The 243,793-nt window shown below is 50.0% G+C and overlaps 6 protein-coding genes and 1 pseudogene across 10 annotated transcripts; 5 read left to right on the top strand and 2 right to left on the bottom strand.

The window, feature by feature from the left end:
• Positions 1–15,947: 15,947 nt before the first annotated feature.
• LOC103295175 (60S ribosomal protein L27-like) lies at positions 15,948–186,689 on the bottom strand. The gene is made up of 2 exons (XM_054729792.1): positions 186,263–186,689; positions 15,948–15,957 (listed from the first exon to the last, which is right to left on the bottom strand). The coding sequence occupies exon 1, from the start codon at positions 186,680–186,682 to the stop codon at positions 186,272–186,274; it is 411 nt and encodes a 136-aa protein (XP_054585767.1). The 5' UTR covers positions 186,683–186,689; the 3' UTR covers positions 15,948–15,957; positions 186,263–186,271.
• Positions 93,957–94,239, top strand: LOC129152154 (ferritin light chain-like). Its single transcript, XM_054729793.1, has one exon. It carries the CDS (start codon positions 93,989–93,991, stop codon positions 94,235–94,237), a length of 249 nt encoding a protein of 82 aa, XP_054585768.1. The 5' UTR covers positions 93,957–93,988; the 3' UTR covers positions 94,238–94,239.
• On the top strand, positions 96,632–101,084 carry PPM1M (protein phosphatase, Mg2+/Mn2+ dependent 1M). 4 transcript variants are annotated; one of them, XM_054729790.1, is made up of 11 exons: positions 96,632–96,911; positions 97,691–97,814; positions 97,966–98,220; positions 98,667–98,779; positions 99,119–99,203; positions 99,300–99,418; positions 99,584–99,647; positions 99,861–99,968; positions 100,074–100,222; positions 100,534–100,715; positions 100,836–101,084. In XM_054729790.1, exons 1-10 carry the CDS (start codon positions 96,679–96,681, stop codon positions 100,676–100,678), a joined length of 1,395 nt encoding a protein of 464 aa, XP_054585765.1. In that variant the 5' UTR covers positions 96,632–96,678; the 3' UTR covers positions 100,679–100,715; positions 100,836–101,084. The 4 variants fall into 4 exon arrangements, with proteins under 4 accessions (XP_054585765.1, XP_054585764.1, XP_008149849.3 ...); XM_054729789.1 differs by having other exon boundaries at positions 100,840–101,084; XM_008151627.3 differs by having other exon boundaries at positions 100,534–101,084.
• WDR82 (WD repeat domain 82) lies at positions 102,934–126,297 on the bottom strand. The gene is made up of 9 exons (XM_008151622.3): positions 125,834–126,297; positions 118,984–119,081; positions 116,103–116,169; positions 110,129–110,228; positions 109,519–109,635; positions 108,880–109,035; positions 108,390–108,459; positions 107,292–107,434; positions 102,934–106,295 (listed from the first exon to the last, which is right to left on the bottom strand). Exons 1-9 carry the CDS (start codon positions 125,992–125,994, stop codon positions 106,266–106,268), a joined length of 942 nt encoding a protein of 313 aa, XP_008149844.1. The 5' UTR covers positions 125,995–126,297; the 3' UTR covers positions 102,934–106,265.
• Positions 110,774–112,723, top strand: LOC129147152 (deoxyuridine 5'-triphosphate nucleotidohydrolase, mitochondrial-like; annotated as a pseudogene).
• GLYCTK (glycerate kinase) lies at positions 144,368–150,633 on the top strand. Of its 2 annotated transcripts, XM_028161182.2 has the most exons (6): positions 144,392–144,430; positions 146,114–146,226; positions 146,778–147,193; positions 147,432–147,583; positions 148,387–148,562; positions 148,925–150,633. In XM_028161182.2, exons 3-6 carry the CDS (start codon positions 146,817–146,819, stop codon positions 149,795–149,797), a joined length of 1,578 nt encoding a protein of 525 aa, XP_028016983.1. In that variant the 5' UTR covers positions 144,392–144,430; positions 146,114–146,226; positions 146,778–146,816; the 3' UTR covers positions 149,798–150,633. The 2 variants fall into 2 exon arrangements, with proteins under 2 accessions (XP_028016979.1, XP_028016983.1); XM_028161178.2 differs by lacking the exon at positions 146,114–146,226 and having other exon boundaries at positions 144,368–144,430.
• DNAH1 (dynein axonemal heavy chain 1) lies at positions 169,773–243,504 on the top strand. The gene is made up of 78 exons (XM_054729788.1): positions 169,773–169,789; positions 175,504–175,861; positions 176,864–176,936; positions 179,056–179,230; positions 179,654–179,810; positions 180,734–180,866; positions 183,589–183,750; positions 184,310–184,562; positions 193,051–193,208; positions 193,991–194,202; positions 194,810–195,108; positions 195,840–195,990; positions 196,735–196,928; positions 197,022–197,247; positions 197,839–197,958; positions 198,458–198,540; positions 198,755–198,896; positions 199,422–199,577; positions 199,971–200,169; positions 200,249–200,502; positions 201,350–201,562; positions 203,137–203,301; positions 203,777–203,898; positions 204,040–204,145; positions 204,742–204,921; positions 205,562–205,702; positions 206,263–206,426; positions 206,668–206,781; positions 208,254–208,442; positions 208,718–208,823; positions 209,457–209,570; positions 209,985–210,134; positions 211,588–211,674; positions 211,786–211,972; positions 214,706–214,797; positions 214,980–215,134; positions 216,490–216,667; positions 217,465–217,659; positions 217,748–217,867; positions 218,113–218,271; positions 218,370–218,474; positions 219,763–219,903; positions 220,008–220,168; positions 220,632–220,789; positions 221,101–221,274; positions 222,040–222,078; positions 224,528–224,706; positions 225,683–225,913; positions 226,590–226,786; positions 227,261–227,396; positions 228,314–228,522; positions 228,735–228,906; positions 229,884–230,075; positions 230,445–230,555; positions 231,397–231,582; positions 231,982–232,173; positions 233,322–233,489; positions 233,580–233,771; positions 233,966–234,097; positions 234,605–234,730; positions 235,369–235,488; positions 235,609–235,758; positions 235,866–236,026; positions 236,779–237,004; positions 237,325–237,520; positions 237,844–237,995; positions 238,424–238,620; positions 238,845–238,989; positions 239,157–239,315; positions 239,388–239,519; positions 239,888–240,058; positions 240,136–240,315; positions 240,386–240,562; positions 241,031–241,201; positions 241,362–241,492; positions 241,862–242,240; positions 242,511–242,745; positions 243,336–243,504. Exons 2-78 carry the CDS (start codon positions 175,538–175,540, stop codon positions 243,455–243,457), a joined length of 12,813 nt encoding a protein of 4,270 aa, XP_054585763.1. The 5' UTR covers positions 169,773–169,789; positions 175,504–175,537; the 3' UTR covers positions 243,458–243,504.
• The last annotated feature ends 289 nt before the right edge of the window (positions 243,505–243,793 follow it).

Below are 243,793 nucleotides of genomic sequence, written 5' to 3' on the forward strand. Positions count from 1 at the left end.
CATGAATTTCGAGGGGACACTTGGATCAAAGCATTTGCTTTCAACTCAGACAGAAGCCAAAGTCCAGAGATATTAATACATGTAAGTGCAGCATGCCAGGGGCTGTACTAGGTACTTTGTTAACATGTCCATACCTTTTTTTTTATTATTATTATTGATTTCAGAGAGGAAGGGAGAGGGATAGAGAAATAGAAACATCAATGATGAGAGAGAATCATTGACTGGCTGCCTCCAGCATGCCCCCTACTGGGGGGATCAAGCCCAAAACCCCAGCATGTGCCCTTGGCCGGAATTGAACCTGGGACCCTTTAGTCCACAGGCCAACGCTCTATCCATTGAGCCAAACCAGCTAGGGCTGTGGTCGGCAAACTGTGGCTCGCGAGCCACATACGGCTCTTTGGCCCCTTGAGTGTGGCTCTTCCACAAAATACCACAGCCTGGGCGAGTCTATTTTGAAGAAGTGGTGTTAGAAGAAGTTTAAGTTTAAAATTTTTGGCTCTCAAAAGAAATTTCAATCGTTGTACTGTTGATATTTGGCTCTGTTGACTAATGAGTTTGCCGACCACTGACCTAGGGCAACATGTCCATGCCTTTAACATGAGGTGCTATGTTATCTCATTAGACCCTCTTTAACACCTGGTGAGTAGCCGCTACTGTCCCTGTTATATAGCTGAGAAACTGAGGCTGCATGCAGTGATTCGTCAAAGCTCCCACAGTAGTTATGAGGCAGAAGTGGGGTCTAAACCCGGAGCAATCACCATACACCATGCTTTTTTCTTTGCTCAGTAGTGATAATGCACAGAGCATGATATGCCCAAACTAGCATGGAGACCTAATTGTCTCCTCTGGCTGTAGGTCCTTTAGAAAGTCATTAACTGTTGCCACGCCTCAGTCCCTGGCCTAAACACTGGAGCTCCTGCTCCAGAATAAGCACAACTTCAGTGTTAGCAGCTATTAACAGCGGTGCTGTTCTTTTCATGCCTAAAATTACTTCCTTTCAAAATCCTGCCATGTGCAACAATATGGTTGGAACTTGAGGGCATTATGCTAAGTTAAATAAGTCAAACAGAGAAAGACAAATACTCTGTAGAATCTGAAAAAGCCAAACTCATAAAAACAGAGGAGAGTGATGGTTACCAGGGGCTAGGAGGAGAGGGAAATGGGGAGATATTGGTTAAAGAATACAAACTTCAGTTATAAGATGGATAAGTTCTGGGGATCTAATATACAGCATGGTGATTATAGTTAATAATACTGCATTATATACTGGAAAATTGCTAAAAGAGTAGATCTTAAGTGTTCTCCCCACACACAAAAAACGAAATGGTAATTATGTGACATGATACAGTTGTGATATATAAACATATCAAGTCAACACATTGTACACCTTAAACTTACACAATGTTACATGCCAATTATATCAATAAAGATGGAAAAAAAAGACTTCCTTTCAGCTTCATTTATTCATTTATTTTATTCAAAATGTTCTAATTTCTGTTCTAAAAATAGAGAGTGATAATCAAGGAAGAAAAAGCCTGTGACCTCAGGGGAAATGGTGGGGGAAACACCATTAATAAACAAGTACAGTAAGTAAAAAAAGATTATTACAGGGGGACGCATGAAAATGAATGTAGACAATGAAGTGTAGGCGAAAGTAAAGGAGATCAGTTAGGATGTGTTCCAATAGCCAGATGAGATACGGTGTTGACACTGGCTAGAATAGATAAACATGGGTGGAGATAGTAAAATGGAAAACACTTGCAATGCCTTCAGGAGATTAAACACAAATGATTTGGATTTCATGTGGTAAATGAGATCAAGGAGAAAATTCAATTTGGGCCTAGAACCTAGCATGATGGTTTGAGAAACTAGATAGGGAAGACACCGAGAAGATTAGGAAAGGAAAAAAATTAGAACTTTGTTTTGCACATGTAAGTTTGAGATCTCTATGAAATACTAAAGTGGAGATGCCATGTAGACTATGACATACAAAAATCTAGAGCTAAGAGAAAGGACTGGGTCATAATATGCACATGTGACTCATCAGAATTCGTTGTTAAAGCCAGAGGACTAGATGAGAACTTCTAGAGACTTTGTGTAGAGAGAGATGTAAAAAGGGCTCAGGACCAAACCCTGAAGAGGGAGAGCCAGCAAGGCAGAATAAGGAGGAATGGCCCTAAGAATGTGGCAGAGCAGAGCCCAGATAGGAATGATTCAGGAAAGAGGGAGATCAAAGATGCTGAGAAGTCACCAAGAGGAAGACAGAAAAGGGTCACATGACCCTTTTGCCATGGGTCTCATTGGCTTGTTGAACATGGTGGCCCAGTTTGAAGTGGTTGAAGGGGGAATGGCAGGTTAAAAAAAAAAAAAAACCACAGGAAACAGCAGGTGTGGATGATTCCCAAAATGTTTGCAGTTAGGGGAGAAAGAGGAATCGGTGGCAGCTGGAGGAAGACATGACATCAAAGGAGGGCTGTTTCTTTTTTAAAATGAGCGAGAGCTCATTCATATGCTACAGTCAACAAGCCAGACAGAGAGAGAAAATGATGCAGGAGAGAGAAGCGCTAGAATAAAGACTTTGAAGCCCCTAAAAGCATTCAGAGAGAGCTGAGCCTTTGATAGCAGTGAGGACACTCATTCAAGGGAGCACAGGCCCTAGCCGGTTTGGCTCAGTGGACAGAGCAGGCCTGCGGACCAAAGGACCCCGGGTTCGATTCTGGTCAAGGGCACGTACCTGGGTTGCAGGCTCCTCACCAGCCCAGGCCCTGGTCCGGGCTCGTGCAGGAAGCAACCAATCGATGTGTTTCTCTCACATCAATGTTTCTCTGTCTTTCCCCTCTTTTACACTCTCCCTAAAAATCAATGGAAAAAATATCCTCAGGTGAGGATTAACAAAAAAGGGGGGGCGGGAGGCGAGAGGGTTAGCACAGTAAGACTAAGACAAATGTGAGTGGGTAGCGATGCAGGTAGATTTGGGAACTGGTAATGAATGGGACAATAAGGGCCTCCAATGATTTTTATAAAGTAGTCCTAGTTTTGGCGTTCTGAGATGTGATAATTATATAAACCAGGATCACAAAACACAAAAACAGAATTATTTTTCCCATCTGTGAAAGACCTTACCGTTGAAATAGTCCAAAGCCCTCTTTTCACAGAAGAGGTCCAAAGGAGTTGACTTGTTCAGGACACAAAGCTTCTTGGTAACAATGAGGAGGCTAGGAACCAATTTATCAGGGTCATAATCTTTCCACAAAATAAGCAGCTGTTCCATGCTCTGCCTTGTACTTTCATAAACTGAAAAGTTCTCTCAGTACATTTCAAACAGATAACATACCAACTTATTCCTTCCCCCCGCAGCTCCCCCCCCCCCAACTTTTCTCCAGTAGATCAAGTCACAGGGAATTAACTTTTGTACATAAATGCACCAAAACACACAGCTGTGATGGGTGTAGGTGGAAACACAAAAATAGCCAACCTTCAGAAAGTCTCAATTAAGGCTCCAGGGCTACCATTGCAATAAAGGGTAATTTGGTGTTTGTAGAGCTATTCAGATTAAAATATTGCCACCACAGATTTTTTCCATCACATAGCCTCTCCACAGACTACTTAATAACAATATTGAGGATGTTTGGCTTGAGGAATAAAATGGATTGAAAACATAAGCCAATGTGAAAGGAGGCAGTTTGACACCAGGAAAATGGTCTCTTCATTTTTTTACATTTGGGAACATTTTCCCATCAGTAATAAAGCAAACCAGCAAATTGAGTAGCAGAAGCTAAATTGAAGGGTTTGACTTCTTTGTACCCAGTTTCTGGCATGGCACCCAGCATATAGGAGAGTTCAAAAATATTTTTCATTTTGTGAAAAAGAAAAAGCCAATTTCAAGAAGTTACACACAGTATGGCTCCATTTATATAACATTCTCAAAATTACAAAATCATAGAGATGGAGAAAATATTAGTAATAGCCAGGGCTGAGGGCTGAGGGGTGGGATGCAATATGAAAGTGTAGGAGGCAAGTCCAAGATGGCAGCTTAAGAGAATGCAGAGCTCATTTCCTCCCATGAACACACTGAATGCACACCTATATTTAGAACAATTTCTCCTGGGAGACAACCAGACAACTGAATAGCTTCTACACAACAAAGAAGTGAGAGGCCACACTGAGAAGATGAGGGAACCCATCAGAATCAAAGGAGCTGGTGAATGCCATCATTTACACTCCCCCTACACTTGGATAGCATGAGCAGGAGCTCTAGCCCGTGTTCTTGCCAATCTGCAAGGCTCAATAGTGTATCCCCAGCCATGTGCCCTGGAGCTAGCTCCAGTAGGAACAAGAGGGTGCTATAGGAGGTATACACAGGGTCCCCCAACAAGAGCTAGATCCAGCAGACCCAACAGGGTGCTTAGGCTCACCCACACCAGGCCACAGCTGCATACACGCACTAGGCTTCCTTGCCTGGAGGAAAAGCAAAACCACTAGAGAGCCACAGCATGCTGGGCAGCCCCACCTGGAGTGAAAGGGAGTCAAAGTGCTATAGTATTTGCACCCATTGGATAGTCTGGCTCAGACCAGGCTTTCCCAGCAGTCAATCAAAATAATAGGACAAGCCATGCACAAAGTGGGAAGCCCTGCAGGGAGTAGGAAGGAGAGGGCAGAGTGATGCTGTGGCATGTGTCTTCACAGGACCCCCTGCCTAGACCAGCAAAAGACAATCAAAACAACAGAGTGAGCCACAAACACATACCAGGCTGTTGTACTGGAATCAAGAGTAGAATCAACAGAGCTCTGTAGAACAAGCCTACAGGGCTGCCCCACCTGGCCCCGCAGGACAGGGAAGCCCACACGCCTAGGTAGCCCTGACCGAACCAGCTCCTTCTGGACAGGTCACACCCTGGGCACTGTACATGCCCACCCTGACTCCAATGAACCTGACAAAACCACCTAGTATACAGTCTACACAGAGGTCATTTTTATGCAAGACCACTTTTCAAGATTGGGAAAGATAGCTACATCATCTAATCTACAGGAACAAACACAGGAAAGTCCAACAAAATGGGGAAATAGAAAAATATGCCCTAAATTAAGGAATAAGAAAAATGGAGGAAAACTCTAATGAAACAGAGATAAGTAATTTTCCTGATAAAAAATTCAAAGAAACAGTCATATGGATGCTCAACAAACTTGACAACAGAATAGAGAAACCCAGAGAACACTTCAAAAAGAGTTAGGAAATATAATAAAGAAGCAATCTGAGATAAAGACTACAATAACTGAAATAAAGACTACTTCAGAAGGAATCAACATCAGATTTGTTAAAACAGAAGAATGGATTAACAACCTGGAAGACAGAAGAGTGGAAATGACCTAAGCAAAAGAGCAAAATTAAAAAAGAATTTTTAAAAATAAGGATATCATATGGCACCTCTGGGACAACAACAAGTGCTCTAATGCTCATTATAGAGATTCCAGAAGAAGAAGAGAGAGGAAAACAGGCAGAGAGTATATTTGAAGAAATAATGGCTGAAAACTTTCTTAATCTGGGGAAGAAAATAGACATCCAAATCCAGGAAGAAAAGAAAGTTCCAAACAAGATGAACCCAAAGAGGCCCACACAAAGACATAATCTATATGTATATATAAAAGCCTAAATGAGCGTTCAGCCATTTGACTGGTAGCTATGATGCACACTGACTACCAGGGGGCAGATGCTCAATGCACAGGCATGGAAACGTGGAACAGACTGATGAATCTTAGAGGAAAAGGGATAGGAGGGAGGATGGAAAGATATTAACCAAAGATCTTATATGCATACTAGAAGCCTGGTGCACAGATTCGTGCACCAGTGAGGTCCCTCGGCCTGGCCTGTGGGGATCAGGCCGAAACCGACTCTCTAACATTCCCTGAAGATTGGGAGAGGGCACAGGCCAGGCCGAGAATTTGTGCACCGGGCCTCTAGTGTAATTATAAATGGCAAAAGTTAAGGAGGAACGGACAATTTTGAAGGCAGCAAGAGGGAAATAATAAGTTACATATAGGGGAAACACATAGATTTATCAGCTGATTTCTCAGCAGCAACCCTACAGGCCATACCGGAGTGGTAGAAAACATTTAAAGTGCTAAAAGAAAGAAACCTACAATCTAGAATACTAACCCAGCAAGGTTATCATTAAGAATTGAAGAAACTGCTACCCAGACAAGTAAAAACAAAAGGAGTTCACCACCACTAAACCAGCTTTACCAGAAACACTAAAGTAAATGTTAAATGTAAAAGCTCAGTACTTTCAGAATTTGAACTTAAACACCTATCAGCTTAAAATAACTGCTATAAATATAAGAGGATATATATATAGGGTGTTCAAAAAAATGTACACACACACACTGAATAATTATAAAGGCAGAGTTTATTAAAATACATTTCATTTTCAAAATTGAGCTATCAGCTCTTAAAGTATGTATACAGTTTTTGGACATTCTGTATAAACCTCATGATAATCATAAACCAAAAACCTACAAAAAATAATAAAAAGGAACCCAAATATACACAAAAAACAAACAAAACAAAAAAAACCACCAACAAATCAAATGGAAAGAGATAAAGAAAAGAAAAAATACAGAATACTAAAACATTTAACTAAATAACAATGAGTACATATCTATAATTACTTTAATTGTAAATGGGCTAAATGCTTCAATCAAAATTCATGGAGTGGCAGAATGGCTAATTTTTTTTAAAAAAGAATCATCAACATGATGCCTACAAGAAACTCACTTTAGATTGAAAGACACATAGTGACTGAACGTGAAAGGATGGAAAAGGATATTCCATGCAAATAAAAATGAAGAGAAAGCTGGAGTAGCAATACTCATATCAGAAAAAAATATATTGGAAAACAAAGAAAATAAAAAGAGACAAAGAAAGACATTACATAATAATAAAGGTATAAATCCAACAAGAGTATATAACAATTGTAAATATCTATACATCCAACATAGGAGTACCCAAGTATATAAAGCAAATATTGATAGGAAAAAAAGACAGAAATTAACAGTAATAAATAGCTAAGGACTTTAATAACCCATTTCCCTCATCCAGACAAAAAAATCAGTCAGAAAATAAGCACCTTAAATGCCACATTAAACCAGATTGACTTAACAGACATTCATAGAACTTTTCATCCAAGAACTACAGAGTACACATTTTTCTCAAGTGCACATGGAACATTTTCCAGGATGTACCACATATTAGACCACAAAACAAGTCTCAATAAATTCAAGAAGACTGAAATCATATCAAGCATATGATTTTTCTGACCACAATGGCATGAAACTAGAAATCAATTTATAAAAACAAAACACATATGTGGAGATTAAACAACATGCTACTAAACAGCCAATGGATCAAAGAAGAAATCTTAAACTACCTTGATACAAATGAAAATGAAAATACAACTTTATAAAATTTATGGGATGCAGGAAAAGCAATTCTAAGAGGAAAGATCATAGCTAAATAGGCCTGCCTCAAGAAGCAGAAAAAATACCAAATAAACCATCTAACTTATAAACCTAAAAGAACTACAAAAAGAAAAACAAGCAAAACCCAAAGTAGAAGGAAGGACATAATATCAGCACAGAAAGAAATGCAATATAGACAAAAATAAAAAGCAGAAAAGAATGAAACTAAAGCGGGGCCTTTGAAAGGATAAATAAAATCAACAAAACTATAGCAAGACTTTTTTTTTTAAGAGACAGCCCAAATAAATAAAATCATAAGTGAAAGAAAAGTGATTACAACCAACAACACAGAAATACAAAGAATTATGAAAGCACACCATGAATAATTATATGCCAATAAATTGGACAATATAGAAGAAATGGATAAATTTTGAGAAACATACCACCTTCAAGACCTGTAAAGGAGAATCAATCCTTACCTCTTCCCACTTCTGGTGGTGGTCATCAACCCTTGGCTTTCCTTGGCTTGTATTACTTTAATTTCTGCCTCTGTCACCTGCACATGACATCTCTCTCTCTCTCTCCTCTCTTTTTCTTCTCCCCCCACCTTTTCATATGAGAACACCATTGAGACTGGTTAAGGGCCCACCTTACTCCAATATGACCTTTTCATAACTTGCATCTTAATTACATCTGTGAAGAGCCTATTTCTAAATAAGATCACACATACAGGTATCATGAGTTAGGACTTCAACATACCTTTCAGAAGGAGGGAGGAGCACAATTCAACCCACAAGAGCTTCCCAGATGGTTTCCAAAACCATCTCATACCCATCTGCCCTTTTTCCACCCAGCATAGAAACCTCCTGTGCTCCCTTCTCCTCTGTTCAATACAAGCTTTTTGCAGTCCATTGTTTATTAAAATGTGGTGAGTTCGTGACATTTTTCAGTACAGATGGGCATTTCTCATCAAGATCAAGTTCAGCTTTCTAGCACAAACCCCACAAGCACAGGGGCCATTGTGCCCTATTTTCATGCCAAGCTGCTTAAGTGATCATTTATGGCAGGACATAAAAATGATCACTGTTTTGAAAGAGACACTAAGCTTGTGTTTCAGGTAATGATACCTCTGGGCCAAGTCATTATTTTTCAGGAGCTTTAATTATCAGGATGGGCACACTATTTATTAAATCCTTTGTATGCCATAGACAGTGACTGAATAAGATGAATACCATCTCCTGTCGCAGCTATGCTCGGTTTAACCAGTTCTTCTCACTTTCCCTCCACCCTGACCAGCAGATGAAATCAAGAGCAGGATCTGGGACAATATGTGCACGTACAGGACAATATGTCCTGGTGCTTGGGGCCAGAATGCAGGCCTCAGAATTAGAGATTCCAGGTTCCAAACCCGCCACCACCACTTTCAGCTGTGATCTTACAGCACGCTGCCCCCACCTTCCTGAGCTTCTGGTTCCTCATCTGCTCGATGGAAATGACAATACCAGCCATCTCCTGGGGCCTTTCTATAGATGAAGTGCCATAAGGACAGGTGTTAATATTTTTCTTCTCAAGTTCAAAGGTATTTAAAGGGAGACATTTACAGGGTGGCCTTAGAGAGCTGGCTCGTGTCTCATTTCCAAGACCTATAGACAAGTCATCCCCACTTGTACCCTGCAGTTCAGAAACAAAACCAAACTCCTCACCTCAAGGTGGTGGGGAAAGCAGATATTATTTTTAAACCCTTCATGCAGTTATTAAAGTTCGTAGTGAAGTGTTTCTGAGAGGGAAGCAGTGTGGTATAATGGTTACAAGCCCAGACTCTGACACTAGATTGTTTAGGTTCAAATATCAACCCTATATCTTATTTAACCTCCTGATGATTCAGCTTTCTCATCTGTAAAATGGGAATTATACAAATACCAACTCCATCTTGTAAATGGAGTTATCATGATAACTAAATGAGTTAAAGTATGTAAAGTGACTTGATCATTGTCTGGCTCATAGTAACTGCTGTATAAGAGTTTGTTAAATAAATGAACAAATACATGGTAAGCACTCAATAAATACCAGCTGTTTAATCTCTATATATTACTATCTCAATGGTCAGCAAACTATGACCCACAGGACAAATCTGGCCCTCTACCTGTTTGTATAAATAAAGTTTTACTGCAACATATCCATGTCAATTCATTTACGTACCATCTAAGGCTACTTCCCTGCTATGATGGCAAAGTTGAATGGATGCAACAGATACCCTATGGTCCACAAAGCCTAAAATATATACCATCTAGCCCTTAAGAAAATGTTTGCAGACCTCTGATCTATCTCATTGACCAGACTCTGAGCTCTTTCAGGATAAAAATTGGGCTTTCTTCTTATTCACAATTTTATTTCCACCATCAAGCACAGTCCCGAGCAATGCATGGTCTATAAATATTAGTTGAAATAATAAATAACTGAAACCCTACTTTACACATCAGGACATGAGCAACAATAGCTACCATTATTACACACTTGCCATTCATTGCATGACATGCCAAGGGCTTTGTTCTGTTAAGTCATTTAATCCTCACATCAAGTCTCAGACCCAGGTACTATATTGCCATCCCAATTTTGGACAGGAGGAAACCGAAGTGGAGAAGTTAGAAAACTGTTCTGAGTGACATGACTGACATATGACCCCTGGTTTTCAAAATCCTATGTTAAGCCCAGACGGTGTGGCTCAGTGGTTGAGCATCGACCCATGAACCAAAAGGTCACTGGTTCAATTCCCAGCCAGGGCACATGCCCAGATTACAGGCTTGATCCCCAGTAGGGGGTGTGCAGGAGGCAGCTGATAGATGTTTCTTTCTCATGGATTTTTCTTTCTCATGGATGTTTCTATCTCCTTATCCCTCTCCTTTCCCCTCTAAAATCAATAAAAACATTTATTGATTATGTTAATACGTCACTCATCAAGGAGGAGTTTAACAATTTGAAAAACCAACAGTTCATAAATTTCCTCTGGCTGTATCCTTCAAACTATATTTCACATTCTTTTTATCCCTGTGTTCCTTGATTAAAGACTCCAGGATCAATAATCCTATAAAAATCTGTCCTATTTAACTCAGAGCTGTAAGCTTTAATTGGGCCTACACTCCACCAAACTTACCAGTTGCAAAAAAATACAAGCTCACCATCATTTGTCTTTTCCAAATACAAGATTCAAATTGACAAAAGACTGGTTTGACTTTTTCTGCAGTGATTCAGATACCAATTATTTGACTAACCAGATGCATTAGTTGGTCTATCTAGACCCGTGGTAGGCAAACTGCGGCTCACGAGCCACATGCGGCTCTTTGGCCCCTTGAGTGTGGCTCTTCCACAAAATACCACAGCCTGGGTGAGTCTATTTTGAAGAAGTGGCATTAGAAGAAGTTTAAGTTTAAAAAATTTGGCTCTCAAAAGAAATTTCAGTCGTTGTACTGTTGATATTTGGCTCTGTTGACTAATGAGTTTGCCGACCACTGATCTAGACTATCCTAATAGTTACTGAGTTGGGGCAAACTAAGAGAGTGAATGTCTGACATTTAGAAGTCAAAGTAAGCATTTATTTTGAAAGTGATTTAAGGACTTTTTACTTTTGGCTCATATGTTTAACACAGATCTTGCCTGTAGGTGGTTTTGCCACCTGTACTGGGCCTAGATTATGCTTCTCCCAGGGCTTGCTCATCCCCACCTGCTCCTCAAATCTCACCTCTTGCTCAGAACACTACATTCCCTTCCTTTCCTAGCACTGCCGGTTGGCTCAGCCTCCCCACACAGAAACAGACCAAATTCTAGAGTTACTTTTATAAGAAAGTCACCAAGGAGTTCTACCTAATTAGCCTTAAACTGTGATTTGGTTAACTTGTTATTGCAGCATAACCTAGCATTAGCCTGACTAAATCCATTATCACTTCACTTTCCACTCGACCAAGAATTAGAGAGTCTCTCTGACCTCAGTTATCACCTTGAGGCAAACTGGAATATGCTGTGTCATGTTGAGTAATTGTCCTCTGAGATATTAGCGTGGTGAATGGAAAGAGTCACTTTATGTCCCAGTAACAAGTACTTCGTCTTACTTAGAGAAAACTTCACCCCTTAAATTAGGTTGTGTTTCCCCAGAAGCAGGCCTGAGGCAGGGATACAAATGAATTCATTCATTTGGGAAACAATGACAATGGAGTGGAGAAATTAGATGGGAATAGGAAGGAAGTCAATTAAAGGTACACTCTGGAGCAAGTTACTGCTGTAGGCAGCTGGAGATCAAGTTCACTGAAGAGATCTGAGAGACAGGAGAGAGCAAGCCTCAGACTTATCCCAACCAAGATGGAGGCGAGCTGGAGCACTTACTCACCAACTCTTCATCTGCCATTAACTGCCTCCGGGCCATTGTTCCAGCACTTGCAGCTTCACACACACACACACACACACACACACACACACACACACGACATTCAACAACAACAAAACCCCTCAGGCGGAGAGCCACAGGTGTGCATGGGTAGTCACAGGTATTCTGTGTGTATAAGTTAGTGCCAAGAGTATATGTGTGAGGCATAGACCATTGTCAGCAACACCCTTTTTTTTTTTAATATATTTTATTGATTTATTGATTTTTTTACAGAGAGGAAGGGAGAGGGATAGAGAGCTAGAAACATCGATGAGAGAGAAACATCGACCCGCTGCCTCCTGCACACCCCCCTACCGGGAATGTGCCCGCAACCAAGGTACATGCCCTTGACCAGAATCGAACCTGGGACCTTTCAGTCTGCAGGCCGACGCTCCATCCACTGAGCCAAACCGGTTTCGGCAGCAACACCCTCTTGATCCAATTTAGGCCACTGTCAAACTCAAACCTGTGCCAACAACTTCATAAAGTCTCTTTCACCAGCGGTGGTTTGTTTTTCTCAGGCAGAACGTATTGCATCCCTCTATTTAAAACGACCTCAACAACTTGAATTCCATATCACAAATACAGAAAGTAGCTGGAAAGGTAATAAATCCCCATCTGGCATCTATACATCAATTTAGTACTGCCCACCTCACTTCTCAGCCGGCAGCATGCTTGGTAGGTTAAAAACCCCAGTGTCGTGGCTATTCATGAAATGCCTCAGAACTAATCCTGGGAGTCCAGATTTCTTGGCATAATGTGGCCTTCAGCAGAGCCGAGGCACCCTGAGGAGGCGCCAGGCCTTGGAAGCAGCGTGTGCATAATCAACAGCACTCCGTTTTGTTTTGAACAACAAGCCTCCATTTCTGTAATCAACTGCTGAACCCTGGACATTTTCCCCAGGGAGACGCGATTAAGCCTGTCACCCTTATTATTGTGGGGGTGTCTCCTTCCCATTAAAATGACCTAATTGGGCTGGCACCCACAGGCCACTGCGATTACTTGCTGAGTCTTTGTGGGTTGAAAAGACAAAGTGGAGATAGCTTTACCTTTCTTTCCTGCTTCTGAGTAAACTTAGGAAGGTTCTGGAGACATATGGGAGTTGAGTCATAGGTCTCTTTTCAGCTTAGCAATGATATGTAGGATTGGGAGACAGAGGGGGTGACGGGTATATGGAAATATCAGCATCAACTTTAGTTTTAATGAGACCAATCTTTGAACTCCAGTAACTCCTCAAGCTCAGCAAACCAGCCACAGATGGCACAGAAGTGTCATTTTTTGTTTTTGTTTTGTTTTTTACAATGTGGATGTTCAAGGTGACATTGAAATGGCTCTTTTTCGCTAGATAATTACAACAAAAATTAGAGTATTTGCAAGTGTAGGGGCAGGCATGTCTGATTAAGCACCAGTGCTGAGAATTACCATCCATTCACGAAGCTGGGCCAGCCCATATTGGAGAGCCATGTGGATGACATTACCATACAGGCACTAATATACAGTTTAATTTTAGATAAAATGGTCTCATTTTTTTAAAAAAATGAGGGGATATCGTTAAATGACCTAATTATCTGGAAATAGGTCAGTTCATTTCACTGTGTGGCATACAGAAAGGAAGATTCGGTGGGGAACGAGGAAGACATGATGAATCAGCCCTTACCAGGCAGAGAAGGCAGCCAAGAGTCCAGGCCACGTGGGCTATGCTTCCATGACAGCTTTGGATTATTAAGAAAACAATTGCCAAGACATAAACTAATAGTCAGAAGCTGCTGCCAGGTAATATGTTGTCTCTCCAATGGTTAGAGCAGCCCATGAAGAGCTCCCTTGGCAGAGTCTCCGTCCCCCAGCGCTGATTTACGGAGCTTCACTCCCAGGCAGAAGCAGTTAGGCTTAATTTATAGCACGCCGGGGCGAACCAAGGAAGTGGAGTCAGCAACAGCAAGCATCAGAGGAGAAGATGGACTCGCCTGTTCATGTAAATAAATCTTTCTCTATTTTATGCATTTCTGGGCATCACAAAGACAACCAGCTTCCCAGCTACTTAATAGTACTTTGCCCCTCTATCAAAATGACATTAACCATCCTAAGTGACGGAATGCCGCCTGTCCTTGCTGAAACGGGGATTTGAGACGTCACCCAGCCCAATGCTTTGGGTTTACAAGTGGGAAAAGTGAAGCTCAACATGATCAAGTCAAGTCGCCCATCCAAGATCGCCCAGCTAGTTTGCAGCGGGGCAGGACTAGAGCTCGGGGGCCCTGCCTCTAGCACGGGACTCTTGCCTCCACTTCCTATGGCACAGAACTCTGAATTTCGTGAGACCAAGCCACATCTTTTGGGTAAGTTAGGTACCTCTGGAAGGTGTGTGCATAATACTCCGGTCACCAGGCACCATGGTGCATAACGAAGAAGTAACTTACTAAGCAAACTCACTGGGAAATAAACATCCATTGATCTTTTTCTCATCACAGTGACAACACACCAGGCGCCCAGGGAGAGTCTGGCAGTCCTCCAGGGAAAGGTAAGTCATTTTGAATTTCACCCGTTTGAGAACAGAGACAGGGCCCAAATGATCTCCAAACGTCTCTCCCGGTTCTAAGGTTGTATAAATTGAATTTATATATTTCAAGGTTGGCTCCTGGTAGCATTCCTGCACTATAACCTTATAAAAATTTTACCTTCTATATGTCTAGCTCTTCACTGGTTACAAAGTGGGTTCACTTATAGAAAGTCATTATCTTCTAATAACCCTTTGAGGTTAGAAAGGCAAGATTAATATTACTTGAACAATCCCGGGAGGGAGGGAGAAAGCATAAAGGTTAAGAATTACAAGTCAGAGAGACCTGGATCCCAGCCTCGCCTCGCTCCTCACTACCAGTGACCTGGCTGACTTTGCTGAGCCTCGGGTTCTTCGTTGAAGTGTGCATCGCTGTAGCCAGATGTGATCAGAATCCTTCGTTAATGAAGCACTTTAGGTTCCCTGCGTCCTATTCCAGAGTGCTTTCTATCCCCCACCCTACACTACATTGTCTTCCTCCACCTGCCCCCCTGTACTAACCACGGCTTTTATGTTCTGTACTCTGATGCTTTGATATCTGACTCCTCTCAAGGCTAGCCAGTTCCTAGGGATAATAAACAACTCATTGAAGGGTGTACAAATCAACCAACCCGGAGCCCATTCCCCCAACCACCTCCTTCATAGGACACTCACACTCCATACCACCAGCCTCCTGTCCTCATCAGCCCCGGGCCCGGTACCAGAAAACTAGGGACAGCTCCTCTGCCCCAGAGCTCACTGAAATTACTCCAACTAGCCAACCCTCACCCTGCTCACTCTGAATCTCAGAACCACAATAAAGGCTCTCCCCACAGTTCCTTCCTTTCCCTCTGCCCCTGATGGACTCTGCGGCTTCCTCCATCCTGGGGCATGACATACCCCTCCTCCTGGGAACTGTAACACCCTTTTTTCCATGGCAATCATCTCTTGGTCTGTTGGCCTCACTATACCTCAAGTTTTCTAATAATACACTGTATTTCAGGGCCCCCTCACCATCCTTTGTCCACCCCAGCACCAGCACAGGAGAGATCCCATAACAGATGTTCAGTAAGTGATTGTCACTTAATCTTATGTGTCAACTTGGCCAGACCACGGTGCCCAGGGATTTAGTCAAATGTTATTCTGCCTGTGTTTGTACAAGTGTTTTAGGGTGAGAGTGACATTTAAATCAATGAACTCTGAGTGAAAGCAGATTGCCCTGCATAATGTGGGTGGGCCTCATCCAATCAGTTGAAGGCCTTAGGCAAATGAACAAGACTGACCTGCCCAGAGGAAGAAGACATTCTGGCAGAAGACCAAACTGCAACTCTCCCCAGGGCTTCCTACTACCCCACAGACTGTGGACTTGCCAGCCTCCACAATCAGGTGAGCCACTTCCTCAAAACACACACACACACACACACACACACACACACACACACCTGTTTATTTCTCTGGAAAACGCTCATACAGTGATGGTGAGATTAAATTTACATAAATCACACCTACTGTGAACAAGAATGCTCACAGCATCACGCTTCACAATAGGCAGAAACAACTCAAATGGCCATTCACGGTGGTTTGTATAAATACATTATAGTATACCCACTGAAATACTGTACGGTGAAGAAAATAAACGAACTACAACTACACTCAACGTGGACAAGTCTTACAAGCATATTACTGAGTGAGGCTAAACTCATCAGTGGTGCCAGCAGTCAGAACAGGGTCACCCTAGGACGGTGATGGGCAACCTTTTGAGCTTGGTGTGTCAAACTTCGCCAAAAAAACTGAGCATAACTCGGTTAGTGTGTCACTTTGAGGAAAAAACATTATTTCGCAAATGTTTCATCCTCAGGAGCAGCAAATGTTTCATCCTCGGCATGCGTCCGCCTCAGCGGCCACGTGTCATCAGAAATGGCTACGCGTGTCAGTGCTGACACGCGTGTCATAAGTTCGCCATCACTGCCCTAGGAGGAGGACCAGGGGTGGTGGGGACCCAGGGCACCTGTGGAGTGCTCCCGGCAATGTTCCGTTTCTCGACCTGGGGGGCTGGTGACACAGGTGAACCAATTAGTGACACATTCACTGGGCTGTATGTGGATGATCTGTGCCTTCCCCTGTATATATGTGACCTTCATAAAGGTTACAAAGATAGAAAAATAAGCAAAAGTTATTTTTATAGTAATTCATTATTCTAATTGCAACCCATCTCCGAGATGGTAGTGGGCATTCATATACTGGAAACTCAGCAGTGTAGCAGAGAAATGGTAAGTTTGAAATTACCTTATATAACGGAATGTGTTGTATGTTTTCAAACTGAATTTTGGAAAACATGCCATAGCATCAGTCTCACACCTCCGGAAACACTGATGAAGTTCAGGCTTTTGAGCCCGAAAATCGCCCCAGCAGGTACGTCAAGTGCTCTTTTACTTCCACACGGCACAGAGTCCCACAGAGGGCCTGGCGAAATACCCTCTCAGCATCGAGGTTTTTTCAGAAAACGGAATTTCCCACTGTAATTATCTTAAGTGTCTCTGGGTGAGTTGAATAAATTAGACATGCACTCTGTGCTGCACGCCTTAAGAACTGCAAGTCATTCCCTGAACTTAAAAAAAAAAAAGAATAGAAAATGTCAAAGAAAAGCTAGAAAACGGTGGCGTTGCCCGGACAATGACAGCAGACACTTAGATTTGGGGCTTGAGGGCAGGGAGCAGTGTGCGTGTGTTTTTCAGTAGCTGTGAGAAGTGGCTTGGCTCGGGGTCTTTTGGAGATGTGGCGTCGCCTGTCACTGGCGAAAGGGGAAGCCTGAGCGGAGGACCTGTCAGTGTCCACAGCTCTTTCTTCAGGCCGTGCCGTCCGGACAGCATGGGGTTTGCTTAGCGCACACAGCAGCCAACGCTGGCCAATGTGCTGGGATACAGTGCTTGACCTGCCCTCGCACCAACCCCATCCGGTTGCCTCCCTGCTTCTCCATCACACACCCTGTGCTAGAGCCGGTGCGCACTTCTGGGAGTCACAGGCCCGCCCCAGGAGTCCCGCACTCACACCTCGGGGTGCCCCGTGCCGTACTTGGAGAACGAGAATGATGTGACAAACTCCTGCTCACCCCTCAAGACCCAGCTTTCCTTCCAAAGACTCTCCCTACTCCCCACCTCACCCAGTCCGTGCGGGGCGCCCCCCAGTGCAGGCCCCCCTCAGGTGGCACTGACTGGCTCCATGTGACCCGTCAGCCTCCCTGCTGCACACTGAGCGCCTTGAAAGCAGAGACTTTGGCTTTCGGTTCCAGATCCCCAGCATCTCTTTCCCTCCCATCCTCTCCCTCCACCACCAGTCTCTCACCTTTACCCCCTTTTCCCTCTCTCTCTTCCTCTCTCCATCCCCCTTCCCTTCTGTGTCCTCCATGTCACCGATTTGAAAGAACATATGCACCCCCATATCCACTGCAGTGTTATTTACACTGCCAAGGCTTGGAAGCAGCCCCAAGCGCCCATCCGTAGATGAGTGGATAAAAAAGCTGTGGTACATGTACACAATGGAATACTACTCGGCCATAAAAAAGGAAAAGGAAATCTTACCTTTGCAACAGCATTGATGACCTGGAGAGTATTATGTTAAGTAAAGTAAGACAGAGAAAGATAAATACCATATGACTTCACTTATATAGAGAATCTAATGACCAAAATAAACTAACAAACAAAATGGAAACAGACTCATAGATACAGAAAACAGACTGACAGCCGTCAGAGGGGAGGGGAGTTGGAAGGCTGGGTGAAAAAGGTAAAGGGGGAAAAAAAAAAAACTCATAGACACAGACAACAGCATGGTGATTAAAAGCAGAACTCTTGCTCTCATACCCACACCCCTACACGTCACCCAGTCAAAGTAACTGGAATTCAGTGGTCCCCATTTTCCAGTCAAGCACTAGTCCCAGACACAATGCTTTCCTGTAGCCTGCCGTGGCGTGCTCAGCTGCTGGGACCCGCCCACCCTACCGGCGGCCCTCTCCTCTGATTCTTTCCTAGACCGGCTTCCACAAGAAATCCCAAGTGCCTGACCTAGGAGGTCCCAGAAAGAATGAACCAGCCCTGGGTTCCACCTGCCAACCCTGGCCAATCCGAGAGATAAAGCCCCAAACAAGTAAAGAAGCTCCCTTCTGACCCAGGATCAGGAAGCAGATCAAAGGGGACAAGATCATTGGGAACCAAATCCGAACAAATGAGGATGCTTACAGCAGATTTAAAAAGCAACGCAGTGCCCTTTTCCTGAGTGTTACCTCACTTCTCACACGGCGCCTTTGGAAACGGCCTCTAATGACAGAACAGGCATCAGACGCACCACATGAAACCGAATAAAACATCAGCACTGGGCAAGCGTGGTTCATCATGCATTTTTTAAAACCACAGTGTGCAGAGAACAGAGAATTGGCTGCAATCAGCCAGACACACACATAGGCTTCTTCTTTTTTTTTTTTTTTTTTAAAGCTGGATGAAGCCTTCATCTTTCAACTCACCTCAGAGCTTTCAGATCCAAAAGCCAGGCAGGAACGCAGCTAAACCTGCAATGTGTGCTCCGACTCCAGTTCTTTGTGATGTGCCTGCTCGACTTGCCAGTTCTGATCTTGGATGTGTCAGAGTCAGTGCCGCCCCTTGCCTCAGTTTCCACATTTGCACCACTGGGACAATATGCACCGTGGGTCTCAGGAGTCATGGGACACATTCAAGAACTATCCTATCAAGCACTCTATGCTCCTCAGCTCAAACACAATCAGAGGATTCATGGACCTGAGCAAGTCATCTAAGGTCAAGTCTCATTCTTCTTGTCTATAAAATGGGATTAAATGCTCCTTCCTCTCATGGTAGCTGAGGAGTAAATGAAAAGAAGTGAACTGCCTCACCTACGGCAGTACTTGGATTTTACCAGGTGTTTCAAAAATATTAGGTCTCTGTGTTTGGAAATCAAAACAGAGAGACCCAGAACGTCCCATTCCATTGTTGCATTTCTTCACAGATGCACGCACTTATGCTAAGAGGCAGCCTCCACAGGTTGGAAAGCTGGGCACTCAGTATAGACCCTGCACCTGCGGTTCCGCCTCCCACACCAGCCACGTGGCTTCTAAAACCAGACCTCAGATGCCGAGAGTCCCATTAGTCAAAGGAGTCATGGGAGAGGTTGATAGGAAGGTTCTAGAGGAGCAAAGAAGCAACAGAAAAACAGCAACAAGACAACTGAATAAAATTATGTAAAGAAAAAAAAGCATTCAAGAAAAATAGGAGGAGGGAGGAGGGATGTGGGGAGATAATTCTCATTGTTGTTGCTTCCATGAGTCAGCATTTTCTACCAACATGGCAGGTAACTGAGCTCCTCGCCCCAGTTTGGTCGCACACTGGCCTGTCTTTACAGCACAGGTCAAACCATGAACGAACGGCATCAACAGACGATACCACAACAGGCCTTGGAAAGCTTATCAGCGAGCACAGAAACCCCGGGTGCTTCTTCCCAACGGAATGGTCGGGAGGTTCCATGACACTATGTTGACACTAACACTTCGGGTTGGAGAAAGAGGTAAAGGGACCAGGGTGTGCTCCTGTCTTGATTTCGGTCCCCGAGAATCAGAGCCTGCGCTCTGGTTTGGTGGCAGGTAGTTTATTGGGAAGATAACCCAAGCAAACCTGGTGAGGAGGAGGGAAGAGGGAGACGGGAAAGGAAACACTAACTTAAGGGTGCACTACTGAAGTCGCTGGAGGCCATGGGAGCTCTATTTTCCCCCACGGCCGAGAAACGTAGAGCACCTTCCAGAAACGCCCCTGAAAGACGAGAGTGAGAGTCTAAAGTGTTTACCCGCGGGCCCTCCTCTCACTGGTGAGGGCTGTCCCTTGGGGAGTTACTCCCTGAAGTTCCTGGGCTGGAGAAAGCCCCGGGCAGAAAGCCAACACCGGTAAAACACTGCCAGTGGCAAGCAGGTCTGAGGGCTCCTGAAATACTGTCAGGGCCGCAGCCAACACCAGAGGTGGGCCCGGAGTGCAAGCCCAGGGCAGCTCAGGCGTTTGCTACAGCTCCAAAGGCAAACTGTAAATTAAATAACTTCAACCTTGACACCTTGTTTCCATCCTCCTATGCCACCTTCCCCATCACCCTGGGTCCGCCAGTGTCAATCCCTGGCATGATGCTGCATATAACATTTTAGTTAGCTGTGACCTCCCACCCGACCCCCACAGCATCTGCCCACGAGTCATCTTGGACTCGGTTCTCAGGCCCCTCAGACCAGAACTCCGAGTGGACGCAAATCCAGGCCATTCTCCCTCCAAACTCCTCCCCCTCCCAATAACTCCTTCCCAGCGTGCAAGCTCACCTCGCCGAAGGATGGACTCGCGGACTTGGCACTTCAGGTAGAGGATATTTACAAGGCCTGGCTCAGGGCACAGCGACCCTTTGCCACTGCAGGTGGGACGGGCTTCCGTGGTGACTAAGCAGTCAGAGCAACGGCAGACACACGTATGCCTGAGCGCCACCTTGGCGCCTGCCACGCTGCAGGCAGGTTGCCCACTGCTGAAGAGAGCCCGCCTTCCCCTGCTGCGAAGAGCTGATCTTTTAAGCCAAGGGTCTTGGGACTGTGGTGTGCATCCGACTCACCTGGAGCCCTCAGGGAGCTCACAGAGGCCTCGATCGGGGGAAGTAGGAAAGGGCCTGAGTCTGCGCCAGCCCCTCGACCGGCCAAAGTTGAAAAACCTGGGCCAGGGTGTCTCAAATTTGACTGTGCATACGACTCACCTGGGGGCTTTTTCAGCTAAGGGTGGTTCAGCGGGCCTGCTGCGGGGGCTCAGTCTGCATTCCTCACGGGCTCCCAGGTGATGCCGGTACAGCTGGGCCACAGGCCGACTCTGAGGAGCCACGGCCTGGGCCACAGGCCGACGCTGAGGAGCCACGGCCTGGGCCACAGGCCGACTCTGAGGAGCCACGGCCTGGGCCACAGGCCAACGCTGAGGAGCCACGGCCTACGACGCAGCACTTAGGGCCTCTCGATGGCTGAGCCCAGTCTCTGCAGGAGCCGATTTTCTACGTGCTCTCTTCCTTGTCTTTGATGCCCCGTGGTGCATGCGGCGATCTGTGGCTTTCTGAGAGCAGGTACAGACAAAGAACGTTTTGCTAGGTGGCTGCCTTCTTTGGAAATTTAGTAACATTTTATTTAACCCAATATATTCAAAAGATTATCATTTCAACATGTAATCAATGCAGAAGTTATTAATGAGATTTGTTTACATCCTTTTTATTTCCTGGTATTAAGTCTTAGAAATCCAGTGTGACTTGAACGGCCTATCACAGCCCAAATAGCCACGTGCGGCTGGGGGCTACTATACTGAATGACCACCGCCCTCTTATACTCTGGCTTATATCCCAACCTGGAAGTTCTTATCCTACAGCTTTGGAGCTTCTTTTCAAGCATGCTCCTACTTTCTAAGCTACACCTGGCATAAGAAGGCAGCACCCTCATCCACAGAGAGGAAGAGTGCCAAGCACCACTGAAGATTTTTTTTTTCCCTCTAGCTCTCCAGTAGCCACCTGGGAAATCAGGGGTGATCAATTGTCCCAACTTGCTTGGTCCTGTCCCAGTTTTATTACTAAAAGGCCTCAGTCCCAGGCGAACCAGGAGAGCTGGTCACCCTTGAAAGTCTGCTCCTGCACAGATCTCTCCCTGATCCAATGAGGGCCTTTTCCCTGGGTGGGAGAGCTCCTGGGTTCAGCCCAGGGAAGAACTTAACATCTGCTAAACGTCTGCACACAGGACTTACAGCACAGCCAGGCTCCAGGGCCCCTCCAGACCTCAGGGGCCCCAACATTAGTACAGCCTCCCTCACTCTCATCTGCTCTGGTTCTGATATTGACTCTGAACCCAAGTGCATCTCACTGGGTTTCATGGGGATTACAAGAATGTGAAAGCACTTTGAAATCTGTAAGGAGTTCAGTAAATGTGTCTACTGTTAATATTTATTGAGCAAGTATTACATGCCAACCCCTGGGCTAAGAGCTTTACATTCATTATAGGATTGAATCCTTACACCAACCCTAGGAGGCAGGTACTATTTATTGTCCCCATTTTACAGAGGAGGAAACTGAAGTTCAGAGAGGTTAAGTAACTTGCCAGTGGTCACACCGCTTATTAAGTCTCAGAGGTGTGATTTGAACCTAGAGCTCTGACTCCAAAGTCCATGAACACAACAAAACAGAAGAGAAGGACCTAAGAGAGGGAAGACACATAAGTGGCAAGGCTCATCTCCACAGTGCAAGAAAAATGCTCTAAAAACGACACCCTTGACAAAAAAAAAAAAAAAAAGGCAACGAAGGTTTTCAGAAGCATTTGAGACTAGAGTACACATTACTATCATTGCTGTCTTTTTTTTTTTTTTTTTCTTTTTTTTTTTTTTTTTTTTGATGTTTCTCTCAGTCTTTTTTTTTTTTTTTCTTTATTGATTAAGGTGTCACATATTTGTCCTCATCCCCCCATTCCCATCCCACCCCTCTCCCCACGCATGCCCCAATCCCCTGTTGAACTTAACCGTTGGATAGGCTTATATGCATGCATACAGGTCCTTTGGTTGAATTCTCCCCCTCCCCCCACCCTCCCCCGCCCCTCCCCTATCCTCCCTCTGAGGCCCGATAGTCCGATCGATGCCTCCTTGCTTCTGGTTCTGTTCTTGTTCCTCAGTCTATGTTGTTCATCATTTCCCCTAGATGAGCGAGATCATATGTCACTAGATATATACTAATAAGAACTGAATGTGAGACGAGCAATAATAGTTATGCTGACAGGCAAATGAATCAATCTGTAGCGAGCTTCCCCCTGGACCAACAGTTCTTTTGAGACCCAATTTCAATGTCCAGTAGTTCCTTATGTGTACATGTCAGCACTGACCCCTCAGCTCTGGATGGTGGACAAATGGTGGTAATGGAGGTCCGACTCCCTCTGGTTTGGTCTCGGCCGAACCCAGGGGCACGGCGTCACCCAGACTAAGGGGCACGTGGCCTCACCCATACCCAAGGGGCGCGTGGTCTCACCCGGGCCTGGGACCCAGCCTCACCCGGATGGATCCAGGGGCGCACGGCCTCACCCGGACGCAGGATCTGGCTTCACCCGTACCCAGGGACGCTTGGCCTCTCCCAGACCCCGGGGCACGTGGCCTCACCCGGGCTTAGTTGCACAAGGCCTCACCTGGTTCCAGGGACACATGGTCTCTCCCGGACCCAGGGACGCTTGGCCTCTCCCAGACCCAGGGCCACTTGGGCTCACCCGGGCCTAGGTGCACGAGGCCTCATTCGGATCCAGGGACGCATGGTCTCACCCGGACCCAGGGACGCTTAGCCTCTCCCAGACCCAGGGGCACGTGGCCTCACCCGGGCCTAGGTGCACGAGGCCTCATCTGGATCCAGGGACACATGGTCACACCCGGACCCAGGGACGCTTGGCCTCTCCCAGACCCAGGGCCACTTGGGCTCACCCGGGCCTAGGTGTACGAGGCCTCACCCGGATCCAGGGACACATGGTCTCACCCGGACCCAGGGACGCTTGGCCTCTCCCAGACCCAGGGCCACTTGGGCTCACCCGGGCCTAGGTGCACGAGGCCTCACCCGGATCCAGGGACACATGGTCTCACCCGGACCGAGGGACGCTTGGCCTCTCCCAGACCCAGGGCCACTTGGGCTCACCCGGGCCTAGGTGCACGAGGCCTCACCCGGATCTAGGGACACATGGTCTCACCCGGATCCAGGGACGCTTGGCCTCTCCCAGACCCAGGGCCACTTGGGCTCACCCGGGCCTAGGTGCACGAGGCCTCACCCGGATCCAGGGACACATGGTCTCACCCGGATCCAGGGACGCTTGGCCTCTCCCAGACCCAGGGCCACTTGGGCTCACCCGGGCCTAGGTGCACGAGGCCTCACCCGGGTCCTGGGACACATGGTCTCACCCGGACCCAGGGACGCTTGGCCTCTCCCAGACCCAGGGCCACTTGGGCTCACCCGGGCCTAGGTGCACGAGGCCTCATCCGGATCCAGGGACGCATGGTCTCACCCGGACCCAGGGACGCTTGGCCTCTCCCAGACCCAGGGGCACGTGGCCTCACCCGGGCCTAGGTGCACGAGGCCTCATCCGGCTCCAGGGACACATGGTCGCACCCGGACCCAGGGACGCTTGGCCTCTCCCAGACCCAGGGCCACTTGGGCTCACCCGGGTCTAGGTGCACGCGGCCTCACCCGGATCCAGGGACACATGGTCTCACCCGGACCCAGGGACGCTTGGCCTCTCCCAGACCCAGGGCCACTTGGGCTCACCCGGGCCTAGGTGCACGAGGCCTCATCCAGATCCAGGGACGCATGGTCTCACCCGGACCCAGGGACGCTTGGCCTCTCCCAGACCCAGGGGCACGTGGCCTCACCCGGGCCTAGGTGCACGAGGCCTCACCCGGATCCAGGGACACATGGTCTCACCCGGACCCAGGGATGCTTGGCCTCTCCCAGACCCAGGGCCACTTGGGCTCACCCGGGCCTAGGTGCACGAGGCCTCACCCGGATCCAGGGACACATGGTCTCACCCGGACCGAGGGACGCTTGGCCTCTCCCAGACCCAGGGCCACTTGGGCTCACCCGGGCCTAGGTGCACGAGGCCTCACCCGGATCTAGGGACACATGGTCTCACCCGGATCCAGGGACGCTTGGCCTCTCCCAGACCCAGGGCCACTTGGGCTCACCCGGGCCTAGGTGCACGAGGCCTCACCCGGATCCAGGGACACATGGTCTCACCCGGATCCAGGGACGCTTGGCCTCTCCCAGACCCAGGGCCACTTGGGCTCACCCGGGCCTAGGTGCACGAGGCCTCACCCGGATCCTGGGACACATGGTCTCACCCGGACCCAGGGACGCTTGGCCTCTCCCAGACCCAGGGCCACTTGGGCTCACCCGGGCCTAGGTGCACGAGGCCTCATCCGGATCCAGGGACGCATGGTCTCACCCGGACCCAGGGACGCTTGGCCTCTCCCAGACCCAGGGGCACGTGGCCTCACCCGGGCCTAGGTGCACGAGGCCTCATCCGGCTCCAGGGACACATGGTCGCACCCGGACCCATGGACGCTTGGCCTCTCCCAGACCCAGGGCCACTTGGGCTCACCCGGGTCTAGGTGCACGCGGCCTCACCCGGATCCAGGGACACATGGTCTCACCCGGACCCAGGGACGCTTGGCCTCTCAGACCCCGGGGCACGTGACCTCACCCATGCCTAGGTGCAGGAGGTCTCACCCGGATCCAGGGACACACGGTCTCACCCGGACCCAGGGACGCCTGGCCTCCCCCAGACCCAGGGGCACGTGGCCTCACCCGGGCCTAGGCGCACGAGGCCTCACCCGGATCCAGGGACACACGGTCTCACCCGGACCCAGGGACGCCTGGCCTCCCCCAGACCCAGGGGCACGTGGCCTCACCCGGGCCTAGGCGCACGAGGCCTCACCCGGATCCAGGGACACACGGTCTCACCCGGACCCAGGGACGCCTGGCCTCCCCCAGACCCAGGGGCACGCGGCCCCACCCGGGCCTAGGTGCACGAGGCCCCACCCGGATCCAGGGACACATGGTCTTGCCCGGACCTAGGGGTGCGTGGCCTCTCTCAGACCCAGGGGCACGTGGCCTCACCTGGACCTAGGTGCACGAAGCCACCCGGACCCAGGGGCGCGTTACCTCTCTCAGACCCCTGGTCGCGTGGTCTCACCCGGATCCAGGGGCTCACGGCCTCACCCGTACTCGGGACCCAGCCTTGCCCGGATCCAGGGGCCCACGGCCTCACCCGGACCCAGGGTTCAGATTCGCCCGGACCCAGGGGCACATGGCCTCACCCGAACCCGGAATCCAGCTTCACCTGGACCCAGGGGCGCGTGGCCTCACCCAAACCCAGGGGCGTGAGGCCTCACCTAGACCCAGAGGCATGTGACCACATCTGAGCCCAGAGGCTCGCAGGCTCGCCTGGACTCGGGTCTCAGCGGGGTTTCGTCTTCTTGATCCCAATTCCTGTTGGTCAATTCCCTCTCAGCAATTCCTTCGGTCATTTTCTCAGAGCTCCAGGGCGGCTGCCGCATAACTCGTTGGGCGGCGGGCTCGGCAAGGCTCCGGTGTGCCCGGTGCCCGGCGGTGGGCTGGTCCGGTGTCGCTGCGTCGGCCCTTGGGTCTGCAACGGTGGCCAGTCGCTGAGCGTGCGCACCTGGCCACTTCGGGGCATTGAGATTCTTGAAGGACTCGGAGGTCAGCAAGCCCGGAGTCTCCCACCCCATGTCTCCCAGGGGCTCGTCTGTCCGTGCTCGGCAGCGAGTGGAGCCGTCCCCTCAGCCGGAGACCGCCGGGGGAACTGCGCCGAGCACGTTCCAGGCCACCATTGTGTCGCCTGAGCCATAGTTCTTAAAGTGTGGACTTTGGGTCACCGGCATCAGCATCATCCTGCGTACCCCTCTCTTTTATTCTAGTTGTAGAGCATCTGCTCAGCCAGCCCCCCGGTCTTTCTGGCTGGTGTCTGCTCTGCTCTCCCGTCGTAGTCTCAATATTGTTGTGGTAGGCAACGATCAGGCTGCCGCCCTATGTCTCCATCTTGGTCCTCCTTTGTACAGTTAAGTCTTGATTGTTGTTGGTGTCACTGGGAGGAATTGTCCTCCAGGCCAATTGGCCGTGAGGACCCTCTTTGTCTATATAGGAAGAGTTGCTGTGCAGGAGACATGTTTGTGGGCCGGGTCTTGATGCAGCAATGCCTTGGCGCTCACTGAGTCTGCCTCTAGAATGCCTCCCTTATGCAAGTGATTGAAATCTGGTGTCATCTCCCACCAACCACTAGATGCCCTCGTTTCTGGGTCTCCAATGTAGTGTGGGTCAGCCACTACCTGAGGCACTCAGCAGGAAAAAGCTTCTGCTCAGCTTGGCTGGGGCGGAGCTACAGGGTGGAGCCTACAACCTTGGCTTCCTGTCAGCCCCGCCCTATGAGGCTCCTGTGTCTGTGTCCCTCTGTATTCCTTGCAAACACCTCTGAGAGAAACGCGCCCTGGAGTTTCGCCCACTGCCAAACAGTCCAGTCCCTCCCCTAATGAATCTGGACTCCCAGATTCTCGCCTGGAACTGGGTTTCAGTGTAGTTGGAACTGGGTCTCAGTGCATTCTGGCGTCCCTGTCTCCTTCCCAGCAGGGCCACCCAGTGGCGCAGGCAAAAGTCCGACCTCTGCGCACCTTCCAGTGCGCGCGTCTGGAGCCGCCGCTTCTCTGTGCCTCCGCCACCACAGCCCAAATTCATTCCCCCAGCGTGCGCCTGGCTTCCCAGGGTTTCGCCCGGAACTGGGGTTCAGTGCAGTCGGAACTGGGGTTCAGCACGGTCCTGAGCTTATGTCTCCTTCCCGCTAGGGCAGTTCAGTGGCGCAGGCAACAGTCCGTCCTTTGCGCCCCTTCCCGTGCTCGCCTCTGGAGCTCTGCCTTCCCCCGCTCCTCTGTGCCTGCGCCCCACAGCCCAGATTCATTCCCCCAGCCTGCGCCTGGCTTCCCAGGGTTTCGCCCGGAACTGGCGCTCAGTGCAATCGGAGCCGGCGCTTAGCGCACTCCGGAGCCTTTATCTCCTTCCTGCCAGTGAACGCCGGCCAGGCCGTCAGCCGCCCCTTCCTCTCCGGCTCCATCCTCCCCGCAGGCGCGCGTGCTCGTGTCTCCGCCAGTTTCTCCATACCTCAGGCTTTTACGGCTCCCCCGATTGTCCCCGTGGCCTTCTCCTTCCCCCCAGCTGTGGGCATTTCAGTCTGCCAGCTCTCCTGTGGTTCTGGATGATGTCCGTTCTGACCTCTAGTTGTGCCTTTGAAATTGTTGTGCCCGGCTGCAGGTTAGGTGTTTCACCTATGCCGCCATCTTGGTTTTCCTCATTGCTGTCTTGAAACAGGTTTGGAAAAAGAATTTAAGAAACCTGCGAGTCCTATTCATCCCCCTACTCCCAGCTCTTGCTGGTCCCTCTGCCTGGAACGCTGTGGCCTCTGATTTTCAGGCAGATGGAGATCTCTGATCATCCAGGTCTCAGCTCAAATGCACTGTCCTCCTCAGGGGCTCCTTACTAGCTTACCTAAACTTCCACTTCTCGCCTCACCCGGACGTCACTGTACCCTACTACCCTGCTTCAATCTGGTTGTGATGCTCATCAAGGATCTGCCGTGACCTAATTATGTAGGTATCAGGTTTGTATGCTAATTTATCCCTTCCCCTATAAACTCCTGGAGCAGGGACCTTGTCAGCCTTATTTATCCTTATCCCCATGTCCTGAGGGGCCTAGCGCAGTGTCCAGCACAGGGCAGGCCCTCACACTTTTGTTGGTTGTTGAACAAACACAGTACCTGAAAAACTGTGGAATATATTGTCAATAAAGGGGAGAAATTTCTATGTGATTTTTTTAAATATATTTTTATTGATTTCGGAGAGGAAGGAAGAGGGAGCGAGAGAAACATCAATGATGAGAGAGAATCATTGATCGGCTGCCTCCTGCACGCCCCCTACTGGGGATTGTGCCCGCAACCTGGGCATGTGCCCTTGACTGGAATCGAACCCAGGACCTTCCAGTCCACAGTCCAACGCTCTATCCACTGAGCCAAACCAGCTAGGACTCTATGTGATTTTTTTTTTTTAAGTGACCTTCGATCAATACACAAAATCAGACCTGGTGAAAGAGTGAACGGATGCATCCCCATTTGCAAAGCGACCAAGCCACAAGAGCTGGATTGAAATCGTCCCTTGCTGGGCTGAGTTCTCACTCTGCTTACAGACTGGAGTCTTTAGATTTCAGTGACCAAAAGCGTCAGTAACTCAATTCCTTGGCTCTGCAGAAGTCAAAACCCAAGTCAGCCAAAGTCCAAACCAAAGTTAGAAACACCTTCACTGATCTGGGTGTGTTTTGAATCATTTCCATAGAAACCGGAAGAATTCCCAACAGGGGCTTTCTAACTTCCAGCAATTATCTTAAGGTCTGATTAGCATTTTAAATGTTACCTGTATAAATTAAAAACTGTTTACAGCTCACAATGTCATTTTTCGTGATTCATGACTTTGCCGCAGCTAGCCAAAACTCACTTTTTGGAAAATCCCATTCTAAATGTTACCTGCTGGTTCAAGCCTGGCAAAATCTCCCTCTTGGTTCAAATATCCAGCTTCTCTTTTTCTTCTTCATGTTGGTAATCTCAGCTTCCTTCCTTGGAACAGTTCAAGTATTGCGGGGTGTCAAACTTGGCAGGGAGGCTATATGAAAACAGTTCTTTTGATTATGTAAATTACTCAACACAATCTACTGCTGGCTTAAAGAAAGCAAATGGCCCTAACTGGTTTGGCTCAGTGGATAGAGTGTCAGCCTACAGACTGAAGGGTCCCAGGTTTGATTCCAGTCAAGGGCATGAACCTTGGTTGCGGGCTCATCCCCAGTAGTGGGTGTGCAGGAGGCAGCTGATCAATGTTTCTAACTTTCTATCCCTCTCCCTTCCTCTCTGTAAAAAAATCAATAAAATATATATTTTTTTAAAAAAAAAGAAAGCAAATGAAGATTTCTGAGTATAATTCTGTATCTGTCAAGCCCCACTCATCACCATCTATCTTGTTGGGGTACATAACACTCCTTTCCCAGGGACTGAAGGAAGTCATGATATTTGGAGGTCAACTCTACTCCTGGTCATTTTTTACCAAAACCAATAATTTAAAAATAGCTCCCTTTGATGCATACTTTCTCTATACCACTAGCATTCGACTGACTGACTTCATTTTGTCCCAGAATACAGAGGCATTTCACGCTTCTCTGATCAAAGGCAGCTGGGCTGTGAAGTTACTTGAATGGAGATTCCAAGCTTTGCTCCACTTCTTAAAGCTCTGGGACCTTAAGTCCCTCAGCCTGTTGGCCTCAGCCTTCTCAGGCCCAGCCCGGCCCAGGGAACAACGTAGTTTCGCTGCCCTCAGTCTAGCTGAACGCTCAGGCTGACTACGAGACAGCTGGAGGGTCAGTGACAAACACTCCACCTGGCGTGGCGCCACGGCGACCTTCCTAAATTTCCTTCTTTTAACTCTAAAGCATAGGTCAGCACGCTTTTCTGTAAAGGGCCGTCTAGTGAATGTTTTTATATTGCTGGCCATGTGTTCTCTGTCTCAGCCCTAGTAGCATGAACAGAGCCACAGACAATATGGAAACACGTGGGCAAGGCTGTGTTCCAGTAGGACTGCTCAGCTCCCCAGCCCGTCTCCTACCAACCTGCCTCTCTTCCCTCCCACTCCCTACCCACCCCCACCCCCTGCTTCAGCCATTCAGGTCCTTCTTTCCATTTCTGGAACATTCCAAGCTTGTTCCCTTGGGGCCTTTCCATTAGCTCTTTCCTTTTGTGGGCAGTTCTGTTCCCACATCAGCACATGTCTGGTTCCCTCTTGCCATCCATCTCTCAGGTTATTATCATAAACTCAGAGGGGTTTGGGGGTTTTATTTTGTTTTGTGTTGTTTTTTACTTGTTTGTTTGTTTGTTTTTGCCTTGTCTCTAACATACTGCCTTTTTTTGGTCAGTCAAGTTTTGTTTTGTTGGGATTTTTTTCTCTGTCCATCTCTATTTATCCCCCTTCTCCACCTCCCCAAACCCTCCCTCCCTCTGGCAATCACCACACTGTTGTCCATGTCCATGAGTTTTTTTCTCTTTTTCTTTCTTTTTTGTTCAAACCCTCCCCCTCCCCCCACCAACCCAGGCCCTCCCATAGCTGGCAGTTTGCTCTCTATCTATGAGTGTCTCTATTTTGCTTGTTAGTTCTTTTTGTTCATTAGATTCCACATATGAGTGAAATCATATGCTACTTGTCTTTCTCTGACTGGCTTATTTCACTTAACATGATGCTCTCAGAGAGGCTTTTCTGACCTCCAATCAGTCAGCCACTGTTTCACAGATACCCCTGCTGTATTTTCTCACGGTACTCAGCACCCTCTGACAGGTGGTACCAATGGCTCAGTTCCCACAATCATGGCTGTGGATACAGACCACTGATATTTTCTCAAACTCATGTGTAAAGTACAGTAAACTCTTATCTATTTCTTTGGTGTTTCATTATTGTTTTTTTTTTTTTTTTTTTTTTTTTTTTTTATATAAGAATCAGTCTTTATTGCAGTGGCCACATAGCCATCAGACAAGACAATCCTTCAGAGCAAAGTCCATATAGGCAGGCAGCCATACACTGGCTGGTGCACAGATACATCTTTCACACAAAGCAGCATCAGTCTTTGTACCCACAGCTATTATCTGAGCAGCCATAGACTTACTACATCACATTGTAGCAGTACCTAAGCTCTTTGTTTTTTGTTTTTTTTTAATTTCTTTATTGATTAAGGTGTCACATATTTGTCCTCATCCCCCCATTCCCATCCCACCCCTCTCCCCACGCATGCCCCAATCCCCTGTTGAACTTAACCGTTGGATAGGCTTATATGCATGCATACAGGTCCTTTGGTTGAACTCTCCCCCTCCCCCCACCCTCCCCCTACCCTCCCCTATCCTCCCTCTGAGGCCCGATAGTCCGATCGATGCCTCCTTGCTTCTGGTTCTGTTCTTGTTCCTCAGTCTATGTTGTTCATCATTTCCCCTAGATGAGCGAGATCATATGTCACTAGATATGTACTAATAAGAACTGAATGTGAGATGAGCAATAATAGTTATGCTGACAGGCAAATGAATCAATCTGTAGCGAGCTTCCCCCTGGACCAACAGTTCTTTTGAGACCCAATTTCAATGTCCAGTAGTTCCTTATGTGTACATGTCAGCACTGACCCCTCAGCTCTGGATGGTGGACAAATGGTGGTAATGGAGGTCCGACACCCTCTGGTTTGGTCTCGGCCGAACCCAGGGGCACGGCGTCACCCGGACTAAGGGGCACGTGGCCTCACCCATACCCAAGGGGCGCGTGGTCTCACCCGGGCCTGGGACCCAGCCTCACCCGGATGGATCCAGGGGCGCACGGCCTCACCCGGACCCAGGATCTGGCTTCACCCGTACCCAGGGAGGCTTGGCCTCTCCCAGACCCAGGGGCACGTGGCCTCACCCGGGCTTAGTTGCACAAGGCCTCACCTGGTTCCAGGGACACATGGTCTCTCCCGGACCCAGGGACGCTTGGCCTCTCCCAGACCCAGGGCCACTTGGGCTCACCCGGGCCTAGGTGCACGAGGCCTCACCCGGATCCAGGGACACATGGTCTCACCCGGACCCAGGGACGCTTGGCCTCTCCCAGACCCAGGGCCACTTGGGCTCACCCGGGCCTAGGTGCACGAGGCCTCACCCGGATCCTGGGACACTTGGTCTCACCCGGACCCAGGGACGCTTGGCCTCTCCCAGACCCAGGGGCACGTGGCCTCACCCGGGCCTAGGTGCACGAGGCCTCACCCGGATCCAGGGACACATGGTCTCACCCGGACCCAGGGACGCTTGGCCTCTCCCAGACCCAGGGCCACTTGGGCTCACCCGGGCCTAGGTGCACGAGGCCTCACCCGGATCCAGGGACACATGGTCTCACCCGGACCCAGGGACGCTTGGCCTCTCCCAGGCCCAGGGCCACTTGGGCTCACCCGGGCCTAGGTGCACGAGGCCTCACCCGGATCCAGGGACACATGGTCTCACCCGGATCCAGGGACGCTTGGCCTCTCCCAGACCCAGGGCCACTTGGGCTCACCCGGGCCTAGGTGCACGAGGCCTCACCCGGATCCTGGGACACATGGTCTCACCCGGACCCAGGGATGCTTGGCCTCTTCCAGACCCAGGGCCACTTGGGCTCACCCGGGCCTAGGTGCATGAGGCCTCACCCGGATCCAGGGACACATGGTCTCACCCGGACCCAGGGACGCTTGGCCTCTCCCAGACCCAGGGGCACGTGGCCTCACCCGGGCCTAGGTGCACGAGGCCTCACCCGGATCCAGGGACACATGGTCTCACCCGGACCCAGGGATGCTTGGCCTCTCCCAGACCCAGGGCCACTTGGGCTCACCCGGGCCTAGGTGCACGAGGCCTCACCCGGATCCAGGGACACATGGTCTCACCCGGACCCAGGGACGCTTGGCCTCTTCCAGGCCCAGGGCCACTTGGGCTCACCCGGGCCTAGGTGCACGAGGCCTCACCCGGATCCAGGGACACATGGTCTCACCCGGACCCAGGGACGCTTGGCCTCTCCCAGACCCAGGGCCACTTGGGCTCACCCGGACCTAGGTGTACGAGGCCTCACCCGGATCCAGGGACACATGGTCTCACCCGGACCCAGGGACGCTTGGCCTCTCCCAGACCCAGGGCCACTTGGGCTCACCCGGGCCTAGGTGCACGAGGCCTCATCCGGATCCAGGGACGCATGGTCTCACCCGGACCCAGGGACGCTTGGCCTCTCCCAGACCCAGGGGCACGTGGCCTCACCCGGGCCTAGGTGCACGAGGCCTCACCCGGATCCAGGGACACATGGTCTCACCCGGACCCAGGGATGCTTGGCCTCTCCCAGACCCAGGGCCACTTGGGCTCACCCGGGCCTAGGTGCACGAGGCCTCACCCGGATCCAGGGACACATGGTCTCACCCGGACCCAGGGACGCTTGGCCTCTCCCAGGCCCAGGGCCACTTGGGCTCACCCGGGCCTAGGTGCACGAGGCCTCACCCGAATCCTGGGACACATGGTCTCACCCGGACCCAGGGACGCTTGGCCTCTCCCAGACCCAGGTCCACTTGGGCTCACCCGGGCCTAGGTGCACGAGGCCTCACCCGGATCCAGGGACACATGGTCTCACCCGGATCCAGGGACGCTTGGCCTCTCCCAGACCCAGGGCCACTTGGGCTCACCCGGGCCTAGGTGCACGAGGCCTCACCCCGATCCTGGGACACATGGTCTCACCCGGACCCAGGGACGCTTGGCCTCTCCCAGACCCAGGGCCACTTGGGCTCACCCGGGCCTAGGTGCACGAGGCCTCACCCGGATCCAGGGACACATGGTCTCACCCGGACCCAGGGACGCTTGGCCTCTCCCAGACCCAGGGGCACGTGGCCTCACCCGGGCCTAGGTGCACGAGGCCTCACCCGGATCCAGGGACACATGGTCTCACCCGGACCCAGGGATGCTTGGCCTCTCCCAGACCCAGGGCCACTTGGGCTCACCCGGGCCTAGGTGCACGAGGCCTCACCCGGATCCAGGGACACATGGTCTCACCCGGACCCAGGGACGCTTGGCCTCTCCCAGGCCCAGGGCCACTTGGGCTCACCCGGGCCTAGGTGCATGAGGCCTCACCCGGATCCTGGGACACATGGTCTCACCCGGACCCAGGGACGCTTGGCCTCTCCCAGACCCAGGGCCACTTGGGCTCACCCGGGCCTAGGTGCACGAGGCCTCACCCGGATCCAGGGACACATGGTCTCACCCGGATCCAGGGACGCTTGGCCTCTCCCAGACCCAGGGCCACTTGGGCTCACCCGGGCCTAGGTGCACGAGGCCTCACCCGGATCCTTGGACACATGGTCTCACCCGGACCCAGGGACGCTTGGCCTCTTCCAGACCCAGGGCCACTTGGGCTCACCCGGGCCTAGGTGTACGAGGCCTCACCCGGATCCAGGGACACATGGTTGCACCCGGACCCAGGGACGCTTGGCCTCTCCCAGACCCAGGGCCACTTGGGCTCACCCGGGTCTAGGTTCACGCGGCCTCACCCGGATCCAGGGACACATGGTCTCACCCGGACCCAGGGACGCTTGGCCTCTCAGACCCCGGGGCACGTGACCTCACCCATGCCTAGGTGCACGAGGCCTCACCCGGATCCAGGGACACACGGTCTCACCCGGACCCAGGGACGCCTGGCCTCCCCCAGACCCAGGGCACGTGGCCTCACCCGGGCCTAGGCGCACGAGGCCTCACCCGGATCCAGGGACACACGGTCTCACCCGGACCCAGGGACGCCTGGCCTCCCCCAGACCCAGGGGCACGTGGCCTCACCCGGGCCTAGGCGCACGAGGCCTCACCCGGATCCAGGGACACACGGTCTCACCCGGACCCAGGGACGCCTGGCCTCCCCCAGACCCAGGGGCACGCGGCCCCACCCGGGCCTAGGTGCACGAGGCCCCACCCGGATCCAGGGACACATGGTCTTGCCCGGACCTAGGGGTGCGTGGCCTCTCTCAGACCCAGGGGCACGTGGCCTCACCTGGACCTAGGTGCATGAAGCCACCCGGAACCAGGGGCGCGTTACCTCTCTCAGACCCCTGGTCGCGTGGTCTCACCCGGATCCAGGCGCTCACAGCCTCACCCGTACTCGGGACCCAGCCTTACCCGGATCCAGGGGCCCACGGCCTCACCCGGACCCAGGGTTCAGATTCACCCGGACCCAGGGGCACATGGCCTCACCCGAACCCGGAGTCCAGCTTCACCTGGACCCAGGGGCGCATGGCCTCACCCAAACCCAGGGGCGTGAGGCCTCACCTAGACCCAGAGGCGTGTGACCACATCTGAGCCCAGAGGCTCGCAGGCTCGCCTGGACTCGGGTCTCAGCGGGGTTTCGTCTTCTTGATCCCAATTCCTGTTGGTCAATTCCCTCTCAGCAATTCCTTCGGTCATTTTCTCAGAGCTCCAGGGCGGCTGCCGCAGAACTCGTTGGGCGGCGGGCTCGGCAAGGCTCCGGTGTGCCCGGTGCCCGGCGGTGGGCTGGTCCGGTGTCGCTGCGTCGGCCCTTGGGTCTGCAACGGTGGCCAGTCGCTGAGCGTGCGCACCTGGCCACTTCGGGGCATTGAGATTCTTGAAGGACTCGGAGGTCAGCAAGCACGGAGTCTCCCACCCCATGTCTCCCAGGGGCTCGTCTGTCCGTGCTCGGCAGCGAGTGGAGCCGTCCCCTCAGCCGGAGACCGCCGGGGGAACTGCGCCGAGCACGTTCCAGGCCACCATTGTGTCGCCTGAGCCATAGTTCTTAAAGTGTGGACTTTGGGTCACCGGCATCAGCATCATCCTGCGTACCCCTCTCTTTTATTCTAGTTGTAGAGCATCTGCTCAGCCAGCCCCCTGGTCTTTCTGGCTGGTGTCTGCTCTGCTCTCCCGTCGTAGTCTCAATATTGTTGTGGTAGGCAACGATCAGGCTGCCGCCCTATGTCTCCATCTTGGTCCTCCTTTGTACAGTTAAGTCTTGATTGTTGTTGGTGTCACTGGGAGGAATTGTCCTCCAGGCCAATTGGCCGTGAGGACCCTCTTTGTCTATATAGGAAGAGTTGCTGTGCAGGAGACATGTTTGTGGGCCGGGTCTTGATGCAGCAATGCCTTGGCGCTCACTGAGTCTGCCTCTAGAATGCCTCCCTTATGCAAGTGATTGAAATCTGGTGTCATCTCCCACCAACCACTAGATGACCTCGTTTCTGGGTCTCCAATGTAGTGTGGGTCAGCCACTACCTGAGGCACTCAGCAGGAAAAAGCTTCTCCTCAGCTTGGCTGGGGCGGAGCTACAGGGTGGAGCCTACAACCTTGGCTTCCTGTCAGCCCCGCCCTATGAGGCTCCTGTGTCTGTGTCCCTCTGTAATCCTTGCAAACACCTCTGAGAGAAACGCGCCCTGGAGTTTCGCCCACTGCCAAACAGTCCAGTCCCTCCCCTAATGAATCTGGACTCCCAGATTCTCGCCTGGAACTGGGTTTCAGTGTAGTTGGAACTGGGTCTCAGCGCAGTCTGGCGTCCCTGTCTCCTTCCCAGCAGGGCCACCCAGTGGCGCAGGCAAAAGTCCGTCCTCTGCGCACCTTCCAGTGCGCGCGTCTGGAGCCGCCGCTTCTCTGTGCCTCCGCCACCACAGCCCAAATTCATTCCCCCAGCGTGCGCCTGGCTTCCCAGGGTTTCGCCCGGAACTGGGGTTCAGTGCAGTCGGAACTGGGGTTCAGCACGGTCCTGAGCTTATGTCTCCTTCCCGCTAGGGCAGTTCAGTGGTGCAGGCAACAGTCCGTCCTTTGCGCCCCTTCCCGTGCGCGCCTCTGGAGCTCTGCCTTCCCCCGCTCCTCTGTGCCTGCGCCCCACAGCCCAGATTCATTCCCCCAGCCTGCGCCTGGCTTCCCAGGGTTTCGCCCGGAACTGGCGCTCAGTGCAGTCGGAGCCGGCGCTTACCGCACTCCGGAGCCTTTATCTCCTTCCTGCCAGTGAACGCCGGCCAGGCCGTCAGCAGCCCCTTCCTCTCCGGCTCCATCCTCCCCGCAGGCGCGCGTGCTCGTGTCTCCGCCAGTTTCTCCATACCTCAGGCTTTTACGGCTCCCCCGATTGTCCCCGTGGCCTTCTCCTTCCCCCCAGCTGTGGGCATTTCAGTCCGCCAGCTCTCCTGTGGTTCTGGACGATGTCCGTTCTGACCTCTAGTTGTGCCTTTGAAATTGTTGTGCCCGGCTGCAGGTTAGGTGTTTCACCTATGCCGCCATCTTGGTTTCTCCTTTCATTATTGTTTTTGTGGCAAAATTCACATAACAAGATTTATCATCTTAACCACTTTTAGTATATACTTCTCTGGGGTGAAATATATTCACATTGTTGTGCAGCCATCACCACCATCCATCTCCAGAACTCTTCATTTTGCAAAACTAAACCTCTGTACCCATTAAACAACTCTCCATTCCTCCATCCCCCTCCCAGGTCCTGGCAACATCTTATCAATTTTTTACATTAAAGCTTCCCAGGTAAGCCCGGCTGGTGTGGCCCAGTAGTTGAGAGTCGACCAATGAACCAGGAGGTCACGGTTCGATTCCCGGTCAGGGCACATGCCTGGGTTGTGGGTTTGATCCCTAGTATGGGGTGTGCAGGAGGCCGCCAATCAATGATTCTCTCTCATCATTGATGTTTCTATATCTCTCTCCCTTCCTCCCTTCCTCTATGAAATCAATATAATATATATATATATTATTTTTTTTTTTTTTTAAACTTACCAGGCAAATCAGTTTAAGGAAATGTCAATGTATTCTGAATAATTTCACAACTGAATTTCCACCCATGAACCTCTTCAGTGTAGAGATTCTGGAACCACGATTGAGACCTGATATTTTCTCATCTACTTTTCAGTCGTTCTTTTCTCTCCCTCTACAGTGTAAGTTCCATGAGACCAGGATCCTCCACTTTCTCCTCGTGGGATGGCAAACACATACCACAGGCTAACACAAAGCAGGAGCTCAGCAAGTGCTATTTGAATGAGGGAACAAAGGCTGGAACGACTGCCTTCGTGGGTGGGTTACACCTTGAGCTGGGCTCGGCAATGCCTTTGGATCCATACGTAAAGAAGAGAGGGATTTCAGTTCAGGATAACAGCAGGAAACATAAGCTCCTGGAGGCCTGGGTAGTATGTAAACTGCATCAGCAGGGCCAAGTACGAGCAGGTAAAGGAAGAAAGAAAGGAGAGAGGAGAAGGAGGCGGCAGGCAGGTAAGAGTGCAGGTAGAAGGGAGAGTGAGAATCTGCTGGAATTTCTGCAGAGCCTCTGCATTTGAGAGTCTTGGAAAGAAGGGGCTGAAGAATTAGGGAGTTAGATTGTTAAAGGTCTAGGATCCGTGGTCCTGGGAGCCTCTGGTTCTTGACCAGGAAATGCATAATGTCAGCTGGTGTAGAAGGAAAATGTCACTTGCAGCCTTTTGAATATCAGGGGGTAGCGCATCCCTCACAAAAACTTTATTTTCAAAACTTCACCAAGAACTGGAGGCAAATGTTGACCTTTCCATGGCAGAGGCCTCATCATAATGAATCTTCTCAGAGCGTGGAGGGAGACAAAAGGTCCATCTGCCAGAATATATAGAGCGATTGATCTGTCCTACCCAAGAAGAAAGAGAGTAAGAACTACCCCGTGGAGCAAGCATCCCTTAATACCCTTCAGATGTCAGATCTCGCCTCCAGGCCCTCTGTTCCTGTGCCCTGGGGCACTGACCACACGGAGGAGATGCTGATCAGCAGTGTGTCCTTGGAGGGCTGCGTGTTTCTCTGCCCCAGAGCATCCTTCACAAAGGATGTGACTCACCAGCCAGCCCTGGTCGTGACTGCCTGCATCAGAACCTGACTCATCCCAGCCATCAGGAGATTGTTCAGAAGTGGTTGAAATCTTACAGCAAACTTATACAGACACAAGTGGATGGGGCGTGGGAATGACTGATGTAAGTTGGACTTACTCATTGATTTACAGTGTCCTCTCATAATGGGTCCTGTGTGTAATACCTACCAGGCGGCATTGTTTCCACGGGGGTTAATAAGCCTTCACTGAAAATTGTGTAGCTGGTCCTGTTAGGGAGTTGGGTTGGATGACTATACATCTGAGCCCCAAGTTTTTTAGGAATGCACAGTCCCGCGAGGGGAAGTTAGCTCCAACCAGCCAGGATTTGTGAGAAGGATTGGTTTTGGAACAGAATTCAGAAACCAACCACAGGCATACATCGGAGGCGCTGTGGGTCCAGTTCCAGACCACCGCAATGAAGTGAGCATCGCAACAAAGCCAGCCCTTCTCCTTTGCTGAGACTGAGATGGGGATTCTTGTATAAGTGGTTATTTTTTAAGGAAAAGCCTGTAAAGAAGTAAGGGACACAGAAGAGGCAGCACAAAGATGTGGTTTCAGCTGCAGTCCAGCTCCAGTCTGATTGCATCGGAAATTCTGGAGTTTGAATGGCATCACAGTGCTGTCCTACCTTAAGGCAGCAGGACAAGACTTTTATGTCATTTCATTGGCTGTAGGACCATACCCTCCCAGTCATTTCCCACTGAGGTTGCTCCTGTTGACCAAGAGAAGTTCTTTACAGAAAGACACAGCGATAAGCCATTAGCAGCCCACACTCATAACAGGTAAGGGATAGCTGGTGCAACAGCAGGATAAATGGAATCCAGGCAAGGCGCTGACAATGTCTATTTCAGACAGGTAACCAAACTAAACTCCTTAATCAAAACCACTTCACTTTCCTCTCATCATCCAGTCACAGTAATGTGTCAGCGTGATTAGATGCCTGGGAAACCTTACAACCCGATTCCTGGGTGAAGATTTCACATCAGTCACAAACTCAGATGTTTTGAGTAAAACTCTATGAAGGCTCAGAGGAGGGACTGAAATTCACATTTGTCTTCATGACTCTAAAGATCTTCTAGGACAAGAACTGTTTCAGTCCTTGTGGGTCCCTAGAGATTAAGACAATACTTGCGGAAATGACAAAAATGAAAGTTGTGAAACCCCACCCACCTGGCTCCATACTTAACCTACCAATAGCACTTTGCCTGGCGAAGGCCCTGGAGCCTTATTTAGAATCCCCAAGGGGAAGGGATAAAAAAAAATGTGCTATTAAAAATAATAACTGCCTGTGGAGACTTTGACAAGTCCAATGAATACAGTAGCCAAGGTATTATGCTCCAAGCATGGGAGAAATGTTTCCTGAGAGTGGGAGGTTTTGCTGGAACAGCCCAGAAAAGTTTACAGGTGTTTTGGCAAAGCTTCCCGGGGTTGATGCCAGAAAGACCTGCCTCCACCCAGCTGCGTTCTCCGTTTATTCAGAGCCCTCGGTAGCAACTTCACTCTAATCGCCTGTAGTTAGTCATTATGTCTCAGCTGCAAGATTTGGGAATGCCAAGAAGCCAGCTCACCCAGAGGCCTTTTGTGTTTTAAATGTTTGGTCCAAAAAAGACATTTCCTAAGGAAAGTTAGCACTTAGATGGGCCAAAGGACTTTGGTTTGGAGGCATTTCCAGGCAATCCAACTCTGAAGTCCCTCGGGTTCACAGAAGAAACTCAGAGTGGCAGTGGCCACAGAAATGAGATTTTTACAAGCCTCTGCACTTATTCATGAGCATGGCACAGTCTACAAAGTAAATGGGCCGAGTCAGTTAGGGGATTTCAGTTCAATTCTATGAACATTAATTGAGCTCTGTTTCAATGAGGGTGCTTTCAGCTGCAAATAACAGCCAAAGGAGCCGATTAAAATTGGCTTTAAATAATAGGAATTAATTAACTCACATAACAAGAAGTTGGAGAGAGGCAGGTCTACAAGTTGGTTAACTAGCAGTTAAACAGCCCCAGAAATATCAGTTGGCTTTTTTGAGATTCCCATGGAAATACAGTCATGATTTCAAGATGACTACCAGAGTTTCAAACAACATCCACACACCACAACATCCAAAGGTAGGAAGGAAGGTGAGATTTCTCCATGAGCAACTCCTTCCCTTTGTCTAGAAAGGGAAATCTTTTCCACAATTCTTCTCAGCAGACTTTCTCTTATATCCCTTTGGGGAGAATTAGATCACATGGCCATGCCTCAATCAATAAGCCAGGAAAGAGTAATATGAGGGCCATAAATGCTGTAGGCCAAACATGATTCATTTCCTAGGTCTGGGTCCCCCTTTCGGAGCACCTCACCTCCTAAACAGAGTGAGGGCTTTGTTGGTAAGGAAGACAGGTGACATTGTTCTTAGCTATTAAGTAGGCAGAAAACAGGGTCTGTCCCTCAGCATCCACCTCTGTGCTCTGCACAGGGCATACAAAGATGGGTAAGGAGCCCACAGTGAGACAAGCTCAACAACCTCTATTATTTATTGCCCTGCTTACTACAAAAGTAGATTTGAAGTGGTAAAGAACTGTGCCAGATTTTCTTTCTTTAGAAATTTCTACAATAGAATCACCCATCCCACAGTGTGATTCTTACAATGTGGCTTTAACACTCCTGTTGTCAAGAAGTGGAGTCTACATTTGAATCGGGGTGGGCTTGTGACTCTAGCTGAGTGACACCACAGGACTCCTAAGGCTAAGCCTTAAAAGTCAACACAACTGCCGGCTGTTGTCTTTGGATGTTGCCTCTTGGATCCCAGCCACCATGCATTGAGGAAGTCCAAACTTCCCCGTGGAGAAGCCAGCTGTAAAAGTGAGTCATCTAGATCCTCCAGGCCCCCTAGACCCACTGTAGCTGATGCCATGAGGAGGAGAAATGGACTCCACAGAAAAACTGTTAGAACTAATAAATGCAGTACAGTTTTGGGATACAAATCAATATACAAAAATCTATTGTATTTCTGTACACTAATGATGAACTATCAGAAAAATAAATTAGCCCTCGCCCGTTTGGCTCAGTGGATAAAGCGTCAGCCTGCGGACCAAAGGGTCCCAGGTTTGATTCCAGTCAAAGGCATGTACCTTGGTTGCAGGCTCCTCCCCAGCCCAAGCCCTGGTCAGAGCTCGTGCAGAAGGCAACCATTTGATGTGTTTCTCTCACATCAATGTTTCTCTCTGTCTTTCTCTCTCCCTTCCACTCTCCCTAGAAATCAATAGAAAAAATATCCCCACGTGAGGATTAACAAAAAAGAAAGAAAGAAAAGAAAGAAAGAAGAAAGAAATAAAGAAAGAAAGAAAGATTAAGAAAAAAGTTAAATTTAGAATTGCCTCAAAAAGAATAAAACACTTAGGAATAAATTTAACCAAGGAGGTAAAAGATTTATACAATGAAAACTATAAGACATTGATGAAAGAAATTAAAGATGCAGATAAGTGGGAAAATATTTTGCATTCATGGTTTAGAATAATTAATATTGTTAAAATACCTATATCACCAAAAGCAAACTACAGATTCAATGCTATCCCTATCAAAATTCCAATGACATTTTGCACAGAAATAAAAAAAATCCTAAAATTTTCAAGGAACCATTGAACACCCCAAATATCCAAAGCAATCTTGAGCAAGAGAATGAACTGGAGGCATCACACTTCCTGATTTTAAACTATATTACAAAGCTATAGTGTTCAAAATAGTATGGCACTGGCATAAAAACAAACAGAGTAGATCAGTGGAACGGAATAGAGGGCCTAAAAATAAACTCACACATATATGGTCAAAAAGTCTTTGACAAGTGACCAAGAACACACAATGGGAAAAGGATAATCTCTTCACCAAATGGTGTTGGGGAAAACTGGATATCCATATACAAACACATGAAATTGAAACTATTTTACACCATTAACAAACAATAATTTGAAATGAATTGAAGACTTAAATGTAAGACCTGAAACCATAAAACTCCTAGAAGAAAACATAGGGAAAGAACTCCTTGACATTAGTCTTGGCAATGATGTTTTTTGTATATGACACCAAGAGCACAGGCAACAAAAGCAAAGATACACAAGTAGGACTATATCAAACTAAAAAGCTTCTGTAAGCAAAGGAAACAATCAACGAAATGAAAAGTCAACCTATGGGAGGGGAGAAAATATTTGTAAATCACATGTCTGATAAGGGGTTCATATCAAAAATATATAAGGAATTCATACAACTCAGTTAAAAAACACACACACACAAATAACCCAATTTAAAAATGGGTAAATGACCTAAATAGACTTTTTTTTCCAAGGAAGACATGCAAATGGCCAACAGTATATGGAAAGGTGCTCCATATCACTCGTCCATCAGGAAAATGCAAATCTAAATCACAATGAGATATCACCTCACACCTGTTAAGGTGTCTATTATCAAAAAGACAAAACCTAAGTGATGGTGAGAGTGTGGGGGAAAAGAATCCCTTGTACCTGTTGGTGGGACTGTAAACTGATTGGTACAGCCATTACAGAAAACAGTATGGAGGTTCCTCAAAAACTTAAAAGTAGAACTACCATAAGACCCAGCAATCCCACTTCTGGAGATATATACAAGAGATGTCTGCACTCCCATGGTCCTTGCATTCACAATACCCAAGACATGGAAACAACCTATGTGTCTGTAAATGGGTAAATGGATAAAGAAAATGTGATATATATACAATTAAATATAATTCCACAATAAGAAGGAAAGAAATCCTGCTGTTTGTGACAACATGAGTGAATTTGAAGGACAATGTGCTAAGTGAAATAAGACAGACACAGGAAGACAAATACTGCATCATCCCACTCATATGTGGAATTTTAAAAAGTTGAACTCACAGAAACAGAGAATACACTGGTAGTTTCCAAGGTCTAGAGGGGTAGGGAAAATGGAAGAGGTTGGTCAAAGGGTACAAACTTTCAGCTATAAGATGAATAGGCGGGCATGTATGGGTGTGGGGTGGGGGGGACAAAGGTAAGATATGTACACATATAATACCTTAATAAAAAAAAAAGATGAATAGGCTCTTGGAATCTAATATATGGCATGGTGACTACAGCTAGTAATTGCATTACTACTGTCCTCCCAGAAGGCAGATGGCTGTGTACATGAGTTCCCATAGGGGAATAATCAGACTTTCTTGAACTTCTTCCTATGTATTTTAAAGGTTAGTGTTGTTTTTACTTTGAAACATACATAGCAATTAAAGTAGAGATAGGCATAATCTTTTTCAGAGTTTAAGACTTTAAAGGGTTCTAACACAGAAGAGCGAGATGGGGAGACACCTCCTTCAGTAAGAGATATCCAAATTACTTTACTGTCTTAAATATTGCTGGAAATAACTGGTTACTTCATTGACATTTAAAAATCTTAATAAACACAGATTTCTATTCTAGAGGTACATTAAAATAGAAGCTTGCTACATTCTTCATCAGTCAGGTAAACACAGGAAAAATGCAGGAGCTCTTTCTAGGGCCTGCTCGGGTCCTTACGGCTCTAGACACATGGGTGAGTGCTTATTCCTTGGGAAATCTTGGTGCAGGGTAGGTAATTGGAAAGATTATGAAAGCAGAATAGATGAGGGGACTAAGTACAGACAAAAACTTTTCCCCAAAATTGCTTTACATTTTATAGCATTAGACTCAAGGAGAGGAACACTCATTTTTATCTTCATTTCCTCTGGGGCAATCCAGTTCAACCAATTATCATTAAGGTTTAACTGGAAATTCAATACATTATGCAAATGTCCCCGTTTATGTACTGTCACGTCAAGCCGGTACTGAAATGTAGCCGTAGTTAAAAGGAGTAGATGATACCCTAGTTCTCTTTCATAGACATTTCAAAGGCAGGGAGAGGCGCTCCCCAGCCCGAGCTCAGTGGAATAAATCTCGCAGATAGCTATAGTCTTGTTACCACGATGGCTTCCTCTCGGTGCAAAGGTGCTTCGGGAGAGAAATGCTCAATCCCTTCTTTCTAAAGAAATCGAGGTGCCATTACTGTTTATTTCTAAAGAGCAGCATGGCTTTCTGTGTCACTTGTCAGAAACAAATGCGCAAGGCAGCCAGGCCGTCTCACTGCGGGACAGCCTCACTACCAGGTGCCAGGCACTGTTCAAAGGGCTTCACATTATTACTTTATTTCATATCAAATCACTAACCATCAGGGAAAGGCACACCAAAACCACAATGAGATGTCACCTAACACCTGTCAGGATGGCCCTTATCAAACAGAAGTGGGGAAACCTGCCAGGCAGAAGAAAATCATATGCAAATGGCCTGTGGTAGGACAAATCCATTTGAATATGAAGGACTGTGGTGCTGGAATGCAGAGACAAGGAGAAGCATGGCAACACATGGGTTCTGGAGAGCCACGTTAAGGTGTTTCATCTGCCTAACCATTTATGAGCTATAGTCAGTCTTGGTTTCCAGTGGCTTGTCATTTACACTGAACACATTCCATTGTGTTACAAAATTCTTCTTCACATTGGGATAGAATCCCCTCTGCTCCCATCTCTAGGCTCCGTCCCCTGGAGCCCTACAGAGAAATCCTACTGCTCAGTTTATTAGCTCTCCAGAGCAGATCACATCCCCTCTAACCTTCTCCAGACTTTCTTTCCTGCGTGCTGGCTAGATGAAGAGGACTCTGAGCCCCAGGTTTGGAGAAATGCCACTCACCAATCCGGGACCTGCATCAAACTGCTACGTGAGAGCAAAATAAGCTCGCATTGTGCTTAGACAATTAATGGCAGGGGGTTGCTTGTCTCCACGGTCCATTCTTCCCCAACTCTAAACAGCACTTCCCGGTTTTTAATTCAGAGGCAGACTGCCGAGCTAGGTTCAGTCCTGGGCCTGTTTGCCCCAGATCAACTCCTCCCCCGACCCTGCTCCATGCTGCCTGTTTTCCAGGCTCCCACTCAGCTTGCTTCTTGAGCCTTTGGCCAGTGGGATTCATTGGCAAGAGACTGAAAAGCAGAAGAGAGAGCAGCCAGGGTATTTCTCCTAGGCATCTCCAACAGTGCCTGCATCTCCTGCATGCCTCTAATTCACTCCAGACAGGCCCTCAAGTGACCCCAGCCCCTGGGCTCCAGCTGCACCGGCTCCTCCCTTGGTCCCTCCAGCCTAGTGCTGCTGGCCTCCTACTCTCATCTCTGGTTGCCTCACTGGACCACATCATGACACCCACTGGCACCAGGCCAGCCAAGGTGGGTGCAATGCGATTGGTCGGGGGCCTGGCCATCACCCCATGATAGCCCCGCAGAAGGAGGCCCAGGCCACCAACCAGCGGGCTGTGGCAGGTGAGTGGGGCCTCCCTCTGCAAGGGAAGCCCAGGTCCCGGGTGCCAGAGGGAAGCTGGTGCCGGCAGCCAGGGGAAGGAAGGCCTACTCTTGCATGAATTTTGTGCATCGGGCCTCTAGTTACTAATAATAAACTTTGATAACTGTATACGTCATCTCTGATTCAATAAACAGAATATGCATCTCAAATATTGAACACTCGGTTGTAAGGGGAGAAGGAGTGTTTTATTTTAGCCAGACACTAGTGTGCATCATTTTAAAATTCCTTTGCCTCCCCTGATCCAAATGTAACCTTGAGACTCTGGAAGAATCTCCTAACTTATCTCACTGTTCCTACTCTTGGCTCCTCTATAATCTCTTTTCAATAAGAAGCCAGATGAGGCTTTTGAAAATACAAATCTGGCGTGGCCAGTGTGGCTCAGTGGTTGAGCATCAACCTAGGAATCAGGAGGTCACAGTTCGATTCCCAGTCAGAGCACATGCCCGGGTTGCAGGCTTGATCCCCAGTAGGCAGTGTGCAGGGGCAGCAATCAATGATTGTCTCTTATCATTGATGTTTCTATCTCTCTCTTCCTCTCCCTTCCTCTCTGAGATCAATAAAAATATATTTAAATTAAAATGGTTTTAAATAAATAAATAAAAATGCAAATCAGATCATGTCACTCCCCTGCCTAGGCCTGCTAATGGCTTCCCATAGCACTGGGAATAAAATGCAAGCAGCTCACCGTGTCAGCACGGTCCTACCTCATTTGTGCTTGCTGGCCTCTCTCTGCAAATCTCCTACCTCTGCTCCTCCCTGGCCCATTCTGCTTTGGTCACACTGCACATTCCTGTTCCCACTTCATTGTACTCATTGGTTCCCTCTGCCCTGCCCCACTTCCACCAGAACTTGTCACGGCTTTCTTTTCTTGTCATTCAAATCCAACCTAAATTATCTTCCTACCCTTTGGTTATTCATTTTCTATCTTTTCAATATGTTGGGTTTATTTTCTCAGCATTACTCATTAACAACAATTAGCTGGTTCACTTAAATGTTTATATGAGAGCACAACCACAACTATCTTACTCCCCTACTAGAGCCACAGCATTTAGAAAACTCAAGACACCTAGATATTTACTGAATACATAGCCAAATCTCCATTTCCCTTATATGGGAACTGACACCCACTAATGATAGCTGACATGTGTAGGATCTCCCAGCCCAAGATCTGATGCCATACCTTCTTGGCCCTCTGCCACGCTGGTCCAAACACCTTCTATCCTAGGCCTTCCAATGCTATTTGGCCAATAATTTACACAGACTGAACAAGAGATTACCCCATCTTTGGACTCTTCTGTAGCATATTTATTTAATAGTACTAGAAGCCTGGAGCACGAAATTCATGCACGAGTATGGTCCCTAGGCCTGGCCTGCTATCAGGGCCATCTTCCCCAGCTGCCCACAGCTGGCCTGCCCCCCGCCGCCACCCACCCCGGTTCCCCATTCGCTATCGGGTGATCGGAGCCTGACGGCCAGGGAAGGGACTGAGAGGTCAGCTGTTCTCACTTGCCAGCCCCGCCCCCCACCGCCACCCACCTCAGTTCCCCGTTTGCCATCGGGCGATGTAGCCTGAGGCCAGGGGAAGGGACTGAGAGGTGGCCAGTGCGCCTCATAGTGACTGGTCGAGCAGTAGTTCTGGTCGTTCCGCCATTAGGGTCAATTTGCATATTACCCTTTTATAATATAGGATAACATAGGATAGAGGCCTGGTGCATGGGTGGGGGTCCCCACTGGAGGGGTGGGACCAGCCTGGATGAGGGGCCATGGTCCTTCTGGTCTCTGGTCGTTCTGCCATTTCAGTCGCAGGGCTTTTATTATATAGGATAGCTGCCTCTTAGCATTTCACATCTCAATGAACTTTGGCCACGTGAAAACCAACTAAACAACTAATTTCACATTGAGTTTCTTTATAAACATACTCATTGTTACAATGTGATTTTTCCTGGTTATAGATACTCATATAAATGAATACATGTTTGTATCTACACATACATGTTTAAGTAATACCTCCTTCTCCTACTCTCTTTCACTTGCCCTTGGTAAATACCTCTTGAACTTTTATCTGGCTGAAAGATCTACCTCGGTGGATCTTCGTTCTCTTCAAAGATATTTCCCTTGAGGCCCTGGAGTTCCTTATTATAATTTGACATTAAAAATAAATAAAAAAGAATCACTCAGCCAGCTCAGGGATCCTCTCAAACTCCGTTGAGCTCCAAGCTCACACCAAGAATCTACAAGGTCTGAAAGAGCTCCCAGACTATTCTTTAGGGAAAGGGGAAACTAAAAGAGGTTGCCACGCACATGCCGGTGGCCGGTGAACAGAGAGCAGTGCCGTCGCCTCTCATCAGCCAAAGGTGGGGGAAGGGCTGGATGTGGACTTGGAGACCAAGTGCTGCTTGTGGAACTGAACTCTGAAGATGTTCCCCGGGGCAGGTAGGAGAAAATGTCTACGGTCGTCATAATTGCCTAGACTAAAAATTAGGACACTCATGCATAGGAAATGTATTTTTTCTTTTTCTGTTTTTTGTTTGGTTTGTTTTGGGTGTGTGTGTGTGTGTGTGTGTGTGTGTGTGTGTGTGTTTCTACATGTATGAAGAAGCCAGTAAAATTTAAAATTAACCTCAAAATATTGAATTTTTCAGGATCTTGGGATGGATTTTAGTTATCAAACTGGAAAGAACAATTTTAAAACAGGGTTAGCTAAAAAAAAAAAAAAAAAATGCTATGTGTACATTGTTGTGTCTATCTTTAACTCAGTTCCTAAAAACAAAAAAGTTTCCATTTTTGCACACACAAAAAAATGGATTAACTTGCCTATAAATTCCATTGGAAAATATTTAGGCCAAAATTCAGGATTTTTTCTATCCTATATATCTAATTGTATCCTCCTTTATAAACTTAGTCAGCATAGGGCTAGGCTTTTGCTGCAGTAACAACCCCCAAATCACAGCCTCTTAAATTGCAAAGGTGTATTTACTGCTTAAGCTGCTACACATCTATGCGAGATCTCCAGGGGCCGCTGCTCCACAAAGTTGCTCAGAGACTCAGGCCAACAAAGGCTCCATGATCTTGTAATGGTACATCCAGAACACAAGTCTTCCCTCTAGGTCACCTTGCAGGGGAAGAGAGGCCAGAGAATTGTGTTAGGTTTTGTGCAATGCCTGAGTCCAGACGTGATGCATTGCCTCCTCTCCGTTTCTTTGGCCTGCATTCGTTGTGTGGCCTCACCAACCTGCGTGGAGTGCTGGGGAATGTCAAGAAGCAAACGCAGTACTGGGTGAGCATGGCTGGCTCTGTCACACAAACCCTCCAGCCCTCGAGAAGAACTGACCACTAACTTACTGGTAAGAGGCCCTTAGGTTCAGTTCCCAGTTCCTCCACTTAATTACTTGCATGACTTGTGACAGTTTATTTCATCGTTCTAGGCCACAGTTTCTTCATGTATAAAATGGAAACAATCATAATCATAATACATGTGTCATCAGGTTTTTGTTATAATTAAGTGAGCAGATTCAGGTGCTCAGAAGAGTGTCTAATACGTAGTAAGTCCTCCATACATGGTACGTATTTATGATGTAGAGGAGGAGGAGATCCAATTCCACAATTTTTAAGGTGCCTTTAGGAATTTATTGTCCCAGGTTTTTGTCATCCCTGTGTCCCCAGTGCTAGTCTAGTGTCTGGCCTAGATGGTCAGAAATTTTAAATAAATGTTAACTTGGCCGCTATCTCAGTACTTCTTGATTATTCTCCCCTGTAAGCCATAGCTACCACTGTTGCTGTTTCCTCAACCCGAATGCCCTGCTCGCGTCCATCTGCCTTGTCAGGACTGTCATCCTCAAGCCCACCTCACCACAAAGCTTCGTCAGGTCATGCCAGGCCTACAGGCGTCACATCTCTTTCCTTGGAATGTCTGGTCTCACTGTCAGTAACAGGCTGGTTATTTGGCTCTTCAGCACCTTGACCTTCCAACAAGCCTGTCCATTTCTTATTATGGGGACTCCACATTTGGTACTGCAAGCAACAGTTCCCACTCTCAATGACACAATACTATTACTTTGAGTATTTATAAGCCAGTTACTGTTCAACATATTTCCTCAAACGGTAGCATGCCTCAGGGTCGCCCGGAGGGCTTGTTAGAAGCAGATCATTGCGCTCTACCCCAGAGTCTCTGATTCAATATACCTTTCCTCAGAGCCCGAATATCTGCATGCCTAACAGGTTACCAGGTGATGTGAGGCCACCGCCCTGGGGCCACACTTTGAGAGGCACTGATACACAAGATGTCTTACATTTATCCTTATGTTAATCCTCAGAATCCTTTAAGGCAGCTCACGCTTCCTCCCCGTGGGCAGTCAGTGACACTGAGGCTCACAGAGCTGAAATAGCTTGCCCAAGGTGACCCCACTGGTAAGTAGCAGGTGCAAGATGTGACTCTGCCTCAGCTAAATCCTGGCTCTTCACCACTAGGATGACTGTGTATATTGATTATATCGTGACATGCAACATTCATTACTTATTGATATAAAAGGTCCCCTTTCCCTTTGCATTAAAATTTTGATCAAATTCCAAAACCCTGAGTCCGGGGACATTCGTGCATTTGTCACTCTTAAGGAAGTGTGTTCCAGCTCAAGAACAGAATGAATCTTTCCTAGTCGTTGAAGCCCTAAATCGGAAGCATAACAAGACCCGTGGGTACAAGAACGATGATGATACAAGAGCCACAGCCACCACCTGGAGGCTGACATACCTAGACCACTTTCCTCTTTAAGGCCGCGGCTGAGTCTTTTCTGTGGGACCTCCACCTTTCCTCAGTGCTTGCCTTGATGGGCCAGGTGACATTCTATTTCCTAAGGCATTCAGTGAAGAAGAAAATAAACTGAAAGAGTACAGCACTTCTGGGAGTAGCACTGGGCACGCTGAGCTCCCAGAAAGTCCTAGGAAACCAGGCTTCCCAAGTCTTTTCCTGTGACCACACTGCCCTCTAGGGGCCATTACTTTCCAGACAGGATAGTCTATTTGCATCTGCCAAGACCAATGCTTCTCAGGTCCAAAGACGGGGTGATTCAAGAATCATGCTGGAATGGGGGGGATGAGGACAAATATGTGACACCTAATCAATAAAGAAATTTAAAAAAAAAAGAATCATGCTAACATGGCCTGTGAGATTCAGGGAGACCTGCACGTTGACACAATGACCTATGTGATACCACCCTTTCCATTCTCTTTCCACTAAAAGTCTGGGATCTTGGAGTGTGTCAACCCTGTCTAGTCTGGTTGTCAGGCGGCACCTGGAATTGCTAGCTCAAGTGCACATCAGACAAAAGCAAATATAAATGCATGGGACCTGTGAAAAAATTACCATGGTGGTAAAAAAAAATACATATATTCAAAACCATGGAATGCTGTTAAAGAATGATAGACAGTAAAGACTCAGGACACTCAAAGCCTCTTCCAGTATGTCAAAGGTTGGCAGCATTCCCAAAACAGCGACCTACAAGAGGCGAAGGGGTATTTCCTGGAGAAGGGTTCTGAGGGTAAAACAAAGCCCCACAGATTTCCTGAGTGTAAGGACTTCTCAGCACCTTTAACATATTATAGGCCTGGTGACTCTCCAAGGGGGGCCATGGTCTCCAAGGTTTGCCAAACCTATTTAGTGAGAACCTCTCTTCCCCCAGGAATACCTTTCATCTTTTCACAGGATACCACGTTCCTAGAACATACTGTGATTCGCGGACATTTACAGGATACGAGTGTTCCTATGTCCAAGTCTGGACAAACTTGAGAATAACTGTATAGCAGGGCTTTGTACCGCACAGTTCCAGGGGCAATAAACATGAAATAAATTGCTGTAGCACTTTGCAGTTTTCAAGACGGTCCCTTATACCTCCTCTCATTTAATCCTCACAGCAATCCTGTGAGATATGCCCACCAGCAACCCAATTAAAGTCATCTCGCTCCAAGTTTCCTGGGTATTTTTCTGAACCAAAGAAAGGATGAAGCTAGCAAATTCTTCATCCCTGCAAATATTGGAGCACTGTCTGAAGTCTACTTAATAGCCATAACTGCTAGCTTTTATTAAGTTCCTAGCTTCCTGTACTCAACTGATCTCATTTAATTCTCACAAAAATCCTACAAGGTGGAAACTATCATTATACGCATTTGCCAGAGGAGGGAATTGAGTCTTAGACAGAATGACAGGGACACACCTGAGGTCATACAGTCAGATTCACTTTAATCCTGAGCCACATGTCTAACCACGTGGCCCATTTCAGGGAAGCTCTAAATATAAAAGGGAGATGAAGTTGTGCTGCTCTCTGAGTCTATATCGTATGACAGGTTTTCACTGTCTGTGTCCCAGGCCCTTCCCTTTCCTTTTCTCTTCCCCCTCCCCCAGGGGGCGGATTTGAAGGGTGAGGGAAGGGAAGGTCACACTCCTGCTAGTGCCGTTCCAGCAAATTACTGCCAGAAACAAGCAGTGCTGATGTCGCTAATCATCTGCCCCAAGCTGGCTGGCAAAGGGTGTGGTCCCCCATATTACTCTTGTTTGTGTGATTTATTGTGAGCAAGTTAAAGTTACTTTGGGAGACTGGATACGGAAGGAAACACCTGCTTCTTCTAGGAAAATAGCGACAGCACAAAACCCTTAATATTCACAGGGTTTGTTAGAAGAGACATTCTGTCAACCCCATCTAATTATAATCTGAGGTGTTAATTAGTTTTATGGTTATGTTGTTACCTGTGCTTCTCGCTTCTTCATCTGCTTTAGAAGAAGTAAAACAAGGAAATAAAGAAACTTCCAAACACTGTAACAGCCGAAGTTCGGGGGCTATGCAGGAGGAAGCGATTATAGACTACAGCCCATTTAGAATTTGTGTTTCAAAACAGAATAGATCCTCATGACTTGTTAAAGGTAACCCTGAATCCGTAATCATCCTAGATCATGTGAACAAGTAGGTCTTTATCCACCTTCTTTCTTTTTATAGGAATATCACATGTGTTATTACAAACAACAGTTAGAGCCACAAACCCAGAAACACCACCTAATTATGAATTCTGTGTTTAATCCTGTATTCGTTTGCTAGGGCTGCCATAATAAAATACCACAGGTGGCTCACACAACAGAAACTGTATTTCCTAGCATTCTAGAGACCAGAAGCCCGAGACCAAGATGTCAGCAAGTTTTGGTTTCTTCTGAGGTGTCTCTCTCCTTGGCTTGCGGATGGCCATTTTCTCATCTTTGTCTTCACATGGTCTTCCCTCTACGTATGTTTGTGTCTTAATCTCCTCTTCTTATAAGGACACCATTCATATTGGATGAGGGCTCACCCATATGACCTCATTTGACCTTAATCACCCCTTTAAAGGCCCTAACTACAAATGCAGTCACATTCTAAGGTGCTGGGTTTTAGGACTTCAACATATGAAATTAGGGGAAGGGATATAATCCAGCTCGTGATATGGACCTGAGGGAGGGGCACAATTCAGCGCATAGCAATCCCCAATATTTTCCCAACATCAACTATGTATATGAGACTGGAGACGCAACACACAGCAGAAAAAAGCAAAGATCCTGCCCTTTTAGAGCCTCAAGTTCAGTGAAAACCCCAAAAAAATACCTAATACAGTACCAGGCAGCTGGTTATCATAATCATAAACAAAGTTGTAGTTGCAGGCAAAGCTACAGTTGAAGTCACACTCATAGTCTTTTCTTACTAGTATCCTTATTGGAAGCCTGATGCTCCAGTGATGAGAGAGTTGTTCAGCTTTTCTTTTACCATCAATGCTTAACAAAAGGACTGAAGATTAGCTGGTTGCCCAGCCAAGATGGTGCCTCTGAAAGCTCACTCTGACCACAAGGATGTCTCCCCTTTTGTTTCTTCTCTTAAGCAGAAGCACGTGACACCTGACCCAGGATTCCTGCTCTAGCACTATTTTTGTGTGGGTGGGCTAGTGAGACCCTAGAGGCCAGGAAGACTCTAAATAGCAATACATTAAGAATGATTGCTCCTGTGTTCGAATCCTACCTCTGTTACTGATCTCTTGACATTGTGCAAGTCATTGACCTCAGGCCTCAATTTCCTGATCTATAAATGAGAGGGTTAGAATATGCCGATCTTTTCCAACTGAGTTGAGAGACAAATGTGCAGGTTGTCTACATGCAGAACCTGCACAACTGCACACAGCAGCCCTGCCCTGCCGGACCCACAGGGGTTCCTGGGAAATAACTTAGGGCCAGTGGAGGAGGGGGAAATCAGCTACCTCCGCTTCAGTCTTAAGTTCTGCTTCATCTGCCTCGTATCTTGCATTTCTGCAGAAAATTTTGTGAGGTTTCTATAGCCAAGAAGCTTTGAGAACCACTAATAACTCCAAGATTGATTCCATTGGTAATACTCCAGTTTGATGACTCTGTGCCCTGAAACCAGAACTCCATTCCCAACAGCCATTCCGGGTGTAGGGTCAGAGTCTGTGCTTCCCGCACATGGACTTCACTCTCAGTGATGGGTGGGTGACGACCTGGCTGTGCTTAGGAAGCAAGAAGGGATGTCCTATCGCCTAGGGATTTGAAGGGTGAGGGAAGGAAATGTCACACTCCCATCTAGAAAAATTGCATTCCCCTTTTTTACGTAGGCTTTTCAGGCAGTGATAGAATCTCCCCTCATTAAAACTTCTACATTTATTCCTCCTCTTCACCGCGTGGAGTTTCCTGACATTTGTGCTGTCGCAGCCTGTCGGAATTGAGGAATCCCACACTGCTGTTTATTTTTAGCTCCCCTTGCTCACGTTTTCATTTCAGACTCAGCTGGGGGTGTTCTCTCCTTCGTGGTCTTAAATTGGCAAGAAGACTGGGTCTTTGGGCACAAGGTTTGAAGGCTGCCAGTGTCTTTGAGGGAGACCTCTGTGGTTGGTACGTGGCCGCCTCTCTTGTGTGACTCAGTAAACAGTTACTGGGCACCTACTACATACTCTGTGCAAGTCCCTGTTTGTGAGCTCTAGAGGTTTCAAGAATGAATCTGATATGGATCCTGCCTTTAAAGACTTAAAAGCAAAGGTGGCGGAGGGGCAGGGGAGAGGGCGGGCGGGGGGGAGCAAGCGGGGAAGCAATGAGGGAATTCAATGAGCCTCACTCTAACCAGGCTGGAAGCTGCCACACTATAGCCTGCAAGGAACATGGTTAGTGACAGAAAGTCTTGCTGGAGGATCATCAGTGACGTTAAACAGAAAACTAAGGCCCACTGCTCCAGGAGGCATGCGCTCTGGCCCACCACACCAGGAAGCATGATGCATAACCTTGAGGTGTTATTAGCAGACATGTAAAATAAGAATCCCCCTCCTCTGCAAGACTCCCTAAAACATGGAGGGGGGTCAGCCTGCCAGTTTTTGACAGAATTATGGCTTAATTGACTGTGCAGAAGAGAACTTAACAGCAGGCCTGGGACTGCTATCTTCAGAAAGTCCTGCTACAAAGACCTGAATAGCCTCAGCAATGTTGAGAAAGAAGAACAAAGATCTCTTGATATCAAACTATACTACAAGGAGGCCATAGTAATCAAAACAGCATGCTACTGGCATAAAAACAGGCATAAAGATCAATGGAATAAAATAGAGAGCTCAGAAACAAACCCACACCTTCATGATCAATAAATACTTCACAAAGAAGGCAAGAACATACAATGCAGTAAAGACAATCTATTCAATAAAAGGTGTTGGTAAGCCCAGCTGGTGTGGCTCAGAGGTTGAGCTTCGGCCTATGAACCAAGAGGTCACGGTTGATTCCTGGTCAGGGCACATGCCTGGGTTTCGGGCTCGATCCCCCGTATGGGGCGTGCAGGAGGCAGCCGATCAATGATTCTCTCTCATCATTGACATTTCTATCTCTCTCTCCCTCTCTGAAATCATCTTATAATTTACATGGAATTTTACTCTAATCTCAATCCCAGTATCTCCCCCAACAACTCCCTTCTTCAAGGAGTGATTAAATCCGAACACGACACTGAGGTGATGTATTAGCTCAGGACCTTTGGTTTTACTTTAAACTCGTTTTAAGTATAAACTGTTTCTATTAGTGATTAATTCCTTTTTAAAAAAATTGAATATTTTAATACAAATATTTTTAATTAATAAAGTTTCAATTGAACTTGAATTTTTGGATTACACAGAGCTAGACTTGAATATAGATAGACCGTACTAACTCTGTGACCTCAGCAGTGAAATTAAATTCACCTCTCTCAGCATTCATTTCATTATCTATAAAACAGAAAGTAATATTGACCCTAACGTGTTATGAGAACTAAATTAAGGTGATATGCAATAAGTGTTTCGTATATGAATGAGCACATGGTAAGCACAGAAAAGCTGGTTGCTGCAATTATTATAGTTGTACACTGTGTCTAATGTATCTGAATTTTGAGTAAAAGGGAATAGCTTTGAATAAAAACATCTGCGTTCTAGCCCTGGCCGTGCAGCTCAGTGGTTAGAGTGTTACCAAGGGTTGCGGGTTTGTGCAACCAATCAATGTTTCTCTCTCTCTCTCTTTTCCTTCTCTCTCTAAAATCAATAAATATGTCCTCAGGTGAGGATTAAAAGTAAATCTGAGTTCTAGTTCTGCCCAACTCAAGCATCAACCGCAGATCTTCAAATAAAGCTAGAAGGATAACCCATCTCCATTTCCTAGCTGGATACCTGTTGTCTAGAAGTGCTTATTAATAGCACTAGTTAAATAGAGTTAACCTGTTAATTATGCATTTAGTTATGGCTTTGTGCTTCAATTTCCTATAATACTGTCTAATATATTACACTGACTTATGAGGAAGAGCCTAAAATGTTATTTTTATCCTATCATAAGGACTACCAAGGCAAATTCATATTTTATAACTGAAGATTTGTACTATAACAAATAGTACAAATTGTAAGGAATATAAGACCCCTATTTTCCAGTTCATTTCTTACAAATTTTTCCTCCTTCTAGCCACAGTCTTCACACATTTGTGATGAACACAGCTGAAAGCCCAGATAGGCAAAACTCTGTAGTTCTTGTCTTGAAAACCAACTATGAAGAAGGACAACTTTCACACCCTCTTAGCTCATAGCACACTCACCACCGCCTCTTGTCGGTGCCCAAGGTGGATACTACTAATCACTCACAGAGATTTCACTGCACAGCCCAAAGCTGAATGCAGACTCCACTGGACACTTTAAGCAACCACTATCAATGAACTAGAGTTGGTACAAAAAATAAACATTTCCCTTCCTTATTAGTCACTTCATAGTCAAAGATGCTGGGACACTAAGTGTGAATCTGAGAACTGCACCCCGGCTGGTTCTTTCCCTTATACCATACTGACAGGTGACTGACCTTAAAACAGGATCTTGCAGATCAAAACAAAGCAGACGAAAGTACATTGTGAGACAAATAGTCTACTAAGAGTTTGTTAAGTGTATCCCCCCAAAATATGATCATAAAACAAATGTCTCCTTCCCTTATTTATTCATCAGCATCAAAGCCAGGAGCTTTCCTGTGGCCTACGAGGCTCTATGCAGTCCTCTCTGAAGCCATACCTCCATCCTCCCTACTACAGCCACACTGACTCCTTAGCGTCCTCACTCACAGGCAGCACAGTTCCACCTCAGGCCTTTGCACGGACTGTTCCCTCTGCACAGAATGCTCTTCCCCAGATATCTGCCTGGCTCACTCCCTTACCTCCTTCAAGTCATTCTTCAATGGCTGCCTGTCTCTAAGGTCCCCCCAACCACCTTACGTAAAATGGCAACCCAGCCTCCACTCCACTGTCACCCCAACCTCTGCCCTATGTTTTCCCAGAGCCCTGATCGCCTTCTAACAGTCTGTATCACTGAATTGTTTACTGTGTTCATTATTTGCCGTATGTTTCCTCCAAGTAGGCTATAAACTCCAGACAGGTACATTGAGCATGTGCGCTCACTACTGTATTCTCAGCTTCTAGACCAGTGCTGGGCATCCGGCTGGCACTCGGTACGTGTTGAATTTTTTAGTTACAAGGAAGCAAGATGCACCCACACAGATATGGAAGATATATATGTTTCTGATGATTTACTTACACAAACCATCAAACAATTTTCTAATGTATTTGTCTGAGGAATGTCAGGAATTCCAGTACTAGCTGTGAGTCAGGATCCCCCATCAGCAGAAAAGAAATCTGAATACATTCGCCTAAGAAACTAAGCCTCAGGGGATTAGAATTGAGGTGAAACATACTTTATTCCTGTCTTTGTGGTCTTACAAAGGCAAGGGGTGAAACTATCCAAGAGGCATCGTCCATAAATACCCTATAATTTGCGAATTTAAGATAGAGAAGAAACTGACTGTCTGGCTGTTTTGTCTGAGAGTATTTGTTTCTAGAATATGGTTTTGATACCGTTGTAATTAGCCAGTGATTAATAATAGAAAAGGAGCAAAAGGAAGGCCAGACATTATAAGCATGGCCATTGGGGCAGCTTCACCAGGAAGCTGCAATATCATACTCCCCAGGGAACCACCAGCCCATTCCCCACAGATTTCTGGGGTAAGGGACTGGGCAAGGGGAGATAGATACATGAGCAGTGAGTCCAGGTGCCATAGGGAAGATGCTGGTCAGTCAAATCTGGGGAAAGAGCTCATTGGCCAAAGTGGGTGGAGCCAATGCAAGCCCACAAAAATTTGGGAATACCTAATCCCCTAGACCCGTGGTCGGCAAACTGCGGCTCGCAAGCCACGTGCAGCTCTTTGGCCCCTTGAGTGTGGCTCTTCCACAAAATACCATGGCCTGGAAGAGTCTATTTTGAAGAACTGGCGTTAGAAGAAGTTTAAGTTTAAAAAATTTGGCTCTCAAAAGAAATTTCAATCGTTGTACTGTTGATATTTGGCTCTGTTGACTAATGAGTTTGCCGACCACGGCCCTAGACAAAGGAATTCTCTCTCTTGGCTCTTGGATCGTGGCTCTCGGCTCGTGGTTCTCTTGTTCCTTAGGCTTTGCTCCTGCCCATGTTTCCTCCATAATCAGGTGGCCCTGTGGAGCCCACATGCAATGGATGCAGCAAGAAACACAAACCGCCGAAACCGGTTTGGCTCAGTGGATAGAGTGTCGGCCTGCGGACTGAAGGGTCCCAGGTTCGATTCCGGTCAGGGGCATGTACCTTGGTTGCAGGCACATCCCCAGTAGGGGTTGTGCAAGAGGCAGCTGATCGATGTCTCTCTATCATCGATGTTTCTAACTCTCTATCCCTCTCTCTTCCTCTCTGTAAAAAAATCAATAAAATATATTTTTTTTAAAAAAAAGAAAAGAAACACAAACTAAGCAGCCTGAAGCTGGACTGTTCTCTGCTTCTACATGGGGAAAAAAATTTTTGGACAATGGCTCTTACCTAGTCCTACTGAAGCCACAGCTACACTTCTTTGGGGGAATGAAGGCAAATAGGACCTTGGAAACTCTGGGGTGTACTTCCATGGAAATAAAGCTTTCTACAATACCTTATCCTCCCATGTGAGTCCCAGAAAAATCCCTTTTTTGGGGGGGGATATTGCAGGAATTCCACTCCCACGAGTAACAGGTGAAGATGAGGAATTCTCCCCATTCATAATAGTTGTGCCCGCATTAGGTTTTTTTTTTAAGGTGCATTACAGACAGTTTAGAAAATAAGATGTCATCCTTAACTTGTCTGGTCCCTCTAAATGCCAAAAAGGCTAAATTGCCTATATCCACACAACCTAGCACTTGACTTTAATCTTTTTTGTATATATCTCAACTTATTTTTTACGTGTAGATCTTCATTCACTTCCTAACTAAATTGTAAGAAGCTTAAGAATAGGAACTGCCTCTGTTCTTTGCTTTGTGCCCTCCCAGTTAGTCCTAGGCATACATTTGATGCTATCAAGTCATCAGCACTGATCTTTGAAGGTTAACTTCCTCCTGCTCATCGACCAAAAAGTCACAGAAAGAACTTCTTTCTCGGCAAACATGAATGAAGGGGCTGTGCTAAGAAGGACACAAAAAGAAAAGGGTAAGATCCCATCCTTGGGAAGGTCATGATAAAGCTGGGAATATATGCAGAAGCAAATGAACATTCTGTACCACAACAATAGAGAAACCTTCTAGAGGCATCTAGAATAGAGCGTAGCCTGGGATGCAGGGGATGTTTCAGGAAGTGGGAGGAAGAAATGGTGGGTGACACAAACAAGAGTAAATTGGATAACATCCAATGATGCTCGTTTCTAATCCAACATCTCTGTTTGGTCATTTCCAACTGGATAATGGAAGAAAATGAGGAGATCTAATTTCACCACAAAAAGTAATAATAATAATAACCTCCCTGCATTGGCTGACCTATCCTCCTCAGAAAAATGGGAATTTTCTGGGCTATCAAAGCACTTCCAGGATCTCTCAGCAGCCATAACAGAAAGGAACTGATGGATTCAAATGGAAAAAGAAAAGAAGAAGATAGCCAAGCCCCCTTCTTTTTTTCCTAAGTCTATTGTGCCAAATCATCTATTCATTTGTTAAATTAACAAATAATTGTTCAGTACCTACTATGTGTCTGCAGGAGACCAAAAAGATCCTTGACCTTATAGAATTTTCATTCACCCCCAAAATGACCAAGAATTTGCCAGAAATTTGTCTCTACAGCCTATAAAGACACTTGTGTTATTAAGAGTTTGGAATATGTAGCCTGGAAAATTCCATCCAGCTCAGTGGATATATTTTAAATTCACCTCACAGTTCCCCCACAGGTCCTCAAATGCTATAAACGGTAACGGAAAGTTCCACACTCCCATGATAGAAGGATATTCTGCCTCCTGCCTACTACAAAGCTATCTTGGTAAAGTCAAAAACCAGTCACTAACTGAAATAGGTGAAGGGATTAAGAAAAAAATTAGCCCGGCCAGCATAGCTCAGTGGTTGAGTGTCGACCTATAAACCAGGAGGTCATGGCTCGATTCCCGTTCAGGGCACATGCCTGGGTGGCCAGCTTGATCCCCAGTGGGAGGGGTGTGCTGGAAGGAAATTATCATTGATGTTTCTATCTCTCTCTCCGTCTTCCTTCCTCTCTGAAATCAATAAAAATATATTTACCAAGAAATAATCATAGGCACAGACAACAGCATGGTGATTACCAGAGGGGAAGGAGGTTGGGGAAGACAGAAGAGGATAAAGGTAAGATAAATGGTGATGGAAGGAGTCTTGACTTTGGGTGGTGAACACAATACAATATACAGGTGATGTATTATAGAATTGTACACTTGAAACTTGTATAATTTTATTAACCAATGTCACCCCAATAAATTCAATTTAAAAAAATTAATCACTTCTTATCTTCACCTTCTCAATTTAAATATCCTATCTAATAATAGAGTAACATGTAAATTACCATCACTCCGCTACGCCCACGATTGGGCGGCGGGAGGCTGGGGGGGCGGACTCGGGGTGGCCTATCTGGCCATTGAGAGGCATGGATCCACTGCCACTGAGGGGGGCTACCCTGTTGTTGAGAGGCACAGGGGGCGGGACTCCCACCCCCTGTGCCTCTCAACGGCCAGATCCAAGGCCACTGAGGGGGCCTGCCGAGGACACCCAGCTGCGCCTCTCAACGGCAGGGTAGCCAGGTGTCCACAGCAGCTTGAGAGGCGCAGGGGGCGGGACTCGGGGTGGCCTATCTGGCCATTGAGAGTCCCGCCCCCTGCGCCTCTCAACAGCAAGGTAGCCCCCCTCAGCGGCCGCGGACCATCAAAAGCGGGGGAGCTGGGTGCCTGTCTGCTCCGGCACCAGGCCTTTCAGAAGCCTCCGCTGAGTCGGAGGCTTCTGAATGGCCTGGTGCACCAGCGGACAGGCACCCAGCTCCACCGCGAAAAGCGAAAGCGTGTAGGGGACCCTACACGTGCATGATTTAATCATGCACTGGGCCTCTAGTGTTTCAAATAAAATAAGGACTGTTTTAGATGACCCCGGAACAGAACACCTCCTAGACATGGCCCTAGAAATAAATAGCCAGAAGGAATTCAGAAATCGTCCAGCCCACTCCTTCCTTAGGCAGATGAGATCCCAGAGAGGCTGTGGAAAGCAACTGATTGAGCTAAGCAACCTGGTAAGAAATAGCTCAGACTGGACCCCCGGTCTCCTGATTCCTATGACCACACATTTCCACTATTCCCTCAGCCACCCTAAGGCTCCAATCCAACCTAAATACTTTTGTAAAAGTTGTACAACAACTTGGAGCTCCATTTGATATTCCTGAAGTCCCAAATAGAATAATTTCTTCTGGCTTTGGTTGGTGGTTTGCCATCCTCTCTGCCACAAAGATAATTGCATTTTATCAAGCAAGCCTTCCGCTGCACCCCAAAAAAGTACAGGCCAGCCCCCTGCAGCCAACCAGCATGCCTGGAAGAAGTCCCTCAGCAAAGCGGGGGACACATGCAATGCCTTCAGAATGCCCCAGAGTCAGAATGCAAATGGCACACAGAGTCCAACAGCAGCATCGATTAAATGTCCACACATTTTATCACCTTGTAATTGCTTCTAGGGTGATAAAGCGCCACTGGCTTCTGAATAAAAATTTTAATTTCGAGGTAGTGCTGTAATTTCTTGTGCCTTTTGTAATGTAAAAGCCAGTGTAATCTCTCTCCAAGCAAACGAGTCCTGTTGCCGTGGTCTGTGGTGCCCTCTGTGTCATGTTTATGCGCTCTACTCACAGCCAGTTTATCATGAGACGGTGAGGAGAATGAGGGTTTGCAAACAGAACCTGAAACAGGGGGTACAGCAGCACCGACAGATCTGTCTGGAACTTTCAGCCTCGGTTCCTTCACCCAGCTGGAAAATCAGGGCACTGGAGTTAGTCATGCCTGAGGGAGAGAGGAAAAGCTTCCACTCAGAGATCGTGACACAGGCGGCTGGATGCACGATGCTGCCACGGATGTAACGGAGGGTGCACAGGGGAGCTCACCCCGGGCTGGAGGGGGGGGGGGAGGGCCCGGCTAATAGAATCGCCGTTTCAGGGGAGAGAGCCACAGAGCAGTGATGGATCGAGGTAGGTGCGTGCCACGAATTTTAAAGCTCTGTCCCAGACCTGCTCCCCCTCATGTGAACTTGTAGGCAAGCCAGAAGCTCCCCAACATGCAACCGCACACACACGATTATTTCTTAGACCCCTACAAATAGTCAGAACTGTGCTAGGCTATGTGATATTGGAGGAGGAGGAGACAGACAAGACCCGTGCCCTCATTGAGCTGACTTTCAGGTGAGGGAGACATCCCATGAACAAAAAGATAAGTAAATAAATAAAACAAGAGCCGAAACCGGTTTGGCTCAGTGGATAGAGCATCGGTCTGCGGACTGAAGGGTTCCAGGTTCGATTCCGGTCAAGGGCATGTACATTGGCTGCAGGCACATCCCTGGTGGGGAGTGTGCAGGAGGCAGCTGGTTGATGACTCTCTCTCATCGATGTTTCTAGCTCTCTATCACTCTCCCTTCCTCTCTGTAAAAAATCAATTAAAAAATATATTTAAAAATAATAATTAATAAATAAATAAATAAAACAAGAATTCCAGATGGTGGTAGGGCTACAGGGAAAGGATTAAGATGATACAATGTAAAGGGTGAAGGGAAACCATCAACAAACAAACAGGGATGGCTATTTGGAGGAGGTGACATTTGAGCTGAGATCTGAAGGATGAGGTCAAGCCATGTGAGAGGAGCCATTAGCACCATTCCTATAAGTGTTGGGGGAGGGGGGCACTGTGCTTATTAAGTGCCTAGGACTATACTCAGTTTCAACTACTACGCACGCTCCACAAACTTTCCACCAGAGATCCTCTGAGTTCACATTTCTCTCTTCTCACACTGAGACGCACTATTATAGTATGGGTAATAAATGTCAATTACATTACAGCACAGTTCCTAAACACTTTTAATCCTCACACTAAGTCATGAGGTAGGTATCAGCCAGTGTACCCACTTTACAGAAGAGGAATCTGAGGCACGCAGAGTCTGAGTGATTTGCCCATGGTCAGGCGTCTAGTAGATGGGGAAGCTGGCATTCGAGGGGTCTGCTGCTGCCGTCTGAGCTCTGAATCCTGCACCACGCTCCCTCTCGAGGGTAGGTCTCAGCACATCACAAAAGGCACAAGACTGGGATTCAGACAGACACCTAAGAGCTGGCAATGTAAGCGCAGACAAGGCAGCCCATCTCATACTTAGCCTTCTCCATTGTGCAGTGACCACAGCAGAAACCAGCCCCAAGTACTTCAAGCATGAGCATGAGCACACAGCTCCTGGAGAAGCGGAAGTCTCTTTCCAACTGCATGACGGGACCGTCCCTGTGATTTTCAGACTGAAGACCAGCTCAAGCCCTAAAAAGCCACAAGGAGGTTCCCCAGAGGAACCCTGCAATCCCCCATAAGAATTGCTGTTTCACTTGGTTCTACTCTCCAACCCTCAGGAAGTACAGAGGAGCAGATGGAATACCTACCGACTGAGTTTTCTCAATTGACCTTTCACAGTTTTAGGCACAAGGAGACTCAGACTTCCCCATCTTTAAGCCTTTTCCACCCTATGGAACCAGGAATCCCAGATCCGCTCATGTCTGATCCACCCAGGGTTCTATATCCAACCAGCCTCTTGCAAGTAGCTGAACCATGGCAACTTCAAGTAAAATGGTGAAAAGACGTTACTTTTTAGCGTCCTCCCATCCTCCTGTCCGTACCCATGCATTTTCTCCTTTGCTTCTTGTCTGCTTCCACTCCCGTAACTTCCTGTCCACTCCTGCCTCTGCAGCCAAGACTCCAAGCATTTGCGTTCTCCCCACGAAAACTCATCTTTCCTGTGTCCCATGATTCAAGCAAGGTCTGCCTCAGTGACTGACAAGTTTGTCTAATGAGCCAATACCATCATCATCTTACATCCTCACAGCCTTTTAAAGTCTGCAAAGTTCTGTACACATGTGATCTAATTGGAGTGCATGCCAGCCCTCTGCACCAAGCATTGCCATCCCGTTTCAAAGCTGCAGAAATTAAACCTGCATCTGGCAGCATTGTAAATTTGAAGCCATTTGCTCAGAATCACTCAGCTAGTTTAAAACTAGAACTTGAACCAGGTCTTGGGATTCCATATAGAGAGTTCTTTCTATTCTAAGCCATTTGCTCAAAATCACTCAGCTAGTGAGAAAAGTAGAATGTGAACCAGGTCTTTCTGTTCTATCCCGCACCCAAATGTTATTTAAAATGATGTTCCTAAATGCGAGAGTTTTTAAGATGTATCCACCAACATCTGAAAGCACAGCAAAATGTTAAGGGTATGATTTTCAATCAGTATTGGGAAAGAAAGGGTCTATGCCTTCGATCCTCATCAGGTTAGTAAAGACACCCAGGACCCACTACCGGTAAGAAGCACTGTTAATAGAAGTGACGAGCTACCCAGCCCAGGAGGGTGAAGAGTCTCATTACATTCCAGAGCGGTCAATGTCCTCTATTCATCCTTAGCTGATCTCCGTTGTACAATTTCATGCTTAGATTAAAAATGAAAATTAGGAGTAAAATTGCTTTTACTCCTATTTAAACAATACTTGACATTTTTCAATCATCATTCTTTATTGTCATTTTAAAGCTAGGAGAGGGAAATGATCAAATAGCACAGATCTAAGAGGTGTACTGGAGTCTCATATTCATTCGCAGTAAATTGTCCTTCCATCTTTTCCTCAGCATCCTCTCAAGTCTTTAAATCAATGATTTTCTAACTCATCTCTAAGGAATAGAAGGATTGTACCCACCGTAGGGGTATAGTGGGGTGGGGAAGAGACAGATGGTATATTAGTCTGCATTCTCCAGATAACATAACCAATAGAATAGAGAGAAAGGGAGAGAGAGGAGAGAGAGAGAGAGAAACTTATTTTAAGGAACTGACTTACATGATTATAGAGGCTGGTTAGTTGAAAATCTGCAGGGTGGGCTAGCAGGCTGGAGACCAGAGAAGAGCGGACGCTGCAGTTCAAGTTTGAATGCTGCTTGCTGCAGAGCTTCTTGCTTAGGGGAGTATTTTAGTTCTATCTGTCCTTCAACTGATCGAATGAGGCCCACCCTCATCATGGAAGGCAATCTGCTTTACTCAAAGCCCACCAAGTGAAAAGCTAACCTCATTCAAAAACACCCTCATAGAAATATCCAGAATAATGTCTAACTAAATATCTGGGCACTGCAGCCCAGCCAAGGTGATACATAAATTAGTCATCACAGACAGATTCTGTCCATTACCACCCCATCTCCACCTGACCAAGAGCAGCTCAGCATTGACTGGTTTTTATGAAAATTAAGATTTTATTTGAAACATTATTACTAGGCAATAGTAATAATAGTAATTTTGTAAAGGTTTCATTTACTATCTTAATCCAAAGTAACAATGAAGGTAGAAATAAGGTTCTGAATATGGGGGTGATATTTGGAATCCTGATGCCTTCAGACACTATAAAGTAACTTTTTTAACTAGTTGACCCACACCTGCTCTTGACTCCCTCCAATTGGGTCTGCAGAGTACATATGTGAAATCTTTTCTCAACGTAAATCTGACAATGTCAGGTTATCAAGTTTAACATCAACATTGATAAGTCATTTTATTAGCATGTACCCTTGATGTGATGTGACGAGAATGGCACTTTACCTCTGTGGTTAGACTTATTTTAACTTCTCACAGTAAAACCTCTTTTTTTCCTCATTTAACTAACACAAATATTTAAAGTTATGAATTTTCCACTCAATACAACTTTGGCTACATCCCATTACTTTTTATTTGTGGCTTTTTCATTATCTCTATTTTCTAAATATTCAGCAAACGTGGTTTTGGCTTCTCTCTTCGACCCAGGAATTATCCAATACAGACATGTTTCTGCTTACCTATTTGTGTCTCTATTTAATTTTTTCCAGGTTTATTTTTTAGGAAATATTGCCCAACATATTTCTACTTTAGAAACTCTATTGAGAGTGTCTATGTGGCTGAATCTGATGTCAATATTTATACATCTTTCTTAGGGCACTTAATTACTTCGGAGAGATTCACAGATGACACAACTTCATAGTTCTAGGCATCACTCCGTGGGCTGTAGAGAAATCCATACACTGGCTACTCTTGCTATTTAATCAGCATTTTTTTAAATTTCTCTTTTATAAAACCTATGTGACTGCTGACGTAAACTGATAAGTTAAATTCTCTGTAAGTAAAAAGATTCTACAAGTCATGGGACTGGGTGTTATGAGATCTGGATCCAAACTCCCAGCTCTACCACAGCCAGCTGCGTGACCTGGGGCAAGCCTCTCACCTCTCTGAGCTCAGCATCCTCGTCTCCCCATAAAAGAGGCCGGAGAGCTAGTCTTTGCAAACTCGGGTCTCTAATCACTAAGCCTGGAGTTTCCAAAGGACTGTGGGAAGCAATACTATCTCCAATCTCATTGTAGGAAATAAAGTGATATAACTAGATCTGTAAGGTCCCAGCAAGCTTTAAAATTCCATAATTGGAACAAATCAGAGACCCATGGTCCTTGCGTTTAACTGCCTGGGTTAAAAGAACCCACACTATATAAAATAAAAGAGAGGAGGAGGAATTAGGTTCAAGTCCTGGCTTTAACACTAACTGGCTCTGTCATCATAGATATTACTATCTATTAGATCTCCCACTTCTCTGACCCTCACTTAGCTCATCTTTAAAATGGATATGTCACCAACCTCCCAAAGCTTAAGATAACAAATAGAAAGTGCTTTATGAACTGTGAAGTGCCATAAAACCTTAGATCCTGTTATTAAATACTCATGCAGCATTAATACCTCTGATGTCCTATGTGTTTTAGAAGGTGTTAAATTTAATGGAATTGTTAAACTTACTGCCTTTCATTAAAACAGCAGCCACAGGCAGGTCTATACAGCGAAAGCAAGGGATTCGGTATTTTGTCTGAATTACCTGGGTAATCACAGCTAAATCACTTTGATGAGTTAAGAAGAGTAAGAATTAAGACTATCTCAAGACTGGGGAAGGACTTAATAACCTCACTATATCTTCTTCTGCCCCATTATTTCATAAAATTAAGACAGAGAGAATTACATTGCAGGACATACTGAAAAGAACATGAACCACAGGTTCCCAGCAGACTGGCACATTAGCATGGGACCAAGGCAGGCCTGGTGACTAGCGTGTCAAATGAGTTTTCAAGTAAGGTGCTAACTGGTTTTTTTTTTTTCATTTTAACAAGAAGGTAATAAACCAATTCTCGGTTCTCCTAGCCCTACAGCTGTATGAGGAGCCACTGTGTAAGTCCCAGCCCACTGGTGTTGGTGGTCACAAGTCTACAATCTGATTTCCGGGATGCAGGCTAGAGAAATAGGATGTGAAAGATTTCCTCCTCCAGCAAAGAATAAGGGGGAGAGGAGAACTGAACAGGCACATCACAAAGGAATATGTAGAAATGGCCAACAAGCAAAAAAAAAAAAAGTGTTCAACATCATTAGTCATTAGAAAAAAAAAATTAAAAACACTGTGAGATACCTTATACACCTACTTGGATGACTGAAATGTTAAACTGACAATATCATATGTTGGGTAAGCACTTTGGAAAATTGTTGAGCAATTTCTTATAATTTTAAATATATACCTACCCTATGACCTAGCAATTTCATCCGTAGATATATGCTCACAAAAATATTTATACAGGAATGTTTGTAGCAACTCTATTTATAAAAGTTGGGGGTATGTGGGAGGACAATCTAAATGTCCATCAATAAGAGAATATATAAGCAAATTGTGGTACATGCATACAACAGATTACTGTTTGGCAAAAAAAAAAAGAACTGATAAAACAATTGGGATGAATCTCAAAAACATGTTGAATCTAGGAAGCCAGAATAAACAAAGTACATTCTATTAGATTTCAAATATTATGCAGTGTTGATTTTTTCTCTATTTTGATTGGAGCCATGGTTACCTGGGCACATCATTTTTCAAAACCCATCCAACTGTACACTTAAGATCTGTAAATTTTCCCTAGCCAGTTTGCTCAGTGGTTAGGCCCACGGACTGAAGGGTCCAGGTTTCAATTCTAGTCAAGGGCATGCACCTCAGTTGCAGGTTCAATTGCAGGCTCAACTCGATCCCTGGCACTAGTTGGGGCATGTGCAACCAATTGATGTGTCTCTCACATCAATGTTTCTCTCTTTGTCTCTCCCCCTCCCTTCCACTCTCTCTCTAAAAATCAATGGAAAAATGTCCTCGGGTGAGGATTGACAACAACAAAAAAGGTCTGTAAATTTTATTGCATGCAAATTAAATCCCAATAAAGAATGCAGAAGAAGAAATAAATGCCACTTAAAACTTGTCATTTCTATTCCTGTGCTACTTTATAGGAAACATTTTTAAACCTTATTGACTCTTTTCATAAACGCAATTTTAGCTTTACTTTATTCCCACACCTTCGTTAATGCCAATTTGATTTCTTTTTCTTTTAGTGCTTAAAATTGCTCTAGCTAAGCATCTTTTTCCATAACATGCCTTATGCAAGCATTGCACTGAATGAAAATGGATATTCCTAACCCTGATTACATAGTGCAAAAATAAAGGCCTTGTTATTGACTGTGGAACTGTGTGAACAAATTAAACGTGGCTGAATAGTGCAGGTGAAAAGGTGGCAACAGTTAGCGCTTAATAAGGTGATCCATGGGGTTCATTAGCATGGAGTGGAATTTATCAGAAGAGGTTTTCAGAACCTAATTAATTAACCCCCCCCCATCAAATAGAAGCATTCGATTAATATGAACCCATTCTGAGTTTAAACATCCACATTAATTAACCCCATAACTGATACATTTCCCAGCCATGTGAGGAACATTAGTCACATTAATCAAAAAAAGATCACAATATTAATGAAAATAAATTGAGTAGCAAATGTAAATGAGAGAATGTGATCCTCTGGCCCATTTTATAAATTCATTTTTATAACTGGACGTTACCAAAAAAATGTGCTAGGGGACAGTACCTTAAACACACTCAGAACACTATCAGCCTACCGCTGGGCAAAATCACCTCCCTGCCGCTGCCCAGCATCACCAGAGCATTGAAGCGCGTGTTGCTCGCCTGGGGAAAGATCAAAATTCAAATTTCTACAGAGTGCGCATCACTTTCATGCCATCTGTCCTAACTTGTATCCTGTCCACCACCTCCTGAAAATACCCACCACTGTCAAATAGCTCCCAGAGAGTTAGGGGGGAAAGAGCGGAGCTGACACAGAAGTACCTGACAAACTTCTAGTTGTTCCTGGATAGCCCTTTTCTCTTTCTTCCACACAGAAGTCTTAGCACATGGCCACACAAAATAAAGATTCCATTTCCCAGGCTTTCTTGCAGCAGGTAGAGGTGTTAGACTGCAGGTTGTTAGAACTAGATTCTGGCCAATGGAATATAAACCAAGATGACCTGTGGCAGCATTCACGAATTTCCTCCAAACACAGCTGGTGCAGAACTACGGCCATTCCCTTTTTCTCCGCTTCACGTTCCTACCTAGGAAGCAAATGTGGCCTTGGGGGATGAAGGCTAGGCCCTAAAAGAGGGGTACTGTGAGCTGGAAATAGGGCGCATCTCTAACAACTTTGTGGAGGAAAACCACGGTGACAGCTTGCCCTCACAACTCCAGCCTTTTATATGAAAAGAGCAATACATTTCTATCTTGTTTAGGCCCTTTTATTTTTGTGTTTTGTTGTTATTGTTGTTGTTATTATTGCTAGGAACTGAATTGAATCCTAATCGATACAAAGAGCATTATGTTTGTAGTTTTCTGGTTTTCTTTTTTGTTGTTGTTGCTTAAAATCAAACTGGCCATTAAAGCCCCCAGTCCTGAGAAAGGACATCAGGTCGGTGTGAGAAGGAATTCTTGTGGTCACCTGAGTCTCCAGGGAACAGAGCCTGGGGCAAGGATTAAGTGCGGATGGTCATTCGCAGGTGCAGTCCCAGGACAGTGAGAATAAGGCAAAAGGATGTGAAACAGGGAAGGATGAAAGCAATGCCAGGTGACGCACTGCTCACATGACCCATAAAAAGATGTGTCAGGTTGCTTGTCACTCGGCAATTCAGGCCATCTTCAAGCCCTAGGAATAAACCATGCTTTAATCCGTCCATGGGAGGGAAGAAGGAAAGAAAATTTACTTATGTGCCCCTACTTGGATAGCCAGCATTCTCTCCTTAGGCAGTTAACTCCTCTACTCCCACTGTGCCATCTGCCTCCTTCCATATACTAGTACCTCAGGAAGGCAGAGCTCACACACTGAGGTGTTTTGTTTCCTTCAACTTCAGAGGTAGAGAGAGGAGTGGAAAATAAAGGCACGTGGCCACCAGGTGGCGCTGTGTGGTTGTAGCCAGAGAGGAGACCCCATAATGCCCAGTGACTCTCTTCGTCCCAGGGAGATGCTGCAGAAGGTGGCCTAGTCCAGCTACTAGTCTTTTGAACTTTTTTCATTTCATGGCACACATAAGCTAATTACTAAAATTCTGCAGCACACACAAAAATATTTGTTTTTCCGATCTGACAAAAAAAATAGATATAATTTTGATTCATTCACACCAGATGCTATATTATGCTGGCTATTGTCATTTTTTTACTTGACAATCTAAAGAAAAAGAAGTCAGTGCCCCTGACTAGTCAGGTATTGCACGTTTTAAAAATTCTTGCAGCGCACCTGTTGAAAATCGCTGGCCTAGACCAATAAACCCACCACAGTTTCCAAAGGGGCCCAAAGTTTGACCTTAAAACATCCCAAAGCTGACATTCGCACTGCCCAACATGGATGGGCCCCTAAATATACGTACATACAGCCTTACCTGTGAATATGATCCTAGAGACTTTGGTTTCCTGGTGTCTAATATTACTGGCCAATTCCTCGTTTTGCCCTAAAAGGTCATAGATAATACTCTCACTCTACATCTAAGATTAGAATAAATGAAGATAAAAGATGAGCATCACTGCAGGTTGCCCAGGACCAAACCAGAGGGAGTCGGACCTGCATTACCACCATTTGTCCACCATCCAGAACTGTAATGTCAGTGCTGACATGTACACATAAGGAACTGTTGGACATTGAAATTGGGTCTCAAAAGAACTGTTGGCCCAGAAAGAAACTCACTACAGACTGATTCATTTGCCTGTCACCATAACCATTATTGCTTGTCTCATTTTCGGTTCCTATAAGTGTATTTCTAATAGCACATGATCTCACTCATCTAGGGGAAATAATGAACAACATAGACTGATGAACAAGAACAGACCCAGAAACAAGGAGGCATGGATCAGACTGTCGGGCCTCAGAGGGAGGGTAGGGGAGGGTGGGAGTAAAGGGGAGAGATCAACCAAAGGACTTATGTGCAAGCATATGAACCTAACCAGCGGTTAAGGACAACAGGGGCATATGTGGGGAGGGGTGTGGGATGGGAATGGGGGGATGAGGACAAATATGTGATACTTTAATCAATAAAGAAATTTTTAAAAAAAGATAAAAGATGAGCAAATAACTGATAACCTCAAGTCAACACACATCTGAGCAATGGAACAACAGAGACATATTAAATCTCTTGGTTTGTTATATTGACTTCTGGGCAGAGCTATCCACCTCCGATTCTCAGTGTGCCTGCCTCTCGGAGCATTGCGATTCTCCAGGAAATTTAAATTGCAGGCTGGTCGATGGCCAGAGAGGTACAAGAAAGAGACAACCAGACTAGTCTTAAAAAGCATCATTGACAATGCTGTGGTGTGAGAAAGAGTTTTTACTTGCTTATAAAGGGGCTGGATACGTGTGTTTTTTAAAAGGAGCTCACAGAATACGGAAATGAGTAATATAAACTGCTTAACTTACTACATTTCTTTTAGAAATGTTTTCCTATCCTGGAATAAGGAAAATTAAATTCTCCAGGAAGTCAGACTGAGGGCAAAATGGCAGAACTGCTTTTTTCTCTTCTTCACGGAGACTCCAAAGACATGTCGAAGTCCCAGAGGCCCAGCTGGGCCGTGTACTGGTTTAACGTGGAAACTCCCCTAACCACTTGTACAGCCAGTTTTCTAATTTATTAAAAAAGGATAACATGGTTGCTACAGAATTAATTATAGTTAGTTAAAAATCTGATATCCATGCAACTATAAAACAAACATGTCAAAGATTTCATTCCAGTCTTTAATTATTGAGAGAGCCAGTAAGATATTATGACTGAGGGGAGGGGGAGAGTTCAACCAAAGGACCTGTATGCATGCATATAAGCCTGTCCAACGGTTAAGTTCAACAGGGGATTGGGGCATGCGTGGGGAGAGGGGTGGGATGGGAATGGGGGGATGAGGACAAATATGTGACACCTTAATCAATAAAGAAATTAAAAAAAAAAAAAAAAAAAAAGATATTATGACTGAGTCAAAGGAGAATATGAGGAACAGAGATACAGTTAGTCAAAGGAATGCCAAAATCAATTTGTTCATAGATGTGAAACTGGTTAATGTCCTACAAGACAATAAATAGATATTTGGGGGTTCTTTTTCTACTACATAGAAATCAGTGGCATCTCTCCAGGGGAAAATTTATTTGCATCCTTGTGGCGAGGAATTATTTACATTCCTCTCAGACAAGAATCCTGTGCAATGCTATTCCATTTTCACAAGTTAACTCCCACCCCTACAGAGTTGTAAGATAGCCCCGTTCGGGAGCTGGCAGGACAAACAACTGCCCGTGGGTCAAACCCAGACCACAGCCTGTTGTTTTGTTGGTTTGTTTGTTTTAATATATTTTTATTGATTTCAGAGAGGAAGGGGGAGTGAGAGAGAGAGATAGAAACATCAATGATGAGAGAGAATCATTGATTAGCTGCCTCCTGCAGACCCCCAACTGGGGACCGAGCCTGAAACCCAGGCATGTGCCCTGACCAGGAATGGAACTGTGACCTCCTGGTTCATAGGTCGACACTTAACCACTCAACCACTCAGCCACAGCCTATTTTTATACAGCCCACAAAGCATGGCTTGTACATTTTAAAAGAGCTGTTAAAGAAGAGAAAGAAGGGAGGGGGGGAGGGAGGGAGGGAGGGAGAGGTGGAGGGAGGGAGGGAAGGGAAGGGAGGGGTGACGTCTTGGCATTTAGAATCAGAATAGTTCATGTTCATAATTCCAGAAGTAGTCAAAGAGAGATTTCCCATTTTACAAACATAAGTTACTATTATGAAAAATCAGGGCATTTTAGATAAAACAGAGATATATGGGTTTATTGAAAAGGTCCAATGAACCCTGACCGGTTTGGCTCAGTGGATAGAGCGTCGGCCTGCGGACTCAAGGGTCCCAGGTTCGATTCCGGTCAAGGGCATGTACCTTGGTTGCGGGCACATCCCCAGTGGGGGGTGTGCGGGAGGCGGCTGATCGATGTTTCTCTCTCATCGATGTTTCTGACTCTCTATCCCTCTCCCTTCCTCTCTGTAAAAAATCAATAAAATATTAAAAAAAAAAAAAACTTTAAAAAAAAAAAAAAAAGGTCCAATGAACTGGCAAACCTGGACCCACAGTGTCACATGGCAACAATCGACTAGATTCTTATTTCTCAGACAGTGGATGCGGACACCAAGAGCATGGCATCACCTGGGAGATTGTTAGAAATAACAATCCCCTCCCAAAACTCAGCCCCAGAGACAGGTGCCCAGTGACCTCCATGCACACAAAAGTCTAGGAAGCACTGAGCTAGCTCTGGACAAGGTCTTTAGCGAGGCATGTACTCCCCAGACTGCTATGGTCCCCACCAGTCTATCTCTCTCCACATTTGGTCTTTTTTACTTATTTACATTACCTGCCTGGCCTGTGTAAATAGTCCAGCTTTCAACCCTAACCCAAATCTCTTGGCCTACCAGCTGAGCCCTCCAGAACTATATTTCAAAAGTTTCTCTCACTACTTCCAGCCCAACCCCTTCCATTCCACTTATACTAACTCCCTAATAGATCTTTCCTCCCATTACTTCTCCCAGCAGAAATCCAATGTGATTATTTTATCTGCCCATTCATTTATTCACATTAGAAAGCACGTATGCTGACACGCTCTGCATTCCTAATTACAGGACTCTTCCAATGTCACTTGCTCACATTTGTAATTCTAGCACCCAGCACAGTGTCTGACATATAGTGGGCATTCAATAGTGAAACTCTGAATGTAGGGACAAATAATCCAAGGAGCGGAGGAATTATTAAAGACAGAACTTCAGGTGACAAATGTTTATTGTCCATCAGGTACTGTGCGGGGCCCTGGGGATACTAGGTACATCAGATAGCATCCTACTCTCAAGAAGCTTCCAATACTTCTGGAGAGCCTGACAGAGAAGCCATAATCGTAACACAAGAGGATGTGAGCTATTACGGAAGTGTAACCATTATCTATTGTTTTAATAATACTGCATAACAAACCACAGAACCTCAGTGGCAGGCTACAGTTATTACTCTCCCGGGTGGTCATTTCAGTGGCTTTGCTGTTCTTGACTGGAATTTATTAATACCTGGGCGCCGAGTGGAGGCCAGGTGCTCCTGGCTGGAATGGCTGGCTCACCTCCATGGGTCTCTCACCCTCCAGCACACTGCTCTTGGCATTTTCATGGTGATGGCTTAAATGCATTTTAATAAGGTAAAACCATTTTCCCAAGAAATAATACAATTTTGCAAAAAAGACCAAAGGAACTACATCTGTCTTGTGGTTCAGGTTTGCTTTACAATGTATGAACTGCCATCCCCCGCCTCCTCTCTCAGCAACACTTCTTGCTGATGTCCTTGGTAGAAGCTTAAAATCCAAACACGGGAAAATTATTTTGGAAGCTTTTCCACTCCACAATCCCCAGATCATCTTTTTCTAAACACTATACAATGGCAGGAAGAACACTGCCATTTAAAGCAATAAAATAAAATAAAAACATAAAACATGTTGAGTCTGCCGAAACCGGTTTGGCTCAGTGAATAGAGCGTAGGCCTGCGGACTCAAGGGTCCCAGGTTTGATTCCGGTCAAGGGCATGTACCTTGGTTGCGGGCACATCCCCAGTAGGGGGTGTGCAAGAGGCAGCTGATCGATGTTTCTCTCTCATCGATGTTTCTAACTTTCTATCCCTCTCTCTTCCTCTCTGTAAAAAATCAATAAAATAAAATAAAAACATAAAACATGTTGAGTCCTTTCAATGAGTCCTTGTGCTAGGCACTCCATATGCACCGACTCATCTCTCCTCCTAACAAGTCTAAGACGTGTGTGATTACTCCAGTTACAGATGAAGAAACTGAAGGTCAGAGAAGTTTGATGACTTGTTTGAGGGTGCACAGCCAGGATTCAGCACTCTAGAAACTTTTCCCTCCTGTTGCACCACAAAATAAGTGAAGTTATGCCCATCACCTTGTCCTACTTTTCCTTACTGAGCGAGGCTGTTAAAGAAGCAACATCACTTTTGGGCAAATGTACAGTCCCAAGAATTAAAATTTCAGTAAGAGAAGCACCGGGAGTAAATTACAACTCAGGTCAGCCATGAAATTACGGCTGTGTAGGTTTAGGGCCATTGTACACTAACAGACAAGGCCTATGCGTTTTCCTTGTCCTGCGATATTAAATTTTGAAATTGCTTCCTTGGTTCAAAAAGTTCTGATGCCATTTGTGTTGTGTCAGTCGTAAAACAAATGCAAGTAATCCTGAAGAGTCTGATCATTATGTGCCAACCAAAGATGAGGACTGTAGTGTGTGTGTTTTTCATTCTATACCTAATGCATTTTTAATGAAACTACTTCACTTCTCAAGTTTGCAAACTGTAACCTAAGTTTTCCTGCCTATCACATTATTTTGTTCGGAGTAGTCATTTGCCTGCCTTTGCTGGCAACTTCAAGATACAGGGAAGAAAGAACTCAAGTATGTAGACATGAATATTCCGGTCATGTGGTACTGACTTGCCATCAGAGAAAACTTTCTCACCCTAAAGGAATGGATCCGCACTTAGTACATACAACCCATTTGCTTTCTCTCCTGAAATACACAATTTTCCATCTGTTCCAGGAGTTGACTCCCATTAATGTCTGGCGTGGCATAAAAAGCTCAAAAAATCAAATGAAGCCTTGCCTCAGCAATCCTGTCAAATTCTGCAGTTTGACTTCTAAAATGGCCCACTTTTCAAAGTGACATAACAATCAATGAGCCATTTAGTGATTTAGCTGGAAATACAAAGCCCAGGCTGTTTATCTGTAAACCTTTCCATAAGGTTAAAAAAAAAAAAAAAGTCAGCAAGGAGACACAGGAAAGTTAACTTTTTCTTATAATCTACATTAGAGACAGCAAAAGGCTTCATTCATCTCATATGACAACTCCAGGTAAGTAGTAGTTCTGCCTGAAGCACACTGTTGAGAACAATTTTGAGGTCACGTCTGGAGATGATGGGAAATGTGCAGCAATCGATTAGTAATGTCTGCTTAATTATACCATTACAATTAGCAGCCTTTGTACCATCCTGGCTTCGTTCTTCCAAAAGTTACAGTTGTTTAAAAGTTTAGTCATCTAGAAGTATCCACTATATTTTATTATATATGGCCAATAAAAAGGCATCTTTTGATGCCCAGCATAGCTGAGGACATTAAAGAAATTACAGTAGCCCTAGCCGGCTTGGCTCAGTGGATAGAGCATGGGCCTTCGGACTGAAGGGTCACAGGTTTGATTCTGATCAAGGGCATATGCCTGAGTTGCTGGCTCAATCCCCAGTAGGGGGCGTGCAGGAGACAGCCAATCAATGATTCTCTCTCATCATTTATGTTTCTATCTCTCTCTCCCTCTCCCTTCCTCTCTGAAATCAATAAAAATATTTTGAAGGAAAAAAAAGAAATTACAGTAGACATTATTGTTCTTCCACAATGGGCCACTACTCAGAAAAGTGACCCAGGGTTTTTCCCTAGAAAACTGTGTAAGAAACCTCTAACGTACTTACTAGTATATATTTATTGTTCATATTCAAGCTCCATAGAATTGGCTTCACCTAATTAGATTTCTCTTTTAAAATAAATCATTGGGGTTCATGCTTATGTGAATTCTCTGTACACACATATTAAAATTTTTATTTTTCTATTGTTAATTAAATAAACAAATCATTGTTTTATTCCTAATCTCTCCCCATAGTTTAGAAACTGAGGGCTATAAAATGACTATGTAGCCATGTCTTTCTGCAGCCCAGAATCGAATCAGTGGCTTTTCGCTAGGCACGTGGTCAGACAATACTGAGAGCCTTGTTCAATAAAAGCAATGCACTCTGTAGCATGGCTGCAAGGACCACATCAGATCACAAGTTAGAAATCAACAGACTTTCTTGTCTGGTACCTCATTAAAGTTCAAAAATTACAGTTGTTCCGACTAGTTAGCACTTGTACATCTTCCTTTATCACTGGTAGAGCCATGGTAAGAAAAACCACCTTACTGACAGATGTCAGCAGAACCTGGGAATCAATGGTGTTTTGTGCATTAAGCAAAGGTTAAAGCACAATCACATTCAAAGACCACATTAAAAAGAAACAAAAAAAAAACACCTCCCTTTTCTCCTTTTCCTTATCCTTTAGTGCCACCTCCAGGATTTTCTAAGAACAGCTCAGATAAAGTGGAGACCTTCAACAAAACACAGAGGTCTGAAATTCCAAAGGAGAACTCACCCAAGTACATCTGCTGCAAAGCGAGAGTCACTGGGGCACGCGGGTCCTCGGGTCCCTAGCAGGGTCATCCTGGATGGGCTTCTGAGAGGTCGCTTCGTAGGCACCACAATAAATATACAGGAAAGATATTTCAGACCTAAAGAAAGGTTTAAAGAGTTTATTATGAGCCAGGGATTGAGGGGCTAGTCCTAGAAGCAAAATCTCAAGGGACTGAGATGACGCTCTAGGGGATATCAGGTTTGCAGTTTATTGCATGCATTAGCATCAAAGAAGAAGAGGTAAAGCAAGTTATATGAGCCCGACCGGTGTGGCCCAGTGGTTGAGCATCAACCTATGAACCAGGAGGTCACAGTTCAATTCCAGGTCAGGGTACATGCCCCGGTTACTCACTCGGTCCCCAGTAGGGGGCGTGCAGGAGGCAACTGATCAATGGTTCTCTCTCATCATTGGTGTTTCTCTCTCTCCCCCTCCCTTCCTCTCTGAAATCAATAGAAATATATATATTTTTTAAAGTTATATGAAATCCATTAGTGGCAGATTAAGGAGGTGGGAGAAAGCAAAGCTGAGAAATCACTAGGACTGGATGAAAAGTAAAATGGATAAATAAATGTTTCTTTCATATTGGTGGGTGCAGGACAGTTAACACCTAACATACATAGTTTACAGGGGTATGCAGGTAAAGGATAATAATGAGGAATGTGGGAGTTGTCCCACCCTGTTAACTTTGGAGGTCTGGAGAAGAGATCATTCTGACATTTTAAGTATGTTATTCTAGACGCACAAAAATAATGTCAGAGCTTGTTCAAGGTAGAGATTAATTACGGTATCATATAGGCCTTAGGATGTGACTTCCACCATAACATGGAAATGAGAACAGGTGTTTCCAGAGTTTCTATTTTTTTTCCCTTCATTTCCTGTTTGTGTTTATTTATTTTTTTATTTTTTTTTAATTTCTTTATTGATTAAGGTGTCACATATTTGTGCTCATCCTCCCATTCCCATCCCACACCCCTCCCCACGGATGCCCCAACCCCCTGTTGAACTTAACCATTGGTTAGGCTCATATGCATGCACACAAGTCCTTTGGTTGATCTCTCCCCCCTCCCCGCACCCTCCCCTATCCTCCCTCTGAGGCCCGATAGTCCGATCAATGCCTCCTTGTTTCTGGTTCTGTTCTTGTTCATCAGTCTATGTTGTTCATCCAGAGTTTCTATTTTTAAGAGAAATGAGAATTCCAGGTTTTTTACTGCAATCTCCTTTAACCTTTTGCACTCGGATGTCGAGTGTGACTCCACACGGTTAGCATTAGAATAAAGGAATCGAGAAAAAAGCAAGTGAGTGCAAAGGGTTAATAGCTAAAATCTGGAAGCAGCCCAAGTGCCCAGCAATGGATGAGTGGATAAAGAAGCTGTTGCACATTTACACCATGGAATACTATGCAGCTGTAACAAAGAAGGGTCTCTTACCCTTTGAGACAACCTGGAGGGGCCTGGAGAGTGTTATGCTAAGCAAAATAAACCAGTCAGAGAAAGACAAGTATCACATGATCTCACTCATATGTGGAATCTAATGAACAAAATAAACTGATGAATAAAATAGATCCAGAGACACAGAAGTATGGAAATGACTGATGAATCTCCAAGAAAAGGCAGGGGTAGGAGAGTGGGGGGAGAAATTAACCGGGCAACTTATGTGCATATTAGAGGCCTGGTGCACAAAATTCGTGCATGGTAGGGTCCCTAGGCCTGGCCAGGGATCAGGGCTGATCAGGGCCTTCCAGCTGCCAGCTGGGACCTTCCTTTGTTCCGCGCTGCCCCCTGGTGGTCAGCACACATCATAGCGAGCAATCGAACTCCCGGTCTCCCGGTCCAACTCCTGAGGGGACACTTTGCATATTAGCCATATATACACTAAAGGCCCAGTGCAAGAAATTCGTGCATGGGGGGTGTTCCCTCAGCCCAGCCTGTACCCTCTCCAATCTGGGACTCCTCAAGGGATGTCCCACTGCCCTTTTAGGCCCGATCCCAGTAGGATCGGACCTAAACGGGCAGTCGGACATCCCTCTCACAATCCAGGACTGCTGGCTCCCAACTGCTCGCCTGCCTGCCTTCCTGGTTGCCCCTAACCGCTTCTGCCTGCCAGCCTGATCACCCCCTAACCACTCCCCTGCCAGCCTGATTGATGCTTAACTGCTCCCCTGCCAGCCTGATTGCCCTTAACTGCCCTCCCCTGCAGGCCTGGTCCCCCCCAACTGCCCTCCCCTGCAGGCCTGGTCCCCCCCAAACTGCTCTGCCCTGCAGGCCTGGGTCCCCCCCAACTGTCCTTCCCTACAGGCCCGGTTGCCCCCAACTTCCCTCCTCTGCCGGCCTGGTCACCCCTAACTGCCCTCCCCTGCAGGCTTGATCGCCCCCAACTGTCCTCCCTTGCAGGCCTGGTCCCTCCCAACTGCCCTCCCCTGCTGGCCTGATCACCCACAACTGCCCTCCCTTGCAGACCTAGTCCCTCCCAACTGCCCTCCCCTGCAGGCCATCTTGTGGTGGCCATCTTGTGTCCACATGGGGCAGCCATCTTGTGTGTTGGAGTGATGGTCAATTTGCATATTACTCTTTCATTAGATAGGATACACACACACACACACACACACATACACACACACACACACACACTAGTATAGATAGATATGCATAACCCATGGACACAGACAATAGTGGGTGAAGGCCTGGGGAGGTGGGTACAGTGTGGAGGGGGTCAATGGAGAAAAAAAGGGGACATCTGTAATACTTTCAACAATAAAGATAATTTAAAAAAAAAAAAAAGACTAGCATTTAACCCTGGCCAGTGTGGCTCCCTTGGTTGAGCATTGACCCATGCACTGAGAGATCACCGGTTCAATTCCCCATCAGGTTGCTGCCCAGGTTGTGGGTTCGGTCCCTGGTTGGAGTGTCAACCAGGAGGCCACCTGTCAATGTTTCTCTCTCACCTCTCTCTCTCTCTCTCTCTCTCTCTCTCTCTCTCTCTCTCTCTCTCTCTCTCTCTCTCTTTCCCCTCCTCCTTTACTCTCTCTCTAAAAATCAATTTAAAAAAAAACACGTTTTAAAAAGAAGACTAACGCTTAAAAATGACTGTACAAACTAGAAAATAGACCAGTGCACCTAATCTAGCCTTTGTGCCCCCAGGGCCTCTGGTTCAGATAGTAAATTAATTCAAAAGAGAAAGATCTCCCTATGAATTAACTATACCAATCAAAGAATATCACAGAGCCCACGAATCCTGAGCTGGACCTTAAAAAATGGGGAATATTCTTGGCAGTTTAAGTTTTATTTTTAGAAAGAGAGAGAGAGACATCGACAGGTTGCCTCCCAAACACACCCAGACCAGGGATGGAACCCACAATGTAGGTCTGTGCCCTGACTGGGAATTGAACCCAAAACCTTTCGGTGCACAGGATAATGCCCCAGCCAACTGAGCCACACCAGCCAGAGCAAATATTCCATTTTAGAAAACTCACTCATCGAATTGGAAATTACAACCAAACATTTTCAAGGCCTTTCCAACCCTGAACTGAGGCATAAAGATGGGAATGCATGAGGTACATGCCAGACAGAGAAGAAACAAATGGGTCAAAGGTAAGAAAGACTGACAAATAAAGATAAAAGAGCCTCTTTAAACTCCGTGCTTCTTTAGATCAGGTGGAAAAGCAGAGGTCCTCACGCCTTTCATCATCGTGCTTGAATTCAGAGAGGGAAAACCCACTTATAATGATCATTTTATGGAAATTCTAAAAATCAGAGACATCTTAGTGGGAGAGAAAGAAGAGAAGAAGAGGGTGGCGAAAACTAGAGATTCATTTATTGCATGCATTTACAGATGGAGAGCGGTGATTTTCAATCTTTTTCATCTCATGGCATACATAAGTAATTACTAAAATTCTGTGGCCCACCAAAAAATAACCTTTTTACTGATCTAACAAAAAAAAAGGTATAATTTTGATTCGTTCACACCAGACGGCTATTGTTGTGTTGGGTGTTGTCATTTTTTTATTTGACAATCTAAGGGAAAAGAGATTGGCGCCCCTGACTAAATGGTGGGGCATTGCATGTTTTAAAAATTCTTGCAACACACCAGTTGAAAATCGCTGATGTAGAGCATCTGCTGTGTGCCAGGAGCTATTTTAGGCGCTGAGGATGCAGTCATGAATAAAGCAGGCAATGCCCCCATTTTCAGGGAGCCTCAATTCCAGTGAGGAAAGAGAGGTAATAAACATATAAACATGTAAGTACGTAATATGTCCATTGTGCAAACCACATGACTCTGGGGAGGAGTCCCCAACAGAGGGAACCGCAATTGCAAAGGTCCTGAGATAGACTGATGAGAGCATGTTTAAGGAATAGTGTGGGAGGCAGAATTCCAAGAGAGCCCCATGAACTCCCTCCTCTCCCAAACTGCTCCCAGGAGTATGCATGTTAAAGGAATTTTGCTGCTGTGATTAATATTACTGATCAGTTGACCTTTAGAGAGGAAGATTGTCCAGGTGGGGCTAACCTAATTGCATGAGTCCTTTAAAAGCAAAACGTTTTCTCTGGCTGGTTGCAGAAGGGGAACTCAGATTCAGGTCACCCTTTCGGGCTTAGAGATGGGGGAGACCGTGTGGCAAGGAATGTGGGTGGCCTCCAGGAGCTGAGAGTAGCCCTCAGCTGACAGCCAATGAGGAAACAAGGGTCTCAGTCCTACAGCCATAAGGAACTGAGTTCTACCAACAACCTGAATGAATTTGGGAATAGACTTTTCCCCAGAGCCCCCAGACAAGAGTCCAGTGCTGCAGACAGCTGATGTTGGCCTAAGCAGAAAACATGGTGGAGCCTGCCCACACTTCTGACCTACAAAATCTCTATATATAAAAGGCTAATATGCAAAGTGTCCCCTCGGGAGTTCGACCGAGAGACCAGGAGTTCGGTCGCTCACTATGATGTGCGCTGACCATCAGGGGACGATGCAGAATGAAGGAAGGCCCCAGCCTGCAGCCAGAAGGAAGGACCCGATTGGCCCTGATCGCTGGCCAGGCTAGGGACCCTACCTGTCTATGAATTTCATGCACTGGGCCTCTAGTTTAGTATATAATAAGCAGTGTTGGCTGGAGCGAAGTCTCAGGCACCTGCTACTGAGTCCACCTAGTTCACTGTTTGTCACCTTCAGAGGCTCCAGGTGAGAGGTCTTTGTTGTCTTTGCTAATGTCATCATGAAAAATGAGCACCATTATTTTTGTTTCTAAATAGCAGTGCACAACCTCTTTAATTGGTTCAAAACTTTTCCATGGATCCTGGCTAGTCTACTTCTTAGCAACAAGGAGTGTCTTAAATTGTGAGTCCTATGAAGGCACAGGGGCGATTTATGGCTTTCTCTTACCTAATTAAATGATTATAGATGCTTATTTAAACTATATGCAAGTGTTGTGGGAGCCCCTCAAAAAAATCCCTTACCTAGGCCTCAAGACCCCGGATAATACTATGTAATGGCTTTTTCATTTCATGGGTAATTGATCAAATTAATGAACTGTAGTCAGTTCCTAACATTCATTTTGTGGGGTCCTTTAAGTTTTCCATTTCTTTTCTCAGAAATGGGCTGCACATCTATTTGCTCAAAGTGAGAGGATACTTAATGTTTGCAGACCCTCTGCTGAATACGCCTTCATTTAAACATCACCCTTGCTTGGTCGTGGAGATTCTCGGCCTGTGTGGGACCTGGATCCCGGCTAGCCAGGGGGCTCGCTGGGAGTGAGCGTCTTCTCCGACCAGGGCTGGAGGAAGTACATGGAGGATGTCCTCAAATCGTGGTGGAGCCTGAGCCCACGGCTGAAGCCCGCGTCCCCTTGGCCACCTCAGCAGCCGTCACTGTTGGCTCTTTATCTTATTATTCCCCCCATCACTATTTACACCTCTATACCCTCTTCCTCCCCGCCCCCCAATTACTGCAATCATCACACTGTTTTCCGTGCCCATGAGTTCTTTCTCTTTTTCTTTTCTTTTTTTTCTCAATTCTTTCACCCCTCCAGTAGCCTTAGGAGATTTAGTTGAGCTCTCTGAACCTCAGTTAATGCCTGGAAAAGTGGCTCCTTCCTCACAGAGTCCTAGGATCAGAGGAGATGACCTAGAAAGGGGCTGGCATACAGCAGCTCAAAATGTGGTAAAGGACTGCGATCATTTCCCCCACCTTTGGTCCTCCTTCTGCCTCACTTCCATTCGTTGCTTGCTTTGTTTATCCTCATTTGCCTCAAATCTCCATTCAGGGAAGTCTTCTTTGATCTCCCTATCTGAAAGAGATGCTTTCCTGTTACCCATACCACATTTTCCACGGTAGTGATTTATCTACATAGTTATTATCTATCTTCCCTGCAGACGGTAAAGATGCATGAGGCAGGGACGTGGCTTTGCTTTCTGCAGTATATCCAGTGCCTTGCACAGAGTACACACTCCATACAGTTACTGAATGAAGATACTGTCACCACGATAACAGAGAAGGCCATAGCAGGACTCAAGTGAGCTGTCCATCACTGGGATTTTCAGAGTCAGCATGCTCTCCTTTAAGGGGCTTTAATCACACTCCCAAGTGCCACAATCTGTATTTCTGTGACCACAGGGCTGAGCTGATGCTCATGAAGGAGGGTCCACTGCACAGTGTCTTTTGCATGTAAGCAGGACTCTCCTATTCTGTTTCCACATCTTAAGTCTCCTCTCCTACCACCATACTCTCTGAATTTCATCCTTGCCCCTTCCCACCCATCCACCAGCTTTCCTACTAAAAATACTAACAGTTTGTTCAGTACTTACCATGTGCCAACCACACGCACGTGCTTTAAATGTGTTATCTTCCAAACCATCACTATCACGCTTTGTGATCAAATCACGAGTATTCCTAGTTTACAGAAGTTTTAGTTAGAGTTTATTCCAACAGCATTAGGCTCTGACTATGGATCTTTTTTTGCTTGTTATTTTGTTAATCCTCAGCAGTGGATGTTTTTTCCATTGCTTTTCCAGAGAGAGTGGAAGTGGAAAGGAGGTGGGGAGGGCGGAAAAAAAAAGGAAGGAGGGAGGGGGGAGAGAGAGAGAGAGAGAGAGAGAGAGAGAGAGAGAGAGAGAGAGGTATCAATTGGTTGCTTCCCTCATGCTCCCTGACAGGGGCAGGGAGCGAACCGAAACCCAGGTACTGCCCTTGACCAGGAATCAAACCTATGACTCTTTGGTGCGTAGGTTGATGCTCTGACCACTTAGCGACACCAGAGAGGCTGTGACCATGGATCTTTTTTTTTTTTTTAATTAAGGTATTATATGTGTACATATCTTACCTTTGCCCTCCCCCACCCCACTCCCATATATGCCCTCACCCCCCCCCCAAGTTTTGCGTCCATTGGTTATGCTTATATGCATGCATACAAGTCCTTCGGTAGATCTCTTATCTTCCCCACCTCTCCCTAACCTTCCTGCTGTAATTTGACAGTCTGTTTGATGCTTTACTGTCTCTGTATCTATCTTTTTGTTCAACAGTTTATAATGTTCTTTATTATCCATAAATGAGTGAGATCATGTGGTATTTTTCTTTCATTGACTGGCTTATTTCACTCAGCATAATGTTCTCCAATTCCATCCAGGTTGCTGCAAATGGTAAGAATTCCTTCTTTTTATGGCAGCATAGTATTCCATTGTGTAAATGTACCATAGTTTTCTGATCCAGTCATCAGCTGATGGGCACCTAGGCTGTTTCCAGATCTTAGCTATTGTAAATTGTGCTTGACCATGGATCTTGAAGAGAGAGAGTGGGAAGCCAGGAGAAAGCAAATATGGACAAGAATGGAAATGGAAGATAGGAGTACCCCAAAACTGACAGTTGGGATAAAATTCATCAGAAACCAGTCAAGAAAGTCACCAATACCAAATTCAGGAAGTTCAACCTGCTTCGAGAGCTCAGCATTCTCAGGGAGCAAGCCAAAGACAAGCGGAGAGCTGCCAGCACAGCCGTGGACACTCCAAGGCATCCTCCACAAGCACCAAACGACATGCGCATCTCCGTGGACTCCTGCTGGCGCACCCTCCTGCAACCAGGGCCCCACGGCATGGCCTGCACGTGGTTCACCAGTGAAAGTGGGAATGGGGGACACCCATTATGGAGAAGTCAGGTAGAGGATATGAACAGATTCTGACTGGGGGGGGGGTGGGGCGAGGGGAGGGGTTAGCAGTAAAGGCATTGCAGATACAAAACACATTTTTAAAGGCATCTTCACCAGGGCTGTTCTTTGAAAATGGGACAGAAATCTCTTAAATGTCAAGAGATAGGGTTTTTGCCAAGGCAACAGAGTGCTGAGGACTGCAAGGAAAGATTCTTATTACAAAGAGGCGCTAAATTCTGGAGGAGGGTTTCAATATACCGGAAGTATTTCTGATTTGGTGTGTGTGTGCGGAAGGCTCTGCCTCTCTCTCTTGCTGTTATTATCTTGTGGGTCGACAGTTTATTTTTCCTATGGTGGGGTTCCTTTGCCATTTTTCCAATCTTCCAGCTCCCTCTGGAAGGCAGTTTCTGGCAAAGCACTCAACCGCCAATAAAAGCTGCCCCTGAGTCGCTATTAGTAATCAATTCCTGGTCATGGAAAATCATCAAGGTTAATCATATCTTAATCATTCGCCAGGTTAGCATGGGGCAGGCTTGGAGATTCCTGAGGCTGAGTCTGTGCAGCGCCGATACGTTTGTTAGAGAAGCACATCTGCCGGAAGCCTCCTTCCTGTTGTTGTGGGAGCAGAACAGAGAGGGCAGCATGTGATCTCTCTTCGTGGATTTGCTCTTCTCAGTTGCTGGCATATCTATAATACTGCATTTGATATGCATTGTCTTTCAGCCGCTCCAGATGTTCGCCATGTGTTTTGCTGGCTTCTTCTGAATATTGTATGATGAAGGATTTGCCAGGATAAATGAATTCCGTAAAGTAGCAGGATACAAAATAAATATTCAGAAAGCAGTTGCATTTTCATACACCAATAATGAACTATTGGAAAGGGAAACTAAGAAAACAATCCCATTTACTATTGCATAAAAAAGAAATAAAAATACCTAGGAATAAATTTAACCAAGGAAGTAAAATACCTGTACTCTGAAAATTACAAGACACTGAAGAAGAAATTGAAGAACTGAAGAATAAGTGGGAGCATATACTGTGTTCATGGATAGGAAGAATGAACATCATGGATATGTCCATAGTACCCAAGAAATCAATGGATTCAACACAATTCCTATCAAGATAAAATGGTGTATTTCACAGAACTAGAACCAATATTCTAAAAAGGTATATGGAACCACAGAAGACCCCATATAGCCTCAGCAATCTTGAGAAAGAATAACAAATTGGGAGGAATCACACTACTTGATATCAAACTATAACTGAAACCCCCTACCTCAGTGTGAGCAGAGGTTTTTGTAAGGAGGGGAAGGGAAAGCAGAACAAGAGGTCAAGGGGAGGGAATTGAAAAGTTCTCTACATGCAGACCAGCACACTCTATTCCGATAAGGATCTGGAAACTGGTCAAGCAATGGTCTGGTGTGTGTCATCCTGGTCTTCAACATCCTCATTCTATGTCATCCTGGTTCTATGATTGAAAGTAAGTAAGTCTCCTGGAAATGGGATGACTGAAGATCAGAGTCTGCATCTTCTGAAGTTAGTTCCTAGGATTCTAATTCACGCATGTTGTTTATCTACAAGCTAAATATTAGTCAGAGTCAGCATTTACCAAAAGAATGGTGTATTACAATTCCCCACTGTTGCAAAACTATACTACAAGTCCACAGTAATCAAAACAGCATGGAACTGGCATAAAAACAGACATATAGAGCAATGCAACAGAATAGAGAGCCCAGAAATAAACCCACGCCTTATGCTCAATTAATATTTGAAAAAGGAGGCAAGAACATACAATGGGGTAAAGACAGTCTAACAATAAATGGTTTTGGGAAAATTGGATAGATATATGCAAAAAAATGAAATGAGACCACCTTCTTACATCATATTCAATAATAAACTCTAAATGGATTAAAGACTTAAATGTTAGACTCAAAACTATAAAACTCCTAGAAAAAAACATAGGCATAAAATCTCAGACATTTCTTGTAGCAATATTTTTTCTGATATGTCTCCTTGGGCAAGGGAAACAAAAGAAAACAAAACAAATGGAACTACATCAAACTAAAAAGTTTTTGCACAGCAAAAACTATAAGCAAAATGAAAAGACAACCCACTGAATGGGAGAATATATTTGCCAATGATATATCTGGTAAGGGGTTAATATCCAAAATTTATAAAGAACTTATACAACTTAACACCAAAAGAACAAACAATCCAACTAAAAAATGAGCGAAGGACTTGTATAGACATTTCTCCAAAGAGGACAAACAGATGGCCAATAGACATATGAAAAGATGCTCAACAGTCACTGATCATCAGAGAGATGCAATTTAAAACCACAATGAGACACTACCTCACACCTGTCAGAATGACTATCATCAATAAATCAACAAACAGTAAGTGTTGGTGAGGATGTATAGAAAAGGGAACCCTCGTGCACTGTTGGTGGGAATGCAGTTTGGTGCAGCCACTGTGGAAAACAGTATGGAGCTTCCTCACAAAATTAAAAACGGAATTGTATTATGACCCAGGATTTTCCACTTCTGGGAATTTATCTGAGGAAACCTGAAACACTAATTCAAAAGAATATATGCACCCCTCTTTTCATTGCAGCTTTATTTACAATAGCCAAGATTTGGAAGCAGCCTAAGTGCCCATCAGTAGATGAGTGGATAAAAAAGCTGTAGTACATTTACACAATGGAATACTACTTGGCCGAAGAAAGGCAGGAAATCTCACCTTTTGCGATAGCATTGATGGACCTGGAGAGTATTATACTAAGTGAAATAAGTCAATCAGAGAAAGACAAATACCACATGATTTCACTTATATGTGGAATCTAATGAACAAAATAAACAAACAAAATAGAAACAGATTCATAGATACAGAGAGCAGACTGATAGCTGTCATAAGAGAGAGGGGAGTCGATGGGCTTGGTGAAGGGATTGAACAACAACAACAAAAAAAAAAACCACGCACAAACCTCTTAGACACAGACAACAGTAGTGATTGCCAGAGAGGAAGTGGGGGAGGTAGAAGAGGATAAAGGGGTGATAAATGGTGATGGACGGAGACTTCACTTGGGATGGGGAATACACAATATACAGATGATGTATTATGGAATTGTACACTTGAAAGCTATATAATTTTATTAACCAATGTCACCCCAATAAATTCAACAACAAAAAATGAAACTACTAAAGAATTAGAACAACAACAACCATCAATTTAAAAAAAAAAAAAGAAAGGATTTGTTAGTACCACTGGAAGTCATTGGGGGTCCTATCAGTGAAGTTGCTTTCTCTGGCTATCAGTTCATCAGACAGTACTGAGCTCTCAGGAGCAGGTCAAGGCCATGTTTCCTCTGCTCAAACCTTCCAGCAGTGTCCCATCCCATTCACTGGAAATTCAATGGCACGACCAAAGCCCAGAAAGCCTTGCATTTTCTGGCTTCGGGCTAGCTCTCAGATTTTATCTTCTCAAAGTCTCCCCATACCTGCCATATTGGCCTCTGTGCTATTTCTATTAGTTTTCTGTTGTTACGTAATAAATTACTGTGTAGCTGCTCGCCATTCCATCCCCCAGCCTTTTATTATTATCTTACAATTAGAGGCCCGGTGCACGAAATTCGTGCATGGTAGGGTCCCTAGGCCTGACTGGCGATCAGAGCCAATCGGGGCCTTCTGGCTGCCGGCCAGGGACTTCCTTTGTTCCGCGCCGCCCCATGGTGGTCAGCGCATGTCATAGCGAGCGATCGAGCTTCCAGTCTCCCGGTCGAACTCCTGAGGGGACAGTTTACATATTAGCCTTTTATATATAAAGACTAGAGGCCCAGTGCACGGATTCGTGCACTGATGGGGTCCCTTGGCCTGGCCTGCAGGGATTGGGCTGAAACCGGCTCTCCAACATCCCCCAAGGGGTCCCAGATTGCGAGTGGGTGCAGGCCAAGCTGAGGGACCCCACTGGTGCACAATCGGGGCCAAGGAGGAACCACGGGAGGACTCCAGGGCGTGTCCGACCCATCTTGCCCAGTCCCGATCAGCCAGACCCAAGCAGCAAGCTAACCTACCAGTCAGAACGTCTGCCCCCTGTTGGTCAGTGCACATCATACCAACTGGTCAAACGGCCAAACACTTAGCATATTAGGCTTTCATTATATAGGATAGTTTGCCTGGAAGGGACAGCATTCACCCAGGTCTCTTGTGAAAGGCTGACGCGCACGATACTTCCAACTCTCCAATAAGTGAACGATGCAGGGACCCAAGCCCTGGTCTCCGACAAGTTTGAATCCCAGCCTAACCACCCTCCTACAAGACCCTGAGAAAGTCATGCTACCCTCTTTGGAACTCTTTTCTCATAACCTGTAAAATGACGAGTCTGGACCAGCATGGTATTTCCCAAACTGTGTTTCTTAGAAAACTAATTTTACAAGATATTTCATAGATTAAAAAACGGAAAAATATCCAGTGATCAAATAAGTGTGAAACATGCAGCATACTGAATGCACCCACTTTATTACACTCTCAGATCCTGCTACTGATTCTCGTGGAATTCAAGTTAATAAACTTCTGAGATGGAAGATTGAGCTGTAGTTGCTACAATCCCCATTTTGTTTTGTTACAGATGGTATGTACTCACCAAAAGTAACTTTATTCTTCTTCTGACATCTGATTCCGAAATTGGCGATTCCAGTCGTGAAATGTGCATGCTGTGTGCCAATATTTTCAGAAGCTGGGCAAATCCCTGCTTGCTTCATGAAGTCATAGGTGAAGAAGGCTTCATACATGGCCCCTCTGAATCTCCACGCAGCCCCGGTGGCCCTGTGATCAAATTCACAAGGACACATTAGTGATGGTGGCTTCCTACCTCTCACTCACTACCTTGTATTGTAGTAAGGGGCAGGGATCATTGCACTGCTCTGGACGCCACTCTTTTCTAAAGGTTGGGGAGCACTGCCAGGTCGAGCATAACCTAGAGTTGCTGACATCAGCCCCCAAACACTCAGAGACTCCAAACTGAGTAGGGAATCTGCCTGTGCATCAGGCAAGGAACTTCAGGAGACCTGGTTTCTGAGGGAGTGCTGTCCAACAGCATGCTCTGAGACAGTGGAAATATTCTCTGATCTGCCTGTTCAATAAGGTAGCCATGTGTGTCTATTAAGCACTCATAAAGTGGCTGATGCCACTGAGAAAGTGGAATGTTAATTTTGTGTCATTTTAATTCATATAAATTTGAGTAGTCACTATGTGGCTTCAGTCAAGTCCCTTCTCCAGCCCTCCCAAATCCAACCACTTTTTCCCATCTCTCTAATCCTCTTAATATTTTGAGGACCCTCCATCCTGTTTTTCACAGTGGCTTCACCAATTTACATTCCCACCAACAGTGGACAATGGTTTCCATTTCTCCACATCCTCACCAGCACTTGTTATTTCTAATATATAGTGTAATTTTTTTGTTTGAATTTTCACAGAATACCCCTGACATTTCTGGAAGGATCCACAAGAAGGTAATAATATTGGATGTCTCCAGGGAGGGAAACTGGGTAGCCAGGGGGTGGGGTTGTGAGGGAAAGTTGTTGCTAAATACACTATTATACCATTTTTTTAATTTTGAGTCATGTAAAAGTATTAAATTTTCAAAATTACATTTTGTGAAGGACAGATATAGGACTCAATAAAAGCTATTTTCATTGTGAGTGAAAAAAAAAAATGTAGCATGAACATTTTTCTCCTTTTCCAAGCTTGATCCTCTCCATTAGTACCTTCCATCCCTCACATGCTGAGTTAGCTGAGGAAAGGCCTCCTGCCAGGAGAGGGCGCGCTTAAGTTCATTCAAGCAATTGGAAAAGGTTGTCCAGAGAAGGGTGTCACTGGGGAGTGAGATGTTGCATGGCCTCCAGGGAGGGCCCGCCCAGGAATGGAGCCCCTCCCCCACAATTTCAGACACCAGAGTCAGAAGAACCAGAAAGTTTGTGGAGAGAGAAAAAGGCCAAGACAAGCCAATCCAAAGGTCTGGGAATAAGACGACACTGGATTTCAGCAGCAGCCACAGGCAAAAGACAATCAACGGAGCAGTCAGCATTCCGAGCCAAAATATTGATCAAAAGCAAAAGCAGGGCAGCGCACTCGCAGGTCCTGGATCTGTCTCCTGCTTCCACAGTGTTTGGACGGAACAGACCCAGGGACGCCCCTTCTTCCAGCCTCCGGCCACTCTCCTGCGTCTCATCCAGTCACCGCCTTCGGAACCACCTCCGGGACCAGCCAACACACTGTTTTTTGTGTGTTTGTTTTGTTTTGTTTTTTTTTTCTGCCTTAACTCCTCATTGCTGAACAACCATGAGCTCCCAAATTCGTCAGAATTATTCCACCGAGGTGGAGGCTGCCGTCAATCGCCTGGCCACCCTGCACCTGCGGGCCTCCTACACCTACCTCTCTCTGGGCTACTATTTCGACCGCGACGATGTGGCTCTGGAGGGTGTGGGCCACTTCTTCCGCGAGTTGGCGGAGAAGAAGCACGAGGGCACGGAGCATTTCTTAAAGTTGCAAAACAAGCGAGGCGGCCACATTCTCTTCCAGGATGTGTAGAAACCTTCCCAGGATGAGTGGACAAAAACCTTCCCAGGATGAGTGGACAAAAACAGGAGGTGAAACTCATCAAGAAGATGGGCGACCACCTGACTCACCTCCGCAGGCTGGCCCACCCCCAGGCTGGGCTGGGCGAGTATCTCTTCGAAAGGCTCACCCTCAAGCACGACTAGGAGCCTTTGGAGCCCAGAGGCCTTTCAGAGGCCCCCGCATCCTCCTGGTGTCTCTGGCTTTTACCTGAGCCTCTTCCCGAAACTACTAGCCATTCTTTTAACCACCCTGGACAGAGAGCAGATCCTCAGTAGAGTGTCGGTGACACTCCCCTGCATCGGACCAAATGAAACAATAAAGCTTTTTGCAGCAAAAAAAAAAAAAAAAAGCAAAAGTAGGATACAAACTTTTTCAGACTTGCAAGTTGTTAGACAGTTGTTAAAGGATGTGCTTCATCAAAATGAGGGAGTAAACCAAAGGAGTCAAGCTTGGGATCCAGGCAAGAGGCTCAGGGGAGCCTAAGCATCCAGAGGATCCTGGGCGGCACTGAAGGAATACTCAGGACACCTGGGAACAGGGAGTGTGGGATTGCCATAGGGCTCCATGGCTTCGAAAACTTAAAATGGCTAAGCTGGGCAACATGACATCGGGCTGTCAGAAGCTTCTCTGAATACACCTTAAAGAAGAGCACCTTCGTCCCACCAAGGAGAGGCCAAGACAGTGTGTTTTTGTTACTTCCTTGAATTCTAGACTTTACAAGCCTCTTAGCCAGTGATGGGCAACCTTTTGAGCTTGGTGTGTCAAACTTTACCAAAAAACTGAGCATAACTCGGGTAGTGTGTCAGTTTGAGGAAAAAACATTATTTCGCAAATGTTTCATCCTCAGGAGCAGCAAATGTTTCATCCTCGGCATGCGGCCACCTCAGCGGCCGCGTGTCATCAGAAATGGCTGCACGTGTCAGTGCTGACACGCGTGTCATAGGTTCGCCATCACTGCGTCTTAGCCATGGGCTGGTGGGGATGAGGTAACCCACACACTGAATTAAGTCTGCCCTACTCTGGGTGCCTGGTCCAATCCTGTCTAAGGACAAGTCAGGGCTCAGATGTCCTTTGGGACGCTTTCTCTGACTTTGCCTCCACCCCCTTGCCAGCTGGACCAAGCAGCATCCACCAGGACTTCCACCATCACTGCTGGGGAGCTCACATCCATCAGGGTCCATCGGTGCTGTGCTCCCACACCCAGCGCGGGGCCTGGCACACACAGTGGGTTCAGTAAAGAAGCCCGCAGGCTCTCTGGAACGGAATCATCTGAGGGAGTGTTGGGCACAGCTTCCAGCCCCAAGAACCTTCCTTTTCGGGTAGGGGGAACTCACAATGGGGCAGGCTGGCCCACCCGGAGGAAGTAAGGCCTAGTGAGCATCTGAGGGGTTTAGGAGCAGAGCCCTCCCTGGGGGCCCGGGGCTCAGGGGCGTTGAGTAGACTAGCCTGCCTTCCGGGAGGAGGAAAGGGGAAGAGAAATCCCTGGGGGGGCGGGGTTGAGTCAGCTCTATGGTCATAATGGAAACAGCACAGCACTGGGCGCAGGGCACTTCCCCTGTGCGGGCCGCACAGTCCTCCTTACGAGATGGAAAAAACAGGCCTGCGCGGGGAGCTGGGCGTCAGTGACAGAGGGTGACAAAGCACTCTGTTAGCATTCAGATGCGAAGGGGGACCAGCCAGGGGCTCAGAGCCTGCAACATCCGCCTCCAGCCCAGACGAAAGCCCTCGCTTTGTTGAGTCCAGGTATGAACGCTGACCTGACCTGTTGGAGCCTTTGGGGCACCAGGGATTCCTACCGTCCATCAGTCACCCACACTCTACTGAGGGTCTGCTCTCTGTCCAGAGAGGAGATACTGGAGGGGCAGCCCTTGGGGAGACGGCCCGAGGGTGGGAGCCGTGTCCATCCTGGGGTGGAGGGAGCCGAGCTGAGCCGCGAGGAAGAGAGGCCACCGGAGGGGAGCGCTGTGCTCAGTCCAGCACCTCAGGACATCCTGTCCCCTCCTCCCCTTGCGCAAGGTCCGGGCCAGCGGGAGGCGCCGGGCTGCTCCGACCCCTGCGAGGCCCCCTGGCGTGGGGAGGAGGGGCACTCCCTCTCCTCGGCGAGTGCCCCACCCCCACACGCGTGGGTGGACAGTCCGCCCGTCCAGGTTACCGTGGGACACGCGGCGCGACTTCCCGCTCCGGGCCACACTTCCCCGGCCTGGAAGGTGGTGTGGATAACAGCGTTTGCTTCTCAGGTGAAGAGGTTTGACCAGCCCGACGGCAGCAGGCGGCGCACGGACTCCGCTGCGAGGCTGGGGTTTGGGGGAGTCACCGCCCGCCCGCCCGCCCCGCCCCAGCCCGCCCGGCCCGCTTCCTCCTCCCCGGGCTTCCCGCCAGCCCCGCGCTCCGCGGGCAGCCCCGGCCGCGCCATGTCCGCGGGCTGGTTCCGCCGCCGCTTCCTGCCCGGGGTGCCCGGCGGCCCGCTCCCCGCGCCGCGCTCGCCCCGGCCGCGCGCCAGCCCCGTGCCCTACCGACGGCCCCGCTTCCTGCGCGGCTCGGGCTCCTGCCCCGGCACCCCCGACGCCCCGCGCCGCCCGGAGGCCCGGCCCGTGCGCTGCCCCGCGCGCGGCCGCACGCTGCCCTGGAACGCAGGCTACGCCGAGTGAGTGTCCCACCCCCTGCGACCCCGCCCGACCCTCCCCTTCCTGCGACCCTGTCCCGGGACCCCTCACCCCGGACCCCTGCGGATCCAGCTGGGGCCTGTGCGGAGCTAGGGAACAGGCTACGCTGAGTGAGTGACCCCCTCCCCAACCTGTGGCGAACTCCTTCTTGCCCGCATCTCCGGGCTCTGACAGTCTTCCCCTGCTCCACCTCCGCCTTTTCTTTGGGACTCCGCCCTCCCTCAGAGAAGAAGGTTGCAAGTGGGGAAGAACCTGCACCCCTGGGGCTTCCAACATGAGACCGGGAGACTGGGTGGAGTGCCCGCATTCTGAGCTTTGGAGATACCTCCCCCGGTACACACACACACACACACACACACACACACACACACACACGCACACCCCTCTCACCCTGGGTTCTGGCCTATGCTGTGTGGGACAGGGATTCTCGCTTAGATTGCGAGCGGGAGAGGGGTGGGGAGGGGAGAAGGGGAGGGAATAGCAAGGGAACCCCAGATTTCCCCAGCAGCCTCACTTTACCTCCCAGCCAGGTCAACAGGCAGGCTTCAGGGGGGGTGGGCCCTGGGGGGGTGGGCCCTGCGTTTTGCCTTAGGTTACTGAACAGTTAAGAAACTTACACCATCTTTGTCCAGACAAAAGCGACAGCGTAGGGGCTATTGCCCAGAAGGAGGGCTCCTCCCTGTGCAACCAGCTCTGGTCTCTGTGCCCACAGGGACATGGGTGTGTCCCTGGAGGGTCACTGATCACTTCCTGGCCTCAGGATCATCAATGCAGAGAAATCTGAGTTCAATGAGGATCAGGCCGCCTGTGGGAAGCTGTGCATCCGGAGATGTGAGTTTGGGCCTGAAGAGGACCAGGAGTGGCTGACCTTGTGCCCAGAGGAGGTGAGCACACCGGGTTGAGCCCCTCTTACAGGCTGGGGCCAGGACTAGGGCTAGGACTTCAGGCTGAAGTTCTTGCCCTAGTGCCCCATGCTGGGCCAGGGATCAACTGGGGAAGCCAGGAAGAACCTGACGCCAGTCCTTTCCTGGACAGTTCCTGACCGGTCATTACTGGGCACTGTTTGATGGGCACGGCGGTCCAGCTGCAGCCATCCTGGCTGCCAACACCCTGCACTCCTGCCTGCGCCGGCAGCTGGAGGCCATAGGAGAGGGCATGGTGGCCACTCAGCCCCCCATGCACCTCAGTGGCCGTTGTGTCTGCCCCAGTGATCCCCAGTTTGTTGAGGAAAAGGGCATTAGGACAGAAGACTTGGTGATCGGGGCTCTGGAGAGCGCCTTCCAGGAATGTGTAAGTTAAGTGTGGTTTTTGACTGGAGAAGGAGTGACAGTTTTGTCCCCAGGGACCTGAGAGACTTTGGGTGTGGTAGTCACCCTCGATGTTTGAATTGGGAAGACAAGGTTGGGTGGTTTGTTCCTTACTAACAGCCATCATTATCATCATAACCCCTCCCATTTATCCAGTGCCTCCTATGTGCTATATGCTCTTACCTGCATCATCTCGTTGCACACCGTCGGCCCTTGGTGCCAGAGCTGGTTTCCCTTCCTCACTCTTTTGAGTAGGACTTCCCTCCCTCCCAGCATACATCCAGATCTGATCACGGGGTCCTGGAGTCATAGCTAGACTTTGGACTAGGACTGCCAGGCTGGTTGGTGGGGAAGTGAACTGCAGGATGAGCATTGGGGGCAGAGTGATATGGTGGCAGTACAAGCTAAAGTGGCCTCTGTTTGCCCCAGGATGAGGTGATCGGGCGGGAGCTGGAGGCCTCAGGCCAAGTGGGTGGCTGCACAGCCCTGGTGGCTGTGTCGCTGAAGGGGAAGCTGTATGTGGCCAATGCCGGAGATAGCAGGTGAGTGAGCTCGGAGAGTGGGGCAGGTGGCGAGTGGGGCAGGTGGCAGGCAGGCAGCAGAGGCAGTGAGGACAATGAAAGGGGGCTGGAAGTGGAGGGAAGGAAATGGGGAGGCTTGACTAGCTGAGCTATTTGTACACCTGGCCTATATGGAGTATGAGTGGACAGCGGATGCCAGAGTGCGCACAGGGCAAAGGGGCCGGGCCTTTACCCTGCAGACAGTTATGGAGGACTTTGAACAGGGGAGCATGGGCAGAGCAGGCCCCTGGTGGTTGGAGGAGGTGCCAGCAGGAAGGAGGCCATGGGTGAGGTTGGAGGCTTCTCCCCAATCCCATCCAGAGCCATCTTGGTACGGAGAGATGAGGTACGGCCTCTGAGCTTTGAGTTCACCCCGGAGACTGAGCGACAACGGATCCAGCAATTGGTAGGTGCCCTTGGCAGAGGGAGGCTGTGGAGCTCCAACTCCTGGGTGCAGGGCCACCAACGAGAGCCTAATCGGAGCATGGCCTCCCTACCCCAGGCCTTTGTCTACCCTGAGCTTCTGGCTGATGAGTTCACCCGACTGGAGTTCCCTCGGCGTCTGAAGAGGGATGACTTGGGGCAGAAAGTTTTGTTCAGGGATCACTACATGAGTGGCTGGTGAGCAGGATGGGGGTGGGGAGACATAGTGGCGAGAATGATGGGGTCCAAGCCCAGCTCTGTAGCCTGGGGCAACCCCCATCCACATGGCAGGGTGGGCCCTATGTTGAGGGGAGAGAAGGTGGGAAGGCGGGCCTGGGTTGATACTGGATCTGCTCCCGATAGGAGCTACAAGTGCGTGGAGAAGTCGGATCTCAAGTACCCACTGATCCACGGACAGGGTAGGCAGGTCAGTGAACAGCCCCCTCCAAGAATCCCTCAACTGCTCACTGCAGAGGCAGGAGTTCCTTTGTGCTTGTGGCTGGTGTCTTGGGGTCTGCTCCAAGGCCACAGGATGTTTCTCCCTCAGCCCAGGGTGCCTGAGGGCCATAGTCCACCTCTATGCTTTACTGTGCTTTTGCTGGGGCTATTTGCTGTCACCTCACATCTCCCTTGTCCCCAGGCTCGGTTGCTGGGAACACTGGCCGTCTCCCGGGGCCTGGGAGACCATCAGCTCAGAGTCCTGGACACAAACATTCAACTCAAGCCCTTCTTGCTCTCTGTCCCACAGGTGAGAGGGCAACAGTCCACCCCAGCTTCCTTCCTTCTACCCAGAAAATGAGGCTGGTGGAAGTCAGGAAAGGAAAGTTGAGGGATCCTCAGGCTTAACTTGCAGGTGACAGTGCTGGATTTGGACCAGTTGGAGCTGCAGGAGGAGGATGTGGTTGTCATGGCAACTGATGGGCTCTGGGATGTCCTATCCAATGAGCAGGTGGCAAGGCTAGTGCGGAGCTTCCTCCCTGGCAATCGAGAGGACCCACACAGGTACTGTAACTGCTGGGGACCTGCCTGGGCTGGGGTGCAGCAGCAACACCAAGTAGTTACAGCTGGGAAGACAGCACTGGCAAGCCTGGCTCATAGCAGGTGGTCAGGATTGGTGTGGTCTCAAGATTCCAAGGGGTGGGGATGTCTGTGGGTTCAATCTGGCCCTCGCAGGTTTGCAGCTTGCCTGGCCCCACAGTTGGACTGCATTGCTTGGTCTCCAAGTGTCTAGCCCAGTGCAGTGAGCTCTCCCTGAGGGCGGGCTTTGCCTCTTTGCTCGACCCTGGAGTACATCTGCAGGATGATCCCCACAGGTTCTCGGAGCTGGCCCAAATGCTGATACACAGCACACAGGGGAAGAATGGCAGTCCCACAGGGGAAGGGCAGGTGTCCTACGATGACGTCTCTGTGTTCGTGATTCCCTTGTACAGCCAGAGCCAAGGGAGCAGTGGCCACTGAGGATTCAGGCACCACATCCCTGAACCATTCAGGCCAGGTGCAGTGTGGGCATCCCTCCACTGTGGTCAACAGCACACCTGCCTGCCTGCCTGCCCCCAGACAGCCCAGGGCTCTGGCTCCCCACCCCAACCCATTTCAAGAGATTTATTTATACCAGGCAGTCAGAACTGAAGAGTGCCGAGAACCCTGCTCCCAAGGTCCTCCCTTTGGCAGGCAGTTGGAGAACAAAAAGGGGCAAGGAGTCCCAGTTGGCCGAGTGGGGAATTCCCTCCAATGACTGCTCCTGCCTCTGGCCTTGCATCCCAATTGCTCCTTCCAGGCCCCAGCCCCACCCCAGGCTGATGCCCCAATAATGCCTTTCTTTTGTTGCTCCCTATTACCTCCCCATGATTAAATGTTTGTGTGCAGAAAAGCCCTTGTGAATCGTGAATTCCTGTACAGCTTGGCATTACAGTATACCTTCGCTTTTACCTTCCAAAGAATGTCTGAGCTCTACCTTGCAAGCTTGCATATAGCACTTTTTTTTCTATGGCCTCCCTAGTTTCCAGCTTGGGGTGAGCCCCAGTGAGAGGACTGTTACCTAGGGAACAGAAAGGAGGTCTCCACCACCAACTGTGAGCTCTGGGCTTGAGGTACCAGAAGGGCTGCCCTTTTAACTTGTTTTTTGGTGGAAATTCCAAGGCTTGCATTTTGATGAGCAGCTTAATTTCTTACCCTTCCCATAAGAGCACTTGCCAAGGTGCTGGGAAAGTACACTGAGTGGCCAGATTATTATGCATTCAGAGATTGTAATAATCTGGCCACTCAGTGTATTTGTTCAATTATAAGGCAATCACCTTCATGATCTCAACCTTACTCGACTCTACCCTGATCCACTATTTTAGTTTACAATTGAGATGAGTTCTTATCAGGCAACTCACAACCTAAACAGCAGCTAGGAAGGACAAGGACCAATAGAGGCCCCGGAATTGATGGTAAAATTCATGTATTTACTAACTCCTTGAGGAGGCTCTCAGACCCTCTTTCCGGCCCATTAACTCATTTTAGACTCCATTTCCTAAATGTTTTTTAGGGAAGATAGGAAAAACTACAAAAAATTCTCGTTTTTCAGTCATTTTCCATAGCCCAGTACTTCTGGACCTACATGTGTCCTGACAAACTGGTTGGCCCCAGCCGCCCTGGGCAGCCTCTCCAGGACTCTAGTTAGGCAGCTGGCAAGTGCAGAAGTGTGCCCAAATAACCTGCAGGAGTTTTACTTCCCCTTTCCTCAGTAGTTTCCCACCCTCAAAAGTGTGGGCAGCATCCTGTGTCTGCCTCTCGCCCATATCAACAGCTGAGCCAACTCATCCTCTTGCTCCTCACACCAAAGGCTGAAGCCAAGGGAGTGGGTACAGTGGGTCTGTCAACTACAAGCAAGCTGACAGGAGTGACTACCGCAGGGACAGCTACATTGAGCTCTGTATTCATGTCTCAGAGCCAAATGCTGCTGCAGCAGCCCTCCCACTGGGTTGTGAGGTCTCTTCCTCCTTGAGCAGTCTGTCAGGAGAGCCTATGCATGGCCTACTGCTCATAAGCTGGGATGTTCCCTGCCTTTCACAGCCCTTAGCCAACCTCCAATGACCATGGGCAAAGTAATGAGCCTAAGACTGTCGTCTCTGGTTCAGAGAGGGCCAGGAATAAGGCATACAGCAGGTGCTTGAAGCTCCAAGGATAGATAGAGCAGTTAGAATAGAGGCTCTCGTAGTTACCAACTCACAAGCCAGGCAGTGGGTTACCAAGCAATTGGCCAGGCAGTCTGCCAGAACTGGCATAGGAGCCTCAAAGAGGCCCCACTATCCTTGCCTCCCAAAAGCCAAGGCCTAGCAGGACAAATCTTATTCCAGAGGCTGCCATTCTGATCAAGGGATGAGGTAACAGTGGGGATGAAAGGTAACCTGAGGTACATGCCAGATGTAAGTCTTTGAAGATCAAGGTTGGCTCAGGCTGGCCATTTCTGGCCATATGGTTGCTTATTAGAGGCTGGGGGTTGAGGAGACCCACGCTGCTCTTCACTGGGTTTAGGGGTTCCTCCCACCAGCCCATAGCTTAGTCACCAGGGGCAGTCAAGGGCAGTCCCAGGAAGCCCAACAATCCATCCACACAGTGTTTCAGCTAACCCTATGGTGAGCCAGGAGACAACCCATCTCACCCTCCAACTCTAGGAACCAAACAAACAATGCTACCAAAACTCAAAGGAAGAGGCTATAGCCATAAAATGCTGTTTAAAACAGATAACATGGAAAAATGTTTATGTTAAGTACAAAAGAGACATAAAATTGTATATACAATAGAATAACAACTATGTAAACACACCAAAAATCTACACACAGAAATGTCTAGAGGAACACTTAACACCAAAAGATTAACAGCGATAGCATTTGGGTGGAAAACTGATTCTTTTTAAAATTCCCAAATTTTCTTTAATAAACACTAATTATTATTGCAACCAGGAAGTTTTTCTTAAAAATAGTAATAATAATAATAACCCACTAGCTGGTGGCTGAGCAATGCAGTGTTGTTACTGTCACATACAAATCAGTGGCTCTGGACCCGACTTGAAAGTGGCGAGCAGCCCTGCCCCACTGAAAACTCAAGCACCTCTGGCTCCACTGAGAGCATCCATGCAGCCCCAGCCTTCAGCCTCTTTGGCCAACAGCCTTTATTCTCTTTATTCTGCCTTATTCCCACCACCACATCATCTCGTCACTTCCAGCTGCATCGTTTTCCTTTCCTTCCCAACTCAGGAGTCAGGTCCTTATAGAGGCCATGAGTGCATGTTTCCAAAGGACATGGTACCTCAGCTTTGGACACACAACTCAATACAATTCATTTTCCTGCTGACAGGAAAATCATGCTTGTAGCTGCTCTGGGTACAGATATGTTAATTATGCAGTTTTCTGTTAACCCTGTTCCAAGCACTCTCTCTGAAGTTATTCCTACCATGAATTTTCTACCCTGGGAAAGTCAGGAGTGGGCAGTAAACAGCTCAGTTCATTTGGTTTCTAAAATTTCCTTCACTATTAAACGGCAAAGCTATATAAAGTGTGTATCACTGAAGCCGCAGGTCCTAGTCTACATTGAGAAAGATGCATGCCCCTTGACCTTTAAGTTTGAGGAACAAGTCAAAAATTGCTAGCCCTGGCCAGTGTTTCTCAGTGGTTAGAGCATCAGCCTGTGCCAGGTTTGATCCCTGGCCACGGTCAGGGGCATGTGCAGGAAGCAACCATTTGATGCGTCTCTCACATTAATGTTTATCTCTTCTTCCCTCTCTAAAATCAATGGAAAAAAATATCCTTGGGTGAAGATTAAAAGAAAAAGTAACTGCTAAAACAAAATAGTAATTGCTTGCAATTCATAGCCTATTTCTGCTGCTAAGCAGAGGCAGTAATGGCTTGCTTTCCCCCTAGCAGACATGTATTCTTGGGCAAGTCCTTGTGGATAAATCATCTTGTTGAGTCTGTTTCTGGAAGTGCAGGGAATACGTTACCTGCTTAATTAAATGTTTGGGAATTTAGTAAAATAACATGCCATTCATTCATCCTGCTCTAAGAAGGCCATGCAGGGGAGGAAAAGCCATAAGCTAGCCGCAGCTCATCTCAACCCTGGTCAGGACCCCTCCCTCTCCCAAGAGAAGGCAAGGAACAGAAACAAGAAAGAAGACCTAACAGGTAAACAGGAGTGACCTGTAATTGGTAAAGCCCCAAACTGAAAATGCCGTGGTTCCAGCATCCTGTCCCCAAATACTGTAAGCCAGACACAAAAGGCATGCAAAAGTGACTGTCACACATATAAAGGTGCAGACAGAGTATCACCAGGCAAAAATGGGGGCTAATACTGCAGAGAGGGCCCCAAAGTGCGGCTTGATGAACACAAGGGAGTTGTCCCAAGACCCTCAATTAGCTGCCATGGGAATAGCAAACACTTGAAGCTTTGCTCCGTTAAGTCTCCTAAGGGAAAATGTAATAGGGAAGACTCACAAACACTTGTGGCAAATACTATTAGCAAGGATGCAGTCTTTCCCCAGGCTGTCCTTCAGCTAAACTCCGAGAAACAACAGGTATTTTATATATATGCATACATACACCCTAATAAAACCCTAATACGCAAATTGACCGAATGATGAAATGACCGGTCACATGACACGCACTGACCACCAGGGAGCAGATGCTCAATGCAGGAGCTGCCCCCTGGTGGTCAGTGCGCTCCCACAGGGGGAGTGCCACTCAGCCAGAAGCCAGGCTCAGCTGGGTGCCGCAGCAGCGCTAAGGACCCCTTGGGGGATGTCCGCCTGCCAGCTTAGGCCCTCTCCTAGCACAGGGAATAGGCCTAAGCTGGCAGGCAGACATCCCCCAAGGGGTCCCAGAAAGCGAGAGGGTGCAGGCCAGGCTGAGGGAACCCCGCCCCAGGGCACGAATGTCGTGCACTGGGCCTCTAGTATACATATATATGTATGCACATACACAAATATATTTAAGTGAAGGTGTACACACTGTGCTAGAATACAAACAACAGAAATCCCAGGTCATATATAAAAAGGCTAATATAACATATAACATAGGCCTGGAGCCAGCTCATGGTTGAGAGCTGGGAAGGGATGGTATCATCAGAAGACTATGTACACAATTTGTGGTGGGCAGGGAAGGCATCAGTGTAAACAACTCAAACTTACTCCACAATACTGGCCCCACATGAAAGTATGATGTATCTCATGTACAAAAATAGACTCCCTTGCTTTTGTACATGACCACACTGGGTAGACACCCAGGAGGACCATGGGTTTGTCTTGATGACGAGGGACCACACTAGGCTACTGCTAAACCTCCCAGTCCTAGGAACTCACCTGTTACCCCTTCCTCCCTTTTAGGTTCTTGGGTCTTTTCCCACCCAAAACCCAGAGCCTGAGGCATGTCTAGGTCACCAACCCTCAAATGACTATAACTTGCAAGGCTTCCTAGCAAACAAGGTCTTTCTGTATCTGTCCCTTTCTGACCCCAAGATATATGAAGACTTATTTCTGTAAATGTTTGGCACCTAAGTAAGATGATGGTTGTGGATTATACCACAATAACACAGGGAAACCCAGTAATAAGACATGCAGGGTGAGGGCAAGGGTCACTGAACTGCTCTAACATCTCAAAACCAGAACTGTGGCTTCCCATGCATTTATGGGGGGTGGGAGAGGGGATGTGCAGAATTAATAACTTCACCAGCTCCTCAGCAGCAAATACATTCAAAATTGAAGGTGCCTTAAGGGCCCCACTATACCCTAATCATGAGTCTGGTCATCCTCTGGAGGAGCTTGGTGCAGTTGACAGCTAGAAAATCTGAGTCCCAATTGAATCTGCCCCACCAAGAGTCCTTTTGAAGAAGCTTGGCAAAGTACTTTTTTTTCTTTTGAGCAGATGTACAGCACGTCCATGGGAAGGCCATGTGGAAGGATGCTCTCCAGCCCAGTCAAATGATCCAGTCCCACTATTAGATCAGTCCCCTCTGAGTTTTTTCCTGCTGGCCACACTCACTGTACAGAAATAGCCAAACAGCATCAGGATCAGTCATCAATGGTGGGCAACCAGAAGGCCTGGAAAAAGAACATAAAGTCAACTTTAAAAGCCAAGTCGCTCTCTTAACTACTAAGCGTTCTTTTACCCCTTCCCACAGCATCAAGCTGTCCAACCCTTATGGCTGGTGGCCCTCCCTCCCAAACAACCGACTCTGGCAATCTATAGAGAAACACTCCACTTTACACGGTTCTGTTTCCTTCCAATACTGCTACCCTTTTTATCCTTACCACAGAGGCCCAGTGGTAAGGAAAAAAAGGAGTGCTGACCAGGAGGTAGGCATCTGGGTAACCTGGCCTCATACTAATGTACCTCACCTTCCTGGTCTTTAAAAAATGAGGATTGGACTGGATGGTTTTGTTGCATTTTTTTTTCTGACAGTTTTCATAGTTAGGAAGGGGGGAGGGGGCGGTGAAGAGAAGGAAGGTAACATGTTCTGGGTAAGTGCCTCATCTTCTAAATATCCAGGTAGGTTTAGATGCCAAGAGGAAACTGGTGGCTGAGACTCATGATGCTTTATTCTGCCAGTGTTATCTAGGAAGAGACACTGCCTAGAGAAAATTTTCTAAGTGATGAGTTATGATCAACTATAAAAATGTCTGAGGAATTCAGTGATAAGTTGAGAGAAATGGAAATCTTATAGGTTACAACCACAAAAGGCTTGTTCTAAGTATTTTAAGAAGCCAAAAAGCTGTCAAAACCTAGCCCAGGTAGTTTGGGCATAGAACCAGGAGCCAGAGTTAAAACTGACTTAAGATCTCCCGGGAGCTCACAGGTGATCCCAGATCATAGAAAGAAGAGTAAAAATGAAAGGCCAGCCCAACCAGAAATCAGAGAATAAGAGGTGAAACATGGAAACAACAGTTGAGAAATATAAACTTGGGTGCTTGTAATGTACCTATTTAGAACACATCTTGCTGTGCTCGCTTCAGCAGCACAAATATTACAACACAACTTGCTGTGCTCGTTGAAACACCCACAACCCAACTGAAGGACATCTCCCATTGTTCACATACCATGTTGGAACATGCACTGGCAAAGGTCATGAACTTGGGGTTGAACTGCAAACAGGTAATGGGGCCTGTATGTTTGCCATCCAACACAGCTACTTTTATACCGCTCTCTCCATTCCAGACATGGATCTTGCCATCCTCTGAACCTGAATAGAATGATCAAAGAACACACAACAGCTCAAAGCACAATAAAAAGGCAAGTGGCAAAGAGACATAGATTGGCATCTAGAAAGAGGTCATGTTTCAGGACCCAGCCCTCAGCAGAAATTGAGAGGGAGGAGAAGCAGTGAAGAAAGGACACTGGGAATTAATCTTGATCCTAGTTATTTGTTCCTAAGCAAATAACTTCCCCTCTGACTTTAGTTTTCTCATTAAAAATGGGGGCTGAACCCAGCTGGTATGGCACAATGGTTGAGCATCAACCCATGCACCAAGGTCACTGGTCAGGGCACATGCCTGGGTTGTGGACTCGATCCCCAATAGCAGCATGCAGGAGGCAGCCCATCAATGTTGATGTTTCTCCCTCTCCCTTCCTCTCTCCCTAAAATCAATAAAAACATTTTTTTTAAATGGGGGCTGAATATCATTACATCACCAGCACCTAGCCATTAAGATGACTGAAATGGGGGGATGAGAAGAGATAAACCAAAGAACTCATATACTTGTATGTATAGCCCATGGACATGGGCAATAGGATAGTGAAGACCTGGGGGGTGGGTAGGGACTGGGAGGAGGGAGGTCAAGGGGAAGAAAATGGGAGATATCTATAAAACTAGCAACAATAAAATGTATATTTAAAAAATATTGAAAGCAGGATTACATCAGAAAGTTAGTATTACTAGTAAGATAGTGCTTGTAGAGTTTAACCCTAACGCTAGTCCAGGGAAGACCAACATTAATGCCAGTTCCCAGTAAAGAACTGCAAAGTCAAAACAGTTTAAATACACTATACCTTTGGCATACTGTGCTACACAGAAATCTGAGAACATCTTAACAAAAGGATAAAAAATACTATCTTAATTAGTTAGAACTAACAAAAATAATACAAACAAAACCTCAGTATTAGAAAAATAACCCGCAAAGGGTATAAAGAGCACTTACCAATCATAATAAACTGGGAATCTGGAGTAAACGAGGCCTCCAATGTGACAGCTTTGCTGTTGGCATAACCCTAAAGAAACAGAACCGTTCTCTTGCCAAAGTGCCATTAACAAAAAAATAACTGCCTAGAAACACTGACCCAGCAGACTCATCACCTCCCTTTCTGTGAAACCCTCTTCTCGTGCACAATGGCACCAAATTTCCACATGTGGCCCCACCCTTTACCACTCACCCCCTACTCCAAACTCCATATTCAAGAGAGCAAGAAAACGTTTATGGTCAGGAATTATATGACATCTAAACACTAAACTTGGTCACTGGGTGAGAAGTGAATGTCTCAGAATCCAAGAGAAGTAAGTTCATATATAGGAACAAAATGCAAGCCCATGCCTCAATCAGTGAGTCAAGGATAGCTGTTTGTCTCCACTAACCAGTGAACACAACTCTCAGCCCAGGAGATAGGAACATGGAAGCAGCTATGTCAGCTCACCCCAAACGTGTGCATCACCACTCCCTTGAATGCGTCAATGAGACGAATGAAGCTGCCGTTGGTGGAGATGAGAATGAGTTTGCCATCATTGCTGAACTTAAGTCCTGTCCACTCACAAGTCCGATCATACTGCATCTTAAATGTTGCAAATGGCCCCTGCAAAAGATAAAAGCAGCAGCCCCAATGCACATCAATAATTCCTTCTGCCAGAGCTCTTATTCTATCCCCATTTGGATTCCTTTTTGACTAGGGAAAGCAAAGGATGAACTGCTATGACACTCCCCAATATCTACCATATACCTCTCTATCATAGAAAAGATTCTTAAAGCCCTAGCTGGTTTGGCTCAGCAGATAGAGCATCAGCAAACTGAAGGGTCCCGGGTCCGATTCCAAGTTTTGGGCTCGATCCCCAGTAGGGGGCGTGCACGGAAGGCAGCAGATCAATGATTTTCTCTCATCAATGATGTTTCTGTTTCTCCCTCTCCTTTCCTCTCTAAAATCAATATATATACATACACACACACACACACACACACACACACACACACACACACACACACACATATTTTTTTAAGGTTCTTAAAATGTCCATCTCACCCTTCAAAACTTCCACAATATCAAGATAGTTTAAGGGTTTACCTTATCAAAAGAGCGAAGGTCATAGAGTTTGACCATTTCAGAATTGACGCCTGCAGCAAAAATTAACCCTTCTGGATCAAAAGAACAAACTGGCTTGCCCTGTAGGTGCATGAGGCCCTAAGAAAACAAAAATAAGAAAAAAAGTTAATGAACCTAGGATCCTATCAATATAAAATTTACTTTTCCCAAAGAAAACTATGAAAGGGACACAAATAGATAATGGTTGCCCAACACGTAGCCTACCTACAGAAGTGAAAAAGTAAAACTGAAATAAAGCTTTTATAAAAAAACAGGTCTCCATACAACTGATTTCAGATTAACCTTAACTGTATTTTATAGCCACTAAATCCAAATAAAAAACCTGAGGCTAAGGCTCCAGGAAAACGTTTTTAAAGCAATAAGCCACAGAGCATAATGCAATATGCACTGGATTAGGGCATTTGCTTAATTACCAGCTACCTACCAGAAAATCAGATTTGCTCCAAAGTTTTTTAAAAGACTCTGGGATCCCAGAATGGAACCAATGCTTTTCCCTTTCCTTGAGAGGGAGAGTTGATGACAGGGCCTACCATACATAACACTCAAAAGTGTAACTGTGAGGTACCATTACCTGGCAGTTAGGAGACCGGAGATCCCAGAGTCGAATGGTCTTATCAAGAGACCCAGAAATGAAAGTGTCATCCACAGGTGACATGGACAAGGCCACCACCCTGAAATGCATTGAGATAAATAGGAGTTGAAGCAAAATATTTACAAAAACTGGATGTGAACCTTAAACCACTCTACCGGCTTACATATATAAACCTGTTCTCCCCAAACTGCCATTTTAAGGAACACACTACACAAGCAATCTGGATAGTCAAAAGCAACTAATATAATGAAAACAACTTAAAGCTATAGCATAAAAATGTATGATTCCAATGCAAATCAAAACACAATGAGATACCACTTCACAACCACCAGCATAACTATAATCTAAAAAAGAGATAACGGAAAAAGAGATAACAAATATTGGTGAGGATGTGGAGAAGTTGGAATCTTCATACACTGCTGGTGGGAATGTAATGCCACAGTTCCTTTGGGAAAGGTTTATAGTTCCTCAAAAAACCAGAGTTGCTATGACCCAGAAATTACAAAAAAAAATGAAAATGTATGTCCACACAAAAAAAGTACACGTATGCTCATAGCAGCATTATTCATAATAGCCAAAAACTGGAAACCCAAATGTCCATCAACTAATGAATGGATAAGCAAAATGTGGTATGTATCCATACAACGGGATATTATTCAACATTAAAAAATGAAGTACTGATTCATGTTACATACAGTATGTGTGAACCTTGGAGACATGGTAAGTGACCAACACAAAAGGCCATATACTGTCTGATTCTATTTAATCAAAATGTCTAAGAAGAGGCAAAGCTATGGAGACAGAAAGTAGATTAGTGGTTGCCAAGGAGTGTGAATGGGTACAAGGTTTCTCTTTGGGGTGATGAAAATGTTCTGGAATTAATATAGTGGAATGGTTGCCCAACTTCGTAAGTGTACTGAAAACCACTAAACTGTTTACTTTAAAAGGGTGAATTTATGGTACTGAACTATATGGGTACTCAGTGAGTGGTCTGTGGCCTAGACTAAAAATCTATACCCGAGTGGCCTAGACTAAAAGTCTACACCACTCATTAAGTATCCCATATAGTTCAGTACCATAAATTCACCCTTTTAAAGTAAACAGTTCAGTGGTTTTCAGTATACTTACCAAGTTGGGCAACCATTCCACTATCTTAATTCCAGAACATTTTCATCACCCCAAAGAGAAACCTTGTACCATTCACACTCCCTGTACCCATTCTAGATTTTTAAAATCTAGAAATAGAGGAAATTCAAGTTTTGAATGATACTGAAAGGGGTTCAGGAGGTTTTGGTTCCACTAGAAAGAATTAAAATGTATACCATGAATAGAAAATGAAAAAAATTTACCAGCATGGCTGGGAGGGTGGACTCAAACTGATCACTGGGGTCACTCCCAGGACTGATCCAACAGGTCTGGGCTGAGGTCTGAGAATTCAAGTTTCTAACAAGCTCCTAGGTGATCATGAGACTGCTAATTTGGGCATTATACTTACAGAGCCACAGGCCTGTGCTACCAGCAACCATATTTTTTATATAGGTCCCTTTGTATGATTATCCCATTAAGAATTACCCACTGCCCAGCTGGTGTGGCTCAATGGTTGAGCATTGACCCATGAACCAGGAGGTCACAGTTTGATTCCCAGTCAGGGCACATGCCTGGGTTGCAGGCACAATCCCCAGTAGGGGGTGCAGAAGGCAATCAATCGATGATTTTTCTCTCATCATTGATGTTTCCATCTCTCGCTTCCTCTCCCTTCCTCTCTGAAATCAATTTTTTCTAAAAAAGAGAATCGCTCACTGAAAAACATTTCTTCCAAGGCCTCATCCTGAGCTCTCCTGTCATCTCTGCTGGTGTTCTTGCTCTGCCATTCTGTGCTCTGAAGAGACACCCTCCATTTCCCCAGCATTTGGGCCTAGCCTGAAGAGAAGGACCACATGTGGCTCCACTTTACCTGCCTCTCAGAGCATACCATGGCCCTGACCATGGGGTTCTTGAGGGGTGAGCTATGACCTGTACAGTGACTGTGACTCTACCATATCACATATGAAGAAAGCCCTTGTGAAAATAGACATTCAGGTGGCTCTTTCTTCTGGGTGTTATGGACGAATAGTTCCACATTCTGGCTTGGCTGCAAAACACTTCATAGATTTAGCAGCTGGTATCACAAATCAAGACTACAGATACAGAGGAGCCCTGGCTGGGGTAGCTCTGTTGGTTACAGCATTGTCCCAATACACCAAGGTTGCAGGTTTGATCTCCAGTCAGAGCACATACATGAATCAACCAATAAATGCATAAATAAGTGGAACAACGATGTTTCTCTCTCTCTCTCTCTCTCTCTCTCTCTCTCTCTCTCAAAAATCAATAAATAAAAAACTTTTTAAAGTGATAGAGGAAATATGCATGTTGTACTGTTTCATTTTGACAAAGAAAAGCTTGAAATAAAAAAGGTGACTAAACTGCACAGCTCATTTGTAAATAGATTTTTAAAATCTAGAAATAGAGGAAATTCAAGTTTTGAATGATAGTGAAAGGGGTTTAGGAGGTTTTGGTTCCACTAGAAAGAATTAAAATGTATACCATGAATAGAAAATGAAAAAAAATTTACTTTCCTTACCATTTACTTTTTTTAATTTTTCTTAAAAAAAAAAAAAATCTTCCAATATAACTCAACTAACATTTACCCTAGCTCCCCAACTTAAACATTTAAAAGATACTGTAAGCTAAAATTTCCTGGGAATGCTAAGGTGATAGATATTAAAGCAGAGTGAGCAAAATGCATATAGATAGACATGTAATTTTATGCCACAGCATTCAGGTCAATAGCTCAGAGGAAATCCATCTTGGCAAAAAAAAAAAAAACAAAAAAAAAACATTATGCTGCGAGGTACAGGGAACACAAAAAGGAATAGTACCTCAACTGTATGGAAGTTTAACTATCTAGTCGAGACAACTCCAAGAGAAGGTCAGGGAAGGCTTCCTGGAAGAAGCATTACCTGTGGTAAACATGATTTCAATGGGAGACACCTTTCCAACTGAGAGAGAATGCTGGGGAAAAGGTCAGAGCCAGAGGAAGAAGAACCTGAGTCCAAGGGAAAGAAGTAGGCAAATGTGGAGAGTCTTTAAGGCTTCCTGAGGGAGGTTGTGGTCAGAACTATAATACAAGGTGCTAAAGCAGGATGGTGAGGGAGGGGGAGATTAATTAGGATTTGACAATAATTCACCTGACAGGACATAAGCCAGAACTCTAGAAGCAAAGGAGAGAGTAGGGAAGAGAGTGACATAGGGAATTAAAACTAGATAGAATCAATAGGATTTAACATCTCACTGGATGTGAAGGGAGGGGAAAGGGAATCCAGAGAATTGATAGGAACAGACATGAAGAAACATGAGGTAGACAGAGAGATGACTCAAGGAACAGAACAATGATGGATGGAGTGTTGGGCCTGTCAGGTGGGGGCATGGAAAAAACATCTGAACAGATGTGTATAAAACCTGTAGGTGGAAGTTGAGTCTGGAAATCATGACAGACATGGGCTAAAAATACTGATTTGGGAAGCCATCTGAGTAGACATGAATGAAATCAGGGGAGATACATTTTTTTAAATACCAAGAAGGGGGAGAGGCTAGGATAGAACCTTATTTATTTTAGAGCCAAAAGGAGAAAGAGAAGCCAAGAATATCAAGAGGATAGAATCGAGATGGGAAAAGTCAGCTGCAAACTGGGGAAAAAATGTTTTACTGAAAAGTGAGCACCCCCAAAAAAGCCCAAGGCAATGGATTTTAACGGGAGGCAGCAGGGAATGGGAAGTAAAACAGCTTAGAAAAACCCCCATACATGACTCTGGGACTAGACTGAGAATGATTTCAACGATGAATAACTGTGAGGAGGTGGAGACAGGAGTATGCAAATTACTCATGTTTGACAGAGAAAAGGAGTGGGTGAGAGGCTCCAGAAATAGATTTAAGATACAAGACCAAGTTTGTGGACAGCAAGGAAATGTCCAGTTAAGGAGATGAAAGCAAACAGAGATTGGTTTTGTCAAGGAAGAAAGGCTACTCTTTTTTCAAGAAAAGATTAGAAGGAAGAGCAGAATTTAGGTAAAAGAAATAGAATTTGAAAAGAACTTATTTTGGATGGCCTTGATTTTGTCAAAAGGAGAGGGACAAAGTCTTCTACTAATAAGAATCAGGTTGTCAAGAGATTGGACAACTGGGAAGATTGGAAAGAATTTTGAACAACTGCAATCAACTCTTAATTACAGATAACAGTATATTAGTGAACGTTAATTTGATTACAAACAAACAAAAACATCTACTTGTCACAAGCCATTCACTGTCCGGCACTACAGTAATCAACAGCTGCTGCCTCTTACCTTCAGCAACATAGAAATGCCCTGCCCAATCAGAGTGCAGCCTGGCTCTTGGTCCACCTCCTGTCAGGGTACTCTACCACTCCAAGCCTTACTTGGTTTCTGGACATTTGCAAATGAAAGCAGGAGGAAATAACCCCCGCCCTGTGATTAAAATATCATCCAAGGGGAAAACGTGTTTAACATTCAACCAAAACTTGACAAACTAGAGAAAAAAATACTGAGGAAATTAGCGAAGGAGACAGAGAGAAGCAACCTACACTACCAAACAGAATAAGGAAACAAGCTTCTTGACTTTCAAAAGTAACAAAGGACAATTATTCTTTTGCATCCTCATTAAGATCCCCACATAGAATATGTTTGTGTAGAGCAGAAGCCTGCTGAAATGGGACCACCTTACTGGAAGGCTTCATATATGTACAGATATCCCTTTCATTGGGGTTCCTAAATGCTAACTTTATTTTTTATTACATAGGTTTCCACTAAATATCTTTAATCTACCGTTGTTCCTAATAACGTTTTAACTGTGATTTTGAGACAGGCCAGTAAACCAGGACAAGTGGACTAGGGAAAGTAAGATCAGACTGTTGAACAGCAGTTTGCAACTATCTAGAAATTCAAGATGCCAAGCAGTTACTAGTACAGCCATCTAGTATACAGTGGTCACCAACCTTTCGGACCTCATGGACCAGCAGTGGTCTGTGGACCACCAGTTGGCGACCGCTGATCTAGTATATCCTATCTTCCCTAAACCAGGGACATTTGAGTAAATGGTTCCCACTTCTCCTCCTAACCAGAGGGTAAATAGCTTAAATCACTCTACGCAGGGAGACAGCAGAAATCCAATTAGTGCCATTTGCTAACCACAACTAAGGACAGATGAAGTTAAGAGAATAAACCTCATTTTGGTACATCAGCATAAAGCTGATGAATGTTCTATTGAGACTCTCCCCTGAGACTTCCCCTAAACACCCAGCCTTTAAAACCCCTCAAAACAAAGTTCCCAGCCTGCATTCTCCTTCCTACTTCTTTCCCCTGGGCATGTATCTCCTAAACTCCAAGGGACCCCACAAGGCTTGCAACCAAGACGGCAATGGGCAGTGGCAGATCATCCCCAGGCAAACCCCCGGAGCCTGTACCCAAGGCCCCCTTTTCTCTGACTTCTTAGTGAGCCAAAGCAAACCAGCCTAAGCTCATTTCCCAGCTCTTCCTTGTTTCATTGTCCCTAGCTTTAATAAACGTCCTCTAAAATTCACCTGGACTTCACGTTGTGAAATTTTTCCTGCACGAAGTCAAGAATGCACACACTACAGGCTGGCCCTAGACAGACTCACCAAGGACCAGGTCCCTTTCTGGTAACAATTTAAATTTATCTATAAAGTCCTACCCCTACCTCCACAACCTCAGTTAATCAAGAGTTGAATGGGTGGGGATTAACAAAAGAAGACCAAGAGGAAGGCCAAGCAGCAGTGAGGAACTAGCTTTAGTTCACTGATAAAATCTCTCCATTCATTCTTCTATTATCTGAGAGTTCAGGGATAAAAGAACTATCTACTTCTATAACACTTGGGTCTTACCTTTTGCTATGTCCAGGAAAGTATCTGATGTATTTGTTGTCATGCAAGGACAGGTAACGAATAGTATCTGTAAGAAGACAAATAAGGCATGATGATATCCTACTATTTTTAAAGAAACTTACTTTGCATTTCCATCTTGAAAAGGCAAGGTCAAAGAAGTTATTGCTGTCTATAACCCAAGCAAGGTGTGAATAAATAGTAAATAATTCCTTTCCACAACTAAAAAGAGGGCACTACAGATCTGACATAATTCAAAAGCAGAATTCTTAAGTTGACAGACTATAGAGCAATAACCTCACCTGAATGTTAACTGTGTTTACAATTTACATAAAAACTAAACAAAATGGAAAGAGAAGTTCTATTACTTCTTTCCTAATTAACCAACTATCCACTGGTCCCTTGTGCATCGGAGAAATTAGTTTAAAATACTAATAAAGTGGCCAAAAGAAGTGAGAAAATTTGGGTTTCAAAGATCTCTAAGACATTTTCAAAATAAAACTCATGAACGATACCAAGAAGTCAGAACAGTGAGATTTTGACAATAACAAAGAAAGGAATAATCGTAGAGATTTGTGCTTGGATAAAATAAGACACTCTTAAAAACCAAATGATTCTATCTGAAAAAAAATAAACAAAAAAGATGGTGGTGGGAAGGGAAATGAAGTGCCATAAAGAACAGAACTGGAAAGTACTATGCCCCTAAAAAGACTATGAATAAGGAACAATTGTTGAGAAAGGGGTAATAGGAAATGATGCCAAAATGCAGAAAGGAAAGCACAGAAAGAACATTCTGGAGGAAAACAGAACACAGGAACAAAGACACTAACAGCACCGAGTCATCCCAGTGGTTTACAGGAGTACTTTCTAGTAAAAGGGCATTTAAGCTGAGAGAGGGTTACAAAACTGAACTCTGCATGGTTTTCCTTGAATACATCTTTAAAGTTCTCAATAACAACTACAAAGTCTTCCTGTTTGTTCTATTGCTGGGATCTACTCACCTTCCCTAAGCAGAAAAAGGCTTTCTCCCCATTACCTGGTTTCCCAAGATGAGCAGGGCGTTGCCATCCTCTCCGCCCCACTCGGTAGCTGGCGCGCTGTTCCTGGCAAGGCAGTGGCCTGTACAGTTATCTCCTGTACCGGGTGGTATCATAGACCCTCAAACTGTACAAACTACTACCTCAGCCTGGAATCAGGCAAAAGGAAACGAAGCGTTGAAGGAACTCTTCAGGATGCACTCGAGACAGGAAAGGCAATATCCTCACAGCAGAGGCCTGGCAGCAAAGCTGCCAAGTGCCACACATTTGCCTCATCTTGAACCAGATTTGGACAATCCTTATTTAATCACCCAGAAAAAGACTCCAACAGAAGAAATATACCAGTCATGCAGATAATCACATAGATATGTTTCCTTAGGATTCTAATGTTCTATATATGCTTGTCAAAAGCATCAAATGCATACTTACTTAAAAAACCATTTCTGAAATACAGGTATGAAAAGTAGAAATAATATACTTACTAAAAGTCAAGTACAGGCAGAAACATCTCATAAAAAAATATTTTTTAAAAAAAAGACATTTCAGCTCTGAGACAGGCAGAGCCAAAATAACAGTCTAAGCAATCTCTGTTGAATGACATTAGAAAACTCTTACTGCAAAAAAAAAAAATAGTGAAACTATCAAATTAGTGAGAATTTTTTTAAACAGGAGCCCTAACATGAAAGTAAGTGTTGCCCAGTCGATGCGGCTCAGTGGTTGAGCACTGACTTATGAACCAGGAGGTCACAGTTAGATTCCTGGTCAGGAACATGCACAGGTTGTGGACTTGATCCCCAGTATGGGGCATGCAGGAGGCAGCCAATCATTGATTCTCTCTCATCATTGATGTTTCTATCTCTCCCTCTATCTTTCTCTCTGAAATCAATAAAAATATATTGTAAAAAATAATAATAAAAAAAAGAAAGTGGGCCAAAACCGGTTCGGCTCAGTGGATAGAGTCGGCCTGCGGACTGAAAGGTCCCAGGTTCGATTCCGGTCCAGGCCATGTACCTTGGTTGCGGGCACATCCCCGGTGGGCGGTGTGCAGGAGGCAGCTGGTCGATGTTTCTCTCTCATCGATGTTTCTAGCTTTCTATCCCTCTCCCTTCCTCTCTGTAAAAAATCAATAAAATATATTTATTAAAAAAAAAAGGTGGTATTGCTCAATTATCAAGATCATCTATCAACTGAGAACAACTTATCCAGGTGAAATGCAGGTAAAAACAGAGTCCATTTATTAGAGAAAGAAACTCACAAGTTTAATTTCTGAAAATAATTTTACTCTTCAAAGACATTAGCTTTACTTAAAAGTAAAAAGGGAAAAGGATAAAATTCAGATCAAAAAATTGTCCCCAGAATCAAAGACAAACAAGGTCAGCATAATGTCCTTTATTGACACAGACCATAAAAGATTGGGCATACACTAAAAACTCTTCTAAGATCCCATAAACTATCATAGCTCAAGCATTTGTGAAAACTTTTCTCAAATCTCTATATTTTGAAGAGGAGGTACTATTGTTTTACCACTTGCTGTGTGTCAAGTATTCTTTCCTTTCATTTGTTCTAAAAGTATTCTTCTCAGTTTCAAGAAGTACAAACCATAAATACCATTTGTTGCTTCCTATTTCCACTTTCTACTCTAAACTGAAGATCTTTCATACTCAAGTCCTTCAAAAGCACTTGCGGCTTGCCTCCAGCATCTTTTCAGTCATAACAATGTTAGCACTGCTAACATCATAGGAAAATATTTAAAGTAACAACCAAAACAGAAATAGTCACAAAGATTCCATGAACTATTTAACAAAGGAAACCATGACCATTAACTACTAAAAAGAAGGCTTGCTTACCGTCTATTTTATTAGAGCTGTAAACGACTGTGTTTGCTGCATGAGTATATCTGATGAGGTCCACGCCATATTTCTTACTGTACAGGGTTCTCTTTGGTCTGATAAAAAAATGGACAGAGAAAGAAAACCATCAAAATCCTCCATCATCAAAATCTGGGATCTTCATTTTAAAAAAAGCACTTGAATGATGTGGCAAGGATGAGGATTCTTGGTAATCTCTAACACTGGAAAGAATCAATTTCTTACAAGAAGGGAAGAAACAAATGAAATCAATCAAGTGCAACAGCCTTTCACCAAATGCAAAGATTCGAAAGTGGAAGTAAATCTGAGGGCTCAATTCAGTCTTTATTACAATGTTCAAAAGTTAGCTTTGACAAAAAGTACATCTATTTGGGAACAAAGGCACACACAAAAAAATACAAGTCATCCTGATAACAAAGAGAGATATGGAAATACATCAAACCAGTGAGGCCAGAACTTACTGTTTACCTTTCCTAATAACCTGCTGTTGCAGAAGCTATCCATTCTCCCTATCCTACATGTCCAAAGTACTTACTGAGCCTTTTGGAAGGCAAACCTAACTCTCCCTAGCAAAACTAGTCATTCGTTGCTTTCTTTTTACTTAAATGCAAAATCACTTATTTCCCAAGCCAGAGGATACCAATCCATTCGCTGAAGTTCCTTAAATGTCTTCCTCTATGGAAGCTTGAGGATCAAGCTGAAACCAAACTCAACAAAATCATCAACCAAAAACTTCATCATGTTCTACATTTAGGTGTAGGAGAATTTCATAAATCCTGTACGAATGTTTACCGAGAGTTCCGATTAATGAAAAAGTTCACCCTGTCATCAATGCAAATTCATCTTGGCACATAGATGCTAAACAATCAGATGACCCAGGCAGCTATAAGAAATTAATCATTTGCACTTCCGATATTTTTGTTTGTTTGTCCTCACCTGAGTATATTTTTTCCCATGAGAGAGTAGGAGGGACTGAAGGAAGGAGGGAGAAAGGGAGATCAATGTGAGAAAGACCCATCTCACATCGACTGGTTGCCTCCTGCACATGCCCTGAATGAAGTGGGGATTGAACCTGCAACAAGGTATGCGCTCCTGACCAGAAATCAAACCCACAACCCTTGGGTGCATGGGCAGACACTAACCACTGAAAACACCAGCCAGGTCTCAAAATTTTTGAATGTCAGTAAGATTAAGAATTTCCCTACATAAAACGCATTTCCAAACAAGACTTCTCACTCCAAATGAACTGAATTTTCCATGTTCTTACCATTACTGAAAGATCAGCTAAAAAGATCAGCTTAGAGGCTAGCTACCTAGTCAAGTCCACTGTCCAGAGTTGCTCATTGGGGTTACTTTCTGTATGGTGATAACCAGTCAGAGTAAACAAGTGAGTATGAGCATGCACATGTGCTTGCTCTCATAAGATAGTTGACTTTTCCTCTACCAGTGAAAGGAGAAGCTTACTTATCCCAGTATTTCAGTCTATCTACAACAGTAGAGCCTAAAGAGCCAATGTTAAAGTCTGTGGTGTAAGGAAAATTTTCAGTTCCACTTTTATATACTAGGTGTACCGGTTAATAATGGCGGATTTTGTAATCAAAGAAAACATGATAATTTCAAGAGAAACATCAAAATTGCTTTATTCAAAGTAATGTCCATTGCTAGCTACACATTTCCTCCATCTTTCAGGTAATTTGTGGATACCGCCCCAATAGAACTTATCTTGTTTTGAGGCAAACCATTCAGAGACCCAATTTTCCACTTCTTATGTTTTGAGTGCTGCTCAGAAAGTGCGTGCCATCTATCGGAACAAGTAGTAATCTGAAGGAGCAAGGTCTGGTGAATATAGTGGGGGGAAGGAGGGGAGCGGGGGTTAATACTTCCCAGGCAAGGTCTTTTAATGTGTCTTTAACTGGTTTTGAAGTGTGTGATGGTGCATCATCATCATGAAGCAAAATTATTTGCCATGTCTTCTGGCACATTCTGGTCGTTTCTCAATCAAAGTGTGATTCAAATTGATTATTTGTTGTCGGTAGTGATCAGTATTAATGGATTCACCTGGTTTTAGAAGCTCATAATACACCATACCTTCCTGATCCCACCAAACTCAGAGCATTGTCTTCTTTCTGAAGCGATTAGGCCTTGCAGTTGATGTTGAGAGCTTGTTTGGAGGTTCTAGCAGGGGAGCGCAGCTACTCGTATACCCTTGACCGTATACCCTTGACCGAAAACCGGTCCTCTCCTCTGGGGGGAAGGTCGTCCTCTTTGACCGAGCGCGCAGCTTCGGGAGGGACGCACATGGATCGGTGAGGGAGGAGGGGGACACCCGCCTAGCCAGCCAGATCAGCCGAATCAACCCTGGCGATCAATGGGGTGACAGATGTCGCAGCCCGCCCTCACATCCTGCAGTTGATGTTGAAAGTTGACCTGGATCAAACCATGATTTTGTGCGTTTGGGATTCTCAAAATAAATCTTCTTTTCATCGCCAGTCACAATTCGATGCAAAAAAAATACTTTCTTTCGTGCCGTTGAAGCAACATTTTAGTGGTTTTTCATTGACTTTTCGGTTTTCCATTTATATTTCGTTCAGTTGATGTGGCACCCATTTTCCTTCCTTTAAAATCTTTCCCATTGCTTGTAAACGATCAGAAATTGTTTGCTGAGCAACGTTTAATCTTTCTGCAAGTTGTTTTTGAGTTTGACACACATCTTCATCCAGTAATTGTTGGTCTTCAAACTTTTTCGGTTGACCTGGACGTTGTCTTTCACATCGAAATCATCACTTTTAAAGCGTCTAAACCAGAGTTCACAAGTATCTTGAGATGGAGCATGTTCACCAAGAGCTTCCCGAAGTATACAATAACTTTTTCTTCAAAATAATGAATTAAAACTTCCCACAAATGCTCTTTTTTAAAAAAATATATTTCTTTATTGATTTCAGAGAGGGAGAGGGATAGAGAGATAGAAACATCAATGATGAGAGAGAACAATTGATCGGCTGCCTCCTGCACACCCCCTATTGGGGATCGAGCCCACAACCCGGGCATGTGCCCTTGGCCGGAATCGAACCTGGGACCCTTCAGTCTGCAGGCCAACGCTCTATCCACTGAGCCAAACCCGCTAGGGCTGCTTTTTTTTTTTTTGGCACGAAATTCAACACTTTTACTAGTAAGCGTAAAAATATCTATGATGTTAACACCTTCAGCAAATTTGACACATGAAGTTTTGAAACTTGCTGTCAATACAACAAAATAGCATACATATCAAATCACATATATATCAACATATGTGTAACTCTATCTATTGAAAAAAATCCGCATTAACTGGTACACCTACTAGTCTATTTGCCTCAAATTTATCAATAATACTAACCTGAGATTTGTTCTTAATTACAGAAATCTTTTACCACATGTGATTTTCTAGCTTGAAAGTAAGATTCTAATGTACTGCATTCATTTCAGAGAATCTTTACAAAGCCCAGGAACAACATTTTTTCACAAATATTCTGGTAAGCTTCTCTCCACCAACAATGATTCTGGTGATCAAGAATGAATAAATAGCCCTAGCTGGTTTGGTGCAGTGGATGGAGCTTCGGCCTGTGGACTGAAGGGTCCAGGTTCGATTCTGGTCAAGGGCACATGCCCAGGTTGCGGACTCGATCCCCAGTAGGAGGCATGCAGGAGAAAGCCAGTGAATGATTCTCTCTCATCATTGATGTTTCTATCTCTCTCTCCCTTCCTCTCTGAAATCAATAAAAATATATTTTTAAAATAATGAATAAATAATATTAAAGCCTTCTCTTTGAATATTTCGCATCACCTGCCACAGGTATGGTAATATCCTTCATATTCTCTCAAGTTGAAAAAAAAATCACTCAATGGATGAACTCCATTATAAAATTTTAAAGAACAGTAAACTAGAAAACATAGAGCATAACGAATATTGTTTGCTCTAACCGGTTTGGCTCAGTGGATAGAGTGTCGGCCTGTGGACTGAAGGGTCCCAAGTTTGATTCCAGTCAAGGGCATGTATCTTGGTTGCAGGTACATCCCCAGTAGGGAGTGTACAGGAGGCAGCTGAATCAATGTTTCTCTCTCATCGATATTTCTACCTCTCTATCCTTCTCCCTTCCTCTCTGTAAAAAAAATCAACAAAATATATTTTTTTTAAAAGAATATTGTTTTAGCCCGGCTGGTATGGCTCAGTGGTTGAGCGTCAACCTATGAACCAGGAGGTCACGGTTTGATTCCCAGTCAGGGCACATGCCCAGGTTTCGGGCTCAACCCCCAGTAGGAGACATGCAGGAGGCAGCTGATCGATGATTCTCTCATCACTGATGTTTCTATCTCTCTTTCTCCCTCTCCCTCTCCCTTCCACTCTGAAATAAAAATATATATATTTTAAAAAGATACTGTGCCTTACAAGAAAACGTTATTTTTCTTCCAATGTTGGTTTGACCCACAGTAGTGGCAAATTTCTTCTTCACATTACCACTTAGGATCATGTACTCTGTCCAATAGGCTTAAAGAGGTCATCTAATATCCAGAGAAGTGAAATGACCAATGTCACATACCTGGTCACAAGGTCAAATTAGAACCCAAGTCTCCTAACTACCAGACCACTCTCCTGCCACAATGAAACAAGGTCACAATTACTTGATAAGAGAAAAAATTTTAAAGTATGCCCTACACTATTGTATCAACAATAAATTTCCTAATTTGGACAACTGTACCTGGTTATATAAGAAAATGTCATAGTGCCTAAGAAACCCATGTTTAGGAATAAAGGGGCTTGACCTAACCGGTTTGGCTCAGTGGATAGAGCGTTGGCCTGCAGACTGAAGGGTCCCAGGTTTGATTCCGGCCAAGGGCATGAATCTTGGTTGCGGGCACATCCCAGTAGGAGGTGTGCAGGAGGCAGCTGATAGATGTTTCTCTCCCATCGATGTTTCTAACTCTCTATCCCTCTCCATTCCTCTCTTAAAAAATCAATAAATTAAATTTAAAAAAAGGAATAAAGAGGCTTGATACCTCCAACTTCTAGGGGAAAAAAATGTGTATGTTTAAATATGTACATAGAGAATAAAGCAAATGGGGCAAAATGTGGCCAATTATTGGATCATATGGGTGTTCTCTGGAACATTGCTGTGACTTTTCTATAAGTTTGTAATTATGTAAAAATGCTACATGAGTGAATAAACTACAGTATGTCATAAAATTAACATTTTACTTTTAACAAGACAGGACTTCAAGTCACTGCCATCCCTCTCAACAAGCATTTCAAGGAAGCCAGGTTCAAATTACTTCTAGCTCCAGAACCCCACAACTGACCCCGATTCCAGCTTCATACGTTACTCTCTTCCAAGCAGATTAAGTGGCCAGATATGGCCAGAAATCCATATGCTAAATGAACTAAGATGACTCAAAAAACTCAGCATCAATCACTTCAGCTAACGAATTCTCTTCCCCCAGGACCACCACTATAGGCCATCCTCCCACATAGAGCAGGCAAATCCAGAGCCAATTACCTAACACTTTTTCATAGCCCCAGTGGGGAAAAAAGTGGGTAGAACATGATGGCTCAGACCAAACAGAATTACTTTAGATAACTAAACTCACAAAGAGACAAGTTCCATAAAAAGTTTATAGAAGACATCAGTGTGTATTTTTAAAGGAAAAAAAAAAAAAGAAGAAGAAGAAGAAGAAGAACAGCTGGAGAAGATAAAGGAAAACCCAAAGATTCAAAAAATAAGATCTGGAACTAGACAACCAAATGAAGTCTGACAAAACCAAACATCTGCAAGCCTGCTTGAGTAAAGTGGCAGGGAAATAAAATTTAGTCTAAATCCAGTTCTGCCCCCAAGGAGCTCACAACTTAGCAAGGACTGAAAGAAAGCAAATCTACAAGGGTGAGGTGAAGCTGACAAGGTCCCCAGGAAAAAAAGCAAAAAATGCTGGGCTTACAAGCAGGTGTGGTGGGTCTCCAGAAGACTTGGGGCAACGTATAAATTTCATGGTTAGACTAGACTCGGTTTTTTGATAATTCCAAGTGGACCATAAAGTGTAATTTTTTTTTTTTAAGCCTAAGAGGAAACACAAAATTGTTATACGATGCTTTCTTTGTTCTAATGGGAGGTCCCCATTCAGGTCGGGATGGGACGGCCAAGTTTGTTTGTGCCTGGCCAAAAGGAAAAGTTTCAGATGTTGGTAAAAAGTTCACTTATAAGCGTGGGCATCGGGGCCGAAGGAGTCTGAGCATGATTTGGAACAGAAAGGAACGGAAGCACCAAAAAAACAAATCCTGACGCTAAGCACTGCAACCCACGCGGCCTTGCAAGGCCGCGGGAAGCTGAGGGCCAGGGGCCGGGCGGAGTGCCAGCGCTGGATCGAGGTCACCTCCGAGAGGGCACGAAGAGCGGCTGGCTGCGGCGCGAGAGCAGCCTCCGCGGTTCGGCGCTGGGGACAGAGCCAACCGTCATCTCTGATAGAGTAAGAGGCGCGGAAGAGCTACCTTGCTGGGGCAGGTGTGGGCAAACCCGGCGCTGAAAGGTCAAGGTCAAACTGGGGTTTGGAAAGCGATGCAGAGCGCTCTCTGAAGAGACCGAAGACTTACAAAATACTACTACTACTAGCATTACAACCGTTATTTCTTTAAAAAAAAAAAAAAGGAAAGGTCTCCTGGACGGCTTCGGAATGGAAACGGCCCTGGCAGGAGCGAGTGCAAAATAGGCCGGAGGCGGGAGAGTCAGAGCGGGGAACGGGCCGCGGGGCGACCCACGCGAGGGAGGAGGGGCTCAGAGCCGGGCCCAGGGCCAACCGCCGCACTCACTTGCCCTCCTGGCAATCATAGAGCACGATGGAGTCGTCGTCGCTGCTGGAGATGACCGTCTCGCCGTTAGGGCTGAAGTCGAAGCAGTTGATCTTGTCCGAGTTCTCACGAAACACCTTGGCGACGCGGAAGCTCCGCAGCACGCCGTCGGTCAGCTTCATGGCGGCGGCGGCGGCAGCGGCGGAGCAGGGCCGGGGCGGGGCCCCGCAGCGAGCGGGCAGGCGAGCGAGCGAGCGGGCGGGCAGCCGAGGCGCCGACCCAGGCAGGGCAGGCGCCGCGCCGGCGGCGAGCGGGAGAGCGGCCGACAGTCGGGGCGCCTCCTCCTCTCCCTCCTCCTGCTCGTGCAACGCTCTGCTGACAGTGAGGCCTCGCCGACCGTTCCTCCTCACAGTAGGCTCACGGGCAACCGACGCGGATCAGCTCATTGTGTCCGCCATCTTGGGGCGACTGGCAGAAGCCGAGGGCGAGGGACCTCACCGCGGGGCAAGCCGGGAAAGGGGGCGGGGCGTAACCGGCGGCACGAGGCCGGGAGGCGGGGCGGTGACGTCAGTGACGGCCTACGAAGAGTGGAGTGGCCGCATGGCTCGAGGCGGCGATTTCCCCAACGGCTGTTGGGCGGGAGACGTGGGGCCGCCCACCACCTTCCCCGTGGGCCGGAAGACCTTGGTGCCCCGGAGCGGCGGGTCTTTGTGCAGCCTTAGCCCCACCCCGGCTCGGGCGCCCCCTTCAGGCCACGCGGAGATCCGCTATGTCAGTCAGTGAACACAGCGCTGGCGGGCTTTCACTGCTAGTCCTGGCCAGAGCGGGCATAGTTTCAATTTCTGTATTTTTCTTTATTGCGTTATAATTTATGGTAGACTGCACAAATTTTAGGGATGAATATTTTTTCATTTGGATAGACACTCTTGTGATCACCAGCCAGAACTTTAAACCTTCTTTTAAAACATTTTAATTTACAGCATAAAGCGCAGAGTGAACTAATTTTAAGTGTACCGCTCCACACTCATCTAAGTTTTTAAAAGCATTTACATCAGATAACATGATACTGTCTATAGGGGACCCTAAAGATTCCACCAAAAACTACTAGAACTGATAAATGAATTCAGTAAGGATACAAAATAAATATCCAGAAATCAGTTGCATTTTTTCAAGGATATTTTTTCATTGATATCTTTAGAGAGAGTGGAAGGGAGGGAGAGAGAGAAATATTGATGTTGGTTGCCTCCTGCACACTCCCCAAACGAAGCGGAGAATGGAGCCTGCAACCGAGGTACATGCCCTTGACTGGAATGGAACCTGGGACCCTTCCGTCAGCTGCCAGATGCTCCATCCACCAAGCCAAACCAGCTAGGGCTCAGTTGCATTTTTATACACTAAAAGTGAACTATCAGAAAGGGAGACTAAGAAAACAATCCCACTTACAATTGCATAAAAAAAAAAAATGGCCCTAGCCTGTTTGGCTCAGTGGATAGAGTGTAGGTCTGCAGACTAAAGGGTCCTGGGTTCGATTCCAGTCAAGGGTACGAACATCTGTTGCAGGCTCCTCTCACAGGGGTCCTAGTTGGGGCGTATGCAGGAGGCAATCAATCCATGTGTTTCTCTCACATCAATATTTCTCTCTGTCTTCCCTCTCTTCCACTCTCTCTAAAAGTCAATGAAGAAATATCCTCGGGTGAGAATTTTTTTAAAATTAAAAGTAAAAATAAATAAATAAAATAGCCTGGCCATTTGCTCAGTGGTTAGAGCATCGGCCCACCAACTGAAGGGTATCAGGTTCAATTCCTGGTCAAGGACACATACCTTGTTGGAGGCTCCATCTCCCGGGGAGTGTGCGGGAGGCAACCAATCAATGTGTCTCTCTCACATTGATGTTTTTAATTATTTTTTAAATTCTTTTTTGTTTTACATTGATGTTTTGATGTCTCTTCCCCCCCCCCACCCCGCACCTCCTTTCTTCCACTCTCTCTAAAAAAAAAGTCCGTGTGCATGTGCTCCCAGACCATGTGCGTGCACACCCTTCTGCAGAAGTAAAGATATTTGCCTTGCTGAAAAATAAATTATTTAAATCAATCAATCAATGGGGAAAATATCTTCAGGTGAGGATTTGAAAATGAAAATAAAATAAAATACCTAGGAATAAATTTAACCAAGAATGCAAAAGACCTGCACTTGAATTAAGACACTGAAGAAATAATTTTTATTTTTAATCCTCACCCGAGGATATTTTTCCATTGATTTTTAGAGAGAATGGAAGAGAGAGGGAAAGACAGAGAGAAACATCGATGGGAGAGAAACACATCGATTGGTTGCCTCCGACCAGGGCCAGGGCCCGAGGAGCCTGCAACCAAGGTACGTGCCCTTGACTGGGATCAAACCTGGGACCCTTTGTTCCACAGGACAACGCTCTATCCACTGAGCCAAACCAACTAAGGCTAAAGAAATAAATTGAAGAAGATACAAATAAGTGGAAGCATATACTGTGTTCATGCATAAGAAGAATTTACATCATTAAAATGTACGCAAAGAGCCCTAACCGGTTTGGCTCAGTGGATAGAGCATCGGCCTGTGGACTGAAAGGTCCCGGGTTCGAGTCCGGTCAAGGGCATGTACCTGGGTTGCGGGCACATCCCCAGTAGGAGGTGTGCAGGAGGCAGCTGATCCATGTTTCTCTCTCATCGATGTTTCTTTCTTTCTTTTTTTTTTTTTCTCATCGATGTTTCTAACTCCCTATCCCTCCCCCTTCCTCTCTGTAAAAAATCAATAAAATATATTTTAAAAATAAAAATAAAATGTACGCAAAGAAATCTATAGATTCAATGCAATTCTTATAAAGATATTAATGGCGTATTTCACAGAACTAAAACAAATATTCCTTTTTTAAAAATATATATATTTTATTGATTTTTTTACAGAGAGGAAGGGAGAGGGATAGAGAGTTAGAAACATCGATGAGAGAGAAACATCGATCAGCTGCCTCCTTCCTGCACACCCCCTACTGGGGATGTGCCCGCAACCAAGGTACATGCCCTTGACCAGAATCAAACCTGGGACCCTTGAGTCTGAAGGCCGAAGCTCTATCCACTGAGCCAAACCGGTTAGGCCTAATTTCATATATATGTATATATATAAATATACACACACATAAACTTTACAGATGCACCATTTCCTCCCCCCCCCCCCACTTTAGTATTGCTTCGTACACATTTTTTCATGTTACTAAACTGATTGCTGTTGGTGTTCTTAATCCAGGTATAATTTAATTGCGAGTTGTGCAACTTTCACCACATTTAAGATATAAAACAGCTGCATTACCCTCTTTGTAGTCAACAGGATTGTCCCAATGATTCCTCAAAGGGGTTCTTTGCCTTAACGGGAGAGAAAGTTGATCCCTAACAAAGAAAAGCACATCTAATCCCAAAATAGGCACCACGAGCCCTGGCTTTCACTTTCTGTGCAAGGGGGTACACAGCGCCACCCATGAGGGTTCATAGATGTGTGGAGCTCCTCAAACAGTTCATTGCCTGGGTCTCCAACAATGGAGATGGAGCCTATTTCTTTTACTTCATTAAACTTCAGTGGCTAAAGAGGAACGACAGAAACATTTAAATCACTGATATTAGGAAGATGCGATATCCATAGATCCAGATATAACCTGGACAGTGGTAAAAACAATACAGAAACCCGGGGACAACAGGGGTCTTTCTGGAAAGAACTAGGGGCTGTGTCCCATCCCCTGAGTAAAGAAAGAAGAGCCAGGATTCCTACACATTAAAAACAAAGTTGTTTTCTAAGGGTTCGAGAAGGCAAGATCCCGGCTCAGTCTGGGCTGCAATTTGCCTCCTGACAAAGAGCAGAGTTTCTGGCTACGATTTGTTCTACGGTCTGGAAAAAGCCTGTTTGAGTGAAACCTGAATGGATGGCAACTTTCCAAACTGCAAAGCAATGGAAGGAAAGCCCTGGGCGCCCCAGCGCACTCACTTCCCTGCAACCCCTGCTTCTTTATTTCACAGGCTGAAAATGCTGATGGAGTCGGCTTTGGATAGTTAGATGCAACACGGACAAATCTGGTGCCATGTCCTGGACTTGTTGGGAAGTGGACACATCCACTGAGATACCGTTTTGTGGTTCCTCTTAACCCACAAAAATAACCACAGAAACAGCTGTAATCTGCTACTGAACGTTGTCAGCCAAAAGAAATCTTTGCAGGGTATCTTTCAAGTTTTCTACTTCCTGTACCTTTCCCAGATTTCACTGCTAAGACCAGAGCTTTCTTCCAAGACTTGACTTTTAGAATTATTTTTGGAATGGAAAAGGTCATTTTTCATATTTTAAGAGTGCCCTGAAATGGTCCAGCCTGTTTCACGTTCCCAGCCTGGCTCCCAGCCATGCTAGAGTTGGGCTCTCCTGACTTCCCGTCCCACAGTGCCTTAAAGGCTGGACTTTAAAAAGTGACCACATGGCTGTAAAAAAGAAGGAACTCTTACCATTGGCAACAACATGGATGGACCTGGAGAGTATTATGCTAAGCGAAATAAAACAGTCAGACAAAAATAAGTATCATATGTGGAATCTAATGAACAAAATAAACTGATGAACAAAATAGATCCAGAGACATAGAAACATGAAACAGATTAACAATTTCAGAGGGAAGGTGGGGGGTGGGAGGATGGGTGGGGAGTGATTAACCCAGGAACTTATATTCGTTCTAGAGGCCTGGTGCACGAATTCATGCATGGGTGGGAATCCTCTGGGTGGCCTGCAGGGATCGGGCTGAAACCCGCAGTCCAAGGCCGTCTGCAGCTCCTACCTGCTGCTCCCGCTCATCCCGGTCCCACTGTGCCTGCTGCGGGCTCCTGCCCAATAGGTCCTGATCAGAAGAGGCTCGTACTGCAGTAGCAGCACTCGCCAGCCATGAGCCCTGCATCTGGCACCCTTCCAAGAGGAGTGGTCTGCGGGATCAGGCTGAAACTGGCTTTCCAACATTCTCTGAGGGGTCCCAGATTGCGAGAGGGCACAGGCCAGACTGAGGGACCCCACTGGTGATCGGGGCCGGGGAGGGACCACGGGAGGGCTCCAGGGCGTGCCCAGCCCATCTTGCTCAGTCCCCATTGGCCGGACCCCAGCAGCAAGCTAACCTACTGGTAGGAGCATCTGCCCCCTGATGGTCAGTGCACATCATAGCAAGCGATTGAGCAGTCTTAGCATATCATTAGCATATTACACTTTGATTGGTTGTTCAGTTGTTCTGCAGTTCAGTCTATTTGCATATTACTCTTTTATTATATAGGATATGCATAGCCCATGACCAAGAGAATAGTGTGGTAAAGGCCTAGGAGGGGCATGTGCAAGGTGGAGGGGGTCAATGGGAGAAAAAAAAGGGGGGGGAAATCTATAATACTTCCAACAATAAAGATAAATTAAAAAATAAAGACAACAAAAAAAAAATTTTTTTAACAAAAAAAAAAAATTTTTTTTAAGTGACTCAGAAAGTCTGGTTCCAGAGGGTGGGGGTGGCGGGGAGAGACACCAGAGAAGAAAGTTTGCAATCAGAAGTGAATCAAATTGCTTTAAAGAGCATCAGACTTGACCTTTTATTTTCCTCTTCTTTTAAAGCATTATTTCATTTATTTACTTAGTTTTCACACAAATACACATCCATTGCAGAAAACTTAAAAAATAAAAATCCTATATAATAAAGAGCTAATATACAAATGGTCATCACACCCTCGAGGCCTCGCAGCAGGGCCGGGGAACCTGAGGCCATGCCTCCTGCCCGGCGGGGCTTGATGGGGGACTTGAGGCTGTGCCCCCCACCTGGCGGGGCTTGACAGGGGACCTGAGGCCACACCCCCCCCAACCCTGGCTCTGGGCCAGGGTACCTGAGGCTGGAGGACCTGAGGCTGTGCCCCCCTGTGGGCCTTGATGGGGGTGGGGCCGGCCAGGTCTGGTTCTCACACGACTTTGAGGCACATGCGGGTGGGCGGGGACTTTTAATGTGCACAAATTTTGTGCACCAGGACACTAGTAAGTAATAAAAACATAGCATCCAGAATTAGCTACTGTTACATTTGTTTTTATTATGGTAAATTACATATAATATAAATTTTACCATTTTGATGTGGAACTTTACAGATTTTCCTCCTGAAATATATATATATATAATTAATTTCAGAGAGGAAGGAAGAGGGAGAGGGAGATAGAAACATCAATGAGGAGAGAGAATCATTGATCTGCTGTCTCTTGCATGCCTCATGCTAGGGATGGAGTTTGCAAACCAGGCATGTGCCCTGACCTGGAATTGAACCGTGACCTGCTGGTTCATAGGTTGACACTCAATCACTGAGCACACCAGCCGGGCTGAACTATATTTTTAATGGGTTCATAATATATTATTTATAATCCACCCTTTTCTTATAATAGTATGAACATGTTCCAGGTCAATAATACAGGGCTACATAATCATTTTGAATGAACTGTATTAATAAATTTACTGGTCTAAAGAATGCTAATTGCTTATTTTCAGTTGTCACTAAAATTAAGATTTCTAAGGGTTTAAATTATAATTAATATTGAAGAAATTAATATGTTTTTAATAAAAGATAGTATAAGGTATGGAGATATGTTCTCATTAATGGAAATAAAATAACTTTGTCTTGGTTATTTCAGAATGGGAAGAGAAAAATTTTTTTAAATATATTTTATTGATTTTTTACAGAGAGGAAGGGAGAGGGAGAGTTAGAAATATTGATAAGAGAGAAACACCAATCAGCTGCCTCCTGCACACTCCCTACTGGGGATGTGCCCGCAACCAAGATACAAGATTCCCTTGACTGGAATCGAACCTGGGACCCTTGAATCCGAAGGCCAATGCTCTATCCACTGAGCCAAACCGGTTAGGGCAGAAAATATTATTTCTTATAATTAAGCTGGCTAACATTAACTTATTAGAATTTTTAAATTTTTAATTAATTTTTAGAGAAAAGGGGAGAGAGAGAGAAAAAGAGAAACATTGATGTGAGAGCAGAACATAGATTGGCTGCCTCCTGCAACCCCCTACCAGGGATGGAGCCCGAAACCTGGGCATGTGCCCTGACTGGGAATCAAACCAACAACTTTTTGGTGCATGGGACAATGCCCAATCAACTGAGCCACACCTGCCAGAGCTATTATTAGGATTTTAAAAATTAATTAATATCCACTATAAATGGTATATTTATGTAAAACTAAAACTTAAGTTCTTTCACCAACTAAAAGGACAGTTTTCCTATGTCATGGGTCTGTTCCTGATAAGATTTTATAAAGTTTGTTGCACACACACAAAAAAAGTTCTGTACATGATGTTGTTTTAATGAGGTCCTTACGAAAAGTATTTATCTTCCTGGCCCTATTGATGACATTAACGTGTTGATCACTCCCTAAAATTCTTCTCCATGGCTCCCTTGACATTATTCCTTTGTGACTTTTGTTAACGAAAAAAAAAAAAACCCATTGAAACCTGTAAAGAATTTTTGTGAGTTTATTTGAGCCAAACTGTCGACATATGCCGGGAAGCAGAACCTCAATGAATTGAGATAATGCTCGGGAGAATGGAGGGTTACATCTGTATTTATACATTGCAATCAAAGGAAAGGGACGTAGGTGAGTTACATGAAATTCATTGGTGATAGATTAGGGAGATGGGATAAAGCAAAGCAGGGGAAACCTCTGGGATAGGGCAGAAAGTGAAATAAATGATGGACATGGGCTTGCTTCTCTTACAGAGATGGATACAGAATACTTTAATGTAATTAACAGTTGACAATTAACTTGATAACAATAACAATGAGGGAATGTCCCCAGTGCCATTTGTTGTGCCCTGGTAAAAAAAAAAAAGGGGGGGTGGGGAGAGTTACAAGTTACCCAGACATCTCACAGATATGTTTTCTTAGAGGCAAAAGGGCAAATGGGCTCTGTAAAGAAGATCTAAGTTGATTTTTGTCAGGGAAAATATCGGCCTAGGACATGACTACCCACTATAACCTGTTTGTAGTTAAATATTTAATTTTCAAACCATCCTTTGTGGTTACTTTAGGTCTCTGAGTTTGCAAGACCGCCATGCAGGCCTCCCCTGAGCTTGTCAGGTCAGCATGTGGCTCCTTTCGCCCACACTTTCTTCTTGCCTGTCTGGACACACCCCTTCTGGTCTCTTCCTGGCTTTTCTTTGGCCCCTGTTGGGCAGACACTACTAGCTGCCTACCACCCTTGCTCCTTTCTGATGGAACCCTGATTTTGTTGATTCCTCCCTCCCCTAATTGGCAACGCATTTTCCACTTATTGAGCTCAGTACTCTGAGATAAATCCTGGTTAGTCTAAACCACTGGTTCCCAAAGTATGATTCCAGGACCAGAAGCATTAGCCTCAACTAGGAACTTGTCAAAAATTCCAATTCCCAGGCCTCACATCAGGCCTAGTGAAATGGAAGCTCTGGGGGTGGGGCCCAGCAATCTGTGTTTTAACCAGCCCTGCAGGGAGGTGAGCCTAACACATGTTCAAATTTAAGAACCGCTAGTCAAAGCCAACCATGATGAGTGGTCTTGTTCCCCATCCCAGTCATGGCATTAGGCATGCATAAGTGATGAAATGTTTGCTCATGATAAATGAGAAGTCTGCTGTGGGAGGGTGTCCTGGGAAGGGCTCTTTGCTTCTAAAAGAGATACAAGGAAGGGATCCCTCTGCTGGACACTGTTGTTGGGCGTGATGCCTGGACTGCTGCAGCCACGTTTCACCGTGAGGACAGCAGCCTAAAGGCAAGCCAGGAGTCGACAGTGGCCGAGCAGAAAGATGGAAAGGTTCTGTTATGGGTTGAGTTGTGTCTCTCCCCCTCCCCCAGAGATATACTGAAGTCCTCACCTCTAGTAAGTACCCCAGAATGTAACCATATTTGGAGATGGGGTTGTTACAAAGGTAATCAGTTAAGATAAGGTCACACTGGAGTGGGGTGGGCCCTAAATCCAGTATGACTGGTGTCCTTATTAGAAGAAAAGAGAGACACCCAAAGGAAGATGTCTATGCCAGGATGGAGGCAGAGATGGGAGTCTCTCCTGTGGATTTCAGAGGGAGCGAGGCCCTGCTTGATTTTGGACTACTAGCCTCCAGAACCGTGAGACAATAAAAGTCTGTTGTTTTAACCCACCCGGTTTATGTGACTTTCTTATGGCAGCCGTGGGAAACTAACACGGGGTCCTTGTGATCTACACACCAACCCTGCAGCCATCCTGTCTTGAGATTCCTTGTTATGTTAAGTAATATTTTTTTCTTATTATTTAAGCTAGTTGGAGAGAGTTGTTTTTCGTTTGTTTGTTTTTTCCAGATTTATTGCAATATAATTGACACAGTACTGTGTAAGTTTAAAGAGTTGACAAGGAGAAAATGTCTCAGTGTCCTAAATGAAATTACAGCCGGCAGGAGGGTGGAGGGGAGAGATAAGGGAGGTTAAATCAGTTAATAGCTGCGGGCCAAAACCCAGCAAGATTTTTTACATTCCTGAATGCACGTTGAAACTTTGAATTAACTTCCTGGCGGGCGGTTATTTTCATGATTACCTAGAGAATAGCTGACCACCAGACACCACTGCATTCTGCTTACACGTGAACATTCTGGACTCTTGCCCATAAGCAATACAAAAAGAGCAAACACTTCTTCCTTACCGACCAGCCACCTGTCCCAGAACCAGCCCGATGCACCTCCCCCACCCCCTTTATCTATAGCCAATGTAAATTATTTTAAAACAACTTGCATCTTTTTTCTCCAAACCGTCAGCTCCTGGACCACAGACCGGTTTGTCTTCTCCATGGAGCCCAGCTGCTGCTGGTTTGGACTGCAGGCCCCAGGACCTCGTCCTTTTTCTGGCTGGCATGTGGCTCAACAAGCCCTTCCTTTCGGAAAAGCTGTCAGGCAAAGGTTTTTGTTTAACGTGTCCAGTGTCATGACATGGTCCGCTTGTATGTTGTGAAATGGATTACAATAGGGCTAGGGTTGGCCCATTTCTTTTTAATTTGGGGTGGGGGGCGTTCATCCTCACTTGAGGATATTTTTTTCCATTGATTTTTAGAGAGAGGAAGGGAGGGGGAGACACAGAGAGAGAGAGAGAGAGAGAGAGAGAGAGAAACATCGATGTGAGAGACTCATGGATTGGTTGCCTCCGCTCTCACCCAGACAGGGACCAGGGATCGAGCCTGCAACTGAGGTACATGACCTTGACTGGAATGGAACCCATGACCCTTTAGTCCTTGGGCTGACACTCTAACCACTGAGCAACCGACTAGGGCAGGATTGGCCCTTTTATCCAATGTTTACATTTCATGATACACAGTTTAAAGTGGAATCTGTACTAAGCCATATATCTTCTTTCCAAAACGGATGGCTCCTTACACATTCCAATTCGTTGAAATAAATTTGAGTTAAAGTGCCCAGTGGGACTTCTCTGGAACGTAAGCTTGTTTGGGAGAAAAACATTTCCCTCCTTACCTTTTAGATTAGTTGGCGGATCTAATACATAAAAATTGACTTAAGACAAAAAAGAAAAGAAAAAAAACTGACATGACAGATGAACAGAAAAACAAATTTAATTCTGTATATACAGAGTGGGGCAAAAGTAGGTTTACAGCTGTTCGTATGGAAAATAATACAACAATGAATAAATAGTAATACAAGAATGAACTGTTTCGTGTACTCACAACTGTAAACTTATTTTTACCCCACCCTGTATGTACAGGAACCCCACAAAGACAGAATCCAAGGTAGTCAGGCAATTGAGGCTTTTATACCATCCTGAGCTATGGAGAAGGTAGGGGTCTGGGATCTCAAAAGGGAGGAAGACAATTCACAGGAAGATAAGGAGAGCAAAACTTCGGTAAACAAATGTTTGCCACGGCGTGCAGATAAATCTTTCTGGTGTACCGAGTTGTCTCTGGTAACAGCTCTCTTCCTGGTACAGACCCCCCTTTTAAATTCTTTCAGGCAGTAGTTAATGGAGAAAAAGCTGTTCTCGAGGCTGCTGGCTCTTAATTGCCTTCAGCTCAAAACAATCCACATGTCAAAGTGGCACATTATGGGGAGGCTTATTCTGCTGCCCCTCAAGTTTTTACACAAGCCTTCACAACAACTAGAGTCAGGTGACTCTGTGGGAAGGCCGTGTGTGTGTGTGTGTGTGTGTGTGTGTGTGTGTGTGTGTGTGTAAGCTAAATTGCCAAAGAGGAAAAGCAGAATGTTGGAACATGATTGCAACCCACAGTAATTCTGAATAGCATGTTTCAATTGTCACACGCAGTCTCATATAACTGCTTCTTACCTGACAAATTGCTTTATTTTCTAAATGAATGCATCATTTCACTTTCCACCAAGAGGAAATAAATGTTCTAGCATGACCATGAGCAGAAGTAACATTTTACATCAAATGGAAATTACAAACATCTTCTGTGGAGTCAAAGGTAACCTTGGCAATGGTTTTTATTCATTGAAACACATTTTCTATTTGTTTCTTGCTTGTTTTATTTTCTTCTGATGACCAGATTAATATCTGCTGAAAAGCATTTTACAAGAGTAGAGGCTCTGGTCCATACAGCTCAGTGGTTAGAGCATTGGCCCACACACAGGTTCCATTCTCGGTCAGGGACAAGTATCTGGGTTGCAAGTTCGATCCCTGCCCCGGTTCCGGGGGCACATGCAGGAGGCAACCACTCCATGTGTCTCTCTCACTTCTCTTCTCTCTCTCTCTCCCCTCCCTTCCTCCCTTCTACTCTACCTAAAAATCAATGGGAAATATATACTCAGGTGAGAATTAACAACAACAATAAAACGAAAAGGGTAGAATATTTACTCTGGCCGGTGTGGCTCCATTGGTTGAGCATTCCTGGTTCAATTCCCAGCCAGAGCACAGGGTGGTGGACTCAATCCCCAGTAGGGGGCGTGCAGGAGGCATCTGACAGATGGTTCTCTCACATATTCCTCTCTCTAAAATCAATAAAAACATTTTCAAAAAAAGATTAGAACATTTGATTTTGTGGGGTTTTTTTGCAAGGAACCTGTGGCTGACTTCATATTATTCCTGCAGCTTGTGCCACTTCTGAATTACAGGCCGGGCTTAGTTTTCCCAAGGAATCAGCCTGTGGGAGACTCAAAGTGTGACCTTCAGCTACCGAGTGAGCCAGGCCCAGGGTTTCTAGGCCTCTTGCTTAAAGAGCTCTCCTGGGCCACGTGGAGGGACATACCTGTCTAACGGGGGAGCTCAGACTCTGTCCTTACAGCGTCAGTACTGCCCGGGAGACAGTGCCACATCCGCCTCACCCAGTGTGTAACCCTGGCCCTCCTCACGTGTAGCCACTGATGACTTCCACAGCCAGGTCCTGAGACTCCCGGGCTAGGGGGCCCATAATACCATTTTTCTCCAGGTAGTAGGTCTGGCTACATAATCTGCCCGACCCAGTGCAAAATAAAAAGATGGGCTCCCCCTCAAAGAAACTGTTAAGAATTGCAAGACAGCAACAGCGGACTATTAAACCCCTTCTGGCCTTGTTCCCTGGTGACTGGGTGGGTCACACGCCCATTAATCTGGCCCGGCTCACAAACAGTACGGCCACAACTTGGAGCCTTTCTGTGTGCACTCTGAACACATTTCATGCTCTTAACCCCGTTTTAGTGATGAAGACCCTGGGGTTTTGTGAGGTTAAGTAACTTTCCCAAGGTCACCCAGCCAGTAAGCCCTGGAGGCTGGGTTTGCACTCTCCAGCTGCGCTTCCAGGGCAAAGGGTAGGTAATTGTTTCACTTGTAACTGAGTCCCTTGTAGCTCAACAATGCCTTCTTGTTGTGGAAGGAAGGGAGAGGAGCTTCCCAGATAAGCCGACTCTCAGAGCCAGGAAGACTGCCTCGCCTCCCAGCAGCTCTTGTCTCTGAAAGTATACAACTGTTTCAAAAGGCTGAACTGCCCCATCTGACAGCCCAGCCCATACAGCCTTGGTAGCCCCTCCTCATCAGTTACTCACCAGTCCAGGCTGAGCTGTTTGTAAGCTCCCCTACCCCTCCTTTAAAAAAATATATAGCTTTAAGGGGGTTACAGTCCTTACCTAAAAGAGCTCTATTCTAGCTCTCCTCCAGCACCGCCTGCCCTGCTCCTGCGCCCTGAAGAAGCCTTCATAATACCATTCTAGCGCCAGAGCTTTGGGCTCCCGAGCTCCCCCTGGCCCTGCCCTGGCCAGTGTCCAGCAGTGCAGAGCCCAAGGCGGGGGAGGCAGAAGGCGGGGGGTTCCTGAAAGCTCACTGCAGAGCTCTTCCATGCCTCCATGCAGACTCTTGCGAGGCATTAGGGTTGAAAGCTTAGGAAGAGGGGGCTGAACCCCAAGGTCCCAGATGTGAAGGACAAGTGGAGGGAGGCCATGAAGACTAGGAGTGCCGCCCTGAGAAGGCAGCTGCCTCCAGTTTGGAGTGGATGACTGACACCCTCTGACTTATCTCAGGTTTTGCATGCATTAAAAAAAAAAAAAAAAATCACTGCTTTACGTTCACAGTGGATTTTACGGTGGCAGAACATTTTATAGGTTCTCTATGAATGCACTATAATAATTCACAATACTTTTCAGGGCTGAATAACCAAACATTGCTCACATCATTGGAGAAAAGACAGAACACATTCATATTCACTATGTTTATTTCTGGTTCTAAATCAATCCTACATTTCCTGCTGGTCCTGAATTATTGCGATCATTTACCTCTGTTCAGTCACACGTAAAGTGCAATAGAAAGGGCAATCCTGGCCAGTGTGGCTTAGCTGGTTGAGCATTGTCCCATGCACCAAAAGGCCATCGGTTCCATTCCCGGTCAGGGCACATGCCCAGGTTTCGGGTTCGATCCCCGGTCGGGGTGCCTCTCTCACATAGATGTTTCTCTCTCTCTCTCTCTCTCTCTCTCGTCAATTGAAAAAAAAAACATTTAAAAATACACCACCTTTTAAAAAAGGTGGGGGTGGGGAGCAGAAGCCACATGAACCGATGGAATAAAAATCTGCCCCACTGCTGGAATCTAAGACTGATGCAAAGAATTTCTGATTGTGGAAGCTGCTTTCTGCTTTGTGCCCCTGCTTTGAGGTATTAATTAGTGCACAAGACTCTCCTGAGTTTGTGTATACATAGCAAAATGTTCTTGATCTCTTCATTGTTGTTCTATACCTCAAGAAAAGGGGTACAAGCATGAACAGTATGTGACCTGAAGCATGTCTGGCAAGGTGAATGCCAATGACAACCAACATTTTCTGGATGATCTAACATCAACAAGAGTAGATCTAGCTTCTAAGATGCAGGTCTACAGGATAAAGTGAGCTTATCAGCCAGGATAAACTGGTCGGCAAACTCATTAGTCAACAGAGCCAAATATCAACAGGACAACGATTGAAATTTCTTTTGAGAGCCACATTTTTTAAACTTAAACTTCTTCTAATGCCACTTCTTCAAAATAGACTCGCCCAGGCCGTGGTATTTTGTGGAAGAGCCACATTCAAGGGGCCAAAGAGCCGCATGTGGCTCGCGAGGACTAACTGTTATGGTGCAGTAACACAAACCCCATCTGAGGGATTTAAACATCAAGGGTTTATTTTCTACTTTCAATCCATGTCCGTTGTGGGTGGGCAGGGTGGCTCTTCCTATCACTCACTCAGGGTCTCGGGTTGAATGTTGCCAACTGCCAGGTCCAAGGGAAAAAATGCTCAGGAAAACCTCACGGGCAAGTAAATGGCCAGAAATGACCCTCATCACGTCCACTCACAACTCATTGGCCACAGCTAGTTGACTGCCTGAGCTCGACCACAAGGGGGCGGGGAAGTGCTGGAAGGGGAGAGACCTGGATTTCGGGGTAAACTGCTCTCTCTCTTGGTTGGAAGCTGGAGGACAACAGGAGGAACGTCCAGAGAAGAGCAGGAGCTTTAGGAGTAAGATGCTGGCTTGCTGTGGTAACAACGGGAACTAACACTTCCAACCTGCTGAGGCATCCGAAACCTCAAATGGCTGCACATCATGTGTGATCAGCTTCTTCAACAAGCAGGATATATTTACAGCGAAGTTCCAGGTCGGAAAGCCCAAGACGGAGCACTACTCACTACCCTGATGACCCCGTTGGGCTGAGAAGGGGGGTTGGCTTTCAGGTTTACAGGGACCAAGTACTTTACCCATAATGAATTCCTGAGATTCAGCACTGTTAGTGGAGATGGGTGCCACTGTTGCCACCTTCCCCTGGTCACTATCACCCAACATCACCCAGGAGCAACCTCCTCCTTTGCTCTCAAAGGGAACATGTAAATTAAAGCTTAACTTGAATAAATTCACTAGCCCCTCCCCCAGTAGGGTATGTGTAATTCAGCTTGCTAGAATAGGGAAAGTTTATAATCTACTTAATGGCCTTTCCACAGTTTCCTTAATTCATAAAATAGCATCTCAAAAAAAAAAAAAAAAAAAAAAACATGTATGTAGGCTTAATAATATGAGAATTAATATTATTAATATGTTTAGAAGCACTATAAACTAAATTGTATAAATTCTATTATCAATGGATATTTACATTGCTTTACACTCAGAAAATGTCTGGGATGAATATCTCTCCATAGCCACTGAAGGGATCAGAGTATATCACCCTAAATATGCCACTTTGGCATACGGATTATTTGAAGCTGAAGGCATCTGAGAAACAGCAGACCCACAAAGGGCTCCCTGCCCTCCTCCTTTCTACTGAAAAGCAGGACATAAATTTTGTGAGAAATTTTGTCATTCTGGTACCAGGAGCCAATGCCAAGATGAGTCTGTGAAAACAAATCTTACTAAAGCAATCCTTATTTCCCCCCATATATTTATTTTCCCACAATGTACTGCCCCTTGTAGCTCAAACCCCCTCTATCTTGTCTGTCTCCATAATTTATCACTCTTTGTTAAAAATGGTATATAAGCCCTAACCAGTTTGGCTCAGTGGATAGAGCGTTGGCCTTCGGACTCAAGGGTCCCAGGTTCGATTCTGTGCAGGAGGCAGCTGATTGATGTTTCTCTCTCATCGATGTTTCTAACTCTCTATCCCTCTCCCTTCCTCTCTGTAAAAAATCAATAAAATATATTTTAAAAAATGGTATATAAGCTCTCAGGCCTACCTGCTTCTTTGGAGTTCTCACTTCATTTCTGTGAGCAACCCCCCCCCCCACCCGCCATGTGCATATAAAATAAACCTTTTTCTCACATGGATCTGTTTTCTGTCAGTTTAATTTGTAGGGCCTCCACCACTGAACCTAAGACTGTAAAGAAAAAAGGTTTTCCCTCCCCTACACCACCTTTGTCCGCATAGCCCATTATTTCCTTGGACTGACATTGCATGTCACATTTTTTATATTTATTGCTATTGGCATTTATTGCCAAAGTGCTCTTTAAAAGACTGCCGACAGCCCTGGCAGGTGGCTCAGTGGGTTGGAACATCGTCCTGTACACCAAAAGGTTGCAGATTAGAGTCTCAGTCAGGAATCTCGTTCTCTCTCTCTCTCTCCCTTCTTCTCTCTAAACATATCCTTGGGTGAGGATTTCAAAAAACAAACAAAACTGTAGACATATTCATGCCCACTATCCAGAGATGTGTTATTATTCTGATGAGCTGAACGTTCTGTTTTCTTAGACCTAAACCACACCACGTAATGAAGCCTTCTACTCCATTCACCACCAACTCTTTTCCTTTTGTGAAATCCTTTCCACTTAGGGCTGCAACAGTTTGTAGTTGAGCACTTCACTGTTGTCTTAATTCATTTAAAGAAGAAGAAGAAGAAGAAGAAGAAGGAGAAGAAGGAGGAGGAGGAGGAGGAGAAGAAGAAAGAAATTCCAGTTTCTTTTTGTGTCTGGTCCTATGCAAGGCAGTACAAATACAAATTAGACCAAGTCATGACATTCCAGAAGCTCACAGTCCAGTGGGCATCTACTAGTAAACCTTACGCTGTTGTTACATGCATCTTGTGAGTAGTTGTGGGGTGTGGTGGGAGGTTAAAGAATGGGTACAGTCAGTCCCCTGCTTACATTCTGACAGAACAGCACTGGCACAGTACATGGTGTCTGTTTATGAGTCTCTGGCACTAAATAGTGAGGTGCTCAAATTGACACTCCTCTCACCAGTGTGGGAATGTAATTACAAAAGCAGAGCACATTTCCCATCTGAAAGAACCACTTCTTCCTCACTGCAGCAGTCACAGCACTTGGCCCCCATGGAGGACACTCGGGAAATGACTGTTGAATGATGGAGTGAATAAATGCATGCATGGATGAAGACAGCTTACTGTAAGCAAGGACAAACTGAAATGTTAAGTTTTTACAACCTCCCCAAATCTACAGAAGGCAGGTCTGGGGATGTAAAGTACAGCATAGGGAATATAGTCAATAACATTGTAATAACTGTGAATGGTGCCAGGTGGGCACGGGAAACGTGGGGGTGGAGGGAGAGAACACTGCGTAAAGTATATGATTATCTAACCACTATGCGGTACACCTGAAACTAATACAAAATAATACTGAATGTAAACTATATTTGAGAAAAAAATAATAATAAAGAAGGCAACTCCTCCTGAAGGTGCCTGTGCTTGGATGATGGGGTGGAGAATCATTTAGGAGCCGTTGATAGGGAATAAAAAGGTCCTTTAGTTACTATCTAGGGGATATCCCTATATAGAGTCTAGTATAAAGGCAAAGGAAAATCCAGGGAGACAGCTAGGAAGGTGGGAGGAGGAGTTTATGACAAAAGCAGAGCATGGTTTGGAGACCTATGGAGAGATGTGGCAGCTGCTAGAGAACGGGTGTGAAAAAATCTGTTCTAAGATTTTTAGGAAGTCTATTCTGTGATTTGTCATGTAGCTCTCCCCCACATCTCCCCCAGAAAACGTAGTAAAAATAGTGTGCCCTCCTGTGTCTTTGGAATGTGTGCGGCATCGAGCCCTGCTCAGCCTGAGCCCAGGGTGAGAGCAGGGACAGGGAGAGAGGCCCAGGGTCACTTGTGTTTACAAGCCCCTCGTGTCTCGGAACTGAACTCTCTTGCTGAGTCAGAGCTGTTATTTGGTTGCCAAGGGGAAAGGGGGGAGGGGGGGAGCAGTGGAGACGCCAATAAATTACTTGGGACCACAGCGGAGGGCGGGGCGAGGGTGACATAACCTGGCTGCGGGGGGAGCGGGTGGGCTGTGGGTAAGGAGTGATTCTGGGGTTCTGGGCCCGTTTGCTCAGTACAGTGCCTGGCACCGAACAGGAGCTTGGAAAGTATTTGCTGACTGATTGCACCGAGCAGGAAAAATGAGGGGACGGATCACAGCAACCAGTGAGGCGGCAATTACTGCCCCCATGGCAGCGATGAAGAAACCGGGGCGCCAAGTGACTCCATCCACGTTTCTCCGCGGCCTGAGCGGAGCCAAAGCCCTAGGCCTCCCTCCGGATACTCCCGCGCTCCTCCCAGCACCACTCACACCTGGTACCCCAACCCCGCCCCACCCACCCCGCACTTCCGGATCCCGCCCCGCCCACCAGCGAGTACTTCCGGCCTCCAGCGCTGGAAGCCGCAGCCGGGAACCGGAGGTAAGTCTCTGCTGCGAAACACGCGGAAGCAGTCCTTGGGCCGGGCCACGGCGGGCCCAGGCGGCAGCGGGCTCCTGTTTCTCGGGTTACCACCCAATATTACGCCGCAGTCGTTTCCCTCGCAAAGTCCTGCGCCGCCGGCCAAGGTGACGTCACTTCCGGGGCCTGTGCCAGCAGCAGGCGACGGCCGGAAGTGGCTCTAGCTCCATCTGGCGGCGGGGAGGAGTCACGGCGGATGTTCTCGGAATCTCCAGATTTAGCGCTGTAGTGCCTGGGAGTTTGAGAAGAGTCCTCCTGATTAGAGTTGCTGGGTTTAGCAAATAAAAATACAGGAAGTCCGTTTAAATTGGAATCTGAGATAAACAACAAATAATATTTCAGTATAGGTATGTCCCAAATATTCTAGGGGATATCCCTATATTAAAGCAATTCCTAATCACTATGTTGTACACCTGAAACGAATATAACATTGTTAATTGTTTAAGAAAAAAATTCATTTGTGTGAAATTCAAATTTGACTGGACGTCCTGTATTTTCTCTGGCAACCTTCACCTTGAATGCCCTCCTGCCCTGGGCTCTGCTATCCAGTAGCAAGGCAGGGATCCTCTAGGCCTGTGTCCATTTGGGAAATAAGTACAAAGTTCACCCAGCTTTTGCTAGATGCTAAGATACTTTTAACTCCAAGCCTATTGGGGGTCAGCACCAGGAGCCCCCTGGAAAAAGCTGGGCCCATTTTCAGAGTCTGCATGGTGTTGCTCTCTGAGTTCCCTTTTACAACTGGGGGCGAACAGAGTTGGTCTCTTTATGGGAAAGCGAAAAACCAGCAGGCTATGTGGCGGAGTGCTAGACGTTGCCAGGTTTTTTAGTGTGGGATAAATTGGTGTTTGGTGTCCAGGTTTTGTGTGTTAACGGTGGACAGCTTCAGAGAGCCCAGGGATTTCAAGGGGAAAGCATTAGTCTTAATCTTATCCCACTTCTCATTTTTTTTAAAAAAAATATATCTTTATTGATTTCAGAGAGGAAAAGAGAGATAGAAACATCAATGATGAGAGAGAATCATTGATTGGCTGCCTCCTGCAGGTCCCCTACTGGGGATCAAGCCCACAACCTAAGCATGTGCCCTTGACCAGAATCGAACCTGGGACCCTTCAGTCCACAGGCTGATGCTCTATCCACTGAGCCAAACCAGCCTAGGGCTCCAACTTCTCATTGTGCAGATGAGGCCAGTGAGAGATATGGAGCTCTCCCAGCCACTCAGAAAACCTGTGGTAGAGCTGGAGCCTGATTCCCAGCCGCCTTCCCCTGCTCTGTCCACACACTGCTGCAGTCAACTGGCAGCATTTATGGTGGGCATTTATTAAAGTAGGTGCCTTTTTAGAGATAAACTCCTCTACAGCCTCCTGACCTTCACCTCAAGGCTTCTTTAGCCTTTTCCTTGCCCCGTGGGGAAAATGATTATTTGGGCTCAGCTGTGGGAGCCTGGCCTTTCCCTGCTATAGCCGCTTGGCTCTCACCGCTGTGGGTGGTGTGACCCAAGACTTGTTTTGTTCTGTGGGAGCCAAAAGGCATGCTTTTAGCAGGGGTGGGTCTGGCCAGCCATGTAGGTGGAAGGGCATCCTTCTCTGTCGGGCAGATTGGGTCCCCTGGTACATCGCCTCATGTGGCATCTGGGATTTCTTTGAGGTTCCACCATGAGCGAGACTCTGCTGCCACTTCTGATTTGAAACAGAACCTCTTGTTGTACTGGCCGTGAGTGCTGGGACTCCTCAGACTGTATGCCTTGATGTCCAGGACCTGTGAGTGCCCTGGCAAGCCTACAGCCTCCCCACACAGACCCATAAGTTAATGAAATGGAGCAGGTGGGAGGTCAACGGGCTTGAGTCAGCTGGTGGGACAGCCAGCAGCCTCCTGGCACCAGAAGTGGTGAAGAGGCAAGGAAGTAGTGCCAGAAAGGGGCGTTGCACCTGGGTGAGGGCTCAGAGTGAAGGGGTGGACAAGGGGCGGGGCGGGAACCCGCTGATAGGAATTGCTCACTCCGTGAATGATTAACTCTCTGCCAAAGTGGGTGACCTAGGAGGAGGGCTCAACTAACAGGACCTTTGGACTCCAGGCAGAGCGTTCAGAGGACCGCCGTGTGGCCTGCAGAAGAGGAGGACATGGCTGGGTGGCAGGCCTGGGCTCCGAGGACTGGAGGGAGATCCGTCAGCTGGGAGCCTCGGGAAGTCTCCTGGGACTGGCAGATGGTCCATTCTTGTAGCAGCAGCTGTGGGGTCCACTATCCCTGAGCCCTCAGGGGCTCCCTTCTCTAACCTTGCAACTGCCTCATTAGTGTTTTCTTCTCCTCCAGGCGGCTATGGGTGCCAGGTGGAGCTGAAAGCGGTGGGGCATGGCTGTAGCCCTGCAGGTCTTGCCCCGCTTGGCCCGAGCCCCATTACGCCCACTCCTCTGGGGGGGCCCAGGGGCACGGCTGGCCAGTGGCATGGCCTTGGCAGAGCAGGCTCGGATGCTGTTTGAGAACACTGTTGGTGCCGTGCTGCCAGGCCCCATGATGCACCGGGCACTGTCCTTGGACCCCAGCAGCGGGCATCTGAAGGTGCGGGATCGGAGCTTTCAGCTGCGGCAAAACCTCTACCTGGTGGGCTTCGGCAAGGCTGTGCTGGGCATGGCAGCTGCAGCTGAGGAGCTACTGGGCCAGCATCTGGTGCAGGGAGTGATCAGCGTTCCCAAGGGGATCCGTGCTGCCGTAGAGTGCAGTGGCAAGCAGTAAGGAGCTTTGGGGGGCTGCTCCCCACTGTCCATCTGGAGGGGAATCTGGGCCCAGACTCAGGCTGGATCGGCCTCCCTTCCTCACCAGCTTCCCTTTTCTACTGGGTCTGGCCTGGTGCCAGGATGGGTATCAGCAGGCATCCTTGTTCCTGCCCCCCTCACCTGTACAGCTGGGAAATTACTGGGAGGAGAGGAGCCCGCCCCATCGCTTACTCTCTGTTCTTTCTCCCTTGAGGGAGATGCTGCTGAAGCCACACAGCCGTGTCCAGGTTTTCGAGGGTGCAGAGGACAACCTGCCGGACCGTGACGCGCTGCGGGCTGCGTTAGCCATCCGGCAGCTGGCTGAAGGGCTGACGGCTGACGACCTGCTGCTCGTGCTCATCTCAGGTGTGGGTGCCAGATTGGCTCGGGAGAGTTGGGTGGGGCAATATCAGGTCTTCAAGAAGCCATTGGTCTGAGCCCCCAGGAGCCACGAAGCAGGTAAGGCAGTGAGGAGCCTGGATGGCTGACTTCTAGACGGCCCCGGGCCAGTTGTCTGGCCTCCCCTGAGCTGTGGGTCCTCCCCTAGACCAGTGGTCGGCAAACTGCGGCTCGCGAGCCACATGCGGCTCTTTGGCCCCTTGAGTGTGGCTCTTCCACAAAATACCATGGCCTGGGCGAATCTATTTTGAAGAAGTGGCGTTAGGAGAAGTTTAAGTTTAAAGAATTTGGCTCTCAAAAGAAATTTCAATCGTTGTACTGTTGATATTTGGCTCTGTTGACTAATGAGTTTGCCGACCACTGCCCTAGACTGACCCGTTGGCAGATCATGAGGGCACACAGGGAGCACCTAACTCGGAGTCTTGCAAAGAAAATGTCACTGCTGTTGTTGCTGTCTGTACCAATGTCACCTGGGGCTAGAACCCAGGCCCTGAGCCCCTATGGAGCCCTCTCCTTGGTTCTCCATCCTCCCACCCCCCATATCTGCCGCCTATTTCAAGACCTTAAGGAATAGCTCTTCCAGGCAGGGCACAGCCTCAGGTGCCCAGGGTGTGGTGATGCACACATGCACCGCATGTCCATATAGGGGCTCCCGAACTCTACCCTTCAGGTCCCATCCCTTCCCTAATGTGTTCACTGCCCACCTGCATCCCTGGACGAGGACGTTTCCTTGCTGTCCCCTCTGCCTGAGGTCCTCCATGTCTCTGCAGGTGGGGGCTCAGCCCTGCTGCCCGCCCCCATCCCACCCGTCACACTGGAGGAGAAGCAGACACTCACCAAGCTGCTGGCGGCCCGCGGAGCCACAATCCAGGAGCTGAACACCATCCGGAAGGCCCTGTCCCAGCTCAAGGGTGGGGGGCTCGCGCAGGCTGCCTACCCTGCCCAGGTGTGTGAGTCAGTTCTTAACCCAGGCAGCCCTGGGTTAGTGGAATCAGGCCCACGCGTGCCCAGCAGATGAAAGCCTAAAACAGCTTACAGATTGGCAGGGGCCTGGTATGGAGTTCACAGGGCCATCAAAGAGGGACCTCAGAGGGCAAGGTTGAGGCCACAGGGCCAGGTGTTCTGCAAACCCACTTGAGAGGGGTTAGAAATGGGCCAGGAAATGCCCATTGGGCCAGGAAATGCAGCAGGTGGTGTAAGGTGTTTGGATACATGGGAAGTGGGGTGGTGGGAAGGGGCAGTTTGTCCTCATAGCTCTGGGGTGAGGACCAGGCAGGACTAAGCTTTGCATCTTCAACCTCTTCCCAGGTGGTAAGCCTGATTCTGTCAGACGTGGTGGGAGACCCCGTGGAGGTGATCGCCAGCGGCCCCACTGTGGCCAGCGTCCACAATGTGCAAGATTGCCTGCACATCCTTAATCACTATGGCCTCCGTGCTGCCCTGCCACGTTCTGTGAAAACTGTGCTGGCCCGGGCTGACTCGGACCCTCACGGGCCACACACCTGTGGCCACGTCCTCAATGTGATCATTGGCTCCAATGCACTGGCACTGGCTGAGGCCCGGCGGCAGGCTGAGGCGCTGGGGTACCGGGCCGTGGTGCTGAGTGCAGCCATGCAGGGCGACGTGAAAAGTGTGGCCAAGTTTTACGGGCTGCTGGCCCGAGTGGCTGGGGCCCACCTCACTCCGCCGGGCGGTGCCGGAGTCTCTGTGGAGGAGGATCAGCAACTCCACGAGCAGGCAGCTGCACTCCAGCTCCCGGACCTGCAGCTGAAGGAGGCCCTGGAGGTGGTGAAGGAGGCCAGGGGCCCCATCTGCCTGCTGGCTGGTGGGGAGCCCACAGTGCAGTTGCAGGGCTCGGGCAAGGGTGGCCGGAACCAGGAACTGGCCCTGCGTGTTGCAGTAGAGCTGGGACAGCGGCCACTGGGGCCTGTGGATGTGCTGTTTCTGAGTGGCGGCACCGATGGCAGGGACGGACCCACAGAGGCAGCCGGGGCCTGGGTTATGCCTGAGCTTGCCCGCCAGGCCACCGCTGAGGGCCTGGATGTGGCCACCTTCCTAGCCCACAATGACTCACATACCTTCTTCCATCGCTTCCAGGGCGGGGCCCACCTGCTGTACACAGGGCTGACGGGCACCAATGTCATGGACGTCCACTTCCTATTCCTGCGGCCGCGGGGATGACAAGTCATGATTTGGGAGTCCAGAGAAGGCCTATCGGGCAGCTTCTGGGGGCAGACCAGGGTCGGTCCCCAGGGCCTCCCCAGGCCTTAGGGCCCCTCCTCGCCTTGGCCCCGGCTGCATGGCTGGCCTTTACACTTCTCACCCAGGGCCTCTGCTTCATGTCCATTCCCCCAACCAGAGTGGTACGATGGCGGCTCTCCTGCGCCCCTAATTTCAGCCACGGCAGCAGTACCCCTGAGGCCAGTTCGCTGTTCCCGGTGTTCCCCAAGCCGCCCCACTGCTGAGCTCCTGAGCCTGTTTCTCTGTGGGGCGGAACAAGAAGGACTGGAAATAAAAAGGACCACTCACTCTATGGGGTCTCAGTGCATCTTCCCGCAGAGCAAGGGCTCACGTGGGCCGCTGGGGAGGGCGTGGGTCCGGCTGCAGCCACCCCACCAGGACCTGGTGGGAGTTCCCCACACCCTCTATGCAACACACTCGGCACTTGTTTCACCAACAGGAGCCTGGGAGGGTTGAGCCTGGCTCCCAACATGCTCAACGAGGGTGAGCAGAGACCCCAAGGAGACAGGCCTAAGGACTACCAGCTGTGGGGTCCGGGAGGGACTGGCCACCCATCCAGCAGTGACTTCCCCCGTGGCATTCCTGCCCCAGTCTCCAGGCTCTGCCATACGCCCCACCGGGTGCCTGCTGACTGCCTCCCTCCAGGCCGCCTTCCTGCTCTGGCCACCTTAGCCACAGACCACACCTTCTTTGGTTGAGCAGCCCTCTCTCTAGGGGCGCCCCAGCCTCATAGGAAACTGGGCCTTGTTTCCTTGTGGCAGCCTTTTCCCCAGGCTGAATACCCCCCCCCCCCCGTTCCTTCAGCCACTCCTATGGGGACACAGTCCCATTCCTGGTCCCAGCCTTGTTATGAGGGTCAGCCTTGGATGGTGGGTCAGAGCAGTGATGGGGTCCAACAGTCCCCCCCGCCAGTGGGGAGGAAAGCAACAGGAGGGTCCCCTGGGCCAGGCCAGCTGCCTGTGCTGAGGAAAGGTGGGCCGCTGTCCCGGCTCTCCTTGGGCCCCCTCGCTCAGTATCCGCGCCCTCCGCTGGCCGCCCCCGCCGTGCGCCACGGCTCCAATCCCTATATGAGTGAGCAGTAGAATCACATAGGAATAAAAAGCCATAGAGAACAGCGAGGCCTGGGCTGCTGCTGCTGGCCCCCCTGCCACCCCAGCCACCGCCTCCTTTCGGAAGGTGTGAGGGGCTCTGGCCTGCCCTCCCCCTGGGAACAGCCTTCCTTCCCCACTTGAGCTCTGGACAGCCCAGCTTGCAGACGGTTCATGACCCGGGACGGCACATCGGACAGGCCGGGGACTGAGAGGGAGGTGAGCAAGGAGAGCTGGGCGCTGGGGCCACGGAGGTTTGGGGAAGAGGAGAGTTTGCACCACTCCGATGCAGAGGCACCAGTTCCTTCTGTCCTGCGCGGAGTCTCTGCTGATGGGGGTCACAGTCTTAGAGGATGTTGTCCCCACGTGACAGTGCCCGGGTGCTGGCTCTCCTCTGGCAACCTCCACACGTGCCCTGACCCAGCTTCACTCCTTGCTCTCGGGGACCATGAGTCTTAGCACCGGGTGTCCAGTTCCAGGCGAGAGCAGGAGAAGAGGGCGGGCCTGTGGCGGAGGACCTGTCTGCCATGTCCCCAATGTGTGCGTGTGTGCGCGTTCGTGTTGGCATGCCGAGAGGGGGATGCATGTTTGTGTTCACAGATACTCAGCACAAGAGATGCTGCTGCGCCCTGACCGGTTTGGCTCAGGGGACAGAGTATCGGCCTGCGGACTGAAAGGTCCCAGATTCGATTCCGGTCGAGGGCATGTACCTTGGTTGCGGGCACATTCCCAGTAGGGGGTGTGCAGGAGGCAGCTGATCGATGTTTCTCTCTCATCGATGTTTCTAACTCTCTATCCCTCTCCCTTCCTCTCTGTAAAAAATCAATAAAATATATTTAAAAAAAAAAAAAAGATGCTGCTGCGTGCCCATGGCTGTTGACACACCTGCTGAGGGGCTGGGCGGGAGTGGGGCCTTGCCAGCGGCTCCCCGGTGCCACCTTGGCCCCTGCCCTGTGTCTGTGGGGACTGGGAGGCCAGGGGCTGGATCGAGCCGCACCCATTAGATTTGGTACCCCAGAGATGAAAGAGCATATATTTGGCCTCAATCTAGATGAAGATATGAGATAAACCCTGCATGGCGAGTGTTCATAGGGCTTATCATTTGCTCCATAAATGTCAAGTATGGGTCCTAATCGTTGCTCCTATCTCGTGGCTCTTGGCTTCTGTCTCTCCTGGTTCAGATTCCTTGCGCCCACCGCATCCCCAGCCCCGGACTCTTCCTGGCCCGGCTGGAGCTCCTGTGGAGTGCCTGGCACCCTCCACTGCTGCTCTCACAGGCCCTTCCATTCTCTGATATCGCCACGGAGTGAGAGCAGCTGGACAGTGAGCTTGGGTAGCCCCTAGGCGTCGGCTAATCCAAATTCCTTTGCTTTATAGTTGGAAAAACAGAATGGGAAGGTGACTTGTCTGGGGCTACACAGCAAGTCCTGACACAGAACCAGAATCAGAACCTGGGACCTAGTTGACCATGTTCTGCCCACCTTCTGGGGCTCAGACACCCTGGGGTCCAGCGAGGGCTGAGCCAAAGCCGGGGACCCACTCCTGCCTCCCCGCTGCCCCTCAAGGGCTTGGGGATGGTGACGTGACCACACTCAGCGCCTCTAGGGATCCATACATCAGATTTGTCAGACCCTTCTTGGCTCAGATTTCCCAACTCCGTTGTGTGTGTGATCTGGTAGGAAACCACACGCACACGCAGTTGGGTGGTGGGCTTTTATACAAAGGTGCGTGTTTGCCTATGAACGGCCCAGCCTGGGAGAGAGCCCTCATGTCCCAGAAAAATAGGCAGGGCAGCCTGATCCCTCTGGGTCTGGATCATGTGAAGGATGTGATGAAGCCCAGACCAGGGCACGTGTGTGTCTAGTTGAACCCATCACCAGTCTCTGAGCCGGCCTCTGAGCTGCGCTCTGCTCCATCCCAGGGTAGGGACACACAGTTTGGTGTAGTTAGAATGTTGGGGATAAGGTTAAGCAAGATGGGCCAGGAGGCCATAAAGGTTGGCACAGGCCGACTGGCAAAGGGCCTTGTGCGTCTGGCCAAGGGGCTGGACTTCACATGGACAGTGGTAACAAGCCTCGGGAGGATGTTTGACAAGGCATCATGCCAGGAGGCGTTTTAGGACTTTGCTACTGAGGCCTTCCTTGTGCAGGGCTGGGGGATAGGGCATGCAAGGAGGTGGAGGAGGTGTCGCAGGTGGGAAAGAGGAGTGTCTCCAGCTCAGGGACCCCTCCCCACCTCCCCTCTGCCGGCCCCTCTGCAGCTCCGTCCCAGCAGCCTTCAGCCAGCCTAGGCAACCCTTTCAATGCCCACTGTGGAAGCAAGGCTGGGCGCCCTGGCTCAAACCACCCTCCCCTCCCAGAGTAACCTAGCCCCTCTGTCCCTGGGAGTGCCATGAGGGTCTTGAGGATTTAGGAGGCAGAGAGGCTGGGCAACTGATGGACACTTTGGTCAGCCTCGCTACCCTGTTCTCATGTAGGCACTCACCAGGGTGTCAGAAGTCCTGGGTCCTTATCCTGGCCTTAGTTTTCTCCTCTGACTGGGGACAGCATCCTTGTCCTGCTCACCTCTCTGAGGAGGTGTCAGCAGCAGATGGGTCTGGGTAAGAAATCGGTGCCAGTTGGGGGCTCAGAGAGGGATGAAAAGAAGGGAGAGGTGCTGACCTCTTCCAAGGAGAAGCTGGGAGCTGTCAGCTGAGGGAAACCACCTCTGTCCAGGCAGCGCCAGGCTTACAGCCAGCGAGGCCTGGGGCTATTGACTAAGGCCATGCAAGTGATGACTGCCCTCCAGTCCTGGACTGGCGCTAGCCGGGGCTGGTATTTGAGTCTTTAATGGCTGCTGGGGCGCACAGTGCCCTGGGAGGTCACGGAGCCATCGGCAGAGCGTCAGCTGGAACTAGAGTAAGCTGGCCCAGCCTGGGAGAGAGCCCTCATGTCTCAGAATAGGCAGGGCCTGATCCCTCTGGGTGTGGATCATGTGAAGGGCGTGATGAGGCCCAGACCAGGGTGGAGAGACCTCTCTTGGCCCCAGGCCAGAAATCTTTGGGGGACAGAGCCTGGTAACCACTGGGGCCAGTCCTGAGGCTTTGCTCCCCCACGTTCCCTGGCTCAGGCTGCCCTGGGGCCTCTGGAGGCTGGATGGGGTAGGCTAGGGATGGACCACCTGGGCCCTTGAGACTAGATGCCAACAGCTCTGATTCCATCTCTGTCTGGGAGGGGCAGCTGCCCGCTCAGATGAGGAGGCTCTGGCCAGGGAAGAGGATGAGGGAGAGGTAGGCCCCAGAACAGGTGTCCCATTCGCCCAGTCCTAGGGGGACAAGCCTCCTTAGCTCTACCTCATGGGATCCCTACCCACTATGGACGTGTCCACTGCTGGGTCCCTGAGGGCTCAGGGAGCTGTAGGACCCAGCTCTGCCCTGGACAGAGAGCCAGGGGCAACCCCCCACCCCCACCCCCCACTGCACTCTACTGGGAAGTTTCCCCTGGTCTCCCCACACCCCGGCTCTCCTCTGCAGCCAGTGGAGCCATCCTGAGGAAAGGTGAGCCCCACACTCTGTCCTCACCTAGCCCTGCTGCTCCATCCCCAGCTTCGCTGAGAAGGGGGCGGGGCTGCTGGTAGTGGCCCATGCCTCTCCATCCACTCCAGCCCCCTGTCCCGGCTTCAGTCGCAGGATCTCCTCGCAGTTCTGGGTCATCTCCAATGACCGCACTTGTAGCTCACTCAGGAGTCAGGGCTCCGCTTCCACCTGTCCCCCGGCCCCCAGCCATCCCACCCTGCCCAGTTCAGCTCACCCAGGAAGCTGACCTCGAGCGCATCTGGGCTCTGGCCTGAAACCTACTGTTTTGCAATCTGGGTAAAGCTGTCCTAGGAACCCTGTCTGGGGAAGCTGGTCAGAGACCCCCTAGGGGAGGGAGAAGGGCCCCTCCCCCCTGGGGCTCTGTGGGTCTGGCAGTCAGTCGCTTGGGGTGCAAGCAGCCAGCCTGTGGTGGGGGCAGATCTCTCCTCTGCCTACACGCCCCCTCCCCACCCCCCCCACCCCCCCGCCGCCTGGGCAGTGGGAGCAACCCAGCACATCCCTTGTCCTGCAGCCAAAACCCCAACTAGGGACAGGCACCGGTAGGGGTCACAGCCTCCCTGACAGCACCATCACCCTGCGAGGACTCCAGGACAAGGCGTGCGTGCAAACCCAGAGGAGTGGCAGTTCCAGGAGCCCAGCCCCTGCCCACCCCGTCAGGTCCCCCTGAGGGTCTCCCTCAGCCCGGGACCACCCACAGAGGCCAGCACTAGGGTAGGGACAGAGCCTGTTAGCTCCCAAGCAGCTTTGTCCACCGCCAGCCCCCCACCCCAGGCAACTGGCTGCCCCTCTGCCCTCGGCTCCTACTGACCACGGGGCACCTGCACCTGGCACTCTAGGCTCCCACTGCCCTGGACAGAGAGGCGCCTTTGCTGGACTGCCCACTCTCCCCACCTGCCCGCCCCCCGGGGCTCCCGCTGCCCCGCCTGGCGTCCCGGATCCCCCGGCTCACCTCGGTGGCGCTGTCTCCTCACCAGAGGCACTGCGGTGTGGGAACTGTCCCGAGGAGCCGGTTCTCGGCTGAAACAAAGAGGTGGGGGAGAAAGGGGGGGCAGCGGGAGAGGGAGAGGGTGAGTGAGCAGGCGAAGGAGTGGAGGCTGGAGGGGGAGAGATGGGAGAGGATGAGAGAGGAGAGGGAGGGGCGGAGAACGCGTGAGAGAGATAAAGCCTGACTCCCAGGGTCTGAAGGGCCAAGAACAGAGGGATGGGGGGTGGGGGGGAAGAGTAGTGAGGGGCCAGACCCAGAGAGGAGAGATTGTTAGAGAGGCGGACACGGAGCAAGTAAGGGGGCGTGGGCAGGAGAGGGAGGGGTGAGAGGCAGGTTGCAGGGGGCAGGCAGCCGGGCTGGGGGGCTGGGCTGGGCGGGCAGAACCGCCTCACCACTGTCCCAGGATAGGGTCTGGCATTTGAATCAGCAAAAGACCAGGAAGGGGAATGGCAGGGGGAGGTGAGCAGCCAGGCCAGCCGGGAGGCACTGGGCCGGGGGGCTGGCTGCAAGGCCAGGGGCCAGGGACAAAGGCGGGAGAAGAACAAAGGTGTCTGAGTGCAGGAAGCAGCCCCTGCTGACCTCTGGGTGCCGCAGTCGGGAGCGTCCCGGATAGTCCCCTGAACGGAGGCAGGTCCACTCTGGGGCGGTCCAGGCTCGGAAGTGGCAGCCTGAGGTCCAGGGGAGAGGGGCTGGGCTGTGAGGGGGCGGGGCCCCTTCCGGCGGTGCGAGCTGGGAACACACCTGTGAGTGACCACACACCAGGACGCCCGCGCCTCTGTCTCCTTGGGGGGAGGGGTCCAAAGCTGGACTGCGAACTGGGTAGGGGAAGTGCCCTTTTAGGAACGAACATTGGGGGCCCCCAGGGAGGAGGGAAGGCGGGTGGGTGCAATGGGCCAGAGGAGGCTGAGGATGAAGGGAGTGGGCAGGCAGGGCATAGGGACGGGAGGAGGGGGAGAGCGGGCTGCAAGAGCTGCAGAGACCCCTTCCCCACCCACAATCCTTGGACTGCCTAACCAGACCGAGGATGGAGTACGGAGCCTCTTCCCGAGGCTGCCCTCCGGCTGGGCACTGCTGTGGCAGGCCAGGGCACCAGGGCCGCCTGTGGCTCCGGGCATGGCAGGAGACTGGCCCAGCCCAGGGCAGCTGGGCACAGGGCTGTGTTGGTGCTGCTGAGGCAGGCGAGGTGAGGTGGCCTTGCCCATGGCTGCCCCATCCCTTCCTACTCCAGGGCACACTGCCCTGGGCTGGGCCAGTCTCCTGCCACGCCCGGAGCCACAGGCGGCCTTCCCAGGCCTCTGACCAAGGCAAGTCCCTCGTGATCCCGCTGGAGACTCCTCAGAGGAACTCCAGAGCACCCGCCTTCTCTGGAGGGCCGGGGAGGAGAGGGAGCCGTGGGTGGAGCCTGGAGCTGTGTGGAGAGGGAGAGTCAGCCCCACCGCACCCTGCTACATTCCCCTCAGACTCTGCCTGACCCCGCTCCCTACCGCCTCCCTATGGAAGCCCTCCCGGCCCCTCATGCAGGGCCACATCAACCCGACTCCCCCTGGGCCAGCTGCCTCCTCTTGTAGCCTGGGACTTTCCTCCCTCCCTCCCTTCCTTCCTTCTTTTCTTCTACTTTTTATTTAGAAATAATTTAAAACTTACAGGAAAGTTGTCAGAATAAGAATAGTATGACACCCATATACCCATTAGTCATATTTGTAACATTTTGCATCACTTTCTCTCTCTCTCAACATATATATATATATATACATACATACATATATATGTGTGTGTGTGTGTGTGTAGTCATACATAATTTTTTTCCTGAGCCATTTGAGAGGAAGTTGCAGACATCACAGCTGAAAAGACAGTTTATCTGTTTCTGTCGCCTAGAGCCAGACCATACTGTGTGGGATGAATAAAGGCCTGGGACAGGCACCGCGTAAGTGGACATCATCTACTGGGCGCCTGAGGCTGGGAGCTGGAGGGGCTTGGCCAAGGCGCCGTGGAAGTCGGGCCGGTGTGGAGCTAGGTCCCACATCCCTCGCGTTTTGTTCTCTCCTCCAGCCTGGGCGGCAGGGAGCCATTGCCCACCAAAGTGAGCATGTGGTGTTTTCTGGGTGTGGAGCTGCAGCATATGTCTGCGGAGATGGCAACAGATGGGTGGGGTGGAGCTGGGAGAGCAGGGATGCCCACGCTGCGGCCCCTGGGCACACTCAGGAGACTGGGCACCGCCTGGCCCTGAGTGGGCTTGAGAAGACCCAGCTGCTGGAGGCCCCAGCCACAGTGCCCAGGACTTGACCTCTTACCTTTGGGACCCTCTCCACAACCCCATGAAGGACAGGGCAGGGATGGGGGCCCTCCTTGACAGGTGGCCATGCTGATCAACTCAGAGAGGGGAGGATGGAGGCTGTGGTCATACTGGGGCTTATGTAATGGTTCCTGTGTCCTCCAGGCCCTCCAAAGAGGTTAGATTCCCATCTGGAGGCTGTCCTTCAGATGGCTGCCCTCTTATCCCTCCTAACCCCCACCTCAAGGTTATGGTTAAGAAGTCTGGCATTTAGCCGAAACCGGTTTGGCTTAGTGGATAGAGCGTCGGCCTGTGGACTGAAGGGTCCCAGGTTCGATTCCGGTCAAGGTACTTTGGTTGCGGGCACATCCCCGGTAGGTGGTGTGTAGGAGGCAGCTGGTCGATGTTTCTCTCTCACCAATATTTCTAGCTCTCTATTCCTCTCCCTTCCTCTCTGTTAAAAAAATCAATAAAACATATTTTAAAAAAAAAAAAGAAGTCTGGCATTTAAAAATCACTCCTGGAAAGATAATCTGAGCTCTGAAGCCCTAATTTCCTCTTTCCCTCTAGGTGAAGTCCTCCTCCTTCAGGAAGTCCCCCAGATTTCTTCAGATCATCCACCTCACATGGCTTCTGGGGAATGCCAACCCTGTTTGTTCCTTTGCTGGTTCACACTGACATTGCCCCCAGGGCCTAAGGCTTTGCTCAGGCCACCAGGCAGGGCATGTAACTAATGTCCCACAGAGGATTGACAGTGGCTCGATTAGTCCTGCCAGAACATGGAGTCCCTCTGATGCCACTGTGCCCAGTATGTCTCAGAATCCATAGGCTCTGGACTGGCTGAGGTTGGTGGTGAACTAAGAGACCCACTTTTTCACTTGAGAGAGGAAAAAGGCTTGTTCAAGACCACGAGCCTGTCAAGGCAAAGGCAGGCCTCCCACTCGGGTCTCTGACCACCTGTTCGGCACCTTCTGCTTCTTCCTCTGTCCAGGGCGATGACCAAGGGTCCTCACTTGGGTGACCACAGGACCTGCTGAACTAAGGGAGAAGCCCCCCTCAGCCTTCTTCATCCTCCCTCCCCGCATCTCTTGCCTCCAGCCCACCCATCGGATAATCCAGGGGACACTGGCCTCCTCTCCCCCTGCCTAGCCCCCTGAAGAAATTTCAGCCAATTAGCACATACAGTATTTACTTCATTAGGGTAATGACATAATTAGTGTAACGTGGGCTCCATCACATGGCTTCAACATGCAACTAGGAGCCTCAGTGGGAGGCGACATTGTGAAAATGCTCCTTCAATTTTGGTTCCAGCATGGAGGCCGCAGCAGCTGTCTCTGCTCAGAGGGGAGGCGGGAGTGGCTGCTGTGCGTGTGTACATGGGGTGGCTGCTGGCAGCTGACAGCAGCCTGGGACAGGAGAGTCAGTGAGGACAGAAAGGCACAGCCCAGGGCTGATGGAGTCCCCGACGAAGCCTCTCCCATCACATCTGGGCATCGCCAACCCACACAACCCCAGCGTAGGGACTTGGCTGGGGGTGGCTGAGATTCGGGGCCTGAGTGTACTAGGTTCTTCTGCCCTCATTAGGGTGCTGTCTCTTCTCTCTTCAGGGCTTTGCCGCTCACAGGAGCCACTGTCCCTACATGGTGACCCTACTAGGCCACAGGTCTGGGATGACTACTCTTTTCCTTATTGGACTGGGGGGGGGGGGGGAGAGACTGAGATTTCTTGGGGCAAGAAAAGTGGTAGAGCCAGTCATGGCAGTGCCAACCCTAAAAGGCAGCCCAACGTGGCTAGAGATGCCTCAAGCCCAGGTAAGTCACCCTCAGCTTTAGGGAGGTCTCCTGCCCCATGGAGGGGGCAGGGCTGCCTTTGGAATCAGCCTTCTCCATCCTTCCTCTTACCTCCTTCAACAAAGCTGGAAGGCAGGGTCCTGACCCTGGAGACCATCACAGCCTTCCCATCAGGGAACCTCACAGCTCTGAGGGAAGGGGGTGCAGGGACGTGAAAGAGGATGGGAGTCAATGCTCAGCAACCCTACTCCCCACCTGGCTGGGTCAGCAGGGCTGATCCCTTACCTCAGGCCTCAGTTTCCCGGTGTGAAAAGAGAGAGTCTCAGATATCCCGGGCCTGTCCAGAGCCCGTGCGGAATGGGACCCAAGGAACTTGACATCTATTGTCCTTCCCTCCAAATTACATCATCACAGTTATCCATCCCTTTGTGTCCCACTTAGTTCTGACTGGCAATTCTGTGGGCCAATCTGGGCCCCCTGCCGTCCTGAACTGGGTAACCCTTGTCTCCTTGTCTGGGAGGCCTGGATTCTGACCTTCCCACTCAGCGGCGCTCCATCCTGTACTCCATTCCCCTAGCTAGCTGGGCCTTGCTCTTATCAGAGCCCCTCCTCAGGTCTAGAGCCATATGTGAGGGTGAGCTGACTTTTTTTGCTAATCACTGACTATGGGCCAGCCACCTTGGGCCTGGCTGCTGGGGCAGGATGTGGGGTGATAGGCAAGCAGAGATGATGGTCACCACCTCCAGGGGCTTATGGCTTCTCAGTACAATCAGACTTAGGCCCAAGGGGTCTCCTCCAAAGGATAGGCAGAGATAAGTGCAGGGAAGAGCCAAGGCCAAGGGCCAAGCCAAGCATACAGTTCAAACAGGCAGAGGCCCAATGCTCTCCCTCACTGGCCAGAAGCAGCACAGGGCCTGGGAGGCAGGGGTCTCAGTCCACAGCTGATGGGGAAAGGAGCACTTCAGGTGTTGAGGACCGTGTGAGCCGAGCCCGGGGCCAGTGTAGGATGTGGGGATGCCATGCTCAAGTGTGAGGTGTTTGAATGGGCCTGGGGAGCTCGAGGAAGGTGGTGGGGACTCTGGCTGTTTGAAGGAAGGACAAAACATTCTCTCAACATCCACTCAACAAAAAGTCCCTATTGTGTGCCAGGCATATGGTGTTGTAGGCTAGGGATTCAGCGGGGACCAAGACAGGTGAAATCCTTGGCCCCATGTTGCCTATTCTCTAGTCATGGGAGACAGGAAAACAAGAGCAATGTCATGCAGGTGCCATGCAGAAGATCCTCACACCGTGATATGCCAGGAGACTAGAGTGTGGGGCCAGGAAAGTCTGCAGTGACATTTAAGCCAAGATCCGAGGGACCTAGAGGTCAGGGGGAAGAGCATACTAGGCAGGAGGAGCAGGAAGTACAAAATCCCTGAGCTTTAGCGGCACTAAAGGGCAGCCCACGTGACTGGAGCAAGGACAAGAGAAAGGAGGTGATGAGACCAGAGAGGCGGGCAGGTACGATAGGTCAGGCTAAGGCCCATGGACCTTATTCTGTGTGGGACAGGAAGTCATTGGAGGGTTTTGAACTGGGAGTCATTTTTAAAAATCAACTGGCAGCTGTGTGGACACTGGGTTGTGGAGGGCTGCCCAGATGGGAGATGATGGTGGCCAGGACGGGGTGCTCACTGGGAAGTTGGTATCTGGGGATGCTGATTGGAAGCATGACCATCAGGACTCCTGACAGGTAGCTGTGGGGTGTCAAGGGCGGCTCTCAGTTCCTGGCCTGAACACATCAGTGAATGGTGTGGCCATTTTCAGAAGAGGGGAATGCTGGGAAGAGCTGGCCGGTGAGAGGGACATCCAGGGCCAGGTAGGGCTGGAGGAACCAAGGCAACAGTTGTCAGACTTAAGCCTGGAGTTCCAGAGAGAGGACTGCTCCAGGGAGAGAGGGTTGATCCATCTTTAGCCAAAGTCCCCCGCCCCCCAACCCCAGGAACCCAGAAATCCAAATGAGCCAAATCATCTAGGACCCACTCCCCCTACTCGCCCAGCCCCCCAGCTCAGCAGGGCCAAGGCAGAGGCCAATTGGAAAGGACCCTGCTCTCCATGCCTCCCTCATATCTGCCCAGTGAGCCAAGACCACCTCCCCTCGCCCCAAAGCTGGAGAAATTGATTACACAAACTTGTGTTTGTTTGTTTTTTGAGCGAAGGCCCAACTAGGGGTGGAAGGTGCCGCCATGGAAATCCTGGAGGCCAGCTGTCCGGGTGATCCTCTGTCCACCCTTACCCGGCCCAGCGTGGGAAGGGCTAGACCCCACCCTGACAGGATCCTATCATGCCGTGAAAGTCTCCTTCAGAGGGTCTGGGGACCTCCAACCCCACAAGTTAGCTGTGTGTCCTCAGGCAAGCCCCTTACTTCTCTGAGCCTGGCTCCCCATCAGAGACAGTTGGGGAAATAACTCCGAGCCCCACCGGCCCCTGCCAGAGGTCTGTGAATGCAAAAGCCAGCCAGGTCCTGCCTGCCACACCCTCAGCAGAGCCCTGTGGCGTTAGCCCCAGCTGAGGCAGGGCAGCCAGAAGGATGGGACTGCGTGAGGTGAGGGGCGGGGGGTGCTGTTCCCACAGGCATGGCCCTTGGTTTCTGCCTCACCCTCCACTCCCAGGCTCTCTGCTTTTGGGGGCCTACCCCTGGCAGTCAGGCATCACTCCCGGGCATCCTTTCTGCAGAGAGAGGAGATGGCTGCACTGCCACCGCCAAAGCTATCCTCCAGGACCCGCGCCTCCACGCAAGCACATTACCGGATAATTAAGTAAAAATAGGCCTTCCGACCAGTGTAGCTCATTAAGGCCTAATTAAGTTAATTCGTTCCAGGTGTGAATGGCGAGGCTCAAGTGAGGCAGAGGCTGTTGGGTGTAATTGCATTTCCACAGAAGCAGGGGTGGCTGTGACAGTAACGGTGGTGGCAAAGGCGGTGGCCTCCTCCGAGGCCTGGAAGCCCGCCAGGGAGTCAGGAGGCTGCCACTCAGCTGGGAGGGGGGTGTGGCAGCCTCGCAGGCCGGGGGGGGGACCACTCCGGGAGAGCGGTAGCTGGAGGTTCCCAGGTCAGCCAGGCCTAGGAAAACCTACTGAACTCTCAATCGTGTTCCCCTGTCAGGGGTCGGGGTGGGAGGTTGTACAAAGCCACCAACAGGCATCTTTCCCCTCTGGCTGAGCAGGGTGGGCACAGCATGGCTGAAACTTGGTCACACTCCCATTCGCCCATCCATTCGGCTGTTGCTCACTGAGCATCTCCTCTGTGCTAGGCGATTAGGGCCAGGGCTGGGGACACAGGCTGGGCAAAACAGGTGGGACCCTGCCCCATGGTGCCTTTGGTCTTTTTGAGGAGACACACACCAATGGCCCTCGCCACACAGTTTAGTCGTGGCCTGGGGGCACAGGGGCACTTCACCCAGACCTGGGAGGAAAGGGTCTGACTGCAGAGAATATGACCCAGGTGAGGAGGGGCAGGCCCCGGTGTGTGGCAGGAACTAAATGGGCCTCCCTCTGGCCGGAGGACAGCACCGGGTGCCAAGTGGGGAGAATGAGGGACCCAATCAGGCAGGAGTGAGGGGGCCGTGGAGGAGCCTAAGCAGGGCTGCTGGGGAGAAAAGGTACTGGTAGCTGGCAGTGAGGAGGCCAGGGCTGCGGCTAAAAACCTGGAGAGGAGTAGCTGAGTGTGAGGGATGCTAGCAGAGCTGCCAGCCCCTGTGAGGGGCCTTGGGAGTCGGGTTGGGCTCTGAGACATCCCCACAGGGCCGGGACTAGGGAAGGGAAGTGCCCAGCATGCAAAATTTGGGATGCTTACTCTCCGCCTTGTGCTCCCACCTGTGCTCTGTCCCTGGTCCTCTGAGATTTCTCACTAAGAAAGACATTTCAAGAAAGTGGAAATCACCCCTGGAGACGGGCAACAGGGGAGCAGTTCTGGGCAGTGTCCCCACTGTCCCTCAGCCCCTTCCTGGAGGTGCTGCTTTTTCTGTACCCTCCAGGATTGGAGTGGGTCTTACACATTCTGGACCAGTGGTTGGCAAACTCATTAGTCAACAGAGCCAAATATCAACAGTACAACGATTGAAATTTCTTTTGAGAGCCACATTTTTTAAACTTAAACTATATAGGTAGGTACATTGTTATTAACTTAATTAGGGTACTCCTAAGCTGGCCTTTGCTAAAAACTCAAGGGGCCAAAGAGCCGCATGTGGCTTGCAAGCTGCCGTTTGCCTACCACTGCTCTGGACTAGTACTCTGTTTCCATTCTGATGCCTGAAGGACAGGGCTCCATCCAGCTTCTATTGGCATGTCTCTCATGACAGGGAGCTCCCTGCCACCTGGGTAGCCTTGACTTGGGCCATTATAAAAAGTTTTCTCCCTGTCCTAACTGTTTTGGCTCAGTGGATAGAGCGTCGGCCTGCGGACTCAAGGGTCCCAGGTCGATTCTGGTCAAGGGCATGTACCTTGGTTGCGGGCACATACCCAGTAGGGAGTGTGCAGGAGGCAGCTGATCGATGTCTCTCTCTCATCAATGTTTCTGGCTCTCTATCCCTCTCCCTTCCTCTCTGTAAAAATTCAATAAAATATATTTTTTTAAAAGAAGTTTCCCCTTGGCCCTACCAATGTGGCTCAGAGGTTGAGCATCAACCTATGAACTAGGAGGTCACGGTTCAATTCCTGGTCAGGGCACATGCCCTGGTTGTGTGCTTTATCCCCAGTAGGGGGCGTGCAGGAGCCAGCCGATCCATGATTCTCTCTCATCATTGGTGTTTCTATCTCTTTCCCTCTCCCTTCCTATCTGACATCAATAAAAAAATATTTTTTTAAAATGTTTTTCCCTGAGCCCAAATATGCCTTGCACTATCTTCTACCTAACAGTGGCCTCAGCTCTACCCTTCCCCATTTCACAGGTGGGTCTGCTGATCTCCTTTCCCAAGACAGCTTAACCTCTCTGGGCTGGTGCAAGGATTAAATGACATAATGTGCAGAGACCTCATGACACATGGTAAGTCCTCGAGAATGGGCTAATCATGCCCAACAACAATGAACAACTACAGAGATGGACACCGTCCTCCTGGTGAGGGTTGCCCGGCGAGGCAGCCTCAGCCCAGAATTTGGCATCCAAATGTTGGCCTCAAGTACCAGACCCCACCGCTGCCCCCTCTCACCTCCAGCGCAGACGCAGAGCTAACCCCAGAGGAAGATGTTCATGGGGGAGAGGAAGTGACATTTTCTTGAGATGGCCGAGCCGAGCCCTGCTTCGATGTGGGGCCTGCCCTGAGTGGGAGGGGCCTGCCGGGCCCCAGATCCCCTGGAGGGTGGCGACCCGGCAGAAGCTCACTCCAAACAGGCTAAGCTCCTCCCAGTGGGGGTGTCAGAAGGAGGGATGACCGTGAGGCTCAATTTGCGTTTGCTTTGGGGGGGTCTGATGTCTTGATGTCCTGGTTTCCCTGCAGGCCTGGCTCTGCCACTTGCTTACTGTGGTGTGATCCAGGCCAGGGCCCAGCTTTGCTCTGTGCCTCAGTTTCCCCAGTTGTACAGGGGAGTTATCAAACTCTGGTTGGCCCATGCTCTTTCACTTCCCAGAGCCACAGTGCACCACGGGAGAGGGGTTGCTCACAGCTCCACTCACAGAAGGAAAAATGAAGCTCAGAAAGGGGACAGGAGGGCCTGGGCCCCAGGTCACCCCCAGGCTCGCAGACCCTGCTCGGGGGGTGTGGTCAGCCACTAGGAGAGGAGGCTGCAGGGGTCAGCGGCCAGCAAAGCCCAGTCTTTTTTGTCTCCAGTTTTCTTTCACCTGCGCTTCAGCCCCCTCTGCTGCCGTTCACAACTCCGCCCCACTGCGTGTGTCCTGAGGCAAGGCCCCCTGCTCCATACCCCCAATTATGGCTGGTCCACAAAAGCTGGACCGTGACCAGACAAAAGGACAGGGATGAAAGTGCTGGTTGTCATGACAACCTGGCGCTTGCTGGGACCCAGGGGAGGGGCTTGGCTGTGTGCCTGAGCCCAGGCATCTGGACGACCTCTGAGCATCAGCCAGGGTGGCCCAGGAGCTCACAGGGATCCCCCTCCAGAGCCAGGCGTACAATGGCAACCTCACCCCCTCCATGGCAGCACCTGCTTCCTGGGTCTCCCCCAGTGGCCCCATTATCCTGCACCTGCTACCCCCACAGACACCACACCTGCTCCCCAGCCCAGGCACCCTCCTCAAGGCACTCCCTGCCCATCCCCAGGCCCAGCTGCCTGCTCTGAGGGTCAGCCAAGAGGGGCTATGGAACCAGAATGGGTAGCTGGGAGGTCCCCAGGCAAGAGCAGAAGGTCCAGCGGCCAAGCCAGCGCTGCCTGGTCAGCAGTGTATGTGACCTTAACAAGGCCTCTACTTCAGGGCCTCCGTCTTCTTACCTGTAAAATGGGAGCAGCCATTCCCTCCCTCAGAGCTCGGAAGGAGATCTGAGCTGGGATGTCCCCAGAGATGAACAGCTCTCTGCAGCTTCTCAGGGCCCCATGGAAATGTCGGAAGCCATCACTGTCCTGTCGCCTGTCACCTGGAGCTTTGGCCCAGGTAGGTAGGGGCCAGTGGGATGGCCTCCTGGCAGCTGCTTCTGGAGCCTCAGCATCCGGGCCCCTGTCCCCTGGTGTGGTCTGGAAGTACAGGTCAGAGGGCGGTGATGGGGGGCAGGGGTCGTGCGCAGCTGGGCTGCTGTCCGTGCCACCATCTTCAGGGTGGTGGCTGCGATGTGAGTTGCTCTGCCTCCTAGTCATTTCCGAAGGGTCTTTCTAGGAGTGACGGGTTGGCAGGGCTGCTGGGAAAAGCAGTAACCCTTGGTCCTGTTGCTCAAGCCCACCCTCCAGCTGGAGGACACAGCAGTGCCCTCTGTGTGGTTGCCTACCAAGGGGCCCTGACCATGGTCCTCTGGGACCCTGAGGAGAGTATGAGCGTGCTCTGTGGGCTGAGGGAGGGCTTCCCGAGGAGGTAGCCCGAGATGCGATGGGAAGTTGTAGGGAGACTGAGAGGGAGGAGACTCCAGCTGGGAAGTACAGGTGGGAAGGAGCTTCAGCGGGGGAGGGGTGGGGAGGGGGGCTGGGATGAGAACTGAGCATCCACGGGCCAGTGCTTCTCAATCCTACAGCCCCCAGGAATTCCTTTCCACCCCTCCTCCCTGTGATCTGGGCTGTCACGCTGACCATGTGGATCAAAGGAGGATTTGTTTCCATTTTTATTCATCAAAGAAAATTCTGGTCGGAACTGCTGAGGCCAGCTGGCCAATGGCAGGGGGGCAGGGAAGGCCTGAGGAGAGGGTGAACCCCAGACCTCACCAGCCCTCTCTGACACCCCCAGGCCTATGACTAGGTTTTACTTGGCAGCAGCTCAGAGCCTCTGGCCTAGCAAACCAGAGGGAGATCCTGGGGCCCCCAGGGCAGGTGGGGACCAGGTAATTCCCCCTCCTGTCTGGACGCCTGTTGCTCTCTGTCGCCCATTCACACGGACTTTCATCTCTGCAGGCAGGGAAGCGGGAGCTCTGCCTCAGCACTGCCAGCGAGCAGGCTCAGGGAGGGAGCGCAGGGCTGCTATGCCCTCACATCCCTTGCCCGAAAGGGCTGGGCTGGGCCAGGGCCCCCAAAGCAATTTGTCTGCCCAAGCCCTGAGCTTCCAGGCCACCAGAGATGGGCAGAGAACTGCGCCCCCCCCCCCCCAAACTCTGGCAAAATCAGGTCTCCCCTCATTTCAACGAGAGCAAATCTGACCTCCTTTCCTGCCAGTACAGGGTAAGACGCTGCCCTTCCACCACAAGAGGAGGGGCAAGGAGCTTAGGGTGCGCTCATGGCTCAGCCCCTTGTTCTTCTCCCAGGGAACAAGTAGCTATGGTGGCCTCCAGGGCAGGGCAGGGACATCAAAGCCTGATCCCATTCCCAACCATTGGGGAAGATGGGGCCATTAGAGAGTGGGCACCGGAGACGCAGATGGTGCCACGGTCTCCTGCCAGGGAGAGAGGGAGGCAGTCACACCCACTGCCCGCACCTGGAGAGGTGCAAGGTGGAGCTTCCAGGGCTGCTGGGCAAAGCAGCACCCCCTGGTCCCCGTTACTCAAGCCCACCTTCCAGTTGAGAAATGCCACAGTGATCATTGCATAGTAGGGGGTGAGTGACTCTGTGAGCTGAATCTCCTGAGCGTAGACCCTCTCTGCAGTCGCCTGTCCATGTGCCCATCAGCCATGGCCCCCGTGATGTCACCAACCCACTGTGTTGCTTGGCAACTTTTCAGGATTAGCACTCTGCCTCTGTCATCCCTGACGTCCCGCCATGGGCTGATGTTGCCCTGGCAACCAGATGGGTACTGCAGCTTTTTGGACAGCTGTACCCAGTGTGGGAAATGCCAGGCAAAAGCAGGGAAGCAAGCGCCTCTGCACAGGCCAAGTGGGGCACACAGTCTAACCCCAGGCTGCCCCAAACAGGGCTTTGGGGGGCTCCATCCCCTGGAAGAGCTATGGCCACCCTTGCTTCCAATCCCCCTCACACGTCTTCTTCCCTTCCTTCCACAATGATCACTGAGTACCTACCATGTGAATGCCAACAAGAAACGCAAATAGAACCATGGCTGGGGCTCAGACAAGGTTGCACCAGCAAAGGGTGTTGAGGAATGAAAAGGCGTTGGCCACGAGTTGTGGAGAGAGGAAGCAGAAGTCTGTGCAAAGGTTGGCTCACTGTTTCCAATCACATCTTACACCCTCCCTCTGAGTTCCTCACGCCTGGCCACTCTGGCTCTCTTACTCGACAGGCATTTTATGGTCGGGACAGGGTCCAGTTCAAATCTGGACACTTAATGCTCAGCACAGGCCTGGCACCAAACTAGCATTACTAAGATGTCAAATAAAATAAGACATCTATGTAATGAGCATCAGGTCCTACTACCTCCTTCTATAGGAATCTTTCTTACCAAGCCTCAGTTTCCCCACCTATGAAATGGGGCCAATTCTGAGAAGGCTGTGGGCAAGGCTTCTTAGGTTGAGGTGGGGTGATTGGTATTTTATTTTATTTTTTTGGTTTGTAACCCATCTCTTTTCTTTACAGAAAAATTGAAAGACTGGTAGAGTGGACATCTGTAAACCTCCAGATTCCCTAATTGTTAGCATTGGACCACTGTTGATTTATCTTCTACCTATGTTTATTTATTTATTTATTGATGGGGGGGGGGGGGAGAGAAAAACACTGATTTGTTATTCCACTTATTTATGCATTCATTGGTTGAGTCTTGTATGTGCCGTGACCAGGATCAAACCCACAACCGTGGCATATCGGGCGGATGCTCTAACCAACTGAGCTACCAGCCAGGACCTACCTACACTTACCTATGTATCAGTTTTGCTGAACCATTTGAAAGGAAGTCGCAACTGCAGACATTGTGACATTTGTCCTGAAAATGTTCAGTCCACATCAGCTAAGACCAGGACAGTTTACTGTACAGCCACAACACCATTATCACATCTAAGAAAATTAAACATAATTCAATATCCAGCACAGGCAGGAGGATAAAAAAGCCCGAACCCCTGCCAGGTCATTGGAGCAATGGGCGCATGAAACCAGGGAGGGGGGCAGGCGCACCCACTGCCCACCCCGGGAGATGGAGGAGGAGTTGGGTGGGTACAGCTGTTACTGTGAGCAGCGCCTCCTCTGCCGCCTTTCTCCCCCCTCTTCCCCTGCCTCCCCGCTCCCCACCCCAAGAGAACCAGAAGTCACAGAAGCCACGGTTTTGGCGATGATCTGACCCTCAGTCCTGCAGCTGTGGCTTAAATACAAACGTCCAATTCGTAAATTTCCCCTATTATTCTCCCCAAATTATTTACACAGCTTCAAAGAAAAAAACACAAAACACAGGATTCAATCAAAGTTCTCACAATGCACTTGGCTGTACTGTCGCTTACTGTGGAGGAGTCTGGGAGGGGAGAGGGATTACAGGGCCTGGACTTGAGACCCTGGAGGGCTGACCCTTGCCCGCGCCTCCACGGCGGCCCGGCACGAGGGAAACTCCGAGGGAGGCGGGAGGAACCAAGTGCCGAGTGGGGGGGGGGGGGGGGAGCGGGTGCAGACTTGGGGAGGTTCCGACGGAAGCTCCGGCCCCACGGAGCCCGATGGTCCCGCCCCTTAGCAACCGGCCCAGCCAACCTCCCTAGAGACCGGCGGCGAGACACGACGTTGCGCTGTGCAGCCGGTAGGTCGGAAGGTCGGTAGGTCGGTAGGTCGGTGGGACGGAGGCTCGGCGGGGCGAGCGCGGGCAGGGGGTCCCCAGTCAGGCGCAGAGGTCCGAGGACAGGGAGGAGGCCGCTCTCCCGTCCCAGGGCCGCATCCCTGCCCATGAGTCTGAGCCTCGTGTCCTGAGCCTTGGCAGGTGGGAAAGGAGTGGCGCATTTTAAAATATATATTTTTTACTGATTTTAGAGAGGAAGGGAGAGAGAGAGAGAGAGAGAAGCATCAGTGATGGAAGGGAATCACCCCACACTGGGGACCAAGCCCGAAACCTGGGCATGTGCCCTGACCGGGAATTAACGTGACTTCCTGGTTCATAGGTCGAGGCTCGACCACTGAGGCACGCAGGCCCGGCAAATGCGCGCATTTTTAAACAACTTTGCAGATGAGTCCGGTGTTTACCAGAGCGGTTTGAGGGACTCTGCTCCTCGACCCCCACCTCCTGTGGAAGCCCCAAGAAGAGAAGGGGCCGAGATTCTGGCCCTCGTCAGCCACGCAGTCGCCCTCCCAATAGCTACCACATCGTCTCCTTAGTCCTTGGTGCCCCCAATCTAGAAATTGGCACAGAACTGAGGCACCTATCTCACAAGTTGCTACAGAAATCAACAGCCTCCATTTCCTTCCTCCCTCCCTCTCTCCTTCCCTTCCTTTCTTCCCTTCTTCCCTCCCTCCCTCCCTCCCTTCCTCCTTCCCTCCCTCTTTCCCTCCCCCTCCTTCCTTCCACAAACACTTTAGGCACCTACCCTGTGTGTGCAAAGCCTGTGTCAGTCCCCTGCTAGGTACCAAGGTTCTAAAGATCCATGTTACTAGAAAATTCCTCTAATTGCAGCCCTCATGCTCAGCAGGCCAGTGAGTCAGGTGTTTACATATAATAAGGGAGATGTTCACTGGTGGGAGGAGCCTCATACAGGTGGGAACACAGAGGGGGGTCACATCAGGTGAGTGCTCCAAAAAGGAGAGAACCCCAGCCCGTGGGGGTTATTAGTATCCACAGTATTGTTTGCCAGGTAGCCGGCAAGGACAGATACTTCCCAAAACCCTTAAGCCACAGATCCATTTGTCAAGTGAGATCTTAAACAGAACTCTAGTAGGTGAAACACAAAGGCACAGGGTCTTTGTTGAATCAGGGTGGGTGGCTTAGAAGCCCTCCTGCTTAGGCTCACCTCCCCACAGGTTCTCACTTCGCAAAACCTCAGGGTTCCTTGGTACACAGTTTGAGAAGCACTGTTATGGTACTAGGGACATGGACGTTTGGGTCAGCCAGAGGTGAAGACTCAGTATCCATTCTGGTTCTGCCAGTTCTTGGCTGCATGTCCTTTGCAAGTTTCTAGACTTCTCTAGACCTTAGTTTCCTTGTTTGTGGATTTGTGATAAAAATAGTACCTGCTGTGAAGATCAAATACACTTTTCATCCTTGTCCATTCAGCCCAGTACCTGCCAGGTTGTTGGGTCACATGGGGTTGAATGTCTGTGAATCTAACCCAGTGATAGGCAACCTTTTGAGCTTGGTGTGTCAGACTTCGCCAAAAAACTGAGCATAACTCGGGTAGTGTGTCACTTTGAGGAAAAAACTAACTCCAAGACTCTAGTCTCAAATGTTTCATCCTCAGGAGCAGCAAATGTTTCATCCTCGGCATGCGGCCGTGTGTCATCAGAAATGGCTACGCGTGTCAGTGGTGACATGCATGTCATAGGTTCGCCATCACTGATCTAACCTGAAACTTCCTCCAGCTCAAGCCAAGAGAGCTCCCAGGTGATCTGACTAGGGAGAAAGAATAAATTGGGTTCAAATTCTAACTATGCTTCTTGCTGGCTGTGTGACCTTGCATAGGTCACTTAACCTCTCTGATCCTTGTTTTTCCCACCTCTGAGAAATGAAGATGGTCTCAGTTCCCACCTCAGAGGTTTAAAGAGATGACACATGAACTACATTTAGACCCCTTAATAGCATTCATCGTCTCCAATACTGGCATCTTACTGGCCAGTTCCCTCACACAAATGAAGGAGAGTGCCCAGCAGAGGTTTTGCTGGGAGCCATGTCCTCTCCCTCTTGCCAGCCACACTCATTCCCATGCAGCAGCTGCCATCACCCATGGGCTGTGACAGAAGAGAGAAGTCTGTCTGTCTGTCTGTCACAGGCCCTGTGCACACTGGCCCAGAGCTGGGGTGGGTGGGACTGGAAGGGAGCTATTGATCCTTGTGAAGGGTTGACAGAGAGGAAACAGGACTCCTGAGTTTGCAGCTCACTCTTCCATCTTCCTTATTGGGACATACCTGGATGGGTGCTCGCACTGTCAACCTGTTCAGAGGGAAATGGCTCACAGAGGCAGCAAATCCCCCAGTCACAGACTCCTTTTGCCCTCAGCAACACTGGTTTCCTGGACATTTCGGCATCTCTCTCCATCAGTCCTTATAATACACTGAGTGGCCAGATTATTAAGATCTCTGAACGCATAATAATCTGGCCACTCAGTGTGTGTGTATATATATCTTACCTAATAATAGACAAACATGTAAGTTGACTGTACCTCTGCTACGCCCACAGCCAATCAGAGTGAGTATGCAAATTAGAAGGCCAAAGATGGTGGCCGCCCAGCTGCTCCAGGTGCAGAGTGGCCAGGCGGGCCAGGATGCCTGCTATGAGAGGGAGGGCGGCGGGCGAAGGGTTATACCAGAGCAGAGTGCCGCAGCGAAGACAAGACTGCAGACTCCGGAGTCTGTAGCGAAGACGAAGACAGCAGTCTGCAGCGAAGATGGCATACTCTGGCTGGCCAGAGTGTGCAGTAAAGACAAGATGGCACACTCTGGCCAGAGTCTGTAGCGAAGATGAAGATGGCAGTCTCTGGCCGGAGTGAAGGCCTGGGTCCCGGGTGCTGGAGGAAAACTGGTGCTGGAAGCCAAGGGAAGGAAGGCCTATTGCACGAATCTCTTCGTGTGTGTGTGTGTGTGTGTGTGTGTGTGTGTCTGTGTGTGTGTGTGTGTATGTATTAGAGGCCCGGTGCATGAATTCGTGCATGGGTGGGGTCCAGCCAGCCTGGCCAGGGAGAGGGGACATGGGCGGTTGGCCGGCCTGCCTGCTGGTCGAACTCCTGGTTGAGGGGACAATTTGCATATGCATTCAGAGATCATAATAATTTGGCCACTCAGTGTATACCAGTGAAGCAGCCGAGCATATTCAAGCCTATTTGGGAGCTGGTGAAACCAGGGAAGGGAATGCTTTCTGGTGGAACTGGGACCTTCGCCTCTCCAAGGTCTGCTCTATGTGTTGATTCTGTTCAAGGATGAGACAGCCATCTGTAGGTTTGCAGCTGTGATGGGGCTGATCTCCAGTGGGACCTCTGTCCTTCAGGATGCTCTAGGCCAGTGATGGTGAACCTATGACACACGTGTCAGCACTGACACGAGTAGCCATTTCTGATGACACGCGGCTGCATGCCGAGGATGAAACATTTGCTGTTCCTGAGGATGAAACATTTGCGACTAGAGTCTTGGAGTTAGTTTTTTCCTCAAAGTGACACACTACCCGAGTTATGCTCAGTTTTTTGGCAAAGTTCGACACACCAAGCTCAAAAGTTGCCCATCACTGCTCTAGGAAGAGCATCCTGGTGACTGTTAGACAGGTGGACCAGACTTAGCATTGTTTTCAGCACCTGTTCTGGGAGGCAGCTGGCCACCAGGAGTGGGATTCAGGGAGCAGAGTTCTGGTAACTCCCAGCATGCTTAACTGGATAGAAGCTAGTCAGCCTTTGGGCTGAGTCTGGGACTTCCTGCCAGAGCTCCATCTGCTCTTCAGAGTCCCTCCAGTTGTCTTGCCAACTCACCATCCCCTTCCTCCAATGGACTCAGCAACTGCAGGCTGCTTCAGCATTGCTGGGGAGCTTGCACCAGACGGCCCCGACTGCCTACCTGCTTTTCAGGTCAGTCCAGGCAAGATTCCCCTGCCATGACCCAACAGGAGGCCTGCATGAGCCAGTCCCTACAGTGGCTAAAATAGAGATGACGGAGCATGGAACACCTAGTCAAAAGAGTGACCTGTATTGCAAATTCAGCCTCCTCCCAGCATGCATAGGGTGGGAAATGGAATGGGGAAGGGGGAGAGGGTATTACTTGGACCAGGCCCTTGTGTCCTTTTATTAAGACACTAGAGGCCCAGTGCATGATTGAATCATGCACGTGTAGGGTCCCCTATAGGCTTTCGCTTTCGATCGTGGAGGAGCTGGGTGCCTGTCTGCTGGTGCACCAGGCCTTTCAGAAGCCTCCGGCTCGGTGGAGGCTTCTGAAAGGCCTGGTGCTGGAGCAGACAGGCACCCAGCTCCCCCGCTTTTGATGGTCTGCAGCGGGACGTGAGCTCGCTGCCCCAGAGGCCCCTTCTGTTCCGCAGCACAGCCATGGCGCAGATGCTGAGCTTGCGCTGCCACTGGCGACGCGAGCTCAGCGTCCTGCTGGCCCAATCGGCTACCCCAGCCACCCCGAGTTCCGCCCCCTGCGCCTCCCTCTGGCCCAATCGTGGGCGTAGCAGAGTGATGGTAATTTACATATTACCATTTTATTAGGTATGATTCCACTTTTTTAATTGACATTTTAAAAATATATATATTTTATTGGTTTTTTACAAAGAGGAAGGGAGAGGGATAGAGAGTTAGAAACATCGATGAGAGAGAAACATTGATCAGCTGCCTCCTGCACACCCCCTACTGGGGATGTGCCCACAACCAAGGTACATGCCCTTGACTGGAATTGAACCTGGGACCCTTCAATCCGCTCTATCCACTGAGCAAAACCAGTTAGGGCTTTATTGACATTTTTTAGATAATTGTAAACTCATTCATTTTAATTTTGCATGGGTATTATATAGAAACTTCTTCTCTCCCATACCTTTGTCCAATTTCTCACAATGCTCCCCTGACCAAGGAGGTCACTCCAGTGCATTTTGAGGTGGCCAAGGGCTTGTTCACCTAACAATGAAAATTTGCTTAACCTTGACCTTAGGTGGTTGATCGTGCAACTCAGTGGCACATCTGTTGCTCCCTTTGAGGGAGATGGGGCGGGGGGGGGGGGTGTTTCCTAAATTGGCTGACCCTGAGCGAAGTTTCTGGCAGTGGGATCTGTGGGCAGTGGAGAATCGTGTCCCTCTGTGGAAGCCATTTTGTCTTCTGGTTCCTGGGATATGGTTGGGAGGGTAGGCATGGGTTGGGGAGGCAGGGCATCCCGCAGGGCCGGACTGAGGGCACCAGGGCTGCCAGTGGGTGAGTCATTTTAGGGAAAACCAAACAGGGCCCTTCTTTGCGTGAGTGAGCTCTGGGCCGCCCTCTGTCTCCCCTTGTGAGAAACCAGGCCTCGCTCTCTAACACGGGGGAGAGGGGTGAGCAAGTGCAGGAGGGTGCATCGGGGTGGGGGCATTTGCAGAGCTTCCCAGACTCTCTTACTCAGCCCTGACTCGGGGGCTCATTTCTCACAGGCAACCTGCAGGGAAGGCCCCGTCTCCCAGTGGGACCCTCCCTGCTCTGTGTGCCTGTCCAGACTAGGCAGAGACCACCTTTCCTCAGCGCTTCCTCTTCTCTTATCCGTGCATGGAAGGCTGGGACTGTCTTGGGTGGCAAACAGGCATCCTGTATGATGGTGTCCCTGGGGACTGAGCAGAGGCTAGCAAGGCCCAGTGATGCCAGTATCTTCTCCTAGGAGCTCTGGCTGGGACATTGCCCCGAGAAGCAGCATGGAACCGGCTAAGAAAGAAGGCTACTGCCCAGGAAGTAGCCCTAAGAAATGCAATACTGCTGAGGCCCCAAAGTATACTGTGAGGAAGTCGCCTGTCAGCCTAGAGCAGAACCTGAGAAAGACAGATTCTGGGTCGGAGAAGCCTCCAAGCCCTGAGGTCCAGTCCCCAGGTACACCCTGGCCTGTAGTCCCGCCCACACTCCCAGATTTGGAGCAGCTCCAGAAATTGCCCCTGACGAGCTCTGGTAAGCAGTACCCACTGATGAAACAGCGTGGATTCTACTCTGACGTCCTCAGCCCTGGATCCTTGGATGAACTTGGGGTGAGTGTGGCAGCCATCTCCTACCAAGCCTGAGCCCTCCTTATGAGTTCCATTTGCTCATCCTTCTTTCCTTCCTTCCATCTATCCATCCAACCATCCACCCACCCATCAGTTCATTTGTTCACTTATCCATCCACCTATCGACCCATCCATCTATTAATTTGTCCATTCATCCACCCACCCACTCATCCACCCTTCCTTCCGTCCTCCTGACTATCCATCTGTCCACCTATATATACTCATTCAACAATTCATTACTGAGTACCTGCTGTGTGACAGGCCCTGGACTGAGCACTGGATACAGTACAGATGAGAGATAATGTCTCTATTGTCATGGGGCAATGGCTTTGGTGGGGAAGTTACGACTCCCCAGCTCTGGTTTGGGAGGGGTCCTTGGATGAGGTTGCATACTGCTGAGATCTAAGAGATAAGATGATGTCTGGTGGAGTGTGTGTGTGTGTGTGTGGGGGGGGGGTGCAGTTCCCAGGCAGAAGGTACAGGAGGTACAAAGGCTTAGGGTCCCTGACAGAGCTCATGGATCATGTGGAGGAAAGTACACTGTGAGAGAAGACATAGAGGCTTGGGGCAGGGAGAGGACAGAGAGGGGGTTCACTGAGCCATTCAGGCACCAGTGTTAGGAAGGTTTTAGGCAGGGGAGGGGCCAAGAGAGATAGGACAAGGACCCACTGATACCCAGTCTGCCTGGAGATGGGAGGTCCACACAGAGACCCTGCTGGCCTTGCAGCACCTCTGCCTTGCGGCTCAGTTCCAGGACCTACACCAGGAGTGCTCTCGGAGGGAGGAGTGCCAGACCAGAAGGGGTAGGGCCCACTGCAGCCGCGAATGGGGAATTGTACAAACTCTCAGGTTCTGCCCTACCCCCATTCCCCTGTGGTGCTCCCCAGTGGACTCCTGGAAGACACCTGGCCTTGGGGTCCCTCCCAAGTCCTACCTGTCCCCGGGATGTTTATGCCCCCTTGGGGTTCTGCGGTTTGCTTCTAGGAAGTATGCTGTGGCCCTCGCATGAACCAGAACCTCTTACGGCAGGCCGACCTTGACAAGTTCACCCCAAAAGGTCAGTGCCATGGAGGGCTGGGTGGGCGGGTAAGGTTAGAAGCAGGGCCTCTAGCTTTAGGGAGACCCTGGCTGAAGGTCTCCTCGAATGTAAAATGGGGATAACAAGGGACAAGGTGCTTTGCAAGGGCCCTGCTCACTGAACTGAGTGCTGAGTGAGCCCCAGCTGCTTTATCACACTCTCTCAGAGCTGTGACAAGGGTACCGGGTGAAGGGCATGGGGTGCTGAGGGCCCGGCTCCCGTTCCCTCCTCCCAGCTGGGGATGGTAGGGCATTTACATGTGCCTTTTCTGCCTCCCCTGGGACGGGGCTTGGAGAAGGCCAGGACCGTGTCTGAGCTGTTCCCCGCTAGGGCCTCAGCACCTCGAACAGAGCCTGGCACAGGACGGTGCGCAGGCGCTGTTTGCTGAAAGAGGACATAGGACTCTGTCCTGTGTCTGTGATGAGTCTGGTAAGGACCAGGACGGGTCTGCAGGAAGTGGGCAGTCCCAGTGGTGGAGGGAAGAAAAGGGTGGTTCCAGGAGAGGCAGCGAGCAGGTTGGGGCCCTGAGTGGCGGTGAGGAGTTAGGTGGGGCCCTCCCACTTGCTGGCAGACAGGACAGCCCTTCATCAGGCACAGATGCCCCATGGTCCTAGCTGTCTGCCCCTGCTCTCCAAGCCCAGCAGAGGCCTGGCTCTTCGTTGGCACCACCCAGATTAATCCTGCCAGGACCACGGGCCTCATGGCGCCTGTGAACCCCCAAAGTGGCAGAGGGAACATCACATGTGTGTGCATTCTGTGACCTGAGGATCCAGCCTGTTGTGTTCAGCAGTCTCACAAGTACATGTGGCCCAGAAAACGGTTACAAACCACAGATGTGAGAGCTGTGAGGGTGCTGGGAATGGTGCTGCCACCATCCACGGTGGGGAAGGCGGGGTGGTCAGCAGCTCTGCTGAAAGGCCACAGGGTGGTGGCAGTCAGGGTTCTGGGCAGCTGGCAGCAGAAGTCCACTGTGCTGCCAGCAGGCTCGTCGAGGCAGCAGGGGCCAGAGGCCAGGCTTTGCTTCCTAGCCCTGGCTCCGTCTTGGCCCTGAGACTCAGGGCAGGCCCAGGAGCCCATGTTCTGGCGGTGGAATGGTGTCATGGACCCACAGGCTCAAGAGCAGGTGACCAGGGGTCTGAAAACTGCCTTCTTGGCCAGACCTTGTGCTGCGAGGTTCCCCGAGCACTTGGCAGTTCTGGTGAAAGAATGGGCTCAGCTGAGCCTCTGGAGGCTTCTGTGGGGCCCCAGAGAGAGGGTGAGGCCCAAGGAGAGTCAGAGGCCCCCAGGAGATGGAGGGGGACCATCACTGAGCTGTCCTGAGCCCCTCCAGCCCCTGAGTCTCTGAAGCATCTTCCCACACCTCATTTCCCAACTCCATGGTCTGTTTTCCTGGAACTTTCCACTTAGCAGCCCAAACCCTGAGGAACACCTCAGTGCCAGGCAAGCTGGAATGGTCACCCTACCAATAAGTCTCTGTCTACCAGCTCCCCCAGACATGGCACGAACGCCTCTGTCTGGCTGGGTGTCTAAGGAGAGGTGTCCATTTTGTGACTTGAAGGTGCCCAGGGCCCAGGTGGCGGTGCCTCTGCTCTATGGCCACCGGGTTGCCCTGAGTTTAAAATGGTCCCAGGGAGTGGATGGATTTCAGACTGATATCCTTTGGGCGGGGGCAGGGGGGGAAGGGTTCTAGGGTAGGGATAGCAGGAACCCATCCCAAATGTGCAGGGAGCTATCACTTTGCCTTCCTGTCTAGTTGTAGTCCTCATCGGAGGTTTGGTGCAGCATCTGGCCTGAGCAAAGGCCACTGGTGCCGGGGTTGTGGGCGGTGTGGAAGGGAAAGATGGAGCATGCTGGGCAAGGAGGGCAGGACCAAGCAGACCTTCGGGAGGCTTCGTCCCTCAGGCTTGCACTCCTTTGGGTGCCTGGCACCATGTCTGGCTTCTCCCACTACTGCCCAGCCATAGGCTAACACACACACCATGTCCCAAAGTAGTGTGTATGCCTCATGCCTGCCTAGTGCTTTGTCTTGGGGGTGGGGTGGGGGGTTGAGCCCCAGCCTGAGTCTCTGCAGCTCCTGCCCCCACCCCTCCACCTGCAGTCAGAACCTTTGAGCTTCCTGAGGACTTGGAGGAGCGCCTGAAGCAGGAGCGCATCGGCGCCACCACGGAGGTGCTCACCCAGGCCGACTTCCCGCTGCAGGCCTATGAGCCCAAGGTGCAGGTGCCCTTCCTGGTGCTGCCAGGCCAGTGCCCCCGCAAGATTGAGATTGAGAGGTATGGCTGGTGGGCTGTGGGAGGGCCTGTCCTCTAGGAGGCTGTGTCCCCACAACTTGGGGTGAGGGACAGCGGGCAATTCAGTGACCCTTCCCACAGAGGTCACTAAAATGAGTCTGGGTGCAAGTTTTCACATCAAAGCCTCTAGGCCTTTGGTCTTTTAATGGGAACAAAGTGCTTTCCTTGCTGTGGAATCGGGAAGGGTGACATTTGGGTCAACGTGGTAGAACTGCAGGCAGGACAGAAGGGCAGTTGGAGTCCAGTACACCAGCTCCAGTCCTTGCACTGCTTCCTGATGAGTCTCAGAGGGCTCTGGAGGGGTCCCTGGGCCACATCCCTGCCACCTCGATCCTATGGGCTTTTGCTGACATTCATTTTGTTCACACAAGCCATCATGAGATTTCCCTTGTCTTCCTCCGCCAGGCGGAAGCGACTGTACCTGAGCCTGGACATTGCGAAATTGCTGGCCAAAGAGGGCATCGACTCCAACAAGCTCATGCCCAGGCACCCAGACCCCTACCACCCCCAGACCATCGAGCAGGGCAACGACCCGCTCTTCCCCATTTATCTCCCACTGAAGGTGAGCCCAACTTCCACGGAGGGCTGGTGGTCAGGGGGTTGGGGTGCAGGACCTTAGTTGAGGGCTCAAACCAGAAAGGGGACCCCATGGCAATCACAAGTACTTGTCAAACATGGCAACTGCATCATTGGAGTCCCCTAGGGGTCTCAAGCATCCCAGGCTGGGACAGAGGGGCCCGAGGACTCATGGGATGCTGATTCTCCACTTCTTCCCTGGGAGCCTAGGCAGCCTGTAGGCCTGATCCTGCCGACCCCCGCCCCCCTGCCGCCCCCCACACGTACACAGACACCAAGAAGCAGCCCAGATGGACTGTGGAATATGTACAGGCCTCCCTCACACTGTTCTAGGCTCACTGAGATGAGGAGATGGAGTGGAGGACATCATTGCAGCCCCTTTGGGGTACCGATGGGGAAACTGAGCCCAGGGAGAAGAAAGAGGGAAGATAACCTGCCCTGGCTTTTACCTGCCTCTCCATCCTTCCTCTCCATGGCCCTGAGTGTCTCTTGGGGAGGCAGAGCTGAATCCAGTTGCACATCGCCCTTCTAGGGTGGCCTGACAACCCTGACAATCATTTCCAAATCTGGGTGGGGTGCCCAGGAAGATCCAAGGGCCACCTCTTGCCTCGGACCTGAGCTAGATGGTCCTGAGCAGTAGGAGGGAGAGCCCCTATCCCCCTGTGAGTCCCCAGGTACCCTTCTGCCTGAACCTCAGGATGGTTTAGTTTGACAAGGATCCAGGGTTCCATAGAAACAGAACTCATGGGCCCCTGTGAACAGCAGAGGAGGTGCTCAGCTTTCTGGTCCCCAGTCTGCAGCACCTACACCTGGAGGAGCCTACGTAGGTGCCCCAGCCTCTGCCTGCCCAGCCACTCAGGCCCCCGTGGGTTGAGCTGCCTTCTCCTGACAGCTGCTGCTTTCTTCCAGGTGTTTGACAATGAGGAGTTTGACTGCCGGACTCCCAGCGAGTGGATCAACATGGGTTTGGAGCCAGGCTCTCAGGTCAGGAGACCAGTCCCAGGAAAAGCCCTCCTGCCCACCAATGACGTCCTGGGGCACGGTGAGCAGGGCCAGCCTGGGAGGGGGCAGGACCCTGGATGGTACCATCCTGGCCCAGCAGTAGCCCTGCCATGGGTCCCTGGGCTGCCCTGGGACCTGGAAGCCCTGGGAGGTGAGGGCCCCACCTCTGTAGACCTCCCAGCTGGCATACAGGCCAACGGGATGGCTACACAAAGGCCAGAAAGGCAGGGACCAGATGACATCAGTGGAGGGCTGGGGAAGGGACTGCTGGATGGTGTCTAGAGTTAAAAACAAAACAACTTTGACTTAATGGTAATAAAAAATATATATTTGTTAGAGATGTACAAATGTGAATAGGGGCACAGTTTGAGCCCTTTCATCCCACCACCCAGAACTCACCATTGCTCCAGCTCAAATTGTGGCCTCTTAGCCTTCACCTCAACATGAATAATACACACACTGTCACACACACTCACACGCTTGCAAACTCTCAGAGACACAATCACACACGTTCACAAGCACGCTATGCCATGCACCGTTCCACACACAAACATGCAGTTGCACTCATGCACATTTTTACCACACACACACACACTTGCAACCACTATCTCACCCCCCCGCCCACATACCCACACCGATGCCCAGGTCTGCTTGGCCTTGTCTATGTTGGCATGTCCTTGGGAGCTGGGTCTGCCTGGGGGCCGGGAGGCTCTCTCCAGTTGGCTGCTGTTGGTAACAGTGCCAGGGTGAGCTTCCTCGGCCACCACCCCGGCCTGTGTGGCTGGCTCTGTGCAGGCGTCTTGGAAGGTCTAGGTCATGTGGTTGGAGTTTGGAGGTGGCCATGCCCGTGTGCGAGGCTGAGGGTCACTCTGCTTCCTGCCAGTGGCTGGACCAGCCACCATGGAGCAAGGAGGGGGCCAGGTGCAGGTAGGAGTGCGAGAGCCATGATGGTTTTTAGGCTGCTCAGCGTCCAGGGGGCCCTCAGTGAGTCCATTGAGCACGCTATTAACTTTATGTTTCAATTTAAAATCAGGTTAATGCTGGAATCAATTTCTCTGAACTAGACAAGAAGGCTAGAATGTTCCCTTTATTTTTTACTTAATTACAAAAATAATTTAACTCAATTGTTCCCAGATTGCCAATCCCTGGTGATAAACCAGAAGGTTTGGGGCTGCATTAACCTTAAATGCACCAAGTAGCAGCCTCCCGGAATGCTTCTGCTCCTACCCCTCGTGGGCCCTGGCCTTGAAGCTGGAGGAGGGCTGGCCGGGAGCGTCTCTGCTTGAGCGCTCGCTTTCGGTGGGGGCTTCTGGTGATGTCTTTTCCTCTGAGTTGAGCCAAGACAAGGTCAGCATTTTCAAAAAGGAAACTTACGAAGAAAGGAAGAGAAAACAAAAATAGAGCCAAAGCCCGGCTCGTGTGGCTCAGTGGTTGATTGTCGACCCATGAATCAGGAGACCCCAGTGTGATTCCTGGTCAGGGCATATGCCAGGGTTTCGGGCTCAATCCCTGAGGGTGTGCAGGAGGCAGCCAATCAGTATTTCTTCCTCATCAGTGTTTCTATCTTTCTCTTCCTCTCTCTCTAAAGTCAATAAAAACATATTTAAAAAGCACAAACAGAACCACAGCCGGTGAGATATTCCACAGCAACCTCCTGTACTCATCTAGCCAGCATCAGCCCCCAGGGAGTGCTTCCTGGGAACGCCAGCCCTTCCTTCCTCAGTCCACTCTGTTGCCCACATTTGTTTTAAGCCACTATGTATTGAGGCCTTCTCTGCCTGGCACCGTGCCATGTTTGTCTTAACTTCTGTACAAGGTTATTGAGCACCTACTATACGTACCAGATTCCATTCTAGGTGTAGAGATGCAGCTGTAATCAAGGTGGGACAATGGTCACTCCCGCCCTTGGGGCGCGGATGCTAGTGTGAGGAGGCTGACCGGCACCAGGAGAGGTGCTGCACTGTATGACCTAAGCGCTCAGAGAGTGCCTGGGGCAAAGGCGCTATTTTAGGCAGAGAGGCTTCTCCCAGGGAGAAACCACTTGAGCAGGGAGCAAACCAGCAATAAGGTAACTTGAGTGAAGACTGTTGGCAGAGGGCACAGCCAATGCCAAGGCAGGAGCAAGCTCCAAAGTCTCAGGAAGAGTCAGACATCCAGGAGAGAAATGTGTGGGGTGCAGTGGCAGGAGGTGAGCCGGAGAAGCAGGCTTTCAGCCTGGGGAGTGGAGGGAGGCCCATCCAGACCCAACAGGCCCCGAGGCCCCCTTGAGGACATCACAGGGCAGCAGGCTTCTACTCTGCCTTAGGCTGTCCTGATCTGAGGGGCTCGGGCTCAGCTGCCACAGGCAGCCTGTGGGGAGGGTGCGGGTCACTTGCCCTTCCTCAGCCTATGGGAAGGGCATAAGTCACCCTGGACTTGTCTGTTTAAAGGAGTCTAGCTCAGACATGATGACCTTTACAACCAGACCCTCTATGGGTCTGTTGCTGGGGCTTTCCTGTCTCTCTCTCTGCCCCTTTGGGGACATGCCGAGCACAAGGGCTGAGAGGCTCCATCTGGCTCCTCCTGCTGTCCGGGTTCTCCAGAGTCCAGCTCAGCTGGGAGGAAGCAAGGCCCCCGCTCTGCTGGGGCCAGAGGGGGTCTTCCTGGTGTGAGTGAGGCCAGACTAGTGACCTCTGAACTTGTTTCCAGCCCCTGCTGCTCACACTCAGAGGCCCCTGCTCACCCCGTGCAGGGAACACTGGTGGGTTCCCATCCTATTTCAGAGGACCCCAAAAGTCGGGAGCTGAAGTATGAATGGTGCAGTGTTGGTGTCCTGGACTACGACAAGGAGAAGAAGCTGTACCTGGTGCACAAGACAGATGAGAATGGCTTGGTGCGAGATGAGATGGGGCAGCCCATCCTGAACGGAGGGGTCACTGCTGAAGGTACAAGCTCCCTGACCCTGATCCAGGCGGACCCCCACCTCAGGTTGTGCCTGGCCCGTGACTGAAGCCAACCCCCACCTAGGGCACAGCCAGCTCAGGTTGGAATTCTCCCTTGCTCCATTTGTCCTGTGGCTGTCTGTCCCTGACCAGTGAGATCAGAGGGCCCATCACTCGGAGACCCCAGGAAGGGCAAATGGCCATTATTTGGTATGTGCCTCCTTCAGCATGATGCTGAGAAGGAGCCCGAGGCCCTCAATTGGTGATGTCTGTCCTCGTGTGGCATCAAGGAATGGGCACGTAAACAGCCACCCCTGTATAGTCCCTTGTTTGTGCAAAGCTCTTTACAGTTTGCAAAGCACTTTCACATCCATCCAAGACAACCCGAGAGGTGGGCAGGGCAGGGAGTGTCATCAGACCCATTTCACAGATGTGATGGGGGTCAGAAAAGGGAACCACCTGCTTGGGGCTACCATGCAGCAGCCACAGAGCCAGGCTGCAACCTGGTGTCCAGCCCAGAGATCTGACGGAGTATTCTCTCCCCCCACTCCCCCGGTCTCAGGAAGGCCACCCCTCATGAACTGCCAATACTGGGTGCCACGGATCCAGCTTCTCTTCTGTGCTGAGGACCCACGTGTGTTTACGCAGCGGGTGGTCCAGGCCAACGCCCTACGCAAGAACACGGAGGCGCTGCTGCTGTACAACCTCTATGTGGACTGCATGCCCTCCGAGGGCCACCAGCTCCTCAATGAGCAGAGCATGAGCAAGATCAAGCAGTGGGCCATGAGCACGCCCCGGATGCGCAAAGGGCCCACGTGAGTCCCTGCCAGACCTTTCCCCAAGCCCAAACATTGCCACCTCCAGGAAGCCCTCCCGTGGGGACCTAGTGCTGCCCAGGGGTAGTGCTCCCTTCATTCTTATCTGTTTAGGGCTATCTCTCCCACTGCACTATGGACTTATATATATGTATATATACATATATACACATTTATATATATTTATATTTATATTTATATTTATATTTATATTTATATTTATATTTATAATTTCAGAGAGGAAGGGAGAGAGAGATGAGAGATAGAAACATCAATGATGAGAGAGAATCATTGATTGGCTGCCGTCTGCACACTCCCTACTGGGGACCGAGCCCGCAACCTGAGCATGTGCCCTTAACCATAATTGAACCCGGGACCCTTCAGTCCACAGGCCGACACTATACAGTCATCCAAACCAGCTAGGGCACTATGGACTTCTTGGACCCAAATAATTTCTTGTTCATTTCCAGATCTCTTATTATCAATACGGACTCATGGGTTCCTATTTTATTCAAAGGGTTATAATCTATTACTACCATTTTTTTTATTTTGATGCTCAAATTGTCCCAGATTTGGCCAGTGGGAGCCTCCTCAAGGTGATTCCAGTGTCCTTCTGATATGTTCCTATTGTTTTTTTTAGCATGTTTTTACTTTATGGCACAGCGAGAAGTTCTGGACTCATCTTGTACTTTCCCAGACCTAGCCCTGAAATCAGCTATTTCTCTAAGGAGCCCTGGTTCCTTTTAGTGGGCAATGGTATTTAAAAGCCAAGATCTGGGCATTAGATGTGCTCATTGCTACTGGGAAATCATTTCTTTTTATTTTTTATTTCTTTTTATTGATTTCAGAGAGGAAGGGAGAAGGAGAGATAGAAACATCAATCATGAGAGAGAATCATTGATCAGCTGCCTCCTGCATGCCCCCCACTGGTGATCGAGCCCGTAACCCAGGCATGTGCTCTTGACCAGAATTGAACACGGGACCCTTCAGTCCGCAGGCCAATGCTCTATCCACTGAGCCAAATCAGCTAGGTCTATAATATTTCTATTATATAAAACTTGCTGATGTTTTCTTTGTGACCTAATATATAATCAGTTTTTGTGAATATTCCATTTATACTTGGGAAGGGGCATAGTTCTAGTATTAGGGTATAAAATTATATCAATTATTAGGGTGTATTATACTTTAATAATATATATTATATATAATATATATTTTATAAAAATATATAATATATATTTTATGCATTATAAAATTATTCCATAAAATCTACTTTATTGATTACTATGTTATTTATGTCTTCTTTTCTTTTTTAAATATATTTTATTGATTTTTTTACAGAGAGGAAGGGAGAGGGACAGAGAGCTAGAAACATCGATCAGCTGCCTCCTGCACACCTCTCACTGGGGATGTGCCCACAACCAATCAAGGGACCGGATTCGAACCTGGGACCTTTCAGTCCGCAGGCTGATGCTCTATCCACTGAGCCAAACCGGTTTCGGCATATTTATGTCTTCTATATCTTCACTTGCTTTTGTCCACTGAGAGAAAATGTTATATCATCATTATGAATTGCAGCTTTTAGCATTAAAAAGTGTCCTTTATCAGGTCTAATGCTTTTTATTTTTATTTTTTTAATTTTTTAATTAATTAATTAATTAATTAATTAATTATTTTTATGGATTTTTAATGACAGAAACAAAAAATATCTAAAACCACAGCTTCTGGAAGAACCATTTGTTCTTGCCGGTCTTGTACCTCTCTTCAAACTTGACTTTGGCCTCCCGTCGGGCCTTGCGTTTTAGAGCAGGGTCTCTGAAAACGTCCTTGTTGACAACAGTTTTGTCCAAGGGGATGTCCACAGAGTACCTTGTGGGCATGAGGTGATTGTCGTTATAAACTTTCACAAAAGACTTGATCTTTGACCTCTTGGCAATTTTCTTCTTGCCCATGGCAGCTGTCACTCTTCGGGGATAGCGGTCAATTCCAGCCACCAGAGCATGGCTGTAGGGGCGGTCCGAGGTGCCATCATCAATGTTCTTTACGATGATGGCTTTGCGTTGGGAGTAGCGTCCAGCCAGGACCAGCACCACCTTCCTGGGTTTCATAAACTTGCCCATTTCGAATGCAGCCACTTGGGCCTAGAGCAGAAAAAAAGCTCTAATGCTTTTTAACTTGAATTTTACTTTGTTTGATATCAGAATTATAATCTGGCTTTTTTTGTTGTTTCCATCTTCCTGATGCATCTTTGTCCATCCTTCTATTTTTAGCCTTTCTGTTTTAGAGAGGTCTTGTTATCAACATATTGGGTCTTTGTGAGTCAAATTAAAAATCTTTTTCTTGTAATAAGTGATAGAGCTGATATGTTTAATCTCAATTATGTCATATTATTTAATACTAGAGGCCCAGTGCACGAAATTTGTGCACCGGAGGGTGTGTCCCTCAGCCCAGCCTGCACCCTCTCCAATCTGGAACCCCTCGAGGGATGTCCGACTGCCCGTTTAGGCCCGATCCCAGTAGGATCGGGCCTAAACGGGCAGTCGAACATCCCTCTCACAATCCAGGACCTCTGGCTCCCAATTGCTCGCCTGTCTGCCTTCCTGATTGCCCCTAACCACTCCTGCCTGCCAGCCTGATCACCCCCTAAGCACTCCCCTGCCAGCTTGATTGATGCCTAACTGCTTCCCTGCCAGCCTGATTGCCCCTAACTGCCCTCCTCTGCAGGCCTGGTCACCCCTAACTGCCTTCCCCTGCAGACCTGGTCACCCCTAACTGCCCTCCCCTGCAGGCTTGATCACCCCCAACTGCCCTCCCTTGCAGGCCTGGTTCCTCCCAACTGCCCTTCCCTGCTGACCATCTTGTGGCGGCCATCTTGTGTCTACATGGGTGCAGCCATCTTGTGTGTTGGAGTGATGGTCAATTTTCATATTACTCTTTTATTAGATAGGATTATAGTTATTACTAGAGGCCCGATGCACGAAATTCGTGCAAGAGTAGGCCTTCCTTCCCCCGGTTGCCGGCACCAGCTTCCCTCTGGCACCCAGGACCCGGGCTTCGCTAGCAGCCCTGGCTTCGTCCAGAAGGTCATCCGGAAGGATGTCCAGAAGGAAGTCTGGTCTAATTAGCATATTACGCTTTTATTATTATAGATGCTGTGTTTCTCTACATGATGTATTTTCTTTGTTCTTGTACTTTTAAAATTCATTTTGGTATTTAAGAAGGTTTGTACCTTCATTTTAGTGGATTCTTTTGTACTTCTCCTCTTTATAATGCCTGTAAACTCCTCCTTTCCTACTTAACCTTTTAATATCCAGTTTGTCAGTTTTTAATGGTATTTCTAACTCTCTTCTATTTTCTATGCAACAATCCTCAATCTCATTCTGCTTTCTCCTTCCATTTTTAGTTGCTCTTTTCTACTGAATATTTTAACATGGTATTTTTTCACTCTCATCTGTATCTTTGTGTTAGCCTTAAGTCTACAATTAAATATATTAAGCATATTAGTCTTCTTTCCTGACGTTTCCCCTATCATTTCATAGGGGAGGAAGAAAGTCCTTTTTCCTTACACCTTTCTAGGTTTTCTGCTGGGGCTCTGTAATAAAGGACAGACTAACAGGAGGAAAGCATACAAATGTATTTAATATGTTTTAGTTGACATGGGACCCTCCATAAGGAAATGAAGACTTGAAGAGGTTAAGCCCAAGTGTTTTTATGCTAGTCTTAGTGAGGAGTGGGAAAATGTGATAGGACAGAAGGATATGAGCTAGGGCAGTGGTCGGCAAACTCATTAGTCAACAGAGCCAAATATCAATAGTACAACGATTGAAATTTCTTTGGAGAGCCAAATTTTTTAAACTTAAACTTCTTCTAACGCCACTTCTTCAAAAATAGACTTGCCCAGACCATGGTATTTTGTGGAAGAGCCACACTCAAGGGACCAAAGAGCCGCATGTGGCTCGCGAGCCGCAGTTTGCCGACCACTGAGCTAGGGTAGTAAACTGGGAAAACTTAGCAAGGCCTGTTCCTTCAGTTCCTCTTGGCAGTGCGCCACCTGAGAGCTAAGGTTGTCCTTTCCTCCAAGGTGTAGGAGAGCGCCTCTCATGAGAGGGTCTAATGACCTGCCTCAGGACAAGGGCAGAGGGTTCTTCCTGCTCCTGCTCTTTCTCAAATTCCTTCAGCTTAAAACATTCAGTATGCGAAGGTCCATATTTTGGGACACACACCCCCGTGCATGAATTTTGTGCACCGGGCCTCTAGTATTCTTATAAAGGCTCAAGGGTATAGCATTCTAGAGTTCTTGCATGTTTAAAACTTGAAGGACAACCTGACTGAATATAAAATCATTGGTTCACACTTTTATTCCAAGAGGGTTTTTGTTTTGTTTGTTTTTTATTTTCATTGGGAGATATTTCTTTCCATTTATTGATTTTTAGAGAGAGTGGAAGGGAAGGGGGAGACATAGAGAGAGAAACATCTATGTGAGAGAGACACATCAGTTACCTGCATGCACCCTGACCAAAACCGAACCCGGGACCCTTCAGTCCGTGGCTGATGCTCTATCCACTGAGCAAAACTGGCTAGGGTTTGTTTTGTTTTAATGCTTGCCTTGCTTTGTATGTTGCTTTTGAAAAGCCTGATACCAGTCCAATGCCCCGGATGGTATCAGGCTTTTCAAAAGCAACATGTGTCTCTCTCACATAGATGTTTCTCTCTCTGTGTCTCCCCCCTTCCCTTCCACTCTCTCTAAAAATCAGTAAATAATGGAAAGAAATATCTTCCAATGAGGATCAAAAACAAACAAACAAAAAAAACCCTCTTGGAATAAAAGTGTGAACCAAGAATTTTATATTCCGTCAGGTTGTCCTTCAAGTTTTAAACATGCAAGGCATGTTTATAGATGTTCTTTGGTTGATCTCTTACCCTCCCCCCCCAAACCTCCCTTGCCTTCCCTCTGAGGTTGGGCAGTCTGTTCGGTGCCTCTAGTCTTTGGATCATTCATTTCTTTATGTGTGTACTCAACACCTGTGTACTGGGAACCCTTTGATACAAGGCCCTGTTCAAGGCTCTGCAGAAATGACCATAAGCTGGACATATCCCATGTCCACTTATAGACATGTAGAAGGATATGGTAGATTATTTTGAAGGATATGTTTAATTATTTTGCTTGGAGTCCTTGAGGATTTTTTTAATCTTTAAAGCCCAATCATTTTACTCAAGTATGCATCAGGGTTGATCATTCTGGGTCAGTTTTCCCAAGTACACAATGGGCCTTTTAAACACAGAAATTCAGATATTCTTTTATTTCTGGAAGTTCCTTTTGAATTACAGGTGTGTGTATTTTCCAGAGCAGGAAGCTTTTATACCTTTTAGACAAAGAATCAATAGATTTGTGAAGAATAGAGAGATAGAGGGGTTGGTTTAGGATGGGGGTGGGGAGTCCCTGGTGAAGAAGTAACTAGGAAGATAGGGGCTAGTTTGACAAGGTTTGTTGGTATGTATGGACTAATGGCCCAGCAACCCCAAATTCTCCAGCTGTCTACCCACTGCACACATCCTCCTTCTCCTGAATTATATATAGTTTTAAATATTAGCTTTGTTCTATTGTTTTGTTTTTCTTCATCAGAGATTCCATTATATCTATCTACCTTTCTACCTCTCTATCTTGCTGCTTCTTTGCTAATTTCTAATTTAACCATTTTCTGACCCCTTTTAGTTCTTTCTCTTTATCAGTTTTATTCTCTTCATTATATTCCTTCCTTTCTTCAATCTACTTTATTACATTTCTTATTGACTCTATGATTACATTTATTTATTTGGCTCTCTTCTTTCTTTGGCACCTTGTAATTTAGCCTTCCTTCCTGAGAAAGTTTTGTTTCTTCCATTTATTTTTTCAGTCAAATATCTTTTCTTCCCATTTTCCTATTTCTGTGTTGTGTTTTTGAATCTGATTTAAGGTGTTTTGTTCATGTGCCCAAATACTTGTTTGAAGATGTTTAGTTCAGTTTGAAGAGCTGTGTTAGTTTTCTCCTGTTTTGTCTGTGTGTGTGTTTTTGTTGTTGTTGTCTTGTTTTGTTTTTTGAAGAGTGCATGAGACTTTTCATCAGTTAAAGTCTTCTCTCTCTTTTTCTTATAGTAACTTCAAAAATGTACTTCACTTTCACCTACTCACTTCATGGATTTGGGATGTTTTACAAGATTCCTAGTTCAAGGTTGCCCTCTGCTGTTAGTGTAACAAACTAGCTTTCTGTTTTTAATGGATGGCTGTGTGTGTGTGTGTGTGTGTGTGTGTGTGTGTGTGTAAGAAGAATTGTGTGTCCTCCAAGGTTTTTTGTTCTCTCTTATCTTTTAGGACTCCAATTTTCACTTTTACATTTTTCCCAGTCACCTTCCAATCTCCAAATGACTCCTCTCTCCTGTCACCTTCCTCCTCATAAGTCATGCCCTTCCGAAAAGCTACGTTGAATGCATGCATGTCAGTTTCTTCCTTATGCTTTGCCAGGACTCTTGCTCAGTATATCTGCAGGTGGGATGGGCTTGCTCTTTCTGGCAGGACTTTAGATCAATCTTAGGGCTACCACTACTCCCTCTTTCACAGTTTTCCTCAGTCTTCCCTTGTTCTCCGGGAAGGCTTGCAGCAGGAATATGAGCAACAGCTCACTGGGAGTTGATGTTTATTTTTCTACTTCAAAATAATGTAAAGTTTGAGCATTCTCTCTATTCTAGTTATGCTAAAGGTGTTATTTGTTCTTGCTTTTCTTTTTTTCTATGTATGTATGTATGTATGTATGTGTTTTTGAGAGTGTGCTGGGAGAGTTGAATTGATGTAGCCACCATTACCTTGGTTGCCCAGAATCCCATTTCTTCAGTTTTAGGTTATTTAGAACATTTACATAATAAAGATGCTGGGCTCAGATTGGCTTAGACATCAGGGAAATATTCTAGTACACTACTTTAGCTGTAATAAGTAATCTGATGCAGGCGGCCTCAGGCTCAGTGTGCGGGGGCTCAGCATGCCTCCAGTGCATGCTGGCTTCCTCTCCAGGCTGTATGGCAGCAGCAGTTTCCGAAGCACAGGTTCAGGGTCCATTAAGTCCTGCCATAGGCCAGAGTCCCTAGAAGCAAAGTCTGATTCGGGGATTCTTGTGTAAGTGATTGATTTGTTGATGAAGTCCTCTCAGGAGAAATCTGTAGGGGAGAGAAGGATATGGTAGAGGAAGCAATGAGGCAAAGATCTGGATTTAGGACGAGTCTAGCCTCTGATCCCATGGGGAACTCTAAAGCATGAATGCCACCACAGAATTTATCCTGAGGGAGACAGGACAAGGGGGCTTGATTTTTTTTGTTTGCCTCAGTTATTGGTCATTGGGGGAAGCAGCGCTTGAGCTGAGTCTGCTGGATTGGGCAGCAGAGAAGCACAGAAGGAGAGCTGCAGGCCAGGGACTGGGTGAAGGATGTCCCTGGACAACAGGAGGGCTCCTGGATGTCATGGGCCACCTCCCGCCAGAGCCTTGCCTGCTTGTCATATGGGGCTCTGAGCCATGGACATGCTTTCATTTGTTTCTTTTTTTATTATTCTGTTGAAAGTATTATATAAGTCTCCTTTTTCCCCCATTGACCTCTCCCCACCCACTCCCGCCCCCCAGCACAGCCCCTCACCCCCTTACTGTCTGTGTCCCTTGGTTATGCTTACATGCATGCATACAAGTTCTTTGGTTGATCTCTTACTCTCCCCCAAATCTCCCTTGCCTTCCCTCTGAGGTTAGGCAGTCTGTTCGGTGCCTCTAGTCTTTGGATCATTCATTTCTTTATGTGTGCACTCAACACCTGCGTACTGGGAACCCTTTGATACAAGGCCCTGTTCAAGGCTCTACAGAAATGACCATAAGCTGGACATATCCCATGCACACACTGTTCCTCATCCTGTGCTTACTGACCAGAGGGGACCATGAGTGTCAAGGCCAGGGGAGCACTTTGAGAGCATAAATGGGGCCTTCCTTCATCCAAAGAGGACAAATATGCCCAGGAGAGAAACCCCCAGGGAGAGCAAGGCTGGCCAGGTGGAGTTGGATCTGGATCTATCAGGTGTGGCTGCCAGAGGGAACAGCGTGTGCAGAGGCTCAAAGATACGTGAGAGCTTGGTACCTCTACGAACTCAGGGGCTGCCTGGGGGTGGACTAGGTGGGCACAGGGAGTGGATTAGAATGGGCAGGGGTGGGGGTGAGGGGACTAGACAGGGAGGGTGGCCTGCACTAGATGACATTGAGAAGTGAGAAGCAAACTGGGCAGAGTCAGGGACTGATGTGAGGATGGGAGTGGCATGAACGAGGCAGCTGACAAGGGTAATGAGATCAGTGGCCAGGGGTCTAGGTGGGAGGTGCGTCCATCCATGCCAGAGGAAACCCCAAACCCATGTCCTCAGGCCCCTACCAGGGTGGGTGACAGGGTGTGTGGAGCCCCCTGACTCCCCTCTCTTGGTCCCCATGCACAGGGTTCTGGAGCACCTCAGCAGTCTATCCAAAGAAGTGAACCTAGACTACGAGCGCAGCATGAACAAGATCAACTTTGACCAAATTGTCTCCTCCAAGCCCGACACGTTCTCCTACGTGACCCTGCCTAAGAAGGAAGAGGAGAAGGTGCCCAAGCAAGGTGAGGGCATTAGGCAAAGGAGGACCTGGGGCCACCCACCCAGCCAGAGTCCCTTCCTCCCCTCCTTCTATAAACCCAACACTCACCTGCACCTCTCCTGTCCCCAGCATTCATCTCCCTCCTCTTCCTGACTGCCTGGGGAGCTGGGTGGTGGGTGAAGGCTTCTTTTAAGAACAGTAGTCTGAGTAGGACAGAAGGAGCAAAAGGGAAATGTGTACTAGGAAAACAACTGTTCAGAAGTGGATGAGAAGGGCTTTCTGATTGTCTGACCTCAGGACAATCTGATTGTCTTACCTCAGGTCCCCCCAAGTCCTCCTGGCTTTGAGCTCCCCAATCTCTGCTAATTTCTTTTCCTGGGATCCATCTTCTGCATGTATAAAGTGCCCAGGAAGCTGGGGCGGGTGTGGACAGTGGGCATTCCAAGGGTCCTGGTGGTGCCCACATCTTTTCTTGCTATCCCAGGGAAGGCCCAGATGGGCATCAGGGATTGTGTGCAGAGTGGGCAGGAGTGGATGGGGAGAGGGTTCACAGTTTTCACCCACTTCAGAAGGTCTGTGACCCAGAGGGGCCTGGAGGAAATTCATTCCACACCCGAGAGCAGGCACCTCATTGTGGGGCCCTAGGGCCCCTCTAACAGACCGTGGAAAGAGAGGGGTTCTGGGGACATGTGTGCCTCTTCCAGGGAGGAGGCAGGAGCTCTGTCCCTCTAGATCTGTCCTGACCCCGGGTGTGTCCTCGGCCCATCTGACACTGGCCTTTGGCCCCCACCTCCTCCCCCCCAGGGCTGGTGAGTGTCCCCAAGTACCCTTTCCGGGAGCAGAAGGGGGACTTCACCTTTGTGTCCTTGCTCACACGGCCGGAGGTCATCACAGCCCTCAGCAAGGTGCGGGCTGAGTGCAACAAGGTGATCGCCATGTCCCTGTTCCACTCGAGCCTCTCTAAGTACAGCCGCCTGGAAGAGTTCGAGCAGATCCAGTCACAGACCTTCGCTCAGGTGCGTGGGCACCCAGGACCCGTGAGCCAGTGGTGAGGCTGAGAGCCCTGCTCTCCTACAAACCAGGCCTCGCCTCTTCCTAGACCTCTGGTAGGCTGGGGTGGGTGCCAAGGCGGGTGGCTCACCCTGAAGAGAAAAGGAGAGCCAGTCACTTTCCATCCTGACCCTAGTGGCCTCTGAAGCAAAAGCAGGAACTCCATGCACCCTGTGTCTCCCTGAGGATTGGGTACCAGAGAGAAGGGGTTCCGCCTCATGGGAGACGGCTGCCAGATGGCCTAAAGGCTTCCTCGGTCTCTGCCCCTCTCTGCTCCATTCTATGTCTCTGCCTCATTTCTGGTGTCTCTGTCTCTCTCCCTTGGCTGGAAGGAAAGCCCTGCTTCGTTTCCCCTCTCTCCCTGCTTCCCCCAGAGCAGCCCTGGTTCACAGGGTCACCGGAGGGTGTTGGTTGGCAGGGATTGTCAATAAGTTTGGCTTGGGGGAGATCCCTGTGTAGTCATCTGAGTCCTGAGGCCACTAGAGCACCCTGGTGCCTAGAGTCCCTGAGCATGGCAGCTGTGGGCAGCGGTTCCCTAGGGTGGCCACATGATGCCACCTTTGGCCACTCCAGGTGCAGATGTTCCTCAAGGACAGCTGGATCAGCACGCTCAAGGTGGCCATGCGCAGCAGCCTGCGGGACATGAGCAAGGGCTGGTACAACCTCTACGAGAACAACTGGGAGGTGTACCTCATGTCGAAGCTGCGCAAGCTGATGGAGCTGATCAAGTACATGCTGCAGGACACGCTGCGCTTCCTGGTGCAGGACTCGCTGACCAGCTTCTCCCAGTTCATCAGTGACGCCTGCTGCAGTGTGCTTGACTGCTCTGAAGACATGGAATGGGGCGAAGATTTCATCAACAGCCCCTACAGGTGGGCCCCCTGGGCCGAGGCACCTGTTGACACCAGAACTATTCTTTGCCAGGCCCCAGTGGCTAGGGTGGTGCAGGGTGTGGGGACCAAAGGGACCAGGGTCAGGGTGCCCATCACTGCCAGGTCCTGGACAACAGGGAGATCCTGGCTTCCACCCTGGTTATTGGCTTCCGTCCTGGCTTGCATTTCTTCCGTGACCTTCATTCTGGCTGCAGGGGAAGGAGACAAGGCTGACTCTGGTGTCCACTCCTAGGACCAAGCCCTAGGGGGAGCTGGTAGGAGTCAGGGGACACGGGATGATTGAGATGCCATCAGAGGTCCGGGTGGGTGGTTGGCAATCCAGAATGCAGAGGGGAAGCCCAGCTAGTATCCAGGTTTGAGACTTGTTGTCATATGTAGTGAGTATTGGAAGCCAAGGCTAGAGGGCTCCCAGGGAGAGTGGAGAGCCACAGTGCCCAGGGTGTGGCCAACCTGTCCTGATGAACTCCAGACCACACAGAGGGTCCTCCCCCTCCCTGGTGCACATGGAACTCTGGGTAAGTGGCCAGAGCCTGTTTGGCTGGTCTGGGGCTTTCTGGTAACTTGGAGGTTTCTGGGAGGAGGGAGGAGGCAAGTCTCATGAATGGAGAGCTCAAGAGCCACCATGGTGGCAGAAAGGGCAGAGGGTTGGGCCTGTTGCACTCAGGCCTCCTCAGGCCCCTGCCTACGGTCAGCCCGCCATTGCCCCACAGGCCTCGGAAGAATCCTCTGTTCATCGTGGACCTGGTGCTGGACAGCTCAGGAGTGCACTACAGCACACCGCTAGAGCAGTTCGAGACAGCTCTGCTCAACCTCTTCGACAAGGGCATCCTGGCCACCCATGCAGTGCCCCAGCTGGAGAAGGTACGCACAAGGCCCAGGCACCTGCTGCTGTGGCTGCTAGTGGCTACTGCAGTCCCAGGTGCTGCCCTGAGTATGAGAACAGTTCAGCTTTATCATGGGCCTCTCACCTGGCTGCAGGGTGCTCTGCCCTTTAATTCTTGAGTAGCTCATTTCATCCTCACCATAAGCTGAGTTGGGAACCATCAACATCCACATTTTGTCGTGAGACTCAGGGAAGTTTAGCCAGAGGTCACATAGCTGCTGTCAGACCTGTGATGCAAACTGGGCTCACTGGTCCACTTCTGCCACAGCCATGTCTGACCCAGATCCCACCTTCTTGACCCCACCCAGCTCCTGACCTCTCTCTTCAGCTAAGATGTGGACACAGACCAACCTCCACACTCTAGTCAGAAGTCCCCATTTCATTACCAGATCTGCACAGAGCCCAAGCCCTGGTCCACAGCCTCTGTAGCTCCAGTTCCCTCCTGTCTTCCTTGCTGGTCAGTCAGAGCCATCGCTGACCTGGTTGTTCCATCTGTTTCTTTCCTTGGCAATGGGCTGAGTTAGGCACAGACGGAAAAAGACAGTGCCCCTTGGTGGACTCTACGGGGCTTTTGGTCTTGTATTGATCCACAGCCCTGCCCTGTCCCCACCCCCACCACGCTCTCTGTGCGTGGCCACACTCAGTCTTTGGATCACATTTCCAACTCCTCCGCCCACCTGCTCATGGCTCATCCAGTTCTGTGCCCCACCCCCACTCCACAGCTGGTGATGGAAGACATCTTCATCAGCGGTAACCCCCTGCTGGAGTCAGTGGGACTTCACGAGCCCCTGGTGGAAGAGCTGAGGGCCACCATCGCCAACGCTGTGCGCAAGGCCATGATCCCACTGCAGGCCTACGCCAAGAAGTACAGAAAGTACCTGGAGCTGAACAACAATGACATCAGCACATTCCTCAAGTGCGTGTGTGCGTGCGTGTATCTGAGTGTGTCTGTGTGACCCCCACTCACACTCTCACCACCCTCTACCCCTTGTGTGCCTGCTGTCCACAGGGCCTACCAGACACAATGTCCGTCAGCTGAGGAGGTGCAGAAGGTGGTGCTCACCCACCTACAGGAGAAAGAGATCCTGGACAGCTCGCTGCCCAGCAGCATCGTCATTGGGCCCTTCTACATCAATGTGGACAATGTCAAGCAGAGCCTGTCCAAGAAGCGCAAGGCCCTGGCCACTTCCATGCTGGACATCCTGGCCAAGAACCTGCACAAGGAAGTGGAAGACGTAAGTGTCCCCCCACCCAGGTCCAGCCCCAGTGACGCAGCAACACCTGTACCCTTGTGTCCAGGGTGAACTCCTACAAGCAAGATGTCTCCAGGCAAGGTCAGGGGTGTCTGCAGACACCAGGCCAGTGGAAGGACCTGGAAGTCATCTTGCCTTGACACTGCCTGTCTGCAGAGAGCTGTCCTATATGTGGGGGACGGGGGGGGGCAGGAAGAGGGTGCTGCTACCTCCTTCTCTAAGCTTGTAGAGAACTGGGAACTTCTCATGAAGAACACCCTGAGATGGGTTGTTTCACAGAGCTGAGGATGTGCAAGTGCAGGCCTCAGAAGTCGTGTGTGTGTGTGTGTGTGTGTGTGTGTGTGTGTGTGTGTGTGTGTGGCTCAGTCCAGGAGGCTGGGGAAGGTGAAATGTGCTTGGAGATGCTCTTGCCCCACCGCAAGGCTGCAACTCCCCAGTGAGCCAGCTGCAGGATGTGGTGGAGTGGGAGCAATTTCCTATCTGGAAACACTGGGGACCAGTAAGGGGGAGCAGGCCCCAGGGAAGGCAAGAAAGAGGCACCCTGCCTCCCTACTGCCCTCCTCCCACCGCCAGATCTGTGAGGAGTTTCGCAGCATCAGCCGCAAGATCTACGAGAAGCCGAACAGCATAGAGGAGCTGGCTGAGCTTCGAGAGTGGATGAAGAGCATCCCTGAAAAGCTGGTGGTGCTGGAGGTGAGGCACACACATGGGAACCAGAGAGCGGGGCTACTACTGTCCAAGATCTTGGTGGGGCTGGAAGTCAGGTGGGCAAACTGTGAACTGGGGAGCTGGGAGTCATGGGCCATTGCTCAGGTCTGAAGGCAGGGGCTGGGAGATCAGGAACACTGAGGCCAGAGGTGAGGTAGACACAGAGGACAGATGGGGCCAAAGGTGAGGTAGATACAGAGGACAGGTGGGGCTAGGGAGAGCTATGAGGCTGGGTGCACAGTGAACGTTCAGAGCTGTGCTGTCTAGGAGGTGAGGAGGATGGAAGATATGGGTCAGGGGCTGAAGTTTGGAGGTGTGGTGGCCATGGCCCTAGGAGCTCTGAGCCCAATGCTGGCCTTGCACCCCATGCCTCCTCCCCAACCCCAGGTCTCCCCTCTCTGGAAGAGAGCAGCCTCTCTCTAGCACCCATTCACCTTGGGGAGCCCAGGCACACAGGCATTCTCATCACTACCTGTCCCTACAGGAGCGGATTGTGAAGGTCATGGATGACTACCAGATCATGGATGAATTCCATTATAACCTCAGCACAGATGACTTCAATGACAAGTGAGTGGGAGCTTGGTCCCCACCCTCCCTAGGTGGGTGGTGGACAGCAGGAGGTAGGGGAAGAGGTGCTAAGCTACAGCGGCTTTCAAATATCTTTGTGACGATGGCTGTGCAGTCACACCAGAAATGCCCTGCCAAGATGCCAGAGGCCATCTTGATTTCAGCTTTGACACTCCCCCCCACACACACCAACCCTCACCCCTGCCCCATCCAGATGGGCTGCCAACAATTGGCCTTCTAAGATCCTCGGGCAGATAGAGTTGGTGCGGCAGCAGCACATGGAAGAAGAGGAGAAGTTCCACAAAATCCAGATTATGGATCAGAACAACTTCCAGGAGAAGCTGGAAGGGCTACAGGTAGGGTTTGGCTGAGGCTCTTCTGGGATTGGCTCCCAAAACACAACACACACACACACACACACACACACACACACACACTTCTCCAGGGCTGGGCCTTGCTTCTTGTATTCAGGAGTTGCTATGTCAATGTTTGATGGAAGAATTGGTGGATGAATGAACAAATGTCTGAAAGAATGAACTGAAAAAACAAAAACAAAAAAACAATGAATTGAAAAGCCAGAGGGGTGTCTGGGTAGCAAGCTACAGAAAAATTCAGAGTAGCAAAGAGCCCCAACGCTTCTGTTGTGTCCTTCATGCCCAGTGGGCAGTGGGCTCAGTGTTCAGGGCACGGGGTCTTTCTCTGATTTTGCTATGTTACCACAGGGTAGTCAGCGGCCTGTGATGGGTCAGCTGCCTGCTCACTCTTGGAGAAGAAAGTGCCCTCAGAACTGGGAGATGCTCATGCCTAGGGATCTTGGGCTTCCTGGGTGCATGTGGGCATGGGTTGGGCCACGGAGGCCTCTGACTCCTTGCTCCTTGCAGCTTGTGGTAGCTGGCTTCTCCACACACGTGGAGATTGCGCGAGCACACGAGATCGCCAATGAAGTGCGGCGAGTCAAGAAGCAGCTGAAGGATTGCCAGCAGCTGGCCGCGCTCTATAACAACCGCGAACGCATCTTCGGCTTGCCCATCACCAACGTAGGCCTCCTGTGGGCACCCTGTCCTCTAACTCCCAGGGTTTGAGAGTGATCCCATGTGTTTGTGGCTATATGAGAACCCAGCTACCAGGTTGCAGGGCCCTGGCATTTGGGGGCAGGACCAAGCAGGCTGCAGAGAGGAAATAAACCACCCTTGGCCCTCAAGGCAAGGAGATTGGCTAGAACCAGGCAAGAGACCTGAGGGTCAGTGCAGGCATTGCTCAGCCACTCGGAGCCCAGAGCCTGAAGGGGTCAGGAAGAAGGGAGGCCAGGCTCAAGTCCACGGGGCAGGATTAGGGACAGCAGCCAGGAGCAAGGATGGGAAGGGACCTGGCCCAAAGGAGCAGCATAGAGAGATCACCCTAAGGCAGCCCTGGGCCTTCTGTCTCTGCAGTACGACAAACTCTCCAGGATGGTGAAGGAGTTCCAGCCCTACCTGGACCTCTGGACCACTGCCTCTGACTGGCTGCGCTGGTCTGAGAGCTGGATGAACGACCCCCTGTCAGCCATTGATGCTGAGCAGCTAGAGAAGAATGTTATTGAGTCCTTTAAGACCATGCACAAGTGTGTGAAGCAGTTCAAGGACATCCCAGGTAGGTGACCAAGCCAGTCCATCCCCTGCTTCCCTGCCTGTGCTGGCTGCTTCTCACACCCGCCTACCCTGCCCCGCAGCCTGCCAGGAGGTGGCCTTGGACATCCGGGCCCGCATCGAGGAGTTCAAGCCATACATCCCACTGATCCAGGGGCTACGAAACCCTGGCATGCGGAACCGGCACTGGGAGGTGCTGTCCAATGAAATCAACATTAATGTCAGGCCCAAGGCCAACCTGACCTTCGCCCGCTGCCTTGAGATGAACCTACAGGACCACATTGAGAGCATCAGCAAGGTGGCTGAGGTGGCCGGCAAGGAGTACACCATTGAGCAGGTGGGCAGCCAGCAGGCTCACCCTGCCCCACCCAGGCCCTGCCCGACAGCATAGGACAGGGGTCCTCAAACTTTTTAAACGGGGGCCAGTTCACTGTCCCTCAGACTGTTGGAGGGCCGGACTATAGTTTAAAAAAAAACTATGAACAAATTCCTATGCACACTGCACATATCTTACTTTGAAGTAAAAAAACAAAATGGCAAGAACACCCGCATGTGGCCCGCGGGCCATAGTTTGAGGACACTTGGCATAGGAGGACAGCAGTATTGGGCTCCATCCCTGAGGTCCTTCACCAGTTCTAGGGGTTGAGGTGCAGTCTGTTAATTGAGTTAATAATGGTCCCTTGAGAGCAGGGACAACATCCTCTGCTTCTGGTACCCACATGGGCCTGGCACAGAGCTGGCCATGACACGTGGGTGGAGAAGACCAGTTATTACTAAGGTACTCCTCTCAAGTTACTTCCTCTCCCAGGATAGAGCTAATAGCATTGCCCTCATTTAGTGGATAAGTAAATTAAGGCTCAGAGAGCTTCAGCAAGTGGTTAGGGTGACATAGCCAGTAAGGACTGTAACTGGGACCAGAGCTCCTAACTAGCACCTTAGCTGTCTCCCAATATGCATGTACATGCATGTTGTACTCATGTAGCACATGTGTGAGAGCCAGTTGGCTTTTAATTCAGATGAGGGTCCATGGGGGATTTTTTTGGTCAGAGAGGCAGAGAGTATTTGCCAGAGGGACCCAAGTGAAGGTCATGGCCAGGTAGAGCCTGCTCTTTCCTGCAGTGCTGGTCAGACAGAATGTGGGCCAGCCCTTTTCAGGACCCAGACTGACTTGTACCCCACCCCAGGCACTGGACAAGATGGAGAAAGAGTGGTCAGCCATCCTGTTCAATGTGCTGCCCTACAAGGAGACAGAGACCTACATCCTCAAGAGCCCAGATGAGGCCTCACAGCTGCTTGACGACCATATTGTCATGACCCAGAGCATGTCCTTCTCGCCCTACAAGAAGCCCTTTGAGCAACGCATCAACTCCTGGGAGAACAAGTTGAAGCTGACTCAGGTGGGCCCTCCATGGCCTTCCTTTATTCCTCCCTTTCCCTGGCAGCATCTGTCCCATAAGTGGCTCTTTATGGTGTCTGGGTGGTGCTCGAAGTGCTGGAGAGCCTTGTCCAGGTTTTCACAGCTCCTGGCTGGCTGACAGGACCCTTGTTCAGAGGAGGGTGACTAGAATGGGGCTCTCCATCTCTGAGGTTTGGCTGCTGGAGAAGGCAATTCAGGATGTGGGGATGGGCCACTAATTGGTCAAAAGCTGTGGCTAAGGAAGGGCCTGAAACCTGCCAGCAGACCTCCGAAGGACTGCCTGGACTTGGAACAACTAGAACCTCCAGTCTTGGAACTTCTGGACTGGACACCACAAAGCTCTGAGGTTCCCTATGCCTTCTCCCACTCTGCCCTGAGCCTCCCATTCCTGTCTCATTCAGAGCTGGCTTGGGGTGAGGTTGCCAGAGCACTAGGGACTGTACCTCTTTAGAGCTTTCAAGGTCAGAGGCAAGGGCTGTCTACAGAGCCTTGCAACACTGTGCTGGGGCCAGGCCGACCTATATGATTCTGACAGCCCCTTCCCTGGGGCCTCCTGCAAGCTTTTTGAAAACCTCCAGGGAAGGCTAGTATTCAAGTGAGGAGGTCTTGTGTGTATGTTCCTTAGACCACCCAGAGATACCTGAGCTGGTCAGTATTATCCCTGGGTTCTCGCTTTTGCTCACTCTGTCCCTTGCACCTGGAGTTCCATCCCTACCTTCCATCTCCAAAGCTCAGAATCAAGCAGCTCTCACTGATTCCCCACACCTGCCAGCAAGGCGTTCCCATCATAGCCCTTGGTCAGTGCCTCTTACAGAGTCTGTCGCTCATGCCAGGCTCTTGGTGATTCAGAGGCAGAACTGGCCATTTAGTGGACTGTGGACTCTGAGGGCAGGACCACATCCTGTTCCCCTCTGCTTCTCCTGGTGCCCACATGGGCCTGGCACAGAGCTGACCATGACATGCATCTCAAGAGGAAGAGAATGAATGAATAAATGAATGAATGAAATGAATGAGTTTGCATTGATAGGAAAAGACAAGAGATAGATAAATCCTGAAAGGGGAATTTGGAGGCAAAATTTGGGGGGAGGAGAGGAGGTAGCCTGCTTTGAAGATGTCTCACTCTTGAACTAATGTTTCAGAGTATTTTAGAGATCTCAAGCTCAAGTTCCAATACACCTCAGAGGATTCTGGGTCATAGACCCCAAAGTCCTGTCAGGAAAGGAGGCTGATTTGGCTTCCATGCACTGGGGATTTTTCCTGTTACTGCAGGGTTTGCAGGTTTGGGTGTGGTTCCTCCTAGGGAAGGATGCTCCCAGCTCTTTGGAGGCTCAGGCATCCTGTGGGGGGGCTTGGGTTTCTCTGGAGGGCAGGCATTTATGCAGCCTCTTTGTTCCTGGGAGTACTGTGGCTGACACTGCCATCTAGAAATTTCCCCACAGACACTGGCTCTGATGCCAGTTCTCTGCCCAGCACTCGGTGTGGTGAAATGTCTAGGTCATGGGGACAGGACCCCCCTCTTGGACCCTGGGTGCTGACAATCCATGCTTTGCCCAGGAAGTGCTGGAGGAGTGGCTGAACTGTCAGCGGTCCTGGCTCTACCTGGAGCCTATCTTTAGCTCTGAGGACATCAATCGGCAGTTGCCCGTGGAGAGCAAACGCTACCAGACGATGGAACGGATCTGGAGGAAGATCATGAAGAACACCTATGAAAACCGGGAGGTGAGCTCACACAGGGATGGGATGGGGAATCTGTGACTCCTAAAGGCCCCCGTCACATTGTTGGGAGCCTCCTGGTCTCATCTCTCCCTGAATAAGAAAGAAGAGAAAAAGTCCAAGGCGTTTGGTCTTGGCCTATGTTACCAAGTGAGCTCTCCAGTCATAAGAGACACTTCTGAGAAACACAGCATTATTTTCTTCATGGAAATTTCCCGTCCACGTTAGCATTTTAAAGTCCTGCAGCAAATAAAACCCCTTGGCTTTGTTTAACCCTAACTTTTTTGACCATGGACTTTTTTTTGTGGTACTGACACGGGTGATAAATGCAACCCCTAGCTCAGGGCCGTTTTCCTACCCCTGTTCCTTCCCAGGCCCCACTGAGGGTCTCTGGCCCACATGGGTGCTCTTTGAGCCCACCTTAATGCCTCCCAGTTGGACCATGCTCACTTCTGGTTTGTCTCTGGTCCGGACCACGCAGGTAATCAATGTGTGCTCTGACCAGAGGCTGCTGGACAGCCTGCGGGATTGCAACAAGCTGCTAGACATGGTACAAAAGGGCCTCAGCGAGTACTTGGAGACCAAGAGGAGGGCCTTCCCCAGGTGAGCACCACCTGCCCCATGCCCACTCTGTCAGTGCCTGCCCACGTGGCTGGGGCATTGAGGACCCCACCCAGGCTGAGCTGCAGGGGTTCAGTTGTACTGACCCACTCCCTTACCAGATTCTACCTGTTCCCTTGGCAGATTCTACTTCCTGTCAGATGATGAACTACTTGAGATCTTATCCCAGACTAAGGACCCCACTGCTGTGCAGCCCCACTTGCGCAAGTGCTTCGAGAACATTGCCCGGGTGGGTGACTGGGCCTGGGGCTCAAGGCCTTGGGCTCAGGGCCAGAAGCATTGGGACTCCTTCCCAAAGATAACAGCTCTTCTCTAGCCCGAGTCCTTTTATCAGGAAATGAAGTGGCAAGTGAGATGCACCTGTGGGAGGAAGGTCAGCTACAAAACTCCCAGCTCAGGACTGGGAGACCCTGCTCTCAACTCATCCAGGGGAGGCCCGTCCCCACAATACATTGAGGTGCTGGCTGGATTGAGAAACCCATGAGGCTAGAGGCTCCTGACTCTCCTTGTCCTCATTATTGCATACAAGGGAGGCTGCACAGACCTGTGCAAGAGGGGGACTCGCAGGCAGGGTTAGCCTCCTTCCCCAAGTGGGCTGGCTGGACCACAGCTAGGGACCTAGGGACAAGGCAGACCCATCCTGCCTGAATACACAGTCAGGGAAGGCCCAGCCAGACAGATGTTCAGGTGGACCCCCCGAGGCAGGGCTGTCTTCTGGAGGTGAAGGGCACAGGCAGGTCAGCTCTGGGGCTGTGCTGGGTGGAGCCTCTGGGCACACCTGGTGCAACCCCCACTCTTGTTTGCCCCACCCTGCCCCACCCACAGCTGCTATTCCAGGAGGACCTGGAGATTACACACATGTACTCAGCAGAGGGTGAGGAGGTGCAGTTGTCCTTCTCCATCTACCCATCCAGCAACGTAGAGGACTGGCTGCGGGAGGTGGAACTCAGCATGAAGACCAGCATACGGGACATCATCGAGAGGGCCATCAAGGCCTACCCCACAGTGAGTCATGCCTCTCACCCCTGCACAGCCTCCCAGCCTCGTCGTCCTTCTGTTTGCTCTTAGCTCTATCGTGGTAGCTGGGCTGCCTGCATGCCTCATCCTCACGCTATAGCCTTTGGGATCTCTGGAGAGAGGGGGTCCTTGAGGCCTACTCAGGGAGGATCTGAAAATAGGCTCCAGAAAATGAAACTTGCTCCCAATAATAATCAATTGCTTATTATGTTTCAAGCACTCACTATGTGCCAGGCCTGGGCTGGGACTTCACCCGCATTACTTCTCCCAGCCCCACAGTCAACAGCAGGGCTGGGGGTTAACCCTTATCCTACAAAATCAGTTCAGAGATATTTTCTGCCCAAAGGCATGTGATTCACAGGTGGCAGAGCCAGGGTTTGAACCCAGGGCTGTATGTCCCTGAACCTGCGCTCCCAACCCTCTGCCTCAAGGTCTCTGTTAAGGAAGTGATGACTGCCACCCCTGAGGGGCCCAGAGCTTAATGGCTTCTCTGCTATTGAGGTGGAATTAACAACTTGAGCCCAGAGTTCAGAAAAGGCCAAAGCACAGATGATGTGTTTAAGGGAAAAAGGCTGCAGGGTTGGGACTGCCAGCTGCCTGGGTCAGCCCTGCCTGTGTTATCTTCCAGATGCCCAGGACCCAGTGGGTTCTGAACTGGCCTGGCCAGGTGACCATCGCTGGGTGCCAGACCTACTGGACTATGGAAGTGGAACAGGCCCTGGAGGCCAGCAACATTAGTAACATGCTGTTCCCCCAGCTCGCCCAGCAGGTGGGAGTCAGGGGGTCATCATCCGCTCCCCACATATCCCGGCGTGGGGAGAGCCCAGTCCCTCCAGGAGCTTTCTCCTGTACTGAGCCTGAAAGAGGCCTTGGGTTGGATCCAAACAGCAGGTCAGACACCCCAGAAATGAGTGTCTCACAAACAGCCACCAGCAGGAGGGACTGGGGGGTCTGAGGAGAGCTCTGAGTCCAGGCAGGTTCCCTCTCCAGTTGGTCACTGAGGGAGCCATATCTTGCACCATCCTCACTACCCCTGCTATTCCACATCTTTCCTCAAGCTCCTCACCAGGCCCCACCACCTGGCCATTGAAGGCTCAGATGGCACCATACACTACAGGGAGCAGATGCCATGTGTGTGTCTCCATTTCTATTTACTTCCCTGCCAGACTTCTCATGCTACCATGCCTTCCCTGTGCCCCTCCCATCCCAGACCATCAGAAGCCCCCAGGATAGAGGGGTTGTTCCTGACAAAAGCCCACCCTCTGTGCAAAGGAGAGAGACCCTACCCCTTGCACGACTCTGCCCGACAGTGTCCCCCAACTCCTGCAGCTCAGCGACCTGGTGGCCCTGGTGCGTGGGAAGCTGTCCCGCATGCAGCGGGCGGTGCTATCAGCACTAATTGTCATCGAGGTCCATGCCAAGGATGTGGTGGGCAAGCTGATCCAGGAGAAGGTGGTCAGTGTGAATGACTTCGAGTGGATCTCACAGCTGAGGTGAGGAGACAGAAGACCTTGGCCCAGACACCCCCAGTGTCAGAACAGCTGCAGGCTGGGGCCAGGGGAGGGTGGAGAGTCAATCAACAATTGCTGTTCCAGGTCCTCGAGGCCCTGGACAAGCTGGGCAGAGGTACCTAATGCCCTTATTCACCAAAAGAACCACATCTCCTCAACCACATACCCTGCCCGGTGGCCTATGGTCCCCATGGCCCGGGAACCCATTTTCCTGCAATTCCAGGTACTACTGGACGAATAACAACCTGTACATTCGAGCCGTGAATGCTGAGTTCATCTATGGCTATGAGTACCTAGGCAACAGCGGGAGGCTGGTGATCACACCCCTCACAGACAGGTAAGAGTCTCCCTGCCCACAGGCCCCCCTGCACGGGGACCCTTCCCCCAGCTCTAGCTGGCTCAGAAGAGCAGGGACAAAAGGTGCAGCCAGTCCGTCAGAGCATGCATGGTTATGAGCATGTGCTTCAGGTTTAAAACCAGCTCTGGAGGCACAGAGCTGCAGCGCCCGTGGATCTAGAGTTGAAAAGGCCTTCGAAGAGCTTCAAGCCAAAGTCATTGACACTCAACAGAAGGTGAAGCTTGCAGACATACAGACTGAACCACTAAACGGAACAAGCAAGCATGCCCATCTTACAGATACAGAGATTATGGTTTTGGTAGACGAGACTAACATGTAGGAAGGTGTAGGAAGAATGTTTATTCTTCAGTCCAGGGAGGAAATTTACAGTCAGCTGTTACAGAAACAGAAAATAGCAGAAGAAAAAATTAAAGGATTGGGACAGAAAAAAGTCCTACCTGGCACACAGCATGAAGGAAGCTGAGGACATTGGGAGATGCTGATGGCAGGAGGGGCATAGTAGGAAGCCCCTAGGGCAGCTCTTCCTCCTGACCCCTCCCATGTCCTGCAAGGGAAGGGGCCTGTGCGGGGAAATGGGCTCTGCTTTACCCTGATGGACGTATTATCTGGATGGTCTGGTAACCCTATGTTTTTACATCACCCTGAGCCCCTTTCACATCCCAAACCTGTTTTTTATCCTGGCTCTGCCTGCCACCCCTGCCTAAGACACTCCTCTCCCCTGGGGGTGAGTTCTGAACTCCCAGGAGAGGGAAGATGGGGGCCAGGACAGATTGGGGAGCTCTGCCCATGCCCCCTACTAGTCATGCTGGTCAGACCAATAAAAGGCATGTATGCAAACAAAACAAAACAAAACAAAACAAAAAAGCAACAACAAAAAACAGCTCCGACTGTCACAGGCTGAATGACCTTGGACAGGTGACTCAACCCCTTTATGCCTTAGTTTCCTCTGTGGCTTTCTCAGGGTTTATGAGGGTTTCATGAGCTGATACATAAAGCTCATAGCTCAGTAAACATTAATGGATGTGAGCTTTACAATTTTTTTTTTCCACCCAAATACTCCTTTTAATATGCCAGAGGAATCAGTCGTTTCCTCTTGCCGACTGTATTTAGTAGCAGGTTTTCAAGTTGGGTTTTGACTAAGGGAAGTGACGTGTGGCCACAGATCAGCCCTCTCAGTGGGTGTCTATTTTTTTATCCTGGCTCTGCCTGCCACCCCTGCCTAAGACACTCCTCTCCCCTGGGGGTGAGTCCTGAACTCACCCCCAGGCCACCAGGTGGGGTGGGGAAGCACTGCGCAGGGGCTGCCATCCTGACCCCAGCAGCCGGGCCTGCGCACAGCTGGGCCCTGAGAAGAAGGAGGAGCAAGAGCCGCTCATCCCCGGGGCCAAGCACGGGAGGCTCTCTCCCTATGTCTGTGGGAATCCCATGTGCACCTCCTCTCTCTCCTGCAGGTGCTATCTGACCCTGACTGGTGCCTTGCATCTCAAGTTTGGGGGCGCCCCAGCTGGCCCAGCCGGCACAGGGAAAACAGAGACCACCAAAGACCTGGGCAAGGCCTTGGCCATCCAGACTGTTGTGTTCAACTGCTCTGATCAGCTCGACTTCATGGCCATGGGCAAGTTCTTCAAGGGCCTAGCCAGGTGAGGCTGGTGTGAGGGTGGCACAGGCCAGGCCAGGAAGGCGGAGCTCTCCTGGGGACACTGCTGAGAGGAGCCTCACAGGATGGGAGGGAACAGGAGGGGATGACAGGAGTCAAAGGCTCAGCCCCTGTGGGCACTGGGGATGGTGGTAGGCAGCAGGGTTGTGCTGGGTGGAGCCTCTATGGCCACTTCTTCCCCAGTGGAGTCAGAGGGGCCCTTGGAGGTGTCAGGTGGGCTCTGAACTCATATCCGTCTCTTGTTCTCACCCCATTTAGTTCTGGGGCCTGGGCCTGCTTCGACGAGTTCAATCGCATCGACATTGAGGTGCTGTCTGTGGTGGCTCAGCAGATCACTACCATCCAGAAGGCACAGCAGCAGCGGGTGAGCCATTCCCCTCCAACCCCCCCAAGTCACCACCTCATCACTTCATCTCTACCCGCCACACCTATGCCTTCTTGTGTATCCCCACCCTGCAGGGTGAGAAGCCAGGCACTGAGCCTGCCCTGAGCCCAGCCTCTCTCATCTTATAGAGGACTGGGCACTTCCCCCTTCCCCTACCTGGAGTTCTCCCTGGGGCTATCGTAGCCCGTCAGGGAGCCCATATCCCTACCCCACTCTGGGGGTGGCTCCCACTCCAAGCTGCAGGGGATGAAGAGGCCCCTCCCTCTAGCCTTGTTCAGGGTGGCCAGCAGTCTTCTCCTGGGAATACGAGCTGGGAGGCTGGCAAGTGCCACAACTCCAAACTAGTAGGGCCCTGGGTCCCAGTCAGAGCTAAGCTTGCTCAGGTCTGGGTGTGGGAATAGGAGGTTTGTGAAGACCTCCGGTAGACAGGACCTGGGAGGCCATAGGTAGCTACTGGGACCGGAGGTCTTAGGCCAGAACCTGAGAGAGGAGGCAGCTCATCATCAGGGATCCGGTCTGGGCTGACAAGCTATAGTCAGGACAAGGCCATTAACAGGGGATGAGGGGCCCATCCAGAGGAGGGGCAGGTGAGTCAACCCTGCCACCCTGTAGGTGGAACGCTTCATGTTTGAGGGCGTCGAGATCCCACTCGTGCCATCCTGTGCGGTGTTTATCACTATGAACCCAGGGTATGCCGGCCGCACCGAGCTGCCTGATAACCTGAAGGTGAGTTCAGGCCTGGTGGGCCACCCCGTGCACTGGGAGGCAGCGGAGCCTGTGGCCTGGGCTCAGAGATGCTAAAGCACTTATGAAAGGCATACAGCTGCCAGACATCAGGGACTGTGACTCCATGGCAGGCCTCCTCCTCAGAGGGCCTGAGGCCCATCCCCAGGCATGGAGAGGAGGCCCCAGGTTTGTCCCAGGCTTGGGAGAAGTCAGGGGACAGATTCAGGTCAGCACAAAAGACCAGTTTCTAATGGGGAGAGTGGTCCAGCCACAGAGGAGTGTAAGCCTCAGCTTGGGCAGGCATGCTGCCGAGAGGGATCTAAGCATCGGTGGGGGAGGAGGGCAGTCCATACGCAGGTAGTGCTCTGGCGGGGAGGTCTGCCTCTCCGTTCACATGTGCACCACGGGCCCCAGGCGCTCTTCCGGCCTGTGGCCATGATGGTTCCGGATTACACCATGATCGCGGAGATCTCCCTCTACTCCTTTGGCTTCAATGAAGCCAATATGCTGGCCAAGAAGATCACCACCACCTTCAAGCTGGCTTCCGAGCAGCTCAGCTCTCAGGTGAGGCCCTTCCCCAACCAGCTTCCAGGCTCTGAGAGCCGCTGTCTGCCCCCAGCAACCCCATGAGATAGGAATTACATCCCCATTTCTCAGCTGAGGACACTGAGACCCTAAGCAGCTAAGAGACTGGGCAGGCTCATGCAGTGCACAGGGGAGTGGGAGCAGGAGCCAGGAACAGATGCCCAACCTGCTAGTTCAAGGGCAGGGGAGAGTCAACCATTAATGAGGAGGCCAAGAGCCACACAACCCAAGGCTTCAGATCAAGTGCATCTGGCCTCATGGGGACAGAGTGGGATAGCCAGCCCCCTACCTGAGCTGCCCAGCCGTGGGCCTTGCACTCAGTGCTGAGCCCAGGTTTCAAGGTTAGATACTGTTGGTTCAGGCACCAGCACTGGTGGACAAGCTTTCCTATTTGGCTCCATTCTCAGCATCCCCCTCTCCCCTTTGCAGTGGCAGAGATGAGCCCCAACTCTGTCTGGACTCACATGCTACCAGCTTAGTTTGTCTTTCCTAATAGTTCCAGAAAAAGTCTCTAGTATCACCCTCTCTGGGTGACCTATTCATGCATGAGCACCAATCACTGTGGCTAAGGGGAAACCATATTGCCTTTGGCCAGGTGGAGCCCACCAAAAACCATGGGCTGAAAGAGACACAATGTATTACTGGGAAAAACAGCTGTCCACCACAGAGCATCCTGGGTGCTGACACCTCCACACACCTTCCTTCTAACCATCCACTTTCAAAAATGCTTTCCTCTTTATTTTTTTATTTTAAAAATTCTTTCCTCTTTAATAGAGCAACTATTCCCACATGGTCCTGGAAATAACCTCACCCCTTAAATGACAGTGACCCCAAATCAAGCCCAGTCCCTTCATTCAAGTCCAAGATATCTAGTCTGTGGGTCCAGATGTATGCTATGGCCTGCCACCATGGGGCAATCTGATAAATTTAACTGTTCCCAGCACCTGCTGTATAATGAAGAGAAACAGGACCAGTGGGAAAAGCCATGGTAGTGTGACTGAAAGGGTGGGTCCGAAGAGATGTTACGAGAGAATCTTAGAAGGAAGTTCAAAGGCACACATGGGAAACTCCTTTGTTCACTTTGTGAATAAAACTGGAGTGCCTCCCTGCTCTTGGCACCATGCTGGGACTGCAGGGATTTAGTTGCAACCCAGGCAGAGTCTTTATCCTCAGGGGCCAAGAGTCAAGCAGGGGGCACCGAAGGGTAAAAGGAGAGGCTGCTAGGATGGTGAGAAGGAGGTAGTGGAGGAGCCCGAAGGAGGATGCCTGGCCCAGGCTAGGGCTGCAGGTGGTCATAGATGGCCTGCAGGGGAAGTGACATTTCAGCTGCAAGCTGGGCAATGGGCCAGATGCCAGGTGGAGACAGAGTGTTCCAGGCAGAAGCCCCAAAAGGGACAATGCCCACCTACCCTCTCCTGTACGGCGGCAACAGGATCACTACGACTTTGGGATGAGAGCTGTGAAAACTGTGATCTCGGCTGCTGGGAACCTCAAGCGAGAAAACCCCAGCATGGATGAGGTAAGTGCCCTCCAGAGGGCTGCCTGGGAGAGGGCTCGAGGAGGGTCCCAGAGCGGCTGGAGGGGCATCTGGCCTGGGCCACCCTGAAGGTTCCTCCGGCCTCTGCTGCAGGAGCTGATCTGCCTCCGAGCCATCCGTGACGTGAACGTGCCCAAGTTCCTGCTGGAGGACCTCAAGCTCTTCTCTGGGATCGTATCAGACCTGTTCCCCACCATCAAAGAGGAGGAAACGGACTATGGCATCCTGGACAAGGCCATCCGCAAGGCCTGTGAGAAGAGCAACCTCAGGGACGTGGACGGTGAGCCCCTGGCCCCTGCTGGCTCCAGCCTCCTTGGGATCTTGGGCAGGGGAACAGGGACAGGCAGACCAGCTTCAGAGGCCCTCAGGCCTGGCCAAGTGTGCGGAGGGCTGGGGATCTCTGTCAAGCAGCCCATGGGGCAGGGCAGATGCCCCAAGCCCTGTCTCCAAGCCATCAGGTGATGGCTGTCTAGGAAAATCTCCTTTACTCTCACACTATACTTCCTACACCAACCAATTCTGACACTGGCTGGGTGTCTTAAAACTCAATTCAATTCTGACGTTGATCAGAGTTAGCATACACCCCACAGGTTAAGGGCTCCGTTCCAAAGACTGTTCCCACTTCAGATGCCTGTTGCATGTAGTGGGTCCCCAAGTTACCCACAACTTCTGTCCGACTTGGCTGCAGATCAGAGGTTCCCATGACCCCCTTCCTCAGGTTTGACCATTGGCTAGAACGGTTCACACAACTCAGGGAAACACTTACTTTTGTTTATTGGTTTATTAGATAAAGGATATATATGGTAAAGGACACAGATGAACAGGCAGATGAGGAGATGCATAGGGTGAGATTTGTCCCATAGAGTTGGGGTTGTGTCCCCTCAGCATGTGGATGTGTTCACCAACCTGATACTCTTCAAACCCTGCACTTTTGGGATTTTTATGGAGACTTCATCATGTAGGTGTGATCAGTTATTAACTCCACTTTCAGCTCCTCTCCCAAGTTCCAAGTTTCTAATAATGGCTTGGTGGTTCTGGGAACAAGCTCCCTCCCAGGAGCTCAGCATCAAGAGTCGCCTCATTAGACCAAGAGTTCCCAGCACTCAGGAAATTACAAAGGTTGAGGAGCTCTGTCAGGAATCAGGGTCAAAGACTAAATATTAGAAAAGAAGATTCTCCTAACATCCCTCTTTACAAGCGTTTGAGGAGCTCTGTCTCAGATACCGGGGCAGAGACCAATATATATTTACTAGAGGCCCAGTGCACGAATTTGTGCACCAGTGGGGTCCCTCGGCCTAGCCTGAGTAATCAGGCCGAAACTGGCTCTCCGACATCCCCGAGGGGTCCCAGATTGCGAGAAGGTGCAGGCCAGGCCGAGGGACCCTACCAGTGCACGATTGGGGCCAGGGAGGGACGGCGGAGGTTGTCCAGTGGGGGAGGGACTGTGGGAGGGCTCCAGAGTGTGTCCAGCCCATCTTGTTCAGTCCCATTGGCCGGACCCAGACGCAAGCTAACCTACCGGTTGGAGCATCTGCCCCCTGGTGGTCAGTGCACCTCATAATGAGCAGTTGAGTGGCCTTAGCATATCATTAGCATATTACACTTTGATTGGTTGAACGGACAACCAGACACTTAGCTTATTAGGCTTTTATTATATAGGATTATTTCACAGTGAGGAAGCAGGTGGTGTTCCCTCCCCAAGACCTCTTGCTGTAGCCTCTCCTCCCATATGAACAGTCCCAGCATTTGGCCCCTCTTGGGCCTTGCTCTTTCCTCACAGAAGATGTCCTCTGCCCTGTCCCTGATTGGGGCTTGGTGTCATGATTGGGGAAGATGGTAAGCTGTGGCCTGTCCACCACCTACCCCACCTCACCCCAGCCAACACTCCTCTCTTTTGAATGAGGGCTCCATGCACAGGCAAAGCATGTTGCTCCCACCGGCAGGACTTGCTCACATTCCTTGGGAAACTACAGCCTTAGCTTCTATAGGAGCACTGGCTTGTTACAAAGGCCACGTGCAGCTAGAAGGGCTCCTTCCCTGATAGAAATGGGGGGGTCCCAGCCCTGCTACCACGTGGGCATGCTGCTCTTGTCCCCACAGCCCCAGCCTGGTGGCCCTCTCCTCCTTGCAGACCCTCCTGTGGTCCTTTGAGAGGTAGAATGGTGCTCCACCAGGAAGTCACACCGCCACCCTGATTATGCGGGCCCTCCTCTGGGGCCGGATATGCTCAGCTGCAAGCCGTCCCTTGTGCCCTCCATTGTTCTTTCCACACATGTCTCTGACCCTACCTCCTGTACCCACCCACCCCCACCCCCGGCACCTCCCCTCGGGTCCCAGCAGGCTCGGTGAATGAAGCCGAAAGCTCTTCTCCCCCTGATGGTCTTGGGTCAGCTTTGCCATCATTGAATAATGAGCCCTTGTTCCTTTGACGAGGATCCCCGACCTGCAGTGCCACAGCTTCCCTCCCTCCTCCCCCCCAACACACACACCTACACTCTTGGGCCAAAGTAATGCTCTCATTTCCTACCCTCGTGGGCCTGGCCTCCCACCTACAGCTGGCAGCTGGCCCTACAGCCCGGGTCTTGGTCAATTAAAGCTCCTGACTAACCCTCAGATTTTGTCCCTGGGGTTTTGCCTGTGTGTGCCAGCACTTACTCGGAGCCATGCTGTCAGCAGACTGAGCAGTGGCTTTGGGGCTGGAGTTGACTGTGGGCCTGTGACAGCTGACTGAGCAGGCCCATGTGGTCTGCCACCTGACTGATGGATGTGAGGGAGTGATAGTCCCATGGGAACCACGGCTGGCTGTGAGCAGAGAGTTCCTGCTCTCTGCCAGGCTCCGTGCTTAGGGATTCACCCACCCCTGCCCATGAGAACTATGTGGCCTCATTTTACAGATGAGGAAACTGAAGCCCAGAGAGTGAGGTGACCATCTGAGGGGACACAGCAAGTTGGCGCAGAGATGGGACCTAAGCCCATGCTCTGACCTCTGGGTTCCCCTGGCATGTCTCCCCAGGCTTCCTGACCAAGTGCATCCAGCTCTATGAGACCACAGTGGTACGGCATGGCCTCATGCTTGTCGGTCCCACAGGCTCCGGCAAGAGTAACGTAAGTGCAGCCAAGCCAGGCAGCCCCGTGCCAGGCAGTGGGCCCGAGGGCCTTGCAGCCTCAGAGGGTTGCCACCTGTACCTCTTCTCTAGAACACCTCCTGTCCCCTGTGGCCTGCAGCCCACTCCAGCCCTGCTCTCTGGGGGGTCAAGAGGCTCACTCTTGGGTACCTGTCTCCCCAGTGTTACAGGGTCCTGGCAGCTGCCATGACGATGCTGAAAGGGCAGCCATCCATCAGTGGTGGCGTGTATGAGGCTGTCCACTACTATGTGCTCAACCCCAAGTCCATCACGATGGGCCAGCTGTACGGGGAGTTTGACCTGCTCACCCATGAGTGGTGAGTGATCCCTGACTCCCTGCCAGTGACAGTCCTGCTCCCAGATCTCTGGAGGCTGTGGACCATGGGCCCCCTCCCACTCCTCTAGTGAAAGGTCTGGAGCTCAGGCTCTGGAGCCCAAAGCCTGGGACTCTACCCACCACTGCACTTCCTGGCCGAGTGACCTTCCTCACCTCCTGGGCTTTGGTCCCCTCATCTAAAGTGGAGATAAAAACGGCACCATTATTACAGTAGGGAGAAAATGAGCTTAACACAGGAAAGATGCCTGGACGTTGTGGCACACACCAAGTGCTCAGTGAATGTTGACTTCTGTCATTGTCCCAGGAGAGGCTGGTGGTCCCTCTCAGGGCCTCTGCTCCCAGGCTGAGGCGTGCACTTTACATATTATTTTATTTATTTCAGAGAGAAAGGGAGAGGAAGAGAGAAAGAAACATCAATGATGAGAGAGAATCATTGATCATCTGCCTCCAGCACACCCCACACTGGGGGTGGAGCCTGCAACCCAGGCATGTGCCCTGACCAGGAATCAACTTCCTGGTTCATAGGTCAACTCTCAACCACTGAGCCAAGCTGAGAGGTGTGCATTTTAAAGGACATGTGCTGAGCTGGCAGAATGGCAACGGGGTTGAGACCCTCCAAATATCAGCACCTCCAGGCCTTTTCTCTGGGGAAATTCTGTATCTCCAAAGAAGTTTCCAGTCTCCTGCTGGGGTATCTGCTTGGCTCTAGGGTTCTGGAAACCCAGTGGGGGACAGGCACTGGAGGGGGAGTCACCCCTCTTTCTGAATGCAGGCCTGTCCTTCCCTCATTTCTGGTGAGGGGTCTCATCCATACCCCCTCCAGGCTCCTGTGTGGGTAAATGGGGGCCTTGGGATCAGATTAGAAGAATGTCCCCCTACAGCCCCTTCCCTGCAGGTGGTGCCTCTGAAATCTGAGCCTTCTGGTTCTGTGGCCGGAACTAGAATCATCTCACAACTCACAGCTGCTTCTCTGCTTGGTCCTGTCCCTCTCTCCATCTCTCCATCTTCAGAGCTGCGTGGACCCCCGTTTCCCTTGTTGCCTCCTCCCTTCCTTTTCCTTTTCGGGGTATCTTCTTTTATCTTCCTTTAATATCGCTTTATCGGGGATTCAACCGAGGGAATATAAGCATCCATTTTCAAGTTATATCAAAAAGTTTTATTTTCCCTATTAAATTTTTTAAATGAATGAAGATACTGAAGAATGGGGGGTGGGAGGACCAAAACAAAAAAACAAGCAGAGCAGGGCCAGCCTGGCAGGCAGGTTTCCTTGGGAGCCAGCTGTGCTTGCCGCCTTGCCTCCCGCACCTACAACCCTCCCCTCCCTGGTGGCTGCAGGACAGATGGGATTTTCCCCTCCCTCATCCGGACGGGGGCCACCGCGTCCGACACCAGCAAGAAGTGGTACATGTTCGATGGGCCCGTGGACGCCGTCTGGATTGAGAACATGAACACGGTGCTGGACGACAACAAGAAGCTGTGCCTCAGTTCCGGCGAGATCATCAAGCTCACAGAGGTGCGTCCACCTGTCCGATCACCACTCCACTCTGCAGCTGGGTGGGCCCGAGGCCATACTGTGCTTGGCCAAACCTTGTTGCCCGCCCACCCCTCCCTCTCGGGCCACAGCTGCATCTCGTGCAGTCACCCCTCCTGTCCCCAAGTTCCCGCACCTCCTGTGATGCTCTGGTCCTGGACTAGGACCACCACCCACCGCTCCCAGCTCCCAGCTGGTGCTGCTTTTTGCCTCCCAGGCCCACTTTTGGCCATGGGGGCCCAGTCTAAATCACCATTCCATTCTGGCAGTGTACCCAGAGACAGGGACGGGTGGTACAGACCTGGCCACGGGATGCCTCCCTGGTGTGTGAGGGGCAGTTCTCAGAGAAGGAGGGGTATCACCTGGGAGTAAAGGCAGTTCACCATGTCTACACTGAGCCAATCTCTTGAGCCTTTCTTTGAGCACCTGAAGGTCATTGTGAACTTATGTCTATGTACACAGGTGCGGGCTCAGGAGCAGAGCATAGCTCCCATCAGATTTCCCCAGGCCTCTAAGGACCCCCAAATGCCCTGACCCCAGGCCAGAGAGCTCCCAGGAATCTCCTGACCTCATGTTCCTCCTCAAGGCCCAAGGGAGGACCACATCATCAGCTGAGGGCCAAGTGGTTCCTGCATCCCCCACCCCAGCACTGCTCCTGGCCCACTGCTGGCCACTGCACACAGCTACAAGATGAGCACTCCCTCCCCATGGCCCTGCAGCCCCTTTCCTGGCCCTGGGGCTGGCAGCTGGCCCACTCACACAGTTCATTTTGGTGCCAGGAGATGACCATGATGTTTGAGGTGCAGGACCTGGCAGTGGCCTCACCAGCCACTGTGTCCCGCTGTGGCATGGTGTACCTGGAGCCCAGCATCCTGGGGCTCATGCCCTTTGTCGAGTGCTGGCTGAAGAGGATCCCTGCCGTATTCAAGCCCTACCAGGAGCACTTCAAGACCCTCTTTGTCAACTTCCTGGAGGTAAGTGAGGCCACAGTATGCCTGGCCTGGGCGTGGCAGCAGGGCGCTGTGTCCGCCAGCCACGGGAGCTGGGTGCCATCCCCTGCAGGAATCCATCACTTTCGTCCGGTCTTCAGTGAAGGAGGTGATTGCCACAACCAACAGCAACCTAATCTTGAGTCTCCTCAAGCTCTTGGACTGCTTCTTCAAGCCCTTCTTGCCTAGAGAGGTGCGGCTCTAAGCTGGGGGCTGGTTCCCTGTTCTTGCCTGGCTGCCTGAGGGCCCTGAGTCCCAGTCCAGCTTCCTGGAAGAGAGAATTGGATTGGCTCACCTGGGTCATGGGAACACCCTGCGAATTCTGCTGTAGACACAAAACTGTGCAGTGGAGACCAAGGGATGTCCCTCACCTGCCAGCTTCCTCAGGCCACTCAGTACTGTTCCTGCTTAGCTTGATGCTGTCCCCTCTGTTCCCAGGGCCTCAAGAAAATACCCCCTGAAAAGCTGAGCCGCGTCCCAGAGCTGATTGAGCCCTGGTTCATCTTCTCCCTAATCTGGAGTGTGGGTGCCACAGGAGACAGCGCCAGCCGGGTCAGCTTCAGCAACTGGCTCAGGGTCAAGATGACAGTAGAAAACGTAAGAGGGATGCGTGTGCTGAATGCTGGGTGTTCTGGGACAAGTAGCCACACAAAATACTGGGCCTCACAACCTGACTTTCCTCCTGGTTCTCACAGCTGACCATGCACTTCCCAGAGGAGGGGCTGGTGTTTGATTACAAGCTGGAGGACGCTGGCATCAGCAATACGAATGATGAGGACGAAGAGGAGGAGGGCAAGCAGGTGACTGCAGGCCTGCCCCCAGGGGACAGGACAGGGAGGGCCCCATTGGGTGGTGGCTGTCCTCCTCGATGAATAATGACTAGAGAGAGCAGGCCATGTTAACGGCCACACGTCTCAGGTTAGGGATAGGTGCGTCATCTCATGCGTCCTCACAAACCCATAGGTGGTTATTTCCCAAACAAGGAGACCAAGGCTCAGAACAGTCACACCCAGCTCGCCATTGCAGAGCTGGACTTGAACCTGGATCTGGAAGATGTTGAGCACCTCCCTTCTCAACCATACACACTGTCTCCTCTTTGCTGATGTTGAGTCCAGGATTGGTTGCCTCTGTTTTACTTAAAAGCCCCATTTGCCCGGCCAGTGTGGGTTAGTGGTTGAGTGTTGACCTATGAACCACGGTCAGGCACTTGCCCAGGTTGCAGGCTCGATCCCCTGTGGGGGCATGCAGGAGGTAACAGGTCAATGATTCTCATCATTGATGTTTCTATCTCTCTCTCCCTCTCCCTTCCTCTCTGAAATAAATTTTTTAAAAAATATTGATTAAAGCCCCATTTGTCCAGGCCTGGGCTCCCCAGGAATTGGAGGGCAAGTCCCCATGACCTGCCTCACTGTTCCCATCCCTCCTATCAGCCAGTTCCCATCCCTCCTATCAGCCATGCACCTAACCTCATACCAGGATCAGGATCAGCTCAGAAGGAGGAAGGGGCAGAGAGGCATCTGCAGAAATGGTCACAGTGCAGGGTCCTACTGGGAACCTCACAGGGCACATTTGGGTCTAACGGTCAGAACCGTTCCCAATGGGACATGTCTGTGAGTGCCCCTGCCAAGGGAGGTCTGCAAGCTGGGTCAGGGCTGTGGGTAAAGGGATTCATGCAGGTAAGGATGGTGGGGGAGACAAGGCCAGGTGACCTCTGAGTGTCCAGGTGATGCCAGCACCCATGGTTCTGGCCCTCATACTCTTGGACAGCCTGAAACTACATAGCAAAGACCTTTTCATTCTGTGTTGTTCAATTCCCAGAGTATCTCCTTCATGTAGAGAGCCTCCCACTGGAGGCAGCTGTGTGCAGAGAGACCTCCCATTCCTGGTGGTTTGTTCTAGAAGCCCCACTCCCACCCCACCCAGACAGAGGGTAGGGCATGGGGCTTCCTATTTTTGTCAGAAGCAGCCCCTCACTTGGACCTTCTTGCCAAGGCCCAGCAGTGCAGCTCCTTGCCTTCCTGGTGCACTTGGCCAGGGTTCGGGTGGGGTGGGGTACCAGGCCCAGCCCTGAGCCACCTGGGGTTCCAGGTTGCCTGGGTGAAGTGGATGGACTCTTCGGCTCCATTCACCATGATGCCAGAAACCAACTACTGCAACATCATCGTGCCCACCATGGATACCGTGCAGATGTCCTACTTGCTGGGCATGCTGCTCACCAACCACAAGCCTGTGAGTGCCCCACCGTGCCCTGCCTCACCCTACCCCAAGGCCCAGGTCGGGGTGGCTGGCCCCTGCTCTGCACTGGGCCCTGTAAGAGACCCCCACACTCCCAGGTGCTGTGCATCGGGCCAACAGGCACGGGGAAGACCCTCACCATCTCGGACAAGCTCCTAAAGAACCTGCCGATGGAGTACATCAGCCACTTCCTCGTCTTCTCAGCCCGCACCTCGGCCAACCAAACCCAGGACCTCATCGACAGCAAGCTGGACAAGAGGCATGCACTCCTCGTTCCTTCCTAGGCTCCAAGGTCCCCCCAGCCTGGCGGAACCAACTGTTGTCTCACCTCCCCACCAAATTATGCTCCTGGGTTTGCCAGAAACCTCCCCAGTGGTGGTGGTGGTGGTGGTGGCGCGGGGTGGGGGGAAAAGCTGGGCTTCCTTGACGACTGTTCTGGAGCCTTCTTCCATCAGAAATTCCTACTGAGCCCTTCCCCGCGTGCTTGCCTTGGGCAGGGCCTATTATCCATATGCCTGGGAGGCAAGACACCTTGAGAGAAACCAGACTTAGGGCAGCCAGGTGTGATGTGCTAGGACACTCAGGATGGGACAAGAGACTGCTCAAGAGATCCAGCAATTCAGATGAGGCCAAAGTTGATGAGGGCTTTCCAGAAGTTGCCCCTGGATTCCCAGAGGACCTGGTGTCCATGGGGGCCGGGTTCACGTAGCCCCTCCTCATAGGCGGAAGGGCGTGTTTGGACCGCCCCTGGGGCGTAACTTCATCTTCTTCATCGATGACCTGAACATGCCAGCCTTGGAGACATATGGTGCCCAGCCACCTATCGAGCTGTTGCGCCAGTGGATGGACCATGGTGGCTGGTATGACCGCAAGAACATCGGTGCGTGCCGGCCGGCCTGGGGCAGTGGCGAGTGGGCAGGGCAGGGCATTCCTTCACTAGGCACTGTAGGCACAGGGCCTCGGGCCATGGTACTTTCAGAGGGTCCACAGAAATGTTTTAACTTATTTCCAACTCATGGGGCAAATGAACTTTTAGCTCCAAGAAAATTTAATGTATATGAATATATTTGTCTTTATACCCATGCTGTTGTAAATTACCATTTTAAATCTTTTTTAATGGAGGAGGAGGCCCACGAAAGTCATACCGCAGCCCTGGGCAGGGCCCCTCCTGACTTCCTGCCTCCACTCCAGGAGCCTTCAAGAAACTGGTGGACATCAACTTCGTCTGTGCCATGGGCCCCCCAGGCGGAGGCAGGAATCCCATCACTCCACGGCTGACACGCCATTTCAATTACCTGCCCTTTTCTGAGATGGACGAGGTCAGCAAGAAGTGCATCTTCTCCACCATCCTGGGCAGTTGGATGGGTGAGCACTGGGCAGGAGTGGGGGAGGCCATGGCAGAGGCAGAAGCCCAGGCCAGACACCAAGGACAGCTGGGCAGCTGCTGGAAAGGGTGGAGGGCTGAACCACTGACCTGGCTTCGCCCCTTATTTAGCTATGTTACCTTTGCAAATTCATGACCCTCTCTGAGCCTCAGTTTCTTCCTCTGTAAAATGGGCAATAATATTAGTACTCACCACTCCAAGTCCTGAAGGTTAAGTAAGACATTGCATGTAGAGCATCTAGCATGAAGCCTGGCAGGTGGCGACTGCTAAATATGATATATACATATGTACACATATGCATTTAGCTGCCTGAGAACCCATGTATCTGTTAGTACTTGCTCAGAAACTCTGGTGGGAGGATTTACTTTTGGAACTCGGGAAAAGCCATCAAGATAGAATGGCCAGAGTGGCCCTGATCCTTCATGGGTTTGGGGGAAAAGTCCACCCAGGAGAGTTTTCCCCCACCAGTCCACCTCCCACCCAACACATTCTGTCTGTGAGCTCCACTGGGCACTCTGCCAGGTTATGGATGATGGGAGTCAAGCCTGCCTCAGGCCTTCGGTCCTTGGGCCTTGCCTGCCCTGCCCCCAGGTGCTATAGGCCAGGTGTGCCTACATGCCCAGCTTAGGGGTGGGGACCACATTACTCAGGGCCGGGGGTCAGTGGCTACTCTCGGAGCAGCCAACCAGGTGAGCAGCAAGGGCCCTACCTAACTCCGAGCTCATGTCTCTCTCCCACCCTCTAGCCGGACTCCTCGGAGAAAAGAGTTACCGGGATCCCGTGCGTAAGTGCAGGCCTGGGTGGGAAGGGGCTCAGGCTCCAGTTGGGTGTGGCTGAGGCTGGGGACCAGACCACAGTGAACCATCCTCAGGCCCCTCTGGGGACCTTGGGCCTTTGCTAGAGCAAAGGTTAGCGCCGAGGCCATTGCCTTCCTAGGCTCACTCACCCCTTCTTCTAGCTGTTAGTCCTTCATGCCTTGGTTAGTGTCTGGCCCATAGTAGCAGCCAAGTATGGATGAGCCTTCCACCCGTGTGAAGAGGCAGAGGCTCAAAGGAGAGCCGGCCTCTCCAAGAGGCAGCATGGACCAAGAGCTGGGGGACCTGCAGAGGGTCAGGCATCCCTCCTGAGGCAGCTCACACAGGGCAGGTCTGCCGGTCATTGCAGCAGGGCTGTGGACACTGCAGAACTCTGTCCCCACCTCTGCTCCCCCTCAGCTGAAAGAGGCTATCAGCAGACAGCACCTTCCCTCGGCCCCCACATCCCCTCTGACCTGCACCCAGGCCTCCCTCGGGGTTCTCTCCTGCAGTTTTTCCTACTTCCAGGAATGAACTTCCCTACTTCCCCATGCGGCCAAGCCCTCCTCTGAGACCTGAACCCCAGCCCCTGTTGCCTGTGCGAAGACCTGGCTCCACCCCACCTCCAGCCTCTCCAACACCAGCAGTCCCTCCTGCAAACATGTCTTGATTTCTCTCATCTTAACAACAAAAGACAAAACCACCTCTCTAGGGCCCTTCCCACCTGCCCAGGGCATCACTCCATTTCTCAGCTCGCCTTGACAGAAAAACTCCAAAAGCTCTGTCCCCGCTGCTGGCTCCAGCCCTTTCCTCCCACGTTCCCTCAGCCCCTCCACTGCCCTAGGAGAGCTCTTGTGGAGTGCCTCGTGTGGCCAGACCAAAGGTCAGCTCTGGGTCCTCCCCTGCCCTGGTTGTGGGCAATGACCCACCCTCCTTCTCTCAGGTCCCCCCTGCCCTAGCCACCCCTCCCTAGAGTGAATGGGGCCTGCTTTCCAGCCTCTTCCCCCTCTGACCTCACTTCCCCTGCCCCCCATCTCATCCTGCCCCAGCAATGAAGCCCATCCTGGTGCTGACCTCTCTCCCAAGCCCCTGACCTCACATTGCCTCTTAGATGTCCACTGGGCATCTCAGACTGAACATGTCAGACCCAGGCCCTCTCATCTCAGGTGATAGCAGTTGTGTCTTTCAGTCACTCTGGACAAGAGCGTTAGCGTCCCCCAGACTCCTCTCTCTCACACCACATCTGTCCGGAGGTCCTGCTGACTGTCCCTCCAGAACCCACCCAGCCACCCCCATCCTCACTCACCAGCCGTAGCAGCAGCCCTCTCCCTGGTCCCCTGCTTCTGCCTTCACCCCCTGCATCCATCCATCGGCTTCCATCTGTTCTGTCTGTCCATCTTCTACTTGCTGCCAGAGGGACCCATTCAAATGTTAAATCAGATAACATTCTCTCTGTCTCTGTCTCTCTGTGTGTCTCTGTCTCTCTCTCTCTGGCAAGCCTCCAAGTCTCAACAGTGGCAGACAAAGCCACCCCATCGGACCTGGTCCTTAACACCCCGGGTGTGCCCGCCTCAGGGCCTCTTCACCCTCGTGGCCCTGACTCTGAACCCTGTCTCCAGTTCTGGGGCTGCTTGCACCTCCTTTTACGTTTCTGCTTGAAGCCCTTCCTCCGTGAGGCCTATGTCAGAATCCCCCACCCCGGCTCTCCCCAACCTCTCTCTGCTACCAGCCTCTCCACAGCGCTTTCTGTCACCTGTTTCTGCCCACTTGCTGGTGGATCTGTCCGTCTGTCTCCAACGAGCATTCTCACTTGTTGAGTGAGGAGTGTCTGTGCCCAGCACCTGCCTGTGCAGAAGAACCCTTTTACTTTCCCGCTTCTGGGGCCTCCCTCTGCCCCAGGTTCCTGCTGACAGAATTGTGGTTCCCAACAAAGAGTTAGATCGTTTTCAAAGAGCAAGCAAATGGGTCGTTAGTGAAGAGGCAGGAGGCTGGAGGTTGCGCAGCTCCAAGGTGAGCCTGAGGGTTACAGCTGAGCTCCAGCCCCACTAGTTCGCTGTGAAGTCCCATGTGGACCATGCGACTCTCCCCGTGCGTGGCTCAGCACTGGCATGTTTCAGGTCTGGGACACAGTCCCCTAGGGCAAGAGAGTCATGGCCCGCCCAGCACTGAATGCATCCCCGTGCCCAGCGCACAGACAGGCTGTCAGTAATGAGAATGCAAAAGGGGGAGACTCCCCACCATGAGGGGGGGACGTCAGGAAGGCCTGGTGGAGGAGATGGCATCCGAGAGGAGCCGAAGGGTGGTGGAGTCCAAGCATGCCACCCGAAGAAGGGGTGTCTGGGTGAGAACACAGCACCAGCGAGGGCAGGGGCCAGGATCTTCAGAGGCTGCACAGGGAGCTCCTGCCTGTGTGACCCAGGCCCACTCCTGTTCCCATAGCTGGGGCCCCCCACATCGCCCACTTCACGGATCCCCTCGTGGAAGCTACCATCATGGTGTACTCCACCATCACCTCCCAGCTGCTGCCCACGCCAGCCAAGTCCCACTACACCTTCAACCTGAGGGACCTCTCCAAGGTCTTCCAGGGCATGCTCATGGCCGACCCAGCCAAGGTCGAGGTGAGGCTCTGGCAGGCCCTCCCCCGTGTCCCGCCGAGAAGCGCCTACTCTGCCCTCCCTATCCTCTCCAGGCCCCAATTCCAGGCCTCCCTGCCCAAACTCCCCAGCCCTGATCAAGCCAGGCCCCCAGGAGCCCTGTGTTGGTGCAGCTGAGCTCCAATGGCAGCGGTGACAGGGCCACGCAGAGCAGGGCAAGGCCAGGCAGGAAGGGCTCCTGATGGAAGAGAGTGAGTGGAACGCCTTCCAGCAATAAAAGGCGCCTAGGTGGAAGGAGCAGGAAGTACAGCAGGGAGCAGGTGTCAGGTGTGCTGGACGGCTCAGGCACACTCTGTGGGCTGCCAGGGGAACAGCATCCTGAAGGAGATGGAAGCTGGGGGGTGGGGGGGCGGGGGTGTGGGGGACAGATCTGCATAATGGAGAATTGGTGGGTCAGTGTGTGTGTGTGGAGCCCGGGGACCAGGGAGAGACAGTGAACAAGACGGGAGCCCCCTGGCCCCACCAAGCTGTAACCAAAGGAATTGAGAGAAGAGCCTGGGGGTGTCTGAGGGTGGTCTCATCGCCCAGGGGAGGCGGGGAGCTGGGATGGAAGTGGCAGCAGAGACAGAGATGGGGCAGAGTCAGAGGGGTCAAATCAGTGGAGTTTGCTGAGTGGTTAGATGTGACATATTGGGAAGGTATACAAAAAAATCAGGCATTCCTCCCAGGCTTAGCGTTTGGGGAGCCACGGGAGCCATTACAGGGGAGAAGTGATGTCCGACTGATGGAGCTGGGTGCCCAGCAGGCAGCACTACAGGGCTCGGCCCTCAGTCGGTCAGCAGGTGCACCTCCAGCAGCCTCTGCAAGAGGCCCTCGCCTGGTCTCCGTGCAGGGCCAGGCCTGAGGGCTGCGGCTCCTCCCACCCTCCCAGCCCTGGAGCTTTGAGGGGGGGGCTGAGGACCCCGGGCTGAGGCGGGCACTGATGCTGGGGTGGCCCCAGGACAAAGTGCAGCTGCTGCGGCTGTGGTACCACGAGAACTGCCGCGTGTTCCGTGACCGCCTGGTGAACGAGGAGGACCGCAGCTGGTTCGACAAGCTCCTAGAAAGCCGCATGGAGGAGTGGGAGGTCACCTTCGAAGAGGTCTGCCCCTTCCAGCCCATCCTTTATGGGGACTTCATGTCACCAGGCTCTGACGTCAAGTCCTACGAGCTCATCACCAGCCAAAAGAAGGTAAGGGGGGCTGGCTGCTACCCTACCCCTGGTGGGGCCTCCTCACTCTGCACCCCTGGGGCCCACGCCCTCTGCAGCCGGTGATAACTGGCCGAGCGTCAGGACCTGGGTTAGGCCAGTTCTGGGACTTCGGGCAGCATTTGCCTCTGAGCCCTGGCTCCTCACCTGTCAGTCAGGTACGGTTGGCCCTGTTGGCCCGAGCCTGTGGTTCAGCCGAGACGGGCTCTGTGAACAGGGACCTGCTGTGCCTGTTTGGGGGCTCCCATCCACTCACAGAGGGCCAGCAGGGCCCCTGGCCCGAGTCTGAGTTAGGGCCCAGGGAGGCAGGCAGAGGCCTGGGTCAGAGGCTTAGGCTGTGAGGCTGTGAGCCTCCTGATGGCCTCGCTCCACGCCTCTCTCTCGTTCCCAAGAGCTCCCACCAGGGTCCCAGGTCCGTACGTCCTGGTGAGCCCCAGAGACAGAAGGCAGGGTTCTGACCCTGAACTTCAGGCCTCCGTGTGTCCAACGGGTCAAGCCTCGTCCAGGTAGACCTGGCTTCTTAAGGCCCAACACCCTTCCACGCACAGAGGAGCAGGGCAGGCTGTGGGAAGGAGCGCCTTCCCTCCGGGTCCAGGTGCACAGACAGGGAGGACCCAGTTCTCCCCCCCACACACACACCCCCACACACACACCCCAGATGATGCAGGTGATCGAGGAGTACATGGAGGACTACAACCAGATCAACACAACCAAGCTGAAGCTGGTCCTGTTCATGGACGCCCTGAGCCACATCTGCCGCATCAGCCGCACCCTGCGCCAGGCACTGGGCAACGCACTCCTGCTGGGCGTGGGCGGCAGCGGACGCAGCTCCCTCACACAGCTCACCTCGCACATGTGAGGGCCCCGGGCACGGTGGGCAGGGGGCAGCTGGGGGCAGACTGTCGGTTCCATCCATGTTCTTCCACAGTGCTGGGAAGGCAAGGCAGCCCCACACCAGACCCGCCCAGCCCATGGGCTTCTGGAAGGACTGAGAACTGGAAAGACCTGGGGCCCAAGAAGAGGCAGCAGCAGTGCCCTGTGCTGCTGAGGGGAGGGGGTACATGCAGCCATCCAGGAGGGATGCCTGGTGGTGGCGGCTGTGGGCCTGCTCTAGAATCAGAGCTGGGAGGATGGGAGGGAAGGGCATTTCAGGTCTAGGGAACAGCCTAAACAAGGTCTGGAGGCAAGAGAGCAGGTCAGGGCCTAGAGAGTCTGCAGATATGCTTGGGGTGGGAGCATGACTCTGGTTGACTGGGTGTGGGTGAGCACCTACTAGCACCTCAGCACTTGGTCCCAAGCTTTGTCATCCCTTTCCCAACTCATCTCCAGGGCCGAGTACGAGTGCTTCCAGATTGAGCTATCCAAGAGCTATGGCATGGCTGAGTGGCGCGAAGATGTCAAAAAGGTCTTGTTAAAGGCTGGCATGCAAAACCTGCCCATCACCTTTCTGTTCTCGGACACCCAGGTGCCACCACCATGGGCAATGGTCAGGGTTCAGGGTGGGTGGATATAACCTCATCCATTCTGGTATCCTGGAAGGTGGTCTCAGTCCCTCATGCCCAGGGCACTGCCAATGGGGTGGGTCTTAGGAGGGACGGTCGGGACCAGGGGGATCCACAGCTGAGTGGGTCAGGCACTTGGGGCATATATCGTTACTACTCCCCAACTGTAAAGAAGGCCCCTGGCACTGTAGCTGACCACAAGCAGCATCCACTCACTGGCCAACAGCTTCCTGCCTCAAGGACCACCCAACTTGTACCCCAAGTGCTGTGCCCATGGCTCTCCCTGGGGGGCTGCTCCCTCTGGAGCTCCCTATGCATGAGGCCTCTCCCCACAACTCTGAGAGGAGAGGTTGTTGCTCTGGGGCCTCAAGACAAATAGAGGAGAGATTAAACATGGCTGGTGGTCAGGGTTGGACCGTGGCTAAATCCCTGGGATGTGCCCCACCCTGACAAGGACCCCTCTGCTCCTACTCCTGGACTCGCAGAGTCAGCCAAGGGAGCATGCTCTCTGGCACTGGCGCTGGCCAGACGCTGACCATAGGAGTTGGGCCAGGACCCATGTCTGCCTGTGGCCAGGTTTCTTCCTGTGAGAAAACTGAGACATGGAGAGGCAGGAAAAACGAACAGGAAGACGCCACAGCTCCCACCCAGAATCCAGGGCCTTTCCGCAGCACAGTGGTGGTGCCAGGGTCTGCTGTAGGGCAGGCCTGGATGCAAGCCCCGCACCACGACTTGTGAGGTCACTTATGTGACCCTGGGATTCTCTGAGACTCGGTGGCAGGAGGGGCTGTTGTGAAGGTCCAGTGAGACCATGGTTGTGGAGTCCAACACCCGGGAGCCATCTTCAAGGCTCAGCTCCCCCACCCCCATCCATCCCCAGATCAAGAGCGAGTCCTTCCTGGAGGACATCAACAACGTCCTGAACTCAGGGGACATTCCCAACCTCTACACCCTGGATGAGCAGGACCAGATTCTCAACACCATGCGGCCCTACATCCAGGAGCATGGCCTTCAGCCCACCAAGGCCAACCTCATGGCGGCCTATACTGGGCGGGTGCGCAGCAACATCCACATGGTGCTGTGTATGAGGTACAGGCAGCCATCATGGCCACACAGGGACAACACGGCTGGGTGGGGTGCACTTGGCCAGCCCTGAGAAAGGCCTGGGCCTTGCCACCATACCATTGGGTCTGTTGCCTCCCGGCTGCCATGCCACTGGGCTATGGAAGGGCCCTGGGTCCTGGGTTCCTGGGAGTGTAAGTCGGTGTCTCAGGGCCTCATTTGGACTCCTGGCCCTCTAGCCCCATCGGAGAGGTCTTCCGAGCTCGCCTGAGGCAGTTCCCGTCCTTAGTCAACTGCTGTACCATCGACTGGTTTAACGAGTGGCCGGCAGAGGCCCTGCAGTCTGTGGCCACCATATATCTGAATGAGATTCCAGAACTGGAAGCCACCTCTGAAGTAATTGAAGGACTGGTAAGTGTCTTGGTTAGAAACAAGCCATCAGGGGAAAATGTTTAGGTTTGGGCTTGGGGTCACCGAGGCCTGGGTGAGAGTCCTAGGCCCACAACTGATGGTAAGTCTTTAAGTAAACAGCTTTATCTGTCTAAGCCTCAGTTTCCTTATCTGTAAAATGGGAGTGCCACAAGGTCATCACGGTGATGTAGGAGGTTGGGCACACAGTTAGTTACCATCTATCTTATTCCCTGAGGGCTTTGTGGCAGCTTTCTCCAAAGAACTCCCTGTCACAACCCAGAGACCACAGATGGAGTGGGCGGGGAGAGGCTAGAATTGTCTGGTCCAACCTGAGTGACAGTCACATGAAGGCCAAGAGTTAGAGTGAACCCATTTCCCATTTCCCCTCAGTTGTGCTGAGGCCTTGGGCCCTCCCATACCTCAGATCCAGTCTAAGAGGGGACCTCACCTTAGGGCTCTTAAAGAGAGGCAGGTCATGGGGCTGTGACTGGGCCAAGAGCTGGGAGATAAGATGCTAAGTCCACATTCAAAGTCAGCTCTGCTCTGACAGCCCCTTAACTTCTCTGGGTCATGAATTTTTTAAAAAATGTCTTTATTGATTTCAGAGAGGAAGGGAGAAGGAAAAATAGAAACATCAATAGAATCTCTGATTGGTTGCCTCCTACACAACCCCTACTGGGGATCGAGCCTGCAACCCGGGCATGTGTCCTGACCGGGAATGGACACCCTACCTCCTGGTTCCTGGGTTGATGCTCAACCACTGAGCAACACTGGACAGGCTGGGTCATGGGTTTTTTTTTTATCTGTAGAATAGGTAAGGTTGTGAGGTCATAGGAGTGAGTGAGTATGAGGGGCATCGAGATTCCTGCACATGCTCTCTTCTCAGGACCAGGCTATAGTGACTTCCAGGGCACCCTGGTACTCTCTCTTTGCTGGGGGCTCTACAAGGCCGTCATCAGTGGTCTCCCACCCCACAGATTCAGGTTTGCGTGTATATCCACCAGTCAGTGACCAAGAAGTGTGTTGAGTACCTGGCCGAGTTGGCCCGACACAACTATGTGACCCCCAAGAGCTACCTGGAGCTGCTCAATATTTTCTCCATCCTCATCGGGCAGAAGAAACAGGAGCTTAAAACCGCCAAGAACCGCATGAAGAGTGGCCTGGACAAGGTGAGCTGGGGTGGAGCATGTGGGAACGGCCAGCTGCACGTGGTTCTGCCCCCTCAACCTTAGCCCTGATCCAGGCAGCCCAGCCTCGCCTTTCGGTTGGCAGCCGCAGTGATTAAATGGGTGGCTTCCTTCTTTATCAAAAGAGCAAAAGCTGCCAGTCCAAAGGCAAGGCCAAAGCAGATTTCTCCACAGGTTCTCAGGGGACTGCTCCCTTCCTCTGGGCTCCACTGGGCAACCTCGGGGCCACTGAAGCTGCCGGCCACATCCTCTCATTAGTGAGGACAGCCCTGCAGGGCCCTCCTTCCAGCCCCCTCCAGGTCAGGCTCGCTCTCTCTGGTCCCCTGTCACACCTGTGCCCTCCAACCCCAGCTACTGCGAACTTCGGAGGATGTGGCCAAGATGCAGGAGGAACTGGAGATTATGCGCCCCCTGCTGGAAGAGGCTGCCAAGGACACCTTGCTCACCATGGAGCAGATCAAGGTGGGGGGTGTTCCCGGCCAATGACTGCTGTCTGACCTCTGCAGGTTGCTTAGCCTGTCTGCACCATCTCCTCATTCAGTGGTCAATTGTTTACCCAACAAATCCTTGGTCAGAGCCTATTCTTTGTCAAGCACTGCACCGGGCGGGGGATATGGTGAAAAGAAAGACAAACACTGGGCAGAGGGTGGGGGCGGGGATTGAGGAGGGTGGAGAGGGTCAATAGGGGAAAAGGGGGGGAGCATCTATAATACTTTCAACAATAAAGATACATTTTAAAAAATAAAATACATTTTTAAAAAAGAGCAAGACAAATCCAAACCCTAATAATAACAAAATGGCTAAATGGCAGAGCCAGCACAGGCAGCCATGCAGAGCCTGCCCAGTCTCTCTGGGAGGTGTCTGAGCCCCACCCGCTGCAGACATCGCAGATTTGTGCAGCCACTATGACAGCTTTCTGCAGAAGTAGTCCTGCTCTACAAGTCAGTGTATTGAAACTTTTCCCAGCAGATGGAGAGACAGGGAGCAGTGGGAGGAGCGCCTTCTCTGTCTTACATTGAGGTGCCCTGTGGGCTTAGGGGGCCCTGCCCATAGGGCTGTTATGCTCAATCCTGTAAAGCCGAGCCCCAGGCCAGGCCACAGTGAGCACTCAGGATTAGAAAGGGCTCTTAGCATTCCAGATCTCCAAGGCCTGTCAAAATTAAGAGGGTCCGCGGAGGATGGGGCAGCCCAACCCTCATTTCCTTCCACCTGAGGAGACTGAGAGGCAAAGAGGAGAAAGGGGAGGGCACACTTATCCCTGCCACTGGCCACCAGCTGGGCCCTCCCTGCCTCTGGTCCCCAGGTGGACACGACCATTGCCGAGGAGACCCGGAAGTCAGTGCAGGCAGAGGAGATCAAAGCCAACGAGAAGGCCCAGAAGGCACAAGCGATTGCCGATGATGCCCAGAAGGATCTGGATGAGGCACTGCCTGCCCTGGACGCAGCCCTGGCCAGCCTGCGCAACCTCAACAAAAATGACGTGACTGAGGTGGGCGGGCAGGCATCTCCCAGTCCTCCTCCTGGCATTTCTTCCTGGTGCCTCTTGGGTCCTGGTGTCCAGACCCTCCCTCTACACATCCCTTGGGGGTCATGTGCCGAGAGGTGATGGTAGAACTAGAGCTTGAACCCAGCTACCTACCCTTACCTCCCTGTACCAGCCCCAGGGCCCTGGGAGGGCTTTGGGCCCTGAAAAGTGAGTACTGTGGCCAGGCCTGGGTACGTGGAGGAGCAGTGGGCTGAGGCCAGCCTCGAGGGCTCCAGGAGTGCCCTTTGACTGTGGTGGTAGAGACTTGGTTGGTGAGGCCCACTCTGCCTGGCAGCTGTCCCTACCCAGGGGTACCCACTCAGCAATGGATTTCCCCCTTCTCTACTCTGGCTGGGCCCACAGGTGCGTGCCATGCAACGGCCTCCCCCAGGCGTGAAGCTGGTCATAGAAGCTGTGTGCATCCTAAAGGGCATCAAGCCCAAGAAGGTTCCTGGAGAGAAGCCTGGCTCCAAGGTGGATGACTACTGGGAGCCCGGCAAGGGGCTGCTGCAGGACCCCGGCCGCTTCTTGGACAGCCTCTTTAAGTTTGACAAGGTGAGCACGCCAGGCACCTGGCAGCCAGTGAGTGAGGGCTACCCAGCTGGGCAGTGAAGTGGGGAGAGGAGCCTGCCCCACCACAGCATTGGAGTGTGTCCTGTCTCCCTCTGCCTGCATACACACAGCCTTATGGCCACAGAGCTGACAGAAACCAGATCTTGGCCTGGAGGAACTCTTCACCAACAGACAGGTATGGAGGACATCAGGCCCCGGGCAGTCTCCTGTGCCCATAGACATCACCCTCAGTTACTCCCAGCCTGGAGGTTCTCGTGACCTTTCCTCCCTGCGGCCCCCATGGCCTTGGCCTAGACATTCACCATCTGTTTGATCATTGCCTCGGCCTCAGCCTCAGCACCTGAGATTAAGCTTCCCCTGTTTGGCTTTGGGTTCCTCTCCCTGTCCGTCTGGGGCTTTCCTTGTCCATGGGCATATGCATTCTTGGGAGACGCTTCTGGAGGGCCCCTCTTCAGCCCAGAAATTGGCTAGGGGGCAACTGTCTGTCTCATGTGGGCCACCCAACACCAACACCAGGTGTTGGGATTGGGGCCCCAGGCACTTCCTGGGGTGCACTGGAAGGCAGTGGGACCCCCTATGAGCTTCCCCATCTCTCCTCCTCTTCTTCCATCAGACTAGAAACCAGAGGCCCCACAGGCCTAATTAAGCCAAAATCAGGAGTGCTCAGGGGCTGTGCTCAGGCTCCTGGGTCCCAGGCTCTGAGCTCTGGGAGCTCACGAACAATGCATCTTCCTGGGCCCGTCCTGCACTACAGGGTTGGAGTCTCTGGGGCTGGGACAAGAGCACCAGGGTGTGGTGACCTCTTGGGGCAGGGATTATTATCCTTGAACATGACTTATCTCCACACCTGTGAGGAAGCAGCCCTAGGTGAGTTTTAAATGGGGCCTGTGTATTATCAGATCTTGAGGCTGCACCATTTCTCAAGTCTCTAATTGTGTTATCTGAACTCCTGGAACACGGAAGTTCCTCTTCTGGCCAGTTTTTTGGATCATTTTTACCCCCAAAAAGACACCTGTACTGAGGCCTGCACAGAGCGGGGGCACAGAAGCAGCATCAGGGTATCCTTTAGCAGCCCACTACCCCTCCTCCCTGGGAAGTAGCCCTCTGAGGCCCATGGTTTCCACGTCCAGGACAACATTTCAGAGGCGGTGATCAGAGCCATCCAGCCGTACATAGACAATGAAGAGTTCCAGCCCGCCGCCATCGCCAAGGTGTCCAAAGCCTGCACCTCCATCTGCCAGTGGGTGCGCGCCATGCACAAGTACCACTTCGTGGCCAAGGCTGTGGAGCCCAAGCGGGTGAGGGCCGGGTATAGCTGGGGGGCAGGGGAGAGGGGTGAGGGCTCCCCAGGGCACTCAACAAGCTGTCCCTGTGCCCTGTGCCTGCAGCAAGCCCTGCGGGAGGCCCAGGATGACCTGGAAGTGACACAGAAGATCTTGGATGAGGCAAAGCAGCACCTGCAGGAGGTGGAGGACGGCATCGCCATGATGCAGGCCAGGTACCGAGAATGTGTCGCCAAGAAGGAGGAGCTGGAGCTGAAGTGTGAGCAGTGTGAGCAGCGGCTGGGCCGAGCTGACAAGGTGCACACACCCCTCTGGAGAGGGCTTGTAGACATGGCTTGTCCTGTACAGGGGCTAGAAGGGTCTGGGTGGTGGTGGGGTCCTAGGGTGGCTGTCTGCAACTCCTCCCCAGCAGCCGGGGGCTGCCCTGGGCAGGGACACCCAGGCCCCTGGCCTAGCCTCCCAGAGCCCACCCCATGGGGCTCCCTCTGCAGCTCATTGGCGGTCTGGCGGATGAGAAGGTGCGCTGGCAGGAGACAGTGGAGAACCTGGAGAACATGCTTGACAACATCTCTGGAGACGTGCTGGTGGCTGCTGGCTTTGTGGCCTACCTGGGCCCCTTCACGGTAAGGAGCCCCCAACCCTGCCTGGGCAGCTCACCTCCCAAAGAGGCCCCATCTTAAGGCCTCACCTCCCTGAGGGGCAGCCTGTGGGCAGCTCTTTCCTCCCTCACTCATTCAACAAGCACTTACCAGGCGCCCTGTCTGAGCCAGGCGCTGTTCCAGGCACTGAGGATATAGCAGCGCATGAAACAGCCAGAAAACCCACCCTGGTGGGGCTGGCCTTCCGGTGGGAAATGTGAGCTTGCACTTCCGGGCTTGCTGTGTGCATGTCATTCAGTCCTCACAGAAGCCCTGACAGTGGGCATTGTTATGATTACCCCTGATTCACAAATGTGGGGTTGAGGTTTATGGAGGCCAAGGAATTCACCCAAAGTGGAACTAGAGTGCAGGTGTCGGCTCCATGTCTGAGTTCTGACCTCTGTACAACTGCCACGTGCTGGGGGGCGGAGGGAGGTGGGAGGGTGTCACAGGTGTCGTGTTGAGGTGGATCTGAGTCTGGCATCTCCCCAGGGCCAGTACCGCACAGTGCTCTACGACCAGTGGGTCAAGCAGCTCGTGGCCCAAAATGTCCCACATACCTCCGAGCCTACGCTCATCGGGACACTGGGGAACCCTGTGAAGATTCGCTCGTGGCAGGTACCCACCGGGGGGTTAGAGTGACTGGGCTGGGCCTGTGGTGTGGTACAAGCTGGGCCAGGAACCTCCTGCCTCTCCCACCCTCTTTCCTTCATCTGCTCAGAGATGCCACCCCTGAACCCACCCAGGCCCAGCAAGAGGGTGGTAGGTAGGAGAGGAGAAAGCTGAGCGCAGAGTGGCTCAGATGCTAGCTAACTGTGGGCAGAGAATTCAAGCAGTGCTTGAAATGTGGGGGTGAAGCTGGGGAAGCAGTGTCTGGGGGGAGGGTTAAGAAAAGTTCCTAAAATAAGTTGTGTCTCAGCTAGACCCTAAAGATAGGTAGGGTTGGGAGGTGAGGGCTGGGAGAGAACCAAGAGGCAGTAGGTAGAGGTGCATGGGCTGGGAGGGCCGATGGGCTGCAGGCTCTGTGGCGATGGTCTAATGGAGTGAGAGCTCAGTAGGCAAAAGGACAGAGAAGCCCAGTGAAGGAGGGTGTTGGGACTCAGCCTAGGAGCACACTGGCACCTGCCCTCACCTCCAAGAGGGCACAATCAGGAGAGGACAGGCATAGCCAAGCATGAGGTTGGGAGTAGCTGATGCCCCAGCTGACACTGTTCATGTGAGAGCCCCGGCCCACTATGGCGCCTGGTGCCCCACAGATCGCTGGCCTCCCCAACGACACGCTATCAGTGGAGAACGGGGTCATCAACCAGTTCTCCCAGCGCTGGACCCACTTCATTGACCCTCAGAGCCAGGCCAACAAATGGATCAAGAACATGGTAAGTCTACCTGCCAGGTGCCACCACCCCTCCCACCAGGCTTAGCAGGCACAAGAGGAGTAGCTGAGCCTCAGGGTGGCTCTCAGCCCCCACAACCACTCCCTGTCCCCACTCCCACAGGAGAAGGAAAGTGGGCTGGATGTGTTCAAGCTGAGTGACCGCGACTTCCTACGCAGCATGGAGAATGCCATCCGCTTTGGCAAGCCCTGCCTTCTGGAGAATGTGGGCGAGGAGCTGGACCCCGCTCTGGAGCCCGTGCTGCTCAAACAGGTAAACCTGCAGCGTGGGTGGGTGGGAGTGGACTGACAGCCTCCCGCCCCTGCCACGCTGATGGAGCCCGGGCCACAGACAGCTCTTGCCCGTCCCGCCCGCCACAGACATACAAGCAGCAGGGGAACACAGTGCTGAAGCTAGGGGACACAGTGATCCCCTACCACGAGGACTTCAGGATGTACATCACCACCAAGCTGCCCAACCCACACTACACACCCGAGGTCGCCACCAAACTCACCCTCATCAATTTCACCCTGTCGCCCAGGTAAGCCCCCAGCCCCCAGGCTCCCCAGTATCAGCTACACCTCGGCCTATCCAGCTGCCCCTCTCCTACCCTCAGGTCAGGAGTTACTGGGTCTTTCCTCCACTCAGAGGCTCTGTCAGCTTCCTCCGGGCCTTTCTAGCCCTTCCACCAAATAGTATTTCCACTATTTCCACCTAAAACCCCCACCCCCAACTCATCCTGATCCCTGGTCAAAATCCTACCCCCAGCCTCCCTCAAGAGCTCTCGTCTCTTCCCCTGCAGCTCAGCCCTTTGCAGGCCCTTGTGCACTCCCCGCCCACGCTGTCCTGGAGCCCTGGGTCGGGCACCCAGCCCCGATCCTGCCCGGGCTGCTGTGAGCCAGGCACTAGGGCCTTCATTGACCACCCACAGACCCCGAGGCATAGTGGCCACTGTGAACCTCTCCACAGAACAGGGGGTGGAAACGCCCTTAAGGCCTGTCTCTCCCAGTCACCTTCAGCCCCTTCCTGCTGAGAGGGAGTTTTTTCAGAGACCCCAGCAACTCACACATCCAACGCCTGGCCCCTGCTGGGTTCCAGGCTGCCACCCAAGGTCTCTGAGAACTGATCACTTTAAAAACAGGCTCGGCATTATATCTGCCGCCTGAGACAGGTTAGGCCTCCCAGGCTGACACCAGCAGGGACTCTGCTCTTGGAGCCCAGGAGCACAGATAGACAGGGGGCTGCCTTGGGGCCACCAGGTATTACAGACAGGGTGTTCCCCGCCCCTGGCAGTGGCCTAGAGGACCAGTTGCTAGGCCAGGTAGTGGCTGAGGAGCGGCCGGACCTGGAGGAAGCCAAGAACCAGCTGATTGTCAGTAATGCCAAGATGCGCCAGGAGCTGAAGGACATAGAAGACCAGATCCTGTACCGGCTCAGCTCCTCCGAGGGTAACCCGGTGGATGACATGGAGCTCATCAAGGTGCTGGAGGCTTCCAAAATGAAGGCTGCAGAGATCCAGGTCGGCCCCTGCCTGCCTCTCCCCACCCTGCCTGCCTCTCCCCACCCTGCCTGCCTCTCCCCACCTGCCTGCCTCTCCCCACCCTGCCTGCCTCTCCCCACCCTGCCTGCCTCTCCCCACCTGCCTGCCTCTCCCCACCCTGCCTGCCTCTCCCCACCCTGCCTGCCTCTCCCCACCCTGCCTGCCTCTCCCCACCCTGCCTGCCTCTCCCCACCTGCCTGCCTCTCTCCACCCTGTCTGCCCCTGTCCCCACCCACCTCTACCTGCTGCTCTTCGCCAGCCTACCTGGGTCTGACCAGGCCCCTCCACTGCACCCCCAGGCCAAGGTCAGGATTGCAGAGCAGACAGAAAAGGACATTGACCTCACGCGCATGGAGTACATACCTGTGGCCGTCCGCACCCAGATCCTATTCTTCTGTGTGTCTGACCTGGCCAACGTGGACCCCATGTACCAGTACTCCCTCGAGTGGTTTCTCAGCATCTTCCTCTCAGGCATCGCCAACTCAGAGAGGGCAGGTAGCCCTGGCACACATGCACATGTGGACACAAACGCCAGGCTCCCACCCTGGCACAGATGGGACGCGTGAACACATTTCCACAGTGGGCACATACACAAACTCACACCCGTAGTCACTTGCACATGCTCTCATCTCAGACACACCCGACATACGAACACAGCCCCCTCCCTTCCCTCCTCGGAGCCCTTTTGCTGGGAACTCCAAATGCCCCCAGGGGAGGCTCCGACTGCCCTGTGGCTCCTGGGAGACTGGCTGGGCTGGACCCCACGCTCTCGCTTCCCTCCCTCTCCCCGTGTGCTGCATCACCTCTCTACCTTGCAGACAACCTGAAGAAGCGCATCGCCAACATCAATCGCTACCTGACCTACAGCCTCTACAGCAACGTCTGCCGCAGCCTTTTTGAGAAGCACAAGCTGATGTTCGCCTTCCTGCTGTGTGCCCGCATCATGATGAATGCAGACAAGATCAACCAGGTGCATGAGTAGAGAGGCAGCCGGGTGGGCCAGTGGGCCAGGACAGTCTGAGCAGTTGCCCTGTCGTAGGGCCTGGAGAACAGGGTGGAAGGAAAGGAAAGGCCAGGCATGGAGGCACAGCAGCAAGAGCAAAAGGGCAGAGGGGCAGAAGCACGGTTCCTTGCTTGAAACAGCCAGAGACCCTGGGTTAGTTGTGGCCCAAGAGTCCTGTGAGCAGGTCTCTCAGAGCCTTGAGTGTGCTGGTGGGCACAGAGGCAGGCCTGGGCCTCCCAGCTCATGTCCTCAGGAGCCCCAGGCATTTCGTGATGTGTTGGAAAGCACAGCCAAGTTAGTGAGAGTGACAGCCACCACTGCTCACCCTCACTGTGTACTGGGTGGGCTCATGGGTATATAGGGCCTGGCACTAGCCTCCCTCTGTCCCCTGCCAGAACGAGTGGCGCTACCTCCTGTCCGGGGGTTCCATCCAGGCCACAACTGAGAACCCTGCAGTGGACTGGCTGTCAGACCGGGCCTGGCGAGACATCCTGGCACTCTCTAACCTGCAAGCCTTCTCCTCCTTCGCCACTGACTTCGTGGAATACCTCTCAGAATTCCGGGCTATCTTCGACAGCCCTGAGCCCCACCGGTGAGCTGGGCCCCAAAGCATGGCAGGGTGGGCACATTGAGGGGGTGAGATCCCAGAGACAGGAGCAACCCAAGGTTGCCCTGCGGCTGTGGCCACATCTCTTCCACGCCCCTGGCCACATATCCCCAGACACCCCACTCTCCTCTGTCATGCAGCCAGCAGAGTCTCTGTGGCCAGTGCCCTCCCACAGGTCAGCATTCAGGGGGACATGGGCATTATTGCAGGGAGCCATTGCCTGGCACCTGGGACAAGTACCTGGACCAGTTCCAGAAGCTGCTGGTCCTGCGCTGCCTGCGAGGAGACAAGGTTACGAACGCCATGCAGGACTTTGTGGCCGCCAACCTGGAGCCACGCTTCATTGAACCCCAGGCAAGTACCACTAGCTAACCCCCACCTGGCCAATCAGAACTCCTAGCCCTACCCCTCCAGGCCCCACTCATAAGGCCCCCTGGGAACTCTCTGAAAGCCCCAAGATTGCCCTCCCTTGCCAGGGTCCCTGTGCCTCCTTAGCCCCAGCATCTCTCCCTGCCCTGCAGACAGCCAACCTGTCAGTGGTGTTCAAAGACTCCAACTCCACCACACCCCTCATCTTTGTGCTGTCGCCTGGCACTGACCCTGCTGCCGACTTATACAAGTTTGCTGAAGAGATGAAGTTCTCCAAGAAGCTCTCTGCCATCTCCCTGGGCCAGGGCCAGGTAGGGGTGGGACAAGGAGGGATGAGGGGCCAGGCCAGCTGGTCCCACCACTCAGCACTCCCGCCCCCACAGGGCCCTCTGGCAGAAGCCATGATGCGCAGCTCCATAGAGAGGGGCAAGTGGGTCTTCTTCCAGAACTGCCACCTGGCCCCAAGCTGGATGCCAGCCCTCGAGCGCCTCATTGAACACATCAATCCCGACAAGGTGCGCCAGCCTCCTCTGCTGAGGGAGTACTGAGTGTCTACCCAGGACTGTGAAGCTAAATGCAATGGTCCCACAAAACGCTCAGGCACACAGGGAGTGCTTGGGAACCGACAAATGGAACATGCATTGATTGCATTAATCTTCCCAGTTCACATCACCAGTGGTGATGTGACTCGCTCAAGGCCACCCAGCACAAACCGGTGACCCTGGACCTTGCCAAAGCTCATATTCTTAACTCGTGGTCCATGCAGCCTGGCCTGGCCCACCCAGAGGGTAGGGTGGCCCATGGTCCCTGGGTAGGAGGAAGCCTGGTATTGGGGAGGCCACCAGGTATGGGTCCTGATGCTCATGTGGAACATGGCCACCAGGTGCACCGGGACTTCCGCCTGTGGCTTACCAGCCTGCCCAGCAACAAGTTCCCAGTGTCCATCCTGCAGAATGGCTCCAAGATGACCATCGAGCCGCCGCGTGGCGTCAAGGCCAACCTGCTCAAGTCCTACAGCAGCCTCAGCGATGACTTCCTCAATTCCTGTCACAAGGTGAGGCACACTTGGCAATGCCCTGCCTACCTGCCCTGGTCCTCTCCCCTCACGTCCCCGCCCCTCACCTCTCGCAGGCGATGGAGTTCAAGTCCCTGCTGCTGTCCCTGTGCCTGTTCCATGGCAATGCTCTGGAGCGCCGCAAGTTTGGGCCCCTGGGCTTCAACATCCCCTATGAGTTCACGGACGGGGACCTGCGCATCTGCATCAGCCAGCTCAAGATGTTCCTGGATGAGTATGAGAACATCCCCTACAAGGTGGGCTGGGGACAGGCTGGGGGCAGAGGGCCAGGTGCTCGTGGGGCCCTCTCACCCACCCACTGCATAGGTCCTCAAGTACACGGCAGGGGAAATCAACTATGGGGGCCGTGTCACGGACGACTGGGACCGCCGCTGTGTCATGAACATCCTGGAGGACTTCTACAACCCCGAAGTGCTCTCCCCCGAGCACATCTACAGCGCCTCAGGCATCTACCACCAGATCCAACCCACCTACGACCTCAACGTGAGCACAGCCTGAGTTCTGGGGTAGTGGACACCTGAGTGCTGGGTGAGAGGAGTTGTGGCCCCTGCCCTACACTAGCTCCTTCTCACTGACTGATCCATCCCACAAAGACTGTCACCAGTGTCTGGGGGCACTCAGTGAGGCAGGGGCAACCCAACCCAGCCCACAGTCAGGGAGGCTCCCTGAGGACATGCTGCTTCAGCTAAGGGGCTGGTCAGGGGCTGGGTCAGGCACTCCCATGCGTGGGTCATCAGTAGAAAGGAGAGAGTGTAACAGGTTTGAGCAGCCAAATGAAGGAGCTGGGAGATGGATGACAGTGAGAAGGGGGCCACCCACATGATGCCTCAGGGGCCTTGGGGTCCCAAAAATAATAGGGTTACAACCAGGGTGATGGGGCGGGGGGGCTGTGCTCAGTTGGAGGGCCACCACAGGCTGGGGCTTCAGCTGTTGTGCCTTCCTATCCCCCAGGGCTACCTCTCCTATATCAAAGGCCTTCCCCTCAATGACATGCCTGAGATCTTTGGCCTGCATGACAACGCCAACATCACTTTTGCCCAAAATGAGACTTTCGCCCTGCTTGGTGCTATCGTACAGCTGCAACCCAAATCATCCTCTGTGGGCGGTCAGGGCAGAGAAGAGGTGGGTGACAGTGGGAAGGAAAGGGCCCAAGGGTTGGGCAGGGCTAATCTCCCACCCACCACCCTGCCTGCTCTCTTGTGGGATGGAACTCTGTGCATGTGGAATCCTACAAGGGTTGTGGGAGCCAGCCCTGACCCCCACTATCTCTTTGCCCCTACAGATAGTGGAAGATGTGGCCATGAACATTCTACTCCAGGTACCTGAGCCCATCAACTTGCAGTGGGTGATGACCACGTACCCCGTGCTGTATGAGGAGTCAATGAACACGGTGCTAATACAGGAAGTCATTCGGTAATCCCCCACCACCCCCAGCCCTGAGTCAGCAGACCACTGGGCTGTAGAGAAATGACAGGAAGAGGTACTATGGGCCAGGTGCCATACCAAGTGCAGTGAATCCATCCTCTAACTCAGCCACAGTTTTATTATCCCATTTTACAAATGAGAAGGCAAGACCCAAAAAGGTTAAGTGAACTAAGGTCACATACGTGCTAAGGATCAGAGCTGGGATTGGTACCCAGGCTACCCAACCAGCTCTATGCTGTAGCCTCTATATTCAGCCATTGTTTTGGTGGGTTTTTTGTCTATGGCCCACAACTGGGGTGTGTAGATGCTACTAGAGGGCCCTGGCCCACTGCCTGCCTCCTTGCCACTGGCCCATAGGTACAACCGGCTGATGCAGGTGATCACACAGTCGCTGCGAGATCTGCTCAAGGCACTCAAGGGGCTGGTGGTGATGTCCTCGCAGCTGGAACTGATGGCTGCCAGCCTGTACAACAACACTGTGCCCGAGCTTTGGAATGCCAAGGCCTATCCATCACTCAAGCCACTATCCTCATGGGTCATGGATCTGCTGCAGCGCCTGGACTTCCTACAGACCTGGATCAAAGAGGGCATCCCAGTTGTGTTCTGGATCAGTGGATTCTTCTTCCCCCAGGCTTTCCTGACAGGCACCCTGCAGAACTTTGCCCGCAAGTCTGTCATCTCCATCGACACCATCTCCTTCGATTTCAAGGTCTGGATACAGCTAGGGCCAGGTCAGGTGACAAGTTGGGGTACAGCCCAGACAGGAGGAGCCTAAGTGCTGGCTGACAGAGTCAGAGGACCCCTGAGCCGGGGTTGCGGGGAAAGGAGAGCCAGGCCAGGAGCCCAGGGAAATCACGAGGGGTGGGACATAGACTGCAGGTTACCAGCTAAAATGGTGGGTGTGATGGGCAGGTAGGCAAAACTCACGAGGGAGTTTGTGCCTTTGGACCCAAATTCTAATCCAGATTCTGGGTGTTGATATGTGTGGGGCATATATGTATTATAGGTATTGCGCCAATCAGTGTCAGAGCTCAAGGAAAAGCCAGAACAGGGGTGCTACATCCATGGACTGTTCCTGGAAGGTGCCCGCTGGGACCCCACAGACTTCCAGCTGGCAGAGTCTCGACCCAAGGAGCTATACACGGAGATGGCTGTTATCTGGCTCCTACCTGTGCCCAACCGCCAAGTTCAGGACCAGGCCTTCTACCTGTGCCCCATCTACAAGACGCTGACCCGTGCTGGTACGAGGCCCAGGGCAGGGAGCCTACACCACAGGTGGGGGCCCAGGCCTGGGCCAGCTCAGGCCAGTTAGGCTGATCCAGGTTAGCTGAACAAGATGGCTGAGGTTAGCCAGCAGTCCTCAGACCAACCAGGCAGGACATAGCCTGGCAGCAGCAGGCACGGTGGTATCCAGCAGCTGGCTCAGTCTATGGTGGCCCCTGAGGTCACCATCTTGTTGCCTCCCTTAGCAGATCCACTGTGGGTCCTGGGAGCCCTAGCCTGACAGTAGAGGTTCAGAGGGGGTAACTGAGGCCCGGAGAGGAGGGATGGGCCTGGGCTGAGTCCAACAGGAAATGAGTGATGGCGTCAATTCTCCTATTACTGCCTGTCCTCATCAGTGCATTAACCCTGGACAGAATTCTCCTATTACTGCCTGTCCTCAGTGCATTAACCCTGGACAGGCCTGAGCCTTGGCCAGATCATCACCAAGCAGGCTTGCCCTTAGGCCAGGATTCCTTCCTTGTCCCCAAATCTGCCAAGTCCATTGCCTTTACCCTGTCCCTCTCTAACTGTGGCAGACAACTTAACCCTCCCCCGTTGTCTGTTCCAGGAACACTATCAACCACAGGCCACTCCACCAACTACGTCATTGCTGTGGAGATCCCCTCTGACCAGCCTCAGCGACACTGGATTAAGCGTGGTGTGGCCCTCATCTGTGCCCTGGACTACTAGACTTGGATAAAAGGGTGGGAGCCATTAAAGTTGAATTTTCTAAGTAGTCCAGCTGAGCCTTACCTGCTTACATCAGGCCCCTTCTGTAGGACTCACTACCAGGGAAACAGTGGGGATAAGGGGCTACAGCAGCCTCAAAAGAGAATGTGGTTAGCAAGGGGAAGAGGAGGCAGAGGTAGCAGCTTTGACCTGCTGGATCTGTCCAGGTGCAACAAGAGAGGGGACCCCTCCAAGATCTCAGAGCCCCTCCAGGGAGAGCACACCCAGCAGGACTAGAGGCAGCCCTGTTTTAGCCCAGAACCCCAGCCTCTCTCCAGGTTGCAAAGCTATCAGATC

Source organism: Eptesicus fuscus, chromosome 18 (genome assembly GCF_027574615.1).
Source record: "Eptesicus fuscus isolate TK198812 chromosome 18, DD_ASM_mEF_20220401, whole genome shotgun sequence".
Classification (NCBI taxonomy): domain Eukaryota; kingdom Metazoa; phylum Chordata; class Mammalia; order Chiroptera; family Vespertilionidae; genus Eptesicus; species Eptesicus fuscus.

What these genes read in the sequence shown, in the direction of transcription:
- LOC129152154 (XM_054729793.1), top strand. Translation starts at nt 93,989, where the DNA reads ATGAGCTCCCAAATTCGTCAGAATTATTCCACCGAGGTGGAGGCTGCC.
- PPM1M (XM_008151627.3), top strand. Translation starts at nt 96,679, where the DNA reads ATGTCCGCGGGCTGGTTCCGCCGCCGCTTCCTGCCCGGGGTGCCCGGC. An exon ending in TGGAACGCAGGCTACGCCGA is followed by an intron (nt 96,912 to 97,690) that starts GTGAGTGTCCCA and finishes TCCTGGCCTCAG; the next exon opens with GATCATCAATGCAGAGAAAT. An exon ending in TCCACGGACAGGGTAGGCAG is followed by an intron (nt 99,648 to 99,860) that starts GTCAGTGAACAG and finishes CCTTGTCCCCAG; the next exon opens with GCTCGGTTGCTGGGAACACT.
- WDR82 (XM_008151622.3), bottom strand. Translation starts at nt 125,994, where the DNA reads ATGAAGCTGACCGACGGCGTGCTGCGGAGCTTCCGCGTCGCCAAGGTG. An exon ending in ACCTTCGCTCTTTTGATAAG is followed by an intron (nt 109,036 to 109,518) that starts GTAAACCCTTAA and finishes TATCTTTTGCAG; the next exon opens with GGGCCATTTGCAACATTTAA. An exon ending in TTCCCAGTTTATTATGATTG is followed by an intron (nt 107,435 to 108,389) that starts GTAAGTGCTCTT and finishes CATTCTATTCAG; the next exon opens with GTTCAGAGGATGGCAAGATC.
- GLYCTK (XM_028161178.2), top strand. Translation starts at nt 146,817, where the DNA reads ATGGCTGTAGCCCTGCAGGTCTTGCCCCGCTTGGCCCGAGCCCCATTA. An exon ending in GTAGAGTGCAGTGGCAAGCA is followed by an intron (nt 147,194 to 147,431) that starts GTAAGGAGCTTT and finishes TTCTCCCTTGAG; the next exon opens with GGAGATGCTGCTGAAGCCAC. An exon ending in AGGCTGCCTACCCTGCCCAG is followed by an intron (nt 148,563 to 148,924) that starts GTGTGTGAGTCA and finishes ACCTCTTCCCAG; the next exon opens with GTGGTAAGCCTGATTCTGTC.
- DNAH1 (XM_054729788.1), top strand. Translation starts at nt 175,538, where the DNA reads ATGGAACCGGCTAAGAAAGAAGGCTACTGCCCAGGAAGTAGCCCTAAG. An exon ending in CCATTTATCTCCCACTGAAG is followed by an intron (nt 179,811 to 180,733) that starts GTGAGCCCAACT and finishes GCTTTCTTCCAG; the next exon opens with GTGTTTGACAATGAGGAGTT. An exon ending in GAGTGGATCTCACAGCTGAG is followed by an intron (nt 206,427 to 206,667) that starts GTGAGGAGACAG and finishes CTGCAATTCCAG; the next exon opens with GTACTACTGGACGAATAACA.
- LOC103295175 (XM_054729792.1), bottom strand. Translation starts at nt 186,682, where the DNA reads ATGGGCAAGTTTATGAAACCCAGGAAGGTGGTGCTGGTCCTGGCTGGA.